This window comes from Gorilla gorilla, chromosome 7 (assembly GCF_029281585.2).
Source record: "Gorilla gorilla gorilla isolate KB3781 chromosome 7, NHGRI_mGorGor1-v2.1_pri, whole genome shotgun sequence".
NCBI lineage: Eukaryota > Metazoa > Chordata > Mammalia > Primates > Hominidae > Gorilla > Gorilla gorilla.
Genome location: NC_073231.2, coordinates 45,196,273 through 45,484,630, shown reverse-complemented (window position 1 = coordinate 45,484,630; position 288,358 = coordinate 45,196,273). Strand labels below are relative to the sequence as shown.

At 35.8% G+C, this 288,358-nt stretch overlaps 1 protein-coding gene and 1 long non-coding RNA gene across 3 annotated transcripts; one reads left to right on the top strand and one right to left on the bottom strand.

The window, feature by feature from the left end:
• The first annotated feature begins 84,739 nt into the window (after positions 1-84,739).
• Positions 84,740-135,189, top strand: CRISPLD1 (cysteine rich secretory protein LCCL domain containing 1). 2 transcript variants are annotated; one of them, XM_004047167.3, is made up of 15 exons: positions 84,740-85,517; positions 86,520-86,839; positions 113,018-113,136; positions 113,475-113,607; positions 114,572-114,687; positions 115,401-115,501; positions 117,158-117,298; positions 117,474-117,534; positions 117,640-117,706; positions 117,913-118,043; positions 120,499-120,542; positions 120,636-120,708; positions 126,173-126,248; positions 130,021-130,151; positions 132,809-135,189. In XM_004047167.3, the coding sequence occupies exons 2-15, from the start codon at positions 86,582-86,584 to the stop codon at positions 132,858-132,860; spliced, it is 1,503 nt and encodes a 500-aa protein (XP_004047215.1). In that variant the 5' UTR covers positions 84,740-85,517; positions 86,520-86,581; the 3' UTR covers positions 132,861-135,189. The 2 variants fall into 2 exon arrangements, with proteins under 2 accessions (XP_004047215.1, XP_018888515.1); XM_019032970.4 differs by lacking the exons at positions 84,740-85,517; positions 86,520-86,839; positions 113,018-113,136; positions 114,572-114,687 and having other exon boundaries at positions 113,540-113,607.
• LOC129523977 (uncharacterized) lies at positions 117,898-208,121 on the bottom strand. The gene is made up of 4 exons (XR_008667618.2): positions 207,901-208,121; positions 129,795-130,093; positions 127,409-127,563; positions 117,898-117,982 (listed from the first exon to the last, which is right to left on the bottom strand). It is a non-coding gene; the product is annotated as an uncharacterized lncRNA (long non-coding RNA).
• Positions 208,122-288,358: the final 80,237 nt, after the last annotated feature.

Genomic DNA, 288,358 nt, shown 5'->3' with positions numbered 1-288,358 from the left:
CTCTCATTTTTGAACTCCCATTTGTTGTTGTTGGCTTTCTGTATTAATCTGGTAATTAATTGGTAAAGAACCCAAATTTGGGGATCTTCCTCGTCCTCAAAACTCCTGTGTCACTTTTGGTCAACTTTTCTGAGAATATCTTCCACAGCCACTCAGTCTGTACCCTACACAGCTGCAAGTCTTACTATTCACACAGAAGACTATGTGAAATAAGATGCGTAACCAGGATTTTGCAAGGTACAGCGTCCTCAACTGTACATGTACCTCTGTTTACATCTCTTTTTCAATGTGATCTTTTGTTTTACATATCTGTGATCTCAGTTTAACCCCTTTTTTTCTCTTATAAATTCAGCTAATCAGCCATGTCTTATGAATTATGGTATTACCCAGCATACATCGACTGGTAACTAGATTCACATTGACACTCAACATGGAAGTTTAGATGTTAGTAAAATAGAAACTAGCATTCAAAAACAAATCTCCAAAAATGTATTGGTGAAACACCTGAAAAAGATTACTTTATGAAAGGCATAGAGCTTTTGTTTTTGTAGTTTTTTAGGTACCAGGTATTCTTCTCTCACACTGAAAATAGTAAAAATATTGACAAGGTTAATGATGATAATGATGATGGTGGTGGTGATTGCTGAGATTTTTAAGAGTTATTATGTGGTAGACATAATGCTAACATTTTCTGCCTTACTTTGCTATCTTTCACAGAACCCATAAAGTAGATAATTTTACAAGTAAAGAAAATGAAGCTTAGAAGTTTAATAACTTGTGTTGAGCCCCAGATTCAAACTCAGTTTAATGTGATTACAAAAGAATTGGTTTCATCTGTATTTCCCGCCATTCTGATGAGTTCATCATTCTCATGACTAGGACCACTCAAAGAGAAAAAGCAAATGCTTGTGGTGTTGACCCCTCTGGATAGGCTTTTGTGGAAATCTTAAAATTTGAGTCTTAAAAAATCTGCTTAGGGTAGGTTTGTAGATTTACTGAAAGTTTATCTAACATGTATTTGATAAATTAAGAAAAAAGAGAAACTTTTATTCCTGTGTTTTTTAGTGATGCCATTTGACCTCAGATACATTTGATCTAGAATATCAAAATGACCAATCTAGCCAATTCAGAAAAATTCAATGCCACTTATACTGTCTTGACTTTTATTTTATAGTTCAGTGTAGACAAAATAATCTATTTCCTATTTCCATCAGAATACCCTTTTAATCTGTTGAAAATGTGCATAGAGAAATGCACACTAAACAAATATAAATTTAAAAATTGTTCTTCCGAATAAAGACTTTGATCATAAGAATTAATTTAAAGTCTAGTCAAAAATGCCATCTTTATAGAAAAGTTTACAATATTTGCATAATGTAAAACAACTAACCTGAATATGGTGACTTAATCATTTTTGTAGTTCATCAACTTACCTTATAAGATTGCTTGCCTCTGGAAAGACAGTTGGAAGTTCTTTTTCAAAGTGCTATGTTTTTTGACCTATGAATAAGGAGGACAAATGGCATCCCCTTCCTCCAAAAAGAAAATATTCATAGTCCTTTGGGACCACCCCTTTGAAAGGAGAGGAAATTCTTCTTTTGCCATTTGTGAGTTCTTACCGTAAGCCCCAAGTCCTCAGGAGGTTACTACTTTACATCAAAAGAGCAAATAAACATTGCCCTTTTGAATCCAAGGGTTGCTATTTTTGCAAGCATATAAATACTTTCATGAGTATTCCTCTGACTTCCTCCCACTCCTCCTGTAGCCTCCATTTCTCTGTTTACTTCTACGTCTTTCGCAATATGCATCAAGACCTTCAAGATCATATTTAAAGGGAGCAGGGAGGGAAGTCTAGCCTCCTTGCAGCAGTTCCCTGAAAAACAGGCTTCTCATCTACTTAAAGAACATAGGAAAATGGGAATCTGAGAAAAGAGATAATCATTTTGTTGCTATAATGCTCTGAGTGAGAGTCACTATAAGGTCATGGAAACAAGGATATAGGTCGGACTAAGGCTGCAGGTACAAGAGACCCACAGGACAGAGAAGATGGGTGGTCCCAGGCTAACAGATTATACCACTAGAACAGGAATGAAAGGTTAGGGGTATGCGGTAAGACCGGTTCATTTCAGAACCTCAAGGATGAATAGGGGCCCACTGTTGACTCCAGCATCTCCTCTGTTCTCAAGTGGGCGACTGTGACAAGATGGGACCAAGACTGGTTCGTTCTGGAACCCAAATTACATTGGGGGATACCCCATTCAGGATAATAAGAAAGTCGAAAGAATGCCTTCTCCTTTTTATCTGCTCTGTTCTCTCTTTGCAGATGGGTAATAGTGCCCTATACCATAGGACATGGCCCTAAGGTGCATCCCCCAAAACTGGGAAAAGTTTGATTCCCCCAAACCTTAAAACAAAAAACTAGTTTATCTTTGTAATACTGTTTGGCTTAAAAATGAACTGGGAGGAAATCACAAAAGTCAGCCTTGGAACTCAGTGCCCCTGTGCAGGAGGTATTCAGATTAACCTCCTCTAACTTTTATAACCAAGAGCAGAATAAGGAAGACAGGGCTAAGAAAAATGAGAAACACAGGGAAAGGAGATAGGCTTAACTACTGGCTGCCTTGCAAGCCCACCAGCCCCCTCCAAGTTGCCCTAAGGACACTCCTCCAGGTAACTGCCATTGGTGTGGAAAGTCAGGCCACTCGAAGGAAAACTGCCCAATGAGATAAATGGGAAAAAAACCCACATGGCTTGTCCTCTCTGCCAGAAGCTCAGCCACTGGGAAGGAGACTGCCCTGAGGGCCAAAGGGACCCTGGGACAGAATCCCAACCCCTGATGGCTTTCAGCTAATGGACTCTCTGCTCTGACTTCCAAATCAGACACTGTCATCAAAAGGATGAAGCCAAGGGCAACTCTGGAGGCAGCAAGTAAAATTGTAAATTTCCCTTTTGGGTTGAAAAGCTGCCTACTCTGTGCTAACCTTCTCTTTGCAACTCTCCTCCAAATCCTGTTGGGTAATCTGGGCAGATGGCATTCCCTCCCTCCAAAAGAAAAGATCCACCCACCTTTATATTACTTAAGGGACCAATTACCATTCTCCCACCAGTCTCTGGTAAGGTCTAAATATCCTACACCTCTTTGGGACAAAAATATACTTTCCAAGATAAGATGGGTGCTCACTTAATATTTACCCAACCTCTGAATTCATCTTTCTTTCTAATACCCCTGTTTCTCCTAAAAATCTATCTAAATTGTTAACTAATAACTTCAACCTGGACACTCCTACCTCAGGCGTTTAGAAATAGCCCATATTTATTAAAAGAATCCCTAGCAAAAATCTAACTGAGCAATCTCTTGAGGGGGGATAATTTCTACAGTATGCAGATAACCTCCTTGTCTGCTCTTTCACAGGACTCACACAGCAACATGCAATACAAACCATAACTTCCTAACATAAGGAAAATGACTTATATCTAATTCAAAGTTTCTATGAAACAAAAGATGGTTTTCCTTTGTGTTACGGCTTGGTGCCCAAAGCTATGGCACAGTTAGTAGGGTTGCTAGGGTCACTCAGGGAATGGTAATCCAGAAAACTGGCATGCCAGCACAAGCATAAGAATTTCTTACCAGTCAGAATTCTGGCCCCTCTTTCTGTGCGCAAACCAGTTGTGGGAATGGTAAAAATCACCATCTCCTCTGCAAAGTTACGATTAATCAGAAAAACAATTCATGAGAATAGTCAAGCTATGGCAAATCTGGTGTACTTTGTGCTATGAATTTGTCTGTCTGTGTCGTTCTGTCATAAAGAGGAGTACCTTAGGATAGAATGTGGGCCTAGGACTCCTGTAAGCCCACTGTTCTAGCGGGCCCAGCAAACTCATCAGTAACAAACTTTGCTGCAGCTATCTGAAAAACAAACAAACAAACAAAACAAAACAAACACACCTGAATGAAGCTTCCCTCTCATCTTGTTTTATGTCCTTGTGACCAGTTGCAGTAGTTTCTCTTGCTCTCTACCATCCAGAGAACAGGAATTTTGGAATTCATGTCATTGTTAGCTCTAAAAACTTATCTTGAGCAAGTTAAAAGCCATTGCATGCTCAAAATTGACTGCTCTAGGCTCCTTCTGGGAAGAGCAACAGAAACTGCCCAATGCTGTAGCTTAGTAGCTAAGGCTTCGTGTTTTCCCAATGGAAGCATAGGGTCAGGGTTCAATTCCTGGCTTAGGGAATGAGTACCTTCTGGCTGATATCTGTGTGACCTTTTCCATTTGTTAATTCTTTGCCCTTCCATGAATAACTTCTGACTTCCATTTTTGAATTTTCTTTTTTCTGAGCTATCGTTGGAGATTCCGTAAAATCTCCTTTGGAGATCTTGTAACAACTGCTAACCACCTGTTTGAAAATACCTCACACACTCGTGGTTAAGTCATAACCTTAGTTAAGTCTTATTGATTTCACCTGTAAGATTACTTTTGTTAAAGTTTAACAGCCAGAAGTATTGGCTGTTTCAAAGTAGGGTAATAAGAGATTTAATAGGATTTTTTAAAGAGTGGTATGGTTAAAAGTCAGCTTAATTCAGCATATATCCAAGCTCTGCATATATTTAAATGGTCTGTAGGGGTTTTTCTCTCTTCTTGGATCATGTTTTTCTGGAAAAAAAAAAGTTTTATTCTTCTCAGTTGACTGAATTGTTTTTCTCCATTTTGTCTTCTTGCCACTCTTGATGCACACATGAGAGGACCTAAGATAATTTCTAACAGTCTGGGACTCCTTGGGAAAAACACAGGAGGCTCCCTATATTCTGGAAAAAACTGTTTTGGGAAAAACAGTTTTCCTCATGAAGCCCTAGGAATTGAATGTGGACAAATCCCCCTCAAATTCTAAGTCTCTGTTCCATGTTGCATTGTGTTATCTGAGTTTTTTTTTTTTAACTTTTGAGGGTATCAAAAATTATTTCACATTATGAGAGAGTTTGGTATGTAATAACTTTGTAGAAAACACACTTTTAGGGATGGCTAATGGCAGTTACGGGGAGGGGGTATACTCAGCTTTTTTCAGGTTTAGATCAGAGAAGCATGCTTTTGGCCACCTAGAAGGTATAGAACTGTCCCCACTCCTCACTGAGAGATAAGACTCCCATGGGAGATGCACTTGTTCCCTCTTTTTTTTGGAATCTAGGATCTGTTGTGAAAATGGGACTCTTCATTTTGGGGGACCTGTTTTGCCTTCCAGCTGTGCCTGCTTATTAGGCTCTTGAAACTGCATGCTTTCCTAGCCCTGTTCCTCAAAGGACTCCACCCTGAAGCCAGTAATCCAATTAAGAAAAATGGCAAATGAGAAATCCTACAACTACTATCTGTCTGTGTATTTATGTGTGTTGTGTGTGTGATGTTAACATATGAAAGAGTTCTGATTAATTGGCTTAAAATCATAAGCACTTAAATAAAATGTTTCATCAGAAAGATGAAAACTGTAATGGCTTTTAGTTCATGTGACTTAAGTAAGCTTTGGGAAATAAAGATAGTTTTAAAGATTATTGGTAAAATAAAAATGTCTTCAAAAGTTTAGACGTTTGATCTAAATTATGCAGGTCAGATATTAGGTTTGCTAAATGCTTTAAGGTCATAAACTGCCTCTTTAACTTTTGAAAATTGTTCAACTTACCTGCTTTGGAGCAATTAAATTCTAGGTAAGGCCTGGGCACATGTGGAGTTAGCCATGCCCCCGGCTATGCTGGAAAGAACCAAACTTTATATGCACTTCTGTCTGGTGTCCTGGGCTCCACACCGAGTACATAATTCACTTACAAAATCACTTACTTACCAGGTTTTTCACCAAAATTAAAAGTTACTAAGAGTTAACATTGTAACATGCAGTTGGAACTATCAAAGAAAAAGTTTTACATACAAAGTGTGTAAGAAAAGCAGAATGTGCTTTTGGTTAAAAAAAAAATTATAAAAAGGCATAGAAATGTGGATTTTTGCCCAAGTTTAGAGGGTTAAATGATTATTTTAAGTTAGAACAAAGCTACAGATTTGAGCAAGTTATGGGAGGTTTGTGAAAGATTACTCTTGGAAAAGATATTCTCTGTGTGACTATATTAGCTAAAATTAAAGGAGTATTATTCTGTTTATATGTAAATGTAATATTGGAATAAAAATATAACACAGTTTTATTAGAACATTGTTTTGTTTTGCTCTTTAACAGAAAATTGTAAAGGGTTATGAATGGTTTATGAGATCTTACCTTATGGTCAGACTGATTAAAATGGAATAAATTGGTCTATACGGTTTTGTTAAGAATTGGGTTTGACATCAATAGTACACTAATATAAAGGTAATATCTGGCTCTCTTTGGGCTGTATTTGTATAAATATGTTAATATGTGTCCCACAGTTATGCAAAACTCCTATGATTCTGATACAACTTAGCATATGTTATGAGTAATAATTATAATTGCTATGTTAAATTATTGAACGCCACAGAGGTAAGAAATTCCCTTGTCCATTGCATCTTTAAGTGTGGCTGCCCTAAGATGCTTGCCACCCACAGACAATTGTTGTCTTGTTTTGATTATCTTTAAAAGGTAGCTTTGTGCTGGAGGCATCACACTACCTGAATTCAAACTATACTACAAGGCTACATTAACCAAAAGAGTTATATAGGCCAATGGAAAAGAACAGAGACCTCAGAAATAATAACACATATCTGCAACCATCTGATCTTTGACAAACCTGACAAAAACAAGCAATGGGGAAAGGATTCCATATTTAATAAATGGTGCTGGGAAAACTGGTGAGCCATATGCAGAAAACAGAAACTGGACTCCTTCCTTACCCCTTATACAAAAATTAACTCAAGATGGATTAAAGACTTAAATGTAAAACCAAAAACTATAAAAGTCCTAGAAGAAAACCTAGGCAATATCATTCAGAAATATAGGCACAGGCAAAGACTTCAGGACTAAAACACCAAAAGCAATTGTAACCAAAGCCAAAATTGACAAATGGGGTCTAATTAAACTAAATAGCTTCTGCACAGCAAAAGAAACTACCATCAGAGTGAACAGGCAACGTATAAAATAGGAGAAAATTTTCCCTGGAATTACAGGTGTGCCCCACCATGCCCAGCTGATTTATATATTTTTAGCAGAGATGGGATTTCACCATGTTGGAAAGTCTGGTCAAGAACTCCTGACCTCAAGAGATCTGCCCGCCTTGGCCTCCCAAAATAGTGGGATGTCCTGCATAAGCCACTGCTCCTGGACAACATTGTATGCTTCATACCTAAGAAACTCAGTAGTGGAGACTTGTTTGACTTTGACTAACTCAGTTTCTCTAAATTTATTTTACCCTGAAATCCTTTTTTCATTAAGCTATTTTTTTTAACATTCTAATAATTTGGGAAACACTGGTTAAGGAACATGTTTTGAACAAGCCAACAAACAGCAAGAAATGTAGCAGAAGTGAGGGGCCTGGGGAATAAGAAAAGCTGCAGGGAGTCATGAAAATAGAGGTATTAGAAGTTCAGTGCAGAATGATCTGAAGCTCGAGGGAGGAATCTATAGACCAGGAATGGAAATACCTGTCATTTCAAAGGGAGCAAGCCGAGGAAGCTGCATGGAAAAATACACTCAATCCTGGAATCAGAGTGTAAAAGCAATGTGCTCATATATTTAAAGCCATCCCAGAGGTAGCTTCTGAGAATGTGTGATTCACACCAGCTCCTGAAGCAGTTTCCTTTGGTAGTCTCAATATTACTGCGTTTCAACCAAGCCAAGTCAATGAGTGACAGAACTCAATCCGCTTGTCTGGTGTCAGCTAGGAAGCCTGAGAAAACTTTTAAATTACCTTGGGATAGCAATTCAGTGTTCTGTAAGCCAATGGTTTTTTTTTTTAATTTTATTTATTTCATTTTGTTTCCTTTAGTAAAATCTTTTGAAACCTGCCAATCTGCCTGGTGAGAAAAGGGATTTTTTTTTTTTTTAAATAAACTGATCCCAGAAATACTACACTGTGTGGTAGTGTTAGCAGTGGATTTACCAATTAGATTCCACTAAAACTGGTAAAACTCTGGGATAGTCTTGAGGTAAATCCTTCAGACCTGAATGATTTAGAATAGTTATCTGTCTCGCTTACACAGACAGGGGTTGGCTTTATGTTTCTCCCTTGTCAGTGGGCAAATCACAGTTACGTCCTCTGTTAAAAAGCATATAGCCCTGGAGTATTAATTCATATACACTATGTAGCTCAAAGTTTCTTACTACTTTCCTACAAGTTATATCCTAAGGATACAATTTCTTAACATGGAAGATGTATTTTTAGTGCTAAGCACACCTTTATGTACCACATGTATTTAAATAAGACTAAAATAGAAGAACATATTTATTTATCTGTCAATAGACGTCATAGAGTTTTCTCTCTCTTTTTTAAATTCTCATGCTTTAGGGGGAAAGAACCAAAAAAATGGAAGTCCTTTTTAAGTATAATAAGACTTTTGGAAAATTATTCAATATAAGAAGAAAGTTAAAAAAAAAAACCAACAACAACAACCCCACACAACCTCCCATTTAAAATGTGCTAGTTTGATTTCCAATATAGAATTTGTTTTCATGTCTTTATTTAGCAGCATTACGGTTGTTTTTTTTCCATTTGCTGTCCTCATAATTTGGTAGTTAACCTTCTTGTTTTTTAAAAAGAAGTTCTGCCAAAACATGCTGAGCAAGTTGTTTGTTTCTAAACCCTGAGAAATCAAAAGTAGCAAGTGAACTTTATTATTATGACATTTTAATTATGAGTGCATTTATGTATTTTTTTCTTTTGATCTTTGAATCACTTCATGATCCTGAAGTTTAAATTTGTGAACCTGGGGGATAATAATCATTTAACTAAAGAGTAATTCTAACCTATGTTTATATATAAACAAAGTTATATAAATAAATTTATCCCCCAACTTTTCAAAGTAATTTTAACAATTTACATTCATGTCGTGTCAGGACTTTCATATACAGAGTTTCATCCAATTACCAAATAAGCTTAGACATTATCAGGTCAAAAGTTGCTCTTCCCCCAGGACTGTCCTTATCTTTGGTTTGTTTGTTTGCTTGTTTGTTTTTATAAATAAGAAAACTGAAGCTTACAAATGGAAAATGATATCTCTATGGTAATACAAATAGGTGATTTATCCAGATATAAAGATAAAAACAATTCAGCCCTCTTTCCGTAATTCTAGGCTCTCTTTTAGTATGTAACCAGTTTAACTTAGACTTGGAAAAAGTGGAATGAAAAATGTAATTGCTCTTTCCTAAGCTAGTTACCAACCAAAATAAACCTTTTGAATAGGTTGCAGAAAGGAAATGAGTAGCCCTTTGTTATAGGGTGAGAAAATAGTGCAGTGGAGTCGCGGAACTGTGGAACCATGTTTTCTCAACAAATCGTTTCCACAGAAGCCTGTTGAGTGACTACTATGCACTCCGTGTTACATGCTCAGGATAGAAAGATAACATGACATGATCCCTGGGCTCTGGGAGGTCATACTCTGTGTAAATACAATCTACATATAAATAATATGTATGATAATATGGCTCTACAAAGTACTATGGAGCCCGGGAGGGCGGATCTGGTTTGTGGGTCTGGAAGCTTACACAATTTGATGAGTGTATAGGAGTGGCAGAGGTTTTGGGGGGAGATTTTAGGAAAACATTGCAGAAACTATAAATATAAAATTAGGAACAGGGTTCCAATGGGGCCCGTGCAAAGCAGGTCCCTGATGTTTAACCTTTAACTTCACAGTGCTCTTGATAATAGAAGAGAGAAGAGCCTGGAGGAGACATCTGAGCAGTCGTCACAGAGTGCAGGAGCTTGTCAAGAGGAAAGACCTAGTGGTCAAAGCAGCTTAGTGACATCAAAGACAGCATCCGAGAATCCCAAGGAGGAGAAGGAAAATGAATTAGTTCCTTACAGAAAGGGCATCAATGACACTGTAAGTCCCTAATGTGTTCCTCTGCCATAGAAGTTATTCTCTAATGCTTAACAATGAAGTGGTTCAACTTGAGTAACTACAGCCATTTCTTAGTTTTTTAAAAAAATCTTTGTCCCCTGCTATGGTGTGAATGTTTATGTTCCTCTCCAAATTCATATGCTGATACCTAATCCTCAGTGCTAACCATAAAGAGGTGGGGCCTTTGGAATGTGATTAGGTTATGAAGGTGGAGCCCTCATTAATGGGATGTGCACCCTATTAAGAGAGACCCCAGAAAGCTGATTTGTCCCTTTTACCATGTGAGGACACACAGAAGGTATCATCTGTGAGGTACAAACCCTCACCAGACATTGCATTTGTTGGCAACTTGATCTTGAACTTCCCAGCTTCCCGAACTGTGAGCAATAAATTTCTATGGTTTATATATTACCCAGTCTAAGATATTTTGTCACAGCAGTCTGAACAGATGAAGACATAACCATATTACAAAACATATTTTAGAAAAAGTGATATCCTCAAATAGTCTTTGTTTTTAAAATGTGAATTTAAAATAAGTGTCGATGAAAATGATGAGAATGTTTGGTTGTGTGTAACAAGGCCTTGTTTCACAACACAAATAGGTAAAGAGTGCAGTAAAGGGTGTTGTCAGGTGAGGAAGCAACTGTGGACTTATGACATCAATTTAAAAAAAAGACTGATAGAAAGATAGTATGGAATTTCCTAATGTTACTACTAGTTAATGACTAATTAATTTTTAACTTTTACTTCATTTTTCAGGAAGGGATTTGATATATTATCTATATAATAAATTTAACAAATTAGCAGAACAGAGTTGTAGACAATTCCAGACATAACATACACATACAATGAGTTAATGTATCCATCCGTCTTCATATTTAGCACTCAGGACAACCCTGAGCAGTGGATGTTCATGTCCCTGGTTTTATAGACAGGGAAACAGACTCCAGGAGGTTAAGGAGTTTGCCCAAGGAAGTGAAATAGCTCAGGAAAGCATAGCTAGGATGCAAACAAGGCTTCTTGAACAAATTGGGTGATGCACTTTTTACCGCATCACAGTTGAAGCTCTACAATAAATTTTAAAAATCGTCCTCAAAGTATGCGTCTAAAATTTTTTTCTATTTTTTTTCTTTCTAACTTTTATTTTAGGTTCAGGGGTAGATGTACAGGTTTGTTATATGGGTAAGGAATAAACCTGATTTCATGTAGCTTGTTTTATGTAGAGAAAACTGTCAAAAATAACAAATAAATGAGTAAAAAATATAGTATGTTTTGGAGAAAAATGAATGCTTTGGAAAAAAATAAAGCAGGAATGAGGGTCAGCATGTGCTGGGAAGGTGAGTGTTGCTATGTTAAATAGTGCTTTTGGGGAAGCCTCACCTATAGGGTGAGATTCCAACAGAGGTGTGCAAGAGGAGAAGCCATTCCAGCTAGTGCCCACATGCTGGAGTGTTTTAGGAATCCCATGATAAAAACATACTAACAACAGTATTTCAATGTATTTAGTTTGTGGCTTAATACTTATGCATGCATAGATGTAGACATATTATAATACTGAATATAACTGATGAATAAGCTGTTATAATTGATTCATATTTTCTGTATGATTGGAAATCGTTCAAATCCAAACAGGTGAATTTCTTTAATAATTCAGGTTCTTTAATTTCGTGTGCATTATTTTCAGCTACTTGGGAAAGTAATCCTATACAGTCCCTGAGCCTAAAATACATTTTGTTTTATTCAGTGCTGAGTATTTTAATAATAGGCCCTGTTCTACATATTTTAAGTCTTTAATTAGTACGTTGTTAGTTGGAGTCACTCTGTCCTTTGGGACTGACAATTAGTTTAAACTCTCTCTTCCATATTCCCCTGGGTGTTTGATGACCTTTTGATGATCTCTCCAAATTCTCAGAAGCTTGTGATCTTTTTCAAGGTCCGTCATCTCCCTGACTTTCTGTCTCCCCCAAGGTCTCATTCTCAAGTAAGTCTCACTGCATTCCATTAGCTGGACTTTCTTTTTTCCCGAGACCAGATGTGGTCCCAGTTGTCCCTTAGGTTTTATTTCCCCAGACAATATTCTCAGTGGCATTTTTGTCTGCAAGAGAATCTATTAAGTTTTGAGGCAATGAAGTTATTCTGCATTGCTTCACTGTTCTTTAGAAATACCCAACACTGGCAATTTCTCAGCACTGGCATTTCAGCACAGCTCACGGCCACCTATCCCTTCACCTACACCTGTGTGCTTGGACCCTCCTGTCTTCCCACACACTCACCTTCTTTCTTCTCTGCTTTTCTTTACTCCAAAATGTCTATTTATTTTCTTGTGCAGAGGAGTTTAACTTTCTCTTTGTTTTCCTCCTGGCAAATTATCCCTTGAGCATTTTGTTTTCTTGTATCTATGGGGGAAGATAAAGTCATCATCTAGAACAGGGGTTCCCGACCACTGGTTCATGGCCTGTTAGAAACCTGGCCACACAGCAGGAGGTGAGCAATAGGCCAGTGAGTGAAGCTTCATCTGCATTTACAGCCACTCCCCATCATTCGTATTACTACCTGAGCTCCACCTCCTGTTAGATCAGCAAAGGCGTTAGATTCGCATAGGAGCCTGAACCCTTGAACCCTATTGTGAACTGCGCATACAAAGGATCTAGGTGGCATGCTCCTTATGAGAATCTAATGTTTGGTGATTCGTATTGATTTGTCATTGTTTCCTATCACCCCCAGATGAGACTATCTAGTTGGAGGAAAACAAGCTCAGGGCTCCCACTGATTCTACATTATGGTGAGTTTTATAATTATTTCATTATATATCACAATGTAATAGTACTAGAAACAGAGGGCACAATAAATGTAATGCACTTGAGTCATATTGAAATCATAACCCCACCCTGGTCCATGGAAAAATTTTCTTCCACAAAACCAGTCCCTGTGCCAAAAAGGCTTGGGGCCACTGATCTAGAAAGAAATGACACACTTCCTTCTTTTCCTCTCAGTTTTGAATGTTAACAATCATCTTCCTCTGTGTGGCACCTACTATAGCTCTTCAAAAATTACTATTTTTGTTTTATAGAGAAGGAATTTAAAACTTAAAATTCAACATTTTCCCCAAGGCCGCAAAAGAAAAGTTGGGGTAAAGCTCCAGAGGTTATATTTAGATAGAAATTTAAGGGATATTATGTTATATTATATGGCAATTAATAAGATTGATAGCCTTGTATCCCAAACAGTGCCATGGGCTTTCCCAGAGGTTTTTAACCATTTAATTTTGATTAAGATCTCACATCATAAAGTGTAGCCTGACTCTTCCAAAACAATTCCTAGAATGATTGACTGATATGACCAGTAATTTCTACTACTATTACATGATATAAAAATGGAAAATATCATTTTTTCACGAGTTAAGTTTTCTACTTTAACGGCTATTTCAATACAGAAAAGGCTTCTGTGAATGGCTAATGAATAAAGGAGGTTTTAACGTATTTTATGTACCACCTGGTGGTGTTGACAATAAGTAATGTTTTATTATTCTGAACTTAATTTAGACATGAAGATGAGCAGTAAATTCTAGTATCTGGTAATTTACAAAGGATAATTAGTGTGTGAAATTTGTGTGTGTTAACCTATGCCAATAATTAAACCAAGGTACCCTTTGAATTAAATAATAAATCTCAAACCTGAAATGCATTTTCCCTAAGTCAGAGAATAGTATTCATTATCTACTGATGCAAAACAAATCACAACAAACTTTGTGGCTTAAAACAACACACATTTCTTATCCTGCAGTTTCTGTGGATCATGAGTCCTGGCATGGCTTTGCTGGGTTCTCTGTTTCAGGGTTTCTCACAGGCTGTAACAAAATTTTCAGCTAGGCTGGGGTCTCATATCAAGACTCAAGTGGGAAAAGATCTACTTTCAAACTTACACTGCTGCTAGAAGGATTCAGTTTCTCAAGGGTTGTTGAATTGAGGACCTTACTTCCTTGCTGGCTGTTGGCTGGAGGTCACCCTCAGTTTCATGTAGCCTCTCCAGATGGTGACTTGCTTCAGCAAACACAGCAAGGGAGAGACTCTGCTGGCAACATGGAAGTAACTGTTTTGTGTAATCTAATCCCAGAAGTGACATTCCGCTACTTTTGCTGTAGTCTGCTTGTTGGAAGCAAGTGGCTGGGCCAGTGCACAGTCAAGGGGAGGAGATCAGACAAGAATTATGTTAGGAGACCAGGGTCATCTAGGACTATCTTAGAGTCTAGTCACCACAGGGACAGTGAAAGACAGAACATGCTCCATGACAATCACAAGAAAGGCATTTTACACTCCATGCTCTTTGGGAATACCCAATTAAGGTGAATTTCTCAATGTAAGTAAGATAATGATATACTGAGAAAGTAAGGCTGGAGACAGCATCAATGCCTGATAATGACTGGTTGTTTGGTTGCCTTTATATGCTCTAATTCTGAGTTTCTAGAGGTTATCTGGTAGACCTACTTGATATCATTTGGCTTTGAGTCCCCACCCAAATCTCATGCTGAATTGTAATTCCCAATGTTGCAGGAGGGGCCTGGTGGAAGGTGATTGAATCATGGGAGCAGACTTCCCCCCTTGCTGTTCTCATGAGATCTGGTTGTTTGAAAGTGTGTGGCACTTCCCCTTCTCTCTTCTCTTCCTCCTGGCTCCACCATATAAGACATGCTGGCTTCCCCTTCGCTTTCCACCATGACTGTAAGTTTCCGGAGGCCTCCCCAGCCATGTGACCTGTACAGCCTGTGGAACTGTGAGTCAATTAAACCTCTTTTCTCTATAAATTACCCAGTCTCAGGTAGTTCTTTACAGCACTGTGAGAACAGACGAATACACTACTCTAAAAGTTATTTACCTCCTTTGATATTGTTTCATTATCGTTTTGTTTCTGTTCCATTGTTACTACATCCTATTAAAACTAACCTGGTAGTTATATCTTTCTATTCTTCTTTTTCTATATCATTGTCCATTTTTTAAAAATCCCTTTTCAATCTCACAGGAATGATAAAAATGAATGCAAGATATGTAAAATTACTTTAAGTTCCAAAAAAAGAGACACTATACAACACAAAGATCTCCTAGAATATTACAAAAATTACAATATAGTTGATAGATTCTTGAAATCATTTAAAAAGGGTGATGTTAGTAAACCCCAGAGGCACACTTAGGTCTCTAACTTGATGTTGCTTACCTATGTATAGGTTTAGTAAACAGAAGAGTGACCTTTAAAAATGATATTTGAGAGGAAAAATACAAATTAACCACTGCGTGGTCATCAGAAGCCAGCGTGCAGCCAGGAGCTTACACCCACACACTCACCACCTCCACGGGATATACACAAGGCTGTAGCTCTTTGTGCTCTCCTTTGGTCACTCTGGGGACAAATTCTATTAACAGCTATGCCTTCAGTATGATCTTGGCTTGTGAGTACTGAACACCAACTTGTCCCTAGTAAGGGATTTTACTAGGTCAACATTCTAATTAGCATCCAGATGGAAGGTGCCTGTTATTGTTGGCTTAGTTGTCTCTGTAATCCTGACAAACTAGTCGATTGAAGAGTACTGTTGATGTAGTGTATAGCAGCCTGTGGCTTTCTTTGAAAGGGTATATTAAAGCTGGATCCAGATTACAAATGTTTAACCTGGCAAACAGCACTATGACCTCTAAAACAAATATTGTGTCATTAATATAGCAGTGTCTACAGATGGAATTGGCAACGTAAAATGTGCTGTCTGTAAACATTTTGAAATTATATTTGAGGTCCTTAATTAACCCCATTAGGCTTACAGTTTGAAGCAACCACTCAATCAATATAAAAGAACAATTGAACAAACACAGAGATTCAGTTATTTTATATATTATAAATGCCCTGGAGTTGGTGGTTTTACATCAAATCTGATGTTATTTAAAAGTTATATTTTTTCCCCAAGAGGTCACATTTTATCATATCAGGGCAAAACAAAATTCAGAATAACTGAACCCATCATTGACTCACGGAGTAAGTTTATAGTTGGAAGTTACCTTAGAGCTCATCTATTCCAACCCCCTCAACTCACAGATGAGAAAACTGAGATCCAAAGTGGCTAAGTGACCCAGATACAAGTTGAAATGAAGAACCACAATTGTACTATTATGCTCAATAAATTATCTACATATATATTAAGTATTTTAATCAATTGGTAAGAATTTCCTTTCCAGAATGAATGTAAGCTGATAATTGGTATTTTAGCTCTGTGTTATCTAAAGTTACACTGCAGAAATAAACTATCATTATTTTTAAAACAAGAGATGGTGCATAAAAGTTCTAATCATCTGCAGACATACACATGTATTTGTTTTATATAGCTCTTTCCATCTGAGATTTATGTGTTGATTTTGTCCATGATTTCTCCATTGTTCAGACATGTTTTCTTCACTATGCTAAAAAATGTTAAGAGAGTCCTCTGGTTTCTTGTGGTAGTTATCCATTTGCATAACTTAGCATTTTTTGTGGCTCTGACTTATCTTCTGGACTATTCATTCTTGGTCTGCTCTATCCTGGGCAAGTTGGTATCCAGCTGCAGTTTCCTAGCCAACTTAAAGTATGCCCCAAGATGTGAAGTTGTGCTTCATTTTTTTAAAGCAATATTTCTTCTCTGCCTGCCCAATCTTCCTTACATTTGAAGGTCCACTTTATTTTATGATACAGCAACGATCTGAAGCTCTCCTGCCCAGCATTATTCATAAATGTCTATGCGGAATGAGTTTTGTTGCAGTGGGCTTTGCTTCGACAATGTTTACCCAATTACAATTTAAATTCCTCTCACCACACATTCATTCATTTATCATCTAGCCATTAAGAACAAAAACAAATGAAACATTAATGAAGATTTATACATTTTTGGTCAAAGTACAAACAGATTTAAAAATCACAAGTGAGTCATGAATTGGGGTGGGCGAGAAGACCATAGATTGTCTTGTAGGAAATGCACAAATACATACAAAAGCCTCAACCTCTGACTCCTTCTCTACATATCTCAACTTCCAGATATCATACTGCCTCATCTATTTTTTTGAATCAGTTTGAACAACAGTGATGTCAATATATTACTGCAAATATTGTTGAAAAGGCAGCACTTGGGAGAATGTATTCTGGAGAAATACATGTTTCTCTAGATTTTCTCAATATCTGAGTACAGCAAAATAAACAGATGAAAACCGAACAAACAACCAAAACAAACAAGGAAAAAGAAAGTTCTTGACTATAAGGAATTTTTCATTTAGAAGGAGAGACAGAAAATCTGAAACACAATTATACTACAAAGACACATATGAATGCAAAGGTTGCTACAGAGTGTGGAGGTGGAACTTCTTAAGGAAAAGGACATGTTAAACAGTAGGGTTTAACTGCATGAAAAAAGGGGAAAAAGTATTCCATAAATCTACAGCAGTATGTGCAAAGCTACAGAGCTATGAAGAGACATGGCGTATTAATTCTGAGCAGTCAGCCTTGCTAAAGATAAATGTATTAAGGGGGAGTAGGGAGAGTTAGGGATGGAGAGATATGCATCACCAGGATAGCCTGGTGGACAATGCTAAGGAGTTTGAATTATATCCTGAAAGCAAATGAAAACAGTTGAAAGAGTATTAAACATCATTTTCTGATTATTTGAATTTTCTCATTTATAAAATATTTACTGTGGAAATATTTTATAAATATTGGGAAAATATTGGGAAATACAGAAAGCTATAAAGAGATTAAAATTATCCTATATCCACCAAAAAATCAATGTTCAAATATCTTTCGAGTGTGTTATTCTGTTTAACTTTTATATAGTTATATTAAATTTATAATATAATTTAAATCATTTTAAGATTTTCCCTATTATCTTAATATGTTGGCATTTTATTTTCCATTAAATATTTGTTGAAACCATAACCTTTAGCATTTTGATGTACTGTTACCATAAAATTATTTCATCATAATTGGTGGTGGTTGTATCATTTCCAATTTATTATCGTTATACAATAAGCAAGGCCCAGATGTCATCTGAGGGCTTCCTTGCCTTTAAGATCTTGGTAAGTATACCCAGATGACTGCTCCTTCCATGGCTCATGGGAGACTAAAACTGTCTCCATGATTCCTGAGAATTCCTGGGGCTCTTTTTCTCTCAGAACAGCAATTTTGCAATGTAGTCTTTCAGTGAGTCTGCAAGGTCAAAACTATTTCCATGGTATTACTACAAAATCATGTGCCTTTTCATTCTCATTGTTTCACTAGTGTACAGGGAAGTTGTCCAGATGCTACATGACATGAGATGCCAGGCAATGGAATGTTTCCTTGTATAGACTTGGCTTTTAATTTTTTTCAAGTTTAATTTCGAATACAATAAAGATTAATAAATACAACCCACAGGAACAAAAGCCCATCAGGGTCCTCAATTCTTTTAAGTGTGTAAGGGCTCTTGAGACAGAAAGTTTGAGAACCACTAGTGTAACAAGGTACTTTTTCAAAGCAAGAAATTTCTGTCTCTAAGAGTTAATATGATGTCAACTCCTAAGATAATAAGGGTTTATCCACACTAATGCATAACATTTTCATTTTGGACAGGAGTGAATGATGGAGGGTGTAGCATCCTCATATTTCTGCGTTAGAAACTTAGTGGAGAACATAGCAAATATGCAGAGAGGCCGATTACAAACCTATTGCGTAAACTCGGTGAAAATGAATAAAGGAATGTCAGTGTGATTGCAGAGGAGCAGGATAAATGGGATGTAGGAACAAGGTGTATACAGTTTTATTGTCTTCATGTTACAGACCGGAAAACAAGGGAATGAAGCCAAGTAAGTAGTGGCCAAGGTGGAACTTGAACTGGCTCTTCTGGCTCCAGGTCTCTCTTTTCTTCTGCTACCAGAACTCATCAAGGACTCACTGTCCTTGATAAAATACATTTATTGTTGGCATGGGCACAAAAGTGATGCAAATCTAACAACTCTTTCTCAAAGCCTTGTGAAACTTAACTCACCATTTTAGAACGCTCCACAACATGTTCACTTACTCATGGATGCTATCTACATGGGCCAGTTAGTTTGACGTAGTTCTCATCCATTCCCTTTCTCTTCTCTCTTTCTCTTTCGGTGTCTCTCTCTCTCTTTCTTTTTATTTATTTGTCATTATCACTGCTTATGTAGCAGTATTCAGTGATGGTCATGAGCGAAGCCCATTGGTTTTGCATGTTTAATCTTTTGAAAACATCTTTGGATTTTTATCACTATCCAAAGCTTATGTCTGTTCTTTGAGAGCAATCCTTTGCAGAAGAAAACATAAACAAGTGTGGCCTTGTTCAGCAAAATTTTGTAGGAGTAACAATTATGAGGTCTGGCAGCTCTTAGAGCTGGAAAGTCACCTTCAAATATTAGTTTGTGGTTTCTTGGTTAGGGTAGTTCTTTACAGTGATGTGGAAGCTATGAGTTGACTTGAACTTTATGAAGAAAACAAAAGATATTAAGTTATGTCCACAGAACAGTAAGCACTTGTCACTACGCTGCTCTTTTTGAAGGAACATCTTCTTCTGAAGTTTTAATTATCCAGTCATTATTTTCATTTAATTATTTTTCCGTTGAATTATTAAGAGTAAGGGGAAACTTTGAGATGCTGCGTTTGTTCTGTTCTGTAGTTCTGACCTATAGTAAAAAATATTTGCAAAAACTATGATGTCTTTATGTCCAACTTTATTAAAGTTTATAGTTAGTAACATTATTAAACATAGTTTAAATAGTACATTTCTGGAGAAGAAAGAAGGGAGAAAGAAAGAAAGAAAAGAAAGAAAGAAAAGAAAAAGAAGAGAGGGAGGGAGGAAGGGAAGGGAAGGAAGGAAGGAAGCAAGGAAGGAAGGAAGAAGCAAGCAAGGAAGAAAATATTTTTAACAGCTCATAAAAATCTAAGGATTGCAGAGAAAGAGAAATATGTTTACATTTTCATTTTTTCTTAATATATTCTATTCTTTCCAGGATTTCTCAGAATGAACATGTGCATGAACTGAGAACTTACACATTGTCGTATTTCTCAGTATGGGTAATTATGGAAACTACATCTTTATCATCACAAAGCAAATGGAGTTGAAAATGAGGTAGTAACATCAAGAAAATGAGAAAACTGGAAAATTTCATTTTCTTATTACACTGCAAAGCACATTGCCCAACAAAAACGCTATAGATCACTGGGAAAATCATGGCTGAAAATACAGAAATAATTTTTTCATAGAGGGGAAATGCATTTATCCATTTCCACCATTCTCCTTTCATTTCAAGAGCTCTTTTCCAGAATCTTTTTCAGATAGGATATTTTTTGTTTGAATATGAAATCAAATTTTACTTCAAGTCTTATTGTTCATGGTCCAACTTCTTTTGTCCTACATAAGGGAAGTTCTTTATAAGCTTCCTAATAAAATCTTATTTCCCATGAATACTACCTCCAGACTCAATATAGAAGACATATAAATGCTGGAAATGCTATGGTTTGGAACAAAAGTCTCTCTAGTCCAAACACACACAGCAGAAGCAAAGAAATATAAGATAGCATGCCAGGCACTTTTCGTGTTCTTAGCCTGGAACTCGAACTACTGTTATACAAACACTCTTAAACTCCCTGAGGGTATGTCTTATGCCTATGATGGTAGCAGAGGGGGATATTGAAGAGAAATCAGAGATGAACTTGGATATCTAGTCCTCAGCTATAAATAGGTATAACAGTAAGATTGTCTCAAACATTACAATGATTCTTATCAGATTTTGAGATAAATTTTGAAAAGTTATAATTTAGAAAACATGTCTCTCAGCTTTGTCTAAGGAAGAGGTCCACAGAGTTTCTGATTATTTCAATTTGAGGTGCATACACAGGTGCTGGCTCTGTGAGGAACAAGTCCTGGTCCTGGGACAGAAAAGTTGCGATCGCACTCACCGCTCTAGCACGTACTATGTATTTACTTGTTTATATGTGTATTTCCCGTTTCCACGCTCCAAAATAGAAACACTATGGCAAAGACTTTATCTGCTTTGTTCACTGCTAGAGAATACCTTCTGGCACATAGTAGGTGCTTCACGATTATTTCTCAAAACAATAAGTAAGCTGATTTGCCACTTAGTAGCTCCAGCTCTTTGCTTCTTCACCCCCCTTCCATTGCCTAGGTTTATTTATTTTTTAAAAATTTTCATTGGCATACTCCTTACAATCTACATTGTAAATACAAACAGGGAGCAATAAATAGCCACCTCACTTAGTGGATTCACTATTTACATCCTTCATTTTCGCATATTTTGTTTTCTAGATCATGAGAAATACTCACTGCTGCCCTAGAGAAGCTTCCAGTGGGTGCCTGGCCTATGCCACTTGTTTGGAAGGGTGTGAAGGAGAGTCCACGTCTCTCCTTGTGAGGGGCACTCTCAGGGCAGTTGTGGAGTCTGCATGACAGGGTCTCTCACTGCAATCTCCCATGAGCCTTGTGCTCTGTGACATGGAGCAGTACCGTGAGCCTTGCCAAGCTTTGGGATTTTCCCTGTTTTCCTACCCACACCCCTGCTGCAGAAAAATCTATTTCTTCCAGTTCCCTCTGTTCAGATTCTACTGTTCCTTTAAATCTAACTGAAAACTGATTTCAGGAAGTCTTTTCTGATAGTCTCCATGTAGATCATTTTTGTTTTGTAATTTTTTTTTTTTTCTTTTTTGAAAAACAGCCTTGCTCTGCCACCCAGGCTGGAGTGCAGTGGCGCGATCTCGGCTCACTGCTACCTCCGCCTCCCGATTCTCCTCACCACAACCTCTCACCTCTGTTCAAGCGATTCTCCTGATTCATCCTCTTGGGTAGCTGGGATTACAGTCACCCACCACCACACCCGGCTAATTTTTGTATTTGTTAGTAGAGTCAGGGTTTTGCCATGTTGGCCAGGCTGGTCTCGAACTCCTGACCTCAGGTGATCCACCTGCCTTAGTCTCCCAAAGTGCTGGGATTACAGGTGTGAGCCACAGTGCCCGGCCTGTTTTTATGATTTTTCTATACCTCACAGCACTTTATCTGTACCTCTCAAACGGTTATGTTCTCCTTTCATCAACACATAACATTGTTTATGTGTATTCCTCCTATTGCACCAAGATCCTTGAAGGGAGGAAAACATCTGCATATCTTTTGGTACATGAGCAACATCTGTGTTCTCATGGAGTTTAGATACTAGTGAGGATTTATAATTAAGCAGATTAATAAGAAAAAATATGTCAGGTATTGGCAAGTGCTTCACAGAGAATGAAAACAAGGTGGCATGACAAAGGGTCACATGTTATAAATGGTCAAGGTGGTAATACTGGAGCTGAAGTCTGAATGGGAGAAATCAACCAGCTCCAGACAGACCCTGAAGCAGAGGGTTCTAGATGGGAAACAAGTCCTGTCCTGCCAGGCCTTCTACAGGAACACACTTGGTGGTAAAGAATTGGAAACAAACAAAAAAAGAGCTTCTGGCTGGAGCCTGTCCATGAGAAGGAGGCTAAGCTAGTATGAAGTGTGAGGTTAACAGGGATCAGATTATGCAGGGCGCTGTAAGGCAAGATAAGGAGTTTACATTTTATTCTAAGAGTGAATGGTACCAGGTGTGGTGGCTCATGACTGTAATCCCAGCACTTTGGGAGGCCAAGGCAGGAGGATTGCTTGAGCCCAGGAGGTCAAGGCTGTAGTGAGCTGGGATCGTGTCACTGCAGCACTTCTACGTGGGTGCCTGAGTGACAGAACAAGACCCTGCCAAAAAAAAAAAGAAAGAAAGAAAAAGAAAGAAAAGAAAGAAAGGAAAGGAAAGAAAAGAAAAGAAAGAAAGAAGGAAAGAAAGAAAGAAAGAAAGAAAGAAAGAAAACCTAATGCCATAAGTGATATCCATCATTTTATTTTTTATTTATTTAAATAATATAAAAAATAAATTAAAAGAGTAAAGGGAAGTCCTCTGAGGGGTCTGAGCTGGGTAAAGATGTAATAAGATTTGTTTTCTTAATGTCCTTCCTTCCTTCCTTCCTTCCTTCCTTCCTTCCTTCCTTCCTTCCTTCCTTCCTTCCTTCCTTCCTTCCTTCCCTTCCTCCCTTCCTGTCTCTCTCCCTCCCTTCATTTCATTTTGCCTGTTTGTGTATTTTGTAAACATTCTGACTGCTCTGTGGAGAATGAACAGTAAGAGGTGTCCGAAGCAGACCTGGCAGGAAGATATTGCAGTGCCTTCTTTGTGGCTCTACCAGTTCCTGACACATAGCAGTGCTTGATGCAGTAAACAGTTAAAAGCGAGGGCAATTTGATGATCATGTAATGCTGTTTAACAACAGCACACCAATGTTTGCCTTCTTGAGGCACAATGGGCTCTTCCAGACAAACAAATAGTGAAAATGAGATGCAGTGTGTGTTATTGCATGTGTTTCCCACTACAAAACACTCCATAAGGACACAGACTTTTGTTGGTTTTGTTTACTGACATATCCCAAGTGCCTGGGAAAGTTTATGGCACTTAGTGGGTGGGCTCAACTTATTTTCAATGCAACTAACATTCGTTAGTTGAATTAATGAAAGCATATATTTTTGCCCTGTTATTTTCTGAACCTTCTTTCCATTGGCTTCTGACAACTTCTTTAATTTACCAAATGGAGCTAAAATGGGTACAAAGGGTAGGAAAGTTATTGGAACAATACCCCTGCCTCCCAGCCCATAATAGTGATATGCTCCCCACAATGGCTAGATCAAGTCTCACAGCATCTTTTGCATTTGTGTATTAAGGTTTCTGTTAGCTTAGGTAATGAATAAATGTGTTTATTTTTCATATTTTATTGTTTTTATTTCAATGACCACTCTTTTCTTTTTTCTTCTATTGTTTTTAACATCCTTTCCATAAATCTCTCTCCTAGGCATTTTCTAAGATTCTTCTCTTCCTTGTTCTTAATTTCCTTCCTCCTCTTCCTCCTCCTCCTTCTCTCCCACTTCCTTTTCCACTCCCTCCTCTCTTCCTCTCCAGTCAAGGCCAGCAGCTTCAAAGAGACTTGATTAGTTCCCTATTTTCATTAGGAAGTGCTTTTTAGAAGTAGTGATTACAGAGAAAACCAAGGCTGCACATTGTTAATATGCTTCATTCTGTTTGGAGCTTTGCTAGTACTGTTTCTTGTTTAATACTAATAAATCTAACTTTAAGCTTGGGCAACTAGCAAAATCAATTATGTAGAAGATGTCAGCAGGTAAAGGGATGCAGCTATAATGATGATAAGGGAATTAAATGATTCAAGGAAGCTCTATATTCAAAGCAATTCACCCCAAAACAGTTTTGTCTTAAAATAGCAACATCTATAGTGTACCTACTGTGTGCAGGGTATTATATTCAAAATAATTGTGTATGCTTATGAGTTTAATTTTATTGTTCACTGCTTTATAACTATCATTTTTAAATTTAATTCTTTTGCTTGTCATCACCTACAAATAGGAGACATTATATCTATTTTAAAGGCACAATTCATATAGGTAAATGTAACACACACTCGTGTGTACACTCAGAGAGATGGCCTTAAAAAAACGAAAAATTGAGAGTGAATAATATCAAAGGGACAGAAAAAGAGAGAATAAAAACATTTGAAATGCCAGAATCATTTCTGTAGGGAAATATTTTTTGAATCTGATTTCTATAATAATTAGTGGAGGTAGAAGATGGAATTATTTAATCTTTCAGGGTAAAACTTATCAGGTGTCAGTAAATTAAGAAGTGGATCATGAAGCTACTGTCAAAGAGAACTGGTAGATTATCAATTTTATAAGCCACATGGCTACTACCATGAGGCTTGGTGGGAGTGCTTATCAGGGAGCAAGTGGACAAAATCTGAGGGGACAGAATACATGGATCACAGGTGACCAGCAAGGAAGAAAGTTATCCATTCCAGGAAGGAGGCAGCTGTCTAAATCAGTATGGCCAAGAAACACATTTGGATTTCAGTCCAACCCAAGCTGATGTTGCTACTTGGGGCTACTGATTTGAGAGAAGAGGGTGTGGTATCAGGAGGATTCATTGATTAGCCATGTTCAGATGCTCTGGCACCTCTTCCTGAGAAGAATACTAGAAATAGTCCCGAGGCAAAGAGGGAAGAGGAGCAGAGGGAGAGGTCTGTGTATCTACTTATGAGATGGGGCTTAGGCCTGGACACTACTCCAAACCAAATCAAAATAAACAACACTAGGAATGAAGGTGGAAATTGAGTAGGACATAATGATCCAAATTAATATGGATAATGCAGAGAAGCTATAATTGATGCTCTCACAGGTAATCTGGGATTGAATCTTTGTTGCCACAACTACCCTCTAAACATATTTGGTCTAGAAACAGCACGCTATTTCCAGACTCATTTCAGCAGTAAAAAGGAGACCCACATATTTAATCAGCTCTGATTTACATCAAAGTGGTGCTCTGCCTTCAACCAGATGGTCATTATCATTTGCAGGTGGCCAGGGCTGACAAACACAGAGGCTTGATATTTCTCTCACGAAAGGATTGTTGTAGAATCAACCATAAGCAAGTGCACAGAGGGAGATTGTTATTCTTTGACTAAGTAGTATGGTTGCGGTGGGGAGAAGTTTGGGACTGGGGCTAGAGCTAGGAAGTCCAACAGTGGGGCCATGAGTGAATGAGAAAAGCATGTGATGTGGGAAATGAACAGATTTGAAGAAATAAACTGTCCTCTTCCCACAGTGATTGGGTGAAGCTGTGACTTAAAATTCCCCTCCCAAAAAGACATGGTGAGGGTAATTACACCTCAAACAAGAGGGAACACACATCCCCACGGTGCAGAGGACTGAGAAATCTCCTTCGTATCATCCCAGGCATTTGTCCCAGAATGAACTTCCTTTGTATCCTCAAACTGAATTTCTGTCTTAATATCCCAGTCTGTGAGGGGACTAGGATCTGGAATAGTTTCTGAACATCTCTCGGAAAAAAATAGTGACATTAAAGAATTGGTATAACCTTTAGTTATGTCTCTCAAAACTGAGGATTATTAAAGCTCTTTATATAATCTGATGAAAAGGTACACCAGTGAGGCCAAGCAGGCAGCTAATTTCTTCCTTGTAGTGGGGGGAAAAAACAAATTCTTCCTTAAACTTAACATAAGGATTACTTTCAGCCTTCTTTATTGTGAAATATCACACTTGATCTTAGCCAAGAGGCCAGGAAGCAATACGAAATATACATACAAATTAATGTATATATTATGTGCCTTTTGTACATATACATACATGTGTTTACGCATGCATAGTCTAAATAGTAAAAGTGCTAACATCTATTATCCCCACCCTTAAGAAATAACTTAAGAAACAGAATATTATTCAGAGGTCACCTCTATCCTGAATTGTTCACAATTCATTTGCTTATATGTACCATATGTATATATCTCTTAGCAATAAACTCCTTTGCATTGCCAATTTTTTACTTTACGTAAAGAAAATGCTTTAGTATGAATTCTTTTGCTGAACATTATGAGCATTTTTATTAGTCAACATTATGCTTTTAAGATTCATCCATGTTGATGCCTCTAGCTATGATCCCTTCCATGTCACAGTTGCTTCACATACCATGCTGGGAATACTTTGTCACCTGTTTATGCATTCCCATGATGGACATTTGGCTTATTTCTTTTTTATTATGGTTATGAAGAACAATGCTGCTCTGAGTATTTTCTTACATGCTTCCTTGTGTTCATGTGAAATATTTCCTCGTAAGCTAAGAGTCAAATTGCTGGTCACAGGATGTATATGCCTTTGTTTTACCTGATAATGCCAAATTGCTTCCTAAGTGGTAGTTCAGTTTGTATTCCCCAAAGTGGTGCATGAGTTACCTTTGATCCACATTTAATAAATTCTCTTCTCATCCACACTTAATATTGACAGATTCTTAATTAATTTTTCAATCTGCTGTGTATAATAGTATTTCATTATCATTTAATTTGCAGTCTCTTGATTATTCTACATCTTTTATTATCATAAGGCTGAGCATCTGTTAGTATTTTTGTCATAAACACATTCTCCTATATTTTGCCTAAAAGTTTCTAAGATCACCTTTTTATATTTAAGCCCTTGATTGCTTATCTAGTTGTAATTTATTTTTTTACTCACCCTTCAAATTCCACATTAAAATAGCTCAGAGTGAAACTTTAGAATTCAAACATCATATCACTAGTCTTTATCAAGCTTCTAAACAATGCATCAGTCATTTCTACATTACATGTGCAAAATGGCATCTGGCCTTGGCTTGGTTGCTTGCAGTGACAGGGAGCTCATTATTTCAACAATTATAAAGTTCTTCTTATAGATTTGTTGATTTCTGTCTTTGTGTAAATCCCAACAATTTACTAGAGTTTTTATTTCTGGAGAAATCCCAAAGAAGGCTATGGTATGACTGCAAAAATACCTCTGATCGTTACACTTTCCTGTGTCTATATCTCTTGCATCTCTGCCTATCAAGGAGTGGGGACCATTTCCCACCCCCTTAAATCTGAGCTGGTTTTGTGACTGAGTTTGACATACAGAAAGGACCAGATGTGATTGGGTACCAACTATGAGCTTTGGCTTCAAAAGGCTTTTCCTGCTTTGGTTGACTCTCTTGGAACCCATGCCATGCCATGAGAAGAAACACAAACTAGCGTGCTGGAAGATGAGACACCACCTGGACCAGAGATAAGTCATTCCAGTTCTGCCCATCCTAGATCATCAACTCATAGCTGACCCAGTTGCTGATGTCAACACGTGAGGAATTGCAGTGGCAATCACCCGAAACCAGAATTGTCCCATCTGAGACCAACCTAAATTGATCCACGGAATTGAGAGCTAAATAAACTGTTGTTTTGAGCCACTGAATTTTGAGGTAGTTTATTAGACAGCCATAGCTAACTGATGTAAAGATAAATTCTCTTTCTACATGGCAATCCTTATACCTATGATGTAAACAATAATTTTGTGATGACTTTATTAGAAAAATACCATGTAATTCAATAGTATTTTTTTTCCAATTTGATTATACTAACCAGTATTCATGTAATGATGACTGTCTTTGAATGAATATACAATTGTCAGCTAGGAAATTCATGAATCAATATGAAGATAAAATACCACCACAACAATAAAAGTAAAATAGAATTCCACAGATGAAGAATCAAAGCACATGTTCAAAAGCAGTCATATACATATTGAATTTATAGAATTATTTTAAAAATCCAGTGATTTACAAGTAATTCTGAAACTAATCCTATGAAGTAGATAATACTATTATCACCTATTTTACATATGAGAAAACTGAGGCTTAAAGAAATTAAATAATGTATAATAGTTTACTGAGATAGGAAGTGGACGGAATACAAATCAAATCTCAAGTCTCTCTGATACCAGAGCCCATGATCCTTACTACTGTGGCAGGAGTTCTCAGCCCTGGCTCCATATTAGAATCATTTTGGGAAGCATTTTTAAATGTCATTTTACAGACACATTCTGAGAAAAATTAAATCAGCATCTCTGGGAGTTTGCAGAGAGATGGGCTATTGGTGTGTTTTTGTTTCTTAAAACTCCTCAAAGATAATACCTGTAAAAAGCCAGAGTTAAACTTCATTTCATTATGTGTTGCACTTAGAAGGAAATTGCTAATCCTTCATATTGCTAATCCTTCAATTGCTAATCCTCGATGGCCCTTCATAGCTTAAACTCTGCCCATCTCCAGACTCATCTTGGACCTCATTTCCACTCCATGGATTGTTACTGTTATTAAAATACAGCTTTAATATTCCAAAAAACATCATCCAGCTGTGAGATGGATTTAGAATTTACACAAGCACCACGGAATCATGTTGATTCTACACTTGAATGTACCAAAAACTTACTTATATAACCTCAAGTAGGTTCTTTAACCCCACAAAGCCACGGCATCCTCACGGACACAGTAGGTTTGGAGATATTTTTTATCCAAGACCTCACAGTGTTTAAAAAATATAATATGATCCTAAAGAGATTCTACAGTTTTATGGGAGCTTCTAATCGGCAACAGACTAGCAGCTTACCACTGAAAACAATCACATAAGGATTCAGGAATCAGTGAATTTTCTGTATTTCACTGCCATCTATTGGATTTCAGCTGTATCCGAAATGTTTTCGGTTATTCCCATAGAGATCAATTCAACATTAAACAGTCCTGCCCACTTTGGAATGAAGGCAGGTGCTCTTTTGAGCAAAATAAGATTTTTCCCTATTATCATTTAAGACTAACTAAGCCTACTAAAATAACTAAATATCCCATTTAGGAAATATATCTGGGAACATGTATTCCTACTATCTGCAATAGTTAAGTTTCATTTGTCAGGAAGGACTAAGGCCAAATGATAGGATTATGAAAACTAAAAATATCAGCCAAGGATCTTCTAAGTCAAGATTGAGCTGAAATGTGTTCATTAGGTATTCATGTATTGAAGTTAATAATAATGTAGGCAGACTTGCCAATACTGATGCATAGATTTTTATTTTTGTGGGAAGATATGCGTAAGGACTGAAATTTCAACAATGGAGAGGATCAAGATTTTGAGAGAAACCATTTTTAAAAAACACTAAATGTATTTTTTTACACGTGCTAGTATTCTCCAATGACCATCTTCACACAGTTTGAGAGTGTATGCAGCAGTAACTTGGAGTCTCTGCCAGAAGACAAACCATAATTATTTTATATTTTCTTGCTGCACATTTCTCAAAATTTTGATACATTCTGAGAATAATTCATTCTTAATTGAAGATATATTGTTGCTAACATTCAGCATCAACTTCTTCCAACATCTTATGAAAAATTCAAATATTAATTGTAAGACTTTTATGGTGAATATTAACTTGTAACTTGGTTTTAACCGTTAATATTTCACTATATCTGCTGTGTCACAAATCCATCATTCTTTCCATCATGAATCTATCTCGTTTTTATCATTTTATTAACGTAGACGTCAGTACATTCTTCCCTAAATGCTTCTGCATTCTTATCATTAAATAGAGTTTAGTATTTGTTTAATTTTGTCATTTCCTGGATGACTAATAATATTGATCACTTATGTATTGGTTGACTATTCATATATCTCCTTTGTGAAGTGTGGTCTAATCCTTTACACATTTTTAATTGGGATATTTGTCCGTTGTTAAGTAGTAGATATTTTAAAAATGCATTTTATTTTATATGACACATACTATATAAATGTAGACTATATAAAATATGCTTATAAAATATACTATTTTTAAAATATGCTGTTCTTTGTCATGTATCTGTTTTATGGATATTTTCTCCCTAAACATGGTTTAAACTTTTTTCTCTTTCTTTCTTTCTTTCTTTCTCTCTCTCTCTCTCTTTCTTTCTTTCTTTCTTTCTCTCTCTCTCTCTTTCTTTCTTTCTTTCTCTCTCTCTTTCACTCAATTTTTGTTTGTTTGTTTGTTTGTTTCAGACAGATCTTGCTCTTATTGCCCAGGCTGGAGTGCAGTGGCATAATCATAGCTCACTGTAGCCTCAACCTCCCTGCTCAGGCAATTCTTCTGCTTCAGTCTGTCAAGTAGCTGGGACTACAGGCACACACCACCAAGCTCAGCTAAACAATAGTCTCTGAGAAGCAAAATTTTGATAAAATCAATTTTAAATATCTTTCCTTATTTTCATTGCTATCTGGGACCCCTCTAGGATGCTTGTCCACTGCCAAGTCATGAAGATATTGTTGGATGATGACCTCTAAAGCTTTATGATTTTAGTCTTTACATTTAGGTTGATGATCTAATTTGAATTAAATTTTGTGTATAAAATCAGGTAGAGATCGATGTTCTTTTTTTTTTTTTAAATGTACGTCCAGTTGGTAGAGTACCATTTGTTAACAGACTTTCCCCATTGAATGTTTTGGCAACTTTGTTTACAATCAAATGACTTTGCAAGTGTGAGTCAACTTTGAGTCCTCTTCTCTATTTTATTGAATAACTGTCTTTCTGTTTGTAGTTTTATATGTGTTGAAGTCAAGTAATATGTCTTACAAATTTGTTCTTCTATTATAAGGTTGCTTTGGATATTCTAGATCTTTTGCATTTTTACATGAATTTCAGAATAAGTTTCCCTATTTTTACAAAACAGTCTCTAGGTATATTACTGGGATTATGTCCAAATCTACATATATATTGTGACTGTGGATTGGCATTTTAATAATACTCATATTTTCAACCTTTTAATATGCCTTCATTTATTTGTCCTCTTTAATTCCTGTCAGTAATGTTTTATAATTTTGAGCATATAAATCTTCCACTTATTTTGTTAAAATATTTTTTCTAGGAATTTTGTGCCTTATCATGCTGTTTTAAATTGAATTATTTTCTAAAATTTATCTCCCTCATTTTGTGCTGTCATTATGACAAAATTTGACTTCTGTATGTTAACCTTGTATCCTACAATTTTTCCTAATTTACTTATTCATTCTAGTAGTTGTTCGGTAGATCTTATAGGATTTTTGTATGTAAATAATTAGTTCGCTTTGCATAGTTTTATTCCTCTTTTTTCTGATATCTATGGTTATTATTTATTTTTCTTGTTTTATTGGTATAGTTATGACCATGCTGAATAAAAGTGGTAAGTATATTTGGATTTCTTCTATTTAGGACATTTGTCACTTCTCCCCCATTTATTAATTTATTAAATCATTTATTTATATGAGAATGAACTCAGGGATATTTACTTTGTGCTTTGGGTTATAATTCAATACTATTTCATTTATTCTGTTCAAATTGTTCCAGTCTTGCTGTTGGAGCTTTTTCACTTGACTCCTGTGCCCTTCATTATATTTCCATCAAAGTGGGATTTTTTAAAACATTTCCTTTCTTTGTGGCTTTACAAGATGCTCCAGCTCAGCTTATGTATTTTTCACTCCAGTTGTACAATCATCCATTTCTCTAAGGTGCCCTTTTTTTTTTAGCTGGAGAATAGTAATAAAAACTAAGATATAGGTATTAGGGGTATCAAGTATGTTCATTGCTACCGATTTTAGGCCTTTACAACTAACAGAAAAAGAAAATATCTGGGTTTAAATATTAACTTGTTTATATATGCATATCTATGAATACTAATATACAACTATGTCTGTATTAATATAACATGAGTTCATACTGTGGTCTCCAACTCTAATCCATTACCACATAGATCATCTAGCCTTCTCCCCTTTCTTATCTGTAACTTCCCACTTCAATAGCGAGAAATCTAGCTCCCACAATCTGCCAGCTATTGACTTAATCGTTCATTTTCAGTGTACATGCATAGCAGTATCAGAATTGTTGACCTATACCCCCATGGACAACAGCTTTAGGAACTAGAGTATTGTGTGCTCTACACAGAGTTCTTATCTGCAGTTCTTTCTGCCTTTAGTCTTACAGATGCCACTCATTTTCAAAGTAACTTGGATTATCATTTTTCCCCTCATCCCTTCAGTAAGATTGTTAAGATCTGTAATACAGTTAAAGTCTCTTGTCATAATCTGCATTCCTTTCTGGGATCCACTGATCTCATAAATTATTTTCTTAAATTTGAATACATTAAAGTTCGCTCTTTGTGCTTCAAAAGTTCTATGCAGTTTGACAGGGCATAATACCTTATACCCACCATTAGATTTTTATGCAGAATAGTCTCACCACCCTAAAAATATCCTTTTTGTTTCACCTATTTAACCCTTGCCTCTGTCCCCTAAACCCTAGCAACCATTAATCTTTTTACTATCTCTTTGGTTGTCTTTTACAGAATATCATATAAGTGGACTCATACAGTGTGTAGCCTTTCAGATTGCTCTCTTTTTTTACTTAGTAATATGCATTTAAGTTTCCTCAAATGCCTTTTCATACTTGAAAGTTCATTTTTTGTATCACAGAATACTGTTCCATTATATGGACTGCTACAGTATGTTTATCCATTTATCTATTGAAGGAGATCTCAGTTGCTTCCAGTGTTTGGTGATTATGAATAATGCTGCTATAAATATTCACATGCAGGTTTTTTGGTGGGCAAAAGTTTTCAGATCAGCTGGGTGAATATGTAGGAATGCAATTTCTGGCTCACAGTTGTAAGAAACTGATTAACTGTCTTCCAAAGCAGTTGTACCATTTTACTTTCCTACCAGTAATGAATGAGGGTTCTGGTTTCTCCACATCCTTGACAGACTTTGGTATTGTCAGTGTTTTGGATTTTAACCATTCTAATAGGTGTCTAGTGCTTTCTGGTAGTTCTAATTTGCAATTTTCTAGTGGCAAATGGAGTTGAGCATCTTTCCATATGCTTATTTACCATCTGTATATATTCTTTGGTGAGGTGTCTATTCAAATCTTTTGCTCGTTTAGACTTTTGTTTTCTTATTGCTTAAAGTGTTCTTGGTGTTACTTAGATCAGGTCCTTTATCAGATAGATATGTGCTGTGCAAATTCTTTCAGCCTGTGGCTTGTCTTTTCATTTGCATTGCAGTTTCTTTTGCAAAACAGAAAATTTTAATTTTAAAATAGTTTAATTTAGTGTTTTTCATGAATCATGATTTTGGTATCGTATCTCAAATATCTTCTCAAACCCAAGGTCACACACATCTTTTTGTGTTTTCTTCTAGAAATTTTAAAGTTTTTCATTTTACATTTTAATCTTCATCTATTTTGAATTAATTTTATGAAAGGCGAGGCCTGTGGCTGGAGTCCCTCTTTTTTCTTTGTGCATATAAACATCTAACTGTTCCACATCACATTTAGAAAGATATCCTTGCTCCATGAATTGCTTTTGCTCTTTTGTTAAAGGTCCATTGACTATATATGTGTCAATTCTAGATTGTGTATTCTGTTCTGTTGATGTATGTGCCCTTTTTTTTTCACCAATACTATACTTTTTTTGTTTATTGTAGTTTTTTTTTTTTTTTTTTTTTTTGAGACAGGGTCCAGCTCTGTCACCTAGGCTGGAGTGCAGTGGTACAGTCTCAGCTCACTGCAACCTCTGCCTCTTGGGTTCAAGTGATTCTCATGCCTCAGCCTCCCAAACAGCTGGGATTACAGGTGCCTATTATGACATCCAGCTATTTTTTGTATTTTTAGTAGAGATGGAGTTTCAGCATGTTGGTCAGACTGGTCTCGAACTCCTTACCTTAAGTGACTCGCCCACTTCAGCCTCCCAAATTGCTGGGATTACAGGCCTGAGCCACCGCGCCTGGCCTACTGTAGTTTTACAGGAACTATTAAAGTTGGATAGTATCAGCACTCTGTGTTTTTCTTCAGTATTGTGTTGACTATTCTAGATCTTTTGCCTTTTCATATATACTAAAAACCCATTTGTTGATATCTGCAAAATAGATTTTTGTGATTTTGATTGGGATTGTGTTGAATTTATAGATCAAGTTAGAAAGTATTTCTATCTTAACAATACTGAGTCTTCCAAGGCATGAACATGGAACACATTTCTATTTATTTAGCTCTTTGATTTCTTTCATCAGAGTTTTATAGTTTTCCACATAAATATCCTACATATATTTTGTTATATGCATAATTATTTTTTCGGTGCTATTGTGAATGGTATTTTTATATTTCAAATTTCAAGTGTTAATTGATAATGTATAGAAAAACATTGACTTCTGTATATTAATCTTGCAAACTGAGATTTCCTATCCTTTAGTTCCTGGTAAGCTTTTGGGTTTTGTTGTTGTTGATGATTATGATGTGTAGTATTTTTATTAGTACTCAGTTTTGCCTTGTAATTTCTCCTTTCAACTATGATTATTTAGAAGTGCATTGTTTCATAACCAAGTTGTATTTTTTCTATATTACTTATTTATTTATATTTAATTATAATGTGTTGGGAGGACATACTCTGGATGCTTTTAGTTTATTTAGACTTATTTTGTAGCACAGCATATTGTCTTTCTGGATGACCTGAGCTAAGCAAAGCATGTTGCCTGCTGAAGCAGTAGTGAAGAGTCATTCCCGTTTCCACTCATGATTCACAGGCCCGTGAGACCTGGCTACAATAGAAGCAACAATATCTATTGGAAGCTGATTTTAAGCATGTATAACTAGTGTAACCGATAGATGTTCTGCAAATAAAGTAATTATTTGATAGTCTCTTGGAAAAAATAGAAAAAAGAAAAAAGGCAAAAATGATCAAAGTTAAGACTAAAACAATTTCTCCAGATATTAAAAATATTCTGAGGGGCTATTTTAGAAAAATTTTTCAATAAACCTGAAAATTAAATGAAATAGACAAATCACAGCTTACTTATATTAACAAAATAAAAAGGGAAAGTTAAATAGTCCAATATGTACTACACATTGGAACCCAGAATTAAAAGCTTTCCTAAAAGAAAACTCACCAGTGGATTTTAAGCTATAACACCTATATAACACAATTTTATTAAGATTTTTTAAAGTGCTAATGTTTTCTAAATTATTTAGGAAGCCTAATTATCTTTACGCCAAAATCTGATAGGGCTTTTCTTTTTAAATTTTTTTTTAGTTTTTAGTTTTTTGGGGCATATAATAGGTGTATATATTTATAAAGTACATGAGATATTTTGATACAGGCATAGAATGCATAATATTCACACCAGGGTAAATGGGATATCCATCACCTCAAGCAGTTATTCTTTTTTTAATTTAATTTAATTTAATTTAATTTAAAGTTCTGGGATACATGTGCGGGATGTGCAGGTTTGTTACAGGTAAATGTGTATTGTGGTGGTTTGCTGCACCTATCAACCCATTACCTAGGTATTAAGCCCTGCATGCATTAGCTATTTAACCTGATGCTCTCTCTCTCCCCCGCCACCACCACCACAGGCCCCCACATGTATTATCCCCCTCCCAGTGTCCATGTGTTCTCATGGTTCGGCTCCCACTTATAAGTGAGAAGATGTGTTGCTTGGTTTTCTCTTCCTGTGTTAGTTTCAAGCAGTTATTATTTGTGTTACAAATAATCCAATTTAAACTCTTTTAGTTATCTTAAAATGTACAATTAACTTATTGACTATAGTCATCCTGTGGTTTTATCAAATAGAATATCTTATTCATTCTTTCTATTTTTTTGTACCCATTAGCCATCCCCACTTGCTCCCATCCCTCTGCGCCCACCTCTCCAGTATGCTTCCCAGTCTCTGGTGACTAGCCTTCTACTCTCTATCTTCATGAGTTCAATTGCTTTAATTTTTAGCTCCCACTAATAAGTGAGAACATGCAAAGTTTATCTCTCTTTGCCTGGCATATTTCATTTAGCATCATGACCTCCAGTTCCATTGATGTTGTTGCAAATGACAGGATCTCAATCTCTTTTATGGCTGAATAGTACTCCATTGTGTATATGTACTACATTTTCTTTATATATTTGTCTGTTGATGCACGCTTAGGTTGCTTCCAAATCTTGGTTATTATGAATAGTGCTGCAATAAACATGGGAGTGCAGATATCTCTTCAATATACTGGTTTCCTTTCTTTGGGGTATATACCCAGCAGTGGGATTGCTGAATTTTATAATACCTTGATTTTTAGTTTTTTGAGGAACTTCCAAACTGTTCTCCATAGTGGTTGTACTAATTTACATTCCCACCAACAGTGTACGAAGGTTTCCTTTTCCCCACATCCTCACCAGCATTTGTTATTGCCTGTCTTCTTGATTAAAGAAAACATTTTTACTGGGGTGACATCATATCTCATTGTCTTTTTGATTTGAATTTCTCTGATGATCAGTGGTGTTGAGCACCTTTTCATATGCCTGTTTGTCATTTGTATGTTTTCTTCTGGGAAATGTCTATTCAGATCGTTTGCTCATTTTAATCAGATTATTTGATTTTTTCCTATACAGTTGTCTGAGCTGCTTATATATTCTCATTATTAATCCCTTGTCAAGTAGATAGTTTGCAAATATTTTCTCTCATTCTGTGGGCTGTCTCTTCACTTTGTTGATTGTTTCCTTTGCTGTGCAGAAACCTTTTAACTTAATATGAACCCATTTGTCTATATTTGCTTTTGTTGACTGTAATTGTGGGGTATTCCTCAGAAATCTTTGCTCAGTCCAATGTCCTGGAGAGTTTCTACAATGTTTTCTTTTAGTTGTTTCATAGTTTGAGATCTTAGATTTAAGTCGTTCATCCATTGCGATTTGATTTCTTTATATGGCAAGACTTTTTATATGGCTTTGGGTAGTATGCACATTTTACCAATATTGATTCTTCCAATTCATGAACATGGAATATCCTTCCATATTTTCGTGTCCTCTGCAATTGACTGCATCAGTGTTTTATAGTTTTCATTATAGAAATGTTTCACTTTTTTGTTCATTGCTAGGTATTTAATTTTATTTGTAGCTGTTGTAAATAGAATTACTTCATGATTTCTTGTTCGGATTGTTTGTTGCTGGCATATAGAAATGCTGCTGATTTTTGTACATTGATTTTGTGTCCTGCAAATTTACTGAGTTTGTATATCAATTCTAATAGTTTTTTGGTGGAGTCTTTAGGTTTTCCCAAATATAAGATTATATCGTCTGCAAACACAGTTAATTTGAGTTCTTCCTTTCCAATTTGGATGCCCTTTATTTCTTTCTCTTGTCTGATTGCTGTAGCTAGAACTTCCAGTACTATGTCTAATAACAGTGGTGACAATGGTCATCCTTGTCATGTTCCAGATTTTAGAGGAAAGGCTTTCAGGTTTTCCCCATTCAGTATGATACTAGCCATGGGTTTGTCATATATGGCTTTTGTTATGTTGAGGTATATTTATTCTACACCCAGTTTTTTGGAGGTTCTTATAATGAAGGAATGTTGAATTTAATAAAATGCCTTTACAGCATCAGTTGAAATGATCACATGGGTTTTGTCCTTCATTCTGTTGATATGATGTACCACATTGATTGATTTACGTACGTTTAACAATCTTTGCTTCCCTGGTATAAATTCCGCTTGGTCATGATAAGTGATCATTTAATGTGCTGTTGAAATCAATTTCTAGTATTTTATTGAGGATTTTTGCATCCATGTTTCTCAGGGATATTGGCTTGTAGTTTTCTCTTTTTGATGTGTCTTTGTCATATTTTGATATCAGGGTAATGTTGAAATCAATTTGAAATCAGTTTGAAAGTATCCCCTTCTTCATAGCTTGAACCCGGGATGTGGAGGTTGCAGTGAGGCGAGATCGTGCCATCGCACTCCAGCCTGGGGGACAAGAGCAAGACTTCATCTCAAAAAAAAAAAAAAAAAAAAAAAGTATTCCCTCCTTCTCTATTTTTGGAAATAGTTGGAGTAGGATTAATATTACTTTTTCTTTAAAGGTTTGGTAAAATACAGCAGTGACGTCATTGGGTCCTGGGGTTTTCTTTGCTGGGAGACATTTTTATGGCATTGATCTTATTAATTGCTGTTTGTTGTTGGTCTCTTCAGCTTTTGTATTTTCTCATGGCTGCATAGTGGTAGCTTGTATGTGTCTAGAAATTTGTACATTTGTTCTAGTAGCTTGTATGTGTCTAGGAATTTGTACATTTGTTCTAGGTTTTCCAATTTATTTGCATGTACTTGCACCTTACAGTAGACTCCAGTGATCCTTTGAATTTCTATGGCATTGTGTGTAATGTCTCCTTTTTTCTCTTTAATTTTATTTATTTGGGTCTTCTCTCTTTTTTTCTTAGTCTGGCTAAAGGTGTGTTAATTTTATTTATCTTATCAAAAAAAGTTTTCAGTCCATTGATCTCTTGTATTATTTTCCTGATTTCTATTTAATTTATTTCTGCTCGCATCTTTATTATTTCTTTTCTTCTACTAATTTTGGGTTTAGCTTGCTCTTGCTTTTCTAGTTCTTTAAGCATCATCAGATCATTTTCAAAAAGTTTTTCTTTTTGTTGATGTAGGTACTCCCTCTTATTACTGTTTTCACTGCATCTCATAGGTTTTGGTATGTTGTATTTCCATTATCATTTGTTTCAAGAAACTTTAAAATTTCTTTCTTAATTTCTTCATTGACCCACTGGCTCATTCAGTAGCATATTGTTTAAATTTCCATGTCTTTTTACCTTTCCAATACTCTTCTTGTTATCAATTTCTAATTTTATTCCATTGTGGTCAGAGAATATTTGATTTTTGACTGTGTTAAGGCTTGTTTTGTAGCCTAACATATGGTCTATCCTTGAGAATGATTTATGTGCTGAGGAGAAAAATGTGTATTCTGTAGCCATTGGATGAAATGTTCTGCAATTATCTATTAGGTCCATTTGGTCTATACTGAAGGTTAAGTCCAATTTTTTTGTTGGTTTTTTGTCTGGATGATCTGTCCAGTGCTGAAGTGGGGTGTTGAAGTCTCCAGCTATTACTGTATTAGGGTCTATTTCTCTATTTAGCTCTAATGATATTTGCTTTATATATCTGGGTGCTCCCAGTTTTGGGTGTATATATATTTGCAATTGTTATTTTCTCTTGCTGAATTGACTATTTATCATTATATAATGATCTTATTTATCTCTTTTCATAGTTTTTGTCTTGAAATCTATTTTGTTTGATACAAGTATAGCTACTCCTGTTATTTTTTGGTTTTTGCTTGCATGGAACTTCTTTTTCCATCCTTTTATTTTCATCATGTGTGTCTTTATAGGTCAAGTATGTTTCATGAAAGCAACAGATCATTGGGTCACTATTTTTATTCATTCGGCTAGTTCATGAGTTTTGATTGGAGAGTTTAGTCCATTTACATTCAGTGTTACTATTGACAAGTAAGATCTTAATCTGATGAGTAAGAACTTAATGCTGCCATTTTGTTATTTGTTTTCTGGTTGTTTGGAGGTTGCTTCTTCCCTTTTTCCTTTCTTCCTATCTTCCTTTTTGTGAAGGTGATTTTCTCTGTTGGTATGTTTTAATTTCTTGCTCATGCTGCCCATTTGTGTGTTTGTTGTATGCTTTTTTATTTGAGGTTACCATGAGGCTTGCAGATACTATCTTATGACCCAATATTTTAAGCTAATGACAATGTAACACTGATTGCAAAAACAAACCAACAAATAAGCAGAGAAAATTAATAAAAACGCTACACTTTCACTTAGTCCCCTCACTTTTAAGCTTTTTGTTGTTTCTATTTACATTTTACTGTACTGTCTAGGTCTTAAAAAGTTGAAGGATTATTTTTGATTGGCTCATTTTTAGTCTTTCTGCTTAAGATATGAGTAGTTTATGCACCACAATTGCAGTGTTGTAATATTCTGTGCTTTTCTGTGTACTTACTATTACCAGAGAGTTTTGTACCTTCAGATGATTTCTTATTGCTCATTAATGTCTTTCTCTTTCACATTGAAGAACTCCTATCATTTCTTGTAGGACAGGTCTGGTGTTGATGAAATCTCTCAGCTTTTGTTGGCTGGGGAAAGTCTTATTTCGCCTTCCTGTTTGAAGGATATTTTCACCAGATATACTAAGTTATGATAAAACAAATTTTCCCACAACATTTTATTTATTTATTTTTATTTTATTTTTTTGAGATGGAGTCTCACCCCGTCACCCAGGCTGGAGTGCAGTGGTGTGATCTCAGCTCACTGCAGCCTCCACTTCCCAAGTTCAAGCAATTTTCCTGTCTCAGCCTCCCAAGCAGCTGAGATTACAGGCGCCCGCCACCAGGCGTGGCTTATTTTTTTCTATTTTTAGTAGAAACGGGTTTCACCTTGTTGGCCAGGCTGGTTTTGAACTCCTGACCTCAAGTGATCCACCCTCCTCAGCCTCCAAAAGTGCTAGGATTAGGCATGAGCCATCTCACCTGGCCCCTTCAGCACTTTAAATACATGATGCCACACTCTCCTGGTCTGTAAGATTTCCTCTGAAAAGTCTACTGCCAGATATATTTGAGCTCTGTTGTACGTTATTTGTTTCTTTTTTCTTGCTGCTTTTAGGATCCTTTCTTTATTTTGTCCTTTGGGAGTTTGATTATTAAATGCCTTGAGGTTGCCTTATTTGGGCTAAATCTAGTTGGTGTTCTATAACCTTCTTGTACTTGAATATTGGTTCTTTCTCCAGGTTTTGGGATGTTCTCAGTTATTACTCCTTTGAATAAGCTTTCTACCCCATCTCTCTCTCTACCTCCTCTTTAAGGGCAATAACTCTTAGTTTTGCCCTTTTGAGGCTATTTTCTAGATCTTATAGGTATACTTCATTCTTTCTTACTCTTTTTGCTTTCATCTCCTCTTTGTATTTTCAAATAGCCTTTCTTCAAGCTCATTAATTTTTTTCTTCTGCTTTATCAATTCTGGTATTGAGAGACTGTGATGCATTCTTCATTATGTCATTTGTGCTTTTCAACTCTGGAATTTCTGCTTGATTCTTTTAATTATTTAATTTCTTTGTTAAGTTTATCTGATAGGATTCTGGATTCCTTCTCTGTCTTATCTTGAATTTCATTGAGTTTCCTCAAAACACCTATTTTGAATTCTGTGTCTGAAATGCCACATTTCTGTGTCTCTCATGGCTTGGTCCCTGGAGTCTTATGTAGTTTGTTTGGTGAGGTCTTGTTTTCCTGGATGGTCGTGATGCTTGTGGATAATCATCAGTGTCTGAGCATTGAAGAGTTAGGTATTTATTATAGTTTTTACAGTCTGGGCTTATTTTTTACCTGTCCTTCTTAGGAAGACTTTCCATGTATTTGAGGGGACTTGGGTCTTGTGGTCTAAGTTTTCCATTACTGCAGCCATATCTGCATGAGGGGACACCCCAAGCTCAGTAACACTTTGGCTCTTGCATACTTGTAAAGATACTACATTGGTGGTCTTGAATAAGATCCAGAAGAATTATCTGGATTACCAGGCAGAGACTCTTATTCTCATCACTTACTTTCTCACAAACAAATGGGGTCTCTTTCTCTCTCTGTGCTGAGCTGCCTGGATCTGGACATGGGGGGACATAAGCACCTCTGTGGCCACCAACATTAGAACTGTACTGGGTCAGACTAGAGGGCAGGAAAGCACTGGGACTCACCCAAGGCCCACTGTAACCACTATGTCGCTACTGCCTATGTTCATTCAAGGCCCTAGAGCTATGCAATTAGCAAGTGACAAAGCCAACCAAGCTTTATTTTTTCCTTCAGCGTGCTGAGTTCCTTTAGCTCCGGGTGGGTCCAGAGATGCTGTCTGGGGGCCAGGGCCTGGAGCCAAATACTTTAAGAATATATGTGGTGTTCTATTCTGTTGTGGTTGTGCTGGCTACAATCACAAGACAAAGTCCCCCGCGCTCTTTCCGCCCTCTTCCACTAGCCAAGGAATCTCTCCCCATGGCCACCACCAGTGCAGGCCTGAAGAGAGTACTACTACCTATGCTCATTGAAGGCTCAAGGGTTTTTCAGTCAGCTTGTGGTGGATGCTGTCAGGCCTGGGACTCCCCTTTCAGGGAAGTGGGCTCCCCTCTGATCCAGGGAAAATACAGAAATGATGTCCAAGAAGCAAGGCCTGGAATCAGGTACCCCAAGGGCCTACTTGGTGCTCTACCCCACTGTGGCCAAGCTGGTATTTAAGCTGCAAGACAAAGTCCCTTTTACACTTCCCTCTGCTTTTCTCAAGCAGGAGTCTCTCCCCATAAGCACCACAGCTGGGAATGTGCTAGATCACATCTGAAGACAGTATGTCTCAGAGTCTCACCAAAGGCCCATGGCTTGTGCTACCTGGCTACTTCTGCTGCTTATTCAGGTTCCAAGGGCTCTTTAGTCAGCAGGTGTTGACTCCTGCCAAAACTGAATCCTTCCCTTCAATCCAGCAGGTTCTCTTCTGGCCCAGCATATGTCAAGAACTGTCGTCTGGGAGCTTTGACCTGGAATAAGTGCCTCAGGACTTGCCTAGTTCCCTGTCCTACTATGGCTGAGCTGGTACTCATGTTGAAAGACATAGTCCTCTTCTCTCCTCAACTGGAAGGATAGAGTCTCTTGGAGCTGTGAGATGCACTTCCTTGGGCTGGGCTGTCTGATGGGTGGAGAAAACACTCCTTTGGCCACTCCAGCTGGTTTCTCACTGGGCTACGTTACCCACAAAGCCACTGGCTTCAAACCCAGCACAGAACCAGGACTTGCCCAGGAATTGCAGTCCCTGTGGCCTAGACTGCTTTTCAAGTTCATATATGCCCCAGAGTACTTTAGCTCACAGTGGCGAGGCTTGCCAGAACTCAGTTCCAACCACTGGGATCAACAATTCCCCTCTGGCTAGCACTGGTCTAAGTGCTTCCTCCACGGGCATCGGCTGATGCAGCTATATCTGCATTAGGGGGGAACCCAAGCCCAGTAACACTGTGGCTCTTGCAGGCTTGTAGAGATACCTCACGTCTGTAATGTAGAAATCCTGCCTGAGTTTCCAATCTGCTGGCTTGTCTTATGGATTTGGACTCAAATTGCATTAGCTCTTACCTCAATTTTCATCCTATCTGCTCTATAGATTCTAAACTTGTCAGCACCACTTTTGCTTAAGCCAGTCCTTAAAACAAATAAATTCCTTCCTTCCTTCCTTCTTTTCTTTCTTTCTTCCTTTCTTTCTTTTCTTTCTTTCTTTCTTTCTTTCTTTCTTTCTTTCTTTCTTTCTTTCTTTCTTTCTTTCCTTCTTTCTTTCCTTCCTTCCTTCCTTTCTTCCTTCTTTCCTTCCTTCCTTTCTTCCTTCCTTCCTTCCTTCCTTCCTTCCTTCCTTCCTTCCTTCCCTCCTTCCTTCCTTCCTTCCTTCTTTCCTTCTCTATCCATCCTATTGGTTTTATTTTTCTGGAAGACCCTGACTAGTACAACTACTTTAATAATCAAATACATGTCTAAGTTTTCATGACCTTGAATTAATCAGTAATTTCTTAGCTGTGGCTTTAAAAGCACAAGTGACCATGGAAAAATAGATAAATTTGACTTTATTAAAATTAAAAATGTTTGTACATCAAAAAGTTACTATCAGGAAAACAAAAAACTACCCACAGATTAGAGCAAAGTTATATTTGCGAATTATATGTTATAGGGTCTAGTATCCAGAATATATAAAGAACATTTACAACTCAAGAAGAAAAAACAGATAACCCAGTGTAAAAATAAACAAAGCTCCCCAAGAAAGATCTACAGATGGTCAGTCATTAACGACATCAGGAGATGCTCAACATCATTAGTCATCAAGGAAATGCAAAGAAAATCTACACTGAGATGCCACTTCACACCCACTAGAATGACTTTAATGGAAAAAATGAGAAACAACAAATGTTGGTGAAGATGTGGAGAAACTGGTACCCTCAACATTGCTGGTGGTAAAGTAAAATGGGACAGCTGCTGTGGAAAAATTTGGCAGTTTCTCAAAAGTTAAACATAGATTTAGCATATGACCCAGCAATTCAACTCTTTGGTATTGAAAACATATATATTTCAATATATTTATTTCATATTCAATATGCTTAATATATTTAATTACCTTACATTCAATTCTGTTATATTCTCTTATGTTTCATTTATTTTATTTTATTTTATTTTATTTTTTTATTATACTTTAAGTTTTAGGGTACATGTGCACATTGTGCAGGTTAGTTACATATGTATACATGTGTCATGCTGGTGCGCTGCACCCACTAACTCGTCATCTAGCATTAGGTATATCTCCCAATGCTATCCCTCCCCCCGCCCCCCACCCCACCACAGTCCCCAGAGTGTGATATTCCCCTTCCTGTGTCTATGTGATCTCATTGTTCAATACCCACCTATGAGTGAGAATATGCGGTGTTTGGTTTTTTGTCCTTGCGATAGTTTACTGAGAATGATGATTTCCAATTTCATCCATGTCCCTACAAAGGACATGAACTCATCATTTTTTATGGCTGCATAGTATTCCATGGTGTATATGTGCCACATTTTCTTAATCTAGTCTATCACTGTTGGACATTTGGGTTGGTTCCAAGTCTTTGCTATTATGAATAATGCCGCAATAAACATACGTGTGCATGTGTCTTTATAGCAGCATGATTTATAGTCCTTTGGGTATATACCCAGTAATGGGATGGCTGGGTCAAATGGTATTTCTAGTTCTAGATCCCTGAGGAATCGCCACACTGACTTCCACAATGGTTGAACTAGTTTACAGTCCCACCAACAGTGTAAAAGGGTTCCTATTTCTCCACATCCTCTCCAGCATCTGTTGTTTCCTGACTTTTGAATGATTGCCATTCTAACTGGTGTGAGATGGTATGTCATAGTGGTTTTGATTTGCATTTCTCTGATGGCCAGTGATGATGAGCATTTTTTCATGTTTTTTGGCTGCATAAATGTCTTCTTTTGAGAAGTGTCTGTTCATGTCCTCCGCCCACTTTTTGATGGGGTTGTTTGTTTTTTTCTTGTAAATTTGTTTGAGTTCATTGTAGATTCTGGATATTAGCCCTTTGTCAGATGAGTAGGTTGTGAAAACTTTCTCCCATTTTGTAGGTTGCCTGTTCACTCTGATGGTAGTTTCTTTTGCTGTGCAGAAGCTCTTTAGTTTAATTAGATCCCATTTGTCAATTTTGTCTTTTGTTGCCATTGCTTTTGGTGTTTTGGACATGAAGTCCTTGCCCATGCCTATGTCCTGAATGGTAATGCCTAGGTTTTCTTCTAGGGTTTTTATGGTTTTAGGTCTAACGTTTAAATCTTTAATCCATTTTGAATTGATTTTTGTATAAGGTGTAAGGAAGGGATCCAGTTTCAGTTTTCTACATATGGCTAGCCAGTTTTCCCAGCACCATTTATTAAATAGGGAATCCTTTCCCCATTGCTTGTTTTTCTCAGGTTTGTCAAAGATCAGATAGTTGTAGGTATGCGGCGTTATTTCTGAGGGCTCTGTTCTGTTCCATTGATCTATATCTCTGTTTTGGTACCAGTACCATGCTGTTTTGGTTACTGTAGCCTTGTAGTATAGTTTGAAGTCAGGTAGCGTGATGCCTCCAGCTTTGTTCTTTTGGCTTAGGATTGACTTGGTGATGCGGGCTCTTTTTTGGTTCCATATGAACTTTAAAGTAGTTTTTTTCCAATTCTGTGAAGAAATTGGTAGCTTGATGGGGATGGCATTGAATCTATAAATTACCTTGGGCAGTATGGCCATTTTCACGATATTGATTCTTCCTACCCATGAGCATGGAATGTTCTTCCATTTCTTTGTATCCTCTTTTATTTCCTTGAGCAGTGGTTTGTAGTTCTCCTTGAAGAGGTCCTTCACGTCCCTTGTAAGTTGGATTCCTAGGTATTTTATTCTCTTTGAAGCAATTGTGAATGGGAGTTCACTCACGATTTGGCTCTCTGTTTGTCTGTTGTTGGTGTATAAGAATGCTTGTTATTTTTGTACATTGATTTTGTATCCTGAGACTTTGCTGAAGTTGCTTATCAGCTTAAGGAGATTTTGGGCTGAGACAATGGGGTTTTCTAGATATACAATCATGTCATCTGCAAACAGGGACAATTTGACTTCCTCTTTTCCTAATTGAATACCCTTTATTTCCTTCTCCTGCCTAATTGCCCTGGCCAGAACTTCCAACACTATGTTGAATAGGAGCGGTGAGAGAGGGCATCCCTGTCTTGTGCCAGTTTTCAAAGGGAATGCTTCCAGTTTTTGCCCATTCAGTATGATATTGGCTGTGGGTTTGTCATAGATAGCTCTTACTATTTTGAAATATGTCCCATCAATACCTAATTTATTGAGAGTTTTTAGCATGAAGGGTTGTTGAATTTTGTCAAAGGCTTTTTCTGCATCTATTGAGACAATCATGTGGTTTTTGTCTTTGGCTCTGTTTATATGCTGGATTACATTTATTGATTTGCGTATATTGAACCAGCCTTGCATCCCAGGGATGAAGCCCACTTGATCATGGTGGATAAGCTTTTTGATGTGCTGCTGGATTCGGTCTGCCAGTATTTTATTGAGGATTTTTGCATCAATGTTCATCAAGGATATTGGTCTAAAATTCTCTTTTTTGGTTGCGTCTCTGCCCGGCTTTGGTATCAGAATGATGCTGGCCTCATAAAATGAGTTAGGGAGGATTCCCTCTTTTTCTATTGATTGGAATAGTTTCAGAAGGAATGGTACCAGTTCCTCCTTGTACCTCTGGTAGAATTCGGCTGTGAATCCATCTGGTCCTGGACTCTTTTTGGTTGGTAAACTATTGATTATTGTCACAATTTCAGCTCCTGTTATTGGTCTATTCAGAGATTCAACTTCTTCCTGGTTTAGTCTTGGGAGAGTGTATGTGTCAAGGAATGTATCCATTTCTTCTAGATTTTCTAGTTTATTTGCGTAGAGGTGTTTGTAGTATTCTCTGATGGTAGTTTGTATTTCTGTGGGATCGTTGGTGATATCCCCTTTATCATTTTTTATTGTGTCTATTTGATTCTTCTCTCTTTTTTTCTTTATTAGACTTGCTAGCGGTCTATCAATTTTGTTGATCCTTTCAAAAAAACAGCTCCTGGATTCATTAATTTTTTGAAGGGTTTTTTGTGTCTCTATTTCCTTCAGTTCTGCTCTGATTTTAGTTATTTCTTGCCTTCTGCTAGCTTTTGAATGTGTTTGCTCTTGCTTTTCTAGTTCTTTTAATTGTGATGTTAGGGTGTCAATTTTGGATCTTTCCTGCTTTCTCTTGTGGGCATTTAGTGCTATAAATTTCCCTCTACACACTGCTTTGAATGCATCCCAGAGATTCTGGTATGTTGTGCCTTTGTTCTCATTGGTTTCAAAGAACATCTTTATTTCTGCCTTCATTTCGTTATGTACCCAGTAGTCATTCAGGAGCAGGTTGTTCAGTTTCCATGTAGCTGAGCGGCTTTGAGTGAGGTTCTTAATCCTGAGTTCTAGTTTGATTGCACTGTGGTCTGAGAGATAGTTTGTTATCATTTCTGTTCTTTTACATTTGCTGAGGAGAGCTTTACTTCCAAGTATGTGGTCAATTTTGGAATAGGTGTGGTGTGGTGCTGAAAAAAATGTATATTCTGTTGATTTGGGGTGGAGAGTTCTGTAGATGTCTATTAGGTCCGCTTGGTGCAGAGCTGAGTTCAATTCCTGGGTATCCTTGTTGACTTTCTGTCTCGTTGATCTGTCTAATGTTGACAGTGGGGTGTTAAAGTCTCCCATTATTAATGTGTGGGAGTCTAAGTCTCTTTGTAGGTCACTCAGGACTTGCTTTATGAATCTGGGTGCTCCTATATTGGGTGCATATATATTTAGTATAGTTAGCTCTTCTTGTTGAATTGATCCCTTTACCATTATGTAATGGCCTTCTTTGTCTCTTTTGATCTTTGTTGGTTTAAAGTCTGTTTTATCAGAGACTAGGATTGCAACCCCTGCCTTTTTTTGTTTTCCATTTGCTTGGTAGATCTTCCTCCATCCTTTTATTTTGAGCCTATGTGTGCCTCTGCATGTGAGGTGGGTTTCCTGAATACAGCACACTGATGGGTCTTGAGTCTTTATCCAATTTGCCAGTCTGTGTCTTTTAATTGGAGCATTTAGTCCATTTACATTTAAAGTTAATATTGTTATGTGTGAATTTGAGCCTGTCATTATGATGTTAGCTGGTGATTTTGCTCGTTAGTTGATGCAGTTTCTTCGTAGTCTCGATGGACTTTACATTTTGGCATGATTTTGCAGCGGCTGGTACCGGTTGTTCCTTTCCATGTTTAGCGCTTCCTTCAGGAGCTCTTTTAGGGCAGGCCTGGTGGTGACAAAATCTCTCAGCATTTGCTTGTCTGTGAAGGATTTTATTTCTCCTTCACTTATGAAGCTTAGTTTGGCTGGATATGAAATTCTGGGTTGAAAATTCTTTTCTTTAAGAATGTTGAATATTGGCCCCCACTCTCTTCTGGCTCGTACGGTTTCTGCTGAGAGATCTGCTGTTAGTCTGATGGGCTTCCCTTTGAGGGTAACCCGACCTTTCTCTCTGGCTGCCCTTAACATTTTTTCCTTCATTTCAACTTTGGTGAATCTGACAATTATGTGTCTTGGAGTTGCTCTTCTTGAGGAGTATCTTTGTGGCGTTCTCTGTATTTCCTGAATCTGAACATTGGCCTGCCTTGCTAGATTGGGGAAGTTCTCCTGGATAATATCCTGCAGAGTGTTTTCCAACTTGGTTCCATTCTCCCCATCACTTTCAGGTACACCAGACGTAGATTTGGTCTTTTCACATAGTCCCATATTTCTTGGAGGCTTTGCTCATTTCTTTTTATTCTTTTTTCTCTAAACTTCCCTTCTCACTTCATTTCATTCATTTCATCTTCCATTGCTGATACCCTTTCTTCCAGTTGATCGCATCGGCTCCTGAGGCTTCTGCATTCTTCACGTAGTTCTCGAGCCTTGGTTTTCAGCTCCATCAGCTCCTTTAAGCACTTCTCTGTATTGGTTATTCTAGTTATACATTCTTCTAAATTTTTTTCAAAGTTCTCAACTTCTCTGACTTTGGTTTGAATGTCCTCCCATAGCTCAGAGTAATGTGATCGTCTGAAGCCTTCTTCTCTCAGCTCGTGAAAGTCATTCTCCATCCAGCTTTGTTCCGTTGCTGGTGAGGAACTGCGTTCCTTTGGAGGAGAGGGGCTCTGCATTTTAGAGTTTCCAGTTTTTCTGTTCTGTTTTCTCCCCATCTTTGTGGTTTTATCTACTTTTGGTCTTTGATGATGGTGATGTACAGATGGGTTTTCGGTGTGGATGTCCTTTCTGTTTGTTAGTTTTCCTTCTAACAGACAGGACCCTCAGCTGCAGGTCTGTTGGAATACCCTGCCGTGTGAGGTGTCAGTGTGCCCCTGCTGGGGGGTGCCTCCCAGTTAGGCTGCTCGGGGGTCAGGGGTCAGGGACCCACTTGAGGAGGCAGTCTGCCCGTTCTCAGATCTCCAGCTGCGTGCTGGGAGAACCACTGCTCTCTTCAAAGCTGTCAGACAGGGACATTTAAGTCTGCAGAGGTTACTGCTGTCTTTTTGTTTGTCTGTGCCCTGCCCCCAGAGGTGGAGCCTACAGAGGCAGGCAGGCCTCCTTGAGCTGTGGTGGGCTCCACCCAGTTCGAGCTTCCCGGCTGCTTTGTTTACCTAATCAAGCCTGGGCAATGGCGGGCGCCCCTCCCCCACCCTCGCTGCCGCCTTGCAGTTTGATCTCAGACTGCTGCGCTAGCAGTCAGCGAGATTCCGTGAGCGTAGGACCCTCCGAGCCAGGTGTGGGATATAGTCTCGTGGTGCGCCGTTTTTTAAGCTGGTCTGAAAAGCGCAATATTCAGGTGGGAGTGACCCGATTTTCCAGGTGCGTCTGTCACCACTTTCTTTGACTCGGAAAGGGAACTCCCTGACCCCTTGCGCTTCCCAGGTGAGGCAATGCCTCGCCCTGCTTCGGCTCGCGCATGGTGCGCGCACCCACTGGCCTGCGCCCACTGTCTGGCAGTCCCTAGTGAGATGAACCCCGTACCTCAGATGGAAATGCAGACATCACCCGTCTTCTGCGTCGCTCACGCTGGGAGCTGTAGACCGGAGCTGTTCCTATTCGGCCATCTTGGCTCCTCCCTCAGGTATAGGGTTTTCTAAAATAACTTTTTAATGTAATTACTGATATACAAGTTGAATTGTCTAATCTAGCCATTGTTTCATTTCTTATTGGGTTCAAAGCATTTCCACAAAAAAACTTGTACAAAAATGTTCATGGCAGTATTGTTCATGATATTCCAAAAAGTGGAAATAAACCAAATGTTCTTCAACTGATGAATGCATAAATAAAATGTGATGTATTTATATAATGGAATATTATTCAGGTATTAAAAAAACCTTAAAAGCATTATGCTAAATGAAAGAGCAAGACACAAAAGGTCACACATTGTTCAATGACATTCACATAAAATGTCTAAAATAGGCAAATTCATAGAGACAGAAAGTATATTAGTGGTTGTCAGGGTATGCCGGAGGGTGGAATTGGGAGTGCCTGCTAACAGTGTTGTGTTTCTTTCTGGGGTGATGAAAATTTCCTGGAATTAAATCCTGATGATAATTGTACAACCTTATAAATATACTAAGAACTACTGACTGACATATTTTTAAATGGTTAATTTTATGTTATGTGAATTTTATCTCAGTTTTTTAAAGTGCAAAAAAAATCAGTGAAATTCAAGTTATAACCACAATGCGTACCACTGCACTTTCCCCAGAATAGTTAAATAAAAGGACTGGTAATAACAAATACCTCAATAATATGGATTTCTGGGAACTCCCATACGTTGCTGGTGGGAGGATAAATTTGTTCAAATCCTAGAAAAATTCCTTATCCGCATTTACTAATCACCTATATACATATACATATGGAGGTATTGGCATGGAGAGATATCAAGAACATAATATGTGAACAAAAGCTGGCTGCAGTACAATGCCACTTCCAAAAAATTTGACGGATGAAATGCGTCATATTAGACGCATATGTAAGTATGTAAAGGACAAAACTCATGGATTCAAGGCTATATGTTAGAATTGTGGTTACCCTTACGGAATGAAGGAAGGGAATAATAGAGTTGGTGAGGCTTTTTTCAAAAGAAGGAAAAAAGATAAAAAGAAAATCTTCCTATTTTAATAAAATCAGTTTTAATTGCACAGTGAAGCAGTGTTCTTTCATTTTTCACTTTAATGGAGTAAACTGAAATCAGAGGCAAAAGCACATTTCCACTGCTAATAAGTCTCACAAGGCAAACTAAGGTCATGTCTTTCAATAACTTGATCAACATAAGCAGATGAATAGACCAGCTGTGCCTGGGGTGAGGGAAAAGCAGCTGGTGGAGAGATGTGAGAAACTGGAAGGACTCTGAAAAACACCAATGTGAATATATAATACGTTGCTGAATGAACAAGATAACTCCTAAGCAAGAATTTGCAAATCTAGGTAAATATTGTTACAATATGTGCCCTTTGATTTTAAAAAGGAAATCAAATTGTTCAGAAAATAAATCTATTTGTCAATCCCACAACTCCAGATCTATTTGTCAGAATAGGCCTTTTAACTGTCTGGTTCTAATTTTTTCTGTCTGCTGGACTTTCTTGTTTCTCTTACTGAAGGTATCACAAGAGATATCTAATAAGCCTAAAAATATATTGTTCTTCTTTACTAGCTCCCTGTGCCCTCAAGACCTCCTTACAGAACCAGTTATCACGTGATTGCAATAACACATTTCTGTGAAGGCAAGTTGGGACCCACCAAGGCCAAAGGATTTGCCGGCAGTAGGGAGATGAAAAAACTATTTCAATTTCTCACTCCTCTCTCTCTCTCTCTCTGTCTGTCTCTCTCTGTCTTTCTCTGTTGTTACATCATCAGAATTCCTGTGAAATTCTAAAAAAATAAAAAGTTGATTCCCTTGGACTTCAATCATTACCAAGAAAAGTTAAAAGCTCCCATTTATGACAATGGTTACTAAATGGAGGTGAAAATTAAATGTTATGAGATATTATTAATCATATATACACTCCTACTCTTTAAAGTTAAAATGGAACTCATAAAATTTCTGCCAAAGAAAACAGCATTGGCATAAATGATGTTTTTAAACCTATGCCACTGCATGAATGTCCTTCTGTAATTGCCGTATTATAAAATATTTACAAGAACTAAAGAACTTAGTTAATTCATAAATGTCTGCAGAAATGCAAAACAAGTTGGTCTTTCACATCTGTAACAACATCTTGAGAATTGTTTGGGAATAATCTTTATTCAACTGGTATTCAGCCTATAAATCAGGCCAATCTCTTATTATCATTTTTGTCTCCCCTTCAAAGGGCCTTGGCCAAGACCTAATGAACTCATATCACCTCAGCCTGCTAAAGACTTCCTTTTTGGGATCTATCTTGGTTATAATGATTCAAAATTAGGTTATTCACTTCTTTAAGAGTAAAAACTCCCTAGAGGCATCTATAGTCTTTAATGTATTAACTGAGCATGCCATCTAGATTACATTTACTACTGTGGAATTATCTTCCTGTAATATGCCCATAGAGCTTATTTTTTTGGTAATCTTCTCTTTTCCATCTGCATTCTGTCTTGATGATCTCTTCACAAACGAATGGTATTAAATGTCACCTCTAACCTAGTAAACTCAAAATTTGTATCTCCATCTTAGAATTCTCTTCTGAACTGATTTAGCTATCCAACTGCCTTCATTTGGATGGGACATCTGAAATTTAGCATTTCTATAACTGAGCTCCTAATGTTCTCCTTGGGTTGCTCTACCTTTCACTTTCCCAGTCTCAGTTGGCTTCATCACTGAAATTGTTCAGAAAAGAAACCTTGGAGTTCTTCTGGACTCCTCTTTCTCACACATCTTACCTCTAAAATGCCAGGAAAATCTATTGACACTACCACTAAAATATATCCCAAATCTGACTGCTTCTCGTCACCTCTGCTGTTGCTAAATTTGTCCAACCCACCATTTATCTTTGGGTTGGATTTCTGCAGTTGCTTCCTACTGTATCCTCTAGCGTCTATCCTTTTCCACTAACAGTCTTTTTTTATACAGCAGTCGGAGTGGACCTTTTTAGTATCTAAGCCACATGACATTAGTTCTTTCAAAATGCTGCAACGTTTTCCCATTTCACCTGGGGCAAAGCCAAAGTCTTACAAAGATTGACAGGGTCCTCTTTATCAGGCCTCTCTTTACTTCTCTTATTCATGTCCTACTTCTTCCTTCTGATGCTCCTGTCAGCATACTCTGGGACATTTTCTCCGATTGTTTCCAATACCTGGTTCTTCTCCACAAATGTTCATTAGATTAGTCCCTCACTCTTTAAATTCTTTGCTCAAATTTCATCTTCTTGATGAGGTCTACTTTATTCACCCTATTTAACTTTGCAACTTGCACCCTGAGCAGTACAACTAGTCTTCCTTTCCCAGAATTATGCTTTTTTCCCCATAGCCTTCATCTTTGCCTCAAATACTGCATAATCCAGTTATTTCTTACATTAAATATTTATTGTCTGTCACTTCTTCTAGAATGTAATATTCTCAAGAAAAGTTAATGTTACCCATTTCATTCATTGATACATCCCTAAGTGACTAGAATAGTACCTAGCATATAGTAGGGATTCAACAAATACATTTATTAGATTGCCTTTCATTATTGCCTTTAAATTATTGACACATTACATCATGAATGAACTTCAAAAACATTATATTCAATGAAAGAAGCTATGCACAAGAAATCACATTATATAAATCCATTTCCATGAATCATCCTGAAAAGACAAGTACATAGAAAGAATGTAGATTAGTGGGGTTGTGATGGGAATGAGGAGTAATTATGCATGAGGGATCTTACTGGGGTGGAGGGTGTGGATAAAAGATTCCAAAACTAAGCTGTGGTGATGGTTGCACCACTACATTTGATAAGATTACAAAAAAAATCACTAAATTGTACACTTGAAGTGGGTGAATTTTATGACATGTGGAATATACCTCAAAGAAATTTTGAAAAAATCTAGTCAATGGCTCCAAATTACTCTTACAACATAGTTCATATTACTTCAAGTAATTGAGAAGGCCCTTGGCTTTCTGGCCTTATTCTATGCTTTTTCCACTAGTGTTTTTATTTTTTTAGTGTATGGTCCTCTTTAACCACTTAGCCTTCTTAAGAGTCATTCTCTTTGCTAGACATACTCTTCTCATTCCCATTTCCCTCATCATCTGCTCTTATTTTGCTAAAATTGCAGGTCTTTGCTTGAATGTTACTTCCTCTTGCATCAATACCTCAAGACTTCAAACACCTGACATGGTTATTACAACATAGGAGATACTTAGCAAATTATTTGCTGAACAAATGAATGACTGAATATATGATTGTTATTTTAAAAGGATACTTTGTGTATAAAGCTGCTTTGATGATGTAGATAAAATTATGTTTGAATGTGCAAAACTGAAATTCTATCTATTAGATGGTTATAAAATTTGCTATTATTTTAGCCATTATTTTCTTCCAGAAACATGTTGCATTGTGGTAAACATATTTATATACAGTACTAATTAACAATCAAATACGTGATACTTCCTTTGCATTGCTCCTTTTTCGACAAGGCTTTTTATTGAGAATGAAGTTGTCTAAATTCAAAAAGCTTACCTTACATATCATGACTTAAGATCATCTGATTGTGAACTTAAAAGCAATATAATTTAAAACATTAGCTCAACTATTGCTTTAGACTTTATTCATCTAACCCTGCAGTCATGGATGTCATTAATTCAATGAGTAGAAATCTATTGTACAACAAAATTTACAGAGAATAAATGGGTTATTCATTCAATTTGTCAAAAATACTATCTCTTGGCTGGGTGCCATGACTCACACCTGTAATACCAGCACTTTGGGAGGCTGAAATGGGAGATCACTTGAGGCCAAGAGTTTGAGACTAGCCTGGGCAGCATAGGAAGACCCTCACCTCCACCAAAAAAATAATAGCCAGGCACGGTGGTGCATACCTATAGTCCTAGCTACTTGGGAGGTGGAGGCAGGGGCATCACTTGAGCCTAGGAGTTCAAGGGTGCAGTGAGCTATGACCCCTTCACTCCAGCCTGGGCAACAGTGGGAGACCCCATCTCTTTAAAAAATACTGTCTCTTCATACTTACAATGGAATACAAAAAAGAGAAATAGTAATAGTAAAACCAAATGGAATATTGTTCTTTCCTTTCTTAAGCCTTTTATTTCTCTATCTTAGAATGTATAAAGTTCTCATGCTGAAGTCTCAGAAGTACAAAAGTCTTAATCTTGCGATCACATTACATGATCTTTAAATGGTGGCGTTCCTCTGCATTGAGTCATAGACATTATTCCTTCTCATTTTCCTTACACACTGTTGATACTTCTCATACACTGTAAAATTTCTATTCTTTTTTAAATTTTTTTAATTTTTTATTATTATTATACTTTAAGTTTTAGGGTACATGTGCACAATGTGCAGGTTAGTTACATATGTATACATGTGCCATGCTGGTGTGCTGCACCCATTAACTCCTCATTTAGCATTAGGTATATCTCCTAATGCTATCCCTCCCCCCTCCCCCCATTCTCCTAATGCTATCCCTCCCCCCTCCCCCCAAAGGACTATAAATCATGCTGCTGTAAAGACACATGCACACGTATGTTTATTGCGGCACTATTCACAATAGCAAAGACTTGGAACCAACCCAAATGTCCAACGATGATAGACTGGATTAAGAAAATGTGGCACATATACACCATGGAATACTATGCAGCCATAAAAAATTTCTATTCTTAAACCATGCCATTTATTCCTGAAACTTCAGTTCTATTTGAATATACCCATGACTGGAAACCAATCTGGGTGAGAATACCTTGAGCAGCAGACCTTTTCATCTAGCATCCTACTTAGTATATCTAATTAGATGCCTCATTTAAGATAGGGATCTTCAATTCAAATGTTCAGAGTTCAAATCCTGACCTCCCATTAATGGAAATAATTCCTCCTCCAGAATATTTTATGTCAGGAAATGGGAGCTTAAGCCAACACATGGTTGTCATCTGAAGTGTAGGAGTCATCTTTTACATTTTCCTCTCTTTTCCATTATCTAATTCATTACCGTGACCATTAGTAAGTGGAGTCTTCCTCTAAAATAGATAGTGAATCTAATTACTCTCTCCATCTCTCCAGCCACTACCAATCATTACCATAGTTAAAATCTTCATATTTCACCTGCAATTCTACCCACTTCCCCTCATGCCTATCTTGAATTTATGTTCACACAATAGCCTGCCTAAATTCTATTTATCTTTTGAGTTAATCTTTGATGTCACTGCTGCAAGGAACTATTCCCTAACACTCCAAAGTAGATTGTTTCCTCATGTTACACATTCTTCTATTTTCCTATCATTATCCTTCATATTGACATTCACAGTTTCATTAAATATTTATGTAATGATTTACATTATAAAAACACAAAAAAATAGTTCACCAGTGGTCATTAATGTCCAGTGTATATTTGGCACTGAGTGAATATTTGTCGAATAAAAAATAAATAAATAAATCTGTAGATGGATTCTAACTTTGGCATTGTCCTTAAAAATAACTTTCCTAGTATACAATATTGAATTCTACTTTTACTGAGTTTATGATATCTTTAATTCTTTAACAGGAAATATATTTTGATATGTTATTTAAAATTGTGACTTGACCTTACTGATTTTTTTCAAATAAAAAGTATTTTTTCAAAAACTGAATTTTTTCTCTCTAATTTCCCCTGCCAGCATCAATCTCACATTTTACAGTTATTTTAGTGTTCATATTTTAAAAACATTTTTGTTCTGTTCTCTGGTGCCCATAATACATCACTTGGAATATTACAGCTTTAGAATATATTCTAATGCCTGATATAGCAAACTTATATTCGTTTGTCAACTTTTTTCAAAATTTTCACATATTTGTGCTTTCACAGAAAATTCTAAAACTATATCATAAAATTTAAAATTATGAGAATTTTCTGAATGTTGCATTTAAATTTATAGTTTAAATTAAGGGACATAGTTCTGTTTAGTATATAAAATATTCATTTAGAGAAACATATCTCTTCACTGATTCAAGGTCTCTCTCATGCTTTTGTATAATTTTGAAGGCTTACTGCTGTAAGCCTCAAATATTTATTTTATTTTATTTTTTTATTTTAAAGAGACAGGGTTTCACCATGTTGACCAGGCCATTCTTGAACTCCTGGATCCAAGTAATCTGCCTTCCATGGCCTCCCAAAGTGCTGGGAGTTCAGATGTGAACCACCGTGTCTGGCCTAAGGATTTCTTTTCATGTGTATTCCTAAATGTTTGCCATTATACTATTAAATTATTATTGCTATATCAGAAAATGATTGGATTTTCTACAATTATTTTTTGACTAGTAAATTTACTGAACTGCCATAATTTCTAACGGCATTTCAGTTTATTCTTTTGTCTTTGTAATATGGAGTCATCAGTAAATAATTACAATTTTTCCTACCTTTTACCAATATTTTTACCACCTGTGACTATATCAGATGTTGTATTAGCTATCATTTCTGGAATGATGATACAAAGTCGTGAAATAAACCAAGGCAGCCTTGGTTTATTTCTCATTAGAGAAGAGACTTCTAGGCACCTCCCAAACCCTAGTTTCTTTTCCTTCTCAGTATGCAGCTAGACTACGTTTTCCATTCCCTTTTGCACAAAGGTGGGACCATAGAAGTGGATGGGATGTGGGCAGAAGTAATGTACACCATTCCCAAGCCTGTTCCCTAGGAACTTCCCAAGTAATCTTCCTTACTTTCTCTTTTCCCATTTGAAGCTAGTGGCCAAAAGTTCTGATTCCTTGGTGAATATTGAGGCCAAAATAAAAAAGAGAGTGAATCTTGAGTCAACACTTAGAGGAGAGCTGCCCAGCAGAACTGGCAGAACAAGAACTCTCATATAGAAAAGTAGTGTGAGCATCTTTTATCGAATAAACCACTAAGATTTGGGGGCTGTAACAGCAATGACCATATCCCAATTATTTCACCATTTTAATCAAAATGACACTAATCTAAACTCCTAAACAAAATCTCGATTGTTCGTTTGAAATAGGTAGGATTTTCTAAACCACTCTTTAATTCTTATTCCATCAATAACTTTATAAATCTAAAATCAACCTGAAGATCTATGAAATAACTTTTTGAAATATATCAAGGTTATATAATTTTTAAGCTGTCTTATTCTATAATAAATTATATCCATAGATTATCCAATGTCCAATCATACCGAGCTTTTAGAATAAAACTTTCCTGGCCATTCTGAACAATTACTTTAATATATTGCTAAATTCAGTTTTCTAAATATCATTTTTGATTTTGATTTTCAAATTTTCAATGATATTGACCTATTGTTCTTAATTTTTCCATGTTTCTTTTCCTTCCTTTACATATTTTTAAGGCATTTCTATTATGTTTTCTCAGCATTATATATGCTCTGTACACTTCTTCAGAAAAACATTTATTCTATTTTCTGCAGATCATTTAAAATAGGTTATAAACATGAATTCCTTGAAGGTTTGAAAGAATTTTACATTAAAGTCATCTTGACTCAATGTTTTATGTGGGCATGGAGTGGTAGGTATTTGGCAACAGCCTTAGTTTCTCCTGTAGTCACTTTGCTATTAAAATACTCTACCTTTTCAGCCAATTTTAGACCTTTGTGATTCCACTAAAATTGTCTACTTTGTAATTGATTTGCTTATTTACAAATTCTACTTTTTTTCTTTTCCTTCAATTTCTGAATTTATGACCAGAAAGTAAAGCAATTCCATTGCCAGTTCTCTATGATGTACACAAAATTATTGAAAACAACACATTCTGAACTAAATCATGTTTAGACTTCTTCCTAAATGAGACAATTATAAATAGTATTTATTTGGGCATTCCTCATAACAACTTGGCTCCTACTCTTCCTTTCTCATTCCTTAAGGTAAGGCAATAATAAACAGAACATGAAAATCTTCCTAATCACTGTGGAAGCAGAAAACAACTCATTACATTTCATATGAATGTGAGAGAATTGGTGTCAACATAGCAGTACCAAATCTGAAAGGCAAATACTCATCAGCTGAGGAGATGCTCAGTAAATATTTGTTGAAGAAGTAAATGAATCGGGGCCAAAATCACTATTCCTGTAGTCTCTTGAATATATTTCTACAGGCAGTTTGAAAATTAGCCGAAAAAAAAATAGTTTTAGTTTGATACATTTCAAAATATATTAAAAAGTGACAATGCATGGTTCTTTATATAATATGCAAGTTCTGTAATAGATCAGTTCACATGGTGAAGTCCACTCTAACTCTATCCCAAACCTGAGATTTGTTAAACAAAAATTTATTTGCTCAAAGATTCTCGGGCCGGGCGCGGTGGCTCACGCCTATAATCCCAGCACTTTGGGAGGCCAAGGCGGGCGGATCACTAGGTCGGGAGATCGAGACTATCCTGGCTAACACGGTGAAACCCCGTTTCTACTAAAAATATAAAAAATTAGCCGGACGCAGTGGTGGGCACCTGCAGTCCCAGCTACTTGGGAGGCTGAGGCAGGAGAATGGCGTAAACCCGGGAGGCGGAGCTTGCAGTGAGCTGAGATGGGCCACTAAACTCCAGCCTGAGCAACAGAGCGAGACTTCATCTCATAAAAAAATAAAATAAAAAAAGATTTAAAAAAATGCTCTAAAATCTGAAGCTAGTGATCTCTTCATATAATTTGGGAAAACAATACCTTATTTAAACATAGCTTGGAAAATTAAGTGATTAAAGATATCAACTCGAAGAATGAAGCAGAAGTCTTCAAAGCTTTTTAGGAATACAAGCTTTTCAATCACACCATCCCATCATTTAATACCTGTGAGGTAAGCAGATGGTGACAATTTTATGTAAGAAAATGTCATATTTGTAGCACAAAGAAGCTTATTGTGTCCATATTTTCTGCCAAGGGCATGCCTTTGTAATACTTCAAATTTGTACTTACTCTGATTGGGATCACAGCAGTGAAAAAATAGTGGTTCTACGGCTGCCTGTTGATTTACCATGTGTGGCCCCATTCCAATTGCTCTCATTATCATCTCTCAACCTAAAAGCAAGAGGTGCCTTTTATTGACCAAAGAGAGTGGACTGATAGGACTTTTCTTCCATGGATTGAAGCAAACCAAGGCAACCTTACTGTCTTTATGTAAGGGAGGCAATTCTCAATCTAACAGGGTCAAAGTGTTCTAACTTCTTTCTTCACAAAGAGAAAAAGAGAATTTGCCATATATATATATATATATATATATATATATATATATATATATATATATATATACAAGTTAATGGCAAATTTTAATATATGGTGCTGCAATAGTGAGATCGCACCCGGTCCCTGTGTTTTTGAAAAAAATGTGCAACACATTTTCTATTGTAAATTTCTTGCTTCTCTCTGTTGAAGAGGTAAAGCATTACTCCAGTGTCTACCTAGTAAATTTATGGGTCTAGTTATTTTTTTCAAAACTCTAAAATTTTTCCTAAATGCACATGTTGTCAAAACAATTCCCTAAATTTGATGAGTAATTTAGGAAAGGACAACAAATAGGCTTTGGAAATACGTGAACATGAAAAGCAATGATGAGAAAAGTATGTTAGTATATGATTTTGGCTTGAATCTGTGGATGTTTGTGCAGCAGGTAAAAGATACTGCAAGCTGTATTTATATTGGTCATGAGTGAAAAGGATAGTTTACAGATTCTTTGTTAGTGTTCATTGCTGGATAAGTACATCTACATGCAGGATTCGTTAGTTTAACTACAAATTAAAATAATTCTTATGTGACAATTTTCTTGAGGTGTAGAGAGTTCTAAAAATCATTTACTCTTTTTTTTCCTTCTGAAGAATTGGAGTAAATTTCTGCAGAAGCTTTTACATGAGTAATTCTTAGATAAAGTTACACTTTAAAAAATCTCATGAGAATCGACCAACTACATAAATCTGGAGTCTACCATAGTAGCTAAATTTTTGACTTGTTCTAAGTAAACATTTGAACTTTTAATTTCACCCATTAATAACAAAACCACATGTGTGTGGACAGTTGTTTTGAATATTTCTCTATCTGCTTTTCTAAGATTTTGCTGACATTTCAGAAAGCAAGTGTCATTTTGGGAAGTTTCTTTTTTGTCAAGATAGTTTTGAGGCAAAAAGCAAAGCCACTGCACCTCTTTATTGATTTCTTCATGTCTGAATTCAAAATGTCAATAGTTTCATTGATATGTGTGATTATTTTGAAAAGACGGCCATTATGGAACAGTTTTAGATTTACAGATAGTTTTCAAAGATGGTATGTGGGATTCTCATATAACTTCTCGTATATCTCATATATCACTGATTTTCCCCCAATGTAGACATCTTACATATCTTCAGTACATTTCTCAAAATTATGAAAATATCATTGATACAATACTATTGGTTAAACTACAGACTGCATTTGGATTTCATCGGTTTTCCTGTAATGTCCCTTTTCTGTTCCAGGATCTTATCCAGGATACCATGTTGCATTTACTCAACATATCTCCTTTTTCTCCTTTGAACTGTAACCTTTTTAGCCTTTTCCTTTTTTGTGTGATTTTTGAGTGTTTTGAAGAGTACTAGTCAGGTATTTTGTAGGATGTCTCTGTATTTGAGTTTGTCCGATGTTTTCTTATGATTACATAGTACTATGGTTTAGGGGAAAAACACCACAGGAGTAAAGCGCCCCTCTCTTTACATCATAGGAAAGGGTACTTGGGTGCCTAAAATCAACATGACTTATTGCTGGTGGTGTTAACCCTGATCACTTAGGTGTTAAGGTGATGTCTGCCAAGTTTCTCCACTGTTAAGTTAGTATTTTTCCCTTTCCATATTCTATTATTTGGAAGTAAGTCATTAATTCCAGCTCACACTCAGGAAGAGGAGAATTAAGCTTTACCACCCAGAAATGAAAATTATTGAAATGTATTATTTGAAATTATTCTGTAAGAATGATTTTCCCTTCCCCACCCCATTTATTTATTTGTTCAAAAATTTACTTACAACAATTGTGTAATTGTGCATATTGATTTTAATTTTTTGGTCTAATTCTTTGGCTCCAATACTATCATTCATTTGTTGCTAAAATCATTCTAGCTTTGGTCATTAGAAGCTCTTTCAGGTTGGCTTCTATGTTCTGACATGCTCCCGTCCACATTTTGTGTGGTGGTGGTTGCTTTGTAACTTTCTGTCAAAACAAACGCTTCAAGTTCATCATACATTTAATATTTTCTGGTCTTTAATATGTCAATTCTCCAAGACGCCCTGGTTCGTTTCATCGGATTATGTCATTTGGAAAAAAAATCTGTAATTTAAGACATTTTAAAATAAACATTTTACTTCAGAACAGTGTTAGATTTACAAAAAGAAAATGTGATGGTAGTACAAAGGGTTCCCATATACCCTGTACATAGTTTCCTGTATTATTAACAAATTATATTTATTATAATTAATGAAGAAATATTGCCACATTAGGATTAACTAAAGTCTGTACTTAATCAGATTTCCTGAGTTATCTAGTGTTCTTTTTCTGTTCCAGGGTCACATCTGAGATAATTACTTTACATTTAGCATCATGATTTTTACTATATTTCAGGAATAACTTCATATACACTCGGAGTTTATGCATGCTGAAACAAATTATCTTCAGTAATAATTTACTGCTTGATTGTGCCTTTTTATAAGTCAGGCACAGCAGTAAATACTTTCAACATATTTTTAATCCCTGAAACACTGCAAGAAATCTCAAAGATGTGTAAACAGGGGCCCAGCTTTCTTATCTCTAACATTTTATAGACATGTCTAGTTGCACCCAGTTGTTTGAGACATATTCCAAAACTAGATTTGAAAAGTAAAATAATTTAATTAGGTGTCATAGATTCCTGTGTCTGAAACTAAACTAATAGTTGGGAAATTTCACATCAATTGTCTTGTTAATGTTGTCAATTTGTAAATTTGAAGTAGTAACTAACATTTGATAAAAATTACTGTGTCATAATTGTCTATAGCAGATATAGGCATTAAACTTAAATATCATGGGTATGAAAATTAGCTTAAAAAGTGGAAAAGAAGTTTGATATAAAGTCTCAAAGATTCGCCATCCTTCATAGTGAATAATTTTTTCAGATCATGCATATGTTTCAAATGTCTTGTTAGACTTTCACACGAGTGAAAACTATGCTTATAATTATGTGAACTAGAATCTGTCTCTTTGATGAAAACAGAATATTTTTATACAGTTTTAATATACACTGAATTTTTCCAGGGATGCAACTACCACATAAAATGAGGAAAGGTTTTGGTTAAAACTTAACAAAGCATTGTTTACGTTTTTAACGATGTTTTTGTGTGAATTGATAGTTTGTTTCTTTTTGCTGCTGATTAGTATCCCAAACCACTGAATTTTAACTTGAGTATTTAATAGTTAATCAATATGGCATCCTCATTATAATAGCAAGGAAAAAGGAAAGGAAAGTAATTTATAATAAAACTGCATTTCTGAGGCCGGGCGCGGTGGCTCACGCCTGTAATCCCAACACTTTGGAAGGCCGAGGCGGGCGGATTACGAGGTCAGGAGATCTAGACCACGGTGAAACCCCAACTCTACTAAAAATACAAAAAATCATCCGGGCGTGGTGGCGGGCGGCTGTAGCCTCAGCTACTCGGGAGGCTGAGGCAGGAGAATGGCGTGAACCCGGGAGGCGGAGCTTGCAGTGAAGCGAGATCGCGCCACTGCACTCCAGCCTGGGCGACAGAGCAAGACTCCGTCTTAAAACACACAAACAAACAAACAACAAAAAAACTGCATTTCTGTCAGTTAATACTCTGAATTGACTACACCAGGAGAAAAAATGAAGTGTTTCGATGATTGTTGAACATATTTATAATAAAACATTTGGGATGAAGAGAATAACAACAATTAGAAGAAAAGTGAAAGTGTCAGAAAAAGTATTAACAAAGCAAAGTAATTTGTATGTAATAAGAGAAAAATGAAAATAATTGGGGTAAGACTATTGTTCCAAGAAAATTAATAGCTGCTGAAGGGGAGAAACAAGGAAGTATTATATTCTTGCAAATATACTGGACTTTATTTTCAAATTTAAGCATCAAATTCTTGACATTATGTTACGAGACAAGCTTTTGATAGCAAATATTTTTCTGTCTAAAATCACACCATGTGTCAAGGCAATCATTCAGTCTCTAGTTCTTAAAAATAACCTAAACACTGTATATTCAGTATTTGATAGGAAACAGACATTAGGTTGGAACAAAGATAAAATGATAAAAGAGCCTATGTTCTAAACCTCTAGGGACCATATTAGAGAAAGATTAGAAAATAGTGCACAACACAAAAATGTGTCTTAAATATATAGTTGTAGCAAAATATATTACTTACCATTGTGCTATAATACATTTCAGATATTTAGTATGATAATGATATGAAACATTTTAAAACATTTATTAGCCTCATTAATGAAATTTCATGAGATCCCTGGATTTAATATTTCATTCACATGATGGAAAGAGTCTCCGGTCACCTCTGTTATCCATATATAGTTGGTTTCATCTGTTTTGCCGTAGCTGCAGTACATCTGTGAAAAACTTGTCAGCTACTGTAAGAATAAAAATGCTACTTTTTTTTCCAAAAATGTGTATATGAAAGCCTTCACTAGATTCAAATGTTTGATAATTCAACTTTGCTCTCAAGGGTATCTTTTAGCTCGATTAACGCTTTCTGTAAAAGTTGGCTAGTATGTTCCAACTCTATTTCAAATTAATTAATATCCTAACCTCCTATTTAAGTTCATATGGATCTTTAAGTACAAAGATCATATTTTTTAATAGCCTCCACATGAGAACATATTATTTACTATCCAATATTTATAAATTTATCACATCTAATTTTCTAAAAAAACCTATACAAATTCTAGGTCAGACAGACATTTTTAAAGTAACAACTTTATTGATAAACCAGTGGTAATTTTCTTCACTTTAAGAAAATCTGCATATCATTGCACATTTAAAAGAAACTATTGATATATTTTAATACATAAAAACCTTTGTCAAACAATTTCACATATTCTGTTTCTTAATTAAATCAAAAATCTATATAATATCAAATATTGAACAAAATATCATAACAGAGGCACAGAAATTATATAATTTGTATTTCCCTCCATCCTAAGATGTCCTAATAATGTCTTGGATTATTATAATATTAAATTTTCTCCAGCAGCATGGGGCTCACTACAATTTGTCATTTGTGCTGTTCTATAATTGTCAACTAGAACTTTCTTCTTTTAATGAGATTTTTCAAAATACTCCACTCAGTGTGCTTACAATTTTCAAATTTTTCATTAAAAATCTTAAAAGTGCCATATATATTTTTTGCCAACTTTAAAACTGTTTTTTTGTAGAATGTTTAATCTTGACAGGTTTCTTTGTCAAGATTAAAAAGTAACAGAAAAAAAGTAACGATTTTAAAACTTAGCTCACAATAAACTGTGAACCTTCATTTGTGAGCTAAGTTTTAAAGTCTACTCTCAAACATTCAATTAAATATTCTTATCACATTTTTATATTTAACAATTGAAAATTATGGCCAAAGACATATTTTAGGCATATATACACACATACACACACGGAGAGAATCTGTATTTATTTCTTCTTGTTTCTTTATCTCTCTTTTTTGTTTGGTTTTGGTTTTTAGAAACAAAGTCACAAATAGTAAGTTTCTTAAATCAGATTTAAAAGATGAATTAACATGCAGATATATTAAATGTAGCTGTTTGAAGAAAATGTTTTTACATCTGGAAGGAAAAGCATGTTTTGTTTAGGAAAGTACCTCGGGAGCTCACTTGGAATAAGGACGTTCCCGTTGTCTGGCATCCTTGGCCACTAGCCACACTAGGCCAAGAGCTTCTTCTCCACCTCACAACCAAACGATGAAGATAAATAATACCCCACACCACAAACCCTAACAAATTTCAAAAATGGTCCTCTAGGGGGCGCCAGCTCTCCTGCTATTTTAAATCAAGGCTGGGGAAAATAAAGGGATTTTACAAAAAAGACATCATTATTCTTAGAAGTTCTTTATTTATTTGACTTGGGGCAGTCACTTTGCCCATCTTTCCTCCAGCTTCTGCTCTTCTGCTATAATGCACGGGCTTTCTCTTATCACTCTCCCAGTTCCTTACCTATTACGCAACACATGGCACACTTCTAATCTGGCAGTTCAGGTTTCTTTGTGGACTAAATCCTCACGGCTACTGCAATACCTCCTCCAAAGTAGTCTGTCAAAGCATTTCCCTAAATGACTACACAAAGCAGCAAAGTGATCATTTTTTCTATTCTGGTACATGTTTATTTGACTGTTTAAGAACTAGCAAAGACACACACCACCATTTACAATCTTAATTCTCTAGAAAACACACACACACAAATTCTAAATCAATGATTTACAAATTTGCTTTAGGCCATCATTCCTTCATAAATGAATGGCCCTCAGTAATAACCAACAGTCAATACAAGATAGAGGAGAAAAAATAACAAAATATCAATTTTCATCATTTCTTCCAAAGTGCCTGGTTTCTTTCCTTTGGTTATAACATATTACATCAGGTTATCTTCATTCCTAATCTGCCTTGCTGAGCAAGAGGCAAAGTTAAATAAGCAAAACTTCAGGGGAAAGTGAGTCATGGTAATATATTTCTTTCAACTTCTTTATAAATGAGTAGAAAAGCATATTTTTACTTCAGTAGTTTACTCCCTTTCCCTCTGCTCCCCCCACAGCCCCATCTACTGCTTCCCAAATATCTTGAATTTTAATCTGAATCGTAATTATATGCAAGTATAGTGGTCAAGGGAATGCTTCTTGTGTTCTTTGGGTAAAAAAATTTCACTACTTAACAAAGGCAAGAAAACTTAACTTTAGCCCTCAAAGATCCGATTTTAAAGCTATTCTCTAAGGTCCCACTTTGGGGGCTCTATTAATAACTATAGTCTATTTTAAATAGTTTATAGCGACATTTATATCCTTGGATGATTAAATCTACTGTGAACTAAGTGCTTCATTTTTAAATGCTTTTTGTTTTAAAATACATAGATTTACCAGAAGAGGGAGCAATCCATCTAGTCTCTGTTTACTTGATCTGTTTATCTTTTAAAAAATTGTATAAACATAAAATGTTTGAAAACTACCTACAGTTTTATGTGAATGTGTTTTTTGGCATTTCAAAGTTTTACTTTGTATTTATATAAATAAAGGTAAGAGATATTAAGATTTCTAAATTGCATTAAGTAAGGGCAGTAAATATTTCAGGACCAAATAGCTTTTTAAATTACCTTCCTTTCCTGAAGAAATTAAGTGAACTGTTGATGTAGTTGAGATAAAACCATAGAAGAAAGAGAATGTTAGTTAGAAGGTAGTTTAATGGCTTCAACTTAGTTATTGTTACTAATTTCTTTTTTTCCATTGCACTGATGCCATTTTGACCATTTAACCATTAAAAAGATTAAGTGTTATTGAGTGATGTTTATGAATGTTTCCCTCTGGCTTTTACAATATCTTAATAAATATAACACGTGTAAATCCACTTACGGCCAATATGCAAATATGTTGGAATTGTCACCTGAATGGAGGAAAGAGATAATGTGGCATATACATTTTTCTGATTGTTTCACTTTTATTACCAATTATACAGCATGTTATCTTAAATGACTTCATCCAAAAATGTATCTGTGATTATTCTTCAATTTAAACCATAAGGAAAATGTTGATTTCAGCATGGTCTGCCTCATGCCTGGGCTCGTTTCCATGGTAGATATGATGCTTACTGAGGTCGTTGCATTTCTCTGTGTATGTCCTTTAAATAATGAATTGCCTGATTACATTAAATACTAGAATTATGGAAAATATATGAAATATGGAATCATAAATATACAGGTGTAAGTTAGAATGCACCTGTTATATTTAAGTATAGAACCATTCTTTTTTTTCAGAGGCTATATTGGGAGAAGGCAAATTTTGGTGCCTCTGTGGCATGGTATCCTATAAATCTGAGGCCAGTTAATTAGTGAATTAGAAAGAACTAGTCTGCTCGTCGGAGTTGTTTACTTGGCTCATCTGCCTGCAAGAACCACGTTGCTGAATGCTGTTCTTCAGTGTCTCTTTTGAGCAAAAAGGCACTCTTCAGCTTGCTCCGTCTTGGAAGAGAGCCTTGGGAAGAGTGGATGCAGTCCAAGGGTGTTACTGGAATTAGGGCTCTACAGGGCCAGGTTAGTGTGAGAATGGTTGTGGTTTGGTTTTAAGGGCTTTTTTTTTTTTTTTTAAGTTGCTTTCTCTGTGAAGCTGTCCCTATGTGAACCTCCAGTTCCCTCTTCCTTGTGGCATAGATGGAAAGGCAAAGGAGAGCTGGATTTCATGCTGAGCCCTATTTCTCTCTGTGCCAAATATACTCGCTGGTTATAACAACATATATGTTATTTTGCTCTAGGCATGCAGTGATTCTTTAAGCCGCCAGGTTCCGTGTAGCACATGGAAGAATCCGTTCATGGAGACTCAACAGGAAAGCTAATTCACCTGCGTTGCATCCATACCTTCCCTTTAGTGCCCAGGGTAGTAACACACAGCTTTACTAGTGCCAGCAGGACCTCTCTAGCCTCAGAGTGTTGAAGCATTTTCTGAAATATCTAATGCATTGTCATGGAGTCATGAAATTCTCTTCAAAAAATAATAGAAGCCATTTCTGTCAGGCTCATTTACTTTAAACATCAATGAGATGGCATTTGGATTTTAATTTCTTTAACAGTGGAAGAGCATGAGCTTTGGCAGGAAGGGAGTGTTCTCTTCTACAGTTTCCACTGGAGAGGAGACTTGAAATTCTCGCCAGTTTTCAGGCAGGCTTGTGAACCAAGATTATTACTAGGCCAATAGAAACTCACCTGTGGGACAGGGAGGGAAGCTCCTCCTCTTTATTACCAGCTACTTTGCCTCTCCCTTGGAGTATCTCGGCACTTGGGGGACACACAATGGAGAGTGCTGCTTGGAAGAGAGACTGAGGCAGATTAATCCTGAGGCTGATGAAATGAAGCTTCAGGGCCCATCACCTGCCCAAGCCCTTTCCAGGACCCCAGGAAAGGAATTAACGATATGTTCACCTGGTCTTATGTTTTCACAAACTTTGCAAAATACCATATTTTGATAACAGCCAATTAAGAACTCTGACTCTTTGTATGCTTCCCCTCCATTCCTCACACTTTCCCCCTCGTCCAGTGATACTGAAGTAGCGCTAGAGATTACTGGGTAAAGAGGAATGGCGCTGGGCAGCTAACTGTCAAGTTTAGAATTAGAGGAATATGTTTAGTTAGCAATCTCTTCTAAATATAGTCAAGTTATTGGTAGCTGTCTGCCTTAGGAATGGCTTCTTTGATGCTGAGGGACAAACAGTATCTTTCATTCCTTTAGAAAATATTACAATGTTGTTGCCATATAAGGAGGCGTACTCATCCAAAGACTAAAAGACCAGGTATCATAGAAAAATTTCATGCAGTGACAGATTAATGCATTACATTATTTTTCTGTACTAGCCTGGGATCTTTTACTACTTTGTAGGGTAATGTATTTGTATGGGACTTTGATAGAGAACTGCCAGATCTGGTTGACTTCTAGTGTTCTGTGTGGACAAGGTCAACATCACCATCAACAAATATTTATTGAATACTTATTAGGTGCAAGGCACTGTGCTAGGTAATGGGGATTTTAGGATTGCTAATTCCTAATCAGAAGAGATTACTTCCTCTTTGCGATGGCTATTTTTATGTGTCAACTTGATTGGACTGAAGGATGCCTAGATAGCTGGTAAAGTATTGTTTCTGGGTATGTCTGTGAGGGTGTTTTAGTCAGTGGACTGGGAGAGGAAGACTCACCCTCAATGTGGGTGGGCACCATCAAATTGGCTGCCAGCGTGGCTATAACAAAGTAGTTGGAAGAAAGAGGGCTAAGTCTTAGTGAGTCTTCTGGCTTTCATCTGTCTCCCATGCTGGATGTTTCCTTCTGTTCCTCCTGCCCTTGGACATCAGACTCCAGATTCCTCAGCCTTTGGACTATTGGACTTACACCACTAGTTTGCCAGGGGCTCTCTGGCCTTCAGTTATAGACAAAAGGCTGCACTGTTGGTTTCCCTGCATTTGAGGCTTTTGGACTGGGGCTGAGCTTGCAGACAGCCTATCGTGGGACTTCGTCTTGTGATCGTATGAGCTAATTCTCCCTAATAAACTCCCATTTTATTTTTTATTTTCTGAGACAGTTTCCCTCTGTCACTCAGGCTGGAGTGAAGTGGTGCAATCTCTGCTCACTGAAACCTACGTCTCTTGGGTTCAAGCGATTCTCGTGCCTCAGCCTCCCCAGTAGCTGGGATTACAGACGCGCACCACCACTCCTGGTTAAGTTTTGTATTTTTGGTAGAGATGGTGTTTCACCATGTTGGGCAGGCTGGTCTCAAACTCCTGACCTCAACCCATCCCCCCACCTCAGCCCCCCAAAGTGCTGGGATTACAGGTGTGAGCCACTGCGCTGGGCCCCTAATAAACACCCTTTCATATATACAAACATCCTATTAGTTCTGTGCCTCTGGAGAACCGTAAGACATTCTTCTAAAATAATTTGTCTGTAGTCATGCATTGATAAAGTACATTATATTTAGCATCATATTTGACCCTTACAATACCGTTCTGCAGGTGTTACTGGATCTCTTTTAGAGATGGGTAAACTAAGACTTAGAGAGCTCATGTAACTTTTTGAGTCCATGAGAGTATATATGGCAGAGCTTGGACTGGACCTCCTGTCTGGATGCACACCACTGCCTTCCCTCTGCACCACAGATGCTGCTTGCCAGTCCCTCCCTAGGTTCATCATTAGATGTAGCTGGTAGGATGCCTTGACAGAAAATGTTCTTGTGACATATCAAGTCTGGGTTCTAATTCCAACTGCCTCAATTGCTAGCTTTGAGCAAGTCAATTAATGGCTCCCACTTTGTTTCATTGTATGTTAAAAGGAATAATAATCATTACCCCAACTTGGTTTGAACATTTATACATATAGTAGGACATGAGTTCTGCGAGGAGACTACTAAAGGGTAGTGGTAAGAAGGCTGAAGAAGATGCACAATCTAACAGCTATACTCATGGTTCAGATCTCTCTGTCTCTCTGTGTCTGTCTGTCAATTTAAAAGGTATCAGATGCAGACAAAGCTTCTTTGTCACTGTCTCCACTGTTTATATCCCTATATCACTCTATTATCCTTCCTAAAGGCAACCTCCAGTTTATGCTGATGTATATTTGTCTCTTGCATGTGTTACAGTTTATTTACTCATATACAACTGTCTATGAGTAATGGGATGTGCTTTGCTGATTCCCAGCATATGGCAAGTCCCAGTAATGTCAGAATGGGAGTCCATATTTCTCTACATCCTGGCCAGAAATTGATATTGGTATTCATTATTTTAATTTGAATTTCTCTCATTACTAATGAGGTAGTACATTTCATAAGTTTGTTGCCATTCAGTTTTCTCCTTCTATTCTTTGCCCAATTTCACCTGTTGGGTCATTTGTGTTTTGCTTAATGATTTTTGAGGTACCTTGCTGATTGTGAATGCAAACCAGTCATTGATATGTTATCTTTTAATCTTTTATTATTTTAATCTGTGGTTTGTCTTTTAATTTTGTTTTTGATTTCTTTTATTATACCAAAGCTATTTATTTTTATCATTGCTAAATATATCATTTTATTTGGAATATTGTGTTTTTTTCATCTTGTTTAAGAAATTCTTTTGTTTCCTGATAGTAAAAATATATTCTTCCTACATTAGTCCTACAAGTTCTCGGCACTCCTTCATGAGGATCTTTAATGGAATTGGTATTATTTTTGTTTGTGGTATGAAATAAATCTATAATTCTGTTTTTCTGCAATGAAGGCAATTACTCACAGCACCATTTAAGAATGGGCCAGTCTACTACTTTAAAAAAATGCCACATCTATTATATACCAAGCAGGTAGAGAGAGAACATTGCTAATAAAATGCAGCCAAGCACATGGGACAGTATTGGCTATTTTTTCTTCAGGTCACACTCTAAGGGCCTTTAGCTACCATCTTTAATTGTGCAGAAATCATCATGGGATGCTATCTACAGAGTGGCTTCCTGCCAACTTACTGCTGCATTCTTAACTTGTTGAACCCTTCAAAGGACAATAAACTTCTCTAAAAAGACACATGAAAATGATCTTGCTGGTCATGGTGCTCAGTTATAGATCTGATTCCTTTAAAAAGCTGATCTTGGAGAAATAGAGTCTTAGAAAATCTGCTGGAAGTGTCCCTTAATAAAACAAATTCCACCAACCCTTGCCAACCATGGTACAATCTGTGGTATAAGCACTCTTTTCCTAATAGCTTATCATTCTGTGTCTTGGCCAAAGGAGAAGACCTCATTCAAGTGACCTACTTTTGTTAATGATTTTGTTTTCTACTTTTTCCAAAATCAAAAATTCAAAACTTTTCTGAATGTGGAATTAGAATCCTTTCATTTCTTCAAAGTTTGACCAGGTCAGTCTTAGAAAGAATGAGAGTTGGTGTCTATCTAGAATGACTTTGTCTGGTTTTGGCCTCAGAGGTTGAAAAGAATATGACTTTGATATACGGAAAGAATTGAAATCATATCATACATTATAAAATTTTTACCCCCATAAACTAGAATCAATAAAAAACAATAAAAATGTATGTGGAAATCTTCCACCTAGATAGAGCAATGGGGTGGGTCCAGTTTTATAATCAGACAGTTAAATCATTCATCTCATCAAAAGTTGCATTTCCCTGGTGATTTTTTCCTTCTTTCCCTTTATTCTATTAGCACCTGTGGCAGGTGAAGCAGTTGGTCTTGATAGTGGTCAAAAGACCATCACTCTGTGAAGACTCGTGAGAACCCCATCTCATGCAGCTTCAGGAACAAATCCACAAATTTCATTCGAAGTAGTGTAACAATTCCACTGGGAGCCCAATCAAGTGGAAGGTTCTTTCATTAGAGTTCTAAATACTCAACTTTTAGATGCAATAAATACAAAGTTAATTGGCTGAATTTTATTTGTAAACTTATTATTCTATTTAGAAAAGGAATAATTTGGCTATAAAAACATAGAAAAGAACATAGAAAATATCCATGAGTTTTGAGTCCTCCGTTCTTTTGAATTTGTTAAGTTATATTGGTTAAACTATGATTCTATCAGACTTAAGTCCAGAAACAAAGGTTATTTCTTGTACTGGAAATCTTGAAATAGCAATGAATTAAAAAGAAAATAGTGTTGGTGAAGCTGGCAAAATAGGTGGGAATAATTTCTCAGAATATGGAACCAATGTTGTTAGTTGTCCTTAGCAGGCATGATGGGCTTCAAGTTTGCCAAAATTAAATGCATATAATAATGAAATTGATATCTTGAGCACATTTTTTTTGAGATATTATCTCCTGTGGTTAAACTTCAAGACTAGACCAACCTTTGGCTTTCACTATTCTCTCATAGTTATGAAAGACATGATCCTTACATTTGAGAACAGAGCGAGTCAAACCAAATTATGACACTTTCTTGGCAGAAACCTCTTAAAATTAGGGCAGTTTTAATTTTAAAAATTGAAATGTTTTGCCAATAATTTGGCTTAGTAAATTTTATACATGAATGTAGTCATGGATTTTTTTTACTTATGCTTGCTTACTTTTCCACAAACATGAGTAAAGATAATTTTCTTTTAATATACCTTTTATCTATAATTGTATTAATAATAACTTGAAGTTGCTCCTTTTTATAATCATCCAAAGGTTTTTACCCTGTGTTTATGAAATGGATGAGTAAGTGAAAACTAAATTGATGAATAAAATACATTTCTAGAGGTTTGTTGAAACTTTCTGCAGGTATTTTCATGGTGTTGATTACCAATGAAAAGCAACCAAAGTCATGTAGACTTATGAATCAGTAAGACATAATTACTGAGTATTCATGAAATACCAAAACAGAGCTGCCTCTGTCTAAGGATATTATATTCTCCCTTAGACGGCCACAGTAGTACAGTGACGCCAGGGTTATGCCACAAACTGAAGATCAGTAGCAAGGTATATTTTACCAAATTAAATAGCTAAAAACTTTTTTTCAGAAAATAATTTTTAGTTAAATAGATTTTTAAGATATAAACATATTAGTATTAAAAGTAAAGTGGAGCATCACAAACAAAACTTTGTCTTTTAAGACAGTAAGAGAGGGGAATTGTGGATAGAATAGTAAAAAGTGTAACAGTAAAAGAAAGAGTATATTATATAACTTTATATTCTTTTCTTTCATGGTTGCATTTCTTTAATTCTATTCCCATCCCTTGGTTTAACAAAGTGAGTTAAGGGCAGACCTTAAACAAATTGTGAGAAGCCAGAAGTGGAACAGGAAACCTGGTTTGATAAAGGCAATTTTTTCAACATGTGGGACCAGCGCTTCATCTTGTTAATAGATGGTCTGTGAGCTGAATCGTTACTAACAGATAAGCTATTAATTTAAAATAGAAATTGAATCTATCTTACGGGATTTGCAGGAGTAAAGGTTTTTCTTACATGCTCCTTTCCAGATGTTCTTTTTATAACTACAGGCAATCTTAATTTTTAAATGTTCCAAATGTATAATTAAAGTTACTGTTTCACCTCAATTTAAAGTATTAAATATTGAATAAACTTGGACAGACTGCTGCTTTGGCAAACCAAGAAATGTGTCTTGAATTCTTCTGATTCTTTCTTCACCCATTCTGTCTGCCATCTGGCTATAAGCCACTCTTCACTTCTCAAAACACACACACCTACTTCTTCCTTCCTGGCACAAGCGTGACCCTACATTTTAGAACATGAATTCCTTTATATAATATTGTTCAGGACAGAAAGCCTTTGAACTTCATTTTTCCTTTTCTATTATCAAGAAATATGTCTTACCCTGGATTTGAGACTATATGCTTTCTGTTGTTCATCTTCAGTCAAGTGGACGTGCCTTTTTGTACTACCAGACCCTTCCAAACTCAAGAATCCCACTTAGTTTGAACCACTCTTTCAAGGCCGTTTTTTTTTTAAATCACGTGGCTTATTTCTCAAAATATAACGTTAGATTATGATTGACTAAATCAGCATATTGCGAAGACTCACAATAAAAGTTGTCAAAAGTTAAGTCACTAATGAGGGTACTAGCTATTAGTAATATCTAGAAACTTCAAAACAGAATGTTCGGCCTGCATCTTCTCTATTAGTTTGCTATTTCTTATCTACTGTTCCCTACTTCCAAGACCATTTTTATATTTTCAAAATATGCTTTTACCTGAAAAACAAAGGATCGAAGGTGAGACAGGCTTGGTAGCAAGAAGAGGGAGGGTGTGGCAAGCACAGGAGCTTTGAGAAAAAAGATTATTATCAAACTCTGTTCAGACTATTCACAATAGCAAAGACATGGAATCAACCTAAATGCCCATCAGTGGTAGACTGGATAAAGAAAATGTGGTACATAAACACTATGGAATACTATGCAACCACAAAAAAGAGCAAGGTCACGTCCTTTGCAGGAACTTTGTTGGAGCTGGAGGCCATTATCCTTCCAAACTAACATGGGAACAGAAAACCAAATATCTCATGTTCTCATTTGTAAGTGGGAGTTAATTGATGAGAAAACATGGACACATAGAGGAAAACAACAGACACTAGATCCAGTAGGAGCATGGAGGATGGGAGGAGGGAGAGGATCAGGAAAAATAACTAATGGGTACTAGGCTTAATTCCCGGGTGATGAAATAATCTGTACAACAAACTCTCATGACACAAGTTTACCTATATAATAAACTTGCGCATGTATCCTCGAACTTAAAAATTAAATGAGCAAACAAAAATAAATTCTGTTCAGGTCACAATCTCTGTGAACTTCAATAATATTTATTTCACACAGTTTTTATAAGATTGGTACATTAAATATAAAAGTATTTATCAGTCTTTTGATGTGATAGTTTTGTTCAACAGACTTTAAAATATTAATATTTCGGCCTGGCGCAGTGGCTCACAGCTGTAATCCCAGCACTTTGGGAGGCTAAGGTGGGCGGATCACCTGAGGTCAGGAGTTCAAGACCAGCCTGGCCAACATGGTGAAACCCCATCTCTACTAAAAATACAAAAACTAGCTGGGTGTGGTGGCGAGCACCTGCGATCCCAGCTACTCAGGAGGCTGAGGCAGGAGAATCACTGGAACCTGGAACCTGGGAGGCGGAGGTTGCAGTGAGCCGAGATCGCATCACTGCACTCCAGCCTGGATGACAAAGTGAGACTCCGTCTCAAAAAAATAAACAAAAAAAATTTAATGTTTCTATAAGGACTTACAGAAACATCTATTGGACATTCATGTCTGTTTGTGCAACTGACAGTTCTAGATACTCTGATTATTACACATTATATGCATGTATCAAACAAAATATCTCATGTATCCTATAAATATGTACAATTATTCTGTGTGTATCAATAAAAAGGAGTAATTTATATTTTAGACAGATGCAAATCTTAAGTAACAATTACCACTTTATCACTGCAATTTACTTACTGTTTCTCTGATCTAGTCAGTGAGAGGTGTGAAAAAATAGAGGAATCTATAATGAAAGAAACCCAGTAATACATTAAAAAAAATTTGGGGGGCTTATAGAAACGTTTACTGGGTATTTGTACATCTGGCAGATTGGCTGCGGTCTTGGCTGGCCTCAGCAGGACTAGGTTAGACTCCAGGGTTTAGGTCAATTCAGACATACTCAAACTAAAGAGCAACAGCTACCTGGGTATGCTGTTCTGATGGCAGAAGGTAGAAGTTCAAAGAGGGCAGGCAGAAACTGCGATGCCCCCAAAAGTCTTAGCTTGATATAGGCACACTGTCACCCACACCCACATTCTATTTAGCAAGGCAAGTTACATGGCCCAGCCCAAAATCAGTGACAAGAGAAAGATTTGTAGGCAAATAATTCAATCTATCACTACATGGAATATGCTTAGTTATCAATAAATGGTGCTTTTTTTTAAAAGAAAAAAAAGCCACTTCCTTGACTAGTTGCATTTTTGCACCTAAATTCTAGCAAGTACATATTAAATTTAATTTTTCTTATTATGAGTTTAGATAGCTAAATAATATTTTAAATGAAATAGTATATATTTTAATGATCCTAATATCTGGATCACCAGTGTCATTAAAACTTCCACTTAGAAAAGAGGATTTTCTTAAGTCTAAAAGGCATGTTTTTCCAGTTGAACTTTGCTTTCTTTGAGTATTTGAGAATATGTGTAGATTTTATATTGTGGGTAGAATACTTCTGTATGAGGATGATTAGAAGTTATTGGAAGATTTAGGATTTGGGATAAAACTTGAAAGGAAGGAGAAGAGAGAGACAGGTAGCAATTGAGAGATGTTATAATTTGGGGAATAATTTGGTCAAATGACACAAGGACAAAAATATTTAGAGGCAGGGAAGTGCCAAGAATGGGTACCCGAGTTAAGAGCACAGCATGAAGCAAGATAGAAGCAAAAGCAAAAGGCACCTTCTGTGAACAATGCAATTACATATAATAGAGGTTATGAATGTTTTAGATCTGTGTGTGAAAGCTGGTTATTTAAGCATATTTTCTATCTTTGTGCTCGGTTTATTGTTTATAAAGTCATTATTTAATGAAACCTTTATTTTTTATTTCATCATTATTCTATTTTTTTATTTAAACAGAAAGCATTTCTAAATCTGCGTTAATTCTTGGGCTTATTCTCAGGAGACTAGTTAGATGTTACATTACAAATAAAAAGTTGCATATTTTCTTCCATATTTCCCATGTTTTCCCTGCAAATTATCTAATTAATTTTTTAAATCTCTCCTTCACTATCTAGTGAAATAATGTATTTAACATTCAAACGCTACATACATAGGCACACATATACTATTTTTAATGCATTTATTTGTATGTATTTGATGAATCCAGGGATTTTAATTGTTTTACTTCTGTAAAATATGAATCTTTAAATTACCATTAAAAGTGGACTGCAAGGTTTTTGCCAACTATTTCCTCATGGGCTAACTAACAACAAATGAGAAAGCTTTCATCCTCCTTATATTAGGATGAAAAGCCTGTCTCTGACGTTAATTCTGTAGATAGATGGGTGAATACTTTTCCTTTTACAATGCTTGCCTTTCAACTGCCCCTCCTGGTAAACCTGAAAGGCAACCTCTAAGCCAGGCACATTGTGAAGTACTTCTACAGATCTAGAGAGATAAGAAATCAGCAAAAGATGAAGCTGCAGCTAGATTTCTCATGCCACCCTGAATGTACTTCAGAAATACTTCTTTAATTTTAAAACTTTTTAGTAGTATCCACTATTCTGGATATTGCGTGATATAAAGAAATTAAAATACAGTGCTCCAATCTAGACAAACAGTTTTACATTAGTGAATTGCTCTTTTTTGGTTTACATCTACGGCTCCTGCTGTGACTCACGACACTCTTACGACGCTCAGATGCTAACACTCTGAATACATTTTCATATAAGTGATAAAGAGATTTACGGAAATATAAACCATCAACTGATAAAACATACATAGTAGAATATCAGTTAAACAGAGCATCATTCTGAAATACAATTCTTAATAAATATTTGAGTCCTCTCTCAAGAAAACATTTTTCTGTGGATGTTAGGAAGAGTATATTGAAAAGGGTGAATGGTCTAGAAATGGATTGCATTTCCCTCTCTCCTTCTTTAAAAGAAATATTTACATATATACATTTTAATCTCAGTGAATGACTGGGGCAGTACTTCTTAACTGCTTACTGAAAAGCTGTTCATGGTAGTGGGTCTGCAGATATTGTAGGGAGCAATTATGCTATGTCTGGTACATCCAGGGACATGTGTGTACTTTTCTAAGAAATACTAAATATTCCAAAAATCCAAATTTATTTGTTCATTAAACACACATGGCAAGAAATACAAAGATCATATCATCATAATCTCTCTTCGCAAGATTTTAGCATTGTGGGAGAAATACAACAAGTATATGAATAGCTATAATTTACAGAATAGAAAGTGATTAGATTTAGAGAAATGAGAAGTACCAGAAAAAAAATGGCTGGCTAGAACAATTAACATCTTTGCAATGGGGATGGTAAGGGTGTTCATACTCAGAAAAAACACATGGAAGAGACTTCAAGCTGTGAAAACAGTATCAAGAAAAGCACAGAAACACATAGAGAAATTATTGACATTTCTTTCAGATGCACAAAGGACAGTAAAGCTGCAGAAGAAAATTAAAAATGAATTATTACATTTAGTGATTGAAGATCAGTCAAACTTCAAAGAACAGATGACGAAGTGGGTCTGCAAATCTAAAAATAAGCTTAAAATGATTACTTTTCCACAATCAAGAAATAAGGAGTTTTCGGATTATGGCATTAATATAGGCCTTAGCAGTAATATACTTTTTTCTTTTCAAAAATTTCATGGATTTAGTGTAGTTTTGTTACATGGATATATTGTGTAGTGGTGAAGTCATCGGATAGTGAACATTGTACCCAACAGGTAATTTTCCATCCCTGAACCTCCTCCCACCCTCCCACCTGTCGGAGTCTCCAGTGTCTATCATTACACTCCGTATGTCCATGTGTTCCCACTGCTTATCCCCCACTTATAAGTGAGGTCATGTAGTATTTGACTTTCCGTTTCTGAGTTATTTCACTTAGAATAATGGCCTCCAGTTTCATCCATATTTCAGCAGTTATATTTTTAAATAATCCAATTGAAACACCATAATAATTCTAGATTTAAAGAACAGTGGCATTTTTTTCTCTCTCTTATTTCTGAAACTTGAATGTTCTCCAGAACAAATTCATGAATTGTTTTAATAGTGTTGACAAGAAATGTAAGCTTTATATGTAATCATTGTAATCTTAAATTATTCCTTCTTCACATTATAACACAAAAACCTATTTCAGACAGATCAAAGATCTAACTGTAAAATGTAAAATAATAATGCTAGAAGATAACACAGGAGACTTTTTTCCGTGATTCTAGGATAAGCAAATATTTCTGTAAAGGTCCCACAGACTATAAAGGAAAAGACTGATAAACTGGACTTCATTAAAATTAGGACGTTCTGTTCATCAGCAGATAGGATTAAGAAACTGAAAAGACAAAGCAAGGAGAGGAATAATAAATGTATGATATACTTTATGTCTAAAAAGGACATATACCAAAAACAAAAAAAACCCTTACAAATTAATAATAAGAAGGTATACAACCTAGTTTATCTACTTGAGTTGTGCAGAAGCATACCTTAGGTCCCAGTAGTTCTACTTGAAACTACATAGCCAATTTTTCAAAAAGTGTAAATATGTGCACAAAAAGACATATGTGAGATTGCTCTTGGCAGTACTATTTTTAATAGTCCTAAACTGGAAGCAATCCTAATATTCAACAACAGAATGGACAAATAAATTGTGGTATGTTCATCAAAGTAAAAGCACAGAAGTACATATAGAAATTACTGACTTTTTTTTTCCAGCTGCATAGAGGGAAGCAAGGGTGGTGAAAAACACATAAAAATGAAGTTTTAAAGTTGTTTTTATTTATTTATTTATACTGAGCTTGGAGTGTAATGATGCGATCTCAGCTCACTGCAACCTCTGCCTCTCAGCTTCAAGCGATTCTCCTACTTCAGCCTCCCAAGTAGCTGGGATTACAGGCATGCGCCACTACGCCTGGCTCTTTTTTTATTTTTAATTTTTATTTTTTAGTTTTAGTAGAGATGAGGTTTCACCATGCCCAGGTGAGTCACGAACTGCTGACCTCAAATGATCACCCGCCTCGGCCTCCCAAAGTGCTGAGAGTACAGTCATGAACCACCGCACCCAGCCAAAGTTTTTTTTAAAATTGGTCATATAGCTATTGTATATATAGCTACATACAACAACAGGAATAAACCTCACAAAAATATTGAAATAAAAGAAAATAGACACAAAAGAAGCCAGACAATGGAATTTTTATAGACCACAGACTCTTTGGCTTCCAATGTAATGAAAGTTAACACGGGCCAAACAGATTTCCCAGACAAGGCTTTTATTTGGGGCTTGTGCTTGAGGGTAAGGGAGACAGCAGAAGCAAAAGAATCCTCCAGCTGACTCCCTGAAAAACCTGGTGTGGATTTTTTTAATTAGGCAGAGCAAGAGAATTGACATCATGTGTAAGAAATTATGCGGGCTAGGTTGGGCAAACCTTGTGAGGGGTACCGGATGCAGGTCAGCATCTGTGGTTGTGATGATTATCTTGAGTAATGGGCCATCTGGAGGTCTGGCCAGAGGCAACAAGGATGCAAATCAATTTTTCAGCATTCCTTCCTGAGATGGGACACTCCACAACCTTGATTCCATATTTGGGTCTTTTAAGGCCCGTTTCTGGACTTAAATAACATTCACCCTATTTGAGTACTTTCTACTTACTGTTATGTTTTAAGCACTTTCATGCATTAACTCATCTTAATACAAAAGTAACAGATGAGATAGCTACTATTATTTCCTTTTAAAGAGAAAGGATTCAGGGCTGCACAAAGTCCACTGACTAGTGGCACTTCCTGAATCTAATTTAGGCAGGTTAATTTAAATTCCATGTTTTAAAACATTGCCCTACACTGATTCTACCTCCTAACACAACAGGAATTCTATTCTTACACCTCCCCAGTAGAGGATGTACTTACCAAAAAAGTGGTGATAGAACAGACATGGAGTCATGAAATTATAACAGTGAACAAAATGTCTATATATACTCACTTTTGCAAATTCAGGGATAGGAAAACACATAAGAATAGATTTAAAGATAACTATGCAAATAAGCAGACAATAATAGCCACATGGAAAAAATATGATATTGACAGAAAAATGTATCCTCTTTGTAGAAATGTATCTGTTAGAATGCTTTGCGGTGCACGTAACTGAATACCCTAGTCACTGTGATTTAAACATTCATTATTTATTTTCTCAAGAAAAATGGAAGATAGGTGTTGCAGTGATTGGTCAATGGCAGGGAGAGTCAGGCCCAGTTGGTCTTTTTGTTTGGCCAGGGTAATGGGTTTCTGCCCTCAGGCTTGTCTGTCTTCTTTGCAAAGTAAGAGCTGCATCTTTCAGTTTCACAGACTTACACACTGGTACCTAAGGAGACATTTTCTCTTTTTGCATCTCTTTTTATTACAGAAGAAAACCCTTGCCAACCCTCCTCCTTACCCCCAAGTCTTCCTTTCAACAGCTAGGGTTGCATGACATGCCCATGCTAAATCAGTCACTGGTGGCAGGGATAGATTGTGATGACTGGCTTTGACTAATCAACACTCGCCTCTTGAAGATGCCAGTTTGACAGCATGTGAGAGGGTGGATATCCCCGGTAAATTGGAGGCTATGGGCTTGGAAGGAAGAAAGGGGTGGAAGGCTGGTTGTTGGTTAGGCAACCACCAGTGTTTGCCACAAGAAAGTAGTAATGCTAAAAAAAAACAGGGCTTTACAAGTAACAGCCTTAGCCACAAACCAAAGTGCCACTTTTACGTGAATTCTGTGTGAAGAAGACATTTTCTTATGTCTACACACAGATTTCTCAACAACAAATAAAAAACGTGAACAGTATCATCTTTGAGTATTCAAGAATATTGTGTTTGATTTTACTGTTCAAAATGGCATTTCCAACATATATACTCAATCAGGAATGACAAGATGTATTATTGAAATGCTAACATGATGAATGCTTAAATCACCTGCAGTACCCAAATTGGAAGCCAAAAGAAATGCTGAGTCAAAGGATTTTTTTCCCTTGTTTAGAGAAAGATTTGGAATTAAAGACTTAAAACAATTTTTATTTTCTTTAATGTGAGCCTTTAGGTGTTGGATTCATACATTGTGTAAGAATGTTTATAACTGAAATATTCAAGAGTTACAAATTCATTTAACTTCACTTCCCTATCATTTTAATTCCCTTCTTCCTAATTTGAATTCTCTTTGCAAATGTTTCAAGTAATATTATTACTTTCATGGCTCTTTATTCAATATTCAGTATACTTTTCAATGCCACATGGACATTGCAGTATAAAAACATAGTCTTCATCTGCTGTAACAAATGATAGTTCTTTTACCATAAACTTTGGAGGTTTTCTATCAGTTTCTAAGAGGGAAAGCCAGTTTTCTCAACCCTGTGCATGGAAATTATGAATAGTTATTTGAAAAATACAAAGTTAAGAACTTTTTTGTACTTAAAACTGCAAAAAAAATTGCAAAATTACACTTCTATAAAAGTCTTATGTGCATCAAAACTTTTCACCTTCTGCACCTTTCTAATAAGTGATGCTTCCCTTTTCTTTGTGACAGGAAGCAAGGTCTCACCTCCAGCTGAGGCTTAGAGTTGAGTTTTTAGGTTTGATAGATATGGTGTAGTTGAATGGTGGAAAGAGACAGGCAACAGCTTGGGATGATTTGAGTTACTACCATAATATTGTACTTTATTTGATCATATGCTAGATACTCTAGCATTTAGAAAGAAGGAAAATTGAGACTATGATTCACCACATTAGGGAAGCAAACATAGATGGATTAAATAATTAAAAATAAAAATAAAAAACAGCCCCACACTTGGTAGGGTAAGCTGTTGTGAATTTAAAATTAGTAATTTTCTTACCCCAGATTACAACATGAACAAAGGAACGGCCTCTCCTTTCACTACCTATTCTAGCGCTGGGGTTTCAATTCCTGTCAACAATCCCTGATAAATTAATGGTACCCTTTATATCAACTCCTTAAATGTATACATCATCAGAAAAAAAAGTGCTATGGCCACCTTGAGAAGACAATGCCTCATATTTTATGAATAAAGAGGGGGTCTCAACTGTCAGGCCATTCTGAGTCACATATTGACCCCAAATTCTATTGAACATCTTCCCCACCTGGTCCTCATCAAGGATGCGGACCCCTGGGAAAAATAAAAGGAAAAGTATTTTTCCATTTCGTCCCCTATTTCCCCTTTTGTGCCTCCAAGATTGAAGGTGTTAACCCCATCCCCCACCCACTCCATGCTCTATGGGGCAGCCCCTCGTCTGTAAGGACCCTTAAAGGCATTTCAGCATCTCAGCAGAAAGGAACTGACTGGGAGGAGGATCTTTGAATGCAGGGGAGCTGGGAGGATTGAGGGGGGTTGGGGCCCTCCTTGCACACATCTCCCACCAGGGGCCAGACCTTCCGGGCTTGGGTCTCCGGAGCCCAAAGCACGCCCACAAAGGCCGAGCGCCCTGGCTTCGCTGCGTTCCGGAGAAGCAGGGCGGGCTGCTTCTCCCGGATCTGGCGGGCCTCTGGCCACGGCTGGTTGGAGGTGGGGGTGGGCGAGGAGGGGCGCTCAAGTCACGTGCCCGCGCTGGGGCCGCAATAAAAGCTCGCGAACGCGAGGGAGCGACGGAAGCGCTAGGCGTCTGGTTCTGCGCGCACCGGCTGTACGAAGCAGGAGCAAGAGGTCGCCGCCAGCCTCCGCCGCCGAGCCTTGCTCGTGTCCCCGCCCCTCGCTCCTGCAGATACTGCTCAGAGACGCTGGGGCGCCCACCCTGGCAGACTAACGAAGCAGCTCCCTTCCCACCCCAACTGCAGGTCTAATTTTGGACGCTTTGCCTGCCACTTCTTCCAGGTTGAGGGAGCCGCAGAGGCGGAGGCTCGCGTATTCCTGCAGTCAGCACCCACGTCGCCCCCGGACGCTCGGTGCTCAGGCCCTTCGCGAGCGGGGCTCTCCGTCTGCGGTCCCTTGTGAAGGCTCTGGGCGGCTGCAGAGGCCGGCCGTCCGGTTTGGCTCACCTCTCCCAGGAAACTTCACACTGGAGAGGTAAGGGCGATTCTAAAATGCATCGCTGAGTCGTCAAGCTGCCACCCTTTCCTATCTCCCTTTGCCTTCTTAAACTGTACTTAAAAAAAAAAAGCCAACTGTACAGAGTGGTTGGGCGCGATGGGTGGGTGGGCTACCCGGAAAGCAGCGACGATAGAAATTAGCGGGAGCTCTAGTTCTTGTAAGTGACTTTGCTGGTTTCACCTACTTTCTCTGTCGCGCGCTTTCCATTTGAGTTCAGAGAAAGAACAGTGTGTGCCTTCACACTTGAGAGGAAAAGCTCTCAAGTTGCCGGGGAGCTGCTGGCTTCTTCGGGTGCAGGCCACAGATTAGTCACAGACTTTCCAGGAAATAAAGATTGAGTTCTTGACCTGAGCCTGGATAGGAAGAGACTTACCCCAGGAACCCAAACCATTCATTTGCAGTAGTTCACGGGGCCCCCTAGATGTAGCCATGGATGCATATATGAATAGCCTTTTGTATTTCTTTGAAACATTCACTCTCAGTTTTAGAATGCTGTGGACATTCTGAGTGTGAAACAGAGATGGGCCACTGGAATAAAATAATACCAAATAAAATATTCACACCTTAAAACTCTTCATAGAGAAACATGAACCTCTAGATTGAAATCAAACGTTCTAGGTAGATATAACATCCTTTGCAGGGTATATGTAATGTATAGCTACTTAAAGTCTTGCAATTCACATAGTATTTTCAAGCTTTGACTCTTCTAGGCTACTTTTGCCATTTACTTTTGGCCTCAGGGGTATTATCTTGGATAATACAGTTGTCTAGTTTGTGGAAATTGCATTGTGAAAAGTCCTCTGGAAGAAAAAAAATGGGTTGGAGATAAGTTATTTCAAAATGTGAGTGTCCATTTTCTGCTGTTAAATAGACAAATCAAACTGGCACACTTCCTTTGTAACTGTTGTTTTGCTCGTGTTATTAGAAAATTCATATCTGCTGGAATTTTCATCTTAATCACATGACATGTCGTTATAGCCAAAAGGAGTGGAAGAGCCTGTCTTGGAGATTTTCCTGGGGAAATCCTGAGGTCATTCATTATGAAGTGTACCGCGCGGGAGTGGCTCAGAGTAACCACAGTGCTGTTCATGGCTAGAGCAATTCCAGCCATGGTGGTTCCCAATGCCACTTTATTGGAGAAACTTTTGGAAAAATACATGGATGAGGATGGTGAGTGGTGGACAGCCAAACAACGAGGGAAAAGGGCCATCACAGACAATGACATGCAGAGTATTTTGGACCTTCATAATAAATTACGAAGTCAGGTGTATCCAACAGCCTCTAATATGGAGTATATGGTAAGGACATTTTTCAAGTGGTATGTACAAAAGAAATGTTTATTCATGCTTTCAGTCAGCAGTCTTCATGCTGTTCTTTAATCATTTATTTTATATGAAGTTGAAAAAAGATTTTCTTTGAGGGTATTTTCCTCTGCATATTCGTTTATTAATGTTCCTTTTGTTTCTAAGAGCTCTTGACATTCAGAGTAGGACTAAATGCCTTTAGATGCAATGTTCCTACTAAGTGCTGTAAATTCTACTCTCACCAGGAAGGTTAATATAGTGAAAATGCAAAACAGCTGGTATATTTGCTGTTAATTGACTTAGCTGAAAATTTACTTCCTAATTCCTGATAGAACCTTTTTATGAATGGTGGATCTGAAAAATTCAGACTAATAATCAGAAGAAACTTTCTGGATTGCTGAAATATATTGTTCCTAATGGGTCTTTGTTTCTTATAAACATGCAAATGACATTGTAAAGGATACATTTTTATGGTTGCTTTATGTTGAAGAGTGCTTTGGCAATGGCTTTTTTCTCCCCTTGGATTTATTATTTGTGAACTTGAAGCATGAAAATAAGCCTTGGCAAAGGATTAATTTAAAATATTCAGCTTATCCTTAACAACCTTATATTTACTCTGAGTAAATTTGCAACTTTAAGGGACATAATTACTTTAAGACTACTAGCATGTAACTCATGAGTATACTGCCATTTCATACCCTAAACATTTAGAAAACTTTTCAAAAATCTATTATATTCCTTCCATGAATGAGGAATGCACTAGCAAAGCCTGATAATAAATAGTTATTGGTGATGGCAAAACTTATTTAACAAACATTGGAAATGGCATTTTCATTGCAGTTAATTTTCATACATTCTAGTTTTTTTCTGTATTTACCTTAGTTTTGGTGGATATTCTTTATTTAGATAATTTTCATGAAGCATGGAAGTTCTAAGTTCCTATTGCCCGTTATAAAGTATGGCATTATACTATTTTAACTTTTACCAGAAAAAATTATTTTACCCTAAAGAAAGTAGGTGGCACTCAAGAGACTAATCAGGGATTAAGAATTGAGACTCAGGAATGAGGCTGTCTGGGTTAAACTTCTGGCACTGACATGCACTAGCTATGTGACATTGGGTGCTTGCTAATTTCTCTCTACTTCAGTTTCCTGGTGTCTAGTATTATATACTCACCTCAAAGGATTATTGTGAAGATAGAAGGAGATAACCTGGACAAAGTTTAGCTCATTATCAAACATACTTCAAGATCTCAGTAAATGTTACCAAGACATATATAACTAATTTTATGTTTCCTTATATGGTTTAAATATAATATCTAAGGAAATTGTTAGCTCTTCTCAAAATACTGTGCAGGATATGACATCTGTAATGTCTCATATTTCTGCTTCTTGTATAGTGTTTGTCTAAAGTGAAAAATTCTATGACTTCTTCATCTGTGAGACTTCAAACAGAGTAGCCAGTTCTGGAGCCCTTCCAACTAGGCTACTGTATGCTTATTCCATGTGAATAGGTATTCAGTTGCTTTTTACTTAAAATAAGGAAGGCTTGGGAGTTCAAACCCACAGAATGAAATCTGAGAATATTTGTGTATGTTTTAAGTAACATGGAAATCATGAAAGAACAGTTCTGTGATTTGTTTTCATGTCTGGCTTCCAAAAAAAATAATAATAATGACTGCCTATTGTATGATGTCTGGTCTGGGATGTTTATATGAGTTTCTTTTTAGTTTCACTGGTTTCAGTCTATCCTTGAAATGTAGATTCAGAAACCAGCCAGGGTTTATGTTGTGTTGCCCTTAGATACTATTAGCACTGGAACTGTGTCTTGGCCATTAACTGGGCTGCAGAGAAGTGCATTGCCCAACTGTAATACACATTTTCTAGAGTACACATTTAAGGTGAAGTCTAAAATACTATTTTATTTGAAATACTGTCGAGTTAGGCATTTTAAAACAATGTAAATGAGATGTAGATCATTCTTATAAAAATCCAATTTATTCAAATCGTTATTTAAAATGTATTTATTCTGAGAAAACAAACCTTTAAACTGGCTAAAGAGCTATTTCCTGTAAAATCTCTAGTGTCCTATGATAAGTACTGCTGATTTTGGCCCCTTATACCCTATGTGTCTGTCATTTCATGTTAGATGTTTGACTAACCAGTTACCTATTGGTGCATATTTTAGTTAACTCTTTGTCCTTAAACCTATGGGAGCCAGGCTATATCCAGACATTATTAATATTACATTTCTACCCCTATTCCTTTACTCATTTAACTTTTAGGGTTAAAAATTGAGTCTGGGCTGGGCACAGTGGTTCACATCTGTAATTCCAACACTTGGAGGCAGAGGTGGGAGGATCACTTGAGGTCAGGAGTTCCAGACCAGCCTGGCCAAGATGGTGAAACCCCGTCTCTACTAAAAATACAAAAAATTAGCCAAGCATGGTGGCATGTGCTGGTAATTCCAGGTGCTGGGGAGGTTGAGGCACCAGAATCGCTTGAACCCGGGAGGGGAAGGTTGTAGTAAGCTGAGATCACACCACTGCACTCCAGCCTGGGTGACAGCGAGACACTGCCTTAAAACAAACAAAAAAAACTTGAGTCTGGAAAGCCTTATTTTCTTTTAAAGAGCTCATTGGCGTTGAGAATAAAGAAATAGACTCATTTGAAAATTTGCTCATAAGCAAGGACACAAGAATTCTTTGTTCATGTCTGTAAGTAATGCCAGAGGAGCACAGAACAAATGGAACATTTCTAACTTTGAGAGCTAATCAGTGGGTGAGATGAGGTACATACTGTTTCTGAAGGTGGTCAGAAACATGAATCGTAGGCAAGAGTTGGGGGTATACATCAATTAGAGGAAGAGGAAGAGAAAAATGCAGGGTGGCAGGAATTGGCAGGCTGGTTGTGGGGAACTGGAAGCAGATTAAGTTCATGGAAGCAGATTAGTTGATGAAAGCACAGACCTTGTGGCAGAGTCAGGAAGGGGAGAAATAAGTTATTGGTGATAGAAACCAGTAATCCTAAGGAAGGAGATTACCTACATTTAATTTGGGGTAAATGGAGAAACTGGAACTTTTAGGTCATTCAGTGATACTGTTGTTGAAGTGGTAGTAGATTTTGGAGGAAAAAATACGGCTTTGGATCTAGATTTCAGCAGGTTCACATTTTGCTTCTCCTGCTTATTGGCACATGAACCCTGATAGCAACCATTCTAGGCGTTGTTCTTCTCATTGGCAAAATGAAAGAATATAAACCTTATATGTTTATTGGCCATTTTTATGTTTTTTTTTTTATTTGAAAAATGTCTGTACATGTCCTTTGCACACTTGTTAGTGGGGTTGTTTTTTTTCTCATTGAGTTGAGTTCCTTGTAGATTCCAGATACTAGTCCTTTGTCAGATGCGTAGTTTACAAATATTCTCTTCCATTCTATAGGTTGTCTGTTTACTCTGTGGTTATTTCTTGCTGTGCAGAAACTTTTTAGTTTAAGCACCATTGGTCTATTTTTATGTTAGTTGCATTTGCTTTTGAGGTCTTTGTCATAAATTCTTTGCCTGGGCCAGTGTCTAGAAGAGTTTTCCCTGGGTTTTCTTGTACAGTTTTTATAGTTTCAGGTCTTACATGTAAGTCTTTAATTCATAAATCATGCAGTGTCGCTCAGCCATAAAAAAGAATGAAATCATGTCTTTTGCAGCAATGTGAATGGGACTGGAGATCCTTAAGTGAAATCACTCAGAAACAGAAAGTCAAATCTCCTATGTTCTCACTTACATGTGGGAGCTTAAATACTATGTGCACATGGACATAGGAAGTGGACTGATAAACACCGGAGACTTGGAAAGGTGGGAAGGGTGGCAAGAGATGAGAAATTATGTAACGTGTATATTACATTATGTAATACATGTAATTATGTAATGTGTATATTGTACACTATTTGGGTGGTAGTTACACTAAAATTACAGACTTCATCACTACACAATACATCAATGTAACAAAACCGCACTTATACTCCTTAAGTCTATTTAAAAAAAAAAAAGAAAGAAAACAAACCTGATAGGTTGTAGTGAGATAAGACATTTGCTTCTGTGGAATAGCTTTGCTTTCTTCAAGCGTTTGCCGTATGGGTTTTAAGATCCCATTGCTTGGTTCTTCCATATCCCCATGCTCTTGTTTCCCACACATCTCTGAAAAGTTTGTTTCCCAAGTTTTCACTTCTGTACTTTTCCCGTTCTACAGGGACTTCTCTACTCCTTTGACTTTAAATATCCTGTGTTTGTGGCTCCATATTCTGTATCTCCAGCTGACAGCCTTGTCTTTGAGCTTCATTTTTATGTTTCCTACTGCCCATTGGACCATCTCCATGTACTGTTACTCCACAGATATAATACTGCACACTGCAAGTGTCAAAACAAAAACAAAAAAACTGCCTTATCCTTTTCCTCCACCCTCACCTGCCAGTCTCTTTGTTGTTGATTAATATCACTAACATTTTCTCAGTACTTTCTAAGAAACATACAAAAAAAAAAAACCCAGAAATTTGGGCACATCGTTAACTTTTTACCATACATTTCCATATATCATACACACACACAAACATCAATACACCATTACTTGCCAGATTGTGTAGGTTCTGTCTCAAATGTCTTTCGAATCCCTCTCTTCTATTTCATTCTAATCTTTGCTCTTTTTATACCTACATTGGTACCACAGATTCCCACCTAGCAGACTATACCAATCCTATTTTTTTTTTTTCGAGATGGAATCTCACTCTGTCAGCCAGGCTGAAGGGCAGTGGCACAATCTCAGCTCAGTGCAACCTCCACCTCCAAAGTTTAAGCGATTCTCCTGCCTCAGCCTCCCAAATACCTAAGATTACAGGTGCGCACCACCACTGCCAGCTAATTTTTATATTTTTAATAATAGAGGTGGAGTTTCACCATGTTGGGCAGGCTGGTCCCAAACTCCTGGTCTGAAGTAATCTGCCCACCTTGGCCTCTTACAGTGCTGGCATTACAGACGTGAGCCACCATGCCAGTCTTTGTACCTACTTTACTTCTAATTTATCTCACTCTCCTCACCATTAGTAAAGGTGACTTTTCCCTCAAACCAATCTGTGCTGGTTGCTTAGTTGCACAAAAGTTCTGTTGACTTCTGGCTGCTCACAATTTAAAGCCCACCATGATTAACTTATAAAGGGAAGCATGTTGTCCAGTCTGCCCCAGAGTGGTCAACTCCCTTGTGTTTATTTGAACCTGTGTTCACATTGAATTACTCAATGTTCTTGAAGATGGGCATAACTCCTTATGCCCTTGTGCTGGGCTGGAGCGCAATGGTACTGTCTCGGCTCACTGCAATGTCTGCCTCCCAGGCTCAAGAGATTCTTCTGCCTCAGCCTCCTGAGTAGCTGGAATGGCGGGCGTGTGTCACTTTGCCTGGCTAATTTTTTATTTTTAGTAAAGATGGGGTTTCACTGTGTTGGCTAGGCTGGTCTCGAACTCCTCACCTCAGGTGATCCACCCACCTCAGCCTCCCAAAGTGCTGGACAGGTGTGAGCCACTGGGCCCGGCCACAAACTCTTACTTTTCCCTCCAAACTCAGCTTAAACCTTGTCTTTCCTATAAAGGTCCCTCTGCTCTCGCCATTCCACTGCTGCATTCCTACTTATTTAAGCCTATTTATAGTATTAAAGCCTATTTCTTTCGCAGTGAAATATCATATTTGTTTTCCTTTCTAAGACTGAATTGCTAGAAGGGTAAGTATCATACCTTATTTATCTTTATAACTAAGCTTTGGTGAATAGAAGGGCTACTCAGTAAACATTCGTTGATTGAATATTGTTGAATGCTCAATAAATACTTGTTGAATGAGGGGATGGATGGATGAATAGGTAAGATTATATGAAACAAATATGGAGGACAGGTAAGACAGAGAAATTAAAATAATAAAAGTTCTGGAAGGTGGGATATCACCAAAACCAGAGATATCGATGTGGGAAACTGGAAACACTTGAGAACAAGGTATAAATGCTTCAAATAATTCAGGATTTTTTCCCTAGTTTTTCAAATTTTCATGAGCTGCTAAAAATTGTCCTATAACATAGAGCTACTAAACTATTAGTAAAGGTATTGAAATGTTTTGGAATTTAAATAATAATTTGGAATTTAAATAATAATTGATGAGTACTTACCCCTTGTTACATATTTTTAACATAGAGTCTCTAAAACATTATAGATAAAGTTCAAAATAGTTTGCTACTATACAAAGTGTATCTAAGTGTAGAATGTACTTCAGCAACCAGGGAGGGCACCTGACCTAAAAAGGACACATGGGTCAACTATGTAAACTGTTTCTTGCTGTTATTACTGTTTCCCTGTTTTTATGAGAAGTGTTGGCAGACACTCTACTGGGGGGTTGATTGCTATGCATGCCTCCTCTCCCCTCATGTATTGGACAGGCTAGGGGCACACCCTTCTCATGACACTTTTCTAACTGTAATACGAAACACATCTGAATACCTCTCCTTTTGCTAGGCAACCAGAACCCAGGGGCCAAATAACTGGTGGTACTTTCAGTCCTGGGTGTATGTTGATGCAAACAATGTCTTGGTTTCAATTGGTTACTTATGTTCTTTCTAAGGCCATGCTTAAAATTAGAAATTATGGTTTGTTTGTTTGTTTTTTTTCATTCTGTGCTTCAGTACAGAAGATAACTCCAGAAACTGGACATGGGACAACCTAGTTTGTTGAACAGGGTGATGCTAATCTGGAATATGCAAAAGTGATCTTTAGCTTGTGAATTGCTTCATTTACTCTTATAAATTCATATTTTCTAACATTATTTGCTATCAGCGGTATATGTCCAGAATAAATGTAGATAAAGAAATGATGGCCTTATAACTTATTTACCCATAGCTTGTTTCCTAATCTTGGTACAAGTGCCAGGAATTGATTGCAATGAATATTTTATTGCAATTAAGGTTTAATGGCAATTAAGGTTATTGCAATTCTTGATTCCTAAAATAATAGTTTTCTCTCTGTATTCTGTTGCTTGACTGGTCATTTTCAAAAGTTAAATATTTTTATCTCTGTGACATATGGTATCTGCACATACCTAAAGGTGTATGAAATTTCTGTTTAAAGAATATCATTATTACTTAAAATTACTAAAGTTCCCTTATTCTGAATTTAAAATAGCTTATTTAATTTTCCTAAGGTGTTTTTGCTTTAATAGTATTACTGAGATACAATAAGGTTGTTTTAAGTATCATTTTCTACAGAATTTTGAAGTTTACAAAACCTTAATTTGAATATTTTTAAGACTTTGACCTTTAAAGTGAATGCATTTTTCTTTTTGAAAATTGCACCATAGATGACAATACCTATAGAAAGAAAAGTGACATTACAACCCAGTTCTATTCTCCCTTAAATGTTAGCAACATATCTAGGGGTTTAGAAAGACAAGAGAAGAAAAGTAGTTTCAATAGGAGAATGGAACATCCAGAGCCTGAGATATGCCACAAAATTTTGGAATTGTGCTTTTATTCATTCCTTTATTCAGCATGTATTGGGAGTTTACTAAATGCCAGGCACTATCTAGGGTTCTAGTAGTAAACAGAACAAACATTCTTCCTTGCATGGAATAGATGTGAGTCTCCAGACAGCCAGGGTGCCCATGTGGCAGACAGAGGGAGCATGAGAAGTGTGGTAGGAGATGAGGTTACAGATTTAACTGGGGAAGGATGCAGATCATGGTAAAGACTTTCTTTTAGCTGAGTGATAAGAAGGCATTTGAGGCATTTCGACATATGAATAGCATGATCTTACTTACAATTACTCAGGCTCATTCTGGCTTTGTTGAGAACATACTTTAGGCAGTGCGAAGAGGACTTTAGATGGTGGGAGGAGCACAGCTGTGAACAGGAAGACAAGGCAATTGCAGTAATCATACAACAGTTGATGGTGGCTAGGAGTGGGGTGGCAGCCACGAAGGTAGTAAGAAATGGAAAGAGTATGAATATAAATCCCTATGTGATCATAAAATTAATCTTGAAAAATTCAAGGAGGCCTTGTTGCAAGACGAATGAAATTGACTTGGTTGGCCAGCCAGCCAGTAGGCTGGGATTTCCTGCATTTGATGCAAGATCTAAATCCATCCAAGCCTTGGCTACCGTGTTTTGAAAACTGATGGCAGTTTCCACTCTGGTTTGAATATCAGTGGAGAAGATTCTGGATCCTTCAACTTGCAAGGACTTCTGGAATGGTTGCAGAGATTCCAGAAATCTCTGGTCACCCATTTTACCCACACAATTTCAAGAGATTAGAGGAGGTGGAACCCAACCTCTGTCTCCTCCCTTCCTGGGATAGATACGCCTGCTGTTTCCTCACCTAGTCTGCCTTCCCTCTCAAAACGCAATCTCCTTCCTCCCTCCTTAAAAACAGAAAATGAGAACTTTAACATGAGAAGTAGAACAGGAAACTGTCCAGTTTCTGCCCAGCAATCATTATTCACTGCACTATCATGGGGAATGTCTTTGGGATTTTATTTCATTTTGGAGGCAGTGCAGATAGATTTTGCATATGGGGTATAGCTGTACAGTTTGCGCCATTAGAACTTGGAAGCATTGTAGTTGTTATTTTTTCTAAGATGGGGAAGAATATGGATAGACCAGCTTTAGGTAGAGAAAGATGGGGCGCAGTGTGAGACATATTAAAATTGAGATTTAGCTTAGATATCCAAATGAATGTGTCAAGTGTGCCATTAGATACAAGGCAGTTAATATATGGAGGCCAATCTTGAACATGAAATTAGGACCCACCACCATTTAAGTGGTATTTAAACTCATGAGGAGAGATGAGATCATCAAGGGAATGAGTATAGATAGAGATGTTCAAGACATGAGTTATTGACACACTTTAAAGTGTAAAGGCAGGGAAGGTGAGAAGGAAAAACACAAAGCAAATTGAGAATTAGGAAGAAAACTAGAAGAACATGATGACCTGGAATTCAAATGAAAAGCAGAAAGGGTGATCAGCTCTGTCAAATGCTGCTTATAAAGCTCAAGTAAAATGCAGATATGACAATTTTATAACATATTTGACAATGTAGAGGCTACAGAAATCTGATAATACAGTCTGGGTGAAGTCATAGTGGTCCAAGACTGGTTCAAGAATGGGATCAGAAAAATTAATTCATTACTTATTTATCAAACATGCAACATCTCCTGTGGGTCAGGTAGTTCCCACAGTTCTTTGTTTTGAGTCAGGGTATCTGTCCCCTAAGATGGAGTGCAGTGGCACGATCACAGCACACTGCAGCCTTGACCTCCAGGGCTCAAGCCATCCTTCTACTTCAGCCTCCTGAGTAGCTGTGACAACAGCAATGTGCCACTAGGCCCAGCTAATACACTGTCTTAACTCTCTTCCAGCCTGAAGTTTTCAACTTAGTTTTAGAAGAGATAATTCAATTAGGGAACATATCTCAATTTTTATGACAATAAATAGGAAAATGTAATTTCTTTGCATAATTTTTGCAAATTATGCCTCTATTTAAAATGAATGCCTTTATTTAAAAATGGAAATATTAATTAATCATATAATCCCGATTAAGAATTACATTTAGTTCAGGAAAATTCTCTCTTTGCTATTGTTCAGGCTGTGCTCTCTCACATATTCCTTACGGAAATTTATACACCAAATTATTGCACATGCTTTAAAACTTAAATTCTCATATTTTTAATGATTTTTACTAACTCGAAGCCAAGTGTTTATAAAAATGGCAATGGGTCATTGCTTTATATATATATATAAATACGCATGTGTTTTATATATATATACATGCACATACATCATGGATGTTTATACATATATGCATATGTAATACATGTATATGTGTGATATTTAGTTTACAGAAAGAAAAATGTGAAAATTCAAGTGGTAATGAATTATCTGGTGAAGATATTACAGTATTTATGTCTAACCATGTTCTTACTTTCCTAAATATTTGTTGCCTTCGTAATTTTTAAAAGCTGCTTATAAGGCTTTTATAATTGATTAAAGTGATTTGTTATTATTGATAAATTTATGTTTAAAAAGGAATTTAAATCAACAAATATTGATTGAGCACTTATGTGACACACTGTTCTTAATGCTCAGGAATGCATTAGTGTATAAAAAGTTTGAAAAGTTAATGAAAATAAGTAGAGTGAGGTGATAGAGAATGAGGGAGGTGGAGCTAATCATATTGGGTAGTTGGAGAAGGCTTTTCTGAATTGGCGAATTACAAGGAGTCAGCTAAGGAAAGATACAGAGACCCATCATTCTAGGCAGGAGAAATACTAGGCACAAAGTCTTTAAGTCAGGAATAAGGTTGGAATTTAACAAAGAAGGACTGTGGGACTGAATTTTATTCCATAACAGGCTAAGTATTAGAAAATAAGGTAGACATATCAGCATGAGCCAGAATCTTTTTTTTTTTTTTGAGATAGGATCTTGCTCTGTCACCCAGGCTGTAGTGCAGTGGCGCAATCATGGCTCACTGCAGCATCAAACTTCTGGGCCCAAGCAATCCTCCACCTCAGCCTCCTGCGTAGCTGAGACTACAGGCACATACCACCACACCCAGCTAATTTTTAAATTTTTTGTAGAGATTGGTCTTGCTGTGTTTCCGAGGCTGGTCTTGAACTCATGGGCTCAAGTGATCCTCCTGCCTCGGCCTCCTGAAGTGCAGGGATTATAGGCGAGAGCCACGGTGCCTGGCCCCAGAATCCTTTTTGGCCTTTTAAGTGAATAAAAATTTGTTTTATTTTGAATGAAATGGAAAAGCACTGGACAGTTTCTCACAAGGGACTGACTTGCTCTTATTTCCAGTTTCAAAAAATTACTCTGTCTACCTTATAGGGAATCATCTGAAGGAGGAGAAAGACTGAATGCAGAGAGTTAAGAGGCTGTTGCTATATTCTGTGTGAGAGATGGTGGTTACTTGGATCAGGGTGATAGGGGTAAAGATGGAGAAGGTGAGTGGTTCCACGGTATGTTCTGATGGGATTCCCGATGGGTTTTGCTGAAAATAATGTGAAGGGTGAAGGACAAGGAGGAATCTGGGATGTTCTTAGGTTTTTACAAAGTTCTTTGGTGGATAGTTGAAGCATTTGCTGACACAGGAGGAGAAACAGACAGGAGAAAGTGAAGATGAAATCAGTAATTTCTTTTTGGCTGAAGTTTGAGATGCATGTCATCCTTAGTTATGTTTAGTGGTCAGTTGAGTGGTGGGACACAGGTAAAAAATATGGAAATAATGTAGCTATTAGGAACTCTCTGAACTGACTGAATAATATCACCCAAGAAGAAGGTTTTTTATAGACAAGGGTTGAATGCCTTAGACTGAGCCACGGGGCATGCAGCTATATAGAGGTTGAGCAGAAAGAAGTTAGCTGAGAACCAGTGGTCAGCAAGGTAAGAGGAAAGGATAGGATAGGCTGGTGTCCCAGAAGCCAGGAGGAGAGTTCAACAGGAAAAAGTTAACCTTTTTCACTATTGCTGAGAATGAGATGAAGAAGGAAAGTCTGCAATGGTTTTGTCAATATTGAGGTCACTGATGACCTTTCTGAGAGTAATTTCAGTGGTGAGGAATGCTCAGAAGTCTTGTTAAGCAGATAAGAAGAGAATGGGAGGCGAGGAAGTAGAGAAGTAACTATCTCAAGATGATGTTGCTGTGAAGAGATCAGAAAAATGAGATAAAGCTAGAGGGACATAAGGGAAAGCTTTTGCTTTTTTGTTTTTTAGAGAGCATGTTTGCAGGTTGCTGGGAATAAATAGGTTGAGAAAGCACTTGGCATAGGAGAAGAAAATATAACTTATTCTAACAGGAAAAGCTGAGGTTGTTCGTATAGAAGCAGGTAGTTTGGAGCGTTTAATGAAGAGAACAGAAGGGAATTATGTGAAAGCTTCTCTTTTGCCCAGACACAGTGAACTATCAAGATCATCAGCTGAGTTGAGAGGGCAGGAAAGAAGGGGGTCTGAGGATAGGACATTATGAAAAAATAGTAGTTTTGGAGAAATTGCCTTAAGGATATTTGTGGAATCAAATGTGTGGGAAGTTTTTAAGTGCTTTAAATTAACCTGTTTTACCATGCTTTAAAGTTCTTAGGTTTAGGCCAGCGCCGTGGCTCATGCCGGTAATATCAGCCCTTGGTTGCTGAGGCGGGTGGATCACCTGAGGTCAGGAGTTCGAGACCAGTCTGTTCAACATGGTGAAATGCCGTCTCTATTAAAAATAGAAAAATTAGCCAAGTATGGTGGTGCATGCCTGTAGTCTCAGCTACTGGGAAGGCTGAGGCAGGAGAATTGCTTGAACCTGGGAGACGGAGGTTTTAGTGAGCCAAGATCGTGCCACTGCACTCCTGCCTGGGCAACAGAGAGACTCCACCTCAGAAAAAAAAAAAAAAAAGTAAAGTTCAGAAGTTTAATAGCAGTGAAGAAGTTTACTATATTATTTCAAGGTATTGCCAGGAATCAGAGATTTAAAGTAGTGGTTTCTTCTCTGATTTGCCATTGGTCACACCACTCTGTCCAGCCACTTTACATGGTGTCTCCTGCTTGCCCTTTGGAGACATTTGACTAGGCAACATCTGGAGACTAGAAAGAGATAATCAAAGACATGTTAGTAACGGATTAACTTTTTAAGTATTCAGATGTTAGATAATATGGATCAAGTACAGATACATACCAAATAGCATGTTTGGGGCTCATATTGCAGATTGAATGCTAAATACAGATGGTTGTACAGGAATCTAAATAATGAAAATTATTTAACTGTTGACCCAAATATGTAACTTGGATTACTGGGTTATTAAACTGGCTAAAAATAAGAACCTGAAACTGATCTGGCGAAGCTTACTTTTTTCTTCTTTTGACTTGTTAACAGAATCAATAAGGTGTGATTAAGTCAACTACTTACACATACATACATACATAAAAGACAGCAGATTTTCTGTATTGGCAGCTCATAAACCTCAAGGCAAACATTTGAACAAGGACACAGTCTATTTAGTAAGCCATGCATGCTTTATATTTTAAGTTTTAAGCCAAAAAATATTTTGAAATTAGCAGGATATTAAAGATAGAAAGCATATTTTTGTCATGGCAAAGCAAGTAGGTATGATTTTGGAGGGTAGAAATAAGGTGTGCTTCAGTCTAATATTACTCAAACTTTAATGTGCCTATGAATCCCCTGGGAATCTTGTTAAAATACATATTTTGATTCAGTAGTTTTGGGAACCCCAATATTCTGCATTTCTAACAAGACCCCAGGTGATGTGGTGGCCGCTGTTCTAGCAACCTCATTTTAAGTAGAAGGCTTTAGCCTTCCTGGAGGAAGTGGGGTTTGAATTGGGACATGAATAATTGTAAAATACAGGTTCTTTATTTTCTCCCTCCTCAACTATCACATTCTCCTCCCTTTTTATAAGGTAGTAACTGTAACTATTAAGGCAGGAAAATGAAATTTCTTTTTCTTTTTTTTTTTTTTTACAAAGTATTTATAATACACAATGTTGGAGAAGTTTGAACAATAAGTTTCTCTCCTCTAAGGCCAAATGTTGAACTCAATCTAATTGGAAGAGAAATGGGAAATGAATCTCAAAATTAGTTAATGACAAAATTCTGCTGGATAGTGAAAGTGAAATACAGCCACCGACAGAATAAACCTTAAAGGCCATATGAGTAAGAAGGGAGGAAGTAGAATTTCAGTTGAGTAAGTATGAGGGCTTGGAAGGCAGCAACTAGATACAAGGATAATGAGCTATTAGGCAAGACCAGGAGTGAACATGGGACTTACTGTTTCTAGAATGTCCCCTGTATGTTGTTGCAACTTAAACAATACCAAGTAACCACCAGAACGCTGGACAATCCAGTAAAGGTGCTGCTGGTAATAAAACATGAAACTATATCTTATGCTTGGTCAAGAAGTGTCAAATCTGTATCTGAAATAGTGAATGAATGAGATCAGATGTTGTCCAGAGAAGGAAAATCAAATGATAAAAGTGTTGAGAGAGGGGCAGCTCTTGAAGGAAGATGGAATAAGAACATGGAAACTCCTGTGTGGAAAGAAAAGGCCAAGAGGTCTGCCTAAATCAAGAGTACTGTGAATAAGTGAGTACAACCTGAACAAATACAAAGCAGTGCTATTTCACGTGAACATCTACCATGTTATTCCATATGCCTTGAGATTTTTGATGCTGAACAAATCTTGCCAAGCCTGCTGCCCTTTGCAGATGTGAGAATGCCTGTTGCCCTTCCTGTTTTCTTTGTAATGAATTTCTCCTTTCTGCTTCCTTTAAGACTCACTTAGAGCCTAACCTGCTTTTGTCTAAACCCTCCATACAGAGTTAGGTGCCCCCAGACCCAGTTCTCTGACTTCCATAGCCTCATTTACATGCCTCTGCTTGCAGTGTTTACATCCTTGTCTCTTTCTCTAGCCTCACATTCCTTTGTAGGAAGGGACTGTGCCATGGTAATCTTTGCATTCCCCAGTTGTGTGGCTGACACATGCCCTAAGCTCAGTTTATGTTAGCCGGAAGGAAAACAAAATGGGATGAATGAAAAAAAATGAAAAGATGACGAGATTTTCAACAACAATTTAAAGTGGACAGAATAAAAAGGATTTAATTCTGTCTTGACAAAATAGTTTTATTAGAAAATTGCAAAAACATTCTTTTTAGTGAAAGCTTTTCACTAAAATATTTTACATAATTACATGTCATTGCAAGTTTGATGTGATATGTAAAATATTGCTTTACATATCCTGAAGTACTCTATTGAAAAACATAAAATTATGTAAAACATAATAAAAATATAAAGTTATGTGAAACAATTTTATGTATTTTAAACATAAATTATTTTATGCAAAACAATTTTACATAAAACACAATTTTATATAAAACAAAATTTTGTGTTTTTAAATAGTAGAATACTTTTTGGCTTAGGGCAAACATTCATTTTGGGTTAGTGCAAACTCATTCTTTAATAAACATGACAGGTGGCTAAATTATCACTGGATTTCAGTGACTTTCTGAGTTGCACTGGGTTACTGACATCTCTGTCTCATGATTTGGGGGTGGCCAGAACCCCTCTGAAGTTCAGGATAGGATCTTCCAGGAGATACAGTGATCAGAATGCCAAGACTCTTGATGAACTGTTTTCAAGATGTAAGTCACAGTATGGTAAGAAGTACAAATTAATATATTTTAAACTGCATATAAATCATGAAGAATTTCAGAATAAAGCAGTGACCAGTAAAGCTTCTTAAAAAAGGTATGTTTTGAAACAGTATTTGGTAGAAGTTACCGTCATTGTGTGGAAGGGAATATGGTGAGACCCTTATCAGTAAGGGATTGTTGTGACAATATGTGTCCAGCTGATTCAATGGGGAGGAAATGGCAGTCACAATCTGTGTGAATTGATTTAAGCCTCAATTATGGAGATATTTAGGCTTGGTCAGATTTTGCCAAATGGTGGAAACAACCTTGTTCTGTCAAGTGTGAATCATGGCAGACTTGAGCAGCATAGCATTATTCCATTTTCTTATCTGCTTATGATGAAACATTTTATTTGAGGTAATATGACAGTATTAGTCTAACTTTTTAAAGCGAAACATTTATTACAAATTATTTCCAAACTTTGAGTTTCTTGACCTTTCTTGACCTAAAAAATGTTTTACATATATATATGTATGTTAGTGAAACCTGAACTTCAGGGGTACTTGGAGGCTTCAGTTGGAAATGAATCTCAGAAAGATTTGTTTTTAACAAAGGTCTTAAATTAGTTAATTGTGTAAGAATTTACAGCAAAGCTAGGAGTAACCTACTCCAACCTTTGTTTTGTAATTCATGTTGTCTTAAATATGAATTATAAGATTATTTACTCTCTCATTGGAACTTTAGATAGCAGTGATTATCTTATTTTTCAATCATTCAAAATTTTGAATTTTAATTTCTCTCTTACTCATATAAATACTAGCAATGTTCCCAATGTGAAGAGACAGGATACATTAATTACAGGAAATCAAGCAGATTCTTATAGGAACAGGGGAAGAAGAGAGCATTCATTAAGATCTAGTATGTGTCAGGTAACAGGTTGTTAGGCAGTTTGCTAAGCAAAATTCTGTGAAAGATTTTTATTTTCAAATATTTGTTTCTCAGCAGGAAACAAATGCCACAATAACTAGGGTTCAACAGTAAAAATAATAATAATGATGAAGGGCCTATATGCAGAGTGGTGGGCAGGATTAAGGCAAGCCATGGGGTGTGGCAGGGTGCCCAGGCTTTTGTGGTCCTGACACAGGCTGGTGAAGACAGGTGCCTGGAAGCAGGGTTGTGTGAGAGGACCCAGTCCCCATCACGGTGAGGCCAAGAGGACTCAGAGGGGCAACACGTTCTGAAATTCACCTCCCACCCTCGGAATTCCTGTTTGTGTGTTTCGTTGGCCAAATCTAACCAGGAGCCAGGGGGCAGGAGAGCCTGAGGTAACTCAGTATGTGGAGCTATCTCGTGAGACATAGAACCTGGCAGTAAGGTGCTGAGGTGGCTCTGTGGGGTAAATGAATATTTAATGCCGTCTTCTTTCTCAGAGTTCTAAATAAGGACTTTTGAAAACCATTCTTTAAAAAATCATCCTTTTAGTCATTGTTTTAATATTAAGGAAAATAATGCTATAGTCATATTCCTGAGGAATGTCTAAAAATCTGATTGAGAATGCTATGGTTCTTAAACCAGCTTTGAGCTTCATGGCATTCAAGGAAAACAGGAAACTGTATGTTGTTTGTAGCTCTCACTGCCTGTTTGCAGGCACAGCAATTTATCATTCTTAAGGCGGGAATTATTAGTGGAAACTTATCACAGAATTGTTAATATAGCAATATAGAGACACTGAGCAACGTAACATAGCAGTTTCATTAAAAGTATGTAAATATACATTTGAATGTTTCTTATATTAGTCATCTTTGGTTTAAATTCAAGTTTGGATGTCAAATTGTAGATTTCAGTTTCAGTGTGTCCATAAACTTTCTTCTTTTGTCCAAGAAGTTTTTCACTTTTTAGATCTTTTTTTATTTCATTTTGAAAATTTGGTGTCCCCACATAAATACACAAAAGCAATTATTTTTTATTTACTTTCAAAACCTAAGTTATGGTTATTTTGATATTTGAATATAAAACATAAATTAATTCATAAGTACATACTGTAGAGGGATTTTTTAATGAGTTTTCCTATCATGCATTTTTATAGACTTTTAGATCAATCCTGCATCTATATAAAATTTACTGGGTTGTGAATAAACTAAACACAGATGTTTATTCTTACAAAATGGCCTAATGTCTATAGATCAAGACTTAAAGATCAAGAAGTAAAGAATATGTATAGATCAAGACTTAAAGTACCATCAATTATATGATATATTTGCAATTACTAAAGATTTTCTTGATAAGTGAGTTAGGTAAGGTATGGCCAAACTTGGGGCAGGGGACCTTGACACTGAGATGAGATGAGCTTAATCAGTAGAAATTCTATAGAAAATGTAAGGATTGTAATTCTATAGAAAATTAATGGCTTTGCTGTCCCACAAAGACAATAAGCCCTATGTCATGCATCTGATGTAATATTAAATATGATATATTTATATATTGATCCAATGGGTTTAATTGAAATAATCTTGTGAGTATATCTGCATATTGTTTTCATTACAAAAGTTATTTTAATTTTAATAAAATGTAGAGGAGTTTCCTAAACTGTTAGGTTGCTACTTTTTTAAGGTTTTAAGCCTTTGTTTTAGATTTTAAGTGAAACACTACCACACATGCCTCACATCTCTGAATTTGCAGGAGACCCTAATTTCTGCATTGCCTTAAGGTAGTGCTTCTTTCTCAGTAGTTGGCAAAGTTACTGTGCCCTGTAACACAAGTGTTTCCTTTGAAATCTGAGCCTCGTGCATTTTCCCTATAACTACAAAGTCTATTCAGAATGAGTGAAGCACAACACTTAAAATACCTGGAGTAATTGAATTGTAAGGAATGCAATACAGCTGCTTGCCATAGTGCATTTAATACCAGATGATTTAGTCACAAAAGCATCTCACACTCTTTCAGCACAGATTTATTTACTTATTTATTTCATTGACGTCTGGGAGAAAATTACGTAGCTTTACAGATTTTATAATGAGTCATTATATTTGAAATTTGAATCTGATGTATTCTGAACTGTCCAATGTGATATTTTCATAGACTAACAAACTATTGGGATATCTTGGAAGTTAGGTTATTGCTGTAGTTAGGATCACGTTGACAACTTACTCTATCAGATTCTTGGATTGTAGTTTCTGATTTAAATAGGAAAACACAAAAGATTTGGGGAGGGATCGAAATAAGATGGATGATTTACAAACCTGTTTTATTTCAGAAGTGGTAGCATAGCAAGAATTATATTTTAAAGCAGTATTTTTAAAAAGATAATTCTGTATGTCTTTGATTTTCTCAAATCACTTCTGCATTCATGAGCTTGAAAAATTCTGGTGTTCCTGATAGCTGTGCAAAAAATTATATTTAGAAGTCTGTGCTTTATTTAAATATTTTACCATCATATTTTCAGGACTAAACTGAAGAGAGGCCTGGTTTTAACTTTTTATTAAGATTATCTTCTTACTCAACTAAATGGAAAGTTTTATTGAAGGTTCTATGTTGTATTTATCTGTTATTAACAATATCAAAAATACTTCGAAGAAATTGAGCTCTGCTCTCATGGGCTTATAATTGGAAAATCTGAAATCTCCTTGGTTATCACAAAACGGCTTCTCAAACAGCAGTTTGAAAACAGCTTTTGCTTCTTAGGTAATTGAGATGCTCTTCATTGTCATTTTAATTGTCATCAGATGCCTTTGTCACCAGAAATGTTATTTTACAGCTAATTCTTATGGGATACTACAAGCAATACAGGGTATCATCTAAGAGACTGTGAAGTACAAACAATGGGATTGGAAAGCTAAGTCTTTTTGATTTAAGTACAAAAGAATTCGGAAAGACTTATTTCCGCTCCGTAATGTTAGAGATAAGGAAATAGAAACCAAACTTGATATAATCAAAGATATAAATTTGGAAATAAACAATTTAAATGGGAAAGAGAACTCTTCCAGGGTGTTTCATGTATTTTATGGTTTGAGTCATTTGAACAATGCATACTTTTGTCTCTGTCTGTATAATAAAAGAAGAAGAAAATTGATCACGAATGCCCTTGACTTATATAGGTCCAGAACACACAGCACTAAAGAAGGGGTATTTTCAGCACCATTGAGCATAATTCTGTCATTACTTCTGTCAGCCCTTGACTGCTCAGAACTGGGATAGGTAGGATTAGAGATATTGGAGTGCTTTTCTGAGTTAAGCATGCACATTTATGTGTCTCTAAAGAAGGATGTTTGGGGAATTTATTGTTCAAAACTTATTGCAAATGCTAAGACAGTTTTAAAAATAATTTTATCATTATTTTCAGCTTTCACTAGTGGAAAGGTAAGACTTTAGAGCCTCCAGCCTAGATCCGGACTTCCAGCATAACTGCCTTTGCAATGCCACCATATTTTCATTAGATTATTACTTTGCCAGAGAGAAATGCATACTTTATTTTGCTTTGTAGATTCAGGGGGTACACGTGCAGGTTTGTTACATGGATATCTTGTATAATAGATATCTTGGGCTTCTAGTGTGCCCATCATCCAAATAGTGAACATTGTACCCAATTACCAGTAGGTGATTTTTCATTCTTTATCCTTCCCATATTCCTCCCTTTTGGAGTCCCCAGTGCCTATTATTTTCCTCTGTATGTCCATGCATGTGCCCACTGTTTAACTCCCACTTATAAGTGAGAGCATGCAGTATTTGACTTTTTGTGTCTGAGCTAATGCAATTTTAAAAGTCCATATTGTGAATTATATCATGGGCCAGTATTTGTCATCTAATTAGGCTACTTAACGGTATAATAATCCAATTAGGAATTCTTTTTGGCATTTATCTTGGAAGTCCATTAAGGCTACATCAGTTTTGCAAAAAGTTCTACAACAAATTAAATCATTTCTATATTATCTATACTATGTAAAATTTTTAGATAATTAATTACAATTGTTGCTATTTTCCAATTTTTTTGAGAAAGGTTTATGTTATCTATTTAAGACATTTTTCTCAGCATGTCTTTAAAAGTCTCATTGTAGCTTCATCCAGTATGGTGAAAGTTTCTACAGTAGCCAAAAATCTTGCAATCCTATTTCTTTATATAGGGACTAGCATTTAACAATTATGAAGTTATGTAAGAGTTTCTAGTCAATAATTATTTCTGTGTAGTGGATAGGGTGTTAAGCTATCCATGCTGGTCAACTTTTTATTAAAATTTCATTATTTACTAATTTATTTTATTTATTGAGGAATCTAAAGAATTCTGTAAAACTACTTAACAAATTCAGTGTCATCCTGGTCTCTGTGGTAGAATAATTACAACTTACCAAACAACTTTGTGGATAAATGAAGGCCCATCACCTCCACCCCACTAATCTTTGGGGGTAATTTATATGTGAAAGTCTGATTACACAAATTTGCGTCAAGCATATAATCTCATAAAACTTTATATCCTTTAATGTAATCCAAAACAATGCTAATTAATGGAAAACATATTTAACATTAGATCTTCTTTGTGAAATTAATGTTTGATATTTATTTGAAAAATAATAACACTTTCCATTTTAGTTTTTCATTAACATTCTTGAAACCTCAATTATCAGAAAATACTCTCTTCAGACAAATTCTTAGTTATTAATTATTGGTCTTCAACTCTTGTTTAATGTAGTACTATAATAATTTTGAAGTTATAAAGAGTAAACAAGCCCCAGGAAATGAATTTTCATATTATGTAAATCTGGAAAGAGTATTTACTATGGTCAAGAAGATATATTTGAAAATCCTTAAATCTTTTTAAGAGAAAAAAACTCTGTGTCAAAGAGAATGAAAAAGTTGTATCACTAATTACTGTTTTTGCATAATATACAGTGATACAACCTACTGGTAAGCAATACTGTTGGCCTAAATTACATTCTTGAATGATTTCCAGCTGTCATTGACTCTTATTCGAGCAACATAGCAGGTGTTCCAGTGGGAGCTCATTCATGTTTCACAAAGGATAGCAAATTTTTATGTATCTAGATAGCTACATAATTTCTCATTTCTATGATATTTTAGTACTAAAGTTACTATGTATTTGTAGGTTTACCAGTTTTCAGTTTTTGTTTGTTTGTTTGTTTGTTTGAGACTGAGTCCCGCTCTGTCACCCAGGCTGGAGTGCAGTGGCGCGATCTTGGGATTACAGACGTGAACCACCGACTTTTTTTTTTTTTTTTTTTAAAGAGACAAGTTCTTACATTGTGGCCCAGGCTAGAGTGCAGTAGTGTGATCATAGCTCTCATAGCTCACTGCAGCCTCAAACTCCCTTGATCCTTACAACTTAGCCTCCCAGCTTGTTGGGACTACAGGCACGTGACACCGCACCAGCTAAATTTTTCATTTTTTTACTTTTTGTAAAGACAGGTCTCCACATATTGCCCAGGCTGGTCTGGAACTCTTGGCCTCAAGTGATCCTACCACCTTCGCCTCTCTCAAAGTGCTGGGAATATGGGCATGAGCCACTATACTTGGCCTGGTTTAATTTTGAAAGTTATCTGTCAAAAAGTTTAAAATTTCTCATACACACACTTGAGATGAGAAAGCCTTCATGCTGAACTAGTTTAAAAATATCATTGGAGACAAAGAATGTCAATAGTATTCTAAATATTTCTTTAAGTAATAAAACTTCATTGAAGGCTTAACTATGCTCTAAGAAGGAACAACTTTCAGATGTAGTTGGGAAATAGAGTTGTTTTCATTTTTGCACACCTCAAGTGTATAGAAATGGGTACCCAAGTACTCATTTTATAGAGAAGTGGCAATCGTAGTGTGGTTTGTCTTTAAATTAGTGCTGGGTGAATAGTTCAGAGGAATTAAAAAAGAAGCTCTTTGGGCCATCTTGATTTAATTTGTAAACCTGATTTTAAATAGAAATGTGTAGGCACTAACCTACACTTAATGGGGTGGGTATAACTTATTGGCAGTTTTAAAACGTGAAATATGTTGTAGCTTTAACAAATATATACCATGCTTATTGTTAAGTCATGATAGAATTTCTTTCAATAAGTTTTTAAGACTTGATTTGTATTATTGAACTTGACCTAAACAGGTATGCTTTATTCGATTCTGTGGATAGATAATTACTTTTAGTCACTAATATTAATATTGATAAAGAACTAAATTTTAGTTGCATGCCCCTCTGCTTCAGCACTTATATTAAAATACTGTATGCTATTATTTTAGCAATATTATAGTTTATTCAGTATGCTTTTCCCAGTATTTTTAATGGATTAAATAAAATCATAAGTCATACCTTAAATACAGCTTATGCATTGTACATATTCAACATTGAATTTTAGTCCTCAAAGTGATCGGAGTTACCTTCTATTTCAGCTAACAAATTTACAAATAAGAAAAATTAGCTTAAAGTATTTGAATAATATGTTTTACGTTTTATTCCGATTTCTATACAACAGAAATATAAGCAAACTTGAAACACTTAAATACACTGTAGTATATTAAACTAGTTAGGAACTAGTTGTATATCTTTTCTAAAAAGGATCCATTTTCAATTTCATAGGGAAAACTGACACCTAAGATTGTAGAATCATGTGTGAAACAAGAGTAAATTGAACTTGAGTAGAGGCCATGAGGATTCTTCTAAGAGCTCAGCTGGATAGTCCTCACTTGAGGTGTCTCGTGATTGCCCTGACTTGAGTTGCTGTCATCTGAGGGCTGGCAAACTCACAGGTCACATGCCTCGGCTGGAAGAACTCACATCTCTGGAGCTCTCTCCATATTTTCTTTCCAGCTACCTATTCATGGTAACTGGACTCCTAATTCATTGGCTTAGGTCTGTCATGATGTGTCTTAACAGGAAAAAAAAAGAAAAAAAAAAAGAAGCTTTGTTTCCTAACCTAGCTACCGAAGTCTCCCAGCCTCTTTCTGTTTATTAGAAGTGAGTCACTATTTAGCTCAAATTCAAGGGAAAAGGGGGGAATTCAACTCCACCTTTGGTGGAAAGGGTATTTTAAAACCATCACAATTGTTTCAAAGCAATTATTTTTAGACTTCCAGGAACTGTTTCTATTTTTCCTCTGTTTTCTGGCTGCTCTTTGAATATGAGATTGATATATTAAAAAAAAAAAACAACACCTACAGATAAGTGTAGTTATGTCCTGTGTATAACTAGAGTACTCTGCAAGAATCTGATTTCCTGGATTGCAGACAATGATTTGTCCCCTAAGGACAACCTATGTCTTTAGGGACTCTATCTGGAAACCTGCTTACTTTTGAGAGACGATTACTTCTCCAACTTTCTAGATACAAAAGGAAATCAACATTTTGCCCATTTTCTGGGACTTCAACCAAATTCAGTGTTTCTTACTTAATTCTTCTTTGGACAAATAGTGACCACAACTTGAATTATACTTTTGTATAGTAAACATTATATATAATTATAAAATTAGGTCAAAGTTAAATGGTAAAGTTAATTAATAATATGCCTGTAATTGGCAAATAAAGTGCTTACCTGATAATACTTGTTTATGGCATTTGTTTTTGATGTCCGTGTCTTAAAACCATTCATCTTGAATATTTGACACTAATTGAAAGTAAAATTAAAACTTTTATGAAAAGCAGCAACTCTTGCTGCTCTTGTATTTTTAGTCGCATATACACTATTTTTGTATTTTTGCTAGAAAATTAAGATACACTAATGATGATAATAAACTTATTCTAATTTTGTATAAATTTCCCTTTGTGATTTGATCCATATTTCAGAGCCACAATGGAATGGGGAGGAATATTCACCAATGAAAAATTATATGAATGAATTAGGAATCTTCTTCTCCTCAAACATACATTTCTTTTTCCATGCCTCTTTGTCCCTAGGGTGTTTTCCTTTTGGCGTATTGACATGATTAGATTCCCTGTATCCTTTAAAAATCAAAGCAAGTGAACAAATTCTCTCTAGACTCTGGCATCTCATCTATAGCTTCTGCCACATTTCTCTTCCTCTCTAAAGTATTGAGAAAGTAACTCACATTTGTTTTCTGTACTTTTTCTTTCTCTTATTAATGCTCTGTGTTCTGATTTCTTCACCCATCATTGATCTGAAGTTGCTTTTAGTCATGAATTAGTACTTAGGAAATCTTGGTTTTCTGTCATTCACACTTGTTACCCATTCTCTACTCCCAAAAATATCTTCTCTCTCTCATTGCTTTATAATTTCATATTAATTAGTTTTTCTGTAACCTCTTTTATCCTGTCTTGCCTGGCTTCTTTTGTTATCTTGTTAGAGTTTTTTCCTTTTAGATTTTGATAACCCCAGAATTTTCTTTTTTATTCCTCTTCTCATTCTATATAATATTCCCAAATAAATTTATCTCTGGGTGAATAACTTCAAGATTCATATCCTCAGAGCACATTTTTCCTCTGGACCCCTAGTCATGTAGTTCTGCTGTCTACTTGGCATATGTGCCCTCATACATCACCGTTGAAATATGCATGGAAATACCTAGACACACACTTGTATTACAACCATCTATTTCTCTTTCCCTATTTCCTTTCTTCCAATTTAGTAGTATCATTGGTCTTACCTTTTCTTTCCCTTACCACCTACTCCAGCCATTTATCAAGTTCTAGGAGTTTAAATTTCTTTTTTTTTTGTATCTTTATTATTATTATTATTATACTTTAAGTTCTAGGGTACATGTGCACAATGTGCAGGTTAGTTACATATGTATACATGTGCCATGCTGGTGTGCTGCACCCATTAACTCGTCATTTAGCATTAGGTATATGTCCTAATGCTATGCCTCCCCCCTCCCCCCACCCCACAACAGTCCCCAGAGTGTGATGTTCCCCTTCCTGTGTCCATGTGTTCTCATTGTTCAATTCCCATCTTTAAATTTCTAAATATCATTTCACTGTCTACTCTTTTCAGCTTTATCACTGTCACTTGGGTTGTGTCCTCAGGTTCCATTCCCAGATTTGTTTTCCTGTTTTCGTAACATGCCCGGAGTCTGTAATTGTAGTGCTAAGATTGAACCCAGGTCTACCTAACTTGATGTTTTTACCAGCACACATACTATACTGCATATTTTTCAAATTAATAAGTTGAATACTAAACCCAGAACTTGCAAAATTATTTCAGTAATCATTTCACTAAAATAATCAGTGATTTAAATTATTTCTTTTTAAATTATTTTAAAAGAATGAATTTGTCATTATTTAATTTTAATTTTATGTCTACATATATTTTATGAGAATCAGATTTGTTAATCATTCATGTATTTAACAAGCATTTATTAATCACCTTGTCCAGATGATAGACACTAGAAAATAGACCAAAGATACCAGCAGCACTGTCCCATTCAATTTACAGTCTCATGAAAGAGATAGATATGTAAGCAAATACTGATATTACAATGTAATAAGTGCTAAACAAAGGAATGTAACAGAGCCTTAGGAGTCCTAAAGGGATAGCTTACATCTAAGAGAATTGATACGATGTCACAGAAAAAGTATTTTATAAAGCTGGATTGTGAAGGAAGAAAGAGTAAGGACTTGTCTGACAAACAACTGGGAGAAGGTTGCTTAGGGAGAGGAAACAATATCAGCAAGAACAAGGACTTGTATGCTTAATGATAGGGAAGAGTGGGACCCCGGACCTTGGACTTTATGTATATGGGGATTTGTTTTATGTGTTTAGACAGAGGAATCACTTCAGCATATTTGTGTTCACTTAAGTAATTCTAAACACGTATGGGGCAATTTGGAGGGTTAAGAGGTAGAGACAGGGAGATTGATTTGGAGGCCAGTGCAAAAACTTAGATGACTTTTGAGTCTGATGAGAATCCAGACTATGATGTTGACTTTGTAAAGAAAGAAAGAAGAAAATGTAAGAACTGCTCAACGCTGTGTTCTGAAGAAGTGTCCAAATGCTACATGTGCACATTTTTGCTTTTGTTTTAAACTGTAGACATGGGATGTAGAGCTGGAAAGATCTGCAGAATCCTGGGCTGAAAGTTGCTTGTGGGAACATGGACCTGCAAGCTTGCTTCCATCAATTGGACAGAATTTGGGAGCACACTGGGGAAGGTATCTTAAAGCACAACTTTTTCTTTCTGAAAACATAAGTGTTTAAAATGAAGTCCTTATTAATTCATCAGTACAATTTTTCAAAGACTTGGTGCCTGAAGGAAAAGTAATCACGAAACAAATAACAAAAAATAAATGCCACACCAGAACAATCAGCAGTTTTTTAGACTTTAATGTAAATCATCAATTTATTAGTAATGTAATGGGCATAAAAATTTAAGTTTAATAATTTACGCTAAATTGTCTTTCTACCAAATTATACCAATGTATTTTGCAATATTTAGTTTTGTATTTTCTCCAACTTTGCTTGCCCTCTGTGACTATTTTCTTTCTGATAGATATAGGCCCCCGACGTTTCATGTACAATCGTGGTATGATGAAGTGAAAGACTTTAGCTACCCATATGAACATGAATGCAACCCATATTGTCCATTCAGGTGTTCTGGCCCTGTATGTACACATTATACACAGGTATGTTTGGGGGGTATTATACTTAATTCCCCCAAATTGAGTTAATGTAACTATGAAAGAAATTAGGCTAGTGAACTTGTCTTTCTTATTTAATATGGTTATTAAAAAAATTTATATGGATATTGATTATGTTGAATTGGCTTACAAAGTTCTATAAACAATGAAAATAATTATCACACAAAAAAGTCCAAACATCTACTTAAAAAGACATTATTTCAGTGATTTTGCATATCAAACATTTTTAATATAGCCCCAGTAATATGGGGGGAAATTTACCATCTTCAATGTCAAAGTTTTATCTCAAGGAATAAAAATATAGTTTTATTTACCAATGACATTCAGTATTTACATGTGCCACATATACATACATATTTATATTTCGTGTTCACAATTGGTATGTTCTAAACTTCCAAATCAAACAACTAAAGGCAGATTGATAAAGCTCACTGCTGATCAGGCTTATTATCAGTGAATATAAAGCAGATTGATTGTTCTGTATGCTTTTGCATGTGATAAGATTGACCAGCATCAAACTACCTGATAACCAGTGGCATGATGAAAAGATCATGTTGTATAAGAAATCTGAACATGTAAATTTTTGCTCCAGTATTTGCTGTTTAGGATGTGATTTTCTGTTCCTTTGTCAGAAAAGTTTCTTCATAGAAATGTTAATATGACATTAGGTTTGTGAGGGTGTAACTTTTGAATTATTTACTAAATTTGCATTTGAAAATGCTTGCATTTTATAACCAGACACAGTTATTTTTCTGTAGCTCTGCTTTTAAAATTGAATTAGGTATTACTCAAGGTCTCAGGAAAAAGACCCTTTTTGATTTGATCTCAGTTCATTTTGAATGATAAACGTTGGCTTCTCACATTCAAATTTTATGCATTTTTCTCTCAGAAGTGTTGTCCTATTTCATTTCAGCCTGCTTTTTCTGAGCCTTTCATTTTTCTAACATAGGTCGTGTGGGCAACTAGTAACAGAATCGGTTGTGCCATTAATTTGTGTCATAACATGAACATCTGGGGGCAGATATGGCCCAAAGCTGTCTACCTGGTGTGCAATTACTCCCCAAAGTGAGTAGACAAAACACTACGTTCAGATGTACATTTTTCTTAACAAAATGAAAATACCTTTACGTTCCTGATTGTTCCCCATTTTCAGTGTGTATCACTGAATGAAGTGTATTATTTTAATTCTGTTTATTTAATATGGCAACAATTATAGTTGCCTAATGCATAAAATAAATGCATAAAGGGGGATATGAAATATGAAAGTATAATCTTTGTGAATATGGGAACCATATTTTTATGTCTTTGGTTTTACTCACTATACTATCCATAAATATTGAATAATTGTTATTTATTAGAGATTAACAACTATACATTAATTGAGAAATGTATTTTCATCTGTGTAAAGACCATTTAAGGGATTATGTTAACAATGTGACACAATCATATTTAGGGTCAAATTCAAGTTTAATAATGTGTTTTTATTAAAGTAAATGGAATATAGTGAATATTCCATGGCAGAGTTTGGCTTTCTGCAAAAGTTTGATTTTGTAATTTTTAACAATATGTGTTATAAATTACTTTGGAAATTTTCAAAATGAGGCAGTAATTTATATTTAAACCTAGTAACCAGAAGGGCTCTATAATAAATTATATGAATGTCTTAAATCTATACGCCAAAATAATTACTTAGAATGTTCATATATAGTGATGTTTCACAATGTTTTATAAATTATGCCATTAGACTACTTTTTAATAGAGCGTATCATCTCTTACAGGGGAAACTGGTGGGGCCATGCCCCTTACAAACATGGGCGGCCCTGTTCTGCTTGCCCACCTAGTTTTGGAGGGGGCTGTAGAGAAAATCTGTGCTACAAAGGTAAGTGCTATTGTGTTGTGGTATTCATGTTGATTTATAGTTTAATCCAGCTCCTGCATTACTTATGTTTAAAAAAGCCAGAAGTGCACTTAATGATTACACGAAAAGTATCTAGAACTCTATTTCAAATATTTTGAAGAAATCTTTTACAAATATTTATATTACTAGTAAGTTTGTTATATGAAATTTTTAGAGTTCCATGGTTATTTCAGGTAACTATTTCTGATTCTACTTTGAAATTACCCCAGAATGAGAAGTATATTTATATTCTTAAAAAGAGTCATCTTAATGTATGGTTGACTAGAGTTATTTCCATAACTGTCATCTTTTTTTAAAGGATTTAGGAATTTAACACAATTTATTTTTAGCGCTTTAAACATTTTTAACAAAATACCCCTTTGTGTATCTTATTGAACCATGCTCAATGAATTATGTTGATTTTTCACTTCTCACTGCACACTATTCAATTTGTCATGCTAAAATAATAAGAAAAGTATAATAGTAATATAAAACTACTATAAAAGTAGTACTGTCAAATGCATTTGATATCTTAAAAAGTAAATATGGTGTCCTGTTTATAGCACATAAAGATAAACTGTTATGACAAAGCTTTGTGAAAAGTCATGCACTTTTGCATTCAAGTGAACATTTTTTACTGCCTTGTACTTTTTTCTTGATGACTAAAAGAGGAATAATGTAGACGAAGTGTATTAGGAAATATTTGAACAATTGCAGCCCTTTTTTAGTGCTCATAATGACACGTGTCTCTTTTTTTCCCTTAATGACGCATTAACTAAAATGAGTAGACAAGAAGTGACCATATATGTCCCTCTGTTGTATAAGCCATTTTAAAATTCCTAGAAGCGTTTGCAGCATTTTTTCCTTGTGTGGGTGTTTTTCATATTCTCTGTGGCCAAACCTCCAACCTACCTGCCTCTTCCCTGGTGACCATTATCTTTTACTTAAAGCTGACTTTCTTGTGACTTCATACTTTTTTTTTAGGTTCTGAGTTCTTGGGCATGCATCAAAATGATACACTTTTCCAAAATGTGCCATTGTCAAGCCTTTGATAAAGGCCAGTCTGGAAATAAACATTAAATTCAAAATTTGAAATTACTCTCCATACTCAGAAGTTTAAATTTCTGCACATTAAATTTTCTTCTAAAGGAAAAAAACTCTATGGACATGGATTTTGTCATAAATAATAAGGGCATGTAAATCCTTCTTTAGGCCACATTTCCATTTGGGAGAAGTCTAAATGTGATCCTCCTGAAAATATTAAGAATATGATTTTAATTGAAAACAAATTTGATTTTGCTAAGCCATGACCTTATTAGATCACTGTGTAGATTTCATGGTGTCATTATGAAAATCAAACAATGATATGTTGAAATATAAGCAAAGTTTAGAAGTGGCTTCATTGAATATTAGTCGAACATTAACATAAATGAATCAAGGACTTAAAGGCTTATGTGTATTCATTTATTCCACTGCAGTACCTAAGATCACCACCTTAAGCCAAAACCTGTGCAGAAAAACAGTACTGATTTTTCTAGTTCTAAATGTTAAATAGGAGTATTAAAGTATATTATTATTTGATAATTCATGCACATGTAAAATAGGGTTAATATTTCCTAAATCTGCTTTCTCTAACAGAAGGGTCAGACAGGTATTATCCCCCTCGAGAAGAGGAAACAAATGAAATAGAACGACAGCAGTCACAAGTCCATGACACCCATGTCCGGACAAGATCAGATGATAGTAGCAGAAACGAAGTCATAAGCACACAGCAAATGTGTAAGACCTCCATATTACTTATAAAAATTTTCAAAGTACATAAATGGTATATCCATCAAGATTTTATTAATTTGAACATTTTTAGAATGGAAAAAATTTTGTCATTAGGCTATATATAATGAACTACAACTGCTTTTATATTATTTAAGTTATTTAGGTATTTTTTTCTTTGTAGCCCAAATTGTTTCTTGTGAAGTAAGATTAAGAGATCAGTGCAAAGGAACAACCTGCAATAGGTAACATTTGTTATTATTTTGAAAATTAATTGAATATAATTAATATTTTTATTTTGTACTGACATTCAGAGAAACTAAATTTTGTGCCCAATTACTTTTATTTAGGTACGAATGTCCTGCTGGCTGTTTGGATAGTAAAGCTAAAGTTATTGGCAGTGTACATTATGAAATGGTAAGTGTTATAAATGTAATTATTTGAGGATAGAGTCATTCCATGTAATATTTGATTTTTATTGTGCAAAATAACACCTTACATAAGTATAGATATTTTGCTCAGAAATGTTTATTTAATTGAAAGTCACATAAGTGGTAAATAGTTGGGACTTATGCAGAACTCTAATATTTTTAACATCTTTTTATCTCCTCCTTTTTTCCAAGCAATCCAGCATCTGTAGAGCTGCAATTCATTATGGTATAATAGACAATGATGGTGGCTGGGTAGATATCACTAGACAAGGAAGAAAGCATTATTTCATCAAGTCCAACAGAAATGGTATTCAAACAATTGGGTAAGTACCCAAATAATCTTTTGGACCAGATAATTTTAAATTGTAACAGTGAGCTAACACATTTTTTTTTTAGAGCAAAGCATAGAATAATTTAAGAAGAAAGAATTTGGTTATTTTCAAGGTTCATTTTAGCTTGTAGTTTTCTTAGACAAAAAGAAGATAACGCATTTAAGGTCAAAGTTGAACTCTTTTGCTTTTAATGGGCATGCTAAAACTCCAAATTTTTGAGTTTCATTAAAAATGTATAAATTTACAGTTAATTCCCAGTGTAAAGCAATACATTTTTTAGCTTGACAGAAAATACCCTGAGAAGGGTAAGTAATTTGCATATTCTTCCTGGCCTATTTAGGGAAAATGGCTTATTTCATGCCACAGTAACTTTGTTGATAAGATAAATTACATTAGAGAAAAGAGCATTTTGAAAAGTTCTCTAAATATGTATTATGCTATGTCATCTTTCTTTTGTCCATTTAAAACTATCCCAATATAAAAGCATTTAATTTTATTAATGTTTCTCCTATTAGGTGTACCAAATACCTTATTCCAAAACACTGTGCATTTTTACATGTACCGTATAGAAAGTAGAAAAATGGGGGCTTTTGAAATACCTCTTTAGTGTCTTTTTTTTCCCTCTAAGTAAAACAGTAAACATTACTGAAGTTCATACAGAACTCCTTTTCTTAGGAAATTTGACATTGTCTCTTTTGTTACAATACAGTTGCATGAAACTTCACAGTGGGGTTAAGTTGGAATTAATAACTATAAAAAACTATTAGGAACTCTCAAAAATTTGTGGAATGATCTCCTATACAGTCTTTTTTTTATTGTTGTTTTTCGTTTGTTTGTTTTGTTTTTTGTTTTTTGTCACCCAGACTGGAGTTCAGTGTCACCCAGACTGGAGTGCAGTGGCGTGATCTCAGGTCACTGCAACCTCCACCTTCTGGGCTCAAGCGATTCTCCTGCTTCAGTCTCCCAAGTAGCTGGAATACAGGTGCGTGCCACCATGCCCAGCTAATTTTTGTATTTTTCGTAGAGACGAGGTTTCACCATGTTGGCCAGGCTGGTCTTGAACTCCTGACCTCAGGTGATCCACCCGCCTCGGCCTCACAAAGTACTGGGATTACAGGTGTGAGCCACCACATCTGGCTTATACAGTCTTATTAAAAGGCTTGAAGGGTGGTTTTTAGCTGTTAGTGATAACTCTTTTTAGCCAAAAAAAAAATTTTTTTTAAAGACAGTCTCACAAGTTCAACTTTTCCTGCCTCATCCTCCCAAGTAGCTGGGACTACAGGCACGTGCCACCATGTCCAACTAATTTTTGTTATTTTTAGTAGAGATGGGGTTTCACCAGGTTGGCGAGGCTGGTCTCGAACTCCTGACCTCAAGTGATCCACCAGCCTCAGCCTCCCATAGTGCCAGGATTACAGGCGTGAGCCACCACACTTGGCCTGAAGTTCTATAGAAATATTCATTAATTAACCTATTGACTTGGAAAACATTTATTACTTTCAATAAGTAATAAATATTGGTTATTAGCTTTAGTAAGCCAAGCAGTGGGTGTTCTGTTAAAGGACATTTATCCTGTTATTTACTTTTTTTCCTCTTAATTTTCAGTTATCTCTATTATAGAAATTCTCTTGAAACTTGAAGGCTATATTTAATAGATTGTATATTTTATGCCTCAAAGAATGTTACTTCTTTTGGACACATTATAGATGATGAATATTAAATACAGAATTTGAAGCTGATGGAAATAAAGAATTGTTGAAATTTTACACCTTCAGTTCTGAGCTAATGTGTTCAGAGAGTGTACCATGTTAAAATACCATCACAAATAAGCCTTACCTTTTGCAATAGATGTTATATAAACCTATTAAAATTTTGATGTATAATTGTGTGCCTAATCTTATATTTCAGCTTTTTAATAATGCATGTGATGAGGAGAAGTTTATTCATTTTACTGTATAATTTTGCTAGATACTAGGGGGAACAAAAAAGGAATAATGGACGCTCCCTTAGCTACTTATTATTTTGTAGTCTTTTCACAACATTGTCTTGTATTTCCTGTTGTGAAAGACTAAATAGTTTGGTCCCATGGAGGCAGGAAATTAGTATTTGAGGGTTTTAATTTTGATAGGAATCAAATATATTTTATATATATATATATTTGATTCAAATATATATATATATATAGCTCTATGCTATTATCTATATGTTTTTGAGATCAATAATGAAAAGAGATTACCTGAAGAATGGTGTTGATTTGGTTAATACCTGATGGTAATATGGATTTAGCATAAAACTGATGATGTATTCTTATATTGCTACTTGTCTATTTTAGTAAGTGTTTAAAAAGAAAATTAAGTGTTCATAGACTTGAAAGATACCAGAAATGATGCTGCTGCTGCTGATGCCTATATGAAAATAATTAACATTTCTGTATTTTTACCTTCAGCAAATATCAGTCTGCTAATTCCTTCACAGTCTCTAAAGTAACAGGTTAGCACATTCTTCATCTTATTTTCTTAGTACTGTGTAGTATGTTACTGCTTTCAAAGGATTCACTCATTGTTTTGTGTTTTAATTCTTCAGTTCAGGCTGTGACTTGTGAAACAACTGTGGAACAGCTCTGTCCATTTCATAAGCCTGCTTCACATTGCCCAAGGTAAACCAGTGTACACATAGGGGGCTTTGGCCCTGTGATAACTGTTTTTGCCTGAAATTCTGATGTCTCTGGGATTCAAAAGTTGTATAATCTTGAACTTCTAAGCAGGAGGGAGCAATGAAACATCATAAACTACATGCACTCCAGGCAGGCCTAGTGTACTTTCTCAAAATGCAAAAGTATTCTCTGCTATTTCATAATGTCAGGGTTTATGCTTGTAATCTGTATGTTCATCTGTGATACAAAGAGTGCTTTATTAGTCTGCTGTGGCTGCTGTAACAAAATAGCATAGACTGGGTGGTGTAAACAACAGAAATTTATTTCTCACGGTTCTGGAGGTTGAGAAGTTCAAGATCAAGGTGCTGGCTGATTCAGTTCCTGATGAGGGCTCTCTTCCTGGTCTACAGATGGCCACCTTCTCTGTGTCCTCACATGGTGGAGGGAGAAACAGAGCTCACTCTCTTATCCCTTCTTATAAGGACACTAATCCTATTGGATGAGGACCCTACCCTTACGACCTCATTTAACATTAATTACCTTCATAAAGGCCCTGTCTCCAAGTTAGTCAAATTGGGGATTGAGACTTCAACATATGAACTTTGAAGGGACAAAATCATTCAGTTCATAACAATTTCTTACAACAGAAACTAAAGTGGCATAACTCGTATTTTAACATCATTATCCAGTTTTTTAAATTAGATCAATCTGATTGCATTTGGTAAGTTAAAAAGCCCATCTTTACCTTTCTTTTATTTTTGTTTTTTAATATTCTCTTTTACAAGATTATAATGGAATTTATATACTATAAAATAATGAAAAAAGCTTTATTTATCTTGGCCAAGCTAAGATGAAAACTATTAGAGGTATTATGGTTTAATCCATAATAGTAGCTAGGAAAAATAAAGTATGTCTCCATATATATCCACTCTTAGTTCTACACACACTATTTCCATTAATGCAAATATCCACACTACTTTTAAAAACTAGTAATGAGATTTAAAGATATAATTGTAATTTGACAAAACATTTTAGTCTAAAAATTTAAGGAGCTTAATTTTTATGGAAAAGTTTATCTACTTTGGAAAAACATCATTACCCTTTTAAAATGAAAGCAACGTTTCACTTAAAGAATGGGATTGGCTGTTCACAAGGTACATAACGGAATCTTTATAACGGAAGACTGTGATCTTCATATAACAGAGTACTTCATTTTCTGTCAGTTTCTAAGTTACAGATGTGATATAAACAATAAATGTCCTCACATACAAATAGCCTGTTTCCTTTCAAATCATTTGTCTCTACTAATGCAAGACTGCTGTTGTAATATTTTCGGTCAGCTAACTTGGTGCATGCTAATTGAGAATTTTAAAATTCTTCAGCTTGTACATTGGCTGAAATCAGCAGATTACCAAGTATGTAGGATAATTTGAGGACCTCTTACTGGGTGAAGTGCATCATACACTTTTTACCATTTGACCACCAATGAATTATATGCTGAATATTTTTGTGATAAAAATACAATCTCCTGTTACTAGAGCTTGACTAATTATCCTCTTATAAGGCTCACATATTTGATTAGATCATTGTTTGCTCTGTAGTCTTAGTCAATTTTGGAGAAATATTTTTTTCAGAATTCTCAAGACCCCTACACTTACAGATTGCAGTTTTATAGAAAAAAGTAAAGATGTATTGCTAGGTGAAGCTGGTAAATTTTAGCATCATAATATGTGAAAAAAACCCAGGAACTTTAGAATTTAAATTTATAAATATGTATTAAATACCTACTAAGTACGAATATTATGCCTAGCCTTATGTCAGCCATGTGACTAGGTTTATGAGGACCAAATAATAAGGAGAGTCTCTGCAGAGCATTCTAACATAAAGGCTCTCACTAGTAGATGCTCAATAAAGGGTAATTTTATAACTACAAAACAAACTATATCAATATTATTGCAAAAGGGATAAATCAAGTAAAGCATTAATAAACAAGCTCCCTATTTCTTGGCTTGTTTCAGAAAGCAAAACATCGAAATAAGGAAAATGATATAAATTTTTAAAATTCACTTTAGCCTTTACTGTTACCAACATAATAAATCCATAGAAATGACAATTTATGCATAACATTGACCTTAAGTAGTCTGAAAAACTTCTCCCTTTTTTTTTATTTCAGTGAAACAAAATTGTCATTTGTTTCTCCTGTGTAAAATTTGTAATAGTTTTGGCCAGGCGTGGTGGCTCACGCCTGTAATCCCAGCACTTTGGGAGGCTGAGGTGGGTGGATCACGACGTCAGGAGATCGAGACCATCCTGGCTAACACGATGAAACCCCATCTCTACTAAAAATACAAACAAAAATTAGCCGGGCGTGGTGGCGGGTGCCTGTAGTCCCAGCTACTCCAGAGGCTAAGACAGGAGAATGGCGTGAACCTGGGAGGCCGAGCTTGCAGTGAGCTGAGATCGCGCCACTGCACTCCAGCCTGGGCGAAAGAGCGAGACTCTGTCTCAGAAAAAAAGAAAAAAGAAAAAAATTGTAATAGTTTCATAAACTGGGTTATAATGATATTATTTATATGACAGGTTATAACTTTTAGGGAACCATGTAGTTGGTATATTTCTTTTAGAATTTCATATGACTTAAGTAGGCTGAGGCATAGTCTATTCTGGAGAAAAAATGACAATAAATAAATTAATGAAATTAGCTCAAGAAGACCTTGAAGAAACAAGATTCCTGCAAGTCATATCCTTGAAAGTTTCCATGTCTGGTAGAACGATTCAAAATAAACTATCTAACTATTATTTAGTAACCATTTGGTGGCTATGTAGTAATTATTACTTAGTGTCTTATAAAAATTATAAGAAATGTTATCCAGTTTTACATATACCTATAAACAATTAGATCTTTAAAATTTATTGAATGCTCAAGATGTAAAAGTAGATATTAAAGTATGTCAGCATTTTCATTCAAAATTTACCGGCAAATTATAGGTAAAAAAAAAAAAAAAAAAAGTTTACCGGACCAGTACCTACCTTCTCAGTAGTATGTAACAAGCTACTACTGTTTTTACTATGTAAAAACAGATTGGAATACAAACAAACAAAAAACTTCCCCCAATCTTTGCTTTACCTGAACTCATCTAAGTAGAAACTAACTCAACTTGGACTACTGACTTTGGCATTCCACAAACCAGCAGCTGAATATGGGCAAGATAAAGTTTGCAGAGCATGCAGAGCAAGTGATTTTAACAGCCATAAGGATGACGGTGAATGCCTAGCAGTTCTCAAATACAATAAGATCAGTTTCCAGTCAAAGGGGACACCCTTCTTCCTGCAGAAACCCCAGACAGCATCTTTTACAACAATCAAGTCTTTAATTCAAAGTTATAGAAACTCAGATGGATTTATTATATTTAAATGGTTCTGGTTTCCATGTTATGTGAAGTATATACACTCTAGAATATACAGTGTTATACAAATTTTAGAAATAAAAACTATATTTCTTAGAAGCTATGTTAAGGAAGATCTGCTTCAGTTGGCAAGGGTAGTTTCAACTGAAGTATATTTAGAATACTTTTAGGAAAATTGTTGATGCTATCATCATCCACTAATGATTATCATGTAAACAGTCTCATTTACTATTTAAAATTGTGTGTTTTCCAGTTTTAGTTTGTGTTTCCTTTTAGTGATTGTGTGTGTGTGTGTGTGTGTGAATGCAGACGAGCCACTTGATTAAAAGTAAAGTGCCATTTGACAGTTTCTTGAACTTTGGGAGTAGATTTTTTAAAATATCATGTGATTGATTAAATATTGATAATTGGATCCTACGTTTAAATAAAAAGCTTTTGGTCATATTGTATTAGAGCCTGAACAACAAAAAAAGTGTTTGGAAATGTCTTTGAAGTGAGCTAAGCCAACCAGATATCAGTAAGGCAGTAGGATTTCTGGAGGAAGTGCATTCCATGCAGAGAGGAAGATAAATGCAAAGGCTCTAAGGCAGAAGCCTATTGTGTGTGTTTGAGGAATAACCATTAGGCCCATGTGACTGCAGCAGGGTGAGAAAGTGGGAAAGGAGTAAGATATAAAGTTGGAAAGGCAGTGAGGATAAAAGATGCAGGGCTTATTGACCTTCCTGAGGCTCTTGTCATTTACTCTGAATGTGATGGAAGCCACTGGAATATTTGGAGCAGAGGAATGATGTGTTTGGACTTGTATATTTGTTGTTGTTGTTGTTTTGTTTTGTTCTGAGATGGAGTCTTGCTGTGTTGCCCAGGCTGGAGTGCAGTGGCATGATCTCAGCTCACTGCAACCTCTGCCTCCCAGGTTCCAACAATTCTCCTGCGTCAGCCTCCGAAGTAGTGGGATTACAGGCACCCAGGACCATGCCCGGCTAATTTTTGTATTTTTAGCAGAGACGGGGTTTCACCATGTTGGCCAGGCTGGTCACAAACTCCTGACCTCAGGCGATCCACCCACCTCGGCCTCCCAGAGTGCTGGGATTACAGGCATGAGCCACTGCGCCTGGCTGGACTTGTACGTTTTAATATAAGTATGGAAAACAGATTGGAGAGGGCCAAATTGGAAGCAGGGAGACCATAGAAGAAGCATAGAAGAGCCTATTGCAGTAAGTTAGACAGTAGATGATAGAGCCCAGAGTTACCATGATTGAGGTGCTTGGGGATGCTCTGATCTTGGATATGTTTTCATGTATAGCCAATGGAAATTGCTGATGGATTGAATGTAAGGTGTGAGATTAAGGGAGGGATTGAGGATAGAAAGGTTTCTGGCCTGAGCACTTGGAATCATGGAGGTGCCATTTATTGCAATGGGAAGCCTACGGAAAGAACAGATTTGGGAGCTAGAGAAGGAGATTAGGAATTTGGTTTCATACATGGTAAATTTGAGATGTTTATTATAGCTAAGTGGAGATGTTGAATAAGCAGTAGGATATTCAAGTATGGAATTAAGAGATGTCCCAACTGGAAATGTAAATTTGGAAATCAGCCATTTAAAGATGATAATTAAAACTGTGAAATTGGATGAGATTCCAAAGATGTGAATATAAAGAAGAGAAACTGTGAGATGTATGAGGCAGACAATGATTCAGATTTTCCAAGTTATTGGTTTACTAAATTCTACAGATACATTGGGTACCAACTTCTCAGATACATTGGGTACCAACTTCTTAGATACATTGAGATGCTTTCTGATGTTTCTTTTGGCTTCAAATCCCCACATTAGAAAGCTTCGTAACTAATTTTTTTAAAATGACATTTATGCCAAAAGATAGATAAACAGAAGCAATTGTGTCTACTGCTTGGGCTTGTACAATTGACCTATTTCAGGAGAAAAAATGAGTAGGGTTTAGAATGTTGAGCTTACTTTGTGTATGCATATCTGTGGTTTTACTAATAAGAAAGACTTAAGTAACCGGCTTACTTAATATATATATAATATATATTTTTTTCAGAGTATACTGTCCTCGTAACTGTATGCAGGCAAATCCACATTATGCTCGTGTAATTGGAACTCGAGTTTATTCTGATGTAAGTATCCTAATTTATACAGCTGTCAACATTCATGTATATGTATAAATGTATAGACACATTTAAATGTGTATATGTACATTTATATACAGAGCGAAGAAACAGACTTTGTTAATGTGCATTCTCAGAAGAGTTAAACATCCATATCACTGAAAAATTAATATCCATATGTACGATAAGAGTGTATAATTATTTGACAAAATTTTTCTTCACTTTCTCCCCATATGTTTTATATAAGACACATAATGAAATAGTCTGTAGTTATTGTTGGGAAGGAAAATGTGTTTTGTTTTTCTTTTGATTCTTTAGTATTTGAAGTCTGAACTGGATAATTAAGAATTTGTCAAAAGTTGAAACAATATCTTCACTGCCAAACGGCCATTTAAAATGTAGCATAGAGTCATAGAGATGCTACATTAAAGTATATGCAAAAGAGAACTAGTTGAGGGGATGTTGTAAGAGATGACTTTAGTGGGGTTGGACAAGGAATATGAGCTGTGATGGTCCAGGCTGGAGTGCAGTGGCATGATCATATCTCAGTTTAACCTCAAACTCGGGCTCAAGTGATCCTCCTGCCTCAGCCTCCCAAGTAACTAGAAGAACAAATACATGACACCATGCCTGGCTCTTTTTCTGTTGTTGTAGAGATGGGGTCTCACTGTGTTGCTCAGGCTGGTGTGGCCTCAAGCAGTCCTCCTGCCTTGGCCTTCCAAGGTGCCAGGCCTGTTAAGTGCTTGTTGAGCCAGGTTTTTAGTGTTGGTTGGTAAAGAGGATCAGGGAACGTGTTCTAGTGGGATAAGTGACATTTACAAAGTAACGGAGTTAAGAGTCAATGAGCTGCACATCAGACTAGCAGATAGCTTTGTCTCTAAGCTGCTGAAAATCGGAACGAAAAGGGGCTTCAACCAAGTTAGTCTGAGAGAGAGAGGAATCCAGCTCACATCAGTGTGTAGACAAAGTCTGAAAGTGCATGCTGATGAGTTTACGTTTTATCAGGCAAACACTTAGAAACCATTACAGATTTCTAAGCCAGAGAGTTACAAATGCAAATTTAGGAAATGTCTTATGCACATATTCAATAGAATATTAAGGGAATTTGATCATGAAAAGAGGCCTGAATATGTACATTACCACCTATTTCTCTTGGTGAGCTTACTTACCAAGATTTTTTTCAGTTCAGCTTTACCTTTGCAGTTATTCTCCAATTCTGAGTCTCTCTCAAGCTCCAGATTTGCACTGGTCTTATGTGCCACTGAAAAGTCCTGCTGGTATCTTGAATGTACTAGTCTTCACATTTGTGCTTATATTCTTGCCTCTGTTGAAATACAGTATTTTTGCAAATTTTATTTCAAAACTGTGGTCATTCTTCAAAACCTAAATTATTGCCACTTTCTCTGTGAGGGTGCGTTGCTGGACCTTCCAACCCAAGTATGAAGTTGCCCTTATTTCAACCCCTATAACTTCATTTTTTCCTTTTGGCACTTAGCCTGTTGTATTGGGTATTATGATTATTACCCTATCTCTTTTATTAGTTTGTAAGTTTCTCAAGGGCAGCAGCTGGGTTATTCATTCATCATTTTGTGATCACTAATTTGATGTCTGCCAAGCTGTGAACAAGACAGGCATGTTCTGCCTGAACAGAGCTTAGAGCACATAGTTACGTCAGGTATTAACCAAGTACCTTGCACATAAGTATTTGTTGAAACAAGTAGATTAATAAATATATAGGAATATGCATATCTGAACTCAACAGAGATTTCCAAAGAAATCATACTTTTCAGATTTTCCCTTTAAGCAGAACTTTTAATTTTAGTCACGTCTAGTGAAAGTCTTTAAAAATAACCTGTATACTTCTATGTCTTTAAAGTCATCTATTTGCTAGAGTTAAGGTTTTGTTGGAACTCATATCTTGAGATCATTTTATCTTTCTACCCCCAGTGAAATGGCTGCATAATATGTGTCTTATATAGGTCCTTTGAAGAGTAAGTTGGAAATATAAAGATTAATGTCAAACGGCAAGTACGAAATCAGAGATCCAATCGTTAATAGCCAGTCTTCCTGGCCCTACAAAATACATATCTCTCCAAATAAAGGATGGAAATGTGAGAATCAATCAGCCAGACTCCCTCCCTCCTTCCCTCCCTCCTTCCTTTCTCTTTCTTTCCTTCCATTTATAGAGCTAGACCTTGTACATTCTGTTTCTTTGAACTTTTATAGATTATATATTTCTGCATTCATTAAAAAAATTCTATTTTTACAGATAATTCTTTTCATCATATATTAGTTTTTAAAAAGTCTGAGTATGAAAAGAAAATGTCTTCTGACCTTTGAACTCAAATAGGGATGCCTGCTGAATCTATAATTGCAGGCAATACAATAGTCTCAAAACATATTAAATACTTGGACTTAGTAAATGTTATATCTAAGCACTTTTGTTGCCTTGGGAAAAATGCTGATTAATATCCTTTTAACAGAACAAATACTGAAATATGCACGGAATTATTTTTAATTCCATCTGTTAAGAACCATATTGGATGCAAATATAATTCAATGGGACTTTAAGTGTTGAAGAAAATGTCTTTGAGTAAGGATGCAGGTTTTAGATACATGGTATTTTGCGATACAGCAAAAGCATGGAAAGGATTAAACAGCTTGGCATTCAGACTCTGATCTAGTAAATACTGACTGATGCTCTGGAGTTCACAGCACAGTAATAATGCAAGGTCATGTAAGATATACATGCTTATTTTAAAAAGCATATTAAATCACTCACATGTGCATAGAGATAAGAAAAGAACACACCACTGGGATCAGAAAAGACCCATGGGCATTTGACATGGATTGCTTTATACTGAAACAGTTCAAATATTGTCTTTGGTTTGATTTCCTTGGATTGTACTTAGTTGTTGACAAATTTTGGTAAAACATTTGGACTAAAGCAAATGTTAAAATCTTGAGAAGATTTTAATGGGCCAAAAGAAAGGATCTGACTTTTAGAATTCAGTAGTTTTAAAAATTCAAAAGTATTGGACCTGAAACAATAATTTTCTTCTCCATAGAAATCCCATTCAATTCAGATTTTATGACTAGTGCAATGTAATCATAGGACTTTCCTAGTATTTCATGTCAGACCATTCAAACTAAGTTGACAGGCATTACAAATCTAGGTAGAAGCTATGATGATTCTTCATTTTTTTCTTTTTAGGGTTATTCTTTTAGGCAAAGTTTCTCTGTGTAGATTATATTATTTACTAAGAAAAAACTGCCCCATTTCTTGTATTTTGGAAGAGGGGCCATAGTCATATGCAGAACTATGGTGGAGTTTGTATTAGGCAAAAGTGAACATACATGAGGGATGAATAATCTAACCTATGAACATTTGGTCAGAGTGAGCCCAGTATAGAACAAAGGCTAACATTTAAGAATGACAAACAGGACCTAGAAGAGATAAAAGAAGCTAATTTGCTTTGTATTGCTTTGATACTCTAAAGCCTACTGTTTGGACAGAACAGGTGTTTGCTAGATTAGATTGGGGAGGGGTCTTACCGTTGCAGTCACCTTTAAGGTTGGCCTTCAGACTTGCTCCAAATTGCCTTTGACTTTGTGACGTTTCAGACATTCTTTTATGCACAAAACCTCATCCTGTAGCTGCTCACTGGCTATCCATGACATCAGGATGTCAGTGACTTCAGTCTATTAATAATAGAAGAATAGGCTGGACAAGTCCAGCCGGAATTTCCAATAATGGCAGTTTGTTTCTTTACCTTCTCAGCTGTCCAGTATCTGCAGAGCAGCAGTACATGCTGGAGTGGTTCGAAATCACGGTGGTTATGTTGATGTAATGCCTGTGGACAAAAGAAAGACCTACATTGCTTCTTTTCAGAATGGAATCTTCTCAGAAAGGTAAAAACAAAACATATGTATGTATACTTTTAAATACCATCTATCACTGTATTCATGATTGCTTTACAGTTGACCCACTTTAATATTTTTAATTTTTTTCAAAGTTAAGTGGCAGAGCCAGTGTGTTCCTTTGCACACTTGTGTACCAGTCAGCCTTCCAGGGATGGGAGAAGCTGTAGTACCAGAGGTGCCTGTCTCCTGCAGGCTTATAAAAATCAACATGAAAATCGGATTACAAGTCAGAACTACTCTTTTGTTAATTGATCTTATAATTAGGAACTTTCTTTCATCCTCTTTTGGATTTTCTAGATTAGTTTTATATTTAATTCTTTCTAGGTGAGCAAGGCACAGAATATTTCTCTAATCCAGTTATCTGATAAAGTATTTGACAAAAACAATGTCTGATTTTCCCTAGAACCAAATTCTCTTATTGATTTGAAGTTGGACGCCTAGTGTGATATAAATGAACTCTTTCAGGTCATTTTTCATATTATTTAACCCACCCACTAGTGTCATATATTTTGGTGATTTGAGAAAATTCATGTAACTCACTTTATCAGGTATCAATAAATATTAAAATAAATGAAGCAATGGTGATTTTTAAAATCATTATTACTTATAAAAGTAATACTAAAAGTACTATTTATTTGTATATAGAAAAATCCCTAACTTTTAGATATTTCCTGGGTTCTTCAAAATTGCCAATGGAGAGCACACACATGTACACCAAAGGATGTGTCATACGGGGTATCTAGATTACCTTCAACATAACCATCTGGGTGTCATCCTCACAAAAATACAAATCTGCATTATCTGTTTTCATATTAGACTATATCAAGAGGTAAGTGTTGAGAAAGTGACATTTCTACAACCTGCTTATGGCCTCCTTAAACAGAATAATATGTAAAATGGATCTTTGAGTTATAAAATTGGATATGCAATTTTATAAGCTAAACTGAGTGATATGGTTTTATTTATGCCTCATAATTCTTAGATTTATTTTAAAACTAAAACGATAGGTGATATCCTAATAAAACAGTATAATAATTATTTTTGAGTACCTACTATGAATATTCCAGATGTTAGATGCTCCTGAGCACTCTAAATATGTTAGCTTAGCTTCGACAGCCCTGAAATGTCAGGCCTATACCCAGAGATATATGTGTGTGTGTGTGTGTGTGTGTGTATATGTATATGTATGTGTGTGTGTCTGTGTATATATGTATGTGTGTATATATGTGTGTATATGTATATGTGTGTGACTATGTGTGAGTATGCATATGTGTATGTATATATGTGTGTTTCTGTGTATATATGTGAATGTATATATACACACATATATATAGATACGTATATACACTTCTATATATACATATACATACATATATATACACATATACATATATATATGTTAACTGAGACTCTGAGGGGTTAAATGATGTGCCCAAGTTCATATAACTTGTAAATCTCAAAGCTCAGATTCAGTCTGTAGGCTCAGAGATATGTGTTATTCCAGTATTTAACTGTGTACAAAAAGGAAACACACCAGACACATTCATTTCCTAAGGCACTCAGTCAGTTTGTTTCTCATAAATAAAATGGCTTTGGATTGGCCATCTACTTGCATGAAAAACCTGGCATGCATGCATGCACATGTGTGTATATGTTGTGTGTGCACACTTGTGATACCCTTATTTTTGCTCACTCCAATTCTCTCCCTTTTTTCTTGTATGAATAAATACATAAAACATATTTCACTTTGTCTCTTTCTTAGTATTTATTTTATTGATCTCCAAAAGTCTTTTGTAATTATTAAGAAAACAAAACTTTATGTAAAAGCTTCAAAAGCTTACAGTTGATTTGAATAAATAATGATTAATGGTACTACCAATCTGTTTTAACTTTTAGACATTTAAACAAAACATACCTTGATTTATGTTGCTAAATAAATATAAACAATTTAATAAAGAGTAAAATTTATGAGTCTGCATTACTTTTAACTTCTATTTAAAAGTACTTTCAAAATGAGATTGAATGCTGTGTGTGTGTGTGTGTGTATTTTTTCATTTCAGTGAAGATATTCTTAGGTCTTTCAGATTTGACCATTAAATATCCTTACTAACAAACATTTTCCTTGAAATTATAGATGTTAAGAGTATTAATCTGTATGATAGCAATGTAATTTAAATTTTGTCAGACTTGGGCAATGATAATAAGCTAGCACTCTAGAGTATTGCCTAAGTATCAGCTATCTTTTTAGCTTGTAACCGTGCATATCAGTTGTAAATCTGAGTCTCAGTATTCCCCATTAAAATTGAATAACAGCTGCTGAACTCTGCTTTATTAGAATGAAAGGAGGTAATATAGGAAAACATGATCTAGAATCTGTGAAGTTATGTGGAGACTACTATTATTACCATTACACATCTTAAATGTCATTAGTAAACTTGCAGCCCAGCATAGAACCAAGAGTTAAGAGTTATGTCATCCTCATTCGAGTTTTCCAATAACTATAAATTATAGTAGCCTAAGAAAGTTGACCATCTGGATTCGTAGAGCTGCTTTCTTGACTGTCATAAGAAAGCATGATTTGTAAGAAGGATTATGTATAGAGATGACATCAATATACTTTTCGTATTTTTTTTTTTTTTTTGCAGTTTACAGAATCCTCCAGGAGGAAAGGCATTCAGAGTGTTTGCTGTTGTGTGAAACGGAATACTTGGAAGAGGATCATAAAGACTATTCCAAATGCAATATTTCTGAATTTTGTATAAAACTGTAACAATACTGTACAGAGTACATCAACTATTTTCAGCCCAAAAAGGTGCCAAATGCATATAAATCTTGATAAACAAAGTCTATAAAATAAAACATGGGACATTAGCTTTGGGAAAACTAATGAAAATGTAATGGTTTTAGAAATCCTGTGTTAAATATTGCTATATTTTCTTAGCAGTTATTTCTACAGTTAATTACATAGTCATGATTGTTCTACATTTCATATATTATATGGTGCTTTGTATATGCCACTAATAAAATGAATCTAAACATTGAATGTGAATGGCCCTCAGAAAATCATCTAGTGCATTTAAAAATAGTCGACTCTAAAACTGAAAGAAACCTTATCACATTTTCCCCAGTTCAATGCTATGCCATTACCAACTCCAAATAATCGCAAATAATTTTCCACTTAATAACTGTAAAGTTTTTTTTCTGTTAATTTAGGCATATAGAATATTAAATTCTGATATTGCACTTCTTATTTTATATAAAATAATCCTTTAATATCCAAATGAATCTGTTAAAATGTTTGATTCCTTGGGAATGGCCTTAAAAATAAATGTAATAAAGTCAGAGTGGTGGTATGAAAACATTCCTAGTGATCATGTAGTAAATGTAGGGTTAAGCATGGGCAGCCAGAGCTTTCTATGTACTGTTAAAATTGAGGTCACATATTTTCTTTTGTATCCTGGCAAATACTCCTGCAGGCCAGGAAGTATAATAGCAAAAAGTTGAACAAAGATGAACTAATGTATTACATCACCATTGCCACTGATTTTTTTTAAATGGTAAATGACCTTGTATATAAATATTGCCATATCATGGTACCTATAATGGTGATATATTTGTTTCTATGAAAAATGTATTGTGCTTTGATACTAAAAATCTGTAAAATGTTAGTTTTGGTAATTTTTTTTCTGCTGGTGGATTTACATATTAAATTTTTTCTGCTGGTGGATAAACATTAAAATTAATCATGTTTCAAAGTTTTATTTTCAGTTCCTTTTGCATGCCTATTTTGATTTAGAAATCACTTTAAGATAAATGAACAAAATTATTGTAAGTCTTCTAAACTTGGTTTATTGACGTTAGTATAAATAACGTACTTAATACCAGATGTCTACAAAATCGACCTGATTATTTAGGTATTTGTATGTGAAAGAGAAACACATATTTAGAAACACAGCAAGGGAGATTTTGAATAAAGAGAGAGATGAATTTATAAAGTAGGAAAAAAAGAATCTGAAAGATCCAAAGTGATTATAAAAGAATTGACAGGACAATAAATACTTCAAATACTTTTAGAAAGTAAATGAGTAGGAGTTTAGGAGGGATAAACGAGATAAATTCCATGCAATGATCAAGGAAAGCAAGAGAGCAGATAATACAAAAGAAAAAGAAGAAGGTTCACATAAATAGCTTCTGGAGTGCAAATTATAAAGACATCAACATTTTTGATCATATAATAAATAAGTATTGGCTTAGAGCTAAGTGGTTCCAAATACTGGTAATTAAAACAATGATGTATACGTTAAAGATTGCAAAACTTAAAAGCAGATTTTTATGGGAACTTTTTTTGAAAGGATACATGACCACCTTCTTAAATACTATGACTTTACATAGACTCTTTTTCTGGTCCTTACTGCTCCTCCCACAACAGGGAAGCCCCATCAGTTCTGTCAGTATAAGGTTTTCTTCTATTTGCCCTTAGTTTAGATCTCCATCATCAATTCCACTTACTATTGTAATATCTTCAGCTGGAGCCTCTTTGTGTCTTTCTCCATTCCTTTTTAATACATTCGTATTTCCCAGCCCCAGAACCCTTGAAACTAACTCTTCCATGAGTTTTCATTGCTGAAGAAAAACCAAACATCCTTGTAAAAACATTTAAGAACTTCCATAGTCTTGTTCATATTGTTTACCTATCTTCTACACAAGGCGTGTCCTTGGGTAAGTTATTTAACTTCAATTTACCTTACCTGTAAAATGGAACAAATAATATCTCCTTAAGATTGCTCTACGAATTAATTGACACATTATGTGTGATGTACTTAAAGGAATAATAAACGCATAATATGTGGTCAGTGGACGCCATTTTCTATTATTATAATCATTTTTGTTATTTAATTTGGGGAAACTATTCATCTGGCATATACTATTGATCCTTTGGCACTTAAATAAATGTGAAATCCTCCAGGAATTTTCCTGTGATTCTCCTTGTAAGAAAGAATTAAATGCTCTCTAATATGATATCCTTTTAATTTGACCATTGTAATTTTAATTTGTGTTTTATTATATTCTTTAAAAGATAAGCTCTTTGAGAATGGTAATACTCTTACTCATCTCTCTACCCAAGAGCACAATTACCTCTGAGTTTTACTTCCTTGGACTCTACAAATGGTATACCAGTATTGTTGAGTGAGCATTCCAACAATTCCTAATTTTATTTTTGATGAAAATGAATGTTTTTTTCCACATTATAGTGTGAGGTCAACACAAAGTGCTATAGCTAGTGAAAATAGTTTATTGATAGACGTGGATTTAAAACAGATCAATGCTTGTAGAATAGTATTAATATCATTATTTTAGCATTTAAAGTTTACCAGACCATGTGTTACTTTAATACTTTTCATATATTAAAAAATAATTTTGTATTTTAAGCATAGTATTATGAAAATAAATTACTCTCCTAACCTTAGATAATTTGCATATTACAGGGTCCACTTTTCAATACTGTCCTCTAAAATCTTGACTGTTCTCTAGCTGTTCTAAAATGTTTTTAAAGAAATGTAAACTCTTCTAAATAGCATGGTGAGCCAAGCAAAGAAACAGCTATCATTTTTGCAAACATACCAAATTTCAGATTTGGACTTTAAGCTAATTCATTGCACAAAGAATTACATTGTTGGAGTTGATTTTAAAAACTTATCTGAGGTGACATTTCTACCCTGGCACCATAATATTCAGGAGCTGAAGAAATAGTTTAGTGAAATAATCTGATCCTCTTTTATTAATTTGTTGTAATTAAGTCGAAATTATATCAGTTTGAGATTTAAAAAAGGCAGGCAAACTCTTTAGAACACTGCTCTTATACTTAACAATTAGATATTCTCTACTTCCTTTTATCCCCCAATCCTTATATCACCTTGCACGGAATTATCAGAATGTGAAACAATGCTGGTAAGCAAACATCCTTGCACTAGACCATTAAGTTATGAAAACTAATTTTCCAATGATTACTAACAAATATTTTCTGATTAAAACCATAGTGAATTGGCAATTATGTTTACCACTATACTGATGAAGATGAAAAGCAGAGGGCCTACACATGACTGTATCTGATAAGCTCAGTTTAAAAAAAAAAAACGTGTACAGAAGATGAAGTAGAAATTAGAGATACTTATTTAAAAGGCATGAACTGATTGCAAATATCATTAGGGGCTGGATGTCGTGGCTTAAGCCTGTGGTCCCAGCACTTTGGGAGGCCGAGGTGAGCAGATCAGTTGAGCCCAGGAGTTTGAGACCAGTCTGTGCATGATGAAACCCCATCTCTACATAAATTAGCCAGGTGTGGTGGCACCTGCCTCTAGTCCCAGCTACTTGGGAGGCTGAGATTGGAGGACCACTTGAGCCCAGGAAGTTGAGGCTACAGTGAGCTGTGATTGCACCACTGCACTCCAGCCTGGGCAACAGAGCAAGACCTGGTCTCAAAAAAAAAAAAATTAATTAGAAATGCTTTTAAAAAGCCTAGCCTGATTGAGCCCTTATGCTAAGACAGATAAGAATTTTTTACAAAATGATATGAGAGCAGCATGATTAGGTACAATATAACAAAAAACAAATAGCCCCTTCTGAAGCTTTCTGCTTTCATTCATGCAAAAATTACTGAGTTCCTACAATCTGCTATAGATTTGTGCTGATCACTGTAGATATGTTTATAAACAAAAATGCCCTCAGGAAATTAGATTCTCGTGAGGAACACATACTAATTAGATAATCACATGAATAAATATAGGAAACCATGGAGATTATAGAACTTTGTTACTACAAAGAAAATATGGTACCATGGCAGTATTGAAAAGTAGGACTTAACCTTGCGGGAAGAGTAAAGATGACTTTCCTGAGGAACTGACATAAAGTTTAGAAGAACTTAAGGATGAGTAGAAGTAACTTGGAAGGGGAATAATTTCTTACATAAATAAACACAATGCAAAATACCTTATGGCAGGAATAGTCTAGAAACAACAGCAACAAAAAGCTGAAGGCATGCTGTACGTGAGTCTGGACACGTAAGTAGGGGAGCAGAGAAAGGTTGAAAGAATCTCTTTAGGGTTAAAATGCACTGTTGGTGCTCTAATAGATGCCCAACATGAATAACACTATGACATGACACACAGCAGTATACTCAAAAGCCACTCAGGAATTCAGAGTTTGAGCACAGGAGCAAAGTATGAGATACATTCTGTATTAATAACAAACTTAGAGTTTTATAGCCCTTTACAATAAAGTTATTTAATACTCCTGGGATCTAGAGTTTGATTCTTAACATGATTAATATGTCTATAAGCAATGAATTGAAGATGATTGAGAGCAGGAAGAAGGATGACGTGTATTGAGAACCAACAATATTTTAGAAACATTGCTATACATTTAATGTATTTGGTTCTCACAACAAACTGTGAGACAATATTATTTTCCCATTCTTATGTCTCAGTATGTAGATTCTAAAAGGTTAAGCAACACTGTCTAGGGCCTTGAGTTTGGGAAATGTGATTCATGTCTCCATCTCTCTAAATCTAAAGCCCATCTCTTGCTACTGGATCACTCCTGCTGGACATTTCCATGGGGACAGGAAATAATTTCACTAGCTCTCCCTACATCAGGTTTAGAAATACTCTTATACAGAATTCTGTAATCTTTGAATATGCCATACATTTGTTAGATGTAGAAAGATCTGTAGAAGAGGAGTAGAGATTTAGCTTTCTTTAAAAGTAGACTATAAAAAATTTTAAAAAGAATATAGATTCAGGGAACACCAGGAAAGGATGAGGTTTGTGTTCCATAGATTTTGAATTAGTAAACTACTTTTTCAAGAAAATAGACTGAATTACTTCCCTTTCACCAATTCATAAAAAGGGAAATAAAGACAAATAAAAATGTTACGCTCATAAAAGCATGGATATCCTGAAAGTGGATGGCAGTTGAAATCATATTGACAATTCAGAACACATGGTGCCTCAGCTAAGAGCCCACCCAAGAGAAGGGTGCAGTTGAGGAGAAGGCTTCTCTTTATGGTACAGCCATAAAGCAAAGTGATTGAAGAATCTGCCTTCTGATTTTCATTCAGGTGGGCTCCTGGATTTCACTCTACCCTTCAACCCCACCCTGCCCACATACCCTCAAATGAGTCCGCCAAATTAACATGCCATGATACACATAAAGAACTTTAAGTCAGACCTCTCTTATCCAGGTGACAGGTCGGCAAAGAGATACCTACTTTAATCAATCCAGTTCTTCAAACAGATATAAAAACAGACAAAATGAACTGTCAGACATAAGCACAGAAAAGCAAGCATCACATCAACTGACACCAGAAGAAGCAGATGTTTCAGAGAAAACAAAAGTACCTCTTAAAATCTTACCATCGATATCCTCAGGGGATACAGTACACCCATAAAACAAGAACAGACTAATATAGAAAAGAAACCATTAAAGAATAAGAAAACCATATTTTGGAAGACATTAAAGTAGTTAAAACTTAGCCATTGGACTTCAGGAAGCAAGAATGATGACATGCTTGGTGGTTGTGCCTAGAATGTAGGAATTCTGGGAGAAGCATTGAAGTGGAAAACATAACAAAATTTCTTGTTAAAGATAAAAATACAAAATGCATATAGATAACCACATACATGATAACATTAGATATTGTTAATAATTATGTAAAATTAGGCATAAACTGTGATGTAACAATGCATTTCTAGTGAAAAATGTTGTTTCCATGTCAACTTTGCTTCTTTCTAGTTGGCTAATGCCATTCAAATTTCACTAAACTTTGCTTAAGCATAGTTTGCTCGTATGTAATATGGGAATTATAATTACTTCCTCACAGGGTTGATAACAGAATTAAATTAAATAATAGAACATAGCTGAAATTACCTAGCACTTACCGAACACTAAATGATAGTTCCATATGCATATTGCATTTTCTCAGAGGTTGTGCAGATTTTATTTCAGATTTTCATGAACCATGTTCAATCATTTTAAATCAAATTTATTGAGGTATAATTTAAATAAAAAAGATGTCTTTTCTAGAGTTTTATATTAATATATAGTATTACCATCTTCTGCCTCGCCTTTCTTGCTCAGCATGTTTTTGAGATTTGTTCATATTGTTACATTTAGCAGTAATTTTCTTTTATGATTGAGTGGTATTTTATTATATGACTATCCATCAATTGTCTTATCTTTCACCTATTAACAGACACTATAATTGCTCCATCCTTTATTTAATACAAGTAGAGCTGTTAGAAACATTCATGTACAAGTCTTTGGGTATACATATATTTTCATTTTTAGAGTAAATAAGTAGAATTTCTGGGTCATATGGTAAATATACAATTAAAAGATTTTGCTGAACTGTTTTTCAAAGTGGTTGTGCCATTTTACATTCTCACAGTAAATGTAACAGAGCTTTCATTTGCTCCACATGTTGGCAAACTCGTTGTTTTTCTATTTTAATTAATCTTTTATATCTATTAAAATAATGTAAATAAATTAATTCTATTTGATATTTTTGATGTTAGTGATTCAACTGGTGTGTAATGCTATCTTATTGGAGTTTCATTTGGCATTTACCTGATGAATAATACCATTGAGCATCTTTTCATGTGTCATTTGTATATCTACTTTGTGAAATACCTGTTCAAATATTCTCCCCATTAAAAATTGGTTATCTTTTTATATTTAGATATAAATACATACATATATAAATATATATGTATATCTTTTTGAAAGTTTATATATATATAGATGAACTATATATAGAAAGTTTGAATATTTTCTTCCAGTTAGTGGCTTAACCCTTTTTTAATGACATCTTTTGAAGAACAAAAGTTTTAAATTTTGATGAAGTACAGTTTACCTTTTGTTTTGTTTTTTTTTTTTTTGGGATTTACACTTTTTGTGTCATATCTAAGAAATCTTTGCTATCACCAAGTTGTAAGAATTTTTAATATGGTTTTCTCTAAGAGTTTTATAAAGTCTGTGATCCACTTGAGCTAACTTGTGTGCATAGTGTGAGGTAAAGGTGGAGGTTTATTTTTTTCCATATGGATATTCAATTTTTCAAGTACCATTTGTTGAAAAGATGATGCTATCCTATTGAACTACCATTACTGTCTGTTAAAGAAATCAATTGATCACTAGTATATGGATCTATCCTTCGACACACTATTCCAGCACCATCCAATAGAAATTTAATATGAGCCACACATGTGATCTTAAATTGTTGAATAACTACATTAGCAAAAAAAAATTCATGTGAATAATACATTTTATTTGATCTATCATATCCAAAATATTATTGTTTAACATATAATTTGTATAAAAATATTTGGTAATAATTTTGTTCTGAAGACTGTTTGATACTAATCTTGCCACACCAGGATTCACATGACAGTGACTGAATAATTTCCATCCATCCACTTACTTTTTTTTGAGACCCAATTTTTATGCATTTTAGTGTATACATTGCATAATTTGCAGTGTTATTCTAAGACTATTGGCACATGCATACAGTCATCTAGCAAGCAACACAATCAATTCAAAAATTCTTTGGTGCCCCGTTGTCTTCAATGCTGTCTCCTGTTCTCAGTACCTGTAACCCCTGTTCTGTTTTGTCAGATAGTTTTACCTCTTTCAGAATTTTATAAAAAATAAAATCAGTGTAATATTTTGAGTCTGGCTTCTTTCACTCAGCACAAATGATTAGAGATTCATTCATGCTGTTGTGTGTCAGTGGTACATTGCATTCTTCTTCCAAGTAGTATTCCATAATGTGGATGTACCATATTACATCATTCATTTACCAGTTGAAAAGCATTTAGAGTAATTTCAGATTTTGGTGATCATAAACAAAGCTTTGTAAGGATTCCTTTATAAGGGACATTGTATGCCTAACTTTAAAAAACACCAATATTCCAATGTGGTTGTACCATATTTTGCATTCCTCCCAGCAACGTCTGAAGGTTCTTCGCATCCTTGCTAGCATGTACTATTAACATTCTAATAGGTGTGCAGTGGGATCTCATTGTTAAAGACTTACTTTTAATCTTATCATTTCTTTATATTTAACATAGTTTTCTTGTAGGTAGCAGAGATGGGCCGTTTTTTAAATCCTGTCTGACAATTTATCCTGTTAAATTAAATATTTATGTCATTTACATTAAATATAATATTGAAATGATAAGGCTTAAATCTCTCAGCTTGCTATTTGCTTTTTACCCGCTTTAACTCTTTCCTGTATTTTTCTGGATTAATTGAAATTTTTAAATATTCCATTTTATCTCTGCTTCTTGCTCATTTGCAAGTCTATTTGTTTTAATTTTTTAGTGATTTTGTTACTTGAAAGGGGCCCAGATCCAGATACCATACCAAGAGAGGGTTCTTGGACCTCATGCAAGAAAGAATTCAGGAGAAGCCCATAGAGTTAAGTGAAAGCAAGGTTATTAAGAAAGTAAAGGAATAAAAGAATGGCTACTCTATAAGCAGAGCAGTGGCATAGGCTACTCAATTTAGTATACCTATAGTTATTTATTGGTTATATGCTAAACAAGGGGTGGATTATTCATGAGTTTTCCAAGAAAGGGGCAGGGATTTTCTGAAACTGAGGGTTTTCCCCATTTAAGACCATATAGGGTAACTTCTGAACATTACCATGACATTTGTAAACTGTCATCGTGTTGGTGGGAGTGTCTTTTAGCATGCTAATGCATTATAATTAATGTATAATGAGCAGTGAAGACAATCAGAGTTCATTTCATTGCCATCTTGGTTTTGGTGGGTTTTGGAGGGCTTCTTTACTGCATCCTGCTTTATCATTAGGGTCTTTGTGACCTGTATATTGTGCTGACCTCCTACCTCAGCCTGTGACTAAGAATGCCTAACCTCCTGGGAATGCAGCCCAGTAGGTCTCAGCCTTACTTAATTTGGCTCCCATACAAGATGGAGTCCCTCTGATTCAAATGCTTCTGACAATTTCTCTAAGGCTTATCATATGCATGTTTAAGTAATAGTAGTTATTCTGCAAAATGTATTGTTCTATTTGTATGTAACATAAAAGCCTTACAACAAAATACTTCCATTTACCCCTTTTCATTCTTTGGGCTACTTGTGTCATAATTTTACTTTTGCATTATTATAAATTTCACAATTTATTATTATGTTTGTTGAAACAGTCAAGCGTATCTGAAATTTTAAATGATAAAATATATTTACACACAAACTTATTATTACAGGTTTTCTTCAAAGGTTTTTATTTTGCTTTCACTTTTGGGAAATATTTTCACTGTATAGGATTCTAGGTTGATAGTTGTATGCTTTTAGCACTTTAAAGATGTTATTTCATTGTCTTCTCGCTTACGTATTTTCTGAAGAGATATCTGTAGTCATTCTATTATGTATTTGTCTCTAGAAATGGTTCTTTTTACTTTAGCAGCTTTTAGGACTGTCACTTTATCATAATCTAGAGATAGTTTACTCTCATATTAAGATCTCTATTAACTGTTTCAGGTGATGAGCCAGGAATCTCCACTCTTGTTGATCAGAGCTAGGTTGTCTCCTAGTCTGCGGTGAGCTCTAAAAGTGGTTCTGTTTATTCTTCTCTTATTACTCTTTGTCAGTCGTTGGGAGTATTACATTATGCTTCAGTTTCCTGGTATTCAGCAAAAACTGAAGGTGACCTCATGCAAATGTTTGGACTTCTTTCTTTGAATAGCCTCCTCTTTTCCAAAACTCTGCATTGCAACTTCTGATAGTCTCAGTGTCCTTGAACTTAATTCTTTGTCTGCTCAACTCACACAATGATGCTCTGCTTGGGAACTTCCTCTCTGGACTACAGGTGGAATGATTCTCAAGACCCACAGACAGGTAATCATGGGGATCACTTTGCTTGTTTCCTTTCTCTTAGGCATTACAAGTGTTGCCTGGTGACCAATATCTGAAAACAGTTTTATCATATATTTTTCCCTCCTTCATATATATGTATGTTGGGAAGAGAAGTTTGATCCTTGTTATTTCACTATAGTAAGAAACAGAAATCTTCAGTTTTTTTAATAAAAAGAAAGATAATCTAAGAGAAACTCTCATATTTTTCACTTTGATTAGCTCAAAAAAATTAAACAAGAGTGTCCAGGTTATCTTTGAAAAATAGTATGATTTGCAAGAAGTTTTGGTATTATTTCAGATATGTGGATTCTTAGTTCCGCTCAAATGTTAGTGGCTTCTCACAGAAATCACAAGCTTATTAGATCCAATATTTTGATAAGAAAAGCAGGAATGCATGCTGGAGGCTTAAGAGCTTGGAAGAACACAAAAAGTATGCTAAACATGATAATTTGACCTCTAAACAATCAAAAATGTTGCTCTACAAATAAGCTAAAGGCATAAGCTGTGAACCACAAATGCTTTGAAATATTATAATCCTGAAATGGAAAAAAATGAAAAGGGCAAAACTAAAAAAAGCTAAAATATATTAGATAGGGTTATTTTAAGAACTTAGAAGTTGAGCTGATTTCTTTAATATGTTTTTGACATTTACAGTATTATTCCTTTATAACACCATCTTGAATATTTGATACTATAGATATATTAATGTCTTTCCAAGTAATGCTGATAATGTACCTTTTTAATCTTGTAAGAATTTACCCAATTTTAGGTTTTTTATTTTTTTCTATGTAAATGGTATCATCAGAATGGGTAAACATATGATCTAATTCCTAGAATAATAATAGGACAATTTAATATATCCCAGATGAGTTATTTTTGCCAGGAGGATTTTTTTTCTTATAATCTGGAAAATATCTTCAAATAATAGAGTTCTCTACTTTTAATGAAAAGCTTTATTTTTCAAGAATGACTTCCCAAATGAATAGGAAAAAGAATCCACACCAAATATTCTCTAGAAGTCTGCCTAATTATTCTCTATAAGCCTCTAGTAATAATATTATATCTACAGAATAATAACACTTCTGCAAAATTTCACAATTATCTATGCACTGGAAACATAGACCAAATTGGATAGTTCATGTGAAGAACATTATTACCAAGGCATATAGTCACCAGACTGTCCAAGGTCAACATTAAAGAAAAAAATCTTAAAGGCAGCTAGGGAAAAAGGTCAGATCACTCACAAAAGAAACCCCATCAGGCTAACAGTGAACTTCTCAAATGAAACCTTACAAGTCAGAAGAAATTGGGGACCTATTTTGTTTTTTTAAAGAAAAAAAAAAAACCAGCCAAGTATTTCAGATGCAACCAGACTAAGCTGCATAAACACAGGAGAAATAAAATCTTTTCCAGAGAAGCAACTGCTAAGGGAATTTGCTACCACTAGACCAGCTTTACAATAGATCCTTCAGGGAGTTCTAAACATGGAAATGAAAGAATAAAACCTGATAACACATGAAGAAAACTACTTAAATACATAGCCCAAAGAGCTCATAAAGCAACTATAGAATCAAGACTATGAAGAACAGCTGGGGATAGGCCCCCAAATCTGACCATAAACTGACCACAAAACTGGCCATAAAGAAAATCTCTGCAGCACTGTGACATGTTCATGATGGCCATGATGCCCACGCTGGAGGTTGTGGGTTTACCGGAATGAGGGCAAGGAACACCTGGCCCACCCAAGGCAGAAAACTTTTTAAAGGTGTTCCTAAACTACAAACAACAGCATGAGTAATCTGCTATGGGAACATGACCTTAAGGACATGTTCCTGCTGCAGCTAACTAGCCAGAGTCCATCCCTTTGTTTTGGCCCATCCCTTTGTTTCCCATAATGAATACTTTTAATCTATAATCTGTAGAAACAATGTTTATCACTGACTTGCTGTCAATAAATATGTGGGTAAATCTCTGTTCGAGACTCTCAGCTTTGAAGGCTGTGAGTCCCCTGATTTCCCACTCCACATGCTATATTTGTGTCTGTGTGTCTTTAATTCATCTAGCGCTGCTGGGTTAGGGTCTCCCCAACCAAGCTGGTCTCAGCAAGTGGTGCCCATATGTGGGGCTCGAACTCAGGTGGAAGGGTTGCTGGAGCAATGGTTGGAGAATGTGGAACTAAGCTGGAGGACACCTGAGTACTCTTAAGCAATCCCTGTGGTGAGTAAGAAGGGGAGCTCGGAAGCATCAGGGTAACAATGGGACAAGTGTGGGCTCTGGCTTGTTCCACCTTGGAACCTTTTCACACTGATGATAAGGAAAAAGGAAAGTATAATGAAGTAACAGAAGAGGTAACAGAGCAGGTTTTTTGCCAGCCAAAGCTAAAGTGGCAAAGGAGGAAGAGGTTCATCTCTACCCTTCTGCACCCCCTCCTTACTATGAAGAAAAAGAGTGGCCTGACCCTCCAGATCTTTCTTTTCTGGAGGACACTGGGTGAAAAGTAGTTGCTCCAGTGACTGTTTAAGCAGCGCCTCAAGCGACCACTCTCAGTTCTATTCAGGCAGGAATCCAGCAAGCTAGACATGAGGGTGATATAGAGGCTTGGCAGTTCTCTGTTAGAATACACCCCCCAGATCAACAGGGAAATATAGCTACATTTGAGCCATTTCCTTTTAAATTACTCAAAGAATTTAAACAAGCTATTAATCCCTATGGACCAGGTTCTCCTTTTGTAATGGGACTGTAAAGAATGTTGCTGCTCCAGTCAGATGTTGCCAGCAGGGATGATAGGATTACTTCTAGGTAGATCTAGTTTAAATTTAAAAGGAGTGCAAGTACAAACAGGAGTCATTGATTCAGATTAAAATGGGGAAATTCAAATTGTTATGTCTACTTTGGTTCCCTGGAAAGCAGAGCCAGGAGAGCATATAGCACAGCTCCTCATTGTGCCATATGTGGAAATGGGGAAAAGTGAAATTAAACAAACAGGAGGATTTGGAAGCACAAATAAACAAGGCAAAGCAGCTTATTGGGTGAATCAAATTACTGATAAACATCCTGCCTGTGAAATAACTATTCAGGGAAAGAAATTTAAAGGTTTGGTAGATACAGGAGTGGACATTTCAATCATTTCTCTACAGCATTGGCCATCTGCGTGGCCAATTCAACCCACTCAATTTAACATAGATGGAGTTGGTAAAGCCCGTGAAGTATATCAGAGTAGTTATATTTTGGATTGTGAAGGGCCCGATGGACAACCTGGGACTATTCAGCCAATAAGAACTTCTGTACCTATAAATTTATGGGGGAGAGATTTATTACAACAATGGGGAGGACAAGCTCTAATTCCAGAGCAATTATATAGCCCTCAAAGTCAACACATGATGCATGAAATGGGGTAAGTCCCCGGTATGGGACTAGAAAAAATTTGCAAGGTTTGAAGGAACTGCTTCAAGTGGAAAGACAAAGTTCCTGCCTAGGTTTAGGATATCATTTTTGATGGCAGCCATTGTTAAGCCTCCAGAATCTATACGTTTAAAATGGTTAACAGATAAGCCAATTTGGATGGAACAATGGCCACTGAGTAAAGAGAAACTGGAAGCTTTAGAGAACTTAGTTACTGAACAATTAGAAAAAGGACACATAGCTCCAACATTTTCCCCTTGGAATTCTCCAGTTTTCATAATTAAGAAAAAATCAGGTAAATGGAGAATGTTAACTGACTTAAGAGCCATTAATTCACTTATACAACCTATGGGGACATTGCAGCCAGGATTGCCCTCTCCTGCTATGATTCCAAAAAATTGGCCTTTAATAGTCATAGATTTAAAAGACTGTTTCTTTACTATGCCCTTAGCTGAGCAAGACTGTGAAAGATTTGCATTTCCAATTCCTGCAGTAAACAACCTGCAGCCTGCTAAGTGTTTTCATTGGAAAGTGTTGCCACAAGGCATGTTAAACAGTCCAACAATTTGCCAGGCTTATGTAGGGCAAGCAATTGAATCTACTTGTAAAAAATTTTCACAGTGTTACATTATTCATTATATGGATGATATACTTTGTGCTGCCCCCACTCGAGAAATATTACTCCAATGTTATGATCATTTGCAAAATTTGATTTCTCATGCTGGTTTAATTACAGCTCCTGACAAAATTCAGACTACTGCTCCTTACTCCTACTTAGGGACCTTAGTAAATGACACTACCATTGTGCCACAAAAAGTAACCACACATAGGGATCAATTGAAAACATCAAATGACTTTCAAAAATTACTAGGGGACATTAATTGGATATGACTTGCTCTAGGCATTCCTACCTATGCCATGAGTAATCTATTTTCTATCCTTAGAGGAGATCCTAGTCTCATTAGCCCTCGGCAATTAACAAGGGAGACTGAGGTAGAGTTACAGCTAATTGAGAAGCAAGTCCATAAAGCTCAAATAAATAGAATAAATCCAAAAAAGACTCTAGATTTGCTAATTTTTTCAACTCAGCATTCACCTACTGGTGTTATTGTTCAAGAGCAAGATCTTGTACAGGGGCTTTTTCTTCCACATACTAGTTCAGGGACTTTGACTCCTTATTTGGATCAAATTGCTACTATGATAGGAAATGGGAGAACTCAGATTATTAAATTACATGGATATGATCCTGGAAAAATTATTCTCCCTATCACGAAGGCATAAATACAGCAAGCTTTTATAAATAGTCTTACTTGGCAAACCCATTTAGCTAACTTTGTGGGTATTCTTGATAATCATTTTCCTAAAATGAAGCTGTTTCAATTTTTAAAATTAACTAATTGGATTCTCCCTAAAATCTCCAAATTTAAACCAATTAAAGGTGCTGAGAATGTTTTTACAGATGGGTCTAGTAATGGTAAAGCTTCTTATTCTGGCTCGAAAGGTAAAGTTTTTAAGACGCCCTATACGTCAGCTCAAAAAGCAGAGCTTGTAGCTGTAATTAAGGTATTGACTGCTTTTAATACGCCTATTAATGTGATTTCTGATTCTTCATATGTGGTTCATTCCACACAGTTAGTTAAAAATGCTCAGTTATGATTTCACACAGATGAACAACTGATGACTTTATTTACCCAATTGCAAAAAGCAGTCAGGAGTAGAATGCACCCTTTTTACATCACTTACATTAGGGCTCATACACCTCTTCCAGAACCTTTAACTGAAGGGAATCAAATGGCTGATCACCTAGTTGCTACTGCAATATCTAATGCTAGACACTTTCACAATTTAACCCATGTTAATGCCTCTGGTATCAAACACAGATACAGCATTACCTGGAAAGAAGCTAAAGCTATTATCCAGTGATGCCCAACTTGCCAAATGGTACATTCCTCATCATTCACAGGAGGAGTTAATCCTCGAGGATTGGAACCTAATTCTCTTTGGCAAATAGATGCCACACATGTTCCCTCATTTGGGAGACTAGCTTATGTACATGTATGTGTGGACACCTTTTCTCACTTTTTCTGGGCTACATGCCAATCAGGAGAGTTTCCTGCCTGTGTTAAATGTCACCTTTTGCAGTGTTTTGTGGTGACGAGCATTTCAGCTTCTATTAAAACAGACAATGCCTCAGGCTATACTAGGCAAGCTGTAGCTACATTTTTCTCTATATGGAATATTAAACACATTACTGGCATCCCATATAATTCTCAAGGACAAGCCATTGTAGAATGAATGCATCTCTCTCTAAAACAACAATTGCAAAAGCAGAAAGGGGGAAACGGGGACTACGGAACACCACATATGCAATTGAATCTAGCATTATTGACTTTAAATTTTTTGAGCCTGCCTAAAGGCCAGATGCTATCAGCAGCTGAACAACATCTACAGAAACCAGCTGCAAAGACAGTAGCAGAACAACTGGTTTGGTGGAGAGATCCAATAACAAATAGTTGGGAAATAGGTAAAAATATAATAACTTGGGGTAGAGGTTATGCTTGTGTTTCTCCAGGCCAGAATCATCAGCTAATTTGGATACCATCAAGACACCTAAAACCTTGTCATGAGCCAGCCAGATCCTGGGGACCCCCTGGTTGCAGCCATGTCAAGACTGATGCTGAGGAGGACCCCAACTATCATGAGCAACACCTGTCAAACACAGCCACCTACCTGGCGACAGATTAAGAAGCTGTCACAGAAGGTGGAAGAAAACCTGAGGAAAGCAGGACAACCAGTAATTTAATGAGTAATTTAATGATAGCTATGATAGCGGCGATCACCATTGCCATGAGTATTCCACCAACAAGGGCTGACACAGAGAACTATTATATTTACTGGGCATATGTATCAATCTTCGCTGGCAGTAATGCCTGGATGTAATCACTCTATGACACAATTACACATGCTTTCTGATCTCAGTATTTACCATAATAAATCTGCTCCTATAATTGAGGCATACCACCCTGAAAAAATCTATTTGTAAACAGAATTGGACCTGGCCAGAAAAAATGAACGTATTTATTTGGGAAGATTACATTGCAGAACAAGCAGAGGTGCTGCACAATGATTCCTATGGAATCATTATTGATTGGTCCCCTAAGGGGATGTTTAGCTTGAATTGCACCTCTCAGTCTGCATGCCATGGCCACACTATGTTCAGCTGGTCTAAACAAAATGGTCAGATGGTAGAAGTAGTAAGAAATATTGCTAGAGTTCCTGTTATCTGGAAACATGGTGGTATAGTGGCACCTCAACCTCAAATGATATGGCCTGCTGTAGGAGCTAAATATAAGAATTTGTAGAAACCATTAATGGCTCTTAATAAGATCAAAATTTGGGAAAGAATAAAAAAGCATGTAGAAGGACACTCTACAAACTTGTCTTTGGATGTTGCAAAATTAAAAGAACAAATATTTAAAGCATCCCAGGCACACCTGACCTTACAGGAACTGGAGTGCTTGAAGGAGCTGCTGATGGATTAGCAGCTAGTAACCCATTAAAATAGATAAAAACACTTGGAGGCTCTGTGATTTCAATGATGATTGTGTTATTAATATGTGTTGTTTGTCTTTGTATAGTCCGCAGATGCAGATCCCAACTCCTGCAACAAGTAGGTCACTGTGATAAAGCCGCCTTTGCTTTTATTGCCTTGCAAAAACAAGAAGGGGTACATGCTGGGGATAGGCCCTCAAATCTGGCCATAAACTGGCCCCAAAACTGGCCATAAACAAAATCTCTGCAGCACTGTGACATGTTCATGATGGCCATGATGCCCACACTGAAGGTTGTGGGTTTACTGGAATGAGGGCAAGGAACACCTGGCCCACCCAGGGCGGAAAACCGCTTAAAGGCATTCCTAAACCACAAACAATAGCATGAGCAATCTGTACCTTAAGGACATGTTCCTGCTGCAGATAACTAGCCAGACTCATCCCTTTGCTTTGGCCTATCCCTTTGCTTCCCATAAGGAATACTTTTAGTTAATCTACAATCTATAGAAACAATGTTTATCACTGGCTTGCTGTCAATAAATATGTGGGTAAATCCCTGTTCAGGGATCGCAGCTCTGAAGGCTGTGAGCCCCCTGATTTCCCACTCCACACACTATATTTCTGTGTGTGTGTGTGTCTTTATTTCCTCCAGCGCTGCTGGGTTAGGGTCTCCCTGACTGAGCTGGTCTTGGCAAAGAACTTTGGCAACCTTAAAATGTGTTACAGTCCAAACAAATTTATAACAACTTCTAGAAGCACTCTTCCTTGGTTTTATCTTGATTTCATTGGGAAGGAATGATAAGCTGTAACTAAGCTAGATTGCTAGTGGGAAACAAGGGCCAAGTTTTTCCTAGGAGATCCTATCCACTCTCATGACTATTACCTAGCCCATAATGACATCCTAATCTGTTTCTGGCCAAGATCTCTGCAATAATATCCAGGCACATAAGTATAACCAACTACTGTATATCTTCACATAGTTGGGGCATCTTAAAGTCAACAAATCAAATATATTCTTCTCTTTCCTAACAAATTTGTGTTGTCTGTATTCCATATACAGCTGAATGGTAATACTTTCCTTCATTAAAAAACTTGAGTTATTTCTGAATCAGTTTTTTCCTTTATTATGTTTCATCCACCAGAAAATTTCATTGACTCTATGTTATTCTTCTCTCTATTATCACTGCTGCTGTCTTACTTTAAATACTCAGGCTTTCTTGCTTGAATTATAGCAGCACCAACCTAAATGATCTTCTTGCTAGTCTTGCCACTTCCAAATTCATTCTTTACAATATCATAGGAGTTATTTTTTACAATATGTATCTTATATAATTTCTATGCCAAAATTCATTAATGGCACCCCAGTATCTGTAGGATAAAAATATAAGTTACTTAGAAAGATAAAGTATTTGCTTACCTGGACCGAGAATCTCTCTCTAAACTCATCCCTCTTCAATCTCGTCCTACATCTGTTCTTAGAATTCTATGTTCAGAAGACACAGCATAGTTTCTATCCACTTTGTGCTTTTATAATACTAGTTTCTTGCCTGTAATACTATACCCTTTTTACAACTTGCCAACCCCAATTTGCCCTTCAAGACTCAATGTAGAACTTCCACTTCTGACTATAATAGTGAAACAATGCTTACCAAGAATTAGAATAGTCAGATAACATTTTTAACAACCAATCTGTTTGAAGACAGATTAGAATTGCTAAGGCAGCTAAGATACAAAAGGCCAGACTTCATGGGAAAAGAAAGATTACTGAAGTAGGACAAACTTTACACATATTCCTTTTTCTCACATGACAAGTCCCAACTTTCATGTTGAATACAAAGCTGGACAGCTAGGCAGAGAGTGACTGTTGAGAGACACAAACTAATAATGAGTTTTTTACTCATTGAAGAGAAAATTTCAGGCTTACAGCTGCAAAAGCAGCCAAAATCTGAGGGGTCATGTGTCACAGAGAAGAAAAGCACAAAGTAGTAGTAAGCCCTGAATAGTATTCCCCTTGATGTCAGGGAATTTGCTGATTATACTCTGAAAGACAAGATGCTGAAAAGCCAAACACAGAATAACTAGAAAGAAAAAAGCTTTTGGCGATATCACAGTGATAGACAATGGGAGTCAAGATTTGTCAATAATGAGGGCCTTAGGAAAATTTGAGACACCAAAAATGCTCCATCCTAGGAGTGGAGATAAACCAGAGGTGGTGTGAGGTTGATGGAGACAGTCCCTGACAGGTTTGAAATGATCTGCCTTTCTGCTTATTGCCAGAGGATATGGTGAATCATTTCTGAAAGGAAGTAAAAACATCAACAACCTCTATAATTTTAATGCACAATACCCAGCACTTAACAACAACAACAAAAAAAATGACAAGCCATGAAAAGAAATAGGGCTGGGTGCGGTGGCTCAGGCCTGTAATCCCAGCACTTTGGGAGGCTGGGGTGGGCAGATCACGAGGTCAGGAGATCGAGACCATCCTGGCTAACACAATGAAACCCCATCTCTACTTAAAAAATAAAATAAAATAAAATAAAATAAAATAAAATAAAATAAAATAAAATAAAATAAAATAAAATAGCTGGGTGTGGTGGCAGGCGCCTGCAGTCCCAGCTACTTGGGAGGCTGAGGTAGGAGAATGGCGTGAACCCAGGAGGCAGAGCTTGCAGTGAGCAGAGATCACGCCACTGCACTCCAGCCTGGGCGACAGAGCGAGACTCCATCTCAAAAATAAATGAATTATAAAAAAAAGAAAAGAAATAGAATAAAAAGAGAAAGACAGAAACACAGCAGACACATAGGTGACTCAGTTAATAGAATAATTAGACATAGAAGAACTGTGATTAACATGATAAAAAAAAAATAGACGACAAGATGGAGAATTTCACCAGAGAACTAGAATCTGTAATAGGTAATCAGGTGGCTATTCTCTGCAACAATGTAATAACTGAAGTTAAGATTTAGTAAATAGGTTTATAAGCAGATTGACCACATGATGCTACTGGTGTCTCCCCCACGTTGTAGATATCAGAATGGCTAAGTATTTTAGTAGCAATAGTCAGCACAGAAGTAACTAGATCATCCATGGCATTTCCCTTTTCCAAGTAAAAGTGACTTACTCCATGTAAAGTACATCCACTTATGTAAGAAGCTACAGGAAGGCTTGAGATGGAGATATTGATTCAGGCCGTTATCAATAATAAAAACTGAATATGATATATTGATGCAAGAAAATACCTAATCATGTTAAACCAGAACACGATGCCATGTAATTGAAACATAACATTTGTTCTATGACCATTTCTTTAAAATGTGTTCAGTGGGGTAATTTCCCCTGCCTGTGGATAGAAACGGGAAGAGTTCATGATTTTTCTTCTCAGTCTTTGGAAATAAATAGTCAATGCTTATTTTAAGTTGTAAGCAAGGACTTAATTTAAAAAAAATAGAAGGTGTTTAGAAATTACCTAAATGTTAGTCAATGTTCATTCAAAGGTAAGAATTTTCCTTTCTCTCTCATATGCAAACACCAGTAGTTGGTGACTACCCAACTTTATAACTGTGGTTATCTTCTGGTCTTTCAACTTACTTCTTATCCTACTTTCGAGCAGTTGTTTCCAACCCCATTAGGGGTGATTCTTTTTTGTGTATCCTATAGTTTCTCATTCTTTGGGGTCTCTTTTATAAATGTGTATAAATAAGTACATATTTATTCTAGTAAATAGAATAAGACGAGGACTCCTTTTTCATCTCAGAATCAGGAATCTTTTTACAAGTACTCTCACAGCCCTTGAGATAATTTTATATCTAAGGGAGAAAGAATTTAGATATTTCCTGCAGGCCACACATCCCTTACACTGACAAATTCTGGGAATTCAGGGCTTTACCTCTTCACCTACCGCAGCAAAGTGGCGGGAACTCCCAGTATGACCACACTCTCTCTAATGGCATCCCTTCACTAAATCTTCTGACTCTTCCTTGCTCTGACTTGATTTTATATCTTTGATCTACATCGTAAGTGTTGTGGAAATTGTTCACGATACATGTTTTGTAAATTCTGCATATAAAGCATCTGATAAACACCCAATTTGGAAGCTCCCATAACATCCCCATTTTAACAGCGTATAAAACATATATATATAACATACATTTAACAGTTTTAAAAATTGAAGGATTGCCTGAAAAGTTATTATGTAGAATTGAATGGATTGTATTGGTGTAAAGGTAGTTTTTCACTAGTTAATGGGAATGGAAACTATCGCAAATGTATGTGCAATAATCAAAGTAAGTAAAATCATGTATTTGCACTTAACTGAGAGGTGTTTATTTATAGCTATTAAATACAAACAGGCTTTGTTTTAAACTTAAAGATACCTACCAGAAGTCTTAAAATAACCGACTTCAGTTATCATATATCAGAGGAAGAAAAGAATTAAAGGTTGTTATAACTGCTTAATAATAGAATTTTTGCTCCTAGTTGACTGATTGCTCTGGCACTGTGGAAATAATGTTTAATAGAGGGAAAAATTATGATAGTATTACCCAGAACAGATGTGCTAGAAATCATCTCATAACTTTGATATGGTTTTAATTGACAATACAAAACTAAAATCTTCAGATACTTTGAGAACTATAGCTGGACAACCTCTGTATATGTTGTGTGTGAGTTTCAATAAGTGTATAAATTTACATTTTTCATAGATTGAAAGTGTATGAAAAAAATCTTTTAGTGTTCATCTAATCTGCCTTTCATTCCCTTGGTTTGCAGAATCAAAAAAGTTGAGATGCCCTGTTTTTGCCAAAATTACATAGAGCTGCGACTAATAAAAAATAATTTATTTAGACTTCCAATCATATTTTATATGTCCTTGAGATAAAGACAAGAATAAGACCTAAAACCAAATGTTAGAGTCCTGATACCTCAATGTTTTTAGTACATCTTCACAAACTTCAAAAAGTATCAAAAATAGGTGATTAGAGTATAAGCAGTCTAAATATAATGGTGTGCACCTCATTAATAAGAAATACTTAATCAGATAGCTTAATGTATCAACTTAGAAACATTTGCTTGTTTCACAAGAAGTTATTTTCTAAAAAGTAAAAATTATCTTAACATATACATTGTCACTAAGATACTAAAAAGCTGCCACAAAACTGTGTCTGTGTGAAATACTCAGGAGTCTATCAAATGTGATTATAAGTAATACTAATTATAGCTGTTATCATATTGTTCTTATTGTGTGCCAGGCACTGTCCTAGGCAGTTCATACACAAATTCACACAATCCACACCATAACTCAATGAGAAAAGTATTGTTACTATCATGTTCATTTTATAGATGGTAAGAGGAGTTAAGTAACTTCGTCAAATCCACCTAGAAAATAAATATTGGAGCCAGGATTTGAACTCTAAAAATATGACTTTAGACTCTGTTTTCTTATTTAATTATTTCCTGTCCCACAGACAGCATCTTTTTCATTAGATATATAGACAGCCTAATCTAAGGTGCATCAACTCTCTATGACAATATGCTTTTTAGAATAAGTATAAGGTAGGAGACCAGTACTGGTCCGTGGCTTGTTAGAAACAGGGCTGCACAGCAGGAGGTGAGCAGCAGGTCAGCAAGCATTACCTCCTGAGCTCCACATTTTATGAGATCAGCAGTGGCATTAGTTTTCATAGAAGCATGAACCCTATTGTGAACTGTTCATGTGAGGGACCCAACTGCACATGCGGCTCCTCATGAGAATCTAATGCCTGATGATCTGAGGTGAAAATTTCATCCCCCAATCATCTTCCCCTCAACTGTCCCCTGTCCATGGAAAAATTATCTATTTGGACACAAACTGTCATTTTCTTTCGCTGCTCTTAAAATTTTCTCTTTATCTTTAGTTTTTGCCAACCTGACTGATAACTAACTGGTACTTAAAATATTAAATTAACTTGTAGATTTCTCTATATTGTTTATTTTATCTCTTGATTTTTTTTCACATTTTTTTCTTTTCTTTTTTTGTGCCTTATATGTTTGGATTGGAGGAAAAATCACAGAGATTTTAAATGATGTCATCTTCCTCTGGGTGGGCTAAATTTTCTTGTGGAAAAGAGATTGAGCACCAATATATGACTTTGGTGCTATTAAGGCTTTCAGGCTTTGTTAGGGCTAGATATTTTACTTTTGTTCTTATTCCCGGGGTTTAGCCTTATTATTAGAGCATAGCCTTTGTGGGCCTGAAAGCCTTAGGTATTTAGCAAAGGCACCCATGTGGCTGGGGCTGAACTCCAGCTTCTCTTCCAACAACCATGTGGCTACTGCCATCTCTGCTTTGGCATTTTAATTTTTTCACATGCTATTTCTTACTAAGTGGTTTGTATTTGGTTGTTTTCTTTTCTGTTCTTTCTTTCTTTCTCTTTCTTTCTTCTTTCTTTCTTTCTTTCTTTCTTTTTCTCTTTTCTTTCTTTCTTTCTTTCTTTTCTTCCTTTCTTTCTTTCTTTCCTTCTTCTTTCTTTCTTTCCTTCTTCTTTCTTTCTTACTTTCTGCTTTTTGTTTGTTTTGAGTTTTTTTGTTTTCTCCTGTTTTCATTTGTTAATTTTACCTTGTGAATGTACAGTTTAGGAGTCAGCCAATAGATTAGAAGAGACTTGTAGACCTATTTTGGACTCTGTCTCTGAGGTTTCCTCCTCACCTGGTATTTGCCCTTGAAATCCCGGTCAGTATGGCAGTCCTGAAAGCAGATCTCAGTCTTCTCATCACAATAATATTTGCACTTGTGCTTGTGCTCTATTCCTCTTAGTCTAGGATGTGGAAAAGGCCAGAAAGAATGAGAAGTCAATGTACTCCCTTCTCTCAGGGATTATAGTTCTTCAAGACTTCCTGACATGGCTTGAGTTTTCAAAACCTTCAAATATGTATTTCATAAGTTTTTCCAGATTTTCTAGTTGTTATGTGCTGGAGAATTAGTTCAAATCAAAGTATTCTACTATGGCTGGAACCAGAAGGTCAGAAATCTTTATTTTTATAAACTGTATTTTATAAAGAAAAGGTAACGTAACCCATGACAACAATTTAAAACATCAAGAAGCCTGAAGGATATGGGATGGAAAGCAAGTCTTATTATTACTCTGAATCCCAATTTCCCTTTTTAATTCCAGCTAAACTTGGTATGCATTTACAATCACACATACGCGTATCATTGCATGTGTTTATGAAGGTGTGCAAACACACGTATGAACTCTTAACTATTATGCTACACTATCTAGTTAAAAAATAAATACTTGCATATTAATTTCAAGCACTTTCCCCAGTCATTTTTCTTCTCACTTTTAATTTTGCATCTGTATGTTGTTAACTAGCAAATATTTTAAAAGGTAATTTCTGAATTTTGTCTTATTTATGACCATTCTTACTCCAATCATGCTTTAAAAAATCTTCAATTTTTTAAAAGTACTTTAAAGTTTGTATTGATTATGTTCAAATGTTAACTTAATCTAAAACTTATTTTGGTAGAAGGACTGAGGGAAGGAGAAATTCAACTATATTTTTCCAAGTGACTGCCCCTTTTTCCTAACAGTATTTTTTGAATAATCTATCTTTTCCATATAAGTTTGAAAATGTTGCCATATTTGAGCTAAATTTTCAGAAATATTTGATATAATTATTGGACCTGTTTTCTGATTCACTGATTTGTTACTCATCCAATACTAACATTTTTTATTGATTTGCTTTGTGATATATTTTAGCGCTTGATGCAGCTTATTACTTATGTTTCTAACAAATTTTCTAGCTAGTCACACATGTTTATATTTCCATATAAAATGTAAAGTTTTTTTTTGTTAGTTAAATAGTCCAGTTTGAAAAACAGGTGTGATATTAGGTGTTCTATACTTTTGCCTTTGGTTATAACTATAGTTTCTACCTCCATAATTTTTATACTTTTCATTAAATCAGATCAGTGGTATCTTCAGGGCCTATTACAATTACAAAAGCCCATGCACAGTTCAGAAGCCTCAAAGATAGAAGTTAGACACACTCATGAATATGAGAAAGAATCAATGAAAAAAAAAATGCTGAAAACTAAAAAACCCAGAGTGTGTCTTCTCCTCCAAATGATCACAAAACCTCTCCAGCAAGGGCACAAAACTGGGCTGAGGCTGAGATGGATGAATTGACAGAAGTAGGCTTCAGAAGGTGGATAATAAAAAACTTTGCTGAGCTAAAGAAGTATGTTCTAACACAATGCAAAGAAGCTAAGAACCATGATAAAACATTACAGGAGCTCTTAACCAGAATAACCAGTTTAGAGAGAAACATAAATGACCTGATGGAGCTAAAAATCACAACACAAGAACTTCACAATGCAACCACAAGTATCAATAACTGAATAGACCAAGCAGAGGAAAGAATTTCAGAGCTTGAAGACTATCTTTCTGAAATCTTGTCTGACAGGCAGACAGGATTAAAGAAAAAAGAATGAAAATGAATGAACAAAACCTCTGAGAACTATGGGATTAAGTAAAAAGACCTAACCTATGACTAATTGGGGTACCTGAAAGAGATGGGGAGAACAAAACCAAGCTGGAAAACATACTTTAATATATAATCCAGGAGAACTTCCTCAACCTAACAAGACAGGCTAATATTCAAGTTCAGGAAACCCAGAGAACCCTAGTAAGATACTCCATGAGAAGATAAACCCCAAGACACACAATCATCAAATTCTCCATGGTCAAAATGAAGAAAATAATGTTAAGGGCAGCCGGAAAGGTCAGGTCACCTACAAAGGGAAGCCCATCAGACTAACAGTGGACCTCTCAGCAGAAACCCTACAAGCCAGAAGAGAGTGGGGTCCAATATTCAACATTCTTAAAGAAAAGAATTTCCAACCCAGAATTTTACATCCAGACAAACTAAGGTTCATAAGTGAAGGAGAAGTAAAATCTTTTTCAGACAAGCAAATGCTGAGGGAATTCATCACCACTAGGCCTGCCTTGCAAGAGCTCCTGAAAGAAATATAGAAGGAAAATAATAAATATGAAAAAATATGGAAAGGAAAAACCACTACCTCTGCTTAAGTGCAAATACCAATGACATTATGAAGCAACTACATGAACAAATCTGAAAAATAACCAGCTAGCATCATGATGACAGGATCAAATTCACACATAAAAATATTAACCTTAAATGTAAATGGGCTAAATGCCACAGTTAAAAGACATAGAATGTCAAGCTGGATAGAGTCAAGACCCATAGGTGTGCTGTATTCAAGAGACTGATCTCACATGCAAAGACACATACAGACTCAGAATAAAGGGAAGGAGGAAAATTTACCAAGCAAATTGAAACCAGGAAAAAAAAAGGGGCTGCAATCCTAGTTTCTGACAAAACAGACTTTGAACCAGCAAAGATCAAAAAAGACAAAGAAAGGCATTAAATAATGGTATAGGGATCAATTCAACAGGAAGAGCTAACTATCCTAAATGTATATTCATTCAATACAGGAGCATCAAGATTCATAAAATAAATTCTTAGAGACCTACAAAGACACTTAGACTCCCACACAATAATAGTGAGAAAATTTAATAGTAGACAGATCATCAGACAGAAAATTAATAAGGATATTCAGGACTTGAATTCAGCTCTGTATCAAGTGGACATAATAGACATCTATAGAAATCGCCACCTAAAAACAACAGAATATACATTCTTCTCACTGCCACATGGCACTTACTATAAAATCGATCACATAATTGGAAATAAAATACTCCTCAGCAAATGCAAAAGAACCAAAATTATAACAATCTCTCAGAACACAGCACAATCAAATTAGAACTCAAAATTAAGGAACTCGCTCAAAACCACACAACTACATAGAAAGGGAACAACCTGCTACTGAATGACTCCTGGGTAAATAATGAAATTAAGGCAGAAATCAAGAAGTTCTTTGAAACCAATGAGAACAGACGCAACATACCAGAATCACTGGGATGCAGCTAAAGCAGTGTTAAGAGAAAAACTGATAGCACCAAATGCCCATATCAAAAAGCTAGAAAGATCTCAAATCAACATCCTGACACCACAACTAAAAGAACTAGAGAACCAAGAGCAAGCAAACCCAAAAGCTAGCAGAAGACAAGAAATAACCAAAATCAGAGAGGAATGGAAGGAAATAGAGATGGTGAAAAAAGACCTCAAAAAAATCAATGAATCTGGGAGCTGGTTTTTTGAAAAAATAAAATAAAATAAAATAAAATAGATGGCTAGCTAAACTAATAAAGAAGAAAAGAGAAAAGAATCAAATAAACACAATAAAAAATGATAAAGGGGTTATCACCATTGACACCACAGAAATACAAACAACCATCAGAGAACACTATACTATAAACACCTCTATGCAAGAATAAACCAGGGAGAAGTTGAATCCCTGAATAGACTAATAACAAGTTCTGAAATTGAGGCAGTAATAAATAGCCCACCAACAAGACGGATTTACAGCTAAATTCTACTAGCAGTACAAGGAAGAGCTGGTACCATTTCTTCTGAAATTATTCCAAAACAATTGAAAAGAAGAGACTTCTCCCTAACTCATTTTATGAAGCCAGCATCATCCTGATACCAAAACCTGGCATTGATACAACAACAAAACTTCAGGCCAATATCCCTGATGAACACTGGTGTGAAATGCTCAATAAAACACTGGCAAATCGAATCAAGCAGCACATCAAAAAGCTCAAATCAACGATCAAGTTGGCTTCATCTCCAGCATGCAAGGCTGGTTTAACATATGCAAATCAATAAGTGTAATTCATCACATAAACAGAAATAAAAACAAAAATCACATAATTATCTCAATAGATATAGAAAAGGCCTTCAGTAAAATTCAACATCCCTTCATGTTAAAAACTCTCAATAAACTAGGTATTGATGGAACATACCTCAAAATAATAAGAGCCATTTATGACAAACCCACAGCCAATATCATACTGAATGGCCAAAAGCTGGAAGCATTCCCCTTTGAAAAATGGCACATGACAAGGATGCCCTCTCACACCACTCCTATTCAACACAGTATTGGGAGTTCTGGCCAGGGCAATTAGGCAAGATTAAGAAATAAAGGCTATTCAAATAGGAATAGAGGAAGTTGAACTGTCTCTGTTTCCAGACAACATAAACCTATATCTAGAAAACACCATTGTCTCAGCCCAAAAGCTCCTTAAACTGGTAAGTGACTTCAGCAAAGTCTCAGGATACATAAATCAATGTGCAAAAATCACAAGCATTCCTATACACCAACAACAGACAAGCAGAGAACCAAATCATTAATGAACTCCCATTCACAATTGCTACAAAGAGAATAAAATGCCTAGGAATACAGCTAACAAGGGACGTGAAGGACCTCTTCAAGGAGAATTACAAATCACTGCTCAAGGAAATAAGAGAGGGACACAAACAAATAGAAAAACATTCCATGCTCATGGATAGGAAGAATCAATGCTGTGAATGAAAATAACCATACTGCCCAAAGTAATGTATAGATTCAGTGCTATTCCCATTAAACTAGCACTGAGATTCTTCACACTAGAAAAAAAAAAGAACCTACTTTAAAATTCTTTGCAACCAAAAAAGAGCCTATATAGCCAAGACAATTCTAAGCAAAAAGAATAAAACTGGAGGCATCATGCTATCTGACTTCAAACTATGCTACAAGGCTGTGGTAACCAAAACAGCATGGAACTGACACAAAAACAGACGCATAAACCAATGAAACAAAACAGAGATCTCAGAAATAAGACTGCACATCTACAACCATCTGATCTTCCACAAGCCTGGCAAAAACAAGCAATGAAGAATGGATTCCCTATCTAATAAATGGGGCTGGGAGAACTGGCTAGCATATACAGAAAATTGAAACTGGACCCCTTCCTTAAACATTACACAAAAATTAACTCACCATGGATTAGACTTAAATGTAAAACCCAAAAGTATAATAACCCTAGAAGAAAACCTAGGCAGTACCATTCAGGACAAGGCACAGGCAAAGATTTCATGACAAAAACATCAAAAACAATTGGAACAAAAGCAAAAACTGACAAATGGAATCTAATTAAACTAAAGAGCTTCTGCACAGCAAAAGAAACTATCATCAGAGTGAACAGACAACCTACAGAATGGGAGACAATTTTTGCAACCTATCCATCTGACAAAGGCCTAATATCCAGAGATTACAAGGATCTTAAATTTACAAGAAAAAAGAAACTGTATTAAAAGTGGGCAAAGGACATGAAAAGACACTTCTCAAAAAAAGACATTTATGCGACCAACAAACATATGAAAAAAAGCTCAGTATCATTGATCATTAGAGAAATGCAAATCAAAACCACAATGAGATACCTGTAATCTTATGCCAGTAAGAATGGCAATTATTAAAAAGCCAAGAAACAACAGATGATGGTGAGGCTGTGGGGGAATAGCAATGGTTTTACATTGTTGGTGGGAATGAAAATTAGTTCAACCATTGTGGAAGACAGTGTGGTGATTCCTCAAAGACCTAGGATCAGAAATACCTTTTAACCCATCAATCCCATTAATGGGTATATACCCAAAGGAATATAAATCATTCTATTATAAAGATACAGGCACATGTATGTTCGTTGCAGCACTATTCACAATAGCAAAGACACAAAATCAACCCAAATGCCCATCAGTGGTAGAAAGGAAAATATGGTACATATACACCATGGAACACTATGCAGCTATAAAAAGGAACGAGATCCTGTTGTTTGCTGGGACATGGATGGAGCTGAAAGTCATCATCCTCAGCAAACTAACACAAGAACAGAAAACCAAACACTGCATGTTCTTACTTATAAATGGGAGCTAAACAATAAAAACACATGAACATAGGAAAGGTAACAAGACAAACTGGAGTCTGTTGGGGGAGAGGAGGTAGTGAGAGCATCAGGATAAAAACCTAATGCACCTGGGGCTTAATACCTAGGTGATGGGTTGATAGATGCAGCAAACCACCATAGCACACGTTTACCTATGTAACAAACCTGCACATTCTGCACATGTATTCTGGAACTTAAAATAAATTTAAATTAAGTTAAAAAAAGAAAAGAAAAATATTTTCACATTCTTTTATATGTGTTGTAAGCAAGAGACATACAGAGAGGTACGGCACTTTGTAAGTTGACAAGAACTGATGTAACTGGAGTTGTTAAGACTATCACTTATCCATAGCCTATTTGAAACTTCTAACATAAGTGGCTTCAAAGCAAATACGTCAAATCACACACTGACTTGTTGATTTTGTTAACTGTGCTATACAAATAAGCTAAACCATGCACTTCTAGGAAATGGAAAATCTAAATAAACCGATACTGTAAGTATTATATTAACATAAAATTATATTTTTCTGTCACATAGTTGCATGAAATTTTCCCAAGATTTTAGAAGAAAAGCTTTAAGGTTTTAATTTAATAATAAATATAGCACAAGACATATTACTCCAGTGATAAATTGAAACAAGAGTAATAGGTTAAAATGCTGCTTTTTGCATAATATTTTAAATGAAGCTCTAATTTATTGTTTACAGTTCAAATAGAATCGGTCACTTATGTTAACTAAAGTCAAATTTTCAATGTGTAGAAATTACTGTAACTAGTAATTCTTTGCACAATTATATATGTCCTCAACCTTAAGAGCTTTGTGACTCACATATCTTTTAAATTATAACCTCAACCTTTATTCTCTGAAAGCAACGAATATTAAAATACTCACTTGATATTAACAAGTTTCTTTTATGTTTTAATATAAAAAATTATTCTAATTTTGTTTTACTGATAAAAATTCATATGATAATTCCTGAAGTGCTAATAAATGTCTTATAATTTACAAACTTATTTTACATAGAGTATTTAATTTGAGTTTGACAAAAACTTCATGAAGTAGGTGTTTATATTCCCATTTTACAATTGGGAAAAACAAAAGGAAGAGATGTTAAATGATTTGTTTTAGACTCACACTCTATTCACTATACTCCAAAATAATTTGAAAATAAGACATTATTAAAAGTCAGGACACAACAGGTGCTGGAGAGGATGTGGAGAAATAAGAACACTTTTACACTGTTGGTGGGACTGTAAACTAGTTCAACCATTGTGGAAGTCAGTGTGGCGATTCCTCAGGGATCTAGAACTAGAAATACCATTTGACCCAGCCATCCCATTACTGGGTATATACCCAAAGACTGTAAATCATGCTGCTATAAAGACACATGCACACGTATGTTTATTGTGGCACTATTCACAATAGCAAAGACTTGGAACCAACCCAAATGTCCAACAATGATAGACTGGATTAAGAAAATGTGGCACATATACACCATGGAATACTATGCAGCCATAAAAATGATGAGTTCATGTCCTTTGTAGGGACATGGATGAAATTGGAAATCATCATTCTCAGTGAACTATTGCAAGAACAAAAACCAAACACTGCAGATTCTCACTCATAGGTGGGAATTGAACAGTGAGAACACATGGACACAGGAAGGGGAACATCACACTCTGGGGACTGTTGTGGGGTGAGGGGAGGGGGGAGGGATAGCACTGGGAGATATACCTAATGCTAGATGACGAGTTAGTGGGTGCAGCGCACCAGCATGGCAAATGTATACATATGTAACTAACCTGCACAATGTGCACATGTACCCTAAAACTTAAAGTATAAATAAAAAAAGAAAATAAGACATTATTGCTTGAAATATGATTGTTAATAATTTTTAATAACGTATTTTATGTAAAATATTTATTAAATAAAAAATATTTTAATAAAAACTTATGGAGATGCTATGGAAGTGATACTGAAATGTAGAAAATTTTTCCAGCATAATTGAAATGTAAAATGACAAACCAATTATTTTTCCTATTGCTAATATCAGACTATTTTCTTATGACAGGAGGTTCAAAACTATCACTTGATTTTCCGATCTAAAGCCTATGAAATTTTTCACATCCATAGAATAAATTGCCGATCATCACAAGGACATGGAAAGGTGTTATGATCATGTATTCCACGAGGGAAAACTAAATCTTTCTATCATTTAATATTTTATTTGAAATATGAAACAACTTATTAAGCAGAAATTTCTAACATATAATTTTAAAAATTGATGTTCAACTTTGGATAAAATTTCTGGTCTTGACTTATGTTCCAAAACATTATCATGTAGGCAAAAAGTTTATATGAGATCCTAGTTCAAATTTTATTTTATGCCTATTATATAGAGTTATTAGAAATGTTTTACCCAGAAATGTTAAATGAAAATTGTGAATAAAAAATTAGCAGAAGACAACTTTGGAGAAAAGAAAGGGGAAGAGAATTAGAAAAGAATACTTTTATAAATAACTGAAAGACAAAGGACTCTTAGAATATCTGGTTTTTCAGATTTATAATAGGATACTATGTTAAACATCATCTATGCTTGGAGGGTAATCCTTTATTCATTTAATCCATGCCAAACTGAAACACTGGACTATTGTAGATACCTAGCTAGACACCTAGACCCTTAGGATAGCATCAGTGAGTCAGCCATGAAGTTTTTCTGGCAACAAATTAAGAGTTGAGCACTTTCATGTTGTCAGGGCATTGGGCAAAACCAAAATTTGGAAGACAAAAAAAAAAAAAAAAATGGTGAGAATCAGTTCTTGGTTGACAAATTAGGCTGGAGTCTAGAATATCTAAAGTTAATAGAACAAATAAAAAACAATGACAATGCAGAAGGAATTAAGTCTAGACAGAGGTATTTGTAATGTCAAATAAAGCTGAGAGGTATCGTTACCCTGGAGGCTTGTGTAGGATAGATATAACAAAGATAATGGTATTAATGTGCATATTGGGTACATTATTATAAGAGAGTTTATTTCTACACCTTTCTTTTGTTGAAATAATATAATCAACTGAAATGCCTGACCTTCTAATTGTTTTAAATTAAAAAGGAGTAATTCATGTGTTCTGGTGTGGAATCCACCTAAGGTCATCTCAAAGGAATATTGGTTCATTGCAATGCAAGATCTACTTTGAATTTGTTACAGTTTTTAAGAGACTTGTTGCATTATAAATCATGTCTTTGAATAATGATATATTTTAATCATTTAATTTTTTTATTTATTTACAAGATATTGTCTGGCTGGGTGTGGTGGCTTATGCCTATAATGCAGCTTATTGGCTGGGTGTAGTGGTCCACACCTGTAATCCAGTGTTTTGAGAGGCCAAGACAGGAGGATCACTTGAGGCCAGGAGGTCAAGACCAGCCTGGCCAACAGAGAGAGACCTCATCTCTACAAAAGATAAGAATAAAAAATTAACCAAGCATTCAGTGCACTCCAGTAATCCTAACTACTTGGGAGGCTGAGGCAGGAGGATCGCTTGAGCCCAGGAGTTTGAGGCTATGATTACACCACTACGCTCCAGCATGGGCGATGAAGCGAGACCCTGTCTCTAAAATAATTTTTAAAAGAAGACATTGTCCACAAATACTTGTGCATTTTGTAATTTATGTCCAAGAATACATACACATATAGTTTGAACATATTAAGAACCATTTACATAGGATCACTAGGCAAATAATTTCTTTTATATGCGGTATTTACTTTTATATTCACCCACTCTATTCCCTTGCAATACCACCAATGATAAAGTGCTAAAATTACAGCATTTGGCATGTCGTACAATAAATGTGAGGCCTTTGCAAACATTTAAATACTTGAATATGAATTTGAAATTCTTTATGTGATTTTTACTAACAGGCATAACTAAATAATAAGCTTTATTGGATATGTTGCATTGTTTTTCCTTCTTTATACATGCCATCTCGTTTAAACATTTAAACATTTTTCTTAAGTCAATTGAAGAAATATAGCAATCCTGAAAGGAAAGAAGGAATATTCCTTCACAGTGAAAAAAAAAAAAAAAAGTAGACCAACCCACAGATAATTTCCGCTGGTTCTAATGGCTCTTCCCCAGGTCTTTTGGTCAATATGAAGTTCTGTTTGACAGTAGTCTTCAGTGTAGCCCTGCCAGAGAAAGCTAGCCTAGGCATGCACCAGCCAAATACTCCTCCATGTCCTCACACGCTGAGTAAATCTTTACTTACTGGCAGCCTTGCTCACTGGTTGGAGCACTCAACTGGAAAGGAGAAACAGATATAGATGTGAAAACCTGGGCTAGGGTAAAAGTAGAGAAATGGAAAAGTTCAGAAAAAAAAAAACATGGGGAAAGGATTTGACAATTTTTTTCCTTAAAAATAAAAAGTAGGAATTTTTAGAATGATGAATGAAGGTGAGAAGTGTTCATACATATTTCACAGCTACTCATCTGTTGCCTCTATGGATTTTGAAAACAATGCAATATAACTAAAAAAGTGTTTAGATAAAAGTGTCCACAATATTGACTTATAATTTCTTTACATTTAAAAGAAACAGAATTCTTTTTTTTTATTATCATACTTTAAGTTTTAGGGTACATGTGCACAATGTGCAGGTTAGTTACATATGTATACATGTGCCATGCTGGTGTGCTGCACCCATTAACTCGTCATTTAGCATTAAGTATATCTCCTAATGCTATGCCTCCCCCCTCCCCCCACCCCACAACAGTCCCCAGAGTGTGATGTTCCCCTTCCTGTGTCCATGTGTTCTCACTGTTCAATTCCCACCTATGAGTGAGAATCTGCGGTGTTTGGTTTTTTGTTCTTGCAATAGTTTACTGAGAATGATGATTTCCAATTTCATCCATGTCCCTACAAAGGACATGAACTCATCATTTTTTTATGGCTGCATAGTATTCCATGGTGTATATGTGCCACATTTTCTTAATCCAGTCTATCATTGTTGGACATTTGGGTTGGTTCCAAGTCTTTGCTATTGTGAATAGTGCCACAATAAACATACGTGTGCATGTGTCTTTATAGCAGCATGATTTATAGTCCTTTGGGTATATACCCAGTAACGGGATGGCTGGGTCAAATGGTATTTCTAGTTCTAGATCCCTGAGGAATCGCCACACTGACTTCCACAATGGTTGAACTAGTTTACAGTCCCACCAACAGTGTAAAAGTGTTCCTATTTCTCCACATCCTCTCCAGCACCTGTTGTTTCCTGACTTGTTAATGATTGATTGCCATTCTAACTGGTGTGAGATAGTATCTCATTGTGGTTTTCATTTGCGTTTCTCTGATGGCCAGTGATGGTGAGCATTTTTTCATGAAGAAACACAATTCTTAATGCAAAAGCAAGATAAACATTTACTTCTAGGGAAAAATGTCGCCATGAAAGACAAGGAAGTGCTGTTTTTGTTCTCATTAGTTTGCAGCTAGAGCTTAGCAGATAAGTTCAAGTTCTTCTGAGTCTTCCTCAGATGACCACAGATAAATCTATACTGGCCATGATTTCCTTTTATACCTATATGAGAATTAAATTTCTTATTTAACCTTGCTAAAAAGTGTCACACGGAGACGTGATAGTTCAAGAAATGTTGAAGAATATTTTTTTTCTGTCTTCGAAACCCTGATAGGCATAGAAGAAATGAAAGAAAACCTATGCATTAATTTTAAAAAACAAGGATTTAAATTAGCTTGTATTGAGAATATTTAATTATAGGATAATAACCTAAATAAAGCACAATTGAATTCTAAAAAACAATATGACCATAGCATGAATGTTCTAATAATAAATAAAATTTATTGAGTATTATGTTCTACATGCGTATAAATTATTCTATTCTTTACATGATAAGATAGATGAAAGCTAAATAATTTTATTTTTTGAAAGAGAGAATTGAGAATCAAGATCAAATAATTAATTCCTTTCAAGAAACATATACTTTCAGTTGCGCCATTGAAAATAACTACAAGCAAAATATTTAAGATAATGTCATCATATTTACTATCCTGCAGTCATTTTTAAGCAAGCCCCTTCTATAGATAGAATGTATATAGGTAATTGAATTTGTGTAAGGATAGAGCAATGAGCCACTGTCTTGCAGTATTGACAGATGGCTAGACATTTACGAATGGAGAACAAATAAAAAACTCACTGATAACAACCTTTCACCCAGATTTTTCTATAAAGATGTTAAATAGGAGAGAATAGATTATACATTTTCACAAGTATCAATTGTTCAAAAAAAGGTTTAGATATTTAGAATAGCTGAATGTGTCATGTGAAAAATTAGCAAGATGATACATAACAGGAAGAAATTAGGATTAATAGAAAAATAAAAAAATTAAAAGGATGTCCATGATGCAGGTGAGTGCAACCCACTTTAAATGTAAATTCACAAATACATTAAAAGTAAAAGAATGGAAAATGATATGTTACATAAACACTAATTAAAAGATAGCTAAAATGGTTACATTAATATCAGACAAAGTAAGCCTTTGAACAAGGGATATCAGTATTCATATGGGATAGAAAAGACATTTCATGCTGATAAAGGGTAAATTCATGGAGATAATATAGAAATCTTAATTATGCATTCACCTAATAACAGAGTTCAAAATACATGAAACAAAAACTGATCTAATGGTAAAGAAAAAAACATACATTCAAAATTATATTTGGTAAAAAAAAAAATGCAATCTTTTTCCTATAGTGAGGAGCGAGGCAATGATATCTGCTCTCACCACATCCATTAAGCATTACACTGTAGCTTCCGGAATAAAATAAGGAAAGAAAAGGGTATAGAAGGGATTATATTTGGAGAGAAAAAGTAAAACCATCTTTATTCACAGCAGTCAACTTCTACGTAAACAACAACAACAAAAAAACTCTGCAAAAAGCTAATGCAGAAGATGAGCATACTAACCTCCTGCACACTGAAAGCTACACAAAATATTGCTGAGGGAAATGAATGACATAAGTACATAGAGAGATGCTCCCATCCTCCACATCATCGTGGTATTCATTCTGGGGCCCAGGCTGACAGGTCAGTATATGGAACATAGCTGCTGATTTTGCTTGAGGGAAAAGAAAATGTAGGGACATAACTGACTTTTTGCACTTCTAGCTACAAGTGACTAGTGTTTCTTCTATCATATTTCATTAGCCAAGGTCATTGGCCAAGTTTATTTTCAAGGAGGGAAGGAAATATAATCTTTCCCCAAGAAGGGTACCAGGTATTGTTGAACAATAATAGTCTACCTCATTATTCAAGTTATTGATTAAAATAAAAACAGGAAATTGCTCTGGGATTTAAGGGTTGGACTTTTGGCATTGTAAACTGTAAACTATGTTTTTATTTTGGAGGAAATAATCCTTTAGGTTGACTTTCAATGCAGTATAGCCAAGCAAGTTTCTTTTCCTAATTAAAATGCAGAGGTCATTTCACGAATGAGGACAAATTCCCAAGGAGTTTCCTTATTTTTTTCCCATAGATCACAAGACTTTCAGTCAACTTTTCATTCCTTACTTGAGTTATTTCTACCTTTCCAGTTATATAGGAGTTCTCTAAAAACCCCTATGCTATGAAATAATTTCTCTTGGTTCTTTGATTACTTCCTGTCTCCAAATATGCACATATTTATTTTTACTTTAGAGTTTTATTGCTATTTATCATAGAATATTAGTTTCATGAGGGCAGAGAACTTTGTCATTTGTTTGCTACTGTATCCCCAATACATAGAAGGTACTATGTGTTCAATAATATTTGTTGAATGAATAAAAAGGTCTGAGTGAATAATGGCAACTTGTTTAAATGATAATCTTACTGCACGGCTGTTGAAATTTTACCATATTTTATTATCTTTTGTAGAAAAATCTTTTTTTTTTTCTATAAGAAGGTACTAAGAAATTCTACACAACTGTCACAGGTTGAGGAGACTAATGAGACATCGTAACAGAATGTCATATCCTGGATTAGATCCTAGAACAGAGAATGGACATTGGTGAAAAAATTTGGGAAATGCAAATGAAGTCTAGAGTTCAGTTAATAGTAGTTTGTCAATGTTAATTTCTTAGTTTTTATTATTACACTGCAGTTATGTTAGACATTAGCATTAGAGGAAGCTGGGTACAGAGTACACAGGAACTTCTCTGTCTTATTTTTGCAACTGTGCTGTAAATCTAAAGATTATTTTAAAATAAAAATCTAAAGACATTTTATGACCATTAAAAATTTTGGTACAAGTTGGTGATATTTATGTTTTTAATATATAATTTGTAATGCCATAAGAGTATTGTTAGGCTTTTGAATATCTTCACTTATAAAAAGACAAATATTTCAGGATGAAATTTTATGATTTTTCAATTCCTTTAAATAATCCCACAAAAAGGGTGAATGTATAGGTGAAAAAAGATTGGCAAAATATTGAAAATTGTGAAAGTTGGTAGGTTGATACTGGGCAGGGGGAGTCATTGATTTATTCACTTTTAATATGAGCTTTTCATAATAAAACTTTAAAAAGTAATTTAAAAATACATACTGTTTATCTTTGTCTTCTGATAGCCTATGTTTCGTGAATACTCTGCCAAATGATACCATTAAACCTATCCAATAGTCCTGATTATCTTAAAGAACCTCAATTTTTAGGAGCCAGAATGCTCAAGAAAAACAGGACTATCCCTACTCCCTAGGGGATAAAGCATAGCTAGCTGACCTAATCATGGTCACCATATTCATTCCACCACAGATTTTATAGGGTTAGGAAGGCAATTCAGTTAGGAACAAAGACATTTAAAGAGGCATCTGCTTGGGGACAGGCTGGTTCTGGAAAGAATTTTGCTCCATAAATGAAAAAAAAAGATAGAAGAATAGATACCCTTTTACCTTAGACAAAGTTGTGTGAGGATACAATGGTTTGGAGCTGTGATTTTCATTATGTGACTAGCAAGTGACAAGTATTTATTTTAATGAAGCTAATATGTTAAGGATGGCAAAATGGAAAAAAAAAGTAGGAATGCAGGAGTTCAACAATTTTGTTGAGTTATAGAATCATAACTCAACTTCCTATCTCCAAAGTTTTAAGTCTTTATTTCATATGCCAACATTATTCAAGTCTTCTATAATATTTCCTGCAATCAAAACCACTTACAAATGTTTGTACAATTACACAAACATCACTGATGATGGTTTTATGATCACCTCTGAATTTTCTTTCAGTTCTGTAAAATCTAATTTTTCTGGGCCCACACACTTGAAATGATTTGAAATGGCTAAGTCCTCTTAGCACCTTTTCACTGATCTTGGGTTCCAATTTCCTCTTAATCATTTTTTCTATCTACTTAGATAGATAAGTTGAAAGAAAGTAGTGTTTAAACTTCTTGAACTAGTAGGCATTTCCTCTTCTTGTTTCTCTTATCTCTTTAAATGTGATTTAAAAGCTCTCTTTTGCTTAGGGAATTTTAAGAACTCATCTTTTTCTGTTTCTGTGCTCAATTTTGTCCACAATATTCTTATTTATTTGTGATTTCTTTTTCAGATTATCATTGTTTAAAGATTCCTCTTTCTATCTTTTGAATACATTGAACCACATTATTTTTTCATTCTTATTGTCTGGCTTTCTCAATTATCAACCTCCAAAAACATTTTTATAAGAAAATTTAATTTCTATAACAAAATTCCAAAAGCAAAACCAAGCAATTATTCAAATACGAATTTATAGATTGTGGGCTTCCCCAAAGGCTCTCTTTTAAAAAGTGGGGGTTGTGGGGAGAACTTTGGCAAGAAAGCCCCATGCAAAGCAAATCTTTCTTCCTGGAAAACTGTGGGCATTAGCAATTTCTGAAGTTTTCATTAGTTAAAAGAAAATACCAAAGTCATCCTTCTGTGGTTTTGTCTTTTTAACTTGAATCCGAATTTCCATTTTTCTAGGCAACAGTTTCTTGCTCCTGAGTACTTTATACTGGCAAGAATGCTAGGCCGCTGAAGAAAATCTTGAATGAAATTGGTCAGGTATTAGATAACTAATCCTGTTACTGAACTGACTCATGAGTAACCTTTTTAACTATGTACCTGATCCTTTCATAGCTGTGTTATATACAATGCCAAATGGTCTTACTGAGTCATAAAGCTGATCTGTCACTTTCTTGCTTAAGTCTATGTCTCTCTATTGCCTATGGGATGGATCAAGCTCCCTCTCAACCCACAGAAAGCTTTTCATTTCCATGAAATTGATTCTCCTCCTCAATCAGCCTCATCACTTGCTACTCTGTTCTTGGAATTTACAGTCCAACAACACTGAAGGACCTACAGATCCCTACAGTTTGCATGATGCTTTTTACCTCTGTATCTCTGCCTGTTGCTTTAAAAATTTTCTTCCACTGGAAGCCGGGCGCTGTGGCTCACGCCTGTAATCCCAGCACTTTGGGAGGCCGAGGCGGGTGGATCATGAGGTCAGGAGATTGAGACCATCCTGTCTAACATGGTGAAACCTCGTCTCTACTAAAAATACAAAAAATTGGCCGGGCGTGCTGGCGGGCGCCTGTAGTCCCAGCTACTCGGGAGGCTGAGGCAGGAGAATGGCGTGAACCCAGGAGGCGGAGCTTGCAGTGAGCAGAGATCACGCCACTGCACTCCAGCCTGGGCGACAGAGCGAGACTCCGTCTCAAAAAAAAAAAAAAAAAAAATTTTTTTTCTTCCACTGGAATAAACAACAAACAAACCTCAAACTCTACTAATCAAAGTAACCCACGTAAAACTACATGAGATTTGAATAAACTTGGCTCAAGCTCACAGACCTATATTCTGTTTTGGCATGTGTAATGTGGAGGGGAGGGGGCAGTGTTTTAGTGCTTTCACTTAGATTACTGTGTGCATTCCTTGGGTCTTATTTTTTTTATGGTGACACTTGATCCCAGTATCTGGCTCTAGTGAATAATAAGTCTCTCTTCCCAAGACTATTCTCGTCTCTTTGTGCCATACCAATACAGACATAGAATAAAATCACTTTACTTGAGTTTTCCAAAACCCAACCATTTGTGTAGCAGACCTTATTTTAGTCTAGGTTAATTTTAAAAAAGCATTTAACGTGAAACAACAGAAATCATTAAAAAGTGATCTTAAGTTCCTATTATTTAATAGTGTTTTAGGTACCCCATCACTTGAACTCCTCAATATGTATCTTTTTCTCCATGGACTTCAGTACTAGCCATTTTGCTTGACACTCTTTCCACATAATTCTTGATCAAAAAATGACTTTTCATCAGTCAACTTAGTTGAACAAAATGAACTTGAAGGTTTTAAAGTTTAGACCCATTTTTATTCTTTCTCTGAAAAATCTCTGTATATGAAAGTCCAGAGGTATACATTCCATTTGCTACGAATTAGCCAGGCCTCATAAAATTGTGGAGGGGAAACAGTCGATTTAGGATTCAGAATAATCTCCTCTCTCCACACCCTTAGACATACCTTCATTCTCTAAACACACACCTTCTGAAATATCTCTGAGCAAGATGGTAAACTTCTTGAAGGCAGGGCATTCTGTGTGTTTTGTTCACTGTATTTCAACTGTTTGAATATTGTCTGATGTGTAGTGGCACTCAATACATTTTTTAAGTTAAATTTAATTTAAACTAGTTGCTGCCTCTTCCTAAAAGTGTTCCTTCTTAAGGTTATTCAAAAACTTGCTGTATAATATCTGTTTAATTGTATGACTGAATACAAGAACACCTTTTATTTATATGCTACTTCAGAGTTCTAAAAGAATTCTGATGTAAATTAGTTTTCATTAAATCATCATATGTACCCTTTGGGGCAGATAGAATAGGTAATATTATTTTTGTTTGCAAGTAAGGACACTGAGATGCAAAGATACTACTGCTTTTCTAAGATTAGTAAGTTTGGGCACAAAACTTAAATCCACATCTTTGTCCTATATTTTTTCTAATAACAAAGCATATAAACAAATACAATTTTTCTTAAATAGAAATGTCTGATTTCTGTTTCTAAATTGATCTGATAGATGAGGAAATTATCAATAGAGCTGTTTTATAAAAGCACACATCAAAGCATAAATACTCTTTTCAATTAATATTTAAAACTAAATTTTCTAAAGTAAGTTTTTAAATTTGTGTTTGAAGACATGTAACATAAAATTAACCATTTAAAAGTGAACAGTTTAGTGACACTTAGTGCATTCACAGTGTTGTGAAACCACCGCCTGTATCCAGTTCCAAAACATTTTCATTACTCCAAAATAAAATCCTGAATACATTAAACCGGTTCTCCATGTTAGCCTTTACCCTCAGTTCTCCCCTCAGGCAAGCACCAATCCGCTTTTGTCTCTAGGAATTCACTTATTCTAGATAGTTCATGTAAATTGAATTGTACAACATATGATCTTTTATGTCTGTTTCTTTCACTCAGCACAGCCTTTTCAAGGTTCATCCGCACTGTAGCCTGTAGCATGTATCAGCATTTCATTCCTTTTAGTGGCTAAATAAATTCTACTCTGTGTGTGTGTGTGTGTGTGTGTGTATGTATATATATACACATACTTAGGCTATTTCTGTCTTTTTGCTATTTTCATAGTCCTGCTATGAACATGCGTGTACACTTAGGCATTTCTGTCTTTTTGCTATTTTAATAGTCCTGCTATGAACATGCGTGTACAAGTATTTGTTTGAGCACCTGTTTTCAATTCTTTAAGGTATACGCCTAACAATGAAATTTATGGATTATGTGGCAATTCTGTATCTAATTTTCTGAGGAACTGATAAAATATTTTCCACTGAAGCTGTGCCATTTTATATTTCCTCCAGCAATGCCCAGCGGTTCCAATTTACCACATTTTTGCCAATCATGCAATGTTTTTGTTTTTCTGAATGTAATCATCTTATTGAATGCGAAGGGGTTTTTATTTACATTTCCCGAATGACCAATGGTGCTGAGTAACTTTTCCTGTGCTCATCGGCCATTCATATATATTCTTTGGGAAAATGTCTATTCAAGTATTTTGTTCATATTTTAATTGGATTATTTGTCTTTTGGTTGTTGAATTGTAGTAGTTCTCTATGTATTCTGGGTGCTAGACTCTTATCAGATGTATGATTTGCCAATACTTTCTCCCATTCTATTCTGTTTTTTTTCACTGTCTTGAAAACATTAATTTCAATTAAGTCTAGTTTTTTGCAAGCTTCAATTTTGGGAAGGAGAAAGTTTTGTGAATTATAGTTTGGAAGAACAATTAGCTTACTTCGTTGAATTACACAGAACCTTGCTGAGATGGCAATAAAAGTCTCTAAACTTTCTTATTAATTTCTAACTTTTAAGTTACTGCTAAAGAAAAGAAAATGATTTTGAAATATTAACATTATTCTGTTTCAACATTACATTAGTAGAAATCTTTAGCTTTAAAAAAAAATCCAAGGCTTGTAATCCCAGAACTTTGGAGGCTGAGGCTGGTGGACCCTTTGAGCCCAGGAGTTCCAGACCAGCCGGGGCAACATGGTGAAACCCCATCTCCTCCAAAAAAAAAAAAGAAAAAAAATTAGCTAGGTGTGGTGGTGCGCGCCTATAGTCCCAGCTACTCTGGAGGCTGAGGTGGGAGGCTGCAGTGAGCCAAGATAGTGCCACTGTACTCCAGCCTAGGCAGCAGAATGAGACCCTCTCTCAAAAAACAAACAAGCAACAACAAAAAATTCTAAGAATTATTGTCTGTCTTCTGATTAAGATTTATTTTTGGTTAGAGTAAGCCATATATTTAAGGCTGCATTCTAATAAACTGGAAGCTGTTAAGTATATACAACTATATTAAATCTTGTACAATTTAGCCTTATTTTCTTCTTTGAAAAGAAGAAAAAAAAATCATAGTTGATTGCCTCTTGCTGCTTCACAGATGTCAGGTTACGTCTTTGTATTGATAATTCATTAATTTCATGGAATGCATAAGTCAATTCAGAGCAAATCTATTGTTAAAAATTTATTATTCTGAAGTCAAGCACTCCAGTTTGCATAGGTGTGTGTGTCTATGTGTACAGCTCTTCCCTTTTATGAAAGTGTTTATTCTGCAATTATTATGTGTAGGCATTCTCTTATTCCCTATAAATACATAAAAGCTTTTTACTCTTTTTGTGTTCTCATTCTAATGATAGAAGATAAAAAATAAATTAACAAACTATCTAAACTAGATTAGAAGAAAATGAATTTGGAATATGTTCTAAAAGTGTTGAAAAACAACTTTCAAAATAAAAATTAAACTGGTCTCATTTTGAGGGAGAAGCTGTAGACCTCCAGTTCAAGCCACGATTTAGCAAACTTAACAGCGAATGACTTTCAATACACAACTTGTTTTTGGCATAAACCTCTTAACACTGAACTGAAACTCAATGATGTGACATTATTAGACACAAAGGCAACAGCATTATTTTTGTGTTTCATCCCAGTGACTGGTACTCCTGGAGAAGGGAGTGATACGTGCCCACTTAGAACTGAATCACCTTTTGTCAAGCTAGGGAGGAAAGCACTGGTGTAGCCAGGAGTTCCTCTGGGCAGACGTCATTTCGGTTCTCTAATTTAATAGGGTGCAAATAGATCCTAAAATTAAAAAACCAGTCCTCTGTTTATTTCTTCTGTTTTGGAAGCAGTCAATAAGCTCCACAAAACATGAGCTCTGTGCTGTGTTTCCAATGTCAGCTGCCCCTGTGGCCAACCTTTGCTTGCTATGAAAGGATTCCATTGACTTTTACCAACCAAAAACACAGGAGACTGACTATCCAGGAACCCCACTTTATTTTCAGTTATGGCTCTTCTGTTTCCATATTTAAAAACAAAAAGTCTTTCTTCTCTCTGGTTTTCCAGTTTCACAAGGTCTTCAATTTTACTAACAATAGTGTGTCTGTATAGTATTTAAAGCCAAAGGAAGCCCCAGTTCCTTATATGAATATATGTACATACAGCCTTTCCCTCTTCTCCTTGCCTTCCCATCCCCCAATCTTATGCATACAAATCACGTCATTCCTGAAATATGATCTCTCCAGGGTGGAGTACGTTGGATGCTGAAACAGCATATAACATTGGCTAATATGATGGACTTCATATAGGGCTGCTGAAAGGCCGGCGGGCAAGGGAGAAACAAACATTTTTTTAAAAAGAAAAACAAACGCCTGTTGGAAATAAAACAAGCCAGGGAACTAAAGGGAAATATATATTTTCCAGTCCAGAATTCAGAGAGAAAATTATTAGCTAAGATTTGAAAAAAACAATGCAAGAAGAAATTGTCTCATTGTTTGACATAAATCACATAACAAGTGTACCTTTATCAACGTGACAGGCAATGTAAAATTTGGAGAAAATTTTGTCAAGAACTATTTGCTGAAAGATTAAGCTGATGGATAGTATGTCCTTGGCTTCTAGAGTAGTTGAATTAGAGTCTAATTAGAATTTTTAAAATATGAAAGAAAACAATTAGTAAGAGAGATTATAAAAATCAACAAAATTGTTTAAATGCTAGTAGAAAATCATACTGGATTCCTAACTATAACATTGATCTTGGATTCTTGTGGTGAAGGCATCAAAATAGATACAGGGCCTGCTGCCAATTTTACAAATAAAAGTTCTTAGTCAGGGCCCAACATAGAGACGTAGACACACAAACACAACACTGGTGGATACCAGTGTTGGGTATCCACCAAACACTGTCATTAAAAAGTGACAAAGCCACAATGAAAGATCACTCCTGTATACTTCCATGCTCAACAATAACAAAATAAAATGCACCCCCCTACAAAAAGACAAATGTGGAAATGGAATTTAGATTTATCTTCCTTACATACAACTCCAGTTACATCCACAGGCTTTGTCAAAAAACATAAATGACTGCTTAGTGTGTATTAAATTGAATTAAAACTTTTTGACCCAGCATTTATGGTTTCTTATATTATAAAACAATAAGAAAAAAAATCTTATGCTGTTTGCTAGTAAAACCAATCACAACATTTCTACTCACTATTCTACTCACTTTTTACTCATTTTGTTTATAGTTAGTTGCTCTGTTTCATAATTTACTTTTGCTCTTGGTATGTATTTTATTACAGCTTCAGCTAATACTTTTTAGCATTTTACAATTTAACAGAAAGTCACAAGCCTATGGCACCTTAGTTCTTTACATGTATGCCAGGCCTTAGAGGACATTAAGCTCCACTCCATTATAAGTGACTAAGGTCCAAAGAGACTAAACACGTTTTCCAAGTTCACACAGTAAGTTCTGGCAACAGAATAAGGACTAAACTCAGATTTTCTCTCTCTTTATTCTGGGCTCATTGGCATCCACACTTAATATGGCCGGTCATTATTTTCTTTTGTCAAATGTTTGTTACAAACCAAAACAACATGAGGACCTAACAAATTCATAGGTAGATATGTTAAGATTTATTAAGCATTACATTGAAAAATGTAATGTACACATATGTGTTTTCATATGAATATTTATATTCTCTGAACTGGTATAAAGAATAATTTTATGCACTTGATAAATATAATGAGGCTTTTTTCTTCTTTAGACTCTTCTGTATTTTTGACATTTTCTGTCTTTATTAAAAGACAGAACATTAAAAATGATTTATATTTTTCTATAATATGGGAGAAATAGCAAACAGAAACATTAAATCTTAGTTTGCTGATGAAAAAAATTTATTTTTAGACATTCTATTTGGTGTGGATCGTTTCAAAATCTGTGTATTCTCGGCTTCGCGTCTTGCAGGGATCTTAACAGTAAGCCAACCAAAATAGAAGAAATAATCTGTTTTCCTAGCACAAGAGGAGCTACATATGGTGTAGGATTGACTCCCATTGAAGTGGTAAGAAGTCCGACTCATAATATGCATGGGACTGTAGGAAACTCCCATTTGAACAGGGCTGAGATTGATAGACACTGGTTCCTAATTTTGTTTAAGGTAGCAGGAGTTCTGAGCTGCAGTAATACTAATAATTACACATTTGACACAGTCCTGACTCCAGGCAAGTCTCTTTGAGTGAAAGTGGTATCCAAACCAGTGATTTGTAGGACAGGCAGGCAATAGAATACTGCATCCTAAGAGAGGGAGGGGGAGGGGGAGAGTGAAATGATAGAGGATACAGAGATGATGAGCACTGCTCAGGGCAAACCATGGATTTAGGGCAGGCCTCCAACTCCAGAAGGTGGCACAATCTCAAGGTTCAGACAAACATTTCGAGGTATGGGGGAAAGGTAATGGGAAAACAGGTATGGAGGACTGCAAAACTGGAAGTTAAAACAAGACCAAGGAGCCACAGCAACCTCACCAGATGGTAGATCTCAGTGCCAGACTTTACCTGTTAGAGAGCATGCAGGTCATTTTGCACTGATAGGCTGAATTATTTTGGTTCATGTTCTGAGCAGAGCTTTTGCCTGCAGGTTGAAGAATTTCATTTCTTGTAGTCTCACCAAAATGAGGAGGTAGAGACTTACAGATGTATATGAGATTGTTTCCTAAATGCAAAGGCAGACTAACCAGTGACTAAGTAGATTTTTTTTTCATTACATATAAAAGTAGAACATTTGAGAGGAAAGAGCTTTCTTAATAATCCCAGCACTTTGGGAGGCTGAGACAGGTGGATCACCTGAGGTCAGAAGTTCAAGACCAGCCTGGATAACGTGTTAAAACTGCGTCTCTACTAAAAATAAAAATAAAAATTAAAATTAATTCAAAAAAATTTAGCTGGGCATGGTGAAACAGGCCTGTGTTCCCAGCTACTCAGGAGGCTGAGGCAGGAGAATTGCTTGAACCCAGGAGGCAGAGGTTGCGGTGAGCCGAGATTGCACCACTGCACTCCAGCCTGGGTGACAGAGCAAGACTCCGTCTCAAAAAACAAAACAAAACAAAAAAAAAACGGCCTTTTATTCCTTTTATTCAATTCAGGTAGCGTATATCTCCTTAGAGTGTGATATACGTATACGTGGGAAAATATAAATTTACCCCAACAAAGTTGTCTTTAGGCAAAGTTGTTCCTGTTTGAAGCTCTAAAAGAAACAGTTCCTAAAAGTATTTTTAAATTTTATTTATTTATTTTTTATTATACTTTAAGTTTTAGGGTACATGTGCACAACGTGCCATGTTGGTGTGCTGCACCCATTAACTCGTCACTTAACATTAGGTATATCTCCTAATGCTATCCCTCCCCGCTCCCCCCACCCCACAACAGGCCCCAGTGTGTGATGTTCCCCTTCCTGTGTCCACGTGTTCTCATTGTTCAATTCCCACCTATGTGTGAGAACATGCGGTGTTTGGTTTTTTGTCCTTGCGATAGTTTGCTGAGACATTTATGCAGCCAAAAGACACATGAAAAAATGCTCATCATCACTGGCCATCAGAGAAATGCAAATCAAAACCACAATGAGATACCATCTCACACCAGTTAGAATGGCGATCTTTAAAAAGTCAGGAAACAACAGGTGCTGGAGAGGATGTGGAGAAATAGGAACACTTTTACATTGTTGGTGGGACTGTAAACTAGTTCAACCATTGTGGAAGTCAGTGTGGTGATTCCTCAGGGATCTAGAACTAGAAATACCATTTGACTCAGCCATCCCATTACTGGGTATATACCCAAAGGATTAGAAATCACGCTGCTATAAAGACACATGCACATGTATGTTTATTGCAGCACTATTCACAATAGCAAAGACTTGGAACCAACCCAAATGTCCAACAATGATAGACTGGATTAAGAAAATGTGGCACGTATACACCATGGAATACTATGCAGCCATAAAAAATGATGAGTTCATGTCCTTTGTAGGGACATGGATGAAGCTGTAATCCTAAAAGTATTTTTTAACTTAGAAAAAATATTTCAATCTGAGGTGTGTTTAAGTGAGATCATATTGAATGTGATATCATAAGCAAGGTTAAAATAGTTAACATTTGTAATATCCTAACATTTATTATACTCATTTGTGGATATTAACTTATTAAATCTTGGCAAATATATGGTGAGGTAATTATTCGTATCATTGCTTCACAAGCAAGGAAAATGATATTTAAAGAGGTTTATCAAGATTATACGGTCAGTTTATCTTGCATTTTGAATTTCATTCACATTCTCCTGCCTCTAAATAACAATTTAACAACAGCAACAAAAATCAGTCTTTCTACATGTACAACTTGTCTTGCTAACATCTTCTTTTCTATTCCAGATAGAATCCTCCATTAAAAACATCAATAGATAAAAGCATTTTTAAGTAAATGCAAGTATATTTCCATCTTTGCTTAGTTTCTAAAACTTGAACATGTTATTGAAGGAAGACAAATTTAACCTGAATGTGCTCAAACTTCACAAAATTGTAGGTACAAATAAGCCTCTATGAACAAATTTTCCTTGTTTATTATCCCTTCAGTTTACCAAGCATTCTAAGCCATTAATCCCCATCCCCACATTTCTGAGGTGTCCCAGAAATATACTCATGAGCAAAGGCCTGCATATTTGGTGAAGCTATGCTCTCCTCTGCGCAGAAGCCATTCTGTACTCTGCACAGAAATGAGGACAGTTATTGTTCTCCCGTCCTCATTATTCTCTGGCTAGGCTCAACCTAGGTCACCCTGCTATACATTTTTATAATAGCATGTTTTGTACTTTTGTAAATTTGAGATAGAGTCTTAACTCCAACCTAGCAACAAAGAAAAAGTGTATGGTGAAAAAGAATGTTACACTGGAAATCAGAGCATTCAGGTAAATTAGCCATATTTTCCCTATGAGATCTTAAGCAGGGTATTTTATCTCTTTGAGCCTCAATTTCTTCCTCTTTAAAACTGCAGTATTAATACTGCCAATAACAAGGGGTGATCCTGGGATTCAAAAGAGAATGTATACGGAAGAACTATACACTTTAATGTAGATTTATTGCATTAGATGGGGCCTTTGGGATCCAAGGGATAGAATACATGTTCTTCTAACTGAAACAAAACAGAATATGCATTGGAAGCCCGAGCGTGGCACACCTGGGTCTGATGCTTGCATTTGCCTCTCCTGTTGGCTGTGTTCTCTCCTGCTTCACAAATGCTCTCCCCACATGGAGGACAAGGTAGTGGCTTGGAAAATTAAGCTGACAGGCTTAGTCTGAGATCTAAAAGGAAGAAACAGCCTTTCTCACCCCCAATCTATGTGGCACATTTCAAGAAAAGGTTCTGATCAGCTGTAATTGAGTTATGTGTCCAATTCTTTTAATGACTTCTATACATGAATTGAGACACATGGCTATGGTTTAGAGAGTGCATCCCAGGATCACATGGGATGAGGGAGGGGCAGTTCTGCTCTGGAAAGAGGGAGTACTAGGCAGAGGGGAGAGAGTTGTTCATTATAATCTTTTGCATCCCTGAAGACTCAGCTTAAAATCCACATCCACTTCATACTTTTTCCTTATGTTTTTAGCCCTCCTAATTATCTTTCCCCACTGATGTCATCCAAACATTTATTGAGCTTCTACTCACTGGCTGATGGTGCCACATACTGGGAAAACAAAGATAAAAATACACGGCCCTCAATAGCTCACTGCCTAGCTGGAGAAACAGTGATGACACAGTGTGACCCCCTGAGGCTAGACATAGGCATAGAGTGCAATAAAATACCAACCAGAGCAGTATGGGGCTAGGGAGATGGAGGTGGGGCTGACTGGGGCATGCTTCTCATAGGAGCTTATGTGTAAAATAGATCTTAGAAGATAAATACAAGTCAGCCAAGCAAAGATGGCAAGAAAGAACATTATTGTACAGTCTAAAATTACAGACCATCTTGTGTGTTTCTTGATACATATTTTAGGCTTCTCTCTTCCATTTTGATCGTAAGTTTCTTGATAGTGATCACGTCTTAATTCTTCTATACTGTTGACATCACTTACACAATACTAACCACCTTATTGACTCTCACTGTCTAATATGTTTCGTGTTGGCAATTATTTATTTTTATCACTGGCCACCTGGAACACTTTTCCCCCTTAGGAAAATGAGCTAACCATCAATAGTAACGGAATGGCTTATGAAACGGTGTCAGTTTCCCCGGAGAGCTTTTTAGATTTCACCAGCTTTTCACTTTTTTCACCCAGGGATTCTTAATACTACTCTAGTAGTGCCATTTTAGCCAATTTAAGAATCTACAGCCATTCATACATGACACCTCCAAAGCTATGCCCCTTCTAAACCACCCCTTAAACTGAAAAATAAAATCTGACTTTTGCCAACTTCTTTGGTCAAACTTTTGTTCAGAAAAATATATTAACTTAGGAAAATAACCTCATGTAGCTATGCCATGCCAGCAAAAATATCACCATGTCCAGAAAATACACTGGTGGGTGGCTTGATTTGCCTAGAACACATAATTAAGTTTTTTTCTCCCTCCCTGAATGACATTTTCACATTCACTGATTGGTTGCTGGTTATATATGTGCCTCCAAAATCAGTAATCTCCAATTTACCTCATGTGCAAGACTTAAAAGCCGGAAAACAATACTGACTTTGAGTGAACCCAGGGTCAATTATTTTGTTCTGAGCCTGTTTATCTACGTACGTATGAAATGAGTGATCATGAATATATGCATCTATAGGCTAACCAGAATATTTATTCTTAATAGATTGGATATTAGGAGCATTTTTATATTTAAATATGTCAATCAACTCAACACCACAAGTGGTTGGGAGAATACAGATATGTTCTCTGTGAGTGTGAGGTAATCCTCACTTTTCTTTGGATTTTTGGATATGAGAATGGAATGAGCAATAGTGACACACCATCTCTGGAAACGATCTGGCAATGTTTGAATTTTCCAGGCCTGCTTTATTACCAATTCCACTTCTAATCCTGTGAAATTTATTGTATGTATTTAGTTTTCATACAAGGAAATATGGACACGATCATAGTCATTGACTCCAAGAAGTCAGTGGTAGGAAATCTTTCTTTTAAATCCTCATTCAGTTCAGTTGCATTAGAGATCTTTTTGGAAATGTGAAACAGCATTTCTTTTAAACTTACATACTTCTCTTCTTTGGAGCGAGTAGGTGGTCCAGTGGTGTTTACTTGGCTGGGGTGTAGGGATAGAGTGACATTGACCTTTTGAATATGAGCACAAGCTGAAAATATAAACGGACGTGTCCTTAATAAGAAAATGTGTAGTCTACATGACTCTGGAATCCAAAACAGGACAAGCAAAGAGACAAGTTCTGAAGCAAGAGGACAGCCTGTGATTCAGGACAAAACTGAGTGAAATGCTCTGGACAGACAGGCTTTTTTTTTTTTTCTTGGGTTGCCTGGGGTGCATCTCTGAATCGGGAGGATGTTATTAAGAAAACTTTAGTAGTACAGAACTTGTTTCATGAATTGAGTGGGGTCATATTTCCTCAGATTGGTGAATTCTAATACACTTGGCATCATTCTCAAGACAGGAAGCCTGTTACCACAACTGCTGCTCTGGGCCAGGCCCTTCCCAGTGGGATAGGCAATATGTTAGCAACAGAATGAAAGAATGTTTTACAGAGGTTCCCTCAGTTTGACCTTCCAGAAAGATGACTAGCATTCAGAGGAAAGAGTATGGTCTCAGGAGGCTAAGAGCAAGACGAAGAGTTAAAATATCTAGCGGATTTTCTTGGATAGAGGCTTTGGAAGCAAGAAAACTGTGGGAGAATGGCCTCCATCACAATGAAAACACCTGGGAGGTCATTCCCCTCTTCCCGTTGGTTGAATTACACATGCAACACAAAGAAAAGTTAGAGGGTACCTTCCACCTACATGTCTTCCAATGGGTCTTATGCCAACAAATGTGCTTATTATGTGGCATTTGCCCCTCCCTGCTAATTTTCCAAAAATAATTCGGAGTGACCTACATTTTCCTTGGTTTTTGACTAGCTGCCAATGTTTTAGGGCTCATGGAGAAGTAGCATAGGGTAGAAGCTATTAGTGCTATTAAGCAGGGATTTTTTGATGGAGAAGGTGAGTGAGACAAGGCTAGAAAAGTGAAAAGGTTTTTCCACCGATAGGAAAGATGTTGTTTTAGCACAGTGATGGAGTTCTCTGTTTTGACATCTTTTCATGGATGATGAGCAGTGGAAACTGGACATAGATTTGAAGGATATGAAGTTTTTCCAAATCCAGGAGTCTATCAGGATCTGTGGTTGGGGGACTAATTAATCTAGGAGTGGTTAGTGTCCCAAATAGAGACTGTTTGAGTTTATAGTAGTCATCTCAGAAGGAGTGGCTCACGAATCTCTGCTTAAGTTTGTGACTTGGCTTGAAGCTTGGAAAGAAAATGTGCCTACTTTGGGAGCATTCAGGCAATGGGATCTTGGAACCAATTTAATTGCAACTTTCCTCACACAAATATATAACTGTTCTTTGCACATAAATATGTCTTGAATTTTATCAAAATTAAATAGAAATCTAGACATTCTAATCTAAACCCTATGTTTGTTCCAACACTGAACCTAGTCTCAAAAGATAATTTTAATCACTTTTTATTCATCTCTTATATTTACTTGCCTATGCTGCTCTTTGTAAATTGCCCTAATTCCCTCTTGTTATCTCACAGCAGAGTGCGATGTCGGCAAACAATGTTGGGCTCATTTCTTTCAACATATTGGCCCCAAGATAAAAAGAACCCTCCCTGCTATTTCTAGTAGAAAAGTTCTCAGGGGATCAAGAGTTGGGTAGACTTGTAGTCAATGACCATTTCTGAGCTGGGCTACTCTAGCTGGCCAGATTAGGTAACTAGGCCATTCTTATGGCTGCTGGGAGATGGAAGGCATATTACCATGATTGACAGCTCCACCTAAACCTCATGGAATGTGGGAGCAGTTCTCCAAAAGAAAGGTCTTACTTTTTCTAAGAGAAGCAGAATGATGGGAAATCTTGGGTGGATACAATAGCTGCCATAGTCCACTTCACAAGGGTTATCTCTTAAAATTGAGAAATTTATATTTAGAATAAAGTAAAGTAAATTCAGGTGTTCTCTTTACGCAAAATTATAATATAAACACTTTTACTGCTGTTTATTTCATCAGAGCCATTATACACAATTGGTAATCAGTACTTTTCAAGACAATTTAAATTGGACTAGAAAGAAAGTGGATAAGCCCAAAATCGAGCAAAAATTACAGGATGATGAAAAAAGTTAATGAAAATGAGGGAAAGTAAACTAAGGCTTTGCGTTCTTACCATATTAAGACTCAAAATCTGGTACATCAAACAGTAGAGTAAAAGAGATGGAAATGGGAGATAAAGGCTAGCAGACAGCAATATTATGATTGCAGGAGGAAAGAGTCAACAACTCAGAGATCAGAGTCGCCCTAGCTCAAGCCCTGATTGTCTTTCAATTGTTAATGGAAATAGAGTTCCAGTCTCCTTGCCTCCAGTTTGTCCTCCATCCAATCAATTTGTCACTCTTACCATCGCCATCTCTCAAATACAAATTTATGATCATTATAACACCTCCAAAGGACGCAGAATGGAAATATTAACTGTAATGAGAAATATCAAAGTGGTTTGAGCTACAGAATGAGTTTGAGGGGCAGAGGAGTGATGTAAAATCGCTGAAGATAGAACGTGATATTGTGATGATTGGAGTGAGACAAGTCTTTCTAAGGCAAATGGGCGGCACTGGGCGGCCCACAGAGGGCTGTATGCCCCAATAATGAAATAAAGTTACCAATGGGGGATATTGAAATGACTATATCAAAGAAGTTTGTAAGCAAGTATTGGGTATTATAGTTTCATGGCAAAGTAAACATTATGTAATTAATGTCTGAAGCAGGGTCATAATCCATAGAGGTTCATGGAGGGATCTGGAGAAGCCCATAAAAATGGTATATAGAATTTAATGTGTATGTGGTCCCGAACTTTTACCAGTTTTTTTTTTCCTTTTTCTTTTTTCTTTTTTTTTTTTTGAGACGGAGTCTCGCTCTGTCACCCAGGCTGGAGTGCAGTAGCACGATCTCAGCTGACTGTAAGCTCTGCCTCCCGGTTTCACGCCATTCTCCTGCCTCAGCCTCCCCAGTAGCTGGGACTACAAGCGCACGCCACCACACCCGGCTAATTTCTTTTTGTATTTTTAGTAGAGACGGGGTTTCACTGTGTTAGCCAGGATGGTCTCGATCTTCCGACCTCGTGATCCGCTCGCCTCAGCCTCCCAAAGTGCTGGCATTACAGGCATGAGTCACCACGCACAGCTACTTTTATACCAGTTTTTTAATGCTGTAAATAACCCCCCACGGAAATGCTCACACTGAAAACAAATTTCTTACTCTATTTGCTCTTAATGTATAGAATGTATTTAAGTTAGGAACTATTTTTAAGAAGAGCCATTCAAATTACAGACATAATACTTGTTCAATGTTTATATATAATTTATACTTTTAGCCTAATTAGATTAAATTTTTGAAATTTCATATTTCAGTTTGAGTGACAATAGCAATTTTATATCATGTTTTTTCTACTTTATATTTTATTTTGTTCTCTAATTTTGACTTGTTTGGAAAAAATAAACATTTTTATACAATGCATAATTAATCTTTCTATTTGGAAGTTTTTATATTTAAATTTATTCTTTCATGTATCTTAAAAACATTCTAGAAAACATACTTTTTTTATGATAATAAGATAGTGCAGCAAAATCTGTAGTTTTTTAACCTTAAATTTGTTCACACTGCTAGGCGCCTTTTAATGGCAGGAATAATAAATTCATCTTTGTGCTTTCACACTGCAGTGGCTAGCATAATGGTTGGTATGTAGTAGCTGTTTCAGTAAATATTTGTTGAACTGAATTGAAATGAATCAAGTTGTAAATATTTTCTGGTCACATGAGTAAAATTAAGTAATATACAATTTTTCTTGGCTGAGTTTAGGAGCTATTCTGACACTAATAATTAAACATTTGCCTTTGGACCAAATTTTGAAATATGAGTTGAGATCACTAACCACATATAACCTGTTTCTTTCTGGAATAGATGAAGAAAAATTTTAACTCCTTGTGAATTCATTTTTGGAAAAGAAATATGTGCATATAATAAATATAGAGAAAGCAGTATTTTATGCTCTTTGAAACTTTCAGTTCCTACTTAAAATGTTGGATATTAAAAATTGTCAGAATTTACTCACCCTAATGCAACAACATGAAGCACTATCTGGAAAACACATGCATTCTTAAAATTAAAATGCTATACTTGACAGTGGATCAAAGATAATTCTATAGACTCGACCCTAATGAGAGTAAAACACTCCTCCAGAGCATTCTGTCTCATTTGTTTGAATTCCATATTCAATAAGTAACCCTATGTTTACTCACTTTGTTTCTTAGGCACTTAGTTGGTGCTTGAAAGGGCTATCTTTTTTACAGAAATAAATGTCCCAATGGTTAGTATGGCATTATAAACTAGAAAATTAAAATTTGTTCATTAGTTTACTACTAGAATATTATACAGATTTATATAAATCTGATCATCTGTGATGTATAATTTTGGAAAAAAGAAATCTATAAAGCTGAAGATCAGATCCTAGACCAGAGTTAATCCCCCAAGACAAAATTACTAGAAGAAACAGAATTTGTAGACATTAATGTCCTTTCTTGATATTTCTGAGTTATATTGTTTTTCTTATAGGATGATTTCTACCTAAATTTGAAAGTTAAAAAAGATGAGCCCTTTGTGATGAATCATTCTTCTCTACTTGTCTCTATACTTTACACTGGTGAATTTGGAAGGAGGCTTTCTCTTGTTAGCTGTTGAAAAGTTAATGTCAAAATCTTAGGCTATATTGTTGTCAAGTAAACATTTTTCTTTCTTCTTAGCTCAACCTTGGTGGGTTATATGTACAGAGAAATTTACCCAATTATTAAACCAGTAATGAGTAAAGAGATCAAAGCCATAATAAAAAGGGTGGGAGGGAGGATGAAGGAAAAAATATAGATGTATTTATTACCACTGAACTATACACTTAAAATAGTAAAGATGATAAATTATTTATGTGTATTTCACATCAATAGAGAAACATTTTTAGATGAAAAATTTAATCACAACCTTTCAAAAAGAGCACTTATGTCTTTAACTTGTCTGTATTCAGAACATAAACAGTCAAACAATCTAAGCCAAGTGCTTATCCAATTCAATCACTGAACTTAATATACCTCATGCATGAAAAAAAATCCATTTGTTTACATAGGGAAAAGAGTAGAGCGATCTAATACAAAATTATAGAATGGAAACCTTGTAATAGCCTCAGCTTTTGGCATAAGGTCAGCTTTGCTTATTATGATTGGGGCAGGCTGTACACTAGCAAGTTAGCCTAGTGAGACTCAAATAAATCTAGCTGTTTACATCATTAAATTTTGAATAATGGCATATTTTTATTTTTTTCTGCCAACTTTACCTCTGATAAATAATTCTCAAGATCAATAATTTCTCAGCTATGACAATCAGGAATGAATCCAGATAAACTAATCCCATATTATTTATTTTACACCACATTCTCAAGCTCTCCTGGGGGAACTCTGAGTTATTAGTGTGTATTGAAAGCAAAAGCAGAATACAGTAGGTTTCCAGTGAGCGCTGAGTTCACTCCAAAAGCTTATATAAATGTTCTCATTTTGTTGCAACTCTACCACTCTGCTAGAGGACTGTTTTATTTCATTCCAACACAACCTTTCCAAAGGTTGGCATATCTATTCCCAGGCTAAGGCCTTAAGGTCAATTTTACACCTTTAAAAACATAATTAAATATATAAAAAAGAAACCCCACATCCTACAAAAATCATTAATTTAAACAATCAGTTCTGTAGCAACTGTGAATTGGATTGCTGTCCCAAAGGTGAGTTTTACAAGGAGAACCGAAAATGGCCTAATAATCCCAAATCTGACTGGAAAAATTGTTGGCTTTAAAAATCCAATAAATGGAAGTTTGAATCCTAGCCCTGGAACTTCTTGACGGTGTCATTTTGGACAAATTACTTATTCACTATAAGCCTCAGTTTCCACTTCCCAATGTTGTTGTGACTATAAGAAAAATAGAGTATGAAAAATAGAGTAAGAAAAGAGAGTTCTCTAATAGAGAACATGGCATGGTGTAGGTATTTTATTTTGTTTACCATCTGTCCTTCACGATGATGTTGTGATTTACTTAAGGACAAAAATTCTTGTCTTTCTGGTTAAATGCTGCAACAGAATGCTACAAATATTCTTCCACAGATAAATTCTTGGTAAGTATTTACTGAACAGAGCAGGTCTCAATTTCTTCATTGCTAAAATGAAGGAAGGAAATAATTTGTTCACATATTCTAATTTAAAGCTACATTATACTTTTCTTTTCCCCATTATGAGCCATTTGTTTCCAAAATTATAGCATGTGTGTACGTGTGTGCATGTTCATATTTTGTGGCTTAAAGTTTTAAATTTTATTTCACATGTTTACTTAAATGTAAATTATTTTATATAGAATTATAACAACAACATGAATCAATATTTCAAGGCTCCTATTACATGCAACAAAGTGTATTTCCAAAAAATATTGTATCAATTTGTGACCTTAAAATATTGCATGAAAATAACTGTTTAGTGACACACTCATCAAAAATGAATATTTTTATTTTTTGAGTTTTTCTACCTTTAAGGACAAATTCATTTTCCCTAGCTATCTTTGATTACATGAAATAACGGTGCAATGTTATTAAGAAGTTTCTGAGCTAACTCATGAGTTGTGACTACTTGGAATTGGAAGGGTTCTGTCCAATCAGTGCTCAGTAAGCAGGTCCCGAATGGGTGGGAGAAGGGAGTAGTATACCCCCAGCATGGAAGTCTTATGTAAGCAACTTTAAAACACTGGGTTTTTATGCATAACCATCTTCAATTAGACACAGTTGCTGTTTTCCAAGCAGACCCATCAGAAGATCACACACACACACACACACACACACACACACACACACACACACACACACATTTCTCATGAAAATGGGGTATGACAAATCCTGTACTAGGAAGGTGAATAACATACTATAGGGTAAAGGAGAGGCCTAAGAAGATGGGAATGTGATCTTTCATCTGGATCTTGAAATAAGGTCACAGTGGTAAAGATATTCACTAGTAGAGAAAGGACTTCCTTGAAAGATAAAACAAAGCCATCAGATTAGGGACAGTTTATGAAAGATTCAATTGTTAGAGTACATGCATAGTTTTTAGTTTTAAACACTGAATATCACAAAAGTTATTTAATTGCTATGTGGACTTAATCATGTATGGCTTTCCAAATCTAGTACTGGCAATAGTATATAAAAAGATGCAGGGCTAATCATTGTTAAAGAAGAGAGCCTCACTGCACAGATGAAATACAGGGAACAGATTAAAGCAGGCTAACTAAAGTGAGTGTCTTTTCTCTCTTAAAACAACCCTTTCTTGCCCCATATCCACCTGCACCTCTGCCCTGTCTTCTCCTTTTCCATAGCCCAACTTCTTGGAAGTTTTGCTTACATGCCCTATTTTTATTTCTTCACTCCTTTCTCATTCTTTAATTTATTCCAATTCTCATCAGTCTCCCCCCACCCCCAAAAAAACTACCAAATTTATATGTTCCAAAGTGAATTTATGTCTTCCTCCCTCTTTTCCCAGCAAATCTGGTCTTGTATCCTGTGGCTCCTTCAGTTCACACACCACCAGCCATCCAGGGCCCTGTGGTTTACTCAGAAGTCCAGAAGTCTCTCTTTGTACCTCCTTCTCCCTCAGCAGTTATGTAAAATCTCTGATTTATCCTTAAGCCTTGCCAATTTGACCTTCTACATACTTTCATATTGGGCCATTTCATTTCACTTCCACATCCTGCTGTAGCTGGGTTATGGTTGTTAGGTTCTGCAGTGGATGTTTCTATGCATTTCTCTCATCCCTTTTCTCAGTCAGTGACATGCCAAACACCTTACTTTCAAAAGCATTCAAAGTCCTAAGTGTCAGAGTTTGCAAAACAGTTTTTTCTGTCTAAGGGATCAGACAAGATTGAGCATATTGAAATTAGAGAAAAAGGGAAATGGCAATGGAAGGAGGGAGGCTGGTAGAAAGAACGTGGGACTTCTCAACATGGAAAAGAGAATCCTTCTATTGAGAACAAACGAATGAGTTGATTGACCTACAATGCGATGCTACCAATTGCCCATCATCTGTGAGTATTTCGTCCTGGCTGCTTGAAAGTACACAGAACTGGTGAACTTAGTTTTGGAAAGCCATGGAGGGTTTTTAAGTAGAGGGGACAAGATCAGAGGATTGAAGGAAATGGGGTGAGATGTGGGCACATAAAAGCATGGGAGGCCCTATAAAGTGTATTTACAGTAGTCTAGGCAAAATAGACACAAGTCTGAATCAATAAGCAGAAATGTCGAGAAGGGAGTGGGACTTATGGAAAACGTATTTGTTGTAAGTTTGGTAGATCTTTTCACTAAATTTTAATATAATCTCTAAAATGAGTATATAATATTTATAAAATACCTTTTGTTGAGTCACTCAGAAAAGAATTAACTTTGTCTCTTTTATTTCTTTGAAAAATTATCAATTGACAGCATTTTAAGTTGTTTTAGAAACTTTTCTAAAATGAACCAAAAACTTTATATTTAGTTTGAACAAAAAAGCAGTCATCATTAATAAATATAAACTCTGCGGATCTACTGGCAATTTTATTGTTTATGAATGTCATTTGATTATTAAAAATTGCTATTGCTGTTGATATACATATATATACATATTTAGAATGCTAAACTGTGCTAGAAGTGAAAAAATACTGTAACAATTGATCCCATTCAATGTATTCCAGGAAACATAATGAAAATTAAAGTATTATTTATTCTGCTCATATTATTTTATCATATCACTTACCCCTGTGTTAGTTAAAACACTTTCTTCACTTTTAATCATGCCACATCTTGTAGCCATAGTTTTATTCATGTGACAATATAAAACAGAGGTTATAGGAGTTAACTAACTGCCTTTAATCTCCAAGGTTATTTATAATAAATATGCAAATGTTTCATCCTTATATCACATTGCTATAAAGTGAGAGGATATTCTGAATTTGTACCTGAAACAGAGTATAGGCAATATATGATTTAAGCTTTCTGTCACAATCACTGTATTTTATTATAGCTAAAATTACCTGTTTGTGGGGCAATAATATATTTTCTTTTTTTTTTCTTCAACTTTTATTTTAAGTTCTGGGTACATGTGCAGGAGGTACAGGTTTGTTACATAGGTAAATGTGTGCTAAGTTGGTTTGCTGCACAGATCAACCCATCACCCTGGTATTAAGCCCAGCATCCGTTAGCCAGTCTTCCTGATGCTCTCCCTCCCCGTGTCCCCCTTGACAGGCTGCAGTGCGTGTTGTTCCCTTCCATGTGTCCATGTGTTCTAATTGTTCAGCTCTCACTTATAAGTGAGAATATACGGTATTCGGTTTTCTGATCCTGCATTAGTTTGCTTAGGATAACGGCTTCCAGCTCCACCCATATCCCTACAAAGGACATTATTTCATTCCTTCTCATGGCCGCATAGGATTCCATGGTGTATATTTACCACATTTTCTTTATCCAGCCTATCACTGATGGGCATTTGGGGTGTTTCCATGTCTTCACTATTGTGAATAGTGCTGCAGTGAACAAAGGAGGGCATGTATCTTATAACAGAATGATTTATATTCCTTTGGGAATATACCCAGTAGTGGGATTGCTGGGTCAAATGGTATTTCTGCCTCTACGACTTTGAGGAATCACCACACTGTCTTCCACAATGGTTGAACTAATTTACACTATCACAAACTGTAAAACTGTTCCTTTTTCTCCACAACCTGACCAGCATGTGTTGTTTTTTCACTTCTTAGTAATTACCATTCTGACTGGTGTGAGATGGTATCTCATTGAGGTTTTGATTTGCATTTCTCTAATGATCAGTGATAATTAGCTTTTTTCATATGTATATTGGCCACATGATGTCTTCTTTTGAAACTGCCTATTCATGCCTTTGCTCACTTTTTAATGTGTTTGTTGTTTTCTTGTAAATTTGTTTAAGTTCCTTGTAGACTCTGGATATTAGACCTTTGTCAGATGGATAGATAACAAAATTTTTCTTGTATTCTGTAGGGTGTCTCTTCGCTCTGATGATAGTTTATTTTACTGTGCAGAAGCTCTTTAGTTTAGTTAGATCCCATTTGTCAATTTTTGCTTTTATTGCTATTGCTTTTGGCATTTTTTTGTCATGAAATCTTTGCCTCTGCCTATGTCCTGAATGGTGCTGCCTAGATTTTCTTCTAGGGTTTTTATAGTTTTGGGTTTTACATCAAAGTCTTTAATCTATCTTCAGTTAATTTTTGTATAAGGTGTAAGAAAGGGTCTGGTTTCAATTTTCTGCGTATGACTAACCAGTTCTCCAATCACCATTTATTAAATGGGGACTCCTTACCCCATTGTTTGCTTTTGTCAAGGTTGTCGAAGGTCAGATACTTGTAGGTGTGCAGTCTTGTTTCTGAGTTCTCTCTTCTGTTCCATCGGTCTATGTGTCTTTTTTTGTACCAGTACCATGCTATCTATTTTGGTTCCTGTAGCTCTGTATTATGGTTTGAAGTTGGGTGGTGGATGCCTCCAGCTTTGTTCTTTTTGTTTACAATTGTCTTGGCTATTTGGGCTCTTTTTTGGTTCCATATGAATTTTGAAATAGTTTCTTCTAATTCTGTGAAGAATATCAACGGCATTTTAATGGGAATAGCACTTAAGCTATGAACTACTTTTGGCAGTATGGCCATTTTCACAATATTGATTCTTTCTATCCATGAGCATGGAATGTTTTTCCATTTGTTTGCATCCTCTCTGATTTCCTTGAGCAGTGGCTTGTAGTTCTCTCTGAAGAGGTCCCTCACTTTTCTTCTTAACTGTATTCCTACGTGTTTTATTCTCTTTGTAACAATTGTGAATGGGAGTGGCTCTCTGCTTGCCTGTTTTGGACAACCATTATATTTTCTAACAAATTACAGCTTAACATGAGAACTCAATTATTTTCTCTTTTTAGTTCAACAAAAAACTTTTGAAATCCCATAAATATGTAATTTATAAAATTGATATAAGCAGTCATATGAAATACGTGTTTAGATATTATCATTCATATCATGCAAATAACTTTTAATAAAATTCATTAAAGTTTTATATTCAAAACACTTATAATTTTATCCTCCTCTTTCTCTATATATTGTTAAATAGATTTTATGTATTTAACTGTCTAGGTAGTTAAATATATATAATTAATAAGGAGTAAATTTGAACAACTTGTCATTTTGGGAGGAAATCATTCTAAGGTTTAGTGTACATTACTATACACATAGAAGTAGGCTACATGCTGCTATGCAAAAACATATTTTGGTAGCTTGTCAGGTGGCCACACAGGTTGGTCTGTCTTAAACGACTAGAAAATAAAGCCTTCTTGTTTTGCACTGATCTACCTTGGTTTGGGCCAATAAACTAATTAGTAATACTGAAAAACTGAATAAACTTTATAATTTATCACCTCACCTAACCTGATTTAGAGTTTTCATTGCTCCTTAGTTTCTCTCTTGGGAGGGTGCCTTTCCTTTTGTTGATATCCAAGTCCCTTACTTTCAAAAATGTGTGGATAAAGACATTCCTGTACTGCCTTTCAAATAAGGATGCTCATGAGCCTCAATGCCAAATCCTCAGAGGCATCTTTATAGTACAGAAAATGCAAGCAAATGGAGAGGCTAAATAAATTTCTCAAGAACATTCAACAAGCTGGAGTCAGAGCCAGGAATAGTAAACAGGTCTTTTCACTCCAAGTCTTTGGCACAATTGCCAGATTTAGTCTCTCTCTGATGGTGAGAGAATGAGTCAGCCTGGCATCATTCATTAATCGTCCTAATTTAGTTAATATTGCTGCTTAAGACAGTAAGTGTATAACAATGGACTTTAAACAGAAAATACAGCCCAGAGCAGAAGATGCTATTAAACTTCGATTTAATTCTTAACCTTCCTTCATAGGAACAATAGGTGAAGATTTAGATCAAGGACAATTTGGAATGGTGCAAGAAAGATGTCAATAGAAGTTACTGCATTAGTATCATTACTTAACAGGTATTCCTGAAACATTTATCCTGCTTCAGGAACTGCATGAAAGCCGTAAACATGATTTAGACATGGTCCCTACCTTTGAGGAGTTGACAGTCTAGCAGGATAGACAGACATAAACACATAAGTGTCAACAAAGTTTGTGAAATATTAATGCAGAGCATTATAGAAGCTCAAAAAAAAGGGGCTCAGAATTTGAACTAAGACGAAGATTCACAAAACGCTGTCTTAGGAAAAGACTGAGCTTTGGAGGGTTCTAGTTTTAGCCAAAGAAAGAGTCGGAAGAAAATTACAAGCAAAAGGAATATTTGTGAATGCAAAGTGATGTGAATTACAAATATTGTGCAAGAAATTATAACTCAGCAATTCTATAATTCAGTAATCTGAGTATGTAGAGGAGAAGAGTTATGAGAACTGAAACCCGAGAGGGAATAAGAGAGTGCTAAAGACACTGTTAAAGATCTTGCTAAAGTCCTTTTAGGAAGGGAAGCCAAAGAAGGTTTTAAGCTGTTAGCTGTTATATGATACGATTTGCTTGTTAGGTAGATTATGTTTGTTGCAGGGTGAAGAATGAGCTTAAAGAGGGCAAAATTAAGTGACTAATGTAATAATCCAGAAAGAGTTGATGAGGCAATGGCTAAGAAGATAGATTATGAAGAGATACAATCATAAGAATGTGGTGACTGGTTGGGTATGGGCTGTGAGGTAAAGGTTTCTGGTGTTAATAACTGCATGGACTAAGGTGCTACCAATAGCACTCGAGCATATAGGGAAAAAGGTGTTGGGAAAGATGAATAATTAAACACGCATTTTTAGGGACACACCCGCGACGATATTCTTATTTTACTATTTTTTTAACTTTTATTTTAAGTTCCGGGGTACATGTACAGGTTTGTTATATAGGTAAACTCGTGTCATAGAGGTTTGTTGTACACATTATTTTGTCACCCAGGCATTAAGTTTAGTGCTCACTGGTTGTTTTTCCTGATCCCTCTCCCCCTTCCCAACCTCCACTCTCTGGTAGGTAAGCCTTCATGTCTGTTCCCCTCTATGTGTCCATGTGTTCTCAACATTTAGCTCACATTTATAAGTGAGAACATGTAGTATTTAGTTTTCTTTTCCTGCATTAGTTTGCTAAGGATAATGGCCTCCAGCTCCATCCATGTTCCTGCAAAGAACATTATTTTGTTCTTTTGTATGGCTACATGGTATTCTATGGTGTATATGCACTACATTTTCTTTATTCATTCTACCATTGATGGGCACGTAGGTTGACTTCATGTCTTTACTATTGTAAATAGTGCTGCAATGAACATATGTGTGCATGTTTCTTTATAATAGAACAATTTCTATTTCTTTGGGTATATGCCCAGTAACGAGATTGCTGGGTCAAATGGTAGTTTTGTTTTTAAGTCTTAGAGTGATTTCCACACTGTTTTCCACAATGGTTGAACTAACTTACACTCCCATCAACAGTGTATAAGCATCCTTTTTTTTCTCTACAACCTCCCCAGCATCTGTTGTTTTTTGACTTTTCAATAATAGCCATTCTGACTGGTGCAGGATGGTATTTCATTGTGGTTTTGATTTGCATTTCTCTAATGATCAGGGATGTTGAGCTTTTTTTCATAGGCTTTTTGGCCATATGTAGGTCTTCTTTTGAAAAGCGTCTATTCATGCAGTGACAATATTCTTCAGGCAGCTCAAAATATGACTTTGAGCCTTAGAAAATAAGTCTGAGCTGGAAACATAGATTTCACATTGCTGAGTATACAGAAGGTGGTTACAATCTTGAGAGTATACTAGGTATGACAAGATACAGGACTGCAGAAAAACAAAAGTGAACCAGGAATGAATCTTGACATATATATCTGAGATTAAAGTTCAGAGGGAGGAAGAAATGTGAAAGAGACAAAGAAGGAATGGTGAGAGAAGTGTACAAATTAAAGTCACTTAAGTAACATAATAATGTTTTATGTTTGTCTAGTAACTAATTTTTTCCTGAAGCATTTTCTTATTAGAAATTTTAAGTACATCTCAAATTGAATATAGGAAAGGTGAAGTGAGTATGACACTTCTGATAGGTCATTCTTACAAATTAAGAAATTGATTCTTTCTTCATAATTTCCTTCCAGTTGTTTTCATTTAGTGCAATCTTACATGATGTATTCACCTTCTTTACTGTTTTCTACATCATTTCTAAATTGTGTTAATCTATTCTGTTTTCATTTTGTGTATAAATTGTCGATCTAAATTACTCTCCTTACTACAATGATTTGCATATTCAACTATATATTGATCATCTTTATCTGGATTCTATATACTTTTCCTTCCGGGTGTTCATCTCTGTCAACATCATCTGTCATTGTTAATCCAGTTATTAAAGTCAGTAACTAAGAAGTCATCCTTGGCTTTCTTCTCTCTCTGTTTCCCTGTCTGATAAATCACCAAAGCTATCACTTTTCACTTTTCCCTCCCACGTTTCAAGTCTTTCGATTCTCCCATTCCGTCCATTTAGGTTAGGACACCATTTTTTCTTTTATAAACTATTATAACTATTTCCTGATTTGCCACTCTGCTTTCAGTTTTTCCTCTTATTTCGTCTGCTGCCAACACTCCAGACAAAGTGGAGTCTGTTACTCCCTGTTACTTAAAACCTTCCATGCTTCTACCTATTCCTTCAGGATAAATTCTAAAGCTCTTTCTATGGCATATATGATTTTTAAAAATCTGGTCACTCTAACTCCTCTAAATTCTTACCTCATCTCTTTCCTATCCTGTGTTCCCACTACACTGAAGCACTTGCAAATCTCTGAACAAATATGTTCACTCCCTCTCTGCAGGGTCTTTCTATTTTATTTGCCTATCTTGCCTTACTCTTTTCTCATTTACAACTTCCAACACACACACTCTAGTAGCAGATACACTGGTACTTCTACCAAATTTTCTCTTCAGTAGTCACCAATATATCTTCTCATATAACTATCATAAAGTGTGTTTCCAGGAAGCCCAATCTAAGACACAGTGTTTGTCTTTGCATGTCAGTTAGAAATTAAATCTTTAGGAAGGCTCTCATAACTAACCAAGATTTAGTGATCCTGCTTGAGATACTTTCAGATGCTATAATTAGTCTTATCTGGTATTTATATATTGTAATTGTTTTGCTTACCCAGTAGTAAGTAACTCAAGAATAGATTTTGTCTTTAATTGTATTATTTGCAATGTCTAGCACGAAACCACTGGATAATTTCTTAAAATAAATTAATAGTTTCCCTAAGGGCATTTGAATGTTTGATGATGTAAATGTGCCTAAAATATATGTCTTTTGAAAATAAACCCTAGTGTATTTACCAGCAAACCATGTAACTCTAGATACTCAACAATATATGGGATGAGAAGCCCTAGAAAGTGTTTGTTATATTTTTAAAATATGCTTATCAGAGGCCAGGTGCGGTGGCTCACACCTGTAATCCCAGCACTTTGGGAGGCCAAAGCGAGTGGATCACCTGAGGTCAGGAGTTCGAAACCAGCCTGGCCAACATGGTGAAACCTCGTCTCTAGCAAAAATACAAAAATTAGCCAGGCGTGGTGGTGCACACCTGTAGTCCCAGCTACTCGGGAGGCTGAGGCAGGAGAATTGCTTTAACTTGGGAGGTGGAGGTTGCAGCGAGCCAAGATCGCACCATTGCACTCCAGCCTGGGTGACAAGAGTGAAACTCCATCTCAATAAATAAATAAATAAATAAATATGCTTATTGGGTGTTGCTGAATTCTTGAACAGTTTCTGAAAAAAAGAATAAAAATACATGTATTAATTAAACATGGAAAAGATTGCACTAGAGATCTGTCTTCCAAAAAACTTAAACATATTATGATATTAATTAATTACAGAGACAAATCAGAGCTAATACAAAGACTATTTTATAATCCTAGAATGTTACAGCTGTAGTCTCATATACAAGAAAATCGGACAATAGATTTATTTTCAAAACATGTATTTTTCTGGCATAGAGGTCATTGCCCTAAGTTGAATCTGAGCATGGCCTTAGCATTTCCTTTTACTTCATGTCTACAATAAGTAAACATACTTTTCAATTCAAATTCATTTATCTAAGACCAGATAGGGTGTCACTGAGAATGAAAAGTTAAAATTTGCAATCCTATATTTTCTGTCTATAGGCCAAAAAATTATCCTTATATTAAAAAAGTTTTATTCGTTTTGCTGAATGAAAAATGACAATAAAAATACAAGAAAACTGTATATAAAAATTAACATATTCTAATAGAAATAAGGAACGTTTAAGAGGAACATGCTGAAAGTAATATAGTAATACAAATTGGGGAAAGGCTTAAAGTGACTGAAGTTAAAAATAGAATCATTCGCGGCTGGGCGTGGTGGCTCACGCCTGTAATCCCAGCACTTTGGGAGGCTGAGGCGGGCAGATCACGAGGTCAGGAAATCGAGACCATCCTAACTAACACGGTGAAACCCTGTCTCTACTAAAACTACAAAAAATCAGCCGGGCGTGGCAGCGGGCACCTGTAGTCCCAGCTACTCGGGAGGCTGAGGCAGGAGAATGGCATGAACCTGGGAGGCAGAGCTTGTAGTGAGCCGAGATCGTGCCACTGCACTCCAGCCTGGGCAACAGAGCGAGACTCTGTCTCAAAAAAAAAAAAAAAAAAAAATAGAATCATTCACAATGAAGGGAACAACAGACACTGGGGTCTACTTGAGGGTGCAGGGCGGTAGGAGGGAGAGGAGCAGAAAAAATAACTCTTGGGCACTAGGCTTAGTAGCTGGATGCCGAAATAATCTGTATAACAAACCCCCATTACATGAGTTTACCTATATAACAAACCTTCATGTGTACCTCTGAAGTCAAAACAAAAGATTAAAAAGTCATTATTTTCAGTTTTTGTTTTATACAAAGTTATCTCCATTCAAAATTTTTCTTTTTGACAATTTGTATGCATATATGATATTGCCTAAAAATCCCAACATTAAGATGATTTTTAAAATATGTATACATAAAAGAACCATGTTTTTGTTTTACTTTTAAGTATAGTTACTATTTTTATAGGCTGTTGCTATTTGCAGCTCTATTTATTTCCTCATTCTCTTATTTTAACATGCTGGTTGGTTCTTCTAGTGTATCTCAGAAACAGAGGTTCATTACCATGGTTCTATGATTGAAATCATCCTGCACATAAGAACCATGTGCATATGTTCGGCATTCTGATACATGAAACTTACATATACCAATCTCATTCATTGTTTTCCACCCACAACAAGCTTTTTAAATGATTTTCAGGGTGTCCTAGAGGTAGGCTGAGAAACATCTGATAATAACACTAACTTTTTCCTTGAAAACTTAACGTACTTTTTAACAAAAAATGCTGAATATATCATCTGTGGTCATTTGGTTTACAGATGTTGTTAGAACTATGAACCTTAGATTAGTCTGAAGCTTTATTATGTGCTGCCATCTGCCTTATTGCCCTGTGTCTAAGGACATGTTCATCTCATTTCCATTATTTTCCAGCTTTCCTTCTATCAGCTTTTTGTAATATTATGACTTTTTTGGTAACATTATGGTTTCAAGTATATATAACTGGACTATAACTTATTTTTTAAAGTTGTTCTGTTTGTATTTGCCTTGGTGTTTGGATTAATTTATTTGGATATGTCCAGTAGTTGCTTAAATTATACTTGTTGAAATAATATGTGAAATAGTCCATTGGTAGGCAGCATTATGAAAAAAAGGTTGAAATGTTAACATAGTTGAGATATAAGAAACTTTCCAATGCTTATGATGAATTATAACTAAAATTAAACCTATTGTCCAATGATGGTCCAATAATGTGGCTAGGCAGTAGTTCTCAACTAAGAAGTTGTTTGAGATGCAAATTCTTATGATCCGTCTCACACCTACTGAATCAGAAACTGGATATATTTAGAAGTGGGAAGGCCTAAATGAAAGCAATGAGCCTAGCAACCTGTGTTTTAATTAGTCCTCCAGGTGATTCAGATGCACACAAAAGCTTGAGAATTACTGTATTACATTATTCATCATTGTAAATCTATGGAGGTCTTGAAAGACCTACATCAGAATAAAAGATAATTAATTCACTTAGACATATTCTAATGCCATACTGTTATGCTCACACTGAAAGTTACCCAGGTACCTTTTTGCATTTATACTTTATACATCATTATGAGTGTTAGCTATTTTTCATGATAAATACGGTTTTTTGTCTTGTTAGATTGATCCTTTCATTGTTACATAATGTACCTCTTTGTCTCTAATAATTTTCTATGCTATGAAGTCTACTTTATCTGACATCAGTAAACACTTCTTATTGTTTTAATTAATACTTGCTTGGTACAGGTTTTTCCGCCCACTTACTTTCAGGCTACCTAATCTACCTATTGTTATATTTGAAGTGAGTTTCCTGTAGACAGCATATTTTGGATTATTTTCTTTAATATACTCCAGCAATTTTGTTTTTAAACTGGTGTAGATGAATGTAGATGAATTCAATTTAAGAAAACGGTTGAAATTTTTGATTTAAGGCATAAGTCTGCCATTTTATTTTGAATATATCTCCTTGTAAAGTTTTCTTACTGGTTGCTCTAGGTACTACAATACACAGTCTACTGGTATCGATGTCTTGCCACTTTGAATAAAGGGTAGAAGTCTTGCTTTCATTTAGGCCTTCCCACTTCTAAATATAATTGTCTGAAGTATTTCCTCTACATTCCTCGAGTACCACATTATGCGGTGGTATAATTTTTGTTTCAAGTATTATTTTAAAAATTCCTAAGAGGTAGGCTAGTCTGTTTTATTTACTTCTATGTTTGCCATATCTTTCTGAAGTTTCAAGCCTTTGTTAGCATTTCCTTTCTGTTCAGAGAACTTCTTTAAGGGTAGATTTGCCAGCAACTAATTACCTTAGGCCTTTTATTGTGGGGGGTGGGGACTTTCTTTGAAAACAATTTCATGGGGGAAATTAGAATTATGGTTCAATGTTGCTTCAACAGCATTCAAAAATATTAAATTGATCTGAGACAAAGGATTTCAAAGTCAGACTTGAAAGGCCTCTGAAGCCAGACTGTCTGGTTTCTTTTTTTTTTTTTTTTTTGAGGCTGAGTCTTGCTCTGTCACCCAGGCAGGAGTGCAGTGGCGCAATCTCGGCTCACTGCAAGCTCTGCCTCCCGGGTTCATGCCATTCTCCTGCCTCAGCCTCCCGAGTAGCTGGGACTACAGGCGCCTGCCACTACGCCCAGCTAATTTTTTTTTTTTTTTTTTTTTTTAGTAGAAACGGGGTTTCACCGTGTTAGCCAGGATGGTCTTGATCTCCTGACCTCGTGATCCGCCCGCCTCGGCCTCCCAAAGTGCTGGGATTACAGGCGTGAGCCACCACGCCCAGCCCAGACTGCCTGGTTTCTAAATCTAGCTCCACCATTTATTAGCTACGTGACCCTGAGCAAGTGATTTAATTTTCTTGTGTCTGTTTTCTTATCTCTAATGGATACTAATTGTACCTACCTCAGAAAGACTGAGTCAATACTTGAACAGCATATAGATAAAGGGCTGGCATGTATGAGAAATAAATGCCAGCCATTATTTTTACTAGGGACTATGGAGATAGATACTGGATACCATACTAGAATTATTCAGTTCCTTCTGTTCTGATTTTAGGCTGGCATATAAATTTGCTTCATATCTAGAACTAACAAATTATGATAATGTATTAAGCATGTGAAAACATGTTTCAATGTAGTAGAACATAACTATTGCTGAGAATTTTGCTTTAATTCCCAGTTCACTTCTCAATAGAACTTTGGCGATTTAATTTCTCGAGCATGGTCATCTTCAGTAAATGTATATACTAATTCTCATCTCCTAGGGTTAACGTGAGAATTACATGAGAGAATTCACAGAAAATGCTTAGCCCAAAGCCTGGCTCTTGGTGACCACCCAACAAATAGGAAGTCTTGTTTTTATTACTCACACATTTATTTCTCACACATGCCAGCTCTTCATCTAGGATGTCACATATGCTTAAATAACAGTCATATGTGACATCCTACTTTAAGATTCTTACTATTCTTAATATGTTTTTAAATTTTTTTCATTAACATTATTTTAATTGGCAAATCATAATTGTATTACATTTATAAGGTACAATGTAATATTTTCATACATGCACACTGTACAATGTGTAATGATTAAATCACACTAATTGAAAGATCCATCTCACTTATTTAACATTTTTTGTGATGATACATTTGGAATTTACTCTCTTATTTTGAAATATACAATACATTATTATTGATGATAGTCACCCTGCTGTATAATAGATATCACAACTTTGAATATTTTGAGTTAAACTCTCAGGTTCAGTCAATTCTGGGAAACTAGAAAGATGAAATTTGTTGATCTACAAAGTTAAGAACCAGGCCACAGACTATCGAAATTTTATTGGGTAAAATGCCACCATGCCAGATATTGTTTGAATCTCACTACCATCTTCATGTCTCGTTATTAGACACTCCATGTCTTACTGAAGATGGAAGATTGGAAACTAGGCTCTGCCAGCAGGATTTCAATTAGATTTCACCAATAAGAGACACTCATGAAAGCTGAGCGAGACAGCATTATTCTCCAGTAGCAGCTGTAAGCAGGAATGTGGCAGACAGCAGAAGTGAGATTGTACCAGAAGCTTCCAAAGTTCTCCTGAGAGTCATTCATTTTGTATTACGGTCAGTCACAATTATTGGTGGTGGTTTCTATGCGATTTCTTTACTTTTAAACTTTTTGAAAGTACTTTTCTTGATCTTAATTCCTTAGTTCTGCCAGTAGTTTTGTAGATCACAAATTTCCTGTTTTGCACTACTTCTCAGGTGTTCAGAGTGGCTTCTGCTGTATTGACTAAACCTATCTGACACAGTTACCCATGAGTCTTCTTGGTAGGGAATGCTATGTGATTTTCTAATTCTACATGCTTCACGTAGGGATCCACCAAACTATAATACAACAATAGTAATTTCAATGTAACAATATTTTCATTATGATACCATGGGGATGCAGAGCACGTTATTTTCAAGCTGGGATCTTCACAGCAGCAACCAAACAAACATATGTAAGTGCCTATTCTGCACTCTTCCTAACCTTCTCATTGTAACAAGAGACAGGCTGCTGCTCTTCCTATCCTTCTTTGAATTTTGTTTCAACATCTTTTTTCTTTTCTTTCTTTCTTTCTTTTTTCTTTTCTTTCTTTCTTTCTTCTTCTTTTTCTTTCTTTTTTGAGACAAAGTCTCACTCTGTCACCCAGGCTGGAGTGCAATGGCATGGTCTTGGCTCACTGCAACCTCTGCCTCCCGGGTTCCAGTGTTTCTCCCATCTCAGTCTCCCTAGTAGCTGAGTGCCACCACACCCGGCTAATTTTTGTATTTTTAGTAGAGATGGGGTTTCACTATGTTGGCCAGGCTGGTCTCGAACACCTGACCTCGTGATCCACCCACCTTGACCTCCCAAAGTGCTGGGATTACAGGTGTGAGCCAAGCCATTGTGCCCGGCCCTTTCTTTCTTTTCTTTTTTCTTTCTTTCTTTTTCTTCTTCTTTTTTTTTTTTGAGACAGTTTCACTCTGGTCGCCCCAGGCTTGAGTGCCATGGCCCAGTCGCAGCTTATAGCAACCTCTGCCTCCCGGGTTCAAGGGATTCTCCTGCCTCAGTCTCCCAAAATGCTGGTGTTACAGGCGTGAGCCACCATGCCCGGCCTCACTTTCTCTTCTCTTAAACCGTCATGGAAATACAGAACACTTCTGCTCACCAAAGTGTCTGCAGTTTTGTTTTGTTTTGTTTTGTTTGTGTGTGTTTTTGTTTTTGCACATATCAATCAGTTTTCCAGTGGGCACCTACTGCATGTCTACATACTAACTCAATTCTGATACTATCTACCTGAAGTTAGAGTCAGATCCCATAGGTTAAGGTCTCAGTCCCATAAAACTGCCCCCACTTCAGATCCCAATCACAAGTTTCAGGTTGTGACTTATGCTTCAAACCTTCTAACCAACTGGCTATAAATCAGGGGTCTTTATAACCCCCTCTCTGGGTCCCATTAATTTGCTAGAGCAGCTCACAGAACTTAGGGTTACACTTCACTTACCTTTATTGTACAAGATAGAGATGAATAGCCAGATGAAGGAATGCACAGGACAAGATATCTGGGAAGGGGCATGAAACATCTGTGCCCTGGGCATGCCACCCTCTTAGCACCTCCATGTGTTCAGCAACAAACAAACTTTCTAAATCCCTAATTTTCACAGAGTATTCATCACATAGGTATGATCAATTACTAATTCAATTTCCAGCTTCTCTTCCCTCTCCGAAGAAGGGGGCTGGAGGTGAAAGTTCCAAGCTTCTAATAATGCCTTGGTCCTTTCTGGTGAGCAGTCCCCATCCATGAGCCCATGAAGAATTACCTGATTAGAGTATGAGCTATTCTGGATAAGATAATATCTAGAAAAGACAGCCAAACTACGTGTTTGAGAAATTACTATCATTAAGAAAACTCTAAGAAATTAGGAGCTTTATGTCAGGAACCAGGGTCAAAGACCAAAAATATTAGAACAAAAAATGCACCTGGAACCCCATCACTCTGGAAATTAAAAGAGTTCTAGGAGTTATGCGCCAGGAACTGGAGGCAGAGACCAAGTATATATTTCTTGTTATATCACAATATGACATCTCCCCAGAGGGAACCTACTTTCTAGAACAGGGAGGCAGAAGTATTTCCTGTCTCTCTCCCAGTGGTAGCCATCATTTCTTTTAAAGCGTTATCAAGTCTGACACTCAGTCATGGATGGGCTTCTCCAAGTTTGCCTGCTTCACCCACCAACCAGGACTTGCCCATCTGCACCACTGACTCTGTCCAGTGTTTTGCCTTGCCCTTCTTCCCAGGCACCTGGTTGAAGGCTGTGGAGATGGCTGGCAGTTGGTGCTGGCTCTTCCTGCATCTGGGACATCCAAAGATTCTAAACTATCACGTGTGCCTTTAAGAAACTTAGCCTTTAAGAAACTGTTCAAAGTTTTAGATTTTCTCCTTACTTTTATGGTTGCCTCCTCTTTTTCACATATTCTGTTAAGGTGAAATAATTTATATGTCCCATTTTCCCTTGGGGGGGGCTTGTCACACTTTGAAATTTGAGACACTTGCTTAATTTATGACCTCAGGACTCTGATAGGCTCCAAAATTATGATTTTGGTGACTATATGAATCTTTCCATAGGGTTAAAGTGAATTCTCAGGTGGCTTTTTAAGTCTTAAGCCACAGGATATTATTTGGCTCTGTGTCCCCACCCAGGTCTCTTGTTGAATTGTAATCCCCAGTGTTGGGGGAGGGACCTGGTGAGAGGTGATTGGATCAGTGGGGCAGATTTCTTCTTTACTGTTCTCATGACAGTGAGTGAGTTTTCATGAGATGTGATTGTTTAAAGTGTGTAGCACCTCCCCTTTCACTCTCTCTTTCCTGCTGGCAATGTGAAAATGCGCTTGCTTCCCTTTCTCCTTCTTCCATGGCTGTAAGTTTCCTGAGGTCTCCCCAGTCATGCTTCCTGTACAGCCTGCAGAACCGTGAGCCAACAAACCTCTTTTCTTTATAAACTACCCAGTCTCAGGTAGTTCTTTATAGCAATGTGAGAACGGACTAACATACCACATGAGCTTGTTGTCGAATGTCTCCTTTAAAAAAGCATTTTCTAAGTCCTGTATCTTCTAGCTACTGACCTACATCTTTCATCCCCCTAAGTTAGCCATATTTTTATTGTTTTGTGAAAATTAGGTGAAAATAAAATTTGTAAAGGTCCAACAAGCAATAAATCATAGCTTTTCATATCACTGTTACAATCGATATAGACTAGATTTAAACAAAGGTAACCCTATTAATAGGGTCTTTTCATTTCAGAACATAGAATAATTATTGTTAAAAGTGAATGTTTGGCTGGGCATGGTGGCTCACACCTGTAATCCCAGCACTTTGGGAGTCCTAGGTGGGTGGATCACAAGGTGAGGAGTTCAAGATCAGCGTGGCCAATATGGTGAAACCCCATCTCTACTAAAAATACAAAAATTAGCCTGGTGTGGTGGTGGGTGCCTGTAGTCCCAGCTACTCAGGACGCTGAGACAGGAGAATAGCTTGAACCTGAGAGGTGGAGGTTGCAGCGAGCTGAGATTGCTCCATTGCACTCCAGCCTCGGCAACAGAGTGAGACTCTGTCTCAAAAAAAAAAAAAAAAAAAAAAAAAGAAAAGAAAAGAAAAGAAAAAAAAGCGAATGTTTTATTACTGCTATACTTGCACAGATCAGTAGATTGAAATGTAGCAGTTCAGGAAAATTTAAAATAAAACAAAAATATAGTATTACATTTGATATTTATAATAAGACATCATCAGGTACTGCTGGGAAAATATTAAAATCATGAAGATATATGGGCTCCAACAATATTCATACTAATAAATGATGTATACCTTTAAAGAAGAAGTTTTGTTCAGCTATCTCAGGACATAAGGGACATATTTCATATAGAAGCTGGAAAAAAGTGCACTATTAAAGAATTGTTGAAGAAAAATATTTTCTTTGGAAATAAAAGACAGTCAAACTACGTATCTCTATGAACAATGCTCAATATGCGATAATAAATGCAAATTTCACTTTTATAATCCATTCAGGATTTAGAAGTTTGATTTTGAACATATTCAATTGTTTAATTAGGAATCCTTTCCTAATTTTCAAACATCAGCTTTTTGTTTTTTATTAGCCATTTCTATTTCAATTGGCAACAGAAAACATTTTTTCCTTTTTTCATTGCAGCTAAATCTGGTTTCCAAACTGTAGTCCAAAGAATTATTTTAGGCATAAATTCCTGTAACTTTTAATTTTTGTTTAATAAAAAAGTACCGAAACAAAAGTTTAGAAAGCTAGCACAAAACATTTGCATTTTTATTTGGCATATAAATTCTAATAGATATCTCTAAGCTTCTGAATTATCAACCATAATCCCATAGCTCTCAGTTCAGAGATTATTGTCTTAATTTATGGAAATGATTATGTCTCTCAAATTCGAATGAAAATTATGGTTTTCTATAGTTTATTGAAGGATAAAAATAATTCCACTTTTTTTGCCTGAAGCATATAAGGAGCATATTTATTTCCATAATGTCAAATTAAAAACTATAGTTCAAACTAAATATCCTTAAATGAATTAAAAAAGACAGAAATCTATGTCTGTATGACTTTTCATAAACTTGTCTCAACTTAGTACTTCTGATAGTCTAAACATCATCCACAAAGCAAAGTCTTATATACTAAATGACATGATTTCTTCCTTCACTTAGAACTTTCATAATATAAATGAAATAAATTATTAAATGGGTTATTTTATATTTCTTGTTATGTTTGCTGCTTTCTTTTTTGCCTATTGAGATATAATTGAAAAGTAAAAAATTTATATATTTAAGTTGTACAACGTGATGGTTTGACGTAGGTATGCAAGTTAACTAACACATTCATTACCTCACATAATTTTACCAATAATTTTTTTTGTGTGTGTGGTGAGAATACTTAAGATCTATTCTCTTGGAAAATTTCAAGTTTATGACACAGTACTATTAAATATGGCCACCATGCTATACATTAAGTCCCCAGAAGTTATTCATCTTATAACTGAAATTTTGTAGCCTTTGACCAAGATCTCCCAATTTCCTTCCCCACCCTCTGCCCCTGGCAAACACCCTTCTACTCTCTGCTTCTGTGAGTTCAACATTTTTAGATTCTGCATCAGTGAGATCATGCAGTATTTACCTTCCTATGTCACAAAGCATCCTGCTCCATAGGCCCATCCATGTTGTCTCAAAGACAGGGATTTTTTTTTCTTTTTTAAGGCTGAATAATATTTTATTGGATATATATACCTCACATTATCTTTATCCATTCACTCAGCAATGGAGATTTATGTTATTTCCATATCTTGGCTATTGCGAGTAATGCTACTGCAATGAACATGGAAGTGCAGATAGCTCTTTAAGATAATTTTATTCTCTTCCGATGTATACCCAAAAAATGGGATTGCTGAATTATTTGCTAATTCTATTTTTATTTTTTTAAGATAACTCCATGCAGTTTTCCATGATGGCTATACCAGTTAACATATCCATTAACAGTGTGCAAGGGCCCCTTTTCTCTACACTCTCGACAACATTTTTTGTCTCTTGTCTTTTTAATAAAAGCCATTCTAATAGGTGTGAGGTGATATCTCACTGTCGTCTTAATTTGCATTTCCTGGTAATTAGTGATTATCTTTTCATATGATTGTTGGCCATTTATTCTTAAGTCTTCTTGGCAAACAAATGTCTAGTCAGGTCCTTTGCCTATTTTTTATCAGTTTTTTTTTCCTATTGAATTGTATGAGTTTCTTATATATTTTGGATATTAGCCTTTTATCAGACATATAGATTGCAAATATTTTCTCTCATTCTGTAGGTTACCTTTTCATTTTGTTGATTGTTTTCTTTGATTTCCAGAAGATTTTAGTTTGATGTAGAATAGTCTCACTTGTTTATTTTTGCTTTGCTTATATGTGCTTTTGGTGTCATACACAACAAATCATTGTCAAGACCAATGTTAAGGAGCTTTTCCTGTGTTTTATTCCAGGAGTTTTATAGTTTCAGGTCTTACAGTTAAGTCTTTAATCTATTATATATGGTGTAACATAAGACTTCAATTTCACTTTTTTGCGTATATATATATATATCCATTTTTCCCAATACCATTTCTTAAAGAGACTATCCTTTCCTCAGTATGTATTCTTGGCATCCCTGTCAAAGACTAGTTGACTATGTATGCATGGTTTTCTATCTGGGCCCACTATTTCATTCCATTGGTCTATATGTATGCTTTTATGTCTGTACCACACTGTTTTGATTACTATAGCTTTGTAATATAGTTTGAAATCAGGAATTGTGGTGCTTCCAGGTTTGTTCTTTCTCAGGGTTGCTTAGGCTATTCAGGGCCTTTTGTGGTTCCATATGAAATTGAAGACTTTTTCCCTATTTCTGAAAAATGCCACTGGACTTTTGAAAAATTGCATTAAATCTATAGATCACTTTGTGTAGTATGGACATTTTAACAATACTAATTCTTCCAATCCACGAACACAAGAGGTCTTTTCATTTACTTGTGTCTTCTTCAATTTCTTTTATTAATGCCTTATAGTTACATGTACAAATCTTTTATGCCCTTGGTTAAGTTTATTTCTAAGTATTTTATTTTTTTGATGTCATATGAATGCAATTGCTTTCTTAATTTCCTTTTTGAACAGTTTGTTCTTAGTTTATAGAAATGCAATGTATTTTTGTATATTGATTTTTGTGTCTTGCAACTTTACCGAATTTACTTATCAGTTCTAACAGTTTTTTTGTGGGGTTTTTAGGGTTTTCTCTATATATGATCTTGTCATTGGCAAATAGAAAGAAATTAACCTTTCTTTCTTATTTGGATGGTGTTTATTTATTTTTCTTGACTAATTATTCTGATATGACTTCCATTACTGTGCTAAACAGAAGTGGCAAATGTGTGCATCCTTCTTTCTTGTCTTAGAGAAGAGAAAACTTCCTGATATTATAGAAGAAACTTGCAGCTTTTCACCACTGAGTATAATGTTAGCTGTGGGCTTGTCATATAGATCTTTAGTATGTTGAAGTATATTCTTTCTTTACTTAATTTATTGAGAGTTTTATCATAAAAAGATGGTGAATTTTGTTAAATGATTTTGTTCTTTTCTATTGAGATAATCATATAATTTTAATCCTTTATTCCATTAATATGATGTATTTACATTTATTGATTTGCTTATGTTGAACTTTCCTTGCATCCTAGAGATAATGCCACTTGATCATGGTATTATCCTTTTCATGTGCTATTGAGTATGGCTTGCCAGTACTTTGTTGAGAATTTTTGGATCTATGAAAATCAGGGATATTGGCTTGTAATTTTCTTTTTCTGTAGTGGCCTTTTATGGCTTTTATATAAAGATAATGCTTGCCTCGTTAAATGAGTTGGACAGTGTTCCTTCATTTTCAAGTTTTTGGAAGAGTTTGAGAAGGATTGGCATTAATTTTTTAAAGGCTTGGAAGAATTCACTATTGAATCCATCAGCTCTGTTCCTGGGCTTTTTTTGCGGGGCAGGTTTTTCAAATTTTTTAAATTGCATCTATCACTTTACCTGTTATTCACCTTTTCAGAGTTTCTACTTCTTCGTGATTCAGTCTTGGTAGGTTATAAATTTCTAGGTATTTATTTGTCTCTTCTCAGTTATCCAATTTGTTGGTGTATAATTGTTTATGGTAGTCTCTACTATATTCTGTATCTCTGTGGTATCAGTAATAGTATCTTCTTTTTCATTTATAATTTTTTTATTTGAGTATTCTCTTTTTCTCTTGGTTAATATAGCTAAATGTCTGTCAGTTTTATCTTTTCAAAAAAGCAACCCTTGTTTTCATTGATCTTTTGTTTTATTTTTCTACTCTCTGTTTGATTTATTTCTGCTCTAATCTTTATTATTTGCTACCTTCTAACTTTGGGCTTAATATGTTCTCCTTTTTCTGGTTCTTTTGGGTATAAGTAAGGTTGCTTATTTGAGGTTTTTTTTCCTTAATATAGGAACTTATGCTGTAAACTTCCTTCTTACAACTACTTTTGCTGCTTCCCATAAGTTTTGGTGGTTATGTTTCCATTTTTATTTGTCTCAAAATGCTTTTTGATTTTCCTTGTGATCTTTTCTTTGACTCATGGGCTATTCCTCATTATGTTGTTTAATTTCCACTCTATTTGTGAATTTTCTAATTTTTCTTTAGTTATTGTTTTCTAGTTTCAAACAGTTGTGATCAGAAAAGCTACTTGATATTATTTTAGTCTTAAATTTGTTGAGGCTTGTTTTGTCACCCAAGAGATAATCTATCCTGGAGAATGTTCCACATGTGCTTGAAAAGACTCTGCATTCTACTGCTGTTGGATGAAATGTTCTGTGTATGTATGTTAGGTCTATTTGATCTATAGTGTTATTCAAGTCTGCTGTTTCATTATCGGCTTTATGTCTGGATAATCTATCCATTGTTTAAAGATATAGTAAGATATTGAAGTCTCTTGTTTTTTCTCTAGTATGATGGATCAATTTTAAAATTATTATTATTGAAAGTTTAGAAATATTTATTTAGGCCTCACAAATCATTTTTAGCTATTTCCTGGAAATTGTTATTATTGTTTTAAACTTCGGGAAAACCTTAATTAAGTTTCTTTCACGTATGTCTCACCAAACCTAAACTAAATGTCTTTTCATCTTATCTTACCCTTAGGGGAATTTCAAAAATACTTACAGCCATTCTATTATATCCTGACAGGAGGGGAAATCTGATAAAAAGTTTAGACTGGAAGGGACAGTGTTCTTACTTGTAGCTTAAATATCTTAGTTTTGCAATTTTGCAAAAATATGTGACTACGTGGGCACATTTATTAGGGTCTCTCCCACAGGCTTGGAAAGATCCTACGCAACTGAGAGGCTCTGAAACTGAAGCATCATTTTCTTCACAGTAAACTACCTCTGATAAGCACTGTGCTAGGTGAATAACGATACAGTGATGTGCAAGATGAGTCCCCACCCTGCATACATTTCGCATCCTACTGGAAGAAAGAAAATAAACACATTTTAAAAATATAGGTTGTGGTTAATGTAGTGAAGAAAATACAAGGTATACACAACAGAATTATTCTATATAGGATGATCTGGAGAATTCTCAATGGAGGTAAAGTTTGGCTTGGGCGATACCATAGTTTTTGAAGCAATACAAAGAACTGCATGAGCACTTAGAAAAATGGCAGTTTTATTGAGGTATAATTCACATATCATACAGTTCACCCTTTGAAAGTATACAGTGATTGATTTTCAGTATATTCACAAAGTTTTGTTAAACCATGACCATTATCCAATTCCAGAATGTTTTCATCACTTTTCCGCAAAATCCTCGTGGTCATTAGCACTCCCCATTCACCTTAACCACAGTCTCTGAAAACCATGAGTACATTTTCTTTCTTATGGTTTTGCTTATTCTGAACATTTTATATAAATTGAATGATATAATATATGTCTTATTGTGTTTGGATTCTTTCACTTAGCATAATGTTTTCAAGGTTCATTCATATTGCAACATGTATAAGAACTTTGTTCTTTTTGCAGCCAAATAATATTCCATTGCGTGGACAAACCACATTGGTTCATCCATTAACCAGTTGATGCAAATGTGTGTTGTGTTGTTTCCACATTTATACTTTGAATAACGTTATAATCATTTATGTGCAAGTTTTTATGTGAATATATGTTTTCAATTTTTTTAGCACCCAAGCAGAGAATTACTGGGACATATGTTAACTCTAAGTTCAACATTTTGAGAAAATGCTTAACTGTTTTCCAAAGCAGTTGCACAATTTAACATAATCCTTGCTATGTCTGAGGGTTCTAGTTTCTCTGCTTTCTCACCAAAACTCATTATTTTCTGACTTTTTGATTATAGCCATGCTAGTGGATATGAAGTGGTAACTCATTGTGGTTTTGATTGTATTTCCCTGATGGGTAAGCCTTTTTTCATGTGTTTGTGGACCATTTGCATGTCTTATTTGAAGAAGTAGGTATTTGAATACTTTGCTCATTTAAAAAATTGGATTTTTGTTTTGTTTTGTTTTACAATTGTTAAGAATTCCTTATATACTCTGGATACAAGTACTGTTTCATATATATAATTTACAAATACTTTCTCCCAGTTTGTGAGTTGTTTTTCACTGTCAGTGGTGTCTTTTGAAGCAAATCATTTTTAAATATAGATAAAGTCCAACTTAGCTGTTTTTTTCTCTTGGTGTTTTGTTTTATTTCCATTTCATTTCTATTAATCCTTGTTCCTAATTCACTTCATGTTTCATATTGTTAAAGAAACTTATGTGGACTTACTGCTAGATATTTAATGCTATTTGTACATTTATTCTGCGTGTTCAAAATATTTTACAATATTCACAAAAGTTAAAAAGATGGCTTATAATAAGATTCTCTTAGAAAGATTCTGGGAAGACTTTCAAGAGTTATAAGGGTAGGTAAATAATATTTGTATGTATACAAACAAACTCGAGGCAGTATTGCATAGAATAGCTGTAAATGGTTTACTATACAGTTTTGAAAAAGACATCACTTTGTCCTATTTGGTGTGAAAATAGTTTAATTATTGTTTGGATAGGAGTTTATTGTTTAATGCTTTGCATACTTGCAAAGTGTTAGAACAAAGTCTTGCCAATGAAATTCTGTAGAAAGAATAGAGGAATGTTAGAGAATTTTTATGTCTTTTAGTGTGTAGTGATTAATATGTGAAGTTTCTTTTGTCTTTTGTTCTAAATAGTTTATTATTAGTATTATTTTGAGACAGAGTCTCGCTCTGTCACCAGGCTGGAGTGCCGTGGGGCGATCTCAGCTCACTGCAATCTCCACCTTCCAGGTTCAAGCGATTCTCCTGCCTCAGCCTTCTGAGTAGCTGGGACTACAGGCACATGCCAGCATGCCCAGCTAAGTTTTGTATTTTTAGTAGAGACAGGGTTTCACCACATCAGCCAGGATGGTCTCCATCTCTTCACCTCATGATCTGCCCGCCTTGGCCTCCCAAAGCGCTGGGATTACAGGCGTGAGCCACCACATGCGGCCTATTATTTTTATTTTGAGTCTTTTCTATGATTTTCCTACTTATTATTGACTTCATTTCACCAACTTTTTATTCATACTAATTTAACATTTTTAATATTATTATGAAAATTACTTGTTAAAAAGAATAAATACTCTGTTCAACAAACATTCATCAAATAGTAACCATTTGGCAACCCTAAGCATTAAGGATGGAAAGAATTATGGTATGGTTCCAGCCTTCAAGATTGCCACAGCCTTCCATGAGATATAAATATAATACTAATTATAAACAGTATAATTATAGCTATGAAAAAATTATAGACTATATTAAAAATTATATACTGTAGGAGTGCAGAAGAGGAAGTAATTCCTTCGCCTAATGGTAAATATTAAGGTGGGTAAAATGTTAAAAACTTCTTGATGAAATACATTTGGAAGAAAAAAAATAAGTTTCTCCATGTCCAGAGTAAGTGCAGAGCAGAGACTATATAGTAAAATATGTGGGCAGTATGCAGGAAGGTACCAAGTTTCCCAGACAATGGTATGTTTGGGAATGGCTTGACTGTGTTTCCTGAAGTTCAGTTCTTCGTCTATTTATCCTTTTATTGTACTTGCTCTATTTGAATGGGATTTTTTTTGTCATTTGTTTTAACTACTGTTGACATGATAGTGATGCTAAGATCTATATATGCAGCCTCTACCTCTCTCTTTAATTTCAGCCACGCGAATCTGATTATTTGCTAAATCTAGTTTTCTCAGTTACTACACATACGGCTCAAACCCCACCAAGCCAAAATCATCAAAATCTCCTCAGGTTGTATTCTTAATCTCTGAGAAAAGCATGACAACTGATCTATATGTGAATATTTAAATGTAATTTTTAGGTTCCTTTTTCCTATGTCTCTTTTTTCAACAACTCAGAAGTTTTGTCAATTTTTTTGTTTTAATTGTTTCCACAATTTATCCAGTCCTTTTCCTCCTTATAACTATTCCAGTCCAAACTTCTTTATTAACATCAGTTAGCAACTCTATCTATGGCGATGGCCTCCTTGGTGCTGTCTACCTCTAGTCTTCTCTGAATGTATTTTCTAGGCAAAGATCATTTTCTTGGCTTCAGAGGCACCAGAAATATTTAGAAAATTTTTCAAGACATATTATTGCAATTAGTAGTTTACATGACTTGTTTATTGCGCTGTAAGTCATTGAAATAGAAATTCACAAAAGATAGTTCATGGGTCACATGATTTAGAACCTCAGGATACATATTTAAAATTACAAGTATTGTCACCCATCCCAGGTCGACTGAGGTATAACCTTATAGCTATGAGACTTAGGAATCTGCCTTTCAAAACAAGCACTTTATGTGACTTTTATAAACTGTAAAGTTAGTGAACCACTACTGTGATAAACAGAAAGTTTTAATTGCTTTTCTATCTTATTACATGCATAGTGAATATGGGAGAAGAAAAAAGCAAATAAGCATAAAACAAATGATGAATGAATGTAGAAGACAGTAGAAGATGAGGCAGGAAAGACAAGAATGGGCCAAATTCTCAAGGGCCTGGAATTCCACTCCAAGGAATTTGAGTCTTTGCCATTAGACTAGTGGTAGCCTACTTAAAGAAAGAAAGAAGGCAGTGTTGTGGAGTAGACACATATTTCCAATCCTGTGTTTACCACTTACAGGTCTAGCAATAGAACAACTACTTTGTAGAGTGTAGTTCATACTTCTGTAGAAGCCTGCTTATGGACTTTTGGGTTGTTTCCAGTTTTGTGGTAGCATGAGAAAGTCTCTTAAGAACACTTGTCTTCAAGACATCGTGTGGCATATGTTCTCGTATTTCCTGGGTAGATACCTAGAAGCAGAATGACTTGGTCTTATGGTAAAATGCATTGAATATTTTAAGAAACTGCAGAATTTGTTTATTTAATGCAAAATCTGAAAACAAGTTTAATGAGGCATACTTAATATATAAAAACTGCACATATGTAAAGTGTACAATTTGATTAGATATATGTATACACCTATCTCTACAATAAAAATCATTTCATCTAGAAAAATAAAAGAAACTGCAGAGCAATTTTCCAAGAAGTAATTGTACAATTTTGCAGTTCTACCAGCCATGTTTGAGAAGGAGCTCCAAATCTTCACCAATAATCAATATTTACTTCTTGGTAAAAACATTTAATACTTTAATATTTAATAATATTCTTATAAAACGTTATTACAATGATCAGGAGAAATAAAAGGTAGAAGTGCTTTTTTAAATTGTGAAGTCCTGTGCAAGTAGTAGAAATTATTACTGCTGTGGATCGTCTATCTTGCAGGCATAGAAATGTTTATCGGTCTAGCTATAATGTCGCTTGAATCGCATTTTAAATTCTCGAGGGATTTTTGTTGCATCACTAAAGAGATTATTTTTATACCACACTTTAGAGAGTTTTTGAATTAGTTTTGCTAATAATAAGAGGTTACAGTTTCCTGATGTCAAACTGGAAGAAAAAGTTAGACATGCCAAGCTGTCTGCTTTAGAACAAAAATGGTTACTTAACTGGAATTTAAGATTGGTGAAGTAAAAGGATTCAAAACCAACACCAGGCATGATTTATTGCGTAAAAATTTAATGACGAAAGTTGTTCTCCCACAGTTTGAAAATCACTTGACCCAGATATATCCCAAATGCATGCCGGCTGGGTTATGTAGTGGTTTAACTGTCCTAGAGCCTGCAAGCTATAGCAGACCATTCATTTAACAATATTTCTGCAGAAATATTAAAACTCAATTAACAATCTGTGTAGAAAAACTATTTTTATTTAAACATTAAATCAACTTTATTAAGGTGTGCATGATATTGAAATGCAGAATTCAGTGAACTTGACAAATGAATACATCTTTACAAACATCCCACTTGTCACTGTTTTTCCCCTCATTTTTTAAATTTTTTTGCTGAATAACATTCCACTGTATGATAGATCATGTTCTGTTTATCTATTCATCTGCTTGTGGGCATTTTAGTCATTTACAGTATTTGGCTTGTGTGAAGAAGGCTCTTAAGAACATTTGTCTTCAAGACATTGTGCAACATCTGTCCTCATTTCTCTTTGAGTGGAATGCCTTGATCTTATGGTAAGATATATAAACATTTTAAGAAACTTCAGGGCAGTTTTCCAAACAAGTATTATAGTATGATTTTGTATTTCACCTGTCATGTCTGAAAGTTCCAGTGGCTCCAAATCCTCACAAACAATCAATATTCATTATTTTTGTTTGTTGGTTGGTTTCGATTTTAGCCTTTCTAGTGAACTTGGACTGGTATCTCACTGAGATTTCAATTTGCATTTCCTTAATTAGTAACGATTTTTGGCATCTTTCCACATGCTAATCAACCATTCATAGGCCTTTTGTATCTTATGTCAGCTCAAATCTTTTGCCAATGTTTTCTGAGTTGTTCTTGTTTCAGTTTTAGTGTTGAAGAGTTCTTTATATATTAGATACAAGTCTTCCTGTATCCAGTGAGTTGCAAATATTTTCTTCCAGTCAGTGGCTTGTGTTCTTATTTGCGTAACAATAGCTTTCAAAAAGGAAAAGTTTCTAATTTTGACAAAGTCCACTTGATAATTTTTATACGTTCTTGATTTTTGTGCCTATGAAACCTTTGTCTATCCCACAGTCCCCAAAAATCTCACCTGTGTTTTCTTCCACACATTTTACAGTTAGCTTTTGTATTTATGTCTGTGGCCCATTTTAAGTTCCCTAATTCTTTCACTTAAACACATATGGAACAAAACATTAGTAGAGGAATGCCTTACTTAAGGGGAGTGAAGGTATTCAATACTTACCTTTATGTATTCATGATTTATTAGATGCCACCCCCCCAAACTAAAGGAACTTTATGTTAAGGTCCTCAAATCATTCAGAAATGTTTTATGTAGAAAGTGGTGCTTATTAAGCATGCAAATTTCTATTTATGAATTTCCTATCCTCTGAAAAATGAAAATCCTCGGGTCCAGTGAAGAATCCTGAGGTCCAATGAAAATACCTCTTGTCATTTGCCCCCCAAATACCACAAAAGATGGAAGAACAGTAGACATTACAATAGTCACTAGTTTCTACCAGTAATTCCCTAATCTTCAATAAACTTCATACCTCTAGTGCGAGAATCCCTTTTTTGCATTCTTGGAGGGGATAGTAATGATAGCAGCTAACATTTCTTTAGTTTTTATTTCATCTCTGGTGTTGACATAGTAATATTGCATAAAAATAATGTACTAATTTATATCTCACAATAACATTGTCAAGTTACAGTAATATTATTTCCACTTTTTGAAGAGAAAACACAAGTATAGAGAAGTTACATGACTTAACCAAGTCACATAGCCGTAAGTGGCAGAATTAGGATGATGTTTTTAATAGACAGCAAGTTGTTCTTAAGGGAACAGTAATGTGCATGACTTTCTGAACTCACATAAATACACTAATTTGAGGATAGTTATACAATTTGGAGGAATACCATTCTGTTTTTCTTCATTAACATCCCTTTCTCTTTGTAGAAAAATTTAGGTTTTAAGTGGTAGAAACTCAACTCAAACTAGTTTAAGCAATGTAATACATTTGTTGACTCATGAAACTGAGACAAAGGCTGAGGAATTTTGTCAGAGAACTAACAATAATATAAAAACAAACTGGAAGAATCCTGGTGTCAGGGTCAGCTACCAACATTTTTTCTCCCTCTTTTTCCTTCCTCTTTTTCCACTTCATCTGTCCATTTGTCTCTTCTACATTTTAAACGTAGGATTTAATGTCTCCTACTGTAAACAGACGTTGTTCCTACGTCGTGACGCCAGAATGCCAGGTTTCTTTACCCAAGGGGAAACGGTCTTTGCTATCCTGCTGTTCATACATTTCTAGGAAGAGCTTTGATTTGCCCTCATGCTGTATTATTTATTGCTGTGTAACAAATGACCACAAACGTAGCAGTTTAAATAATGCAAATTTATTATTTTAACTCCAGTGGGACAAGAATCCAGACACAGTTTAGTTGGATGCTTTGCTTCAGTGTCTGTCACAGACTGCAATCAAGGGCTAGGCTGTCATATGGAAGCCTGACTGAAGAAGAATCCACTTTGAAGCTCACAGGGTTGTGGGCTGGGCTTGCTTCCTTGCAGGCTGTTGAGCTGAGGGCCTTAGTCTCTTGCTGACTATTATGAGGAGGCCACTCTCACTTCCTTGCCAAAGGGCCTTGCGATATGGTGACTTACGTTATCAAAGACAACTGGGGAAGAAGTCAATAGAGAGTTTTCTCGCAAGATGGAAGTTAAAATCTTGTGCAATGTAATCACAGAAGCAGCACCCTTTTACCTCTGCTATATTCTATTGATTAGAAGCAAGTCATTGTTGCTGCTCATGCTCAGTGGGTGGAGATGATACAGGGACATTAACAGCAGAAATGGGGATACTTGGGGGCCACCATTTGGACTGGAGAAAAATTAGTTATCCATCTCACTAGAACTCCTCAAGGATGTTATTCTTTTATCCTTAAGGATAAAAGGAATATGGTCTATGACTGTTCAAGCCTAAGTCAATTATCCTATCTCTGGGTCCATGGGGGCCACATGTGTTACCAAATAAAGAGAAGTAGAAAATTTTCTGTGGAGGAAAATTAGTTATCCCACTGGAACTCCTCGAGTCCAAAATTAAGTTCTTATCTGTCTCTTCAAAACTAATTTTATGTATATCAGTTTCATGTATCATATTTTAAATTTTTTCAGAACTTAACTATTTGGAGAACTTTTGTCCTGATTTCCAATTTGTGAATTTTATAATTGGAAAAGAAAACCATTAATCTACCCTGAAGTAAATGAATTGATCAAAATATGTTGGTTTTGAATATATATTTGTATTAATCAAAGAGAATGGCTGTCTCTAGATTCAGAGTTTCTTAGCAAAATGGTCAGTGCTGCATTTAAGGGAAAATATTATCGACCTTATATTTTATTTGCTTTTCAGCTTTACTGAGATATAATTGACAAATAAAAATTAAATATATTGGCTGGGCGTGGTGGCTCATGCCTGTAATCCCAGCAATTTGGGAGGCCGAGGTGGGTGGGTCACGAGGTCAGGAGTTCGAGACCAGCATGGCCAATATGGTAAAACCTCATTTCTACTAAAAATACAAAAATTAGCCGGGTGTAGTGGCACACACCTGTAGTACTAGCTACTCGGGCGACTGAGGGAGAAGAATCGCTTGAACCCGGGAGGAGGAGGGTTCGAGTGAGCCGAGATCATACCACTGCACTCCAGCCTGGGTGACAGAGAGAGATTCTGTCTCAAAAAGAAAAATTAAATATATTAAAGATGTACACTGTGATGCTTTGATATATGTATACATTATAAAATGATTACCACAATCAATTAAGATATCCATCACTTCACATAGTTACCTTGTTTATGTGTGTGTGTGTGTGTAGTGTTGAGAACACTTATGAACTACTCTTTCACCAGATTTCAAGTGTATGCTACATTATTATTAACAATAGATTTAATAGACTTTAAATCTTTGTTTTTACTTATTTTTTATAAGTAACATTTGAAAGTCAATTATATTCTGTGAGTAGGTTCTAGGGAATTTCCTATATATTATCTCATTTATTTCTTATAACAATCCTTGCAATTAAGTAGAGTAGCTGCCATTTTATAAAAACAGAAGCTAGGTTGATGACAATGTGGAAGTGTGTTAGTCAGCAGAGATGACTTAGAAGGAAGTGTCAGAACAGGGGAAAACCACAAGAGTGTGATGCTCCAGAAGAGAGCTACTGTGCAATATGTAGTCTAAGATGTCTCAGAATAATCAGATAAAAATAGACCAATAGCATTTAGCAACACAGAGATCATTGGTGACCAGTGAGAAGATGTTGTCAGTGTGTGTTGGAGACAGAAGTCAGTAAGGAGTGTGCTGAGAAGTGAGGAGAAGAATAAAACTGGATATGGTGAGTAGGTACTTCAGGAAATTTGTCTATAGGAGGGAGAAAACAGACAAGGGATAATAACTGAGGGGAGAGAATTTTTGTATTTTTGTTTGTTTAATGAGTGTGTGATTTTAAGGTAGGAGACAACTGAGAAACTTAAATGCTGATTGGAAGGATTGGGTAAGCAGCAAGAGGTAAAAGATATAAGAAAGAAATTGTCTGTAGTTCTTGAGAAGGGAGGAGGGGGGTGTGATTCAGAGCACAGGTGGAACAGTTTCTCAGAGACATGAAATAAGTAAGTTTGAAGCCAGGACTTGCCCCAGGTTTTAATCCAAAAAAGGACAAATTCATTTTGAGAGCAAGATGAACATTTTCATTTTTACACTTTCACTTCTCTTTCCATAGACATGGCCAGTTGTGTGTGTGTGTGTGTGTGTGTGTGTGTGTTTGTTTTCCTGAGCTAGTTCATCTATTATTTCCCAAGGGGCTCTTTTAAATGAACCAAAAAGTAAATGCAGTATAGATAAATAGGATAAATATGAGGAATATTGTGTTTTTGGCAAGTTAACAGTTCTGCTTGAATAGAGACTAGATATTAAGGTCAGAAATTGAAGGAGGTGACAATTTCTTGAGAAACAGCTCCAAGCCAGCTCTAGTTATAAAGTCCTTATTTTAAGCAGAAAATAATATGAGCAGCAGGAAGTGGGAGATAAACCAGAAGATCGTCATAAAATTACCCAGAAAGCTTTGACGATTTAAACTAGCCTGAACGTCACTAACTTTCTCTATCTAAACATAGATAGTGTCAGAAAGTATTACCAGATAAAAAGAGCTTCCAATTTCACTCAGTACTCATTTATTCGCTCCCAGGTACACACAAGACACAGAAGTCCCCTGCTCCCAATTAGTGCTTTGGCGCTTTTTATATTATTATGAAAGGACATAAATTACATTTTAAATGCAATAAAATCACCTTCAGTAATGGTTTATGATACCTACAACTAATTTTGTGATCTCAACAATCCATACATTTGCTCTAAACCTTAGATTTCTCTCCACTAAAGTAGAAATGTATACAATAATCTCTAAGATTCCCTTAGCTTTTTACGGTTGAATGTTTCTAAGTTAATAGTTAAGTCTTTCCACAGGAAGAGTGACTTATCTCTAAAACTCAATGCAGAAATCCTCTTATCTAGGTAAGGGTGTTTCTTGTTGAGGGTGGGATGCAATGAAGAGACTGGGGATTAGCTACCAAAACCAGGAGACAAGAGTTTACACCCCAGACACTCTATGAATACAGAGTACAGTTGAGCTAAGGACAGTAGGCCACAGAGGGAAAGGCTAGCATCTTTTCAAAACAAAGGCTGAAAGCAGATAGAGAAAGCAAAAGTATAAAGAGCCCAGGGGTAAAAAAATCCTAAAGCAATAGGTAAGGAGATTGAATAAGTGGTGAATAGACTGGGCAATATATGGATCCAAATTCTTGCCTTTGCCTGTATTTTATGTGTTTAAAACTGTGGCATTGTATTTGGAGGGGTTCCAATGTTCAATGGGTAGACCTATTTGAACTTCAGGTTCTAAAAGTTCCTCAGATTACAGAGTGTTCAAGAGAGTGACAGTTAATAACCAAAAATAAATATTATACGTATCAGTTCAGAATCTCTTTTAGAGGCAAATAGCAAGCAGAAAGACCAACTCAAATTGACTTTAAATGCAAAATTATTGGCTTAAGTAACTGAAAACTCAGGATTAAGACTTAGTTATAGACAGAGCATACATTATTAGAGACTTAAAAAAATGTCATTGTGGGTACTTTTAGCCCTTGCCACCTTCTCCAGTCTGAGAGTTGGGCAGGAATGAGTAATACCCCAAAGAAAAATCAGCTTACTGCCAGTGCAGCAGGGGTTATGGAGCCTCAGAGCAAAACAAGGAACGTCTCCTACATGATGGCGAATATCGGTGTCTGCTCCCCTTCCTTACCTACTCAGGATGTCTTAGCAAATCTCAGTTCAGCCCTAATGGACAGGAAAAAAATTGCCCTCCTCCTTACCATGACTGATGTGCAGTTGTGTCCTTTGGACCCAAGGGTCTTCAGTCATTCAAAAAGAAATTATTCCCATAGAATAGCCATGTAATTAAGAATGCAGGGACACAAAGAACTGGTAGGAGGCTGCTTCTATGCCAAGATTTCAAGGTAATTTCTCACCTCGGTTATAATATAAAGCTCATATGAGACAATATTTATTCCTGTTCCGTGGGCAAGCTGTCCCTGTGAGTTATTTTCTAGACCATAGAGTTAGAGTCAGTTCCCTTCACCACTTTCATAATCCTCATCTTCATGGTTCTTCTTGTTCCTGGATCCAAAACTTTTGAAACCAGGGTGTCACTTATGACAACATTCTCAGGGATGTGACCCACATTTCTAAACTTCAAGATTTATCACTTATTTCCCTGCCTTTTTCCTAGCCTCTCTCCCTGGACGCTTTTATTTTTCAAACAGAAACTTCAAATCACAATTACTTCCATGCCCCCAGAAGACAACAACAAAAAGGACTGATCTTGAAATCCTTTCCAGCAATGCTTTCCGCCCCCCACCTCCACTGAAGGAAAACTACATTATTCTCTCCAATTAAAAGATTTGAAACAAAATAAAAATTTAATGTCAATTAGCCATGCTGTTGCATATGCCCAGTTGAGAAAAAAACACAAGTAAATTTCAGACTAATAATTTCTAGGGCTGACATCATGTTACTTAAAATGGTTATGCCCAGTCTTCCTTAGCAATGTTCAACTCACTAGAGAAATGTCAGGGAATAAACCTTGTTCATTCTCTAGCTCGGATGTTAGACTTGAATGTAGGTGATAGTGTTACCTCGTAGAGTTCTTTTGTGGTTTTTAAATGAAATATTCAATAAAATGAAAGACTTAGAAAGAACTGGTCATTTTTCTGAGATAACATACATTGGTAACTCATGATGCATGTGATGTTGGTGAAGAGCTCTATTTATTTTTAGAAATAAATTTTTGAACTGGAAATCTTTTTGCATTCAAGTGAAAATAGATGATCCCATAATTCGCAAGTTGTCTTGAGAGCACAAATGCCAGAAAGGCAGAGGAAGAACAATGGAAAGGATTTCATATGCTAAGTGAAATAGTCTATTGCTGCCTGTCATTCCATTCCTTCAAGTCATTCTTTATCTACATGCCCTTGTCCTGCCTCCTAGACTCACACTTGCCAAATGTCTTAGGGCTGTCAGGGAAGATTTACTGGAAATAAAACAACTGCAATAAAAGAAGGGAACGAGGCCCAGCTTGGCAGTTCACTTACATGTGATGTTCAGATTTGGGCAAAGAGAATGTGAAATGGTTTATGACACTCCAATGTCCAATACTTCTGTCACTGTAAAAATAATCTTTTTCTTTGCCTAAGAATACAGAAAGTGTTAAAGGGAGAGAAATAAGCTTTTTAAAGTACTTGTTTGTATCAGACATTAACTAGCATATGTTTTTTCATATTTGCAAAGCATATATTTGATGAAGGACTTGTATTCAGAATATAAAGAATATATAAAGAATAGCTTAATAACAACCCATTGAAACATAGGTGTAATGTGTGAGTGGACACTTCACTGAATCAGTTATATGCACAGCCAATAAACACACATAACAACCTCAATATCATTAGTCATCAGGGAAATGCAAATTAGACCACCAAGAAATAGTACTACATACCTACTAGAATGATTGAAATTAAAAACTTGGACAACAAACGTCAGCAGAAATGTAGAGAAACCAGAACTTTCATACCTTGCTGGTGAGAATATGAAATGATACAATCCTTTTGCTAAACTGTTTGCCTTATTTATTTAGATTTTTTAAATTGATATATTATAGCTGTATATGTTTTTGGAGTACATGTGACATTTTGATACATGTATGCAAAGTGTAATAATCAAATTGGGGTAATAGGTATGTCCATCACCCCAAACATTTCTCTTTCTCTTGTGTTGAGAACATTACAATTATTCTCTCATAGCTATTTGAAATATACAATAAATTATTTTTAACTAGGATACTTTACCTGTGTTTCTTCACTTTACCCTCAAAGAAGTTAAATGCTACATACAACCTTACATCACTATGTAATTTTGGAACAGTTAACAAAGTGCTGCTGAAACATATTATTTCTCACAATAATGCCTTTCTGGGAGGCATTATTCCTGTTATTTTAGTGAAGAAGAAACTGAGCCAATTTATTAACAAGGTTAATTTTGGATGATTTTGGACACTGATGCTAACAGTCTTTCTTTTCTTCTTAATTCTTTTCTTCTTAATTCTACATCCTTACAGGAGTGGAGAAGAGTAAATGAGATAGTACAGGTGAACTATTTGTTTGTACAGTGGCTGCACATAGTATGCACTCAAGAAAAGTTCACCCTGATTTTTCAGTGAGGGTTAATGGTTTGCTCAATACCATAAAGCCAGAATGCAGTAGGATTTAGACTCAAAGCAATTCTTCCAACTCCAAGCTCTTTCTGCTATGCTCTGTCTCCTAAACAAAAAGACCAACGCATAGAAAAATTCCATTGTTCTAATCTTCCAAAGTGTGCACAGAGATGTACCCATGCACACATCACTACCTACCACCTCTTTCCTGGGCCATCATACTTTTCAGTCCTGTTCTTTTCATGCACTTGTTTAGATACCTCTTACAGTAGGCAGAATAATAGACCCTAAAGTTGTCTACATCCTAATCCCTGTTACTTTACATGGCAAAAAGGACCTTATGATAAGATTAAGGATCCTGAGATTGGGGTTTTTTACTGGATTATCCAGAGGGACCAGAGGGACCTAATATAATTACAAGGGTCTTCATAAGAGGGAGGCAGGAGTGTCAACCTAGAGAGGAGAGATAACAAAGGAAATGAAGGTTGGATTGATGGGACCATGAACCAAGGAATGCAGACATCCTCTAGAAACTGATAAAGGGCAAAGAAGAAGATTCTTTCCTCGAGTTTTCAGAAGGAACACAGCCCTGCCAACACTGAATTTCAGCCCAGTAAAACCAATCTCAGGCTTTGAACCTCCAGGACTGTAATATAATACGTTTGTATCGCTGTAAGCCACTAAGTTTGTGGTAATTTGTTACAGCAGAAAAGGAAAACTAATACATCTCCTTTCTTTTCTTTTTCCTCCTTTACCATGCTCCTCCATACTAATCTACTCAAATATCTTGGTGTTGAGGGTAAAGTAATTATTTTCATTTGTAATAGCAAAATTAATATTTAATCTTTATGTGGCAGTGGCACAGATGCCAGCAGACTGGGTGTCCCTAGAATCTCAGACCTTCTGGAATTATCTTTTCTTCTAATATTTAAAATAAACTGCCTAGAGAATACAATCCTGGTCATTTGGGAAATAAAGCATTCCTTTTAATATTTTTGTGGATTATAGAGGGATTTTTTTTTAATTTATTACCTTTGATTTAAATACTTGTTTTTTGGTAAATTATTAGCTTTCTCTCTAAAATTTCATTTTCTGCAGCTACAGTTATTTTCTATTTGCACCATGTCAAACTAAGTGTGAGGCATAGACCTCCATTTATCCCCACTCACTATCTATTTAGTTTATGCAGAAAGTAAATTAGTAATAACATGAGGTACTGTACCTAGCAGAACTTTCCCCCAAAGTTGGAGTAAACAGAGTGGGTTGATGTTAGAAGCCAGTGATGCAGTAAATATTTAATATTATCTTGCTGATTTTAAATATCTTTGCTTGTTTCCAGCCTTGTGGATTTCTTATGGGTCTCTGCTTCTGTACTCCATGTTAATGAACCCTGTGTCTCTCCCTAGATTTCCTCCTCTTTTACCTACTCTCCAACTGTACATTAAAGATTGTTTGTTTCTCATCTAAAATTTGTTAAAGCTCTACAAGCCTCCAGGGAAACAAACCGGGTATAAAATTCACTAAGCAAAAAGAGTATCAGTTTGGAGAAGTATCTAAAAAGAGAATTAAGGAAGGGTTTTTATAGGGCTTTGAGGACTGAGATTTTAGTCATCAGGTAGCATCAGGCAAAAGTTAGGGAAAGAAGAAAGATCTTGTAAACTAGGAGATTTGCTGGAATAGCTAGTGGTCTTATTTTTTGGGATATATGTGTCTTTATAAAGTTACTTTTAAATCAGTTAGTCTTTGTTCTTATATTGGAATGCAAGGGTCTGAACTAGCTGGTATTAAAGCATTTTAAGATTTTTTTTCTCTACTCCAAAGTATTTCAAGTTTTCAAAACATTTTGAAAATATACTCAATTTGTACATCCAAAAACTCTTTTAGGGGCTTTCCAAAACAGAGCATCCTTTGTTTCTCCACATTTTTTTCAGCATAAAGTATTCCCAGAGGCATTACAATTATAACCTTTCCTTCAAAATAATTCAATTCTTAGAAATGGTTGCCTTCTCTAGGCTCTCTGGGACAAATAAAGTATGCCATTCTGGTAGAAGGCAGAATCAGAAGAGTAAGATTCTGAAAACCACATGCTTTTTCTTCTTGGGATAAAGTGGGCTCTATTCTTTGTATTATTCTCAGTTTTCAGATGCATTAAATGATGACAGATGATAAGTAACTTGCCTAAGGTGCGGCATGGAGGTGTGATATGTCTAAGTTGTGCTGCCGCTACGATTCAATTCATTGAGAACTTCCTATGAAAAGGCACACAACGTAGGAGACACTATGCAGGCTCAATGTCCCAATGAGACATTGCCCTAAGATTTGGAACGTTTTACAGATGCTAAGATTTATGTCTATATGTTCATTGTCTTTCTCCGTAACTGCTTTCATTTCTATTCTTAGAAAAAAATTCTTGTCTCTTCCTACTGTATACTATCTACATTCTGACATTATGTTTGTGTATATGTGTGTGTGAGAGAGAGGAGAGATACAGAGACAGAGAGACTTCAGTATCTGAAAGAGATATAATCTTTGTTTTGTCCATGTCTTCTTGATATGGTTAGGTTAGTGTCCCCGCCCAAATCTCATTTTGAATTGTAATCCCCACATGTCAAGGGAGGAAGCTGGTGGGAGGTGATTGGATCATGGGGGCGGTTTCCCCCATGCTGTTCTAGTGACAGTGAGGGAGTTCTCCTGAGATCTGGTGGTTTCAAAAGTGGCAGTTTCCCCTGTGGGCACTCTCTCTCTCCTGCCACCACGTAAGACATGTCTTGTTTCCCTTTACCTTCTGCCATTCTTGTAAGTTTCCTGAGGCCTCCCCAGCCATACAGAACTTTGAGTCAATTAAACTTTTCATTATAAGTTACCCAGTCTCAGGTAGTATCTTTTCAGCATTGTGAAAATGAACTGATACAGAAAATTGGTACTGCAGAGAGTAGGACACTGCTATAAAGATACCTCAAAATGTGAAAGCAACTTTGGAACTGGGTAGCATGCAGAGGTTGCAACAGTTTGGAAGACTCAGAAGAAGACAGGAAGATGTGGGAAAGTTTGGTACTTCCTAGAGATTTGTTAAATGCTTTTGACCAAAATGCTGATAGGAATATGGACAATGAAGTCCAGGTTGAGGTGGTCTCAGATGGAGACGAGGAACTTCTTGGGAACTGGAGCAAAAGTCACTCTTGCTATGCTTTAGCAGAGACTGGTGGCATTGTGCCCCTGCCATAGAGATATGTGGAACTTTGAAACTGAGAGAGATTATTTAGAGTATCTGGCAGAAGAAATTTCTAAGCAGCAAAGCATTCAAGAGGTGACTTGGCTTTTCCTGAAAGTGTATAGTTATATGCATTCACAAAGAGATGATTTGAAATTAGAACTTATGTTCAAAAGGAAAGCAGAGCATAAAAGTTTGGAAAACTTGAAGCCTGATTATGTGGTAGAAAAGAAAAACCCATTTTCTGGGAGAAATTCAAACCTGCTGCAGAAATTTGCGTAAGTAAGGAGGAGTCAAATGTTAATAGCCAATACAATGGGAAAAATGTTTCCAGGGCATGTGATATGATTTGGCTGTGTCCCCATCCAAATCTCATCTTGAATTCCCACATGGGAGGGAACCGGTGGGAGGTAATTGAATCATGGGGAAAGATCTTTCCCCATGTGGAAAGACCAGCCATGTGGAGCTGTAAGTCCATTAAACCTCTTTCTTTTGTAAATTGCCTGGTCTTGGGTATGTCTTTATCAGCAGCATGAAAAAGGACTAAGAAGGCATGTCAGAAATCTTCACTGCAGCCCCTCCCATCACAGGTCTGGAAGCCTAGTTGGGAAAAATAGTTTCGTGGGCCAGGCCCACACAGCCTCAGGACTTGATGCCCTGCATCTGAGCTGCTCCAACTCCAGCCATGGCAGAAAGGGGCCAAGGTACAGCTTGAGGCATGGCTTCAGAGGGTGCAAGCCCCAAGCCTTGGCTTCCACATGGCGTTGGGCATGTGGGTGCTCAGAAGACAAGAGTTGAGCTTTGGGGCCTCTGCCTAGATTTCAGAGGATGTATGGAAATGCCTGGATCTCCAGGCAGAAGTCTACTGAATCGAGACCCTCTACTAGGGCAGTTTAGAGGGGACATGTGGGGTTGGAGCCCCCACAGAGTCCCCACTGGGGCACCACCTAGTGGAACTGTGGGAAAGAGGGCCACTGTCCTCCAGACTCCAGAATGGTAGATCCACCAGCAGCTTGTACCATGCACCTGGAAGAGCCACAGGCACTCATTGTCAGCCCATGAAAGCAGCTGTATCCTGCAGAGCCACAGGGGCAGAGCTGCTTATAACCTTGGGAGCCAAACTCTTGCATCAGCATGCCTGGGATGTGAGACATGGTGTCAAAAGAGACTGTTTTGGAGCTTAAAGATTTATCATGACTGCCCTGCTGGGTGTTAGTTTTGCATGGGGGTTGTGGCCCCTTTGTTTTGACCAATTTCTCTCATTTGGAACAGGAACATTTACCCAATGCCTGTACCCCCATCTTGGAAGCAACTAACTTGTTTTTGATTGTATAGGCTCATAGGTAAAAGAGACTTACCTTGTCTCACATGAGACTTTGGATTTGGACTTTTGGGTTCATGCTGGAATGAGTTAAGACTCTGGGAGACTGTAGGAAGGCATGATTGGTTTTGAATTGTGAAAAGGACATGAGATTTGGGAGGGTTGGGGCAGAATTATATGGTGTGGCTCTGTGTCCTCACTCAAATCTCATCTCAAATTGTAATCTTTACGTGTTGAGGGAGGTACCTGGTGGGAGGTGGATTGGATCATGGGTGCTGTTTCCCCCGCGCTGTTTTTGTGACAGTGAGGGAGTTCTCACGAGATCTGATGGTTTTAAAAGTTGCAGTTTCCCCTGTGCTCTCTCTTTCCTGTTGTCATGTAAGACGTGCCTTGCTTCCCTTAGCTTTCTGCCATGATTGTAAGTTTCGTGAGGCCTCCCTAGCCATGCAGAACTGTGCCAATTAAGCCTCTTTCCTTTATAGATTACCCAGCCTCAGGTATTCTTTACAGCAGTGTGAAAATGAACTAATCCACTTCCTAATGGAGGATCTTTTTAATATTAATTGCCACTCATAGAATCATTTCAGCCAACTTGGGATGAAGGTAGAAGTGAAGGGTACATAGCACAGGAATCCTGTCCTGCTAAAGTTACATAGTTACATTTACCAATTAGAAACACTCTAAGAGGTGAGTATTTAATAATCATTTTACAAATAAAGACACAGTTCCAAGAGAACAATTAATTTATAGAGGTAGTACAGCTAGAAATTAAATTTGTAATGGTGTCCAGTTAGGCTACATGAACTGTCTCAAGTTAGTACACTGAGGTTGCCTTTTGAGTCAACTCAGATCAGCCTGAATTTGAAAACTTGGCTATGGTCATTATCCCCTGCCTTTTCTTTGTTTTTTAAGAGTTTATTTAATTCTTACCACTGGGCTTGTTGGAATCCAAGAGTTTTAGAATCCCTTTTCTCTATAATGTTTAGTAATGACACACTAACCTAGCAATTATGTGAAAAAAAAGCATCAGAAACCCCATATTAGTGGAAGTAAACATTTAGAAAAATTTATATATGTCTTCTAGTTTTGTTTTAGGTCAAACTCTGTTCTCCTACCTACTTAGTTTCCTGGATTGGAATACTGGAATACCCGGTATTATCTGTTGTCATTCCTTCAATTTCTCTGGAAAGTCACATATGTCCAAATATTTGGGGAAGGTAATGAGAGTCCTGGAGTGTCCAAATCTATAGACCACAGAAAGAGGAGAAAGTGCTCTCATTTCACCGACAGCATGAATCAGTTCCTGGGTTATAGCAGATACTCAAATGCTTACTGAAACTTAAAATGAATCAGTATTTAAATCAATATATAAAATCCATCTTTGTTTTAAAAGAATCTGTTAATACTTTTAAAATTGAATGAAAGCCTGCTGTGTTTACTTATGCTGCAAGGTGGCTTTGCTTGTTTGAAAACTCAGGAAGATAATATTGTTTCTGAAGTTAAAATTCAGTCACACATGGGATGGAATTTACCATGTAAATTATGTAGGCCGTGTAAACATTGTTTCTGGCTTTCAGAAAATATTGAGCAGTTTACCATTTCCAATTGGAAATAAAGCCAAGCAAATGGAAACTAGGAAAGAGGATTATAAAAAATGCACTGTTCCCTTCAGTTGGCTTCTCTTTCTGCTTACTCATTACAGTCATTATATTTATGAAACAATTAAAGCACAGAAAACTATCATCAGGAAACTTCCTAGACACTCTTATAATTGTTCATTGAATCCAGGAGTTGTTGATTATTACCATCGTTACCTAAGAGGCAAGGCAACCTGAAGTTTACATACATTTTTAAAAAGAAGAGAATATTTTACCGAATAAATAAAAAATAAATTATTTTCTAGTAAACAGTTTAGTATGTCACTGGTAAGTGAACTAACATGTTCTACCTATTTTAAAACAATCAGTACACATAGCTTATTTCTATTGCCTTAGTCCTATGTTTTTCCATTTCATCATGAGACATCATGTATTAAAGCAAGTTTCAGGACTCTACCCCTCAAGATTCTGATTCTGTAAATCTGGGTTTGGGTCCAAACATTTACATTCTGCTCTTCTAAAAATTTTCCCCTTGTGCTTCTGATGCTACTGGTCTGTGGACCACATTTGCAGAACCACAGTCTCAAACTACCGAAAAAATTCAGGAAATGAATCATTTAAAAATAAATATTTAGTATTTGTTGGAGAAATACACTGCTTCAACGTTTTCAAACAGATAATTTATTTCTCATGAAGAGTATGTATCCAGGCAAAACATGGGAGATTTTCTACACTTCCCCAAATTTATACCAAAAATTCTTCAGTATAAGAGGCCTTTTTAAAAATTATTATTATACTGTAAGTTTTAGGGTACATGTGCACAATGTGCAGGTTAGTTACATATGTATACATGTGCCATGCTGGTGCGCTGCACCCACTAACTCGTCATCTAGCATTAGGTATATCTCCCAATGCTATCCCTCCCCCCTCCCCCCACCCCACAACAGTCCCCAGAGTGTGATGTTCCCCTTCCTGTGTCCATGTGTTCTCATTGTTCAGTTCCCACCTATGAGTGAGATTATGCGGTGTTTGGTTTTTTGTTCTTGCGATAGTTTACTGAGAATGATGATTTCCAATTTCATCCATGTCCCTACAAAGGACATGAACTCATCATTTTTTATGGCTGCATAGTATTCCATGGTGTATATGTGCCACATTTTCTTAATCCAGTCTATCATTGTTGGACATTTGGGTTGGTTCCAAGTCTTTGCTATTGTGAATAATGCCGCAATAAACATACGTGTGCATGTGTCTTTATAGCAGCATGATTTACAGTCCTTTGGGTATATACCCAGTAATGGGATGGCTGGGTCAAATGCTATTTCTAGTTCTAGATCCCTGAGGAATCGCCACACTGACTTCCACAATGGTTGAACTAGTTTACAGTCCCACCAACAGTGTAAAAGTGTTCCTATTTCTCCACATCCTCTCCAGCACCCCAGAGAAACAATTAAGGGAACTAAGGTCTTCAGATACGTGTAGGATATCATATAGATTTTATACCACATAAATATCATATAGGTTTTATACCATACACTACTTATTTACATTGCACAAAAAGCCGCCTGAGTAAAGCAGTTTGTTTGTATTAGGAGCATTTCTGAGATAAATTTTAGCAGCACATATGATGAACCAAACTTACGGCTATCAATCCCGTGATTATATTGTAAATAAAGATAAAGATCTCTAAATAGGGTGTTTACAACATAACACAAGTTCTAAAGGGAATCAATTTTGTGTTGTTCCACAAGCAGAACTAAGATTAATAAACAGAAATTAAGAGAGTCGAATTTGGGCACCCATGAGGGTTTTTGAACTGGGTAACATTATGCAACACGAGTTTTATGTCAATGGAAACATTCAGTTAACATCTGAATGGCTGGCCACCTTGCAGAAAAATTGTCAAGGGGATTCTTACAGTAGGTTTCTTACTTTCAAATCTAAAAGTCTGTGATTTTTATAATGAATACAAAAATTTAAAAATATTGTTGAGGAGTTTAGAGGCTAAAGAAATATAAATGAAGCATGAATACACTTACATTCCATTTATAAGAAATATTTAGACATCTAAATTTTGTATATGGTGGAGAGTATTGACCCCTCCTCAATCTGTTTCCTTCATTTTCCTAGGAAAATGGTTTCTTGGCCAAACTATATTTCTCAGCTTCCTTTGTAACTAGGCACAGTTAAGTGTGGCTGTGAGCCTCAGTTCTAACCAACAGAATATTTGAAAGTAATGTATACAGGGTCCACTTCATTTAATGAAAAGACCTTTGCAGAGTACTGGCTCTCTCTCTTTCCTTCCTAATGGCTGAAGAGTTTGACATATGAAATATCCATTGAAACTTTGTGCTTAAAGTGGCAGGGTTAACCCTTCCACTGGATTTTTTGGATTAATTTTTGGGGTCAGAACCCTCCTACCATCCTTCCACTGAGAAATAAATGAACTAACTTTGAAAATTAACTTATGGATCTTTGTGTTACTGCAACACTTCCCTATGTCTAATGCACTGCAAATTAAGAATTTTCAGGAATAATTTTTGGTTTAAATACAGGGAAAAAAAACTGTTTGGTTAGCTGGCCTAACGACATAACAATTATTTGTAGAACTGTTGAAATGGAAAGGACACTAGTTATTTACGTTGCACAAAAAGCCGCCCGAGTAAAACAGTTTGTATGTGTTAGGAGCATTCCTGAGATAAATTTTAGCAGCACGTATGATGAACCAAACTTAACGGCTATCAATCCCATGATTATATTGTAAATAAAGATAAAGATCTCTAAATAGGGTGTTTACAATATAACGCAAGTTCTAAAAAGATGATACATTAGACTTCTTATTCATATATTGGGTGGTATAAAATAGGTCTACATTTTACAATTCTAAACAATATACAAGGTAATTATTCAGTAGAATTACTTATCATAAAACATAGCAATTAAATAATTTATATTTAATTATACAATTAATAATTTATAAAACATGTTTCAGTGGGTGTTGACACAGAATCACCTCACTATATCATCATTATCTCTAAAGATAATACTTTTTTTTTTTTTTTGAGACGGAGTCTCACACTCTGTCCCCCAGGCTGGAGTGCAGTGGCACAATCTCGGCTCACTGCAAGCTCCGCCTTCCAGGTTCACCCCATTCTCCTGCCTCAGCCTCCCGAGGAGCTGGGACTACAGGCGCCCACCACCACGCCCGGCTAATTTTTGTATTTTCAGTAGAGACGGGGTTTCACCATGTTAGCCAGGATGGTCTCGATCTCCTGACCTCGTGATCCACCCGCCTCGGCCTCCCAAAGTGCTGGGATTACAGGCGTGAGCCACCGCGCCCGGCCGATAGTAGTTTTTATATCATTTTACATAAGAGGAATCTGAGACTCAGAGTAGTGTCTCTGAAGCCACACAGTCAGTTAGTAGTAAGGCCATAGATTTCACCTTCATGTATGGATAATTCAGTTTTGTTTAGACCCCCACGAATCACGCCGCCCGAGTTAACTTAGTTGTTTTTGGTGCTCAATTGTTATAGTGATGACGCCCAATGGATACCTGCACTTGTGAAGTCCCTGTCTCATCGATCTAAGCGAAGCTATATGTGACTTGCTTTGGCCAGTGGCTATTATCAGATGAGATGCCCACGTACACAGGAAAAGCCCTTTTGAATTGGGGCTTGGACATTCTTGCTCTTGATAACACTGCTGCCATGTAGAAGCCTGGGTTAGCCCATCTGAGGACAAGACCATGAAGAGCAGACATGAGCCTTCCTAGCTGAGGCCCCAAGCTGACACACCAGCTGATTACAGCCACATGAGTGACCTCAGGCAAGTCAACAAGTGAACTGACAAGCCAGGCCTAGCTGGAATCATAGGCAAATAAATGATTGGTCTTTTAAATCACCAAGTTTTACGGTGGCTTAATTAACTGCAATAAATAGATACAACTTGCAATCCAGGGCAATTACGGTATGTCTTCAAATGCATTTCTGTAATTGACCTAGTTTTCCAAGACTTCAGGATATAGTCATCTATAAATACAATTACAATCTCATTCTTTGTAGCACTCCCATATTCCCTCCAAAGGTCTATTCAACACATTGTAAACTTCATGATTTGCTTTGCTCTTATTTTATTTTAACTGTTTCAGGAAACTATGTGTGAACTTAGTATAATAGCTACAAGAGAGTTCATACAGGCCTTAAAATTACTTAATTTATTGAGCTATATATTTTTAATATGTATTCTTTTCTTCATGTATATTTTTACTTTATATTTAAAAAAAATGTTTACCTAGATGGTAGCCAGAACGACAAGAAAATTTAGAACAGCATTTTCTAAACCAGAGGTTGGCCACCTTTTAAGAGAAATGTGTCATGGTTTTAGCAACCAAACTGCTTCTTGACTTTTAATGACAGAGGGTAAAGAATATATGACTATTTTGTGACCATCAATTCTCCTGACAGCAGGAGCTGCCACAGAAGTTATAAAGGAAATTGTGTAGGAGGTACGAAATATTACCCCCACACTCCCCTGGCATGCTGACTTTGGCATATACACCATAGGACCTCGGTTACTGCACGGAATCCTCAAATATAAGTGGAGTTGTGGGAAATTGTGTGTTGAAAAGCACAGGCCAGCATGGTTTTAATTTAATGTCTTTTTTCAAAAAGAAAATTACATGCTACATAACAGTGATGAAAAGGTTTGGTGGGGTATGGGGTTTGTTTTGGGAACCCAGATCCTGATAACTTTTACTTGGAATGCTCTTCTAGGCCTGCCCATGTATAGTAACAAGGTAGAGAGTTTGGATAGTATATTTTCCTTTAAAGTCAAAGAAGGTCAGTGTCTACTCATGTTCTATCTCTGCCATGGTGTGCATGCCCTAGTGATATCTGAGTCTATTCACAGAGTGTACTCACAATAGCATGTTATTTGATAAATCAATAAATGTAAGAATGAGTGAATAAATGAAATGTAGCAGGGCCAAATTCTTTTTCTTTGATTTGCTTTCTCTGTAATTGTTTTCTATTTCATTCCAGTTTATAGTAGATGTGTGGTTTAAGTGAGCACTGACTTATAAAAACAGATCATGTTATTTGAGCCAAACTTTCCACAAAATTATAGTAACTGGAATTTGAATAGTAAAATTTGCAGAGTGCAATGTTCAGTTGCATATATTGCAACAAACATATGCATTTGTGTTACTATTGTTATGAATAATAATAATTATTATTATGTTTCTACAGATGAGGAAACAAATTCAGAAAGTTAAATGACTTGTCAAATTCTCATTGCTAGTAAGTGAAAGAAGTGATACTCAAATTCAGGCTTTCTGGTCCAAGAGTATAGCTGGGTTTTTTATGCTATCTTTGTGTGATGCATGTCTCAGTGAGCTGCCCAGTTCAATGCCTATCTCCTCCCAGAACTAAACCCTCATTTCCCCAGCTGCTGGGAGTGTTGATGGCTGACAGTTCTCAGCTGAGTCAGCAAGTCCTCTTTGGGATTTACCCTAGCCCAAAACGAGCCCAGCCCAGTCCACACTCGCACAATTTGAAAGGATGTCAGTACACCTCTAATTATTTGCTGACGCAGGGGCATAAAAGCCTGTCCACTCACTCCAATTTTGGACAACTCTAAAGGACCATCCTAGTTGTAGAACTTCCCAGGTATGATCAGCTGATGCCTTGGTTGCAAATGCATCACAGTTCAACTTCACTCACTGCCTCATCCAGGTGTTGATTCCAAGAGCACCTGCCAATGAAGTAACTGTGTACATCTCTGTTTCAGAGTCTGCTTTCTGGGGTATCCAACATGTGAATTTTCACTGCAATGTTGTCTCCTTTATTAATGCATTTTATGCTTCTTTAGAACTGTATTCATTCAATCAACACAAATTGAGTTCTCATGTATCAGTCAAAAATAAATTGTAAGTAGCAAACCATTCTATTTTTAGCAAAAATGGATTTAATACAAAGAATTGGGTCCTTCTACATCTTCGGAATGGTTGGACTCCCATGACTGAGTGTCATTTTTGCCTAAGCAAGAAGATGGAGAGTGAAACAGACTTTCTTAAATTAATGACTGGTTATATTTTAGCACCTAAGCTGCAATTCTGGGGTCAGAAAGCAACTGCTAGAACCACTGGCTCCAGAGTCTCATCATACCTACTAGATATGTACCAGTGAATTGGATGTCTTTTACCATCTTTGCTGTTTTCCTCACTTAACATTGTTACAAATTCAAATAGATACACACATATGATTCAAGAATATAAATCACCTCTGGAAACTTACCTGGGAGGTGTTCTGGTAAAGGTTTTCTTAACTTTCTGGTTTCTGCAGTATAGGAAGTTATCCCTCAAGAAAGTTGGAAGAAATAAACTATGCCAGTCTACTGTATCTACCACACGTTACAAACCAAAGAGTCTTTGCCTTCAGCAACTTACATTTTAGTCAAAATATAAGACAAAAAATAAACAGATATGGCAGAGAACTTGACAATACTCTTGGATAAAGTTATTAGAAAATCAACAAACTTTACAACTGAAAGATGTTTAGGTTGTCAACAGTCAATGCAACTTATTTCTAGAGCTATTCATATAATAGTGCCACGGTGAGACAGTTAATTGGAAAATACTACTTGGTAATGGCTATATAAATCAAAATGGGCCTTCAAAGACAGTGTGGGAGTTTAGTTACGTGCTACTACTTATGAAATAATTCTATAGGAGTTGGCAAAACTGATTAATTAAATTTGGAGAATTTATGCTATAGGAATTAAACTTGATTGGTACTTGACTCATGTTTCTCTAGAGTTTAAATGTGAAAAGCTTAACTTTGAAGAGTTATGGGCTATAGATTATTCTATACAAGAAGTTAACATTTTGACCAAAAAACAAAAACAAAAACAAAAAAAGACAAAACAGTAGCTAGTTTTGCAGCGTGAGCCAGAGCAAATAACACAAAACTGATTATAGAATATTGCTGCTTAAACTGTTCTTGGTGAAGGACTCCCTTGAGAATCTAGTAAAGAATATAAACTCATTATATTTTTGAATGCAGAAATATACACACATGTACATGTATATGTACATACCAAATATTCACAAATATCAGCAGGCTCACAGATGCTTTGAACTTATGAAATCTCCTGAAGACCTTGGGTCTTCCTTAAGAAATTCTATACTAGAGTGCTGTGCTCTTTTACATTTCTGAGGTTACTGTGATGTTTTAGTTCTCAAAAAGTTGAAACCTGTACACATATAAGTATTTTTGTACATATATGTGTGTGCATATACACATATATGTAAAATTAAATATATCCTACCAAGTGTCATACTGGTGAAGAATTGTAGCCTCAATTGGTTATCTCAGAAATTTTTGCACCCCATCAATAAAATATTTTTGAGAATTTGCTGAGTATATATATAATATGTGTAAAAAGTATATATGCATGTATAGTCTATCTTTATAAATTATATAAATGTATTAGACCAAAATACTTAAAGTATGTATACAAAATTTGAAATTGATAAAAATAAGAATGAATTGTTTTAAAATTTTTTTTCTGATTTTTTATTATTAATACAAAAATATTGTCCTCTTTTAGTACTTCCAAAATATTTTGGGGAATCCTTTTGTCAAATAGGAAAACCAAGTTTTCCAGGGTTTAGAAATACCATTTGACCCAGTGATCCCATTACTGGGTATATAACCAAAGGATTATAAATCATGCTACTGTAAAGACACATGCACACATATGTTTATTGCAGCACTATTCACAATAGCAAAGTGTTGCTATTGGGAACCAACCCAAATGTCCATCAATGATAGACTAGATTAAGAAAATGTGGCAAATATACACCATGGAATACTATGCAGCCACAAAAAAGGATGAGTTCATGTCCTTTGCAGGGATGTGGATGAAGCTGGAAACCATCATTCTCAGCAAACTATCACAAGGACAGAAAACCAAATACCGCATGTTCTCACTCATAAGTGGGAATTGAACAATGAAAACACATGGACACAGGGCCGGGAACATCACACACGGGGCCTGTCCGGGGGTGGGGGCTCGGGGAGGGATGGCATTAGGAGAAATACCTATTGTAAATGATGAGTTGATGGGTGGAGCAAGCCAAAACGGCACATGTATACCTATATAACAAACCTGCATGTTGTGCACATGTACCCTAGAACTTAAAGTATAATTAAAATAATGAGATGCTAAAACAGAAATTGGACATTAGATAAAAGCTAAGGTGATATGAATAATGCACTATTTTTGCAAGTTCCTATGAATTTACAGTTATTTCAAAATGAAATGTTTTGAAACACTACGTGTTTAACTAATGTCTGACTCAAAGATCAAAGCAATAACCTCTTTAACTTTTCAATTTCATAGATGATATAGGTCAAAATAAAGAGATAGGAAATAAAAAAAGAAAATTATTTCACTTGCTTCTGTTTTTCTTTATTACACATTAATAAAAGAGGCAAATTATTTCATACCAATTGAATACTTCTGTGATCTAGGTTAAGTCATAGATTTTTTAAGCCCCATATCTTCATTTATATGGTTCTTTTAGAATATGATCTATATTCTGTTCAGTCCCAAAATTTTCTCTTAATTGGCTCCAAATTGATAAAATAATTTTCTTATAATTACTAATTCACTTAATTGCTACTAAAAGGTGGGATTGTATGTATTGAGTTGTTTTTGATAGACTAGACCAATATATGGATCAGAGAACGTTCTGCTATACGTTATGTTTCTACAATATGAAATACTAACCTGAATAAGGAGGGAGATTTCTTATCCTCTAGTTCTAATCCACAAAATGAATGAATGAATGAATCAATGAATGAATCAATCAATTCACTTATCTTTAGGAAAATATATAACCTTCTAACCCATGAAATGAAACTATCATGGGACCTGTGTTCTGAGCACTAGGGTGCTCAGGGCAGTACAGGTAGAGACAGTGCCCCCCCAGAACTAGATCTGTTTGTCTTTCATTCTAAATTTGGTGAAAGAGTGATGTAGGCAAGGTACTAAAATAGAATAACTGTGTCTAAATGTGCATAGGCATACAATTATCTGGGGAGGGCCTCAAAGACACTGATTAGCTAGAAAACTATTAATAATCAGAGTGACCATAATAAAGTTAGCTAAGGACATGAGTAACAACCTGCAAAGCTAAAATGTATCTGTGCCTGCATCCAAGGAGTGAATTTAGAAAACTTGGTTTATTTTATGATTACTATGGGATAGAGTGCTTGAAATTAAAATGCTAGGTCACCAATCCAAGAGGAAGGTGCTGGAATTAGGAACAGTATGATATTTGATAACAGGGCAGGGTGTTTAAGTACGAGGCAGCCCTGGTGGCTTTATAATTTGCTGTTTCATTTCTGTGTGGCTCCTGCAGCCACTAGCTGGCATGAAAGGGTCCCTCTGGTATTTTGAACCAAAAAGGAAATAAAACTCACTCACACTTCACTACAGATAACCTGAATATTTTGAATTTGGTTCATGGCAAGAGAAATGTGTACTTTGGATTTATTTTAATAATAGTGGTGATATGTTGGCTGAGTTATCTCCTTTACGATTTGGAAACTTGTGAAGTAGTTGTCTGAGTTTAAGAAAAGCAATATATGCCTATGGGAAATAATTTTTATCTCATCTGAAAATAATTGGAATGTATGAACAACACTTAAGAAGAAAATGTCTCTTGGCAAGTAATATAACTCAAATAGAGATTATTGATTTTTTATTGAAGAATTAAAAGTTTCCTCTTAGTGTCACCCTGATCTGCTTAGATTGGCTTTGTTACTTGAATTTAGAGACATTGTTATGCAATAGTGGAAAGAGACAAATGTTGCATGTTCTTTGCATTTGAAGTAATCTCTGATTTGTGTTTAATTTTCCTATTGATGTGTAATGCATAACAAATAAGTTGATATGTATGTACAACTTCAAGTATTCAGCTCAATTACTCTTATCTGTCCATACCACCTTTGGAAACACTACCTAGATGAAGAAATAGAATATTATCAGAAGCATACCTTGTATTTTCTTTGTTATCACTCCCCTAACCCCCTCCAGAGAACAACTATTTTGACTTCCATCACACAGACTGGTTTTGCCTTTTGGAAATTTTTATATAAATGTAATCATACAATATTTATTTTTGTGTATGCTTTCTTTCACTCAGTAGTATGCCTGTGAAATTTGTCCATGTTGTTGAGAGTAGCAGATTACTCATTTTCGTTGCCATGTAATATTCCCTTGTATCAATATTCTAAAATTGTATTCCCTGTAGCGTTGATGGATATTTGAATTCTGTCCAGTTTCTCACTATATCAAATGGTGATGCTGTCAACATTTTTGTACATGTCTTCAGTGTATATATGTACACATTTTCAATATCCAATGTAATTGCTATGCCATAGGTATTTGTATGCTTTGCTTTAGGAGATACTGCAAGATCAGTAGTATTTTTTTTGTGTGTGGACACCTTTCCAAACAAATGGTACTAGCTGGCACTCTCATTGGCAGTGTTTACCCCTCAGCATTTCTGGCTTGTATATAGTGGTGTTATATTGTGGTTCTCATTCATATGTACCTGATGACTAAATATATCGAACACTTTTACATGTGCTTATTAGCCATTTGGCTACTCTCCTTGTGAATGTCAGCTCAAATGTTTGCCTATTTTTTCCACTGGGTTGTCTATCTTTATTGTCTTGATTTGTACACATTGTTTATACATTCTGTTTATATTCAATATGCAACATTATATATATATGTATATGTTTTCTTCTACTCTGCCTTTTAAACTATCTTCATGGAGTATTTTAATAAACAGGAGATCTTAATTTTTATGAAGTATAATTTATCAATTGTTATCTTTTGGCTAGAACTTTATGTGTTCTTTTATTAAGTACAACATTATCATTCTGATTGTAAAGCTATCCACATATATTATATTCTACAACTTATGTTACTTTGTAGCTCATATTGAGATCACCACTTCATCTGAAATTTATTTTGTGTTAAGGACATAAGGGTCCAGATTTGTTAACCTAACTTTTCCCCCATCACAATATAATGTCACCTTTATTATAAATAGGCTGTATATATGGCTATTTCTAGATTATTTCCATGGTCAGTTTTTTACTCTTGCGTCAACAGCATAACGTCTTAGTTATTGTGACATTTTGATAAATCTTGGTATGCTAATGTTAGTACTCTTTTTTCTTGTTTTTGTTCACAATTGTCTTGCCTCATTTTTGTTAGAAAATTTTACACAATTTTATTAGACTTATATTTAAGAATATGACGCACTTCATGCTCAATTTAATGCTTTCTTTTACATTTTTTATTCTCTAATTCTAATACTAAGCAAATTCTAATACATATATCTGCAGATGCTTTTGTGTATTTTGTGTTTACAGTCAATGCTATTTGCATACAATGTTCATTTGTTTATTTATTTCCAAACTTTATAATTTACATTTATTTTTATAACAGTATTGCACAGGCTAGGGCATCCAGGACAAAGTTGAACAGAAGTGATAATATCAGAAGTCCTTACCTTATTCTCAATCTTGGTAAGAAATTTTTATATTTCATTATAAAATATAACGCTTACTATAGATATTTATAGATATTCTTTTTCAGCTTAAGAAAATTATCCTTTGTTTCTAGTTTGTTAAAAGCTTTTATCATGAAAGAATATCAAATTTTGTCAAAGGGTTTCTTGCATCTATTGAGATAACTTTATGCCATTTTCTCCTTTATTCTATCAATGTGATTAATTAGATTAATTGCTTCTGAATGTTAAACTTGTCTTATAGGCCTAATATCAACCTTACTTAGTTTTGATGTATTATCTGTTTTATTATTTGATTTGCTCACATTTTGTTTAGAAATTTTCAACTATGTTTCTGAAAGAAACTTACTTGTATTTTCCTTTTCTCATAATGCCCTTGTAACATTTTAGAGGAAAGGCTATGTTGACTCATAAAGTGAATTGGGAATTGTCCTTTTTTTCCTCTCCTCTGAAAGTGTTCGGTAGAATTATTACATTTTTTCCCAAATTTTTAAAAGAATTCAACAGTGAATTCATCTGAGCCAAAGTTTTTCTTTCATTAGAGTGAAGGTTTTAAATAGTATGTTCAACTGCATTTGTATGTATCTGCTTAGTCTGAATTTATATTTATTTTTCTATTCGCTTTGGTATATTTTGTTATTTTTTTTCTCCAGAGGATATTTTTTCATTCAAATTAAGAAAAATCTGACTTAGATTATATTTCTTTAAATAAAACAAAAGATTTTAAAACATTTTCACAAACTAAATCAAATATGTTAAATATTATATATTGATAGGATATTTTAGCAACAGGTTAACTGCTACATGTTACTTTGAACAAATGTCTTTATTTCCCAATATGATATTAGATTAACTAAAATAGGAATGTTTTTGATAAATATTATTGATAACCCCCACGCCTTCCACATTTCAAAAACTGTGAAATCTATGTAGTTCCACCAAAGCCTAGGTGTTTTGTTTGCTATTAGATGTTCTTAAGAGATTTTTGCACTATTTCCTGCATTATTACCCTTCTCTTGATCATACTATTTTTTACAGTTGAAATGCTAGACACAGTGAAGTTTTCTTAATAATTGGAAGCTGAATTATTTATAAAATTCGTGGCCTCACTGCTATCAATATTTAGTAAACTATACTATGCAGTATCATATCTATTACCTATGCCCTGACTATTGTCCAGAATTTCAGATAGTTTTTATTACATATGCATTCTTTTTTCTCAAAAAATATTTAGATAAGAAAAATGCAAAAGTTATAAATTTTCTCTAGATATTTCAAGAGAATTAACACAGATTTTAGTCCCTCCAGAAATATCACCCCAGGTTGTAAAATCCCCTCAGTACTATTTATCTTTCTCTACTCAGAAATGAGTTCAGAGTAGAGCAAACCACAGGTAAACTCATAGGGTTTCAGTGTGATGGTGCCATAAGGTGAGGAATAGTAAGGGCAACGTTCAGGAACTAGGTCAAGAATATTAGTGAGGGCCCCACCAATTCAAATTTAGGGTAACTTGTATGAAGTCCAGAAGCAAGAACTACACAGGCTGCCTTTATGAGCAGTTTGGTTATACAAGGTCTGGGCCGGCTCCCATTCTTTGTGGCTATCCAGGCAAGCCATCTCACCTATTTAACGTAGCCGGGTGGACCAAGGAAAGCACTGACAACTGGGTGCTTTTCATTGCTAATCCTGGCCCTGACTCACCACTCCGTGACCTCTCTTGGTGTGTTTCCTCAGCTGGAAAGTGAAGATAATAATAATGACCTATTTAACAAGGGGTGTTGTGTGGATTGCCAGTTAATAACATGTTTCAAAAGACAAGGCAGCATTGAGCTTGTAAATACTAATAGAAAGTTTCTCCACACTACAAAGTCAATGAGTGCTTCTCTTGAAGAAAACCCAACATGCCAGAACATGAACATACAAAGCAGTTGAATTAAGGTGAGTTTTTACTTAACAGAAGAAACTTCATTTTCTAAAAGGATACTCTAGAGTTTTCCTTTAGATGGTTAGCTCACCCTTGTGCATTTAAAAGCTTTTATAAAATTCATCTATACCTATTCCATTAGTTTAGTGTTTGTTTGGAATATATTTAGAATATATTTTTGGTATGTTTAAATACTTTTTTCCCCCAAAATCAACCGAAAGTAAATGTCATATAGCTTGTCACTGTATTATTGATATTATCATAAGTCTTCTGTAAAGTCAACATGGAACATATAAAATAACAAATACACATGTTTTACTTTGGTTGCCTCATCATGGAGGGATTCTTGTTCTAGTAGAGGAACTTATGTTAAACTAATGAATTTGAATTTATGCATAGTTTTCTAGGAACCTATAACATAACCCATCCAGTAATATACTTCTAGTAATTTAGCACTGAATAGCTGCTTGCAGGCAAAATTAAATATATCTGCCAAATTAATTCAATTTGCCAGCGCAAAAGTGCCTACCTGCATTTCTTATGTCTATTTATTTGTTTTTCACAAAGATGAAGAATAGTCAGAGAGATAAATGCAAAAGAACTGTGATTTACTTTGTTATAATTTGTAGCTACCAAAAATACTTCTTGAATTCTGAGACTATTGTTGATATTAGCAAGGCAAGGTCAAATACAAAGGTAAAAAAGTATACTGGTAACAAAATCTGCAAATAAAAATTGAATCCCATGTTTAGTAAGAATTGTTAAGATAATTTGAAAACCATGAAAAGGAATGACCCGGTAGTGAGTTGAAATTTTGCTCAAGCTAAAACCGAAAGTCTTCTTACAGTGATATTGACAAATGCTATCTTTTTGTAAATTTATGTGTATTTTAATGGAAAGTAGAGATGATTTATATCATACACATTTTATTTGATCTTTATAAATAAACTACCTTCAAACTCATTTGTTCACTTATTCTTTATAAGTTTCTTGAATGCTATCAAGAGTACATATTACCCTTTATGTATGAGGAAATTAAGACTTGGAGAGTTTGTTCAATTATTCATCTTTTTATTTTTTCAAAAACTATTTATGAACCCGTACCAACAGTCACTCTGCTAGTTAAAAATTATACTACAATTGTCTTTAAAATTTTAGTAAGGTCCCCACCTACATGCCCTATTGCCTCTATTTTTTTTATCTTGATTATCTTTGTTTATTCTCCAATGCTTTTGTTCTACTTACAACTTCTTTCTACCACCTGATAGTAAAAGAAAACAAAAGTATTGCTTTATATTGAGGAAATAAGGAGTTAATTGCTTATTTTTTGTTGTCTGTTCATTAAAATATTTCACCTAGAATTGGTATCAATTTTTTAATAACATAAATAAGGACAAAACACAAAACTATGAGAAATCCAAGCTGCACTCACCATATACAGTGATTAGTCTTTACAAATAGAAAAGAGTCTTGGAATAAGATTTTTGCAGAAAAGTTTCTACCAGAACATAAATGATATAATTTTGAAATTAATTTCTGACATGAAGTAATTTTTAAACTTTGACTAAAAGTAGTTATTTCCATTAGACTGTAAGTGAAATAGAATAGAGCTTTGTTTTATTCACAGCTACCCTGCCTCACTATCTATATGTGTTCAATATTTTCAACAGTAATTTGGAATGGGCCTAGATAAAAATAAGAAGGCAGTTATTTATGAGAGCCTTTTTCAAGGACCACCACACATATTTCATCACTCTGATCCTGGGCATGGGTAGCTGAAGACAATATTCACCCTACAATTAAAAGTACAGTCCTCTGCAAAAAAAGAATTATCTGGCTCACAGCTAAGAAACTCTGGTCTAGACGGAAAGAGAACCAGTGCTTTTTTTTATTACTTAAAGTAACATTTTAAAAATTAATAAATGCCCTTTCACAAGTGCAACATAATACTACATAACTTGATAAAGTTGTTGTTTGTATCAATTTCTTTTATAATTACAATAGTATGACATAGTAGTTTAAATATTTTCAGTTACAAGGTCACCTGTAGACAAATGTCATATTTCGTTATCTCTAATTCTTGGGCATTTTTATGCTTTAGTTTGATGATTGACAAGATTGAAATCGTATGGAATTAGGTACTACGTAATCGAGCCCAATGCCATCTCATGAAGATCACACCTATCATAATGTCTTCCACACTTACTAGCAATGCAATGTTGCAACATAATCTGTTTAATTACAGATGTAAAATGAATATAACATCTCATTCATAGAATTCTTGTATTAAATGAGATAATAAAGGTAAAGAGCAAAGTACATTAATTTACATATAACAATCGTTCAAAATATATTAGACATTATTATTACTATTATTATTCATTAATGCAAGTTTCGTTTTCCTGTTATTAGAATTTTGCCTTTAATTTAACAAAGTTTCATCGGATGCTAATGGCGTTTTATTATGACACACAAAACAAAATCTCAGGGAAAACCGACAGGAATACAACAAGAACATAAGAGTCCACCTGATCAAAATCGGAATAAACATCAGGTGATACTCTACCAGAAAACTCTATAAAATTAGAAAATTGTCCTGTTTTCTGTTATTTTGTATACTTTGTATCAGTGGCACATGCCCCTCCATCATGTACTGGGTTTCTTAGGGTCACGTGTCTGCAGTTTACTGAATTTGATCACTAGATGGCACTCTTGTATCCTTAATTAAATAAACGCAATTTTCCTTCTTTTCAAACATTAGGGTGAATATTCAAACTTCTAATTAACTGAATTTCATAGGAATATCTGGCACACTCTAGCATTGTCTCCACGATATACTTACATAGGTCGTACTCAGGGCACACACAGCATGAAATTTACCAATGAGGTTCTCCAGTATGTTTTCATATTAAGAGTGTGCCATAAATGAGTTGTAATTTGACCACACCTCTAAAACCTTAGGTAATACACCCATCTGGAAGTGCCTTTTTTCTGCAAGTGAGGTTCAGGAAGAACTAGCTCCCTTGTGATTATGTTTTCCTGAGAAACTGATACCTAAGATTTTCATATCTTAAAACCCACACAAAGAAAGAAAAGACACCTACATTAAGTAATAAAGTAAATGCATTTATGACTATTTCTAAGGACTGTGCAAACTGTTTTTAAATATATATATGCTCATTTAATACATACAACTCTCATTTTATAGATGAAGAAATGGGCTCAGTGATGCTAAGAAACTTGCCCAATATTACACAGCTCATGAGTAACACAGCACATGATCTGAGGGCAGACATCTGACTGTAGAGCTGGGACATCCCTTAACTGCAAACAAAACAGTCTTCCATTGTTTTTATCTCACACTATACTAGAGACCATGGCATAACTTTTCTGTCTAGTCAGAAATATCAACCATTAAAATATTGACTTTGGCATACAGAGAGCTTGTTTGGATACTGATATAATCATGCCAACTGTAAATTAACATTTTTGAGACAACTGGAGACAATATTATTTTTTAAATAATTAATTTAAATTATTGTTAATTTTTAGATGTACTGTTGGCATTATGGTTATGTTAAAAGACATGTATTATTTAGAGCTACATTATAAAGTATTTATATTACAATAGATAAAATTATGAATTGTTTGGGACATGCTTTAATATATGTCAAAAATGGGATAGGATGGTAGATAAAATAAAATTAGTAAAATACTGAAAATTATGAATGTTAAATAATGGATATATTGTGTTATCTTTCAAATTTTGTGCATATTTGAAAAGTTCATGGTAAAAATTCAAAGGAAAATATTTATAAAAGTTCAAAAGTTCAAAATTTGAGATCTTATGAGATCACTGTTTAAAAAATGAATGTGTCTTCCATTCACAATTGCTACAAAGAGAATAAAATACCTACAAATACAACTTATAAGGAATGTGAAGGACCTCTTCAAGAAGAACTACAAAACACTGGTCAAGGAAATAAGAGAGGACACAAACAAATGGAAAAACATTCCATGCTCATGGATAGGAAGAACCAATATCGTGAAAATGGCCATACTGCTCAAAGTAATTTATAGATTCAATGCTATCCCTATCAAGCTACCTCAAGCTACCATTGACTTTATTCACAGAACTAGAAAAAAATACTTTAAATTTCATATGGAACCAAAAAGGGGCCCGTATAGCCAAGACAATCCTAAACAAAAAGAATAAAGCTGGAGGCATTATGCTACCTGACTTCAAACTATATTACAAGGCTACAGTAACCAAAACAGCATGGTACTGGTACAAAAACAGATATATAGACCAACGGAACAGAACAGAGAACTCAGAAATAATGCCACACTTCTATAACCATCTGATCTTCGACAAACCTGACAAAAACAAGCAATGGGGAAAGGATTCCTTATTTAATAAATGGTGTTGGGAAAACTGGCTACCCATGTGCAAAAAACTGAAACTGGAGCCCTTCCTTACACCTTATACAAAAATAACTGAAGATGGATTAAAGACTTAAATGTAAGACCTAAAATCATAAAAACCCTAGAAGAAAACCTAGGCAATACCATTCAGGACATGGGTATGAGGAAAACTTCATGACTAAAACACCAAAAGCAATGACAATAAAAGCCAAAATTGACAAATGGGATCTAATTAAACTAAAGAGCTTCTGCACAGCAAAAGTAACTATCATTAGTGTGAACAGGCAACCTACAGAATGGAAGAAAATTTTTGCAATCTATCCATATGACAAAGGGCTAATATCCAGAATCTACCAAGAACTCAAACAAATTTACAAGAAAAAAACAACCCCGTCAAAAAGTGGGCCTAGGATATGAACAGACATTTCTCAAAAGAAGACATTTATGCAGCCAACAAACATATGAAAAAAAGCCTATCATCACTGGTCATTAGAGAAATGCAAATCAAAACCACAATAAGATACCATCTCACACCAGTTAGAATGGCGATCATTAAAAAGTCAGGAAACAGCAGATGCTGGAGAGGATGTGGAGAGATAGGAACGCTTTTACACTGTTGGTGGGAGTGTAAATTAGTTCAACCATTGTAGAAAACAGTATGGTGATTCCTCAAGGATCTAGAACCAGAAATACCATTTGACCCAGCAATCCTATTACTGGGTATATACCCAAAGGATTATAAATCATTCTATTATAAAGATACATGCACACGTATGTTTATTGCGGCACTATTCACAATAGCAAAGACTTGGAACCAACCCAAATGTCCATCAATGATAGACTGGATTAAGAAATTGTGGCACATATACACCATGGAATACTATGCAGCCATAAAAAAGGATGAGTTTATGTCCTTTACAGGGACATGGATGAAGCTGGAAACCGTCATTCTCAGCAAACTAACACAGGAACAGAAAACCAAACACTACATGTTCTCACTCATAAGTGGGAGTTGAACAATGAGAACACATGGACACAGGGAGGGAAACATCACACACCGGGGCCTTTCAGGGGGTGGGGGGCTAGGGGAGGGATAACATTAGGAGAAATACCTAATGTAGATGACTGGTTGATGGGTGCAGCAAACCACCATGGCACGTGTATACCTTATGTAATAAACCTGCATGCTCTGCACATGTATGCCAGAACTTAAAGTATAATAAAAACAAAACAAAAACATAAACAAAAATGAATGTGTCCACTTTAAAGAGTTTGTGGCATACAGCTTTACTTTCCATCTTGAACTCATCCCATAGAATTTTTACACTGGGTCTGTTAGATTAAAAAGTTACCTTAAGAATTAGAGAGAAGTAGATCATTTCAAAACAGGTAAATTTTGATGAGAACAAGAGGTGTAAAGAAGGAAGTTCATCAGGCGATTTGCAGAGTGAAGATATCTGAGTGTAACCTCAAACAGGGCACCATGAAAATATCAGTATCCCATAGGGGCTGAATGTCCAAAAAAGAAGTATGGGAAATGTAGCAATTAATGCCTATTGGAAAATTATAGGCATTTAGAATGATGTCTTTAGACAATATTTTCCCAGGTCCATTTCTAAGAAGGTACTTCAGAGTTTTCTTAAATAAATGATAAAATCAAACTGTATTCTTTTTATACCTATTATATCATTTTAAATTGGTAAAGAAAAACTATAGTTAAATGCACATACTAAATTATATTTAATAAAAATGTCCAAAGACATTACACCAAAAAGTGTTTACTTGCACAATTATGCTAACTCATTGTTTATTCAGTCTTTAAACAAATCTTTTTTTCTAAAATATATTTTTAAAAAACTAATATTAATTAAAAGTCTTCTTTTTACACGCAGGCCTACCCATAGCACATGTGCACCACACTTAGTAAAATGCCAGGCAGGGCTCAGATGTATCTGCTCTGAGCAGATACTTAACATAGCAATGACCAGGAGTACAATAAAAAGTAAATACAAATATAATAACATTGTCCCAAAGTGAGATATTAGTGTAAATATTGCAATTGCATATCAACAATATATATATGTTGATAGTTTCTGTTTGCTAAATAGCTGTCAAATATAGCAGGTTAGAAACAGTTTGAGGATTTTGTGGGCTTTTTCTTATGATTTATTTAATAACTGAACAGTTTTAATTTGCCACTCTAGGTTCTGTAACAGTGTTACTACCTCACAAGAACAGATAAGTATTTACAACAAAATGGAAAAACTGTATTAAAACTTTGAATATTTGAATATTTGACAAAGGTACCTCCTCTTCTCTGAAAAATTGCTGTAATTGTTGTAAATGATACTTCTGATTATCAAGAAAAATTTCATCAGAAATGAAAATTGAAACTGGATGACAAACATATTCATGATTTTCACCATGTCTAATACATTAAAGAACATTAGATGTTATGAGTGATTCAAATTTGATGTCATTTTCTCTTTGCTCGGCTTGTGATCCCAAACAGTCTTCTCTTGGGTGGATCCATGTGGAGTATAAATATTATGGAGTGTGGTTGAAAAACGTGGACTCTGGAGCCAGATTTTCTGGGTTCAAATCCTGACTAAGCCTTTTAGTAGCTATGTAACCTTGGAGAAATGAGTAAACCTCAGCCCAGTTTCCTCATCTGTGAAACACATAATATATTACAGAAATCTAATGGTGATTAATGAATTAATATGAATAAAGTATATGGAGGCCGGGCGTGGTGGCTCACGCCTGTAATCCCAGCACTTTGGGAAGCCAAGGCAGGTGGATCAGTTGAGGCCAGGAGTTCAAGACCAACCTGGCCAACATGGTGAAACCCTATCTCTACTAAAAATACAAAAAATTAGCCAGGTGTGGTGGTGCATGCCTGTAGTCCCAGCCACTTGGGAGGCTGAGGTAGTTGGGAGGAGGTTGCAGTGAGCCAATAGAGTACCATTGCACTCAAGCCTGGGCAACAGAGTGAGACTCCATCTCAAAAAATAATAATAAAGAAAAAATAAAATAAAAAGTATATGGAAGAGTGTCCCCACATAGTGCTATACAAGTGTTTGTCATTTAAGCAAAAATAAATTAATATAGAATCTTGAATGGGAGACTAAATTGCAGAGTAAGGTTGAGCACTTTCTCTTTGCAGTTACTTATTTTTACAAATCAGTGTTTTCTAATGTATTCCTGAAGATTAAATCATTTTGAATGTTTGGATTTTAAAATGATAGTGCTATAAAGTTGAGTCCAGCACTACAGGCAAAAGTTATTTTACATTTGGGCCGAGTAAACATGCCACTTATTCTTATTTGTAGAATACTAAGATTGCACCATCTAAAAGAGATAGCTTCATAAAATTTATTTTCTAACGTTGTTAAACATCAAATAACACAGTCTCTTTAACTTTTCATTAAGTAGACTATAGCAGTTCTTAACTGTTAAATGTGCTGTGCTGACACATGCATAAATTAAGGAACAATTTGCATAATTCTGGCACTTAGAACTTGGTCCTATCAAAGGTTTCAACATTGATTTGTACAACATAGAACTTTAAAATTTTTAAGTATGAAATATAACTTTTGAAAGCATAGAAGTGTAATTTGAGTATTAAGAAATTCTATCTGATTCTCTTGGGTTTGAATTGTATTTTTAAATTTAGTTTTTTGATTCTTTTACTCCATTTAGACTTAAAGTTTAAAATAACAGGATGTGCTTGAATATTCAGAAGCACATTATTATCTGTGCCTCTTTAAACAAGTTGGAGTGTTTTTCCCCTTCAGAATCTGAGCTGTCAATCATTCAACAGATCTTTTTTTTCCTGTTCTTTTGCGCCAAAATCCACTACTTCTAAGTTGTTTGGCTCTCCATTAGCCCTCACAAGCTGAAGTTTTACACTGAATAAACTATCAATTTTATTTTATGTAGTTTCCTACTTTTATATCAGAAAGATGGACTCCAGTGGTGGAATGTAAACTCAGCAGTGATAATTAAATATCAAGAGCTCAAACCTACATAAGATGCATTTTTCTAAGTAGCACGCTCAATTGGCCTTGAACTCCTACAAGTTTCCAGATTCAATACTTCTGAACCTCTTTGTTCACGCAAATATCCAAGTAGTGTTGATCAATGACAGACCCATCAGCAACACTTTAGATGCCATGTGAGTTCTGAATGGGCTATACCAGAAAGCATCAGCTGCAACCCTGTATCTCATTCAGCCTAGAAGTTCATGTTGCTTTTGTTCTGCAGTTCTCTGGAGCATGTTATCCATATAAAGCAAAAATATGCAAACAAGCACACTTCAATGGGCTTTAATAGTTGATTTAGGGTTAGTTTTCCTTACTTCATCATTTCTAAAAAGGCACACGTTGAAACACCATGAAATGGAATAAATGTTTTGCTCAGTTTTGATTAAAAAGAGGTGGTTTACTTTAGGCAAGTGGCCCCAGCTAGTTCGTGGTTTGGAAGATGTGAAGTACGTTAACACCAGACTTGCCTAGGAGGTGAAACCTTAGCTTTTCAGTAAGAGTTATGTGTGTGTGTGTCTAAATCTGTTTTTGCCAGATTGAAGGTAACTGTTAATTTGCTATTGATTCAAATCATAATTTGGTTAATATACTTACATTTACTCCTCAGGCAAATTATTATTTCAAATTATCTTAAGTACCTTATAAATAAATTTTTCTAGAAATAATGAGGATGGTGTGTATATCATAATGAATATTGTCCCTAAATGGAACTAATGAACATATATTTTTCCTTATTTGCTGGTTTGATAACTTAGTATTTGGAGATATATCCTTTGCTATTTAATTAATGTTTTAGGTTTTATTTTATTTATAATTGACATACTAATTTTACATATTTATGTGTGATTTTTGATACAAATATACATTGTATAATGATGAAAACAGAATATTTAGCTTATCCATCATTTCAAACACTTATCACTTCATTGTGGTGAGAGCATTCACAATCTTCTCTCCTAGCTATTTTTAAATATACGATATTGTTAACTATAGTCACCACACTGTGCAAGAGAGCACCAGAACGTATTCCTCCTGTCTAACTATAACTTTATACCCATTGACCAGTCTCTTTCTATCCCTTCCCACCTTCCCAGGCTCTGGTTGCCACCGATTTACTATCTTCATGAGATCCAATTTTTTAGCTCCCACATATGAATGAAAACATGAGAGATATGTTTTTCTATGCTTGTCTTATTTCATTTAGCATGTCTTCCAGGTCCATCCTTGTTGCCACAAATTTATTTTTTGTGGCCAAATAGTATTCCATTGTGTATATATACCACATTTTCTTTATCCATTCATCCTTCAATGGGCACTTAGGCTGATTCCCTATCTTAGCTATTGTGAATAATGCTGCAATAAACATCAGAGGGCAGATGACATGGTTTGGCTCTGTGTCCCCACCCAAATCTCACCTTGGATTGTAATAATCCCCACTTGTAGTGGGAGGGACCGTGGTAGGAGGTATTTAATCATGGGGGTGGGTTTTTCTCAGGTTGTTCTTGTGATAGTGAATAAGTCTTACAAAATATGTTGGTTTTGTAAAGGGGAGTTCTCCTGTGCATGCTCTCTTGCCTGACACCATGTAAGCCATCCCTTTGCTCTTCCATAGTCTTCTGCCATGATTGTGAGGCCTCCCTAGCCATGTGGAACTGTGAGTCTATTAAACTCTTTCCTTTATAAATTATGCAGTCTAAAGTATGTCTTTATTAACAGCATGAGAACCGACTAATATAGCAGCTATCTCTTCAACATACTGATTTCATTTCCTTTGGATCTATACCCAGTAGTGGGATTGTTGGATCATATGGTAGTTCCAGTTTTAATCTTTTGAGAAACCTTTTATTGTTCTCCATAATGGTTATACTACTTTACATTTCCACCGATAATGTATAACAGTTCTCCTTTCTCCACATCCATGCCAGCATGTTAATTTTTGTCTTTTTGATAATAGTCTTTCTAATCAGAGTGAGGTGATATATCATTCTGGTTTTCATTTGCATCTGCCTGATTATCAGAGATACTGAACATTTTTTCATATACCTGCTGGTCATTTGTATTTCTTCTTTTGGGAAATGTCTATTCAAATCTTTTGTCCATTTTGATACATCAATATAAACATTACATTTTCCATTATACTTTATTTATACTATTACTGATTCCTCAGAAAATTCTCTCACCTTTTATATTAATAATATATTCTCTCTCTATATATTTTTGAAATAAAATTTACCTTTATATTTTAATGGGAGTTAAGTTACCTAAAATTGCATGAATCACAAGACTTTTTTACACTGCAGACAGACTAGAATGAGGCCTCAGGAGTAGGGGAAATTTGATTCCTAATCTCAATTTGGTTGCAAAGTTCTTTGTTTCACAAGCAATTCACATACCAGATGATCATCACCGCCATGCTTTTGTTTAGGTTCTCTTTCTGATTGAACTGTCCCTCAGATGTTACCACACAGGAAAAGTTGACCCATCTTTTATCTTTAAAAACCTACTTCTCCTTTTATACTTTCTCTAACTACTGAGTCAAACTAATCTTTCCTTTATCCAAATTGATAAAATCATAACACGTTAATATATTAGAAATGTCTTACAAAATAACATAGGCCTACATCCCAGTTAAAACAGTCACCAGTCCAACAACATCCACAGCAGATAATCAGACTACCTGAATGCTATCCTTGACAGGAAGGTCAGTCAGCCAGAAGAAATCCTATTCTAATCTTGGGAAACCTCAACTATTAAAAATGTCACCCTCAGACTGACGAAATTCTGTAGCAGAGTTGCAATAAAAGTCAATACACGGCATAAGTGGAAACATGCAAAAATTTGAGGCTGAATATATTATTCTTTACGTTAACAAAATCACTTTTCTCTCCCCTAGAGAAGTCTACCTCTAGACCTCAAATACACCCCTTGTCTGAGAGTGTTGAATATATTTGGCTAGTAACCAAGTAGGATCTTTGCCCTGTAAGAAGGCATTTCCTCTACTTCGGTATGGGAGCAGTGAAGGAAGCCAGTCATCTACCCCATACACACACACACACACACACGCACATGTGTGTGCATACATCCTTAAACATACTTCCCTGCTTTAACTCTGCAAAGCCAGGAAGAAGGATGTAGAATTTTTTAAATTAAATTTTCATTGATACATAATAGATGTGCATATTTTGGTACTACATTGATAATTTAATACATTCATATAATTTCTAAAGATCAAGTCAGTGTAAATGGAATAATTTTCACCTTAAATATTTGTCTTTTCTTTATGCTAGATATTCAAATTATTCTCTTCTAGCTATTTTTGAAATATACAATAGATATTGTAAACTATAGTCACCCTACTGATATATCAAACAGTAAGTGTTATTTCTTCTATCAAATTGCATGTTTACACTCATTAATCAACTTCTCTTCATCCTCCCCTCCCCAGTCCCCTTCCCAGACTTTGGTAACAACCAATTTACTCTCTATCTTCATAAGATACACTTTTTTTTAGCTCTCTCAAATGAGTGAGAACGTGTGATATTTGATATTTGTCTTTCTGTCTTTGTCTTATTTCACTTAATGTAATGGTCTCCAGCTCCATTAATGTTGCTGCAAGTGACAGGATTTCCTTCTTTTTATGGCTAAATAATATTCCACTACACACACACACACACACACACACACACACACACACACATTTTCTTTATCCATTAATTCATTGACAGACATAGATTGATTTCACATTTTTGCTACTGTTGTGAATAATGCTGCAATAAACATGGAAGTGCAGATATCTCTTCAATATATTGATTTTTTCCCTTTGAATATATACTCAGTAGTGTAAATGTTGGATCATATGATAGTTCTATTTTAAATTTTTTGAGAAACCTCCATACAGTTTTCCATAGTGACTGTACTAATTACATTTCCACCAACAGTGTACTAAGATTCCCCTTTCTCCACATCTTTGCCAGCACCTGTTATTTCATTTTTTATAAAAGGCATTATACCTGGGATGAGATGTTATTTCATTGTTTTAATTTGCATTTCTCTGATGATATGTGATGTTGAGCATTTTTAAAATGTACTTTTTCATCATTTATATGTCTTCTTTTGAGAAATGTCTATTCAGATCTTTTCCTCATTGTTTTATTGAATTATTTATTTTTTGCTATTGAGCCCTTTGAGCTCCTTAGATATTCTGCTTATTAATCCCTTGTCAGATGGATAGTTTGAAAATATTTTATCCCATTATGTGGGTTGTCTTTTCACTTTGTTGACTGTTTCCTTTGCTGTGCAGAAGAATTTTAGCTTGATGTAATCCAATTGTATATTTTTTGCTTTGGTTGCCTATGCTTTTGAGATCTTACACACAAAATTTTTACCCAGACCAATGTCCTGGATCTTTTCTCCAATGTTTTCTTTTAGTAGTTTCATAGTTATAGGTCTTCAATTAAAATATTTAATCCATTTTGATTTGATTTTTATATATGGTGAAAGATAAGGGTCTTTTCATTCTTCTGTATATGTTATTTTTCTGTTTCCCCACACCATTTAATGAGGAGGCTGTCCTTTTTCCATTAAATATTCTTGGCACCTGTGTCAAAAACAAGTTGGCTGTAATGCATAGGTTTATATCTGAGCTCTCTATTCTATTCCATTGGTCTATATGTCGGTTTTCATGCCACTAACATGCTGATTTGGTTACTATAGCTTTGTATATATTTTGAAGTTAGATAGTGTAATGCCTTCAGTTTTGTTGTATTTGCTTGGAATTGCTTTGGCTATTCAGGGTACTTTTATGATTCCACATAAATTTTAGAATTTTTTTCTATTTTTATGAAGAATGTTATTGGCATTTTTTGGAGATTGCATTGAATACATAATTTGCTTTAGGTGGTATGGTCGTTTTAACAATATTGGTTCTTCCAATCCATGAGCATGGAATATCTTTCCTTTTGTGTCATCTTCCATTTCTATCATCAGTGTTATATAGTTTTTCTAGTACGGATCTTTCACCTCATTGATTGAATTTATTCCTAGGTATTTGATATTCTTTGTAGCTATTGTAAATGGGGTTGCTTTCTTGATTTAATTTTCAGATTATTTGCTGTTGGCTTATATAAATGCTATTGATTTTTGTATGTTGATTTTGTATTCTGCAATCTGACTGAATTAGTTTATCAGTTCTAACAGTTTTTGGTTTTTTAACAGTTCTTTAAGATTTTCTAAGTATAACATCATATTGTTTGCAAACAAGACTAATTTGATTTCTTTTCCTATTTGGATGCCCTTTATTTCTTTCTCTTCCCCAATTGCTCTGCCCAGGACTTCCAGTATTAAATTGAATAAAAGTCGTGAAAGTGGACAGGCTTGTCTTGTTTCAAATCTTAAGAGGAAAGGCCTTCAGTTTTTCCCCACTCCTCATCATGATGTTAGCTGTGGGTTTGTCATATATGGCCTTCATTATTTTTAGATATATTGTGTCTATGCCTACCTTGTTAAGGGATTTTATCATAAACAATGTTGAATTTTATCAAATGCTTGACATCTATTGAAATAATCATAGGTTTATTGTTCTTGGTCCTGTTAATTTGAGGTATCCCATTTATTGACTTATGTATATTGAGCCAGCCTTGCATCCCTGCCATGATTCCTACTTGGTCATGACGAATATTTTTAATGTGTTGTTAAATTCAGTTGGCTAGTATGTTGTTGAGAATTTTTCCAATATGTTCATCACTAATATTGTTCTGTAGTTTTTGGTTGTTGTTTTGTCTTTCTCTGGTTTTTGTATCAGGGTAATGCTGGCCTGGTAGAATACATTTGGAAGCTTTCCCGCCTCTTTAATTTTTGTGAAGAGTTTGAGTAGAATCGATATTAGTTTTCTAAAGAATGTTTTGTGTAATTCAGCAGGAAACCATCAAGTTCTAGGTTTTTCTTTCATGGAAGACTCTTTATTACAGTTTCAATCTCATTACTCATTATTGGTTTGTTCAGATTTTCTGTTTCTTCATTATTCAATCTTTGTAGGTTGTACGTGTAAAAGAATTTAGGTTGGGTGTTATGACTCATTTTTATAATCCCAGTACTTTGGGAGACTGAGGTAGGGAGATCTCTTGAGCCCAGGAGTTCAAGACCAGCCCGGGCAACATGGCAAAACCCCACCTCTATAAATAATAATAATAATAATAATAATAATAATAATAATAATAACAAAATACAAAACATAGCCAGGTGTGGTTGTATGCACCTATAGTCCCAGGTACTTGAGAGGCTGAGGTGGGAGAATTACTTGAGCCTGGGAGGAAGAGGTTGCAGTTAACTGAGATGATGCTACTGTACTCCAGCCTGGGCAACAGAGTGAGATTTCTCCTAGGTTTTCCAATTCTTTGCTTTATAGTTGTTAGTAATAGCTTCTAATGATTCTTTTTATTTCTATGGTCTCATTTGTTATGTGTCCTGTTTAATTTCTGATTTTATTTATTTGTGTCTTCTCTCTTTTTTCTTAGTCTAGCAAAAGGTTTGTCAATTTTGTTTATCTTTTCAAAAAACCTAACTTTTTGTTTAATTGATTTGTTGGATTTTTTAAGTTTCAATTTCATTTATTTTTGCTCTCATTTTTATTGTTTCTTTCTACTAATTTTGGGTTTGGGTTGTTCTTGCTTTTCCAGCTCCTGGAAGTGTCATGTTAGGTTGTTTATTTAAAATCTTTCCACTTTTTCGATAGAGGTGCTTGTTGCTATAAATTGCCCTCTTAGTTTTAGTTTTACTGTATCCCATAGGTTTTAGTATGTTCTATTTCTATTTTCATTTATTTCAAAAAATTTTTTAAATTTCCTTCTTAATTTCTTCATTGACTCATTGGTGTGTCAGAAACACATTAATTTATGTGTTTGTATATAATTTTCCACAGTTCCTGTTATTGTTGATTTCTAGTTTTATTCCATCGTGGTTAGAAAAAATACTTAATATAGTTTATACTTTCTTGAATTTGTTGAGACTTGTGTTTTGGCTTAAGACATGGTCTATTCTGAAGAATGTTCCATGTGCTGATGAAAAGAATATGTATCCTGCAGCAGTTGGATGAAATGTTCTGTAAATGTCTGTTAGGCTTATTTAGTCTAGTGTGTAGTTCAGCTTTGATCTTTCTTTGCTGATTTTCTGTCTAAATGATCTGTTCATTACTGAGAGTGGAGTGTTAAACTCCTCTGCTATTGTATTTCAGTGTATCTCTCCCTTTAAATCTATTAATGTTTGCTTTATATATCTGGGAGCTCCAGTATTGGATGCATATTTATAATTGTTTTATTCTTTTGCTAGATTGACTCCTTTCTCTATATAGTAATCTTTTAATCTCTTTTTAAAATCTTAGATTTGTGATGTATCTTATCAGGTATGAATACAGCACACACTACTCTCTTCGGGTTTCTATTTGCATGAAATATCTTTTCCCTCCTCTTCACTTTGAAACTATGTATATCTTTGAAGGCAAAATGGGTTTCTTGTAGGCAGCGTATAGTGGGTCTTATTTTTTTTTTTAATTCCATTCAACCATTCTATGCCTTTTAATTGAAAAATCGAGTTTATTTGCATTCAGTGTTACTATTGATAAGTAAGGACTTAATTCTGTCATTTTGTTGCTTATTTTTTAGTTGTTTTGTAACTCTCCTCTTCCTTTCTTTCTCTTTCCTTCTTTTTTCTTACTGGCTTCCTTTGTGGTTAAGTGATTTTCTCCAGCAGCGTGTTTTAATTTGTGACTTTTTATTTTTAGTGAATAGATATAACTTTTTGCATTGTTGTTACTGTAAGGCTTACAAAATACCTCTTATAGATATAACAAGTTAAATTAAAGAGATGATAATTTATTTTAGATCACAAATAAAATAATAGAAACAACTAATAAATGAAAAAACTAGATTTTAATAACATCTCCCATATTTTAACTTCAAGTTTTCTCAATTTAGATATGTTTATATAGCCTTTCTCTTAACAGATTTTTCTACCTATAATTATTTCTTAGGACTTTTTCTTTTGGGCTTCATACTAGACTTATGACTGGAATGCACACCATGATTATAGTATTAGAGCATTCTGAGTTTGTCCATGTGCTTAATTTTACAGTGGATTTTACACCTGTGAATGTTTTCTTTTTTACACCAGTGTTTTATTGTTTCAGATTAAATAACTCCCTTTAGCATTTCTTGTAAGACTGATCTGGTGGTAACGAATTCTCACAGCTTTTTGTTTTCCCTCTCTTTCCTTCATATTTGAAGGATAGCTTTGCTGGATACCATATTATTGGATGGCAGTTTTTTCTTTTAGCACTTTCAAAATGTCATATCACTCCTTCCTGGCCTCTATAGTTTTTATTGAGAGGTCAGTTGCCAAAGAAATTAAAGCTTTTTAATATGTTATTTGTGTCTTTCCCCTTGCTGCTTTTGAAATTCTCTCTACCCCTTGCCCTTGCACAATTCCAAGTTGAACACCAATATTTTGTAATTTAGTATTTTGAGTACATTTGTATATCTAGTAGGTAATATGTTCCTTTTCATTCTTTTTTCTCCTCTGACTGTGTATTGTCAAACAGCCTGTCTTTGAGATCTCTAATACTTTCCTCTGCTTGATTCATTCTGCTATTGAGATCCTCTCATAAATTTTTCAGTTCACCAAATGTATTTCTCAGTTCCAAGATTTCTGTTTGATATTTTAAATTTACTCTCTTGTTAAATTTTTGATAAATTTCTGAATTGCTTTTCTGTGTTATCTTAGAGATTAATGAGTTTCCTTGAAACTACTGTTTTGAATTATTGGTCATAGATATCATATACTGCTGTCTCGTTAAGGTCAGTAACTGGTTCCTTCCTTTATCTCTTTGGGCAAGTGATAGTTCTCTTTTTGCTGTTGTTTCTTGTGAAACAATGTCTGTGTCTTTTCATTGAAGGATCATTTATTTATTTCAGTCTTTTCTATCTGGACTGTTTCTATTTTTTTTATTGGATATGTTTGCTTAGAGATTCTTTGTATTTTCCTGTTGATTTTCTTTCTTTTTTTTCTGACTTGCCACCTATCTCCTTTTCAGCACTAGATAACAATTTAAGCCCAGGTTTGCCTTGATTTTAGTAAACAATCAGAGTGCTGCCCATCCCATCTCAAAGGTGATAGCTCAGTAGTGTGGAAAGGCTGGCTAGAAATTCATGCCCAGGGAAGTCTGTGGAACATGCTTCCTTCAGCATGGTGCTGCCGAACAGTCACTCTGATTTGACATCTCGTCTGGCCAAGTTACAAAAGCAGAGTTTCCAGGGCCAGCAATGGCAGTCTCACCTCCTACCTTTGTCTCTGGAAGACCTCAAGAATATTTCTCCCTTCAAACACTGCTGATACTTCCTGTGAATTGAGGCAGAGACAGGTGTCCCGCCAGGGAAAGGTATCCTTCCACGGAAATCAAGATGGTAGCAAAGCTGGTTGTCAACCTCAATCTCACCTTTTCCAGTGTAGAAACTGTAAGTTGGTGGGGGGCGGGGGGCAATTTGCTGGGTACTTAGTGCTGGGCAGATTGGGGTCAAGGGGATCATGGATATGGAAACCCAATTCTCTTACTATCTGCTCAAAGTTTTTCCAGTTTTCTGTGGCCCAGGGAGCTGTTTCCTCATATTTGAGTTCTGGCACATTACAGGTGATAACTTTGGCACTGTATATTTGCTTTTGGTTTTCTGTAGGGGAGAGTGAAGCCAGTTTACTTCTACACAACATTTTAGAACCAGAAGTCTTCCAGAATGTGGGAATTAATTTTGAAAAATGTTTATTTAGAAAATCATTTCATGAGGAAGAAGAAAAAAGATGGAAAATAAATCCTAATTGACTATAGTTTCCCAGTGATAAAGAATGCTCCCAACATCTTTTATTAGATAACTAAGCTCAATAAGTCATCTATTTCGTAGAGTAGCTTATGTTTTTTTTTTTTTTTTTTTTTTCAGAATCCAGCATAAATGTGGGTGAAACTGAATTGTTACTTCCTCTCATCCTCCCAGTTCTTGGTCAAATAGAAAAAGTTGGATAGAATAAAAAGCCTTAACCTGAATAAATAAGAAAAAAACTCATGAAAATATTGGATAAAATATATAAATCTATATTTATATTTATGCATACACACACACACACACACACACACACACACACACACCCAAGTAGGAGTCATTGTGAAAATTCTTTCAAATCTAATTAATGATAGTTTTTGATATAATCCTGTACTCTGTCCTATTGAAATCCTCAAAATATATTTCAGAACTGATGACTAAGATTTTTATTTGTCTAATTTTAGGAATTTTAATGAGGTTTTGTTCTCCCAAACTTTTGTAAAAATGCTTCTGATTCTGCCAATTTGTTCAGATTTTCCAGGAGAAAATCTGTCTTTAATTTTTGTGATTTAGTATTTTTCCCAGAACTTTGAATAGAGACTCCAGTCATACAACAAATTAGTTTGTAAAGAAAAATGAACAAATTGGCAAATAAAATGATTACACAAACCTGCAATACTGAAAAAAAATTTAGCTTATATTTAAACGTGTTAGATTTGTCTTTGTGATGTGAAAATAACTTTTTATGTCTAAAAATTACAGTAACAAGAAAAATGAAATTTGTCTTTGAGGATTCTTATTTTTAAAATCTATGCAGAAGGAAAAGTAATTTGCAATTACCTAGCACAAGAAAAAATGTGCATGCTTTGCAACCTAGAATTTACATTTCCAGAAAATTCTCACACATGTGCACAAAAAGATATGTACAAGTGTTCATTTCTGTATTACTAGTAGAAACAAAAAAATGCTCATTAATAGAGGGTAGATAAGATATATTTATAAGATGTGATATAGAATATCAGTTACAACAAAATAAACTTAATGTATCAAAAAATAAAGCTCAAAACAAAATTATAAACAATTTATAAAATGATAAGACAATACAAAAATATATGGTACCATTTATGTATATTTATAACAAAACATGCAAAAATTCTAAATACTCTCCAAGAGTGCATATAATGTAGATTCAAATGTATTAAAAAATTATAAGTATACATATTAAGTTCATAATCATGTTTAATTCAAGGGAAAAGAAAGTGATTAGATTTGAGGGAAGGGCTTCAAATTTATCTATAGGTTGTGTTATTGCTTGTACAAAAACAGATGAAACAAGTATAACCAAATTGTAATAACTTTTCATTCTGGTTGTTGGGTAAATGGTTATCCATTATATTGTTATTTGGCTATTTCTTCATTTTAGAATTTCTCAACAATAACCACACAAAAACCTACATAAATGTAATTAAATGTTAGTTATCTAAGTACAGATAATAATAATAATTTATTTTATTGATTATTTGTTGTACTTAAACTCCAGCAGCCTTTGTGTAGTAACCAGCAGGATTTGTCTCTTAAGCCTATATGTATCTAGGATCGCAGGAGTCCCAAAACACTTTATTCAAGATTTCCAGGTCTGAATCCATTTATGAGGGCACTGAGTTTATTGATGAAGCCAGAAGTTGGTCCCAGGATTCTTTGAAATATGGGGAAAAACAAGACAATATTTTGGATCTTTTCTTTCTACAATTAGACTACTTCTGTAATTTCAATATTTGTGTCATCCTAAAATTTATATTTTGAAACCTAGTCATCATGTTATGGTATTAAGAGGTAGAGTTGGGGAGGTGATTAGATCATGAGGGTGGAGCCCTCATAAATGAAATTAGTCCTCTTATGAAAGAGGCCTCAGAGAGCTGTCCTTTCCACCAAATAAGGACACAGAGGGAAGGGAAGGTGCCATTTGCCATCGAACTCCAAATTTGCCAGTGCCTTGATCTTGATGTTCCCAGCATTCAGAACTGTGAGAAATAAATGTCTGTTGTTCAAAAGCTGCCCACTTTATGGTATTTTGTTATGGCAAGCTGAATAGACTAACACAACTATGCTACATCTAGAATCTACTTATTACTTGAGGTAAAACTTAATTTTCAGAAATCATCAAAAATTACTCTTTTGAAATGCCAACAACACATAACCCTTTTATTTTCTGTAAATTAAGATTTGGAATTTTTCCCAAAATTTTGGTTTGAAATTCGTTGAACTTAGAGAGTTTCCCTTTCATATCCCTAGACCCATAAGGAGAACTTATTAGGCATTTTAACAAATGTTAGGCCTCTCCATATCCAAGCTTCTCATCATAAAACTTGCCTCCCTACAGTATGTTCCCTGTGTGGAATTACTCATCAACCATGTGGCCTCCTGGTAAAATGGTGACTTCCAGTGCTGGCTTCCACTATGGATCATAAAGAGACTACATCCTTCTTCAACTTGTTAGTAGTTGTCCAAAGCTGCAGCACTAGGATATATCTGCCAGAAACTTGAAATATTGAACATGTGGTCTCCAGGAAGGGACAGTGGAAGTAAGACTATTATAGGAACTTTTGTGGTGCCAGAACAGTTTTGGCAGCAACAGGAGTATTGGTAAAGCCTATAGCTGCAGCAAATTGGCTGCATAATACTAGTATCCGCAGCCCCTAAAACTGTGCTTTCTGTTTCTGAGCCAAGTTCTTCAGCCTCAATTTTGTGAAATGAGTAATTTATTTGCTGAAATTTTCCAGAGTTGCTATCTATTGCTCGCAACCAAAAACCCACTACACATTCAGGATGAATAAAAATGTCCCCAAACAGCCCCAAACAAAAGCCTTTGGGAAATAGATTCTTGCATACATCTTTTGTCTACGTTTAAAAAGTGGGCATTATACTAACTGTCAAAATTGTTTTTTTTTTTAAATTCTACATGCAAAGATGAAGCATCACTAAGAATGCAACTTTATTTTAAAAATTATTTCATTTTTCTCTATGCTAAACAGTCTAAGTTTTCCATGCTAGATTGACAATATGGGAGGGATGTGAAGGTATATTAAGCTGTTCCTCCGTTGCTATAAAGAAATACCTGAGACTATGTAATTTGTAAGAGACTGAATGGGCTCACAGTCCTGCAGACTGTACAGGAAGCATGGTGGCATCCACTTCTGGGGAAGCCTCAGGGAACTTACAGTAGAAGGCAAAGTGGAAGCATCTTACATGGTGGGAGTAGGAGCAAGAGAGAGAGAGAGAATAAGGTGGGAGGTGCTACACACTTTTAAGCAACCAGTTCTCAAGGGAGCTCACTATCATGAGGATAGTACCAAGGGGAAATGGTGCTGAAGCATTCATAAAAAATTCACCCTTATGATCCAATCACCTCCCACCAGGCCCCACCTCTAACACTGGAGATTACAATTTGACATGAGATTTGGTGGGGGCACAGATCCAAACCATGCACCCCAAATCTCACGTTCTTATATAGCAAAACACAATCATGACTTCCCAATAGTCTCCCAAAGCCTTAACTCATTCCAATATTAACTCAAAAGTCCAAAGTCTCATCTGAGAGAAGGCTGGTCCCTTCTGCTCTGAGCCTGGAAAATAAAAACCAAGTCAGTATTTTCCAAGATACAATGGAGGTATAGGCATTGGGTAAATACCCCTATCCCAAAAGAGATAAATCAGCCAATAAAAGAGTCCAGAGGCCCCATGCATGTTCAAAACCCAGCAGGGCAGTCATTAAACATTAAAGCTCCAAAATAACTTTTTTGACTCTATGTTCACATCCAGGACACACTGTGCCACATCCAGGGCACACTGGTATAGAGGTTGGCTCCCAAGGACTTGGGAAGCTCTGCCCCTGTGGCTTTATAAGGTTCAACCGCTGTGGCTTTCCTTATGGGCTGACGTTCAGTGCCTGTGGCATTTCCAGACACAGGATGCAAACTGCTGGTGGATCTACCATTCTGGGGTCTGGAGGATGGTGACCCTCTTCTCACAACTCCACTAGGTGATGCCCTAGTGGGGACTCTGTGTGGGAGCTCCAATCCCACATATCCTCTCTGCATTGCCATAGTAGAGGTTATCCATGAGGGCTCTGCCTCTGCAGCAGGCATCTGCTGGGAAATCCAGGCTTTTCCATACATCCTCTGATATCTAAGTGGAGGCTCCCAAGCCTCAACTCTTGCCCTCTGTGTATTGGCAGGTTTAACACCACGTGGAAGCTGCCAAGGCTTATGGCTTGCACCCTCTGAAGCAGCAGCCCAAGCTGTGCCTGAGACCCTTTCAACTATGGCTGGAGCCGGAGCTGGAGCAGCTGGAATGCAGGGAACAGTGTCCTAAGGCTGCACAGGGCAGTGGGGCTCTGAGCCTTGCTTATGAAACCATTCTTCATTCCTAGGACTCTGGGCCTGTGATGGGAAGTGCTGTCATGAGGGTCTCTGAAATGTCTTCGAGGCCTTTGCCCGTTGTCTTCCTATTAGCACTGGCTGCTTTTTACTCATGAAAATTTCTGTAACCTGCTTCTACAATTCCTCCCCTGAAAATGGGTTTTTCTTTTCTACCACATGGCCAGACTGCAAATTTTGCAAACTGTTATGCTCTGCTTCCCCTTTAAATATAAGTTCAAACTTTAGGTCATTCATTTGCTTACATATATGAGAATATGTTTTTAGAAGCAACCAGGACACATCTTGAAAACTTTGCTGCTAAAAATTTCTTCCATCAGATACCCTAAATCATCATTCTCAAGTTCAGATTCTGCAGATCACTAGGCCATGGGCACAATGCAGCCAATTTCTTCTCTAAGGCATAACAAAAGTAACCTTTGCTCCAATTCCCAATAAATTCTCAGTTCTATCTGTGATCTCCTCAGCCTGGACTTCACTGTCCATATCACTATCAGTATTTTGGTCACAACCATTTAACCAGTCTCTAGGAACTTCTAAACTTTTCCTCAGCTTCCTATCTTCTTCTGAGCCTTCCACACTTTTCCAACTTCTGCCTGTTACCAATTCCAAAACTGATTCCGTATTTTCAGGTGTCTTTATAGCAATGCCCCCACTTTTTGGTATCAATTTTCAGTATTAGGCTGTTCTCGCATTGCTATAAAGAAATATCTGAGAAGGAGTAATTTATAAGAAAAGAGGTTTAACTGGCTTATGGTTCTGTAGGCAGTACAAGAAGCATGCTGGCATCTGCTTCTGGGGAGCCTCCAGGAGTTTGTACCTACAGCAGAAGACAAAGTGGGAGCTGTCTTACATGGTGGGAGCAGGAGCAAGAGAGAGAGAACAAGGAAGGAGGAGATGAGACACACTTTTAAACAACCAGATCTCACAAGAACTCACTCACTAATGCGAGGATAGTACCAAGAGAAGATGGTGCTAAACCGCTCATCAGAATTCCACCCCCATGATTTAATTACCTCTCACTAGGCCCCATCTACAATACTGTGGATTACAGTTCAACATGAGATTTGCTGGGGACACAGATCCAAACCATATCAGAAGGGAAAAGCATTGCACCAATCTCAGTGCCACATTGATGTCATTGCTAGGGTGGGAAGTTCACCAAATCAAAGTGGATAACAGAATCTTAAAAAATATAAACAAGAAAAGCTCAAATTAGTTTCTTAATATCAGAGGATTTGGCAATAATTGTATCATAACTAAGAATATAATAGTTCCTGTAGAAACTAATATTCTTGCCTCAGAGTCATAGATAACATGTATAAGTTTGTAAACTTTTCAGTCTTAACATCACTTTGACTGAAACAACTAATCTCAGAGAAAGTAAAAGTCCTAGATAGGTTAATGTTTTAATGATAATGGTGTTCCCAGTTATTTTGAGCTGAATTTTGTCTCCCTCAAATTCAGATGTTGAAGTTCTAGTCTCTAGGACCACAGAATATGACTGTATTTTTATATAGGGCCTTTAAAGAGGTGATTATGTTAAAATGAGGCCACTGGGGTGGGTCCTGATTTAATCTGACCAGAGTCTTTTTAAGAAGAGAACATTTGGACACACAAAGAGACATCAGAGATGTGTGCACGCGGAGAAAAGACCATATGCGGACACAGCTACAAGATGGTCATCTGTAAGCCAAGGAGCAAGCTTCAGGAGAAACCAGACCTGCTGTTGTCTTGATTTGGAATTTCTAGCTTCCGTAATCGTGATACAATACATTTTTTTTGTTTAAGCCACCCAGTCTGTGGTGTTTTGTTATAGCTGCCCGGGTAACTGGTAAAGTAGTATAGCTGGGTTTTTGATCACTAATAAATAAAATATTTTAACAAATGAGATTCAAATTATTCTTTGAATCTGCTGTAGAATAGAGAGCCTCAAATTGAAAGACATATCAAGAAAACAATTAAATGTGATATAATATGATAAAATAAAATATGGGGCTATGGTTTTATTGTTTTGTATTTATGTACATGTATCATAATTGCTTAAAAATTTAATTCTGGGATTTTTTTTTTTTGAGAGTCTCACTTTGCACCCAGGCTGGAATGCAGTGGCACAATCTCAGCTCACTGCAAACTCTGCCTTGTGGGCTCAAGCAATTCTCATGCCTCAGCCTCCTGAGTAGCTGGGATTACAGGTGCTCCACCATGCCCAGCTAATTTTTGTATTTTTAGTAGAGTTGGGGTTTTGCCCTGTCAGCCAGGTTGTTCTCAAACTCTTGACCTCCAAGTGATCTTGACCTCCAAGTGATCTGCCTGCCTCCGCCTTCCAAAGTGCTGGGATTACAGGCACTTTGGAACCACCATGCCTGGCTGATTGTTGGATATTTTAATGTATGGTGGCCAATTCTTCTAGGGAAAGGATAGACTTCTGTTTAAAGAATTAAGCTCTTTCTACATTCTTTTTAACTTGTTCTTTCTTTTGCAATATGTTGATTGTAAATGGTAGAAATTTTTGTTCCTTCACTAATATTAACTTCCCTGACTTAATAAAATAACAAGTTTATAACCTTCTGTCAGAGTTGGTAGGAGAACTTTAACCCCCTGAGAAAAAACAACTAAAATAATTCTCTGTAGAGTTTAGCTTTAAAAAATAAATGACAATGGGCCAGGTATGGTGGCTCATGCCTATAATCCCAATGCTGTGGGAGGCCAAGGCAGAAGATTGCTGGTGCCCAGGAGTTTGAGACAAGCATGGATAACATAGCAAGACACAGTCTCTACCAAAAAAAAAAAAAAAAAAAAAAAGAAAATTAGATGGGCACGGTGGTTTGGTGTGTAGTCCCAGTTACTCAGGAGGATGAGGTGGGAAGGTCGCTTGAGCCCAGAAGTTCAAGACTGTAGTGAACTATGATCACACCACTTTACTCCAGCCTGTGTGATAGAGTGAAACTCTGTTTCTAAAATAAAGTAAAATGTAAAATAAAATATTAGTGGATTCACGTGGGAGATAGTAAGTAAAAGCATAGTCATCTACTACTTAGCTCATTTATCAAGAATAAAAATGCAAAAAAAATCAGCAATAAAATGATAGTCAAATAGTTTGCAGGAATTAAAAAAATGATATAAAGTAGAATTCATCAGAATGTCTCTAATTCCTAGCTTATGAAATCTTCATACTTTAACTTAGACATGTAGTAAGTCAACATGTTTGTTGTGCTGTCTATAACAGGCACTCAATAAATATTAGAGTCCTTTCTTTCTTCCCTTATGTAAACATTCAGGAATCATAGAATTTTAAGAAATCACTTACTGAAAAGCAAAGACAATTTTTTTAAAGGAGAAAAATATTTAAAGTAACATTAACATAAACAAATTATTTTTAAATATTTGGACATATCAAGCAGCAAAAAGCAGTAAGTAAAAGAGGATAGATGAGCGATATCATGGTTTATATGTCTGTGCAGATAAAGTCTATTTGAAATGTATATGAATAATTTGAATTTTATATGCAAATAAGTACCATTTTTGAAGGATTTGAAGATGGAAGTGATGTGGCCAAAGCAATGCATTTGCAAGATTATTTTGGCAGCAGTGTCTGGCAACATGTTGTAGAAATACAAACACATGTAGGAGGGGTGAGACTACATACGTGGAGGTTGGAGAGGTGAGATGAAATCAACCAGATGTGCAATATGCCACTGTGAAAACAGAGAAAAGAATATTTGAAGGAAGAAACACTGAGTTTTTTCAGGTGGGTTCCAAAATAACACTAAGTGGTTGATTTTATGATGTGGAATCTTAAAAAAAAAAAAATAGATGGCAAAATAAAGAACCAGAGAGCAAAAAGATAAAGATGTGAACATCTGGTAATATAAATAAAATATTTGGAATGAAGTGAATAATTTATTTACATTGTGCAAGTCTTTAAAGTAATTAAACATGAGCAAAATATTTTTATTTCTAGTTTCTTAATGCAAGATTATTAATTTTTGCCATATATAATTCTAACTATACATATATATGTATGTGTGTGCATATATACATATATGTGTAGAGTTATGTACACATATACATACAGTGTTATATACAATCTCTATATATTTTAAGAATATATATTTTAATTAACTATGCCTCTCAAATATTTGCCACATCATTAAATATTCTACAACAGCATTTATCATACATTATCCTGGTAACCCTGTACCACGAGACCTTAAATTATCTATAAAAATAGTTTTCCTATTTTTAGAAGGATTTCATTCAATATCTCTTGCATCCTTCTCTGTGGAGAAACACAAGGAATGTTAGACTATTTCCTTATATTTATTGACACATAACTATATTATATAATTTGCTGGACTGAGATACTTATTTTTTTTCCATAGGATTCTTTCCAAAGATCAATGTTTCTGAATACATGCTTGGGAAATATTGTTATATTTTATGTCTATATTCTATTCCATTCTATATAGTATATTTAATTAATCCATTATTAATGGACTTTAAGGTTTTTTATTTACTTAGCATTAAGGTGGATTATCCTTGTAACTGTAAGTTTTAATAATTAATTGATTATTTTCTTACAGTCCTTTTCTAGTCATGAACTTAGAAAAACTTTACACAAATAACTATAGGTTTGAAGATGTATTGTTATATTACCCTTCAGAAAGTATATACTAATTTATATTCCTGTCAGCATTATTTGTATATCTGAAAATTTAATAGTCAACTTTGAACCGATTTTGAAAAACAAAGGACTTATCTAAACTATAAAGCTAGAGTTATGGCATAGATACAGATGTTTTAAATTTATTTTTGCTTTAATATTAAGATTTCTTATTACTTTTTGTTGTAATAAGTAAAATTTTCAGGAAGATATAGTTACACTGAAAATTAGAGCTGGAAGAGATTTCCCCAAAGCCACACAGTTAGTAAGCAACAAAGATGGTTCTAGAACCAAAAGTCTCCTTGGCATCTATCTTGTTCTCTAAACCACTTAGCCATACTACTTCATAAGAGAGAATTTCCAAATCATGGAGTCAAACCTAGCCAATAACTGGCAAAGTGCTAAATTATAATCATCACACCACACAGTAAAGTCCAGAAATTTAGGCTGTATTTACAACTCTGCCATTCCCCACTTATGTGAACTTACACACTTAATTTACCAAGGTTTTAGTTTTTTTTGTATAAAACGCAATCAGTTCCCTATAGTTCAAACATCCTATAAATAATGAATATGAGTAAAAATGTTATACCTACTTACATATAAATTTCTTTAAATTATTTATAATTGCATTATTGTTTATACATTTCAATAACTTTCTTTTTTAAAATTTTGAATATCAGGGGAACCAGCCACCAATATTTCGTCATAGGTTCTTTTCTATTTTCCCTAAGTGTCGGCTGGTCTGAGAAATAAGAGAAAGAGTACAAAGAGAGAAATATTACAGCTGGGCCACTGGAGGTGACATCACATATCAGCAGGTTCCATGATGCCCACCTGAGCAGCAAAACCAGCTAGTTTTTATTAAGGATTCTAAAAGGAGAGGGGGTGTACGAACAGGGAGTAAGTCACAAAGATCACATGTTTCAAAGAGCAATAAAATATCACAAGGCAAAGGCAAAATTAGAATTACTGATGAGGGCCTATGTCCTGCTGTGCATGCATTGTCTTGATAAGCATCATAACAGGAAACGGGGTTTGAGAGCAGACAATCATCTGACTAGAATTTACCAGGCTGGAGTTTCTCAATCCTAGTAAGCCTGAGGACACTGCAGGAGACCAGGGCATATTTCAGTCCTTATCTCAACCACATAAGACAGACACCCCCAGAGCAGCCATCTATAGACCTACCGCCAGGAATGCATTCCTTCCCCAGGGTCTCAATTATTAATATTCCTTGCTGGGAAAAGAATTCAGTGATATTTCTCCTACTCACACATCCATCTATAGGCTTTCTGCAAGAAGAAAAATATGGCCCTATTCTGCTTTACCCCGCAGGCAGTCAGACCTTATGGTTATCCTTCCTTGTTCCCTGAAAATTGCTGTTATTCTGTTCTTTTTCAGGGTGCACTGATTTCATATTGTTCAAACACACATGTTTTACAAACAATTTGTACAGTTAATGCAATCATCACAGGGTCCTGAGGTGACATACATCCTCAGTTTATGAAGATGATGGGATTAAGTGATTAAAGTAAGACAAGTGTAAGAAATTATAAAAGTATTAATTTGGGGAACTAATAAATGTCCATGAAATCTTCAAAATTTATGTTCAGAGATTGCAGTAAAGACAGGTGTAAGAAATTATAAAAGTATTAATTTTGGGAACTGATAAATGTCCACGAAATCTTCACAATTTATGTTCTTCTGCTGCGGCTTCAGCTGGTCCCTCCATTCAGGATCCCTGACTTCCCACAACATTTGAATGTATTTTTTATCTTATTTATTATAAATAGTATTTACCATTGTATTGCAGACTACTAGTTGGTATCTCTTACTAAACAAAATAAAGAATGGAAGAATAAAATAGAAAAATTTTGAAGAAATGTTGATAATTGTTAATGAAAATGGAACTATTGTAGTTCTGATAAAATTAATATTTATATGCTAATTACACTTATCACTATTTATATTTTTTAAATAGTTTCTGGTTTACAGAAAACTTAAAAGAACAGTATATAGAATTCCTTGGTACTTTTCACCTAGATTCTCCAAACCTTATTATATTTGCTTTATCATTTTTCTAGATAGATAAAAAGATAAGTAGAAAACTTTTCTCTGAACCATTCAAGAGCAATTTGCAGACATAATGTCCTTTTAGCATAAACACTTTAATCTTTATTTCCCACAAACATATCCACAGTACAATCATCAAAAAAATTAATATTGATGCAAGACTTTATTGTGATTTCACCAATGTTCATTGATGAATTTTGAGCAAAAGAAAATCCAAAATCCTTTCTTATATTCACTTGTCAAGACTTTGGTCCCCTTTAACATTTAAGAATTTTTTTTTTTTTTGGTATTTTATGACATTGACAGTTTCAAAGAATAGAAGACAGTTACATTTTTATAATGTTCTTCAATTTGAGAATATTTGTCTGATGTTTTCACATGATTAAATTGAAGTTATGCACTTTGAGAAGAAATATAGTTTTCAGCTGACCCATGTGTGCATAGGTTCTAAATTACCTAAGATTTGGAGGATCACTTGAGCCCGGGGTTTGGAGGCTGCAGTGAGCTATTATTGTGCCACTGCCCTCCAGTAGAGGCAACAGAGTGAAACTTTGTCTCTATTTTTTTTTAAGTCGTTTCCCTAAGATGGTAGATTAGAGACTTTCAGCTTGCCTCAGCCACTTGGAAGTAGCAAGGTAGTGCATAAAGATCAACTCTGCAAGCTTTAATTTACAAAGGAAAGTGGGAATCCACCAGAATCGTGAAGGACATCTTAGATCCCAGGAAGGAGCGCAGAGGCTAACAGCCTCTGTGACAGCACCCAGCTAACAGAAGTGAGGGAAGCCCCAATACGTGAGAGGCAGAGAGACTCCCTCTGTGATGCACCTTTCTCCTGGGGATCCAGGCAACCCCGGTTGAGACATAGCACATTGTTTTGCTAGTTCCAAGCCCTGGAGCTAACTTGGGGAGAGGCCTGGGGATGTTGTGAGGAAAAGACACCAGGATAAGTTGCAGACATTTTCCCAGACCTGGAACTGAGAGTAGAATGCATTTTTTAAATAGGACACATACAAAATCAGCCATTGTTTGGTGACCTGGCAACATGGCTGCATAGACATTACATTTTAGTCTTGGGTCAGAGATTGGCGCATATGGAGTGGTGCAGGGGCTTCTACAGCCTGAACTGTGGACAGTGCCTCTGCAGTAGGCATTGGAATTGTGCTCTCCCCCATTGCAAGCCTGAGGCAGGAGGAAACTGCTGCAGCTGCAGTTTCTTCTGGGTGGTGAGTTTTGCAACCAGCCAGCTTGGTAACTGGAAAGTAATCTGTGTGTGCCACACTGAGTGCCTCATTCTGCTCTCCTGAGAGCATGCTGCAGCAGGGCCCTCTCTGCTCCACTGGCAGGCAGAAATTCCAGCATTTGGAGCACTTGCTTGCCTGGACCAGCAGCCTGAGCCACCTCACCCTACATGGACATAGATCATGTGTCCGGAATTGGTGGGTTCTTGGTTTCACTGACTTCAAGAATGAAGCTGCAGAACCTCGTGGTGAGTGTTACAGTTCTTAAAGATGGTGTGTCCAGAGTTTGTTCCTTCAGATGTTCAGATGTGTCTGGAGTTTCTTCCTTCTGGTGGGTTCACGGTCTTGCTGACTTCAGGAATGAAGCTGCAGATCGTCGTGGTGAGTGTTACAGCTCATAAAGGTGGCATGGACCCAAAGAGTGAGCAGCAGCAAGATTTATTGGGAAGAGCAAAAGAATAAAACTTCCCCAGCACGGAAGGGGACCCAAGCGGGTTGCGGCTGTTGGCTCCGGTGGCCTGCTTTTATTCCCTTATCTGGTCCCACCCACATCCTGCTGATTGGTCCATTTTACAGAGAGCTGATTGGTCCATTTTACAGAGAGCTGATTGGTCCATTTTGACAGAGTGCTGATTGGTGCATTTACAATCCTTTAGCTAGACACAGAGTGCTGATTGGTGCATTTACAATCCTTTAGCTAGACACAAAAGTTCTCCAAGTCCCCACCAGATTAGCTAGACACAGAGTGCTGACTGGTGCGTTTACAGTCCTTTAGCTAGACACAAAACTTCTCCAAGTTCCCACCAGATTAGTTAGACACAGAGTGCTGATTGGTGCATTTACAAACCTTTAGCTAGACACAGAGTGCTGATTGGTGCATTTACAAACCTTTAGCTAGACACAGAGTGCTGATTGGTGCATTTACAATCCTTTAGCTAGACACAAAAGTTCACCAAGTCCCCACCTGACCCAGAAGCCCAGCTGGCTTCACCTCTCAATGGCAATTACCGTGGGACTTTGTGGCACCTAGCCCTGGCACTCTGGCAGCCCACAGGGAGCTCATCCCTTAATCAAGACCAGCAGGCACCGGCTGGCCACGTCGAGTGCGGGGCCCACCGAGCCCACACCCATTCGGAACTGGTGCCGGCCTGTGAGTGCTGCACACAGCCCCGGCTCCCGCTCATGCCTCTACCTCCACACCTCCCCATGAGCAGAGGGAGCCGGCTCTGGCCTCAGCCAGCCCCAGAGAGAGGCCCCCACAGTGCAGCGGCAGGCTGAAGGGCTCCTTGAGCGTGGCCAGAGCAGATTCCGAGGCTGAGGAGGCGCTGAGAGCGAGCGAGGGCTGCTACCACTTTGTCACCTCTCAATCATAGTGCAGTGAGACTGTCTCTGCTCCATGCCCAGGCAGATTGCCAGGCATTCACAGCATCCATTTGTGAGTACCCATGCCTGATTCAGTAGCCTGAGCCACACTACTCTTCATGGGCATAGATTATGGTACAATGGAGCATTCTCTGCGACACACCCAGGCATTCAGAGTAGCCACTTGCCTGGTTGAACAGAATAGGTTGCCCCACTCCTCCTTTGCAAAGTTCTTGGTGCAGAGGACCCTCTCCATCCGTGCCCAGACATATCTCCAAACATTCAAAACACCTGTTTACCTGGATCAGCAGCCTGACCTGCCCCAGCCTTCCCATGCAGAGATCTTGGTGCAGGTATCCCCTCTGCTACATGCCTTGGCAGCTCACCAGGCATCCAGAGCACTCACTTTCCTGGATTAGGAGTTTAAGCTATTATTTCCTATCCCTGTGCAGTGATTTGGGGCCGAAGAGGTTTCCCAGCTCCATGCATAGGCACATCTCTGGATGATTGATGGCTGCCCATTGGAGTCTACCTCAGCTGAGGTGCTTATGCTTGCCATCAGGGAATCCCTAGGTAGACCTGCCTCATCCAGCCCTGCCCTTCTTGGCCCCAGTCTCCCACACCACCAGGGCTGACCAAGGAGCTCAGAATACTTTGAATTACACAAATCAGCCCACTGCCTGAGGCAACAGAGAGCTTCTCCTAGTAAACAAGGATCAAGTATATACCCAGCCACATTGCCTGCAGTCAGCTCTCACCTATAGGTGCCATCTACTATTTGAAGATCAAACTGCACAGCCCAATATGAAGACTGCCAAATATAAAAGTTTTTCCAAAAGAAGTGTATAGGTCCATAAAAGCAAAGCCAAAGACACTACCCAACATGGTCTATAGTAGCACACCCTAGAGAAGGAGGGAAAGGAAAAGAAGAAAAAAAATAATTATATTAAAGGGAAAGAAAGAAAAAGAAAAAATCTTACAAGCATGAAAATAATTACAAAAAATTAGAAGTGCTAGTGTCTCCAGATGAGAAGGAACTGACATAAAAATTTTGGTACCATGAAAAATCTGAATGTAGTGACACCACCAAAGTATTGCAATAGCTTTTCAACAATGATTGCAAATAAAAATGAAACTCAGAAATGACAGATAAAGAATTCAAAGCTTGGATTGGAAGGAAGTTCAATGAGATCCAAGACAAGGTTGAAAATTGACACAAAGAAACTTGTAAAGCAATCCAGGAAATGAAGAAAAAGAGAAATATCTTAAAAAGAAATTAATCGGTGCTTTGGAATAGAAAAACTCACTTAAGAAATTTCAAAATACAACTGCTTTTATATACAATATACAAGCTTTATAAACAGACTATATACAATTTTTTTGTATATGTATTATATGTATATTGTGTGTATATTATATATGTATATACATATTTATGTATGTTATATATTATATGTATATTGTATGTACATATGTATATTATATATTTATATATAATATACAATATACAAGCTTTATAAACAGACTAGATTGAGCAGAAAAAGGAATTGTATGTATATTATATATGTATACACATATATGTATGTATATTATATATTATATATCTCATATATATACGTATATTGTATAGCAAAGTCTTGAAGACTTTGCTCATTTTATTTCTTTTGTTAAAAAAGTTGTCTGATTGGGTTAGTTTGAAAGGCCAGTCTTCAAGCTCTGCGATTCTTTTTTCTGCTCAATCTAGTCTGTTTATAAAGCTTGTATATTCTATATAAGACATATACAATATATATCGTATATATACACAAAATATATACCTTGTATACATATATACACATAATATATACCTTATATATATACACACACACAATATATACCTTGTGTGTGTGTGTATATATATATACACACACAATATATACCTTGTATATATATACACACAATATATGTATACTATATATATACACTATATATATTGTAAGATACATACAATATATAGTATATAAGATATATACTATATAGTATATAAATTGTATATAAGATATATACTTATATATTGTATATGATATATACTATATACAAACTTTATAAACAGACTAGATTGAGCAGAAAAAAAGAATCTCAGAGCTTGAAGACTGGTCTTTCAAACTGACTCAGTCAGACAATTTTTTTAAAAAAAGAATTAAATAAAGTGAGCAAAGTCTTCAAGAAATAAGGAATTACGTAAAGTGATAGATCTTAGGAATTATTTGCATGCCTGAGAAAGAAGGACAAAAGCAAACACTCTGTGAAATATATTTGAGGAAATAACTCAAGAAGACTTCCTTAATCTTGCTAAAAATTAAGACATCTAGATACAAGAAATCCAGGGAATGCCTGTGAGATGTTTTACAAAATGAACATTGCCAAGGCTTATATTCACCAGACTGCTCAAGGTCAAAGCTAAAAAAAAAAGTCTTGGTTGAGCATGGTGGCTCACACCTGTAATCCCAGCACTTTGGGAGGCCGAGGCAGGTAGATCCCTTGAGGTGGGGAGTTCAAGACCAGTCTGGCCAAAATTATGAAACCCTGGTGGTGCATGCCTGTAATCCCAGCTACTTGGGAGGCTGGGACAGAAGAGTCACTTGAACCTGGGAGGTGGAGGTTGCAGTGAGCTGAGATCGTGCCACTGTCTTCCAGCCTGGGTGACAGGGTGAGACTCAGTCTCAAAACATAAAAAAGTAAAAATAAAAATAAAATAAAGAAAAAAGTCTTAAAGACAGCTACAGAAAATGGGCAAATCCCTTACAAAGGGAACCCAATCAGGCTAATTGCAGACTTCTCAGCAGAAATATTACAAGCCAGGAGAGATTGGGGGCCTATTTTCAGCATTTAAAAGAAAAGAAAAACCAACCAGGAATTATATATCCCCTCAAACTAAGCTTTATAATTGAAGGAGAAAAAAAATCATTTCCAGATAAGCAACTTGTAAGGTAATTTGTTACCACTAGACCACCCTTATGGGAGATCCTTAAGGGAGTTCTAAACATGGAAATGAAGGAATAATACTTGCCAACACACACACACGCACACACACATACACACACACACACACACACACACCACTTAAGTACATAGCCCACAGACCCTATAAAGCAATCAAACATTAGAAACTACAAAACAACCAGTCAACAACTTTATGATAGAATCAAAACCTCAAATATCAATATTAACGTTGAATGTAAATGGTCTAGATGCCCCACTTAAAGGGCACAGAGTGGCAAGTTGGATAAAAAACAAGACCCATGCATCTGCTGTCTTCAAGAGGCCCATATCACATGTAACATCGCTGATAGGTTCAAAGTATAGGGCTGGAGAAAGATCTACCACGTGAATAGAAAGAAAAAAAAAAGCAGATCTCGCTCTGCTTATATCAGATAAAACAGACTTTAAACCAATATCAGTAAAAAGGAAAAAGAAGGGCATTACATAATGATAAAGGGTACAATTCAGCAAGAAGACTTAACTACCTTAAGTACATATGTGTATATATATGTGTATATTATACACACACACACACACACACACACACACACACACACACACACACATATATATATATATATATATATATATGCACCCAATGTTGGAATACTCAGATTCATAAAACAAGTACTTCTAGACATAAGAAGTATTTAAAAAGACTTAGACAGCCGGACAATAATAGTTAGGGACTGACACCACTGACAGCATTAGCATTAGTGTCAACACCCCACTGACAGCATTAGACAGATCATATAGGCAGAAAACTAACAAAGAAATTCTGGACTGAAACTCGACATTTGACCAGTTGGACCTAATAGACATCTACAGAATACTCCATGTATCAACCACAGAATATACATTTTTCTCATTTGCACATGGAAAATACTCCAAGGTCAACCACATGCTAAGCCATAAAGTAAGCCTGAATAAATTCAAAACATCAAAATAATACCAACTGTACTATTGGACTACAGTGGAACAAATACAGAAGTCAACACCAAGAAGATCTCTCAAAATGAAACAATTACATTGAAATTAAACAATTTGTTTCTGAATGATTTTTGGATAAACAATAAAATTAAGGAGAAATTTAAAAAATCCTTGAAGTAAATGAAAACAGAGACACAACATACCAAAATTTCTGGAATGCAACAAAAGCAATGTTAAGAGGAAAGCTTATAGCCCTAAACACCAACCTCAAAAAGTTAGAAATATCCCAAATTAACAATCTAACATCACACCTAGAGGAACTAGAATAACAAGAACAAACCAACTCCATGGCTAGCAGGAAAAAAATATAACTAAAATCAGAGTGGAACTGAACAAAATTGAGACCCAAAAATCCATAAAAAGAATGAATGAAATGAAAGTTGCTTTTTTTGAAAGGAAAAACAAGATTTTTAGATGGCTAGCTAGATTAAGAAAAAAAGAGAGAGATCCAAATAAGCATAATTAGAAATGGCAAAGGTGACATTAAAACCAAACCCACGGAGATACAAAAGACCCTCAGAGACTATTACGGACACTTCCATGCACACAAACTAGAAAACCAAGAGGAAATAGATAAATTCCTGGAAACACACAATCTCTCAAGATTGAGTCAGGAAAAAAATTGAAACCCTGAAAGACCAAGATTAAGTTGAATCAGTAATAAAATTGAGTCAATAATAAAAAAACCTGCAACCAAAAAGAACCCCACACAAGATGGACTCACAGCCAAATTCTACAAGATGTACAAAAAGGAGCTAGTACCAATCCTACTGAAACTATTCCAAAAAATTGAGGAGAGGGAATCCTCCCTAACTCAGTCTACAAAGCCAGCATCACTGTTTACCAAAACCTGGTAAAGACACAACAACAACAATAGCAACAACAAAACCTACAGGCCAATATCCCTCCTCTATTAACATAAATGCAAAAATCCTCAACAAAATACTAGTAAACCAAATCCCAAATCACATCAAAAATTTAATTCACCATGATCACGTAGGTTCATTCTTGGAATGCAAGGTGGACCAAAATAGCCAAATCAACAAATGTGATTCACTACATTTAATTCACAGAATTAAAAACAAAACCATATGATTATTTCAATAGATGCAGAAAAAGCTGCCGATAAAATCCAACAGGGCTACATGATAAAAATCTCCAAGAAAGTAGGCATTGAAGAAACTTACCTCAAAATAATAAATGGCAAACTCACGGCTAACATCATACTAAATGGGCAAAAACTAAAAATATTCTCCTTGAGAACTGGAACAAGACAAGGATGTCCACTTTTGCCACTCCTATTCAACATAGTACTGGAAGTGCTAGCCAGAGCAATCAGGTGAGAGAAAGAAATAAAAGGCATCTAAATAGGAAAAGAAGTCAAACTATCCCTGTTCATAGATAATATGATTCTATACCTGGAAAACTCTAATGACTTTTCCAAAAGCTCCTGGAAGTGACAAACTTTAGTAAAGTTTCAGGATACAAAGTCAGTAGCATTTCTATGCACCAACAATGTTCAAGTTGAGGGTCAACTCAAGAACACAATTATAATTACAACAGCTAAAAATATATATATAATACCTAGGAATACCTCAAATAAAGGAGGTGAAAGGTCTGCACAAGGAAAACTACAAAACGCTGCTGTGTGAAATAATAGAGACACATACAAATGAAAAAATATTTCATGCTCATGGACTGGAAGAATTAATCTCGCTAAAATGGGAATACTGCCCAAAGTAATCTACAGATTCAATGCTATTCCTTTCAAAGGGTCAACATCATTTTTCAGAGAAGTAGAAAAAAGTATTCTGAAATTTATATAGAACCAAAAAGTAGCCCAAGGAACCAAAGCAATGTAAGCCAAAAGAACAAAGGCGGAGGCATCACATTACCTGTCTTCAAACTATACTGTAAAGCTGTAGTAACCAAAATAGCATGACACCTGTACAAAGACAGACACAAGGATCAATAGAACCAAATAGCGAATCCAGAAATAAAGTTGCACACCTACGGTCCTCTGATATTCAACAGTCAAAAAACCAAGCAAAGTCAAAAGGACCCCCTATTTGAAAAATGTCCCTGGAATAGCTGGCTAGCAATATGCAGAAGAATAAAACTTGACCATTACTTTTCACCAATACAAAAATTAACTCAAAATGAATGAAAGACTTAAATATAAGGCCTCTAGCTATAAGACTTTGAGAAGAAAACCTAGCAAACTCCATTCTGGAAATTGTCCTTGGGAAAGAATGTATGACTAAGTCCTCAAAAGCAATTGCAACAAAAACAAAAATTGACAAATGGGACCTAATGAAACTAAAAGCCCTGCACAGCAAAAGAAACTATCAACAGAGTAAACGGACAACCTAAAGAATGGGAGAAAATATTCATCAAGTATGCGTCCAACAAAGGTGTAGTATCCAGAATCTATAAGGAACTAAAACAACTAAACACTAAAAAGGAAATAACCCCATTTAAAAAAACTGCCAAAGACATGGACATTTCTCCAAAGGAGGCATATAAGGAGCCAAAAAATCTATAAAAAATACTTTACATCACTAATCATTAGATAAGTGCAAATCAAAACCACAAGGATATACCATCTCACAAAAGTCAGAATAGCTATTATAAAAAGTAAAAAAAAAAAAAAAAGTAAGGCTGTGGAGGAAATGGAATACTTATACACTCTTGGTAGGAATGTAAATTAGTTCAGCCACTGTGGAAAGCAGTTTGGCAATTTTTCAAAGAACTTAGAATAGAATTACCATTTGACCTAGCAATCCCATCAGTGGGTATATATCCAAAAGAAAACAAATCCTTCTACCAAAAAGACACATGCACTTGCATGTTCACTGCAGCACTATTCACAATAGCAAAGACAGAGAATAAACCTACATGTCCATCAATGGTGGACTGGATAAAGAAAATGTAATATATATACACCATGGAATACTACATAGACCTAAAAAACAATAAAATTTTGTCCTCTGCAGCAACATGGATGCACTATGGAGGCTACTATCCTAAGTGAATTAATGCAGAAACTGAAAACCAAACACTGCATGTTCTCACTTATAAGTGGGAGCTAAACACTGGGTTACTCGTGGACATAAATATGGTGACAGTAGACACTAGGGACCACTAGAGGGAGGAGAGAGAAGGATAAAGATTTAAAAACTAACTATTGGGTACTATGCTCAGTTAACTTGGTGATGGGATAATTTGTACCCCAAACTTCATCATCATGCAATATACCCAGGTAATAAACATGAATATGTACCTTCTGAATCTCTAATAAAAGTTGAAAAAATGTAGAATTTATGCTGTATTCTCAGTACAAGATAACTGGGGGCATTTGCTGTGGATTCTTCTCATTACTGGAAATGTTAATGTAATCATTTTGTTGAGGTGGTTTCTGTCAGATTTCTCCCTTGCAAAGTTATAGTTTACATTTTATAATGATTAATTTTCTTATGATGAGGCATGCTGAGATATTATAAATATCCTCTTACTTTTGGCTTACTCATTTTAAGCATCCATTACTAAATCTTGACTGAATCAATTATTATAATGGCAGTTGGTAAATGATGGTTTCAAATCCCGTAATTATTGTACATTTTGTAGTAGCACGTTACTGAAAAGAAGTTGTTTCCATTATTACCTTTTAAGTATTTATTTTTGTTATTAGTCAACTCATGGAATCTTATTTTTATTGAATGAATTATAACCTGTTACTATCCTTATTTATTTTGATATTCAATTTACAATGACTCTGGGTCCTTTTGAATTTTTACCTTCCTTCTTTGAGTATTTTCTTACATTTCGACTAAAAGTTATTTCAGGATTGTCTTGTAATTTCCCCACACCGGCTCTGGAATCAGCCATTTCTCCAAGAACTCCTGGTTCATTTAAGAGGACAGGCATTTAGAACAAAAATCCAGGTTGTATGAGTGCTCATTGCTACTGAGGTGCTATTGCTCATACGTACTTTTAGAGTACAGAAACAATTACCACATTGATGTTGCCAAAGCCAGTCCAAACCCACAGGGTTCACTCTCTCTTCTTAATTTCCATATTTATTTATTCCTTCTCTGATGGAGAAAGCTGTCTCCCATTTCAACAAAATTTGTACATATGTCTTCAGTCTTGGAATGTACACAAAGTGATTTTAGAACTACTTACTAGTGCTTTTGTACAAAAAGGAGAGTTTTCATTGTATTTTGTCCTATTTTTAGTGGTTTTAGAGGTTTTCTTTTT

What these genes read in the sequence shown, in the direction of transcription:
- CRISPLD1 (XM_004047167.3), top strand. Translation starts at nt 86,582, where the DNA reads ATGAAGTGTACCGCGCGGGAGTGGCTCAGAGTAACCACAGTGCTGTTC. An exon ending in AATGGTATTCAAACAATTGG is followed by an intron (nt 118,044 to 120,498) that starts GTAAGTACCCAA and finishes TTTTACCTTCAG; the next exon opens with CAAATATCAGTCTGCTAATT. An exon ending in CACAGTCTCTAAAGTAACAG is followed by an intron (nt 120,543 to 120,635) that starts GTTAGCACATTC and finishes TTAATTCTTCAG; the next exon opens with TTCAGGCTGTGACTTGTGAA.